This window comes from Bos taurus, chromosome 6 (assembly GCF_002263795.3).
Source record: "Bos taurus isolate L1 Dominette 01449 registration number 42190680 breed Hereford chromosome 6, ARS-UCD2.0, whole genome shotgun sequence".
In the NCBI taxonomy this organism is placed as follows: domain Eukaryota; kingdom Metazoa; phylum Chordata; class Mammalia; order Artiodactyla; family Bovidae; genus Bos; species Bos taurus.
The window spans coordinates 46002455-46253445 of NC_037333.1; the positions used below are offsets into that span (position 1 = coordinate 46002455).

The 250991-nt window shown below is 38.9% G+C and overlaps 1 protein-coding gene and 1 long non-coding RNA gene across 5 annotated transcripts; both read left to right on the forward strand.

Annotated features, from left to right (window-relative positions):
• Positions 1–20207: 20207 nt before the first annotated feature.
• Positions 20208–176463, forward strand: TBC1D19 (TBC1 domain family member 19). 4 transcript variants are annotated; one of them, NM_001076938.1, is made up of 21 exons: positions 20208–20369; positions 47886–47958; positions 48912–48957; positions 55687–55762; positions 73974–74048; positions 75101–75164; positions 76337–76383; positions 80238–80348; positions 88943–89015; positions 92703–92741; positions 94533–94645; positions 106436–106510; positions 109524–109586; positions 124488–124572; positions 128104–128148; positions 152275–152307; positions 154218–154327; positions 156401–156492; positions 163877–163992; positions 168944–169014; positions 170022–171164. In NM_001076938.1, exons 1-21 carry the CDS (start codon positions 20271–20273, stop codon positions 170094–170096), a joined length of 1581 nt encoding a protein of 526 aa, NP_001070406.1. In that variant the 5' UTR covers positions 20208–20270; the 3' UTR covers positions 170097–171164. The 4 variants fall into 4 exon arrangements, with proteins under 4 accessions (NP_001070406.1, XP_024849180.1, XP_015327052.1 ...); XM_024993412.2 differs by lacking the exons at positions 20208–20369; positions 47886–47958; positions 48912–48957 and adding exons at positions 61483–61547; positions 62515–62639 and having other exon boundaries at positions 55681–55762; positions 170022–176463; XM_015471566.3 differs by lacking the exons at positions 20208–20369; positions 47886–47958; positions 48912–48957 and adding an exon at positions 62515–62639 and having other exon boundaries at positions 55681–55762; positions 170022–176463.
• A 21442-nt stretch (positions 176464–197905) lies between these two features.
• On the forward strand, positions 197906–230603 carry LOC112447154 (uncharacterized). The gene is made up of 5 exons (XR_003035264.2): positions 197906–198095; positions 223432–223576; positions 223834–223892; positions 227199–227275; positions 230521–230603. It is a non-coding gene; the product is annotated as an uncharacterized lncRNA (long non-coding RNA).
• Positions 230604–250991: the final 20388 nt, after the last annotated feature.

Sequence of the window (250991 nt, forward strand, 5' to 3'; positions counted from 1 at the left end):
TATTCGGAGCAACAGTATGAAATAATTGTGGGAAACTCCTGATACCAGCTTCCAAAACTGAACCCTCTACACACAGCATAAATACATTTTCTTAAAAAATGACTTTTTTTTTTCCCTCAGCATTAAAAATCACCCTCACCAAGAAGGGACATATTTATTTGTTTCAAAAATATTTGCTAGGTAGAATTCTAGTGACATTTACTTGTCATCACAGAAAAGGTCAGTAGATTTCTAATATTTGTTTTTTTTTGTAAGAGAAAAATAAGTATTGTCTTTTAGTTTGATGAAGATTTTACCTTGAGATAACTGCTTTGTATGTGGGATACCAGGTTAGTCTACTGTCCTGCATCACAAACAACCACAGGACTGCAGTGGTCAAAGGCATAGGCGTTATCTCTTGCTCACAGGTCTGGGGAGACCCTGGTCCTGGTTGAGGATGGCTGAGCTTGGTTCTGAGCGGCTTCATGTGTCTCACTCCAGAACCCAGACTGAGAGGCAGCAGCAATTCAGAGCATATTCTTCATGGCTACGGAAGGGAGCAGGACTTGCATCTTAATCCTCTCCCTCTAACAATTTACTGGTTAAAAGGAGTCACACATTTAACCCAAAGTCAATAGTGAAAAGAGTCCTCTGTCCTCTAGGAGTCTATGTCAAGTCTGTTGTTTAGTTGCTAAGTCGTGTCTGACTCTTTTGCAACCCCATGGACTGTAGCCCGTCAGGCTCCTCTGTCCATTGGATTCTCCAGGCAAGAATACTGGAGTGGATTGTCATTTCCTTCTCCAGGGGATCTTCCCAGAGCCAGGGATCTAAACTGCATTGGCAGGCAGATTCTTTACCACTGAGCCACCAGGGAAGCCCTATGTCAAAACTACTGAAGTTTACATTTTCCAACAAGAGAATGAAGAACTGAGATCAGTCATTCAGTTCACCACAGGTTCCCAAGACTTTTGTGGTCACTTCTCATCTCTCTAAAACATATTATACAAAACGCCTCCATAGGCAGTGCTATCTTTGTAATCTTTACCTGGAATGTATTTATTCATTCCTATGCTTTGGCCTCATCAGTAGTTTGCACTACTAGTAGCTTTAAGCCCAGAGATAAATCCACGCACCTATGGACACCTTCTCTTTGACTAAGGAGGCAAGAATATACAATGGATTAAAGACAATCTCTTTAACAAGTGGTGCTGGGAAATCTGGTCAACCACTTGTAAAAGAATGAAACTAGAACACTTTTTAACACCATACACAAAAATAAACTCAAAATGGATTAAAGATCTAAACATAAGACCAGAAACTATAAAACTCCTAGAGGAGAACATAGGCAAAACACTCTCTGACACACATCACAGCAGGATCCTCTATGACCCATCTCCCAGAATATTGGAAATAAAAGCAAAAATAAACAAATGGGACCTAATTAAACTTAAAAGCTTCTGCACATCAAAGGAAACTATTAGCAAGGTGAAAAGGCAGCCTTCAGAATGGGAGAAAATAATAGCAAATGAAGCAACTGACAAACAACTAATCTCAAAAATATACAAGCAACTCCTACAGCTCAACTCCAGAAAAATAAACGACTCAATCAAAAAATGGGCCAAAGAATTAAATAGACATTTCTCCAAAGAAGAAATACAGATGCTAACAAACACATGAAAAGATGCTCAACATCACTCATTATCAGAGAAATGCAAATCAAAAGCACTATGAGGTACCATTTCATGCCAGTCAGAATGGCTGTGATCCAAAAGTCTATAAGCAATAAATGCTGGAGAGGGTGTGGAGAAAAGGGAACCCTCTTACACTGTTGGTGGGAACGCAAACTAGTACAGCCACTATGGAGAACAGTGTGGAGATTCCTTAAAAAACTGGAAATAGAACTGCCTTATGATCCAGCAATCCCACTGCTGGGCATACACACTGAGGAAACCAGAAGGGAAAGAGACACATGTACCCCAATGTTCATCGCAGCACTGTTTATAATAGCCAGGACATGGAAGCAACCTAGATGTCCATCAGCAGATGAATGGATAAGAAAACTATGGTACATACACACGATGGAGTATTACTCAGCCATTAAAAAGAATACATTTGAATCAGTTCTAATGAGGTGGATGAAACTGGAGCCTATTATACAGAGTGAAGTAAGCCAGAAAGAAAACAGCAGTACAGCATACTAATGCATATATATGGAATTTAGAAAGATGGTAACAATAACCCTGTGTACGAGACAACAAAAGAGACACTGATGTATAGAACAGTCTTATGGACTCTGTTGCAGAGGGAGAGGGTGGGAAGATTTGGGAGAAAGGCATTGAAACATGTATAATATCGTGTATGAAATGAGATGCCAGTCCAGGTTCGATGCACGATACTGGATGCTCGGAGCTAGTGCACTGGGACGACCCAGAGGGATGGTATGGGGAGGGAGGAGGGAGGAGGGTTCAGGATGGGGAACACATGTATACCTGTGGTGGATTCATTTTGATATTTGGCAAAACAACACAATTTGTAAAGTTTAAAACATAAAATAAAATTAAAAAACAACAACAACAACAAAAAACTTCTTTCTTGCCTTTTTAATGGAAAGAATTTCCAATTTTTCAAAACAGCTTTTTATTGAAGTGTAGATGATTTACAATGTTGTGTTAGTTTCAGCAAAGTGGTTTAGTTGTTGTTCAGTTGCTGAGTCATGTGTGACTCTTGGCAACCACGTGGACTTGTAGCATGCCAGCCTCCTCTGTCCTCCACTGTTTATTCAGTTAGTATAAGATATTGAATGTAATTCTCTGTACTAGACAGTAAGTCCTTGTTGGCCATCTATTTTATATATGGTAGTGTGTATTGTGAATTCCGAACTTCTATTTTATCCCTCCCTGAAGATATTTCCCATTGAACACACTGTTGGATTCTCTACTGAATGCCTTTCCGTAGAGGTTCTCTCTCCCACACACAACAGTAGTCAGTGTTTCGTCTGTTCCTTACCAAAGCAGAACCCCTAAAACTGTCAAGTGAAAGGCATGACTGTGTTTTCCTTTGACAGAGTGGAAAACCTTGCATACTGCTTAACTTGTACTAATACTAATTTATTCAATCTTGAGGTAGTTTCTTTGATACATCTTCTAACAATATTTTCTGAGAGATGAACGTGTATTGTTTGTGACTCTATTGTTTTCAACATATTATTTCAGCCATTTCACCACCATAGGAAGAACAAGTGATTCCATGTACGGTATATAGCTTGTTGGGTTTCAGTATAAAAGCACTTCATACAAACCTTCTAAATATTTATCATTCAATTTAACAAAATGTCATAAAGTAATAGATTGATATAACATGATTTTAACTATTGCTGAAAAGTAGTAAGGGTCTTTCATGTTTTGTCTGTTCGATTTTTTTAATGTGATTTGATGTACTATCAAAGGAGAATATCCACAATATCTGAAAATGATATGAAAACACTCCTCCCTTTTCCAGTTACATATCTCTGTGACACTGAATTTTTTTCATCAACCAAAAAAAAAAAAAATAGCACCACAAATTGAATACCATAGCAAATTGAAGAATCCAGCTGCTTTTATTGTCAGACATCAAAGAACTGTGCAGAAATCTAAAACAATGCCTCTTTTCTCACCAATTTTTGCTTCTGAAAATACATTTCTTTTAAATAAAAATATGTAGGTTAATATATAACGATTTGTTATTATTATCTTAAAAAGAATGAATAAGCAGTCTTTTTATTGTGGTGAAGTATGCATAACAAAATTTACCATCCTAGCCATTTTTAAATGTACAATTCACTGGTATTAATAAACATTCATATTTTTGTGAAATTATCACTACCACCAGTCTCCAGAACTCTTTCTGTCTTGCAAAGTGAAACTATATTCATTAATCAATAACTGCCTATCCCTCTCCCACCAGCCCCTGGTAACCACCATTCTACTGTGTCTTTATGATTTTGACTGCTCTAAAGTACCTCAAGAAGAAAAGCTATGAAAAACCTAGACAGCATATTAAGAAGCAGAGACATTACTTTGTCAACTAAGGTCCATCTAGTCAAAGCTATGGTTTTTCCAGTAGGCATGTATGGATGTGAGAGTTGGACTATAAAGAAAGCTGAACCCTGAAGAACTGATGCTTTTGAACTGTGGTGTTGGAGAAGACTCTTGAGAGTCCCTTGGACTGCAAGGAGATCAAACCAGTCAATCCTGAAGGAAGTCAGTCCTGAATATTCATTGGAACTGATGCTGAAACTCCAATACTTTGGCCACCTGATGTGAAGAACTAGCTCATTGGAAAAGCCCCTGATGCTGGGAAAGATTGAAGATTGGAGGAGAAAGGAACGATAGAGGATGAGATGGTTGGATGGCATCACCAACTCAATGGACATGAGTTTGAGCAAGCTCCGGGAGTTGGTGATGGACAGGGAAGCCTGGCGTGCTGCAGTCCAAGGGGTCGAAAGAGTTGGGCATGACTGAGCAACTGAACTGAACTGAAAGAACCTCATTTAAGTAGAGTCATACAGCATTTGCCTTTTTTTGGTGCCTAGCTTATTTAACATAGCATAATGTCTTTAAGTTTCGTCCATACAGTTGCATGGCTTCCCTGGTGTCTCAGTGGTAAAGAATCTGCCTGCCAAAGCAGGAGATGCAGGTTCCATCCCTGGGTTGAGAGGAGCCCCTGGAGAAGAAAATGGCAACCCACTCTGGTATACTTGCCTGGGAAATCCCATGGACAGAGGAATTTGGCAGGCTATAGTCTTGCTGTTGCTGCTGCTAAGTCACTTCAGTCGTGTCTGACTCTGTGCGACCCCATAGATGACAGCCCACCAGGCTCCCCCCTCCCTGGGATTCTCCAGGCAAGAACACTGGAGTGGGTTGCCATTTCCTTCTCCAATGCATGAAAGTGAAAAGTGAAAGTGAAGTCACTCAGTTGTGTCCATGGGGTCGCAAAGAGTCAGACATGACTTAGAGACTAAACAACAGCAACAACATATGGTCGCTGATGTCAGAAATCCCTTCCTTTTTAAGGCTGACTAAGATCCTATTGTATGTATATACCACATTTTGTTTATTATCTCATCTGTCAGTGGATGCTTGGCTTGCTTCCATTGGTTAGCTATTGTGATCAATTCTGCCGTGAACATGGATGTACAAATATCTCTTCAAGACCCTGCTTACAACCCAGAGGTAGAATTGCTGGATCATATAGTAGATCTCCTTCTTGAATCAGCATCTTCCAGCAATGAGAGATATTTCAAGTCTTTTTCAGGATTTAAAAGCTTCTTTTTCTTTCTTTTTCAAGATTATATTATTTTTGTGACCTAAGCAAAATAACCTGTACAGTACAATTTAGAAGTTTCTTGAATTTTTTGTCTTTGGCTACAATTTGTACCTTTAAAAATGGGCTGTGACTTTGCTGTTTATGATAGAATTTTGCCACAATCAGCTCTGACAAAGTCAAAAAAACCATTTAAAAATTAGTCATTTTTCCTTCCTGGGCTTAATAGACACCTATTTATGCAAAGAGAGAGAATGAATCTTTGTATTTTCAGAAAATAGGGACAATTATGAGACTGTCATAATGGCCCCATAGTGGCCCCAGACAGCACAGTGGCTAACAGAATTTTATGCCATTCAGGAAATAGGGAAGCAACATGAGCAAGGTAAAGAGCAAATTATGGATGAATTTCTTTCCCTAACAAAGTGTCTGAAGAATTAGACAAGGAACATTAAGCTCCATAAGAAGAATGAAGAATAATTTGACCGGTTGGCATAATAGACTCTGAAAATTATTGGGAAATGAGGAAGGTTTAACTTTGGCCCGTCCAGCATCCTCCTTTTATTAATGACCATATCTAATATTTTCCCAGCACTTTGCAATTTACATAGAGCTTTTCTTACTGGTGGCACCCTCCTCCTCATGTTTCCCCCTGGTCCCCCGGGTACTCTCCAGAGCTGAACTCAGAAATGCAATTGCTCAACTCATCTCCAGTAAGCAGCTTCAAATCCTTTATGAAACAAGAGAGGGTCATATTGAGAAAAAATTCATTCAAACAGAGGTAAAAATGACTAATAATGTTTAATATGTGACCTTTGCAGAAGCATTTGTATTTTAACCTGAAGATAAGGTCTTAAGTTAAACAGATAAATCTGTAATTCTATAGGTCAGGCAGCAAAGAGATTTTCTGGGGGAGGGAGGATTTAAAGTTTCCTTTTTAGTATATCTAAAATGAAACTATTTAGGAAGCCATTTTGCCCTCTGGCAAAGTATTTCTCTCTACAGGTCTGCAACACTGATGGTGTACATTTCATTTTGGCATCCAAAATACAGACTAAGAATTTTAGAGATTGTGAGGTCTTAGAGCTATTTTGAACAAGCCCCTTATTTTGTAGATAAGAAATTGAGAGCAAGGAAGTCCAAATCTGATTAGAGCCATAAGATCCAAATGCTTTAAAAATCAAGGAAGTTGCTAATGTAAAGACTAAATGTCAAATCGATCAATAAAATCTCTGGAAATGTATTGTCATTTAGACACATGCCAGGTGTTCTGTGTTTGGTTCTTGGTGGTGGTGGTAGTTCCATAACGCCAACTGAACTACCTCTAAGCAGTGGATATCCTGATTCTGGTTCTATCAATGTGTTATTACTTTCTGTCTCTAGAGTAATCATTATTACTTACATTGATCTTTTACTGTTCTCTATATACGTATAAAATTTAATATATAGAAGGATTCTAGAAAAGTCAATAGATTCTCTTTAATATTGAGTTTTTTTTTAATCACATTAACAAAGATGCCCCTCCTTAAACTACAGTGCTGTTTGAACTGCTGCACTCCTTGCTAGCTTTATGCCATCATTAGATTTGTGATGAAAGATCTTTAAAGATCATCTTATTTAGATATCATATGGCTAAACAGATGAGAAACTGAGACCCAAAGAGCCACACACCTAATTTATAAAAGAACCAGAACTGAGAGCCTGGATGCCCCATATCTGAGTCCTGGTCTCTGTCTACTGTACCACGTGACACCATTTTACAAGCCCAGAGGCATCTGGTGGCTCCAGAAAGACACTTATCCCATATTCTTCAAACCTAGAGACGGTACTGGCATGATTTCTTTGGAGTAGACCCAATTCTGGAAGAGGAGAGGAGACTAAGTTATTCTTTTCCCAGGCTTTATGAGCTGACTGGGAATGTTCTCAGATGATTTGTTCGTCTCTAAGAGTTTGATTTTTTCCCCTTCAGCTCCTTTTTATTTTGTTTGGCCTAACAAGGAAGAAAAGCACTTAACTGAGTGATTAAGCCAATAACATCTAAATTGGCTGTTTTATATTTTCCTCATTCCGTATTTCCATTTGTGTTTAAAATTCAGAAGCTCATCTTAAAGAACAAAGGTTACATTCAAGATTAATGTCAAAGAAGTCTTAACAAAATAGACTGAACTACCAAGATCCTGGTCCTTGGAGGAGCTGTTCTGTCTGAGAAAAGCCTGAGGTCTCGTGCTGGTTGTAGAAGTTTATAGATTTGCGGTGAAAATTGAGAACTTACCATTCAAAGATTTCCTTGGCTACACTGGATTATCTGGAGAAAAATTGGGAAAACAAACAAACAAAAAACCCCCAAAAGTCAGTTGCCTAGGTATTTTGGCTACATAATGACAAACATATATTAAATAGCTTTTCTTCAAGTTTTGCATATGACTGCCTGAACTTTTTATCATCCAGATTCACAGTCATGCACACTGTTGAATTCAAACCTGCATTACCATCAGGAAACAATTTGTTTCTACCTGGCATATAGTTGGAAATTCAAAGCACAGATTTTGGTGATTACTAGCTTAATGAATGAACATAGCTGAATATGAAACATCACAACTCATAGAATCAAAAATCACAGAAGAGAAAGGATTAAAGCAATCCAGCTGCAACTTATCATCAGAGCCAGCATATTGTTGGCATAACGAGATATATTTTAAACCAAACATAATCATTTGAAGTTTTGGTATAATGGCAGGGTCTCTGGAACGCTAAGCCCTGAGTTCTACTGATTACTAACAGGAAGGAACATCCACACATAACATGCAGGTCAAGGATTCACACTCATCTGTCTGAGAGTTCAGCCAAGAAATCCCTGGTGCCCAGAAAACAGGAGAGAAAAAAGCACACAAAAACAGTAAATTGTACTCCAGGAGGCAGGTCCGTTCTGACCCACTTCTATTCATCAGACGTCAGATGAATAGCTACCAAACTTCTAAGCCCTAGCATTTCAGCTTTGTGTCTTTTGTTTTTCCATTTGTTCATCTGAGCTTAATACCTTAAGCTTAATTAAGTTTGTGTTAATTATTTGGTTGATGAATATAATTTGATGTCAATGACTTAGTAACATGGGTCAGACGTTGAATGTCACTGCCTCAGAGATGCCTTCTGTGACCACCTAATATACATATCAGACACCTGTACCCATCACGAGGTTTCATTTTATTCAAAACAACCAGGTTTATCTAAAATTGTCTTTGAAAATTTTGGTTATGTGTTTACAGTCCATTTTCTCCAATGAAGAGGACTGTAAGATCAGGGTCCTGGATGGTCCAGGTCATTGCTGAGTATCTAGTATCTAGCACCAAACATGGTACATGAAAGACACCCAATAAATGCCTATTAAATAAATATCTTAAGCCTAGGGTGCATGGTCTTAATTAGACCTCTTTCCTTTGGAATGAAAACCAAGTTTCAAGATGCCATGTAAGGGGGAAAATCCTCTAAGACAAACTGAGAGATTGGAAAAAAGTTAGCAATACCTAGAAATAAGACTGAATAAAAGAAGCAGGGCCAGATTATTTGAAAAATTAATAAAATTCATTGATTATTAATTATTATTAAATGGTTAGGAAATAATTTATTTAAGTGATTTTATGGGTAAAAATGTAAAAGATAGTAAAAAGGTTAAAAACTAGAAGTTAGTTTGGCAAAAAAAAAAAAGATAAGATATTGGGCGGAAGGTTTGAACTGTAGGCTTGGCATGCTCCCTGCAGCGATCCTTGGGAATTTGAATCCTAAATGGACCAGAAGGAAAGAGGGTCTGGATCTTCCTGGCACCATCAGTAAGAGCCCAGACGTTGGAAGCAGCCTGGATTCAAATCCTGAAAAGTGTAGATAATTCTGAGGTGAGGCTTGAATGAAATAAACCTGTATAGGTCTTAGCACTATACCTGCTTCTTAGTGAATATTCAAAACTTCAGTTCTTATGGTTTCTTTTAAAGTCAGTAAATAGGGTGTGGTGAGCAGAGCTGCTGGACTTCCATGCCTGCATTGCATCAGCCACCAGGTTGCTCCTGAAGTCAAAGGAGTAGAGATTTGTCGAGAATATCAGCATCCTCTTCCAAGCGACATTTTGTACTATCCGTTTTCCTCACTATTGGGTACTTGAGTTTCCCAAGAACTTGATATCTGGGATGGAAAAGACAAATTCATAAAAAAGGTTCCACTTATTAAGCACTACACAGACACATGTAACTCATCCTGAAAGGCTCCCCTACATCCCTTGCTGTATTTTCTCCATTATCTCTCCCCTCTTCTGTTACAGCACTTAGCACCTGCAGCTGTGTTTATAATCTTTTCTCCTAGGGCAAATCCCTCCAGAACAGAAGTGTGTCCTACTCATTGTTATGGACTGAATTATGTCCCCCTGTCCCCAAATTCGCATTGAAGCCCTAATTCCCTGTGTGACATATTTGGAGATTGAACTTCAGATAGGTAGTTAAGGTTAAATGAGCTCATAAGAGTGAGGCCCTAATCCAATAGGACTGGTTTCCTTATAAGAAGAAAAGTCCCCAAGGGTGGACATGTACCCAGATGAAAGGCCATTTGAGGACACAGTGAGAAGCAGCTACATAGAGCCAAAGAGAGAGGTCTCAGGAGAAATCAAACCTGCCACCTTGATCTTCAACTTTCCACCCCCAGAACTGTGAGAAATAGGTTCCTGTTGCTTAAGCCATCCAGTCTGGCCTTTTATTATGGCAACCTTGGCTGACTAATCCCTCCATCTAGGATGGAAATTGTAGACTGGCATCAGCGTCCCTTCCAAGGTCCCTCCCATGTGTCTCCTGTGCCATAGAAGATGAGAACTCAATGTTGAATGTCTCTCTCAGTCTTGAATGTCAATGTTTCCTCAATTAGCTGCCCTTTATGGAGTATTCAGAAGGTGGAAGTGAGGCAGGGGCCATCCTTCAGCTGTTGTGAGTGTTGCTAGGACAAGCACAGTCATGAAGATGCTGAGTTGTTCTGCCACATTCTAGTATCCAGAACCTAGTTTTGAGAGCATTGGGAGACAGCTGTTGAGTGGTCGAGGTAGCCGTCTTGATGGCTAGACAGTGGCTAAGGCAATGTATCCTCAAACTCAGCAATTCCTGAAGGTGGTCTGATTCTCCCTCCCTGATTGTATCTGTGGGTCCCCTTGACGGTATTGTTCTTGAGAGTTGTTTCTGGAGTCCTGGTCTAGAACTTGCTCCTCAAGGCTTTCCTATTTCATAACTATTTTGCTGTCTGGATAAAATCTCTTTTTCCTTAAGAAAGCTAAGGCAGTTTCTGTTCTTTGAGACTGTATCCAGGCTGATGCATACTTCTCTGTATCTTTGACCTTGAACACAATACCTGGCACATGTGAAAGATGAACAAGTGTTATCTAAACCAATGTTTATTAACCTTTGACGTGTATCACTGTCACCTGGAAAGCTCAGAAAGAACATGAAGGCCCAGGCTTACTGAGGTAGAATAGGGACTTCAGCTTTGTATTTGTGTGAAGTTCCTTGGAGATTCTAATACTCACCAAAGTCTGAGAAGCTCTGGTTGAAACATTCTCTGTGGCCTCCCAGGGACCAGGGCATACTTCTAAGCATTTGATATTCAGTGACTCAAATTCTTAAAAAACTTGATGAAGTGGGAAGTAGTATTATCCCTATTTTACAGATGTGAAAACGGAGGCATATAGAGCCTTAGGAAAGTACCCAAAGTCACACAGCAAGTAAATATAAATCATAGTATCTAACCCCAAGAACCAAGGAGCATAGACCATGAGACCCAAGCTTATGACCACTATCTTCTTTTGCCCGGAAGATCTCTCTATGCAGAGTCTAAAGATAAATCTCATTTATATTTAAATCAGTTTCCTCCACGTAATTTTAAAAAAACTTAACAATGTCTCAGTCCCTCTGATCAGGTCCTTCAGTTGCTAAAGAAAAATACTGAGCTAACAAAAAATCTTTCCAATGAAACCACAGTCTCTTGGGTAAATATCAACAGGTTTGAAAGTCTAATAAAACCTATTTGAATCAAGGAATAGCTTGAAGGAATACTTGCTCTCAGATACAAAACTAATACTTTTCTGAATTTTATTATTATCTTTGAAGTGAAGAATAACAAAACTGACCCTTAGGTCCATCCATTAGAGAAAACATTTACACATTTTCAAGAAGAATAGATCAATAGAGTATTATTTAGCTGCAGGTCTCACACTCCATTTTCCTTACTAATCATGTTCCTTACATTCTCAAGATTGCATCTCTAAGATTTAATAAAATCATATTATTTTTCTAATGCCTAGAAATTAATAATGTAGAAAATGATTTTCATAGATGTTCAGAAGAACTTCTTGCAGAGATATGCAGAAGTGTACAATGAATAAAGGGAAATATTCTCCCCTCACATACTTCGTAACCTGTTTTGTCAATAGAAGTGCTCACGTTTAAATTTTATCATTATTAAAAGGGAGGACTTCTGAAAACTTCTGGAGTTTTCATTCCTACCACTAGATGGGCTTGTAAGACAAAAGTGGGACCTTAACATTTTTGAGGCAAAAATTACCCTCATTTTTCCCAGAGAGGAAATGTGAAGCTATGCGAGCTGGGTTTGTATCCCAGTTCTGTTGTTATGAACTTTACTGTGACTTTTGACAAGTAACCTAAGTTTCAAGTTTTAGTTTTTGTAAAACTTAGGGAAACGTTTCATGAGACTTTATGAGGTGTTTTAAGGGTTAAGTGAGATAATACTAGTGTTTGTCCATCCATGTTAAATTTCTGCAGCTATGAAGCAAAAGAAGGAAGGAAGGGCAAGAGAGAAGGAGGGAGGAAAGAAAAAGAACACGAAAGGATAATGGCACGACAAACTACACACACCAAAATAAAAACTCTGGCATCAAGGGAATGCAGAAGATAAATTGTCAGAAAACTTAGGTGTAAATTTGGAGCTCTGTCTCCATCTTCGTCTGTGACTTGAAGCAATTTTCTTAATTTTACTCTTGGAAAGAGCAAAATTTCACCCTTGAGGAAATGAAATGTTTGACTTCCCAAGTTTGTTTTAATTTGGACAATTCAGGCTGCAGAAATACAAAAAGTAATTCTTAAAATGTATTTAAAAATTTTCACCTTTACTCATATCCTGAGAACCTAAAATGCGCTTTTTAACCATCCGCATTTCCTGTCTTTATTTGTCCTGTCAAGTGAAGCAGTTCCAGCAGATGAGTCAGTTGATAAGGAAACATTTCTTGTTCTGGAATAATGTGTCAGTGATGCTGTTTTAAAGTGTTTCCAGTATGTTTTGACATTAAGTAACATCACACACAAATGTGCATGGGCTAACTTAAATACTTTCCCCTTAGGGACTCCAGTTTGATTTTGTACTTTCCTTTCTCTTAACAAAAGTGCTATATTACATACATTTTCATGTTTAGTTCCATGAATTAAATTTTGTTCTGTTTGGGGAATCTGTACAGACTCTCACACCTTACTTGGGACCCAATACAATGGACCACTGAACCCAGATGCCCTGTCCTGAAAGGACTGTGGCCCCAGATCAAGAGGTCAGTCCCCCAAAGTGGAATCCAACTCAGCAGGGACACACCAAGAACAGAAAAGGCATGAAGGTAAAAGCATGAACAGTAAAGCACCAAAGAGTCCCACAAAAGAGAAAATCAGAATGGAAATTCTATAGGGAGACTCATGAAGTTAGGGAGATAATGAGGGGTCAAAATAGAATGGGACTTGGTGGAGGCAAGTGTGTACAAAAAGTACTGTTAAAGACCTGTGCTAAGGACATGGACATGTCTTGTATTGGTTAATTTTATGTGTCACCCTGGCTAGACATGTTGTTCATTTCTTTGCAACATTAATCTAGAAGTTGCAGTGAATGTCTTTAGGTATGTTTAGCACCTACAGTCTCTTAACTTTAAGTAAAACAGGTTGCCCTTGATAATGTGGGTGGCCTCATTCAAAGAGTTGTTGACCTTAAGAGCAAAAACTGAGGTTTTCTGAAGAAGAAGGATTCTGCTTCAAGTCTATATCCTAGAAATTCTGCTTGTTTCCAGCCTGTTGCCCTATGGATTTTGGACTCAAGATCACAATCTCAACTCTTACCTGAATTTCCAGCCTGCTGACTTGCTCTACAGAATTCAGGCCTTCCAAGCCTCATAGTCAGGTGAGTCGATTTCTTAAAATCAATCTATCTATATCTATAACTGTATCCATGTATTTCTATCTCTATCTCTATTGCTTCTCTTCCTCCGGAGAATCCTGACTGATAAAATCCCTGTTGCCATTCTTCTGTAATGTGAGTATGTAAAGTTTGGAAGACTCTCCTGAGCTGGAAGATTGGGTTTAAAGCCGCAAAACCCCAGCAAAGCTCAAGGATATTTTGAGCTACTTGAGAACCATTCTTTTAGTGCAGTCTTTGTCTTTCCCCCTCTCCACCTGGAGAAAATTGGAAATGGTTATTGTTTTCTTTGACTTAAGAAGTGCCTGCTATTTTCCAGGTATCTTATTTGGTGTTGGTTATTTAGGTTGGGATCTCCTGAAAGCAGAGTCTGAAATAAGAATTTGAGTGTAAATAGTGTGTTGGGGTGACTCAAGCAAATACTGGTGGGAGAGTAGGGAAGTGAGACAGGGAGGGAAAATAAAGCAGGGTATGTAAATAAATAGGGTAGAGCTGCAGGCTAAGGTTCGATGCCACCGAGACGTCTGGGAAACTGTGTGCTCTAAGGGCATACAGCTGTGCACCAGGAAATGGGCTGAATACCAACAGTACAAATGGTGCATTAATTTTCTAGATGTTTCATTATTAAAATATGTTTTATATTAAAATAAACACAGGCATATTTTGGAATACCCACATAGTCTTTTAAATTTTTGAGGAAAAGCTTGGAAACGGAAAGATATTTTGAGGTATTTAAGAACCAGTCTTTTAGTGCAGTCTTTGTCTTTTTTTCCCTCTTTATCAAACCTGGTCATTCAATTTCCCATTTGAAAGCTTCTCCTTGCTGTTACAACCACTCTGTCCCAGGGCTCATGGCCTTGCTTCTTCCACTGCATAGAGCTTGTCACTGTGTTGTTGTTTAGTGTCTGAACAAAGACTCCTTGCAAACCCAGGGACTGTAGCCCACCAGGCCTTTTCTGTTCATGGGATTTCCCAGGCAAGAATACTGGAGTGAGTTGCTATTTCCTCCTCCAGGGAATCTTCCTGACCCAGAGATCGAACTCAAGTCTCCTGCATTGGCAGGTGAGTTCTGTATCGCTGAGCTACCAGGGAAGCCCCTGCATAGAATTTCTCTCTGGCTTAAGTCCTGGTAATAGACCTGTCAGCCACTTCCCTAGAACCTGCTCCTGTTAACCAGGGGGCCTGCTGGTTCTGCTCTAGAGGGCCATGCTCCGCCCTTCACTGGCTCTGCTCTCAGATGACCAGGTCTCTGACATATGGCGCTTGGTATTCTTTCTAGGTCTATAACTCGATCCTAATTCCCCATCTGCATCCATAGGGATAACTTGTATAGTCAGGCCCCATTGCAGTCTTTGACTTGATCTTAAGGACTTAATATTGTAGCTGTCTTTTTCATATATATATATATATATACACATATATGTATATATATATATACTAATGGTTGCCTTGTATGTGCCACTATGCCTTCAAGGAAACTGGAACAATGACAGCTGGCAAATGGTACGCTGGTCTCCCAGGAGGTAACAGAAAACAGGCCATGTAAGATGAAAAAGAACAATATAAAAGGAAATATCCTGGAATGGAAGTGTGTGTGTGTGTGTGTGTGTGTGCACGCGTGTGTGTGCATGTGCAGTTTGGAGGTGAGAAAGCAGAGTTGCAATCACAGACACAGGGAGAAAATGAGCCAGGTAGATCCTGCTCTACTCTGTTACCTGGAATGTGGTGGAAGTGCTGGAGGAACTATCAATAGGACATCCCTTGGCAGCAGTAAATCTCTTTCTCCCCAAGCAGCACAGATGGTGTTGAAAAATAGATTGTTTCTAATATTCAGTTCCGCTTGTACAACCAGAGAGAATAACCTAGAATTTCAATAGACTGGTTTTTAGATACAGAGAGCCCTTCATCAAAAGTCATTTATGCACAAGCCATTTTCTTCACATGTCACCGATTTTTGTCTTTTTTAGGAAAAAATAACAGTTGCAAATGTTTTGCTCTTGCCACATAATCATTTATTCATAGACTGTGTCAACCTTATTTGTGTTTAGCTTTTAAAATATCATATCATGATGCTGAGAAATTGCCACATCTAGAAGTATTATCATTTAGATTCTGGGTCTTAAACTGCACACAATCAACTCTTTGTGAATAGCAAGTGATCTGAATATTGCCGAACTCTAAGGATTTTCATTGATTTTTAGTCTGACTGGCCCAAATATCAATCAGAGAAGTTCATTTACAAGTGTTCATACCATAGCAAAATTTTATACTGAAGGCATTTTGGACAATATGGCAGCATCAGCAAGCAATTCTCCATCCTTCTCCCAGGTTTGAGAATAAAATACTAGATTATTTCTTGCTGGACTTTCATGTAGCATTCTTTCTGGGGCTTCTTAAAAAAATAGTCTTTCCTCAAAACAGAGACACACACAGTCATTGAGAACTCTTATTTTTCTCCCTCCCTGCAGTTGTAGGCAGCAGTAGGAGAACGTGTCACTTGTATCTACAGCAGCCGTCTTGAGACTGAAGCAATAAGCTAGGTGGTGAAAGCTGGCATGCTAAGATGGTGCAACAGAAAAGAAGAGGTCAGATTCTTGATGATGTTTTTTTTGAGGCACTGAACCAAAATTGGGATGCTCTTCCAAATTTGTTGCTAACAATAATTTAAACCACTGTTATTTGTTATTTGGATTTCTCTCCTGAGAGCTTTAGAATTTACAAGGAGTCAACACAGTTTCGAGATTGTTCGCAGAGCCAGTAGCCCAGTCTTCCCCATTCACACGCAGTCATCTGGAACCAGAGGAAGAAAAGATGGGGAGTGGAGACTAGCACAATCTGGTATTTACCCTGGACTCAGAAATGAGGTATAGCCACCTTGTAAAGAGAGGTGGCAAGAAGAATCAAAGAGGTTTTTTCATGGGGGCTTTGCTGAGCCTTGGGATTTAAATACTTCTGGTATTTTGCAGCTTTAGGAGCATTAAGAAGCAGCACCCCAGACAGTGGCTTGGGGGCTCTGGATATCACCAGAGCAGGCAGAGAAGATCATGAGGAGAAATTTTCTTATGCACACCTGTGTCATTTCCTAACAATTCTCAGGAGTAACAGGAAGAGACTTCTAAGAGGAGCCTGAGGGCTTGTGCTAGCACGTGGGGCTACCTACACAGTGACAGGTAGTCAATACCACTACGAGCTCATTTGTTCCCAAAGACAGTGAGATCTGTTGACATTCGTGATCCACATGACACACATAATAATTTATATTAAAGTAAATTCCTGACAACATACAATTCAAGCCATTCTGCAGACACGGTATGCTAAAAGCAGTGCTTGTGTGCCTAGCCGCTCAGTCACGTCTGCCTCTTTGCGGCCCCATGGACTGTAGCCCTCCAGCCTCCTCTGTCCATGGAATTCTCCAGGCAAGAATATTGGGGCAGGTTGACATTCCCTTCTCCAGGGGATCTTCCTGACCCAGGGATTAAACCCAGGTCTCCTGCATTGCAGGCAGATTCTTTACTGTCTGAGCTACCTGGGAAGCCCAGTGTCTCCTTCAAAAATAACAGCTGAAAATAATTTTCATTGCAAATTGTAGAGCTTATGCAAGCCATACTCATGTGAATAAAATAAGGACATGTTCTGGTATACCCTAAAGAGTGCCTTAATTTTGCGTTAGGCTGGCAGGGTGTTTTTGATGTGGTCCACATGCTTGCCTCTGTGAGGCCACTGGTCAGTGATTTTCAAATGCATCCCCTCACCCACAGTGAAATCGGACATGACATTGTATGTAAAACAGATCAGAGTAGAGCAGCTCTGAGGAAGTCAGTCATGACTGGGCACAGGGCCTTACACATGCTGGGCCAGAGTACCTCTGCTCTGAGTTTGAGGCAATTTTGAAGAGACTTCACCCTGCATCTGTTTTGCTGTTGTCTCTATGCAGTTTTAATTATTCAGATTATTTGGACCCCTTTGACTATTCATCTGTTAGTCTGGGTCACGGTTCACTCGAAAATGTCAGAAATAGTGTATTTTCCCAATCCTCGACCCTGTTAGGTAAAATAAGAATTTCCAAGGCAAAGTTCTCCCTTGAGGGACAGAGATAGGAAGCAGTACCTTCCGTTTCTTATGAGACAATTACTGTAAAGTAATAAAATTTCCAGATACACAGGTGAAAGGCCCCTGTCTACCATTTTAGTCCTTTGTGTACTGGGCTCACCATCCCTTTGGGACTGAGAATTCCTTGAGAGAAGGGACCATTGCTTACTCATATTTGTATTCCTTGCCATTCCTAGCACAGAGAGGTGTTCTGAAAAGTGTGGCTAAATTGAATTGAAAAAAGAACAGAGGGCACGCTAGGATTGAATTATATTCCAAACACATCTGCTTCTATGGATGTGAGAAACACTTTTTTAATGTTAAGATTAAATTTATTTTTGCTTGAGCATGCCATCAAAATAAAATTTGAACTTTTTAATTGCTGCTTTAAGACTGAAAATTATTTTCTCCTTAAAAGAAAAAAATTTAAAGCCCCTATGTGTGCAAAGAGTTGTGCTGGGTACTTTCATATGTCTTGCTTCATTTCTTCAGGTACTTTCTATTCCCTTGTCAATTGAACAGGGGACTGTTTTGTCAAATTATCAAATTTTAATATTTAATTTATTATTATTTGCTGATATTTTAATACTAGGTACACTATCCCCTCAGGTGGGTCTTTTATCCTCTTGTTACAGAAGAGAAAGTGAAAACTCTGATGATGGAGGACTTGAGCAGCTCCAAGGGAGCAGAGCAGGAGGGGAACCCAGACTTTTCTGACTCAAGGCACCGTGGTTTTTCTTCAGCTCCAGGTTTCATTTCTTTCCCTTCTATACTTTATGACCCTTCTTAACCTAAGCATCCCTATTTATTCAGTTATTAATCACGTCACCCTTTTCAATCTTAAAAACACTGTCTCCACATTTTTTTGTTGTTGTTCATAGTGACATTCATGCAGAGATTCTTGAATGGGTGGGATGTTGGGATAAACGGACTGTAGAGAGTTGAGGAGATGAACTCATATACAAGTGTGAGAAATTCTGAGTTGTGGGAGAATGTTTTGTAGAGAAGCTACATGTTTTGTAGAGTATGTAAATTGCCTTAAGCACCAGGTTTGATCCCTGGGTTGAGAAGATCCCCTGGAGGAGAGCATGGCAACCCACTCTATGATTCTTGATCGGAGAATCCCCATGGACAGAGAAGCCTGGCAGGTTACAGTCCACGGAGTCGCAAAGAATCAGACACGACTGAGCAACTAACACACTTTCCCCCTTGCCTGCCTCACTCCAAAGAAACAAACCTGACCAAAGGGGTTATTTGGGATCTGTATTTATCATCATAATATTCTGAAGGCCAGGGTACTGCCTATAGATGTCAGAAGTCTGGTCCCTTTGAATTTCTATTGTTTACCTGTTCTAGTCTTTTGCTATTTAGAATATAGGCCTTGGGCCACCAGGGTTACCATCTCTTGGAAACTTGCTAACAGTGAGATTAGCAGGTCCTACCACAGGCCTATTGAATCAGAAGATCTGTTATGCCTAAGCACATTAGAGTTCAACGTGCTAAGTTTAATGCGCCTAAGCACATTAGAGTTTAATGCAGTTATACTAGCGTAGTTTTTGCCAGCAATCTTGGTCTCTTTTCTTGGAATCCTACATTTTCTCTGCTTAAAATATATGCATGCACATATTTGAATTTAATTCTTGATTATTTTGGTGAGGTTATTCTAATACATGTATTATTCCATACACCTTTCAAAATTAGCTGCCTTTTGGAATGTCAATTAGATACTTCTAGTTCTCTTTAAAGTTTTTGCTGTGTTACATTAATGTCAAGAACCATGTTTCATTTACCTTTGTGCCTACACGATTTCCTGTATGGAAAAGCTCAGTAAGTTGAAAGCTGAATGAATTTTGAATTGAGTTTTGATTGAATGAGTGAGTGCATGGAAGAAGAGGAAATCTATTTAGATGGCACATTCCTTAAGACTCGGACAATGTCTTAGCTACCACTGAAATGCCAATGCTTCAGAGAAAATCTGTCAATAAAATGCTTATTATTGTAGCTGTTAGGTGAGAAGACATTGTATATTTATTCCTGGCATAAGACCCCAGAAGCAGAAAAGGAAATAAAGTGGAGCGCTAAGTACAGTGCTAGGCACCCTCACGATTGTTATCTCAGCTAATCATCACAGCATCTCGTCAGCTGGGTATTATTTTGCTGAGACTGAAACCGAGTTCTTAACTTTAAGCACCTCGCCCAAGTTCGCGCAGTTAGGGTCAGAGCCTTGTAAGTTTTGGAAGTCATTTGCCATTTCATTGTGTGCACTGCCCTGTTTTCTGTAGAGACTGGAAAGTGGAAAAGGAATGATCCTTCATAATAAAACACAAAAATACAAAACTTTCTGATTTCCCCTGATGCATCAGAGGCTCTGTAGATCTGGAGGAAAGAGACCCTATTCTTGCCTTTCCACCACAGACTAAGCGGGAACAATGGAATTGAAAAGCTACTCTCCCCTCCCCCAACTCCGAAGATCGTTTTCTGCCAGCGGAACGCAGGTGCTGGGCCTTCAGGCTTGAGGGGGGACCAGAGAGGAACGGACTCACGGCCTGGCAGTTGCCTAGTAACGCCCGCTGGAGGAGTCCCAGCGTAATAAGGTCCCCGAGAAGTGTCACTGGTCTAGAGTGGGACCCCGAACGTGGCCAGTGCTCTCCGCGCTAGCGGCCCCCGCTACTTGGCGGGGTAGGACAGGGGAAATGTTGCAGGAGGAGTCGGATCTGTCTCTCATTATTGCCCAGATAGTCCAAAAGCTCAAAGGCTCTAATTTGTACGCTCAGTTGGAACGGCAGGCCTGGGTAAGTGAGGATGTGGGAAGGGGTGGAGACCCGCGGGGCCGTGGCAATGCCCCGGCTCTTTCGGCCTCCGGCAGACCTAAGCCCGAGCCCGCCTCGGCCCTCTTCAGCTCCGCTCCTGGGCACGGAAAATCCTCCTAGCCCCTTGTAAGCTCCACTTGTTCAGTCTTGGGCGTCGGGTTTATTTTTAAAGTAGGGTGGGGCGCATCATGCCTTTCTTTTAGGCCAGAGAACCGCTGAGGCTATTCATTCATAATGTAGAGCTTTACAGAATCTAATTATTTAAGCTGCTGAAATCGTTGGAGGTAGGTTGAAGTATACCTTCCTTCGCTGTTTCCATCCTGCAGGTGTGTTTGCGCCCCCAGGTTCCTTTTGACTTTGGCTTCTATGACCTTGCTGTCCACCCTCCGTGCAATGATTCCCCCTCCAACGGCCCACCAGGCATTCATTATTTTCTAATGTGCTAGGTTCTTTGGATGCAGAGATTGATCAGGAGACCTTTGCCTTTTTTTGTGAATGTGACAAATGGAATCATACAGTATGAGAATTTTTGTGCTTGGTTTCTGTCATTTTGCATAATTTGAGATTCATTCATGTAATTGCTATTTCAGTAGTTATGTTTCTTTTTATTGTTGAGTAATATTTCATTGTTTGAATGTACTACGATTTGTTTATCCATTCCTTGGTTGCTGGGCACTTTCAGTTACAGAGTTATCGTTTGTTTCCATTTATAAACATTATGAATAAAACTGATACATGCTTTCTGGTATAGTTTTTTTTTTTCTTTAAAAATTTTCTTTTCTCTTGAATAAATACTCTGAAGTGGAATTGCTGAATTGTATGGTAAGTGTATGTCTATAAGAACCTACCAAACTTTTCCAAAGTGGCTGTATTATTTTGCATTTCCACAGCAATTATGAGGATTGCTCTGCGTCCTTGCTAGTGCTTGGTGTTAGTTTTTAATTAATTAATTTTTATTTGTAATTATACTCCTCTAAATCTTTTGCCTTTTAAAAAAATGGTGTTTGTTAAAATCTTTTGCCTTTAAAAAAATGGTGTTTGTTCTCATACTGGTGAATTGTATGGATTCTTTATGTATGACATAAGTCGCTTATCAGGCTTCCCTGGTGGCTTAGTGGTAAAGAATCTGCCTGCTAATGTAGGAGATGTGGGTTTGATTCCTGGAAGATCCCCTGGAGAAGGAAATACTTGCTCCAGTATTTTTGCCTGGGAAATCCAATGGACAGAGGAGCCTGGTGGTCTACAGTCCATGGGGTGGCAAAAGAGTTGGATACAACTTAGTGACTAAACAACATATGATTATTGTATACATTCTATTAAAAATTTCCCCAAGTATTTCATGTTTTTTGATACTATTAAAATGCTGATTTTTTTTTCTTATTTCAGTTTCCAATTATTTGTTCTTTTTTCATTTGTTCTTAGTATACAGAAATATAATTGATATTTGTATATTTACCATGTATCCTGGGGCTTTACTAAACTTATGTATTTGTTATAATACCTTTTTTTGTAGATGACTTAGGATTTTCCAAGTCAGGTGTTTGTGAATGAAGATATTTTACTTCTTCCTTTCCAATCAGTGTGCCTTTTAATTATTTTTCTTGCCTTGTTACACTGGCTAGTGATTCCATTGTGATGTTGTCTAGATGCTTTTTGTTAAGTTGAAGAAGCACTCTTCTATTCCTTGTTTTCTGAAAGTTTTATTACTAATTGATGTTAAGTTTTTTTCTCAGATTTCATAGTTTATAGTTGACTATTGTTGTGGACTCTTTATTTTAACAAATAAATAATGACATGTATCTAACATTGTACAGCATGGTTTTTGATATTGTAAAAATACTGTGCTTCTCTTGCTCATCCCTTCCTCCCCCTGAACCTCAGGCAGCCACTTATCTTTTTACTGTCTCCATAGTTTTGCTTGTTTCAGGATGTCATATATGTAGTTGAAGTCATACAATATGTAGCCTTTTCAGATTGGCTTCTTTCACTTAGTATATGTATTTAAGTTTCCACCATCTGTTTATAGCTTGATAGCTTATTTTTTTTTAGTGCTGAGTAATACTCCATTCCACTGTTTCCCCATCTATTTCCCATGAAGTGATGGGACCAGATGCCATGATCTTAGTTTTCTGAATGTTGAGCTTTAAGCCAACTTTTTGACTCTCCTCTTTCACTTTCATCAAGAGGCTTTTTAGTTCCTCTTCACTTTCTGCCATAAGGGTGGTGTCATCTGCATATCTGAGGTTTTGATATTTCTCTCGGCAATCTTGATTCCAGCTTCTGCTTCTTCCAGTCCAGCGTTTCTCATGATGTATTCTGCATATAAGTTAAATAAGCAGGCTGACTGCAGATGGTGATTGCAGCCATGAAATTAAAAGACACTTACTCCTTGGAAAGTTATGACCAACCTAGATAGCATATTGAAAAGCAGAGATATTACTTTGCCAACAAAGGTCTGTCTAGTCAAGGCTATGGTTTTTCCAGTGGTCATGTATGGATGTGAGAGTTGGACTGTGAAGAAAGCTGAGAGACGAAGAATTGATGCTTTTGAACTGTGGTGTTGGAGGAGACTCTTGAGAGTCCCTTGGACTGCAAGGAGATCCAACCAGTCCATTCTGAAGGAGATCAGCCCTGGGATTTCTTTGGAAGGAATGATGCTAAAGCTGAAACTCCAATACTTTGGCCACCTCATGCGAAGAGTTGACTCATTGGAAAAGACCCTGATGCTGGGAGGGACTGGGGGCAGGAGGAGAAGGGGACGACAGAGGATGAGATGGCTGGATGGCATCACCGACTCAATGGACATGAGTTTGAGTGAACTCCGGGAGTTGGTGATGGACAGGGAGGCCTGGCATGCTGCGATTCATGGGGTTGCAGAGTCGGACATGACTGAGCGACTGAACTGAACTGAACTGAATATTCCATTGCCTGGATGTACAACTGCTTGCCCATTTACTGAAAGATATCGGCTGCTTTCAACTTTTGGCAGTTATGAATAAAGCTGCTGCAAACATTCATGTGCAGGTTTTCGGGTGGAGACATTTCCAACTCATTTGGGTAAATACCAAGGATTGTAATTGCTGGATTATATGTAAGAATAGTTTATAAGGAACAGCCAACCTGTCATCCAATGCTTTGCTTTTTATTTTTATTTTTTAAATTAATTTTTAATTTTTATTGGAGTACAGTTGCTTTTTGACAGCGCTCCTTTCTCTTTTGCTTTTGGCAGCTGAAGTTTGTCTTGTGGCACATAACGGGTGAGAGATTCCTCCTTCTCCCTAGTGCTGACTTTCCTCTGCTTTGTACTGGTATAGGATTTGGGGCCTGCGAGAGTTTTCTTATGTTTCCATGAGGAAGGTAGTTTTTCGTCAATCATAATCCCCAGAGGCTTCCTCTGTGCCTAAGTGGTAAAGAACCTGCCTGCTGGTTCAGGAAATGTGGGTTTGATCCTTGGGTCAAGAAGATCCCCTGGAGGAGGGCATGGCAACCCACTCCAGTATTCTTGCTGGGTAAATCCCATGGACAGAGGAGCCTGGTGGGCTACAGTCCATGGGGTCACAAAGAGTCAGACATGACTGAGTACACTGGCATACACCCAGAACCTCTGCCTTTTCCAGAGGTTTAAGGCCTCTTCCTCAAATGAGAGGGGAGTTTGGGCAATGTGGCATGGTTGTATGCTGTTTTTGTAGTGGTGGCCTATCCTTTCTTGCACACCTGTGCCACAGAAAGGGACCTTTTGCAGTTCCCTGCTCTACCCTCAACCCTGATGGAGACCTTGGCAAAAGAGCATGCAAGTGTGAATTCCCCTGTGTTTTGAGCTCCCAGTGTTTCTAAACTGACATACTGCTGCTGCTAAGTCGCTTCAGTCATGTCCGACTCTGTGCAACCCCAGAGACGGCAGCCCACCAGGCTGCCCCATCCCTGAGATTCTCTAGGCAAGACTACTGGAGTGGGTTGCCATTTCCTTCTCCAATGCATGAAAGTGAAAGTGAAGTCGCTCAGTCGTGTCCGACTCTTAGCGACCCCATGGACTGCAGCCTACCAGGCTCCTCCGTCCATGGGATATTCCAGGCAAGAGTACTGGAGTAGGGTGCCATTGCCTTCTCTGAACTGACATACTAGCCCACATCTAATCTATAACAGTTAATTTTAGCTGCATTTTTCTTTCTTGATTGTACTGTAGCCTCCTTTTCCTCCTGTGCTTTGTCAAATATTAAATAGTTTGTAGTTCCATCTGTCTTTAAAGGGGCTTGTTACTGTTTGGAATTTAATTCACTTGATTGTCTTAAAACTTCATTTTTCTGTTGAGTTCAAAAGTTAAGATTTTGTAGATTATACCACTCTTTCTCATTGTTAGGGTGGGAGTAATATTTTCTTGTTCTGACTTTCCACATCCTATACATTAGCAGAAATCCAATAGTAAGTGTTGAAGGATTGAACCTATGTCAGTGAGAAAGGTTGGTCTGTAATTTTACTTTCTTGTAATGTCTTTGAAAAGTTTGTATCAAGGTTATGCTGGCCTGATAAAATGGTACAGAAGTGTTCACCTCCTTTTTTCTTTTCTATTTGATGCAAGAGTGTTACAAGACAGTGTTTGTTATTTCTTTATTAAATGTTTAGAAGAAGTCTCCTTTGAAGCCTGTGTCACTCAGATTTTCTTTTGAGAAGGTTTTTTTTTTTTTAATTACTAAAGCTTTATTTTTTAGGATGGTTTTAGGCTTGCAGAAAAATTGGGCAGAAATACAGAGTTCTCATACATCTCCTCTCCTTACACACGATTTCCCTATTAGCATCTTGCATTAGTGTGCTACATTTGTTACTATTGGTGAACCAGTTGATACTGATACATTACTGTTAAAGTCCACATTTTACATCATGGCTCACTCTTTGTATTGTATGGGTTTCAACAAATGTGTGATACCATGTATCTACTATTCCAGTATCTTACAGAATAACTTCAGTTCAGTTCATTCAGTTGCTCAGTCGTGTCCAGTTCTTTGCGACCCTATGGACCTCCCTGTCCATCACCAACTCCCAGAGTTTACTCAAACTCATGTCCATCGAGTCGGTGATGCCATCCAACCATCTCATCGTCTGTCATCCCCTTCTCCTCCTGCCTTCAATCTTTCCCAGCATTAGGGCCTTTTCAAATGAGTCAGTTCTTTGCATCAGGTGGTCAAAGTATTGGAGTTTCAGCTTCAGTATCAGTCCTTCCAATGAATATTCAGGACTGATTTCCTTTAGGTGGACTGGTTGGATCTCCTTGAAGTCCAAGGGATGCTCAAGAGTCTTCTCCAACACTATGGTTCAAAAGCATCAATTCTTCAGCACTCAGCTTTCTTTATAGTCCAACTCTCACATCCATACATGACTACTGGGGAAACCATAGCTTTGACTAGATAGACTTTTGTTGGCAAAGTAATGTCTCTGCTTTTTATTATGTCGTCTAGGTTGGTCACGCTTCACTGTCCTGAAAACCCTCTGTGCTCTGCCTATTCATTCCTCCCTCCTTTCAAGCCCCCAGCAACCACTTGGCCTTTACTGTCTCTAGTTTTGCCCTTAAGAATGTCTCACTGCTGTAATTATACAGTATGTAGCTGTTCAGATTAACTTCTTTTACTTGGCAATGTGCCTTATGTTACTGTATATCTTTTTGTGCCTTGACAGCTTTTTTTTTTCCTGAATAATATTATATTGTGAGGGTATATCAGTTCGTTTGTACATTCACTGTCTTTTGAAGGACATCTTGGTTGCTTTCAAGTTTGGCAGTTATGAATAAAACTGGTTATAAACATTCCTGGGTAGATTTTTGTGTTGACATAAGTTTTCAGCTAATTTGGCTAAATACCAAGAAGCATAATTTCTGGTTTGTAAGACTTTGGTGGAAACTGACAGCTTGTCTTCTGTTGTGGTTGTACCATTCTGCATTCCCACCAGCCTTGAATGACCGTTCCTGTTGCTCCATGTTCTTGCCAGAATTTGGTGTTACCAGTGGCTTAGATTTTAGCCGTTCTAATAGGTGTGTTGTGATATCTCACTGTTGTTTTAATTTACAGTTCCCTAGTGACATTTGGAGAAGGAAACGGCAACCCACTCCAGTGTTCTTGCCTGGAGAATCCCAGGGACGGGGGACCCTGGTGGGCTGCCGTCTATGGGATCGCACAGAGTTGGACACGACTGAAGTGACTTAGCAGCAGCAGTGACATATGATAAGGAATATCTTCTCATATGTTTATATGCTCTCTGTATGTTTTCTTTGGTGCGATGTCTGTTCAGGTCTTTTCCCGTTTTTATTTGGGTGTTCTTATTGTTGAGTTTTAAGAGTTTTAAGAGTATGTTTAGGGTACAAGCCCTTTATCAGATATGTGCTTTGCAAATATCTTCTCCCAATCTGTAGCCAGTCTTTTCATTCTCTTAGCAGTAACTTTCCAGAGAAATTTTTAATTTTAATGAAGTCCAGCTTACCAGTTTTTTTCGTTTATGGATCATGTTTTTGGTAGTATGTCTAAGAGTTAATCTCCAAAACCAGGGTCACTTAGATTTTCACCCATGTTATCTTTTAGAAGTCTTATAGTTCTGGGGTTTACATTTATGATCCATTAAAATATATATATTATACTCACACACACATATGTATATTTGGCATGCGGATGTCCAGTTGTCCTAGTACAGTTTGTTAAAAGGACTGTCTTTGCTCCATTGAATTGCTTTTGCTCTTTTGTCAAAGATAAATTGATTATAAATAATAAATGATGGAGAGGGTGTAGATAAAAGGGAACCCTCCTACACTGTTGGTGGGAATATAAATTGGTACAGCCACTGTAGAGAACAGTGTGGAGGTTCCTTAAAAAACTAAAAATAGAGTTACCATATGATCCAGCAATCCCACTCCTGGGCATATACCCAGAGAAAACCATAATTTGAAAAGATACATACATCCTAATATTCACTGCTGCACTGTTTACTATTTACAGTAGCAAGACATGGAAGCAACCTATATGTCCATTGACAGAGGGAATGGATAAAGAAGATGTGGTAGATGTATAGAAAGAAATATTACTCAGACATAAAAAAGAATGAAATGATACCATTTGCAGTAACATGGATGGACCTAGAGATCGTCATACTGAGTAAAGTAAGTCAGAGAAGGGCAAATGTCACATGATGTCACTTACCTGTGGAATCTAAAAAAAGTTATATACCAATCTATAGTATATACCAATCTGTATTATATTCTTTGCAGCCAAAGATGGAGTTTTGTGGTCAGCAAAAACAAGACCTGAAGCTGACTGTTTTGTCAGCTCAGTTCATGAACTCCTTATTGCAAAATTCAGACTTAAATTGAACAAAATAGGGAAAACCACTGGATCATTCAAATATAACCAAAATCAAATCCCTTATGATTGTACAGTAGAGGTGACAAATAGCATTAGATTTGGTATACAGAGTGCCTGAAGAACTGTGGACAGAGGTTCATAACATTGTATGAGACGCAGCGACCAAACATCCCCAAGAAAAAGAAATGCAAGAAGGCAAAGTGGTTGTCTGAGGAGGCCTTACAAATTGCTGAGAAAGAAAAGAAGTGAAAGGCAAAGGAGAAAAGGAAAAATGTACCCAACTGAATGCAGAGTTCCGGAGAATACCAAGGAGAGATAAGAAAGCCTTCTTAAGTGAACAATGCAAAGAAACAGAGGAAAACAATAGAATGGGAAAGACTAGAGATCTCTTCAAGAAAAGTGGAGATACCAAGGTAACATTTCATGCAAAGATGGGCTCGATAAAGGACAGAAATGGCAAGGATCTAACAGAAGCAGAAGATATTAAGAAAAGGTGGCAAGAATACACAGAAGAACTGTACAAACAAGATCTTAATGACCCAGATAACCACGATGATGTGATCACTCACCTAGAGCCAGACATCCTGCAGTGTGAAGTCAAGTGACCTTAGGAAGCATTACTGCAAAGTTAGTGGAGGTGATAGAATTCTAGTGGAGCTATTTAAAATCCTAAAAGATGATACTGTTAAGGTGCTGCACTCAATATGCCAACAAATTTGGGAAACTCAGCAGTGGCCACAGGACTGGAAAAGGTCAGTTTTCATTCCAATCCCAAAGAAAGGCAATAAAAAGAATGTTCATACTAGTCTACAGTTGCACTCATTTCACATGCTAGCAAAGTAAAACTCAAAATCCCTCAAGCTAGGCTTTAACAATATATGAACTGAGAACTTCCAGATGTGCGAGCTGGATTTAGAAAAGACAGAGGAACCAGAGATCAAATTGTCAACCTCCATTGGATGATAGTAAAAGCTATGGAATTTCAGACAAACAGCTGCTTCTGTTTCATTAACTACACTGAAGCCTTTGACTGTGTGGATCACAACAAACTGGAAAATTCTTCAAGAGATAAGAATACCAAACTACCTTATCTGGCTTCTGTGAAAGTGTATTCAGGTCAAGAAACAACAGTTAGAACCAGACATGGAACAACAGACTGGTTCCAAATTGGGAAAGGAGTTATGTCAAGGATGTATATTGCCACCCTGCTTATTTAGCTTATATGCAGAGTACATCATGTGAAATGCCAGGCTGGATGAATCACAAGATGGAATCAAGATTGCCAGGAGAAATAGCAACCTCAGATATACAGATGATACCACTTTAATGATATCATTCTAATGGTATCTTCACTTTCATTAGAAACATTAGAACATTTAAAAAACTAAGATTATGGTATCTGGTCCCATCACTTCATGGCAAATAGATGGAGAAAAAGTGGAAACAGTGACAGATTTTATTTCCTGGGCCCAAATCACTGCAGATGGTGACTGCAGCCATGACATTAAAAGATGCTTGTTCTTTGGAAGAAAAGCTATGACAAACCCTAGACATCACTGATATCACTTTGTTGACAATAGTCTGTATAGTCAAAGCTAGGGTTTTTCAGTAGTCATGTATGGATGTGAGAGTTGACCATAAAGAAGGCTGAGCGCTGAAGAATTGATGCTTTTGAACTGTGGTGTTGGAGAAGACTCTTGAGAGTCCCTTGGACTGCAGGGAGATCAAACCAGTCAATCCTTAAGATCAGTCCTGAATATTCATTGAAATGACCGCTGCTGAAGCTGAAGCACCAATACTTTAGCCACCTGATGCTAAGAACTGACTCATTGGAAAAGACCCTGATACTGGGAAAGATTGAGGGTATAACAAAGGATGAGATGGTTGAATGGCATCACTGACTCAATGGACATGAGTTTAAGCAAACTCTGGGAGATAGCGAAAGACAGGGAAACCTGGCATGCGGCAGTCCTTGGAGTTGCAAAGGAACTTAGCAACTGAACAATGAACAACAGCAACAACAGAAAAATGGTACAAATGAACTAATTTACAAAAGAGAGGTAGAGTTCTAGATGTAGAAAACAATTTTATGGTTACTGGGGCAAAAGGGGTAGGCAGGATAGGGATAAATAAGAGATTGGGATCAACGTATACACATATACGTAGAAACATATAAAATAGATAACTAATAAGGACCAACGGTATATAGCACAGGGATCTACTGTCTGTGTTTTTAACATTACCACATTTTCTTGATTTTGGTAGCTTGATAATAAGCTGAAGTTGTCAGTCCTGCAACTTTGTTATGTTTTAGTATTGGCAAGAGTTTAAAGAACGGACTCATTTTTAATAGATATAGGAGTATTCAGATTTTCTATTCCTTCTATTGTCAGTTTTGATAAGTTGTGTTTTTCAAAGAGTTCGTTTATTTAAATGTATGTGCCTGCGTGCTTAGTCACTCAGTGATGTCCGACTCTCTGTGACCCCATGGACTGCAGCCTGTCAGGCTCTTCTGTCCATGGGATCCTCCAGGCAAGAATACTGGAGTGGGTTGTCATGCTCTCCTGCAGGGGATCTTCCCAACCCAGGGATGGAACCCAGGTCTCCTGCATTGGGTGAAATCTCCACTGTCTGAGCCACCAGAGAAGCCCATTTAGTTGTATACCTGTGGCCGATTCTTCTTGATGTATGACAAAAACCATCACAATTTTGTAATTATTCTGCAGTTAAATAAATATTTTAAAAATAAATGATATAAATCATTGGTGTCTAGTTGTCTAAAACAAACTTTTATTTCTTTTTAATGTCTGAAAAATCTATCAGTTTCCTATAATGAAAATTTGTGTGCATATGTGTTTTTGAACAGTTTTGCTAGGTGTTTATTAATTTTACTAATCAAAGAACCAATTGTGGCTTTACTGTTTTTCTCTTAATTTTAGATCATATCTTTATTATTAATTTCTCCTACTTTCTATGAGATTGATTTGCTACCGTTTTATAGTTTCTTGAGATGGAAACTTAGAACATAAGTTTCAAGACATTTTTTCCTTTCTAAAATATCCATTTAAAACTATAACTTCCCCCTAAGCACTGCTTTAACTATATTCCAGCTTTAATGAGTCATATTTTTTTAATATTCTTTTGTATAAAACATTCTCTAATATTTTTTGTCACTTTAAAGATTTGATCCAAGGGTTATCATCAGGTATATTACCTAATTTCCAAGCTATTGAAATTTTCTTTTTTTTTGGATTTTTTAATTGGGATTTCCTTTTTTTTTTGGTATTCTTTGAAGTTTAGTTGATGTACAATATTTATATAAGTTATAGGTGTACAGTATTGTGATTCACAGTTTTTAAAGGCTGTACTTTCAGGTGGCTCAGTGATAAAGAATCCACCTGCCAGGCAGGAGACACAGGAGATGCAGGTTCCATCCCTGGGTCAAGAAAATCCCTTAAAGAAGGAAATGGCAACTCACTCCAGTACTCTTGCCTGAAAAATCCCGTGGACAGAGGAGCCTGGTGGGCTGCAGTCCATGGGGTCACAAAGAGTCAGACATGACCAAGGGACTGAGCACACATATTCTCCACTTATAGTTACTATGAAATGTTGGCTGTGTTCACTGTTTGTACAATATATCCTTATAGCTTTTAGTTACAAAGTAGCTTTTAATTACAAACTGTAGCTAGTTTGTATTGTCCCTCTCTTTTTCCTGTTCCCACTGGTAACTACTAGTTTGTTCTCTGTATCAGTAAGTCTGTTTCTTTTTTGTTTATTCACTAGTTTAAAATTTTTTTTTAGATTTCACATAGAAGTGATATCACATAGCATTTTGTCTTTCTCTGATTTATTTCACTGAGCGTAATGCATCCATGTTGCTGTAAATGGCAGTATTGATTCTTCCAAAACAAGAGCACGGTATATCTTTCTATTTGTGTCATCTTCAGTTTCTTTCATCAGTGTCTAACAGTTTTCTGGGTATAGGATTTTTGTTTTCTTAAGTGGGTTAATTCTGAGATATTTTCTTGGTTTTGATGAGATGGTAAATGGGATTGTTTCCTTAATTTCTTTATTGTTGATTATTAATGTATAGAAATGTAACATTTCTGTATATTAGCTTTGTATTCTTCAACTTTATTCTTGAAGAAGCTCTTCTATAATATTTTTCTGATGGCATCTTTAGCATTTTCTATGTATAATACCATGTCATTGTTATTGATTTCCAACTTAATATCAGTGTTGTCAGAGACCTCCTCTGACTGGTTAAATCTTTTGGACGTTGTTGAGGCTTGCTTTGCAGCCTCGCGTAGAGTCAGTTTTGCTTTGTATCCCATGGGCACTTGTAAAGAATGAAAGAATGTGTCCTGTCATTGTTGGGTCAGGTTATCTGTGTATATGTCACTGAAATCCAGGTGTCAATTATACTGTTCAGCTTTTCTATAATCTTACTGAATTTTTTTCTGATTGTTACCAGCTATTCAAAGAAATATGTTTAAATCTCCTATCATGACTGTATATTTATCTATTTCTTTTATTTCTCTCAATTTTTAAATTTTAAGGCTGTTTCATTGGTTGTACATAGATCTATATTGTGATAACTTCCTGATGGATTAATCCCTTAATCATTATGAAATGTCCTTTATTTCTAGTAAGGTTCTTGCCTTAAAGTCTGTTTTGTCTGATGTTAGTATAGCCACAGCAGCTTTTTTTGATTAGTGATTGCAAGGTATGACTTTTTTCATACTTTTATTTTCACCCTTTCTGTATCAAAATCATCAATATAGTTGTCTTTTAAATCCAGGCTGACAAATATTTTAATTTTATTAGTTAGTGTATTTACATTTAATGATTTTACTGATTTATTTGGTTTTATATTATTGGTCTTAATATTTGGGTTTTTAATTTTGCTTCATATTCTGTTTTCTCTCTTTTTTATATTCTCTTGGGTTATTAAATATCATTCAAATATTTTAATTGTTTTTTGTTTTTCTTCTCCATTAATGTGGTAGATACACAGTGTTTTACTGTTCTTTATATAGCTGCCTTAGAGGTTACAACATTTATTTTGATTAATTGTACTCTTGAATAAACTATTTTATTATTTTTTTACTATTTTCCTGTAATGTAATGCTAGAACTTAGAAACTTTAGTTATTACACCTCTTTCCTTTTGTGTTATTTTTGTTGTGCATTTTATTTTAAATTCCATAGGACATTGCTATCAGTGTTTTGTAACATAAGCATTTAGTCAATAGTTACTCATCTTCAGTTCAGTTCAGTTCAGTCGCTCAGTCATGTCCGACTCTTTGTGACCCCATGAGTCGCAGCACGCCAGGCCTCCCTGTCCATCACCAACTCCCGGAGTTCACCCAAACTCATGTCCATCGAGTTGGTGATGCCATCCAGTCATCTCATCCTCTGGCGTTCCTTTCTCCTCCTGCCCCCAATCCCTCCCAGCATCAGAGTCTTTTCCAATGAGTCAACTCTTCACATGAGGTGGCCAAAGTATTGGAGTTTCAGCTTTAGCATCATTCCTTCCCAAGAAATCCCAGGGCTGATCTCCTTCAGAATGGACTGGTTGGATCTCCTTGCAGTCCAAGGGACTCTCAAGAGTCTTCTCCATCACCACAGTTCAAAAGCATCAATTCTTCGGTGCTCAGCTTTCTTCACAGTCCAACTCTTACATCCATACTTGACCACTAGAAAAACCGTAGCCTTGACTAGACGAACCTTTGTTGGCAAAGTAATGTCTCTGCTTTTGAATATGCTATCTAGGTTGGTCATAACTTTCCTTCCAAGGAGTAAGCGTCTTTTAATTTCATGGCTGCAGTCACCATCTGCAGTGATTTTGGAGCCCCAGAAAATAAAGTCTGATACTGTTTCCACAGTTTCCCCATCTATTTCCCATGAAGTGATGGGACCAGATGCCATAATCTTCGTTTTCTGAATGTTGAGCTTTAAGCCAACTTTTTCACTCTCCTCTTTCACTTTCATCAAGAGGCTTTTTATTCCTCTTCACTTTCTGCCATAAGGGTGGTGTCATCTGCATATCTGAGGTTATTGATATTTCTCCCAGCAATCTTGATTCCAGCTTGTGCTTCTTCCAGCCTAACGTTTCTCATGATGTATTCTGCATATAAGTTAAATAAGCAGGGTGACAGTATACAGCCTTGACGTACTCCTTTTCCTATTTGGAACCAGTCTGTTGTTCCATGTCCAGTTCTAACTGTTGCCTCCTGACCTGCATATAGGTTTCTCAAGAGGCAGGTCAGGTGGTTTGGTATTCCCATCTCTTTCAGAATTTCCACAGTTTCTTGTGATCCACACAGTCAAGGGCTTTGGCATAGTCAATAAAGCAGAAATAGATGTTTTTCTGGAACTCTCTTGCTTTTTCCATGATCCAGCGGATGTTGGCAATTTGATCTCTGGTTCCTCTGCCTTTTCTAAAACCAGCTTGAACATCTGGGAGTTCATGGTTCACGTATTGCTGAAGCCTGGCTTGGAGAATTTTGAGCATTACTTTCCTAGCATATGAGATGAGTGCAATTGTGCGGTAGTTTGAGCATTCTTTGGCATTGCCTTTCTTTGGGATTGGAATGAAAACTGACCTTTTCCAGTCCTGTGTGGATCAGTTTTCCAGTCCTGTGGCCACTGCTGAGTTTTCCAAATTTGCGGGCATATTGAATGCAGCACTTTCACAGCCTCATCTTTCAGGATTTGAAATAGCTCAACTGGAATTCCATCAGTTGGTTACTCATCTTAACCAATTTTTATTCTTGTTTCTTATAATTCCCTTCTATATATCTTTATTTACCCTGGGATTATTTTTCTCCTATAAAACTCTTAGTATTTCTTTTAGTTCAGATTTTCTGGTGACAGTCTCCTCAGTTTTATTTGTTTGATGATGTCTTTAGTGAAAGTGAAAGTTTCTCGGTTGTGTCAGACTCTGCGACCCCGTGGACTGTAGCCTGCAAGGTTCCTTTGTCCATGGAATTATCCAGTGCAAGAATACTGGAGCAGGTAGCCTTTCCCTTCTCCAGGGCATCTTCCCAACCTAGGGGTTGAACCCAGGTCTCCCACATTGCAGGCAGAATCTTTACCATCTCCTTTCAATTCATGAATCCTGTTTTATGCTATTTTTATATCTCTTGGTAAATGTATCTAATGAATTCTTACTTATATTTAGTGTTATTTTTCAGTTCTAAATTTCCAAATGGTTCTCTTTTATTGATTCCAATTCTTAGGTAAAATTACCTGCTTTTCATCTACTTTGTCCAGTTCTTTCTCTTTAAAAAAAATATAATTGTTCTAAAGTCTTTGTCAGTTAACACCAATATCTGTATCACATGTAGATCTGTCTGTGGTGTTATTTTTCCTTATCTTTTGTTAATCTAATTTTGTCTGTTGGCATGCCTAATAATTTTTATTTTATGCCAGACATTGTGTCCAAAAAATTGTAATGCCTCCTGATGATATCTTCCCTTTTTTAAGGATTCACTCTCTCCTCTCCTGGGCTTCCCCAGTGGCACAGTGATAAAGAATCTGCCTGCCAATGCAGGAAACGCAAGAGACATGGGTTCAATACATGAGTCGGGAAGATCCTCTGAAGGAGGAAATGACAACCCACTCCAGTATTCTTGCCTGGGGAATCCCATGGTCAGAGGAACCTGGTAGGCTACAGTCCATGGGGTCCCAAAGAGTCAGATATGAATGGGGGACTGATCACCACAACGCTACCACCCCCTGGGCCGATACTCTTGTGACTGATTCCCTTTATCCAATTAGGGAGTGTGCTGGGTTGAGACTTGAGTTTTACTTTCAGGCTTAATTTTCTTTCCTCTGTTTCTTCCCTGGCTCTCACAAGTTTTCAGCTATGAATTTGATATATTCTAAGGGTGCTTTCCTCCTTGGGTCCCAGACTCTAACCTTTTTCTGGTCAGACTGCTAAAGAACTTTTTCACAAGTCTTGTGCTTAGGTTTGTAGCCTTCTACCCCACACAGTTTTAATATTCAAAAATTTCTTGAGAAAACTGGCCATGTGCTTAAGATCTCCCGAGTCTGTGCCAAAGCTATGCTTATTCCTCTGTCCTCCCTTGGCAGCCCTCCACCAGGGTTGGTACTGGGTTTGTCCCGATTGTCAGCCTTCAGTTCATGCTCAGAATAATGATCCAAGGGAAGATGTGGCTACAGCAGCCAGTATGTCTCTCAAGATTTTCCCCTTTCTGTTACTCTAGTTCTTGTTCTCTTAACAACCCTCTTCTGTCTATATATAGTTGGATTTCTGTTTGTTTGGCTCTTCTTTTTGTTGTATATAGGGATGCTGATCAGCCACCAGCTCCTCCATACAATTTGGAAATACAAGGCCAATTCTGTCAGGATTGAACAAGATAACATGCCTGGCACATAGTAAGTGCTCAGAAAGTAGAAGTCTGAATTAAAGTCCAAATGAAATACACTCCTTTGTTTAAAATCCCTCAGTGCTTCTCATTGCCCTTAGGAGAATGAACAAAGTCCTTGATTAGGCCCACACAGCTTGGTGGTACTCTTCTTCAGTCTCTCCTCTTCAGCCGTGACTGTCTAAGTTTTATAGAATTTCCATAACCTTCTAGTTTAGTTTATCTACTCCTTTCTTTTTGGGATCCATAGTACCTGGAACTTTATTTTTTGTAGTATTTAAGCATCATCCTTCCCCACTAAAGTCTGCTTCATAAAGACAGGGAAAGACTCTGTGTCTCTTGTTCTGCTGTCTTATATACCCAGCATAATGACTACTATGAGAAAGGTACTCAACATGTCTTTGTTAAATGAAACAAATCCCAGTTCTTCTTAGTGTCCATTCTGACAATATATATTGAGTACCTTCAGTTCAGTTCAGTCTCTCAGTCGTGTCTGACTCTATGCAACCCCATGAACCACAGTACGCCAGGCCTCCCTGTCCATTACCAACTCCCAGAATCCACCCAAACCCATGTCCATTGAGTCGGTGATGCCATGCAACCATCTCATCCTCTGTCTTCCCTTTCTCCTCCTGCCCTCAATCTTTCCCAGCATCAGGGTCTTTTCAAATGAGTCAGCTCTTCGCATCAGATGCCCGAAGTATTGGAGTCTCAGCTTCAACATCAGTCCTTCCAGTGAAAACCCAGGACTGATCTCCTTTAGGATGGACTGGTTGGATCTCCTTGCAGTCCAATGGACTCTCAAGAGTCTTCTCCAACACCACAGTTCAAAAGCATCAATTCTTCAGCGCTCAGCTTTCTTTATAATCCAACTCTCACATCCATACATGACCACTGGAAAAACCATTGCCTTGACTAGATGAACCTTTGTTGGCAAAGTAATGTCTCTGCTTTTTAATATGCTGTCTAGGTTGGTCATAACTTTCCTTCCAAGGAGTAAGCGTCTTTTAATTTCATGGCTGCAGTCACTATCTGCAGTGATTTTGGAGCCCAGAAAAATAAAGTCAGCCACTGTTTCCACTGTTTCCCCATCTATTTCCCATGAAGTGATGGGACCGTATGCCATGTTCTTAGTTTTCTGACTGTTGAGCTTTAAGCCAACTTTTTCACTCTCCTCTTTCACTTTCATCAAGAGGCTTTTTAGTTCTTCTTCACTTTCTGCCATAAGGGTGGTGTCATCTGCATATCTGAGTACCTACTATGTATCAAATACTTAGTGGTAAAAGATTATGAAAAGCATCCTTACTTAAGAAATTCAAAGTCTGCTGTGGCATTTTGCTTTTCTTTAAAAGTACTTTTTCTTTAAGTATTTCTTTTTATTGTAATTTGGGATCTAATAAGTTAATAGTTGTTTCTCAATTTTATAAAAAAGCCTGAAGCTTCAGAATATAAGCAGTAATGACAAAACTTTTTCCAAAGCTTTTTCTATTTCAGAATTGCAAATAAGAGGTTAATGATCTGTATAAATTATAACTTCATTTGGAGGTTACTGCCTTGAAGGAATATTTTTGTTCCTTTCTATTTTGAACTCCACATCTATTAATTCACTGTTATTATTTATTTTGATGATTGAACAAGTATCTATTGAGTATTTACTATGTGTAAGACACAGTTCAAGGCCCAGGGAATAAACCAATGAATAAGATAAAGTTTTGCTCTCATGGTGAGATGATAGTATTAGGTTGGTGCAAAAGTAATTGCTGTTTTGCATTGTTGAACTTTGCCATTTGATACTGGAATATGTTCTCAAGTAAATGTGGTTATGTTATACATCATTTGAATGTGCATTTCTCAATTTATGTTTTTTTGCTAATGTCTTATTACTTGCTGATTATATTTATTTTAAACTATAGAAATTATGTTAGACAAAAAGCAAATTTGAGCGATTTTTTTATTCCAGTTCAAAACGGGTCGTAAAGCAGCAGAGACAACTCACAACATCAACAATGCATTTGGCCCAGGAACTGCTAATTAATGTACAGTGATGGCTCAAGAAGTTTTGCAAAGCCTTGAAGATGAGGAATGTATTGGCCAGCCATCAGAATTTGTGTGTGTGTTAGTTGCTCAGTCATGTCCAACTCTGTGACCCCATGGACTGTAGCCCACTAGGCTCCTCTGTCCATGGGATTTTCCAGGCAAGAATAATGGAGTAGGTTGCCATTTCCTTCTTCGGGGATCTTCCTGATCCAGGGATCGTGCCCGGGTCTCCTGCATTACAGGCAGATTCTTTACTGTCTAAGCCACTGGGAAAGCCCACAAGTTGAGACTTGACCAATTGAGAGCAGTCGTTGAAGTCGATCCTCTTACAACTACATGAGAAGTTGCTTAAGAACTCAGCGTCGACCATTCTATGGTTGTTTGGCTTTTGAAACAAGTTGGAAAGGCAAAAAAGCTCAATAAGTGGAATAAGTGGGTGCCTCATGAGCTAACTGAAAAAAAATGTTGATTTGAAGTGTTGTCTTCTCTTATTCTATGCAACAACAAAGAACCATTTTTCTATCAGATTGTGACATGCCATAAAAAGTGGATTTTATACAACAGTTGGAGATGACCAGCTCAATGGTTGGACAGAGAAGAAGCTCCAAAGCACTTCCCAAAGCCAAACTTGCACCAAAAAATGATCATGGTCACTGTTTGGTGGTCTGCTGCCAATCTGATCCACTACACATTTCTGAATCCTGGTGAAACCATTACATCTTAGACGTATGCTCAGCAAATCAATGAGATGCATGGAAAACTGCATGTGTGCAACAGTTACTGGTTAACAGAAAGGGCCCAATTCTTCTCCATGACTATGCCTGACTGCATGTCACACAACCAACACTTCAGAAGTTGAACAAATTGGAGTATGAATTTATGCCTCATCTGCCATATTCACCTGACCTCTCACCAGTGGATTACCACTTCTTCAAGCATCTCGATGACTTTTTGTAGGGAAAATCCTTCCACAACCAGCAGGAGGCAGAAAATGCTTTCCAAAAGCTCACTGAATCCTGAAGCGCGGATTTTTTGGTCTACAGAAGTAAATTTATTTCTCATTGGCAAAAATGTGTTGATTGTAATCGTTCCTATTTTGATTAATAAAGATGTTTGAGCCTAGTTATAATGATTTCAAATTCATGGTCCAAAACTGCAATTACCCTTGTACCAACCTGCACATAAATACAGATCCACAATCCCTTATTCAGACCCTAGGGGCAGGTATGTTTTGGAATTAGCATTTTTCAAATTTTAGAAAGGTAATTCCTGCATATTCTGTATGTTATTTAAATCCTTACTATTTATCATTTTATTGCACCTTGTAATTACACATTAGTATTTATGCAGCAAAATGTATGAATTTTCAGTAGATTTTCCTACCAAATGAGTTTAAGTCAGGACAGATTTTGCCATCAATTCAGTTAAAAAAAAAACAGCTTTAATTTTCTAAGCTTTTTAGGTTGTAGGATTTCAAATAAAGGGTTATGTATCTATACATATAACATCAGGGAATTAATTGCCTTGAGGTAATAAAAAGTGGAGGAAGCAAAACTGATAAAGGAGTATAAGGAGATGGTTCGCAGGAAATTCAAAAACATGTATTTGCCTGATTCTTAAGATAAAATAGGAAATCTGTGATATTATAGATTCCTACTTTAAAAGAATATAATTATAGATCCTTTTAAAGTAATGTAATGTGGTCTTGGACTTGAAAATATATGTGATAACTTTGCCTTAGTTTATGTCCAATAGCTCGGATGTTTGCTAGAAATGTCAGCTAACTCTTAAAAGACAGCTTTACAATCAGCTTTGATAATGTATGGTTAAACAACTGGCTGTTTGTAACAGGCCTTTACAAATTTAGTCAAGAGGGCGTTTTCCTGCCACAACCATATTCTGCACTGCCTTCATTTTGTCTGTATTATATTTAGAAAGTGCTAAAGCAGTGTTGGCCCAACTTAATTAGAAAAATTAAAATCACACAGAGTATTTCAAAGCCAAATATAAATGATTTTTCAGATTTCCCCCTTGTCGTTAGTGCTTTTCTTGTAGTATTTTAATGTATCCTTTCGTATACTAAAGTTTACTTATTTAAAAATCTTGGTGTAATAACATGGAACTTTGTGTTTCTAGAAAAAGCATATGGTTTTTGATTTCTGTGTTTTCTTAAATTATGAAATCAACCTACATCTTAAAGTTGAATTTGCCCATTCATCCTCTAGATGGTAGAGTGATAGCCTGATTCCAAATTTGATGTCTCACACCAGGTCATCATTATTTTGTATCATGTGTTATTTGTGTTTAAAATGGATGTTGTATAAAACCTCAAATGCTATTTCCATTCCATTAAGTGCTTAATAAGTCTTGTTGCTCAGATTGTTATTATGAATAATAGAGTTGTAAGAGTTGTAAAGGAAGGAACCTGGAAGGAGATAGGCTTTGGAGAGAGAAGGAATAATATAACTGATAGGATGTTGTCATGAGACTAGAACCTCAGAGCATCATTTTTTGTTGTTGTTGTTGTTTTTAAAATTTGACCACACTGCATGGCATGTGGGATCTTAGTTCTCTGACCAAGGATCAAACTCACACCCCTGCATTGGAAGCACAGAGTCTTAACCACTGGACCACCAAGGAAGTCCCCTAGAACCCCAGAGCATCTTTTTTAAAAATTTTATTTAATTGGAGGATAATTGTTTTACAATGTTGTATTGGTTTTTGCCGCACATCAACATGAATCAGCCATAGGTATATGTATTCGCCTCTCTCTCGAACCTCCCTCACACCCCACCCCACTCCTCTAGATTGTCACAGAGTGTTGTGTTGAGCTCCCTGCATCACACAGCAAATTCCCACTGGCTAGCTGTTTTACATATGGTAACGTATATGTTTCTGTGCTACTCTTTTCTGTGGTGGTGATGGGCTCTTTAGAAAAACTAGATTAAGTCCAAAGCAATTATGTTAGTGATGAAAATGTTTGCATTTGATACGGGGAGGGGGTTATATATATATTATTTTTAAAATCATACTTCGGTCTTAGCTTTTTTTTTTTAACCTCACTAAATACATTTTGAGTTCTACAAGGGTAAGGGATGACTTTGTGATGGTTTTCCCTTTATACGGAGCAACTAGCATGTAGGAAGTGTTCAGTTAATTATTGAAGGAAGAATGCAAATGAATAGGTGTATATACTATATTGAAAGGAGACCCCTGGACTTGGAGAAGGCTTGGATGGCACTTAAAGTGGGGAAGATGGGAGTGAATTCCTGATGTGGGAATGGTGACAAGGCTAAGTAGCTTTTTGTTGTAGGGCGCTTCTAGAGAGATAAGATTTTATAAATTGGGATTGAAATGCCAGAATGAGTTTGTCTTTATTTCATAGGCAGTGAAAGGGTCGTTGAGGTATTTTGAGGGTGAAGACATTGAGATGGTTTTGGGGAACACTAGTCAGGCACTGGTGAGCAGGTTAGATAGAAATGGGGAGTGTTCTACTTTCATCCTGCACTTTATTCCTTCCTATATTCTCCTGGAGCATCCACCCTTCTGCAAACTGATAGTGCACCAGAACTTTTACATACCTCTGTTCAGTCCATCCACTCAGCCTATATGCCTTTTCTCCCCTTTTCTAGTTTCTAAAATTAGAATTAATTGTTCTGTGGATGATTCCTCTGTCGTAACATAGTGGAGTTAGCTTTTTTTTAAATTGGCCATCTTTTTATGTTTTTTGTTTTAATGCTTTTTTATTTGTAGCCATTCCCCCACCCCCATTTGTGTTTGTGTTATGTGTTTTTTGTTTTGTTTTTGGCTGCGCCACATAGCTTATGGGATATTAGTTCCCCAGCAAGGAACTGAACCCAGGCCACAACAGTGAAAGTGCCGAGTCCTAACCACTGGACCATCAGGGAATTCCGTACCCATGGGGTTTTGTAGGTGTAGGCCTAAGTAATCTTTAGTGCAATGTGTTCACTGAAAACACGTTTATGAAGTACTTCTATGTGATAAGCATTATGTTGGTTCAGAGATGAAAGACTTATGCTCTAGAAGCCTAGTGCAGTGGTTCTCAAAGTATAGTCTGTGGACCCCTGGTGGGTCCTAAGACCCCTTCAGGTCAAAACTATTTTGTATAATACAAAGGCCTTTAAAAAAAATATTAATTGTGCTGACATTTACACTGATGCTACAAAAGCAATGGCGATGAGTTTAAATCGGGGAACTAGTACCGAACTCTACTAGTAGTCACTGTGTTTTTCACCAACACACAGTTTTAAAACATAATCTAAGTGTTTAAGTGTTCTTGATCAACAGTAAACAAGTATGAATTTTATTACATCTCATTTCTTGAATACTAATTTTTAAATAATCTGTTTGCTGAAATGGAAATTATGAGTAAGACACTACTGCTGTGTATTGCAATAAGATGGTTATCTAGAGGAAGACCACTCCAGCGAATAACTAAATTACAAACTGGATTGCCTTTTTTTAAAAAATGAAACATCTTTACTTGTAAGCGTGAACTGTTGACAAACTGTTTTTCACACTTGAATATTTGGCAGATATTTTCTCTAAAATGAGCAAAGTGAGCCTATCACTTCAAGGAAAACTGTTATATATTGCCAATTATAAAATTCAGGCTTTAAATAAAAATTGGATTCTGGAAAACTTGTTTTCATCAGTGTGAATTTGATGGCTTCCTAATACTTAAATACTTTTCTGATGGTATTGATGGTGATATTAACAAATGTTACTTTTTGATATTGTTTAATGAAATATGTCCACCACATATTGTTAATATGTTTGAAATGATTGATATGTAATGTTACAAAATCATGTATAAGTAGAAGATTGATTCAAAGTGCAAGGCAGATCGATACATGTTTTTCCAATAAAGTGTGAAAGTATAAGTTCATGAAATTATAAGTTCATTCAAATTCCACATTTCAGCTAATCTTTAGGAAACTACTAGTTGTCAAATTTAGTATACTATCAAAGGAGAATATCCACAATATATGAAAAGGATATTAAAATATCATTTTCCAGTTGCCTGTGTGACACTGATTTTCGCATATGTTAGTCAGAACAACACATGCCACAGATGGAATATTACAGCGGGGTGAAGAGCCCAGTTGTCTTCTACTGTCCAAACATCAAAGATATTTGCATTTGCACTGTAAAACAGGGCCTCTTTTTCTCACTAATTTTTGTTTCTGAAAATGTAGTTCTTTTAAATAAAAATATCTTGGTTAATATATAATAGATTTATATTTATTACTTTAAAATGAATTGACAAATATTTTTATTATGATAAACATAAAATTTGCCATTTTAACCATTTTTAAGTGTACAGTTCAGTGACATTAAGTACATTCACATTTTTTGTGAATTCACATTCACATTTTGTGCAACCATTATCACCATCCATCTCCAGAACTTTTTCATCATCCCATACTGAAACTCAATACTCATTAAACACTAACTTCCCATTGCTCCTTCTTCACAGTCCCTGGCTATTAGCATTCTACTTTCTGTCTCTATGAATTTGACTATTCTAGTACCTCATATAAGTGGCGTCATACAGCATTTGTCTTTTTGTGACTGGCTTATTTTGCTTAGCATAATGTCCTCAAGGTTTGTCCATGTTGTAGATGTGCCAGAATTGTCTTCTTTTTTAAGGCTGAATAGTATTCCATTGTATGTACATACAACATTTTCTTTATCCATTCATTTATCTTTGACCCTTGGGTTGCATCCATATATTAACTATTATAAATAATGCTGCGATGAGCATGAGTGTACAAGTAGCTGTTAAAGTCCCTGTTTTCAGTTCTGTTGAGTATGTATGTAGAATTGGAATTGCTGGGCCATACAGAAATTCAATTTTTTATTTTTTGAGGAGTTAATTTCTAGTACTATAAATATCAGTAGATATAATCCACATTAACAGAAGTACTCTTGAGTCTTCAATGATTTTTAAGAATGAGGGTCCTGAGACTTAAAAGTTTGAGAATAAGTGGTGTAGTGGAATGAGTGAAATAGAGAGGTAAATTAGGAAGTTACTACAGTAGAAGACAAGTTGGACTAGACTTTGCTTAGAGAAAATGACCAGAGTGGTAAGGAGAATATGTCAAATGAAGAGAACTTGGAGAACCTGAAAATGTATGTGACCTTGAGAACTTTCTGGGAAGATACAATAGCTAACTTTGAGTATTTGAAGATCTCTCACAGAAAAGGGATTTGGCATATTTTCTGTGAACTTGGAGTAAGGTGGAGCAGAGGGGAAGAATGATAGTAGCAGATGTTAAGGGGAATCTATTTTAGTTCATAATAAGGATTTTCTAACAGAATAGTTCCAAGGTAGAATTGACTAAAGGTAGGGAAATAGCATAGAGTTTCAAACTGAGAGTTTCTAAGCTAAAAAGCTCCTTGGAGAGGAGAGGTGAATCCGCCATTAAATGGTTAGTTGGCCTAGAAGAACTCTATAATCCCTTCTGATGCTGAAGTTCCGTGATTCGGATTAACATGTTCCTCTGTCGTTTGTATGACCTGTAAGTTGACAGTTGGATTCAGGGGTTTTGATCAGACTCAGGTGCCATCTCAGTGACCACAGCTGTTGGCACTGGAGTCCTCTTTCATTGAGAAGCACATAATGGCTGGTTGTTTTTTTGCAAAGTTAATAGCTATTTCTCCTCAATGCCTAGAATTGATTAGGCGTTGCAAAATGATGGTATTCTAATTATATCATACCTGTTTTAGTTATTCTAGCTGGAATATTTTTATAAAGAGACATTTCTCCATATCTGTTATTTGGTTACCAAATGATATAGTTTCTGTAGGGCTTCCCTGGTGGCTCAGTGGTAAAGAATTCCTCTACCATGCAGGAGTCACGAGTTTGATCCCTGGGTGGGAAGATCCTCTGGAGAAGGAAATGGCAATCTACTCCAGTATTCTTGCCTGGGAAGTTCCATGGACAGAGGAGCCTGGCGGGCTACAGTTCATGGGGTCGCAAAAGAGTCGGATACAACTTAGTGACTAAACAATAGTTCCTGTAGGAAAGTCAGGCTAGATAGATGCCTTTTCATTTATTAATCAGTTTTCAAGGTAGTAAGTTGGTTCCTTGTCATCTTCAATTTTCATTACTCTATCAAGTTTTTCTTCTTAGAAAGGGAGAAGAGACTTGTCTGGTCAGCTTCAAGTATTCATAGGTGTGAGGCTGCTCCAGTGTCTTTAGACCTCGTCTGCTATCTTGGATTAGAGAACAACCCTCCCAGTGTCAGCTCCTGTTCTCAAATTAGCTCTTCATATGTTCCAGTGAATACTTGCTGGCAATTTTGGGGTCTTCCTCTTTTCGTATTCATCAACAGCCCCTCTGCTCTTTCCTTTTATAGTTGCTAACACCATACAAGTCTTGTGGTTGTTGGTTTGTCCCCAACTGCTTGTATTTTAGGTTTGTGGGGAATACCTTATTACCAAGTTTGGTTGTGAGTGTTTTCTGTTGGATTTTGGTTTTGTTGTCTAGTTGCTTGGTTTCACTGTGGAGATCGTGGAGATTAAAACAAAAAAGTCTCCCTACTACCAATGTCATCTTCCCAGAGAGATGTTAAAATCTTGGAAGAATTAGAGTAGAATTGAGAATAACTGAAATTTCTGACTTGGTGAATGATAATTTTCATGGATGAGTATTAAAAATAGGAGAGAAGGAGAAAGGTAGTGAATGGAATATAAGATCAGTTTTTGATTTCTTAATCAGAAATGTTTGTGAGATACTCTAAGAGAAATGCTTTCTTAAGACATAAAGTGAGTGAAAGTGAAAGTCGCTCAGTCATGTCCGACTCTTTGTGACCCCATACAGTCCATGGGATTCTCCAGGCCAGAATACTGGAGTGGGTAGCCTTTCCCTTCTCCAGGGGATCTTCCCAACCCAGGGATCGAACCCAGGTCTCCTGTATTGCAGGTGGATTCTTTACCAGTTGAGCCACAAGGGAAGCCCTTCTTAAGACATATGTCTCTAGAATTTGATAGAGAGAGCTAGGTGATGAAATATCAACACTTCTAAGGTAATTGAGGCCATTATAAGTTGGAGAAATTATTATTTTGGTAAAAATTACAGTGTGAAAAACCAGTAGAATAGAAAGCATTCAACTGAAGATGAAAGAGATACTAATAAGCATTTGTGAGTGGGTCAGATCAGATCAGATCAGATCAGTCGCTCAGTGGTGTCCAACTCTTTGCAACCCCATGAGTCGCAGCACGCCAGGCCTCCCTGTCTATCACCAACTCCCGGAGTTCACTCAGACTCACGTCCATCGAGTCAGTGATGCCATCCAGCCATCTCATCTTCTGTCATCCCCTTCTCCTCTTGCTCCCAATCCCTCCCAGCACCAGAGTCTTTTCCAATGAGTCAACTCTTCACATGAGGTGGCCAATGTACTGGAGTTTCAGCTTTAGCATCATTCCTTCCCAAGAAATCCCAGGGCTGATCTCCTTGAGAATGGACTGGTTGGATCTCCTTGCAGTCCAAGGGACTCTCAAGAGTCTTCTCCAACACCACAGTTCAAAAGCATCAATTCTTTGGTGCTCAGCCTTCTTCACAGTCCAACTCTCACATCCATACATGACCACAGGAAAAACCATAGCCTTGACTAGACGAACCTTTGTTGGCAAAGTAATGTCTCTGCTTTTGAATATGCTGTCTAGGTTGGTCATAACTTTCCTTCCAAGGAGTAAGCGTCTTTTAATTTCATGGCTGCAGTCACCATCTGTAGTGATTTTGGAGCGCAGAAAAATAAAGTCTGACACTGTTTCCACTGTTTCCCCATCTATTTCCCATGAAGTGGTGGGACCGGATGCCATGATCTTTGTTTTCTGAATGTTGACCTTTAAGCCAACTTTTTCACTCTCCACTTTCACCTTCATCAAGAGGCTCTTTAATTCTTCTTCACTTTCTGCCATAAGGGTGGTGTCATCTGCATATCTGAGGTTATTGATATATCTCCCGGCAATCTTGAGTGGGTAGTTTTATGTATTTTCCATAAATATGTACAACAAATGCAGGTTTACAGAGCAGCAATCCAAAGGGGATGACACTCTTCAAAGCTCCAGTTATATGGATGCATCAGGGTTTTTGGCTATTAGGTGCATGTAGATGCCATATATATTAAGTATAAAAAGAATGAATTTATAAAGTATTTTTCCTATTAGAAAAATAGATGTTAAATATTCATAAAAATGAAAGTCTTAGATGAAGATGTTAACTATTCATTAGCTACAGGTTTAATATTTTAAGTAGATTCTAGTGTCCTATCACAGATCTTCTGTTTTAAAAGTATATGAGTATTCTGTCTTACGAGCTGTTCCAGATGCTCAGGAGCTCTGATCTCAAAGGGGGTGTTTTAAATGGCAGTATGCATATATGGCTCCCCTGGTGGCTTAGATGGTAAGAATCTGTCTGCAATATGGGAGACTCAGGTTCGATCCCTGGTTTGGGAAGATCCCCTGGAGAAGGAAATAGCAACCTACTCCAGTATTCTTGCTTGGAGAATCCTATGGAGCCTGGTGAGCTACAGTCCATGGGGTCTCAAAGAGTTGGACACAACTGAGCAACTAACACACACACACACACACACACACACACACATTTGGACATTCCTTTTTAAACATCTCGTTAGCATTAAGTATCACACCAAATGACTACTTTTGACCTGTCTTTTTGTTTCTTCTTTCTAAAATCAGGCCAGTCTTCAGAGACCTGAGATTAAACTTGAATCACTAAAAGAAGATATTAAGGAATTCTTTAAAATATCAGGTTTGTAAGTTGCTTTTTATTTTTCTTTCTCTAATTCTTTAAAGCAAAATAAGGAAAGACTTTATTTTGAGGGGATATTGTATCTGCAGTCAGTTACTTTTTTAAAATTGTGGAAGAGTGGTAGGATAGGTTTTTATCTGCAGTGAATTAGAACTTTCAGACATTTCTGCAGAAATTCAGGAACACTGGTAATAACTGCTTTACATTGATCAGTTTTAAATAGTGTTTACCTTCCTGGTCAAAATACATCCTGAATGTATTAAAATCTCCTTGGTTAAATATCTTGTCTTTTACCTTTCATCTGTGACTTTTTTCTTTCTCTGCTTCTTTTCTCTCTTTTCTACACTTCAAAGAAAACAGAAGATCTCAGCTTTTAGAGCAAGCTGTTAAGCTTTTGCACTTGGGAACTGAGATATTAAGTGGTTTACTTACCCAAATAAGTTGATCAGAAGTAATAGTTAGTAGCCAAGTGAACTGATCTGACTGGTGGTGCCTCATAATAGTCTGCTTCTCTTGTTTAGGAATTTACTGACTAGGTGATTGTCATGAATTACTTGTGATCTTTGTCAAGCGCCTGGCTGTTTCTCGCCCTTCCGTTGGCATGTTCCTCATAGCACTGACAGTACAACTGCCAAAGATTTTGGCATTTGTTGAGTTCCTTAACAATGGAAGAAGGAAATATTCTTCTCATCTTAAGAAAATGACACCATAGTTTTACTTACAAAGTAATGAATCATGTTGACGACTTTGTATTCAGTGTTAGCCAAGGGAATATTGGTAAATATATAAGAAATAATTCTTTAGAATAACACTTTACATTAGCAATTGGCAGTTGATAAAGTTCTTTCACAGTAAATATGATGTTAAAGTTTTTGGGAAATAAATTTAATTTTAATGTATGTTTACTTAAAAAACTAATATGTTTATGTATGTTTTCCTTTTTTTTAAAACAGGTTGGGAGAAAAAACTTCAGAATGCTGTGTATAGTGAACTGAGTGTGTGAGTTTTTCCTCCCTATTTTGAGATACTCTTATTACATTTAGCTATATTTGCTTTGTAAGTAATGAATATAGTTTTACTATGTGTACTCATTGTTATTATTTCTTATTAGCATTTATATAGCATTTCAAGTGAGTTTCACTTACAATTTCAATTGTAGTCTTCCTGAGAATTAATACGTGGGGGTTTTTACCGACCAAATGTTTTATATTACCAATTCATTAATCCAGTGTAATTAGGGAATATGATATTTCTCAGAAGTTAGTATTCCAGATAATTTAAGCTTACCAGTGTTCTCTTTATTGTTGCCATATTGGACATTATCCTTTTTCTGTCTTTATATACTGACCATTTTAAACACAACTAACTCTTTTTTGAAATATTCATTATTAAGAATATTACTGCTTTTATTTATCTGAATTTGTTCTCCGAGTTTGCTGAAGTGTGTAGAACTATTTTTCATTACAAGACATATGGATCCCAAATGTTAACCTTTGTAGTTTACTTAATGTTCCATTATTCATCAATTATTTATTGCTAGCACTATAGTGGGCACTGGGGATATAGCATAGAACAGTGAACAGTTTCTGCCCTCATGAGGTTTATGATCTAACTGAGTTCTTAAGTCTTTTTTTCCCTGCTATCAGTGTATCTGTATCCGTAACCTCTCTAGTTTCTCACACTCCTGTTTCCAATTTGCTCCTTCTAATCTGCTGTTACTTGGAAAAGGAAATAACCTGGTTTACCAGAATTGTTTCTAAAACAAAGAGATGAATGCTTGTGGATTTGTGCTTAGACACACGTTTTTAAAATTAGTTATTTGCTTCTTTGCTTATTGCTATCTTTTGAGTTGGTTTTTGAGCTCTTAAACTCATAAATAAAGTGCCATCTATTAAGTAAAGCTGATTGTGATTATACCTTTGGTTCTAGTCACTAAAGGAAAAGGTATTTATCATGACAAGTAAGGTTTTAAAACTCCCCAAATGTAGTAGAGATACCATAAGTTGATTAAACTAATACGGACATGGTGATTTGCCTGTCTATTAAGCTTGTAACTTCAGTGTCTTTGTCTCTGATACTGGCAGAATAATAGCATCTGTTGTGTATAATTCCAGATATTAGATTCTCATCTCAGTAGATACTACTGATGATTGCTATTTTTGTGGCATAATGCATTCCTGAAAATTGTTCTGTGAGATAGAGTGCCTTTTTACTTGATGGCATGGACAATATTTCATTCATTGTAATATTCTTGATATCCTACATAATAGACATTAAATAAGTATTTTATAAATATTGAATAACTTGTTGGGATATTTGAAGAAGTTCAGTAAAACTGCCTGTTGCCTCACTTGGGTTCTGAACAAATAAAGAAAATAAAATATAAAGGCAAATGGGAAATCAAAACTATACTTTTACTTGTGATAAAGATTGGTAGGAGGACATAGCTTAGTGCAAGAGCAAAATAAACTCTTTAGCTGAACTCCAGACTCAGACTTAACCTTCTACTTAAATAACACTGTGAGCATATTCAGTTTATTCTTCCAAAATTTAAAAGTTGGAGAGGGCATTTATTCTCTTCTGGGGTATAGTGAGTAAAGCCCTGGAAAGAGGTCAAGTATGTTACAGGGAGGCAGTTCGTTTTATATGAAAGGGCACATCTGGAGTCGGGGAAGAAGTGTTTCCTCATGCAAATCAGAAAAGTAAGTGGACTTAGCGTATTCTGGTCCATTTTTCATTGGTAGAAACCATTACATGCATAGGTAAATAAAGCAAAACTAAGATAGAAATATCTATTAATATAAATGATTGGAACTGAAAAAAAAAAATGCACATACTCTCATTCCTAATAGAACTGTGGCCATGTGAACTGTATACATCATACCTGGAATTTGCTCATGTCATACTTATTTTAGTAATGATTCCAAAGATTTTAGTCAGATTTTTATTTAACAAGTATAGCAGAAAAATTTCTACAGTCTTTTATTACATGAAACATAACACTAGCCCAGGTTAGCTCTTTCCACTTCAAAATTGCATACCTTATCTATTATTGTGCTAAAAACTATTTAATATTATATCAGTGATAATTTACATTGATTGAATGTTTATGTCCAGCACTGTGGTAATAAGCACTTTATAGGCATTGTCTATATTAGGTAGTCTTTATAACACCCTACAAAGCAGATTTTATTATTCTAATTATTTTACAGAAGAGAAAACTAAGTCTAAGATCACTTAAGTAACTTGCTGAAAATCATGTAGCTAGTAAATGGCAGTGCTGGGATTTCACCTCTAGTGAAACATATTCTAAAGCCATACTTTTTACTACTTCTCACATATACTTGCATCTTGTTTTTTACCTAGATTAAAAATGTTCTAAAACAAGAATTATGTCTTACATTTCTTTGAGTATCTCCTATAGCATCAAATAAATGACATGGAGTCAGCAAGTAGTCATTGAGCCACCCCTAGGGCTAGCACACAATAAATATCTTTTTGAATTGAGAAAACTTAGTGAAACTATTAATCCTAAATATTTACTGTAAATATTTAAGAAAGTCTTTACTTTGAAAATGTACCCATTTCTTTGTCTCCTAGTCTTTATTGTATTTTATGTAGAGCAGTTTGGAGAAGGAAATGGCAACCCACTCTAGTATTCTTGCCTGGAGAATCTCATGGACCAGAGGACCCAGGGGGGCCTATAGTCCATGAGGTTGCAAAGAGTTCGACATGACTGAAGAGACTGAGCATGCATATAAAGAATTAGAAGATATATTATTTTCCTTATGGAATACAAATTAAAAGAATATATAAACCTTTTTAACCTTTCATATGCGTATATGTTATAAAAACAGATACCACAATTTGCTGTTATAGTATATATATGCAAGTGTCTACCATATTTTGGAGACATATAAATGTTTAATGATAGTGGGCCTCAAAACAGACAGATTTTTAGATTAATGAGTACCTTATACTAGATCACCAGACTAGGTCAGTCTTTTATAGACATGCACAGTGTTCTCTAAGAGAGTCCTCAGGTAGTAGACCTGGGCATCTCTAAAATCTCCTAATCATAGTTCTTCTTGCCCTCTTAGTCGTAAATGTTACACATAACAATTGTTATGTTCAGAGCTAGGTGCTGGCATAATGCACAAGTAAGTAGATAGTGTTTGCTTTTAATGGAGCTTACATCCCAGTGGGGCACAGAGACTTTACAGACGCAATTACAGTAGAATATAGTAAGTGCTGTAATAGGGTAAGTGCAAGCAGTACATAGGGCCGGTGCGTAACTCAGACTGGAGGTGTCATGATGACTTGTCACAGGAAATAATATTCAGACTGAGATCAGAAAGCAAAGCTACAGTTAGGGGAAGGAATAGAGAAGAAAAATGCTTTGGGCACAAGGGAACAACAGGTACAGATGTTTCACACATGCATATGTGTTTAGTTGTGTCCAACTCTTTTGTAAACCTGAGGACTGTAGCCTTCCAGGCCCCTCTGTCCTTGGGATTTCCCAGGTGAGAATATTGGAGCAGGTTGCCATTTCCTCCTCCAGGGGATCTTCCCAGCCCAGGGATTGAACCCAGATCTCTTGCATCTCCTGTACTGGCAGGTGGATTCTTTACACTGGCGCCACCTGGGAAGCCCACAGACATTTAGAGGTGGAAAAGAATGTTATATATTGGAAGAATAAAAATTGTATGGCTGGATGGTCGAGGGCAAAGGGCCATAGGAAAGAATGAAGCTGGATCTGTAGGCAGGCTTGTGCCTGTTACTCAAGGATTTGTAGACTAGATCCTAAAAGCATTTGGGTACCATTTTAGGATTTAGTAGTGATATGATCACATTTGGGTTTTAGTTATTTAGAAATGTGCATATGTGCATGCTCAGTTGTGTCTGACTCTTTGTGACCCCATGGACTGTAGCCTGCCTGGCTCCTCTATCCAAGGGATTCTCAAGGCAAGAATACTGGAGTACATTGCCATTTCCTTCTCCAGGAGATCTTCCTGACCCAGGGACTGAACCCACATCTCCTGCATTGTTGGCAGATTCTTTACCATCTGAGCCACCTGGGAAGCCCATTCAATAATGTACTCGGTATCTAGTATGTGCCAGGTCTTATGCTAGACACTGGAAATACAATCACTGGTGAATAAAGGACACACTACTCCTGACGAACAGCCAGGCAAATTGACAAATAGGTTGAAGATAGTGTAGATGCAGGGGAGACTGCTTATGAATATGTCAGATGAATGCAAGCAAATAATGTCATTGCCCAAATCAGTGTCAGTGAGGTAGTAAAAGATGGGTGGTATTTAGAGGGATTTGGAGAGACAGGAAGAGGGAGGAGTAAAGAGTGACATCCAGTTTCTGTATTGTTCCTATCTGCTGATCCTCATTTCTTTGTATTCAGTTCACTTCAGTTCAGTCGCTAAGTCGTGTCCGACTCTTTGCGACCCCATGAATCGCAGCACACCAGGCCTCCCTGTCCATCACCAACTCCCGGAGTTCACTCAGACTCACATTCATCGAGTCAGTGATGCCATCCAGCCATCTCATTCTCTGTTGTCCCTTTCTTCTCTTGCCCCCAATCCCTCCCAGCATCAGAGACTTTTCCAATGAGTCAACTCTTCACATGAGGTGGCCAAAGTACTGGAGTTTCAGCTTTAGCATCATTCCTTGCAAAGAAATCCCAGGGCTGATCTCCTTCAGAATGGACTGGTTGGATCTCCTTGCAGTCCAAGGGACTCTCAAGAGTCTTCTCCAACACCACAGTTCAAAAGCATCAATTCTTCGGTGCTCAGCTTTCTTCACGGTCCAACTCTCACATCCATACATGACCACAGGAAAAACCATAGCCTTGACTAGACGAACCTTTGTTGGCAAAGTAATGTCTCTGCTTTTGAATATGCTATCTAGGTTGGTCAAAACTTTCCTTCCAAGGAGTAAGCGTCTTTTAATTTCATGGCTGCAGTCACCATATGTAGTGATTTTGGAGCCCAGAAAAATAAAGTCTGAAATAACCCTTAAAGTAAGAAAGCGTTAGTCACTCAGTCGTGTCCGACCCTTTGTGACCCCATGGACTACAGCCTGCCAGGCTCCTCTGCCATGGAATTCTCTAGGCAAGAATACTGGGGTGTGTTGCCATGCCCTTCTCCAGGGGATCTTCCTGAACCAGGGTTTGTACCTGAGTCTCCTGCTTTGCAGGCAGGTTCTTTATCATCTGAGCCACCAGGATCTTTTCTAAATAACCTTTAAGATCATCAGTAAACGCTCTCAAGTTTCTAAATTTCCAAGTTTTATTAAATTTAGAAATAATTACTGTTAAATGGAAGGATTTTAGAATTACATTTCATTATAAAACATATGTATCTTTACAAGTAATATAGTGAGCAGTATAAAATATACAACTTGAAATACTCAGGTATCTAGAAATTACCAGTGGTTTTTGTTTTTTTTTTTGGTGAGTGTGGAAAGGTGATTTGTTTAGGTACATGGAATGCAGATTTTAGCAGAAAAAACAATTAGAAACAGTTAGTAAAACTGTCTAAAGTTCCCCTTTAGATATCCCTGTTTGGATGAGGAATTTCTTGAGAACTCAGTGCATGGTTCTTGATTGTTAGAATATGGTTGCTTTACATGGGTATAATTTCTATGACTAATTTTAATTAGAGGTATCAGTTGTGAAAGAGATTGAAACCTCTAAGGAAATGTTAATTGTTGTGTTTTCCTATTGGCTTCTCTATGATTTTATATCACTCTGTGCCTCAGTCATTACATTTCAGCCATCCCGGCTTTTTCTGATTTTTAAACATTCCACAGTTTCCCACCTCAGAGTTTTGTGCTTGCTATCCTTTTGCTTGGAATGTTGGTTGGCTCCTTTTCACTCATGTCTTGATTCAAACATTAGGTTTCCTAGACACCTTCCCTGCCCTTCCAAATCATTTAGACTTTATCCTGCTCTCATTTTCTCATGGCATTTACTACTCTTTTATGTTATTCTATTTGTTTTTTTTTTTTTAATGAATATTGACTGTCTTTCTTCACTAGAATATTAGGTACATGAGAATAGGAGACACTGTCTTAATCTCACCATATACCTAGAATGGCTCAAATATGTTGAATAAATGAATCTGTTTTCTTAATAAAAACAATATATTTTGAATATAAAATGTCATGTTACACAGAAAACAGAATTTGACATTAAATTTAAAAAATTTTATTAAGTCTGTGAATTAATATAGTATGTAATATATTGCATGCTAAAATATGGCTATTACAAAAGAGTATTTATACTATCACTTCAATTCTGTGGAAAAGGAAATTGGGAGAATTGAGAAAAGTTGATATTTTAGTAAGTTAATGGACTTGTTTAGATTTCAGATTTTAAAAATTTCTGTTATAATATTTATATACTAAAATTAACAGTTGTGAAAATTTCATATGAGCACTTACAGAGCTAAATAATTTAAAAGTTACCTCAATCTATGAATTCCACTTTAACTTTTAATGTCATTAAATTGCTAATTTAAAGTTACAATGCTAGCAGGATAAGAATTAAAGTTTTGTTAGGTTGTTGTACCTTGTATAAGTACATAGAACTGCTAGCAAATGTTCTGTTTCATATATCATGGACTATAGAGGTAAGTAATTTCTAACCAAACAAACTGATTAATTATCAAAAGTGGTATGTAATATTTAGCTCCCTCTTTCTGTCCTCAGGTTTCCTTTACCTAGTCATCCTGCTGCACCTCCTGAACATCTTAAAGAACCTTTGGTATACATGCGGAAAGCACAGGTTGGCTATTGTTCATTTTAATTTTATTATTCCATACCAAGTTATATAATGCAGAATGAAAGATCCTTATTAACATTAGGACTATATTTATTATATGAAAGACTGGATAAGGACTACTAAAGTGATGCAAATAGTATTTGTATGCTGTTTATATTCGGTAACCAAGGATTACTTACTTAATTTCTATAGTAATTCTGAAAATACTGAGTAGAAGGGAAAAAAATCATGTACCATACTGGCCTAAGATTTAAAATATGATAAAAGTTTTATGTACTGATTTGTTCCTCAAGTTCTGTGATATTAAAGGAAAGAATAGGGAATGAACTGACTCACTTGTCCCCTAAAATTTTGGCTTTTGACACCAGTGTTACTGATAGTGTATTTGAAATATATTTGTTTTCATACAGGTTGTCACATACTAGTTGTATTCAGTTGCAGAATCCAAATGACTCCTGTAATCTAAGATGAACTGACAAACAACGAAAAGTCACTTTAAAAGAATAAAATAAAACAATTTAAATAGAAAGACTATAAAAAGCTGTTAAAATAGAAACAATAAGCTGTCTAAATGTCCCTAATTCTTTAGCTGGCCTTTGCCTTTGCCCAGCCTGGTCTACCTGCCTGTGAGGTAGGACTGTTCATGAGCCTTCCTCTCAGTGCTGGGGACCCTCTAACTGCCACTCCTGAGGCTTTAATGGACATCATAAGCTGACCTTCTTTCTCCATCGTAGTCTCGGAAACTATTATTAAAAATTTGAAATACACCCTGGCGAACTCCCATGAACCCATCACCCAGCTTCAGCAATTACGCAGTGGTTCTGCTGCTCCTGAGAAGTGTTCTGCTGCTTTGAGTTACTATGTTTCATGTGCTGGATGTTAGGCAGATTTTTTAAAAAGCCCTTAAAATTGGAGGGTGAAAGGAAGCAATGTAAACAAAAAACATGGAGATATTTGAGGAAATATTAATGTGTAGTATATTTCTATCTCTGCTGCTGCTAAGTCACTTCAGGTGTGTCCGACTCTGTGCGACCCCATAGACGGCAGCCCACCAGGCTCCCCCGTCCCTGGGATTCTCCAGGCAAGAACGCTGGAGTGGGTTGCCATTTCCTTCTCCAATGCATGAGAGTGAAAAGTGAAAGTGAAGTTGCTCAGTTGTGTCCGACCCTCAGTGACCCCATGGACTGCAGCCTACCAGGCTCCTCCGCCCATGGGATTTTCCATGCAAGAGTATTGGAGTGGGGTGCCATTGCCTTCTCTGATATTTGTATCTCTATGTAGTATTAATACTTTAGGTCCAGCAATCAGATGGTATTTACTATCAGTGTGTCATAAAGCATAATATTGAAATGATGCGTGTATGAAAGAATTGTTTGGTCTTTTATTATAAAGGTCTGAACTCAAGAAAATAAAGCTAAATATCTAGTTCTAAGATTGTTTTTTTTGGCAAAATTGGAAAATTTTTGAACATTTTAGAGAAAGTATCAGTTTTAACGTGTAAAAAACAGAAGTTGGTTTCTTATTAAGACTGAAGAGGTGAATAATAGGTCTGTTCTTAAAGTCTACTGCTAGTTGCTGAGACTGTGTATGAATGGTAAGTATATGTATGGTAGTCTTCTCTCTTCTTTCTAGGCTTACCCACTAGATCAAGAGTTGGCATGCTACAGCCCATGGGCCAGATCTGCCCTGCTACCTGTTTTTGTATCGTGGGCAAGCTAGGATTTTTTTTTTTTTTTTTTACATTTTCAACTGGTTGAAAAATCAAAAGAATACTGTCTTGAGACCCATGAAAATTATAGGAATTAATCAAATATATTTATTAGAAAATAATCATGCTCCTTTATTTACATGTTGTTTATGGCTGCTTTGGAAGTGGTCAAACAAGAGATGGCAAGAGTGAATGTCGACATTCTAGGAATCAGCAAACTCAAATGGACTGGAATGGGTGAATTTAACTCAGATGACCATTATATCTACTACTGTGGGCAGGAATCCCTCAGAAGAAATGGAGTAGCCATCATGATCAACAAAAGAGTCCATAATGCAGTACTTGGATGCAATCTGAAAAATGACAAAATGATCTCTGTTCGTTTCCAAGGCAAACCATTCAATATCACAGTAATCCAAGTCTATGCCCCAACCAGTGACGCTGAAGTTGAACGGTTCTATGAAGACCTACAAGACCTTTTAGAACTAACACCCAAAAAAGATGTCCTTTTCATTATAGGGGACTGGAATGCAAAAATAGGAAGTCAAGAAACACCTGGAGTAACAGGCAAATTTGGCCTTGGAATACAGAATGAAGCAGGGCAAAGACTAATACAGTTTTGCCAAGAAAATGCACTGGTCATAGCAAACACCCTCTTCAACAACACAAGAGAAGACTCTACACATGGACATCACCAGATGGTCAACACCGAAATCAGATGGATTATGTTCTTTGCAGCCAAAGATGGAGAAGCTCTATACAGTCAACAAAACAAGACCAGGAGCTGACTGTGGCTCAGATCATGAACTCCTTATTGCCAAATTCAGACTTAAATTGAAGAAAGTAGGGAAAACCACTAGACCATTCAGGTATGACCTAAATCAAATCCCTTATGATTATACAGTGGAAGTGAGAAATAGATTTAAGGGACTAGATCTAATAGATAGAGTGCCTGATGAACTATGGACGGAGGTTCGTGACATTGTACAGGAGACAGGGATCAAGACCATCCCCATGGAAAAGAAATGCAAAAAAGCAAAATGGCTGTCTGGGGAGGCCTTTCAAATAGCTGTGAAAAGAAGAGAAGTGAAAAGCAAAGGAGAAAAGGAAAGATATAAGCATCTGAATGCAGAGTTCCAAAGAAGAGCAAGAAGAGATAAGGAAGCCTTCCTCAGTGATCAATGCAAAGAAACAGAGGAAAACAACAGAATGGGCAAGACTAGAGATCTCTTCAAGAAAATTAGAGATACCAAGGGAACATTTCATGCAAAGATGGGCTCGATAAAGGACAGAAATGATATGGACCTAACAGAAGCAGAAGATATTAAGAAGAGGTGGCAAGAATACACACAAAAGAACTGTACATAAAAGAGCTTCACGACCCAGATAATCACGATGGTGTGATCACTGACCTAGAGCCAGACATCCTGGAATGTGAAGTCAAGAGGGCCTTAGAAAGCATCACTATGAACAAAGCTAGTGGCGGTGATGGAATTCCAGTTGAGCTATTCCAAATCCTGAAAGATGATGCTGTGAAAGTGCTGCACTCAATATGCCAGCAAATTTGGAAAACTCAGCAGTGGCCACAGGACTGGAAAAGGTCTGTTTTCATTCCAATCCCAAAGAAAGGCAATGCCAAGGAATGCTCAAACTACTGCACAATTGCACTCATCTCACACGCTAGTAAAGTAATGCTCAAAATTCTCCAAGCCAGGCTTCAGCAATACGTGAACCGTGAACTTCGAGATGTTCAAGCTGGTTTTAGAAAAGGCAGAGGAACCAGAGATCAAATTGCCAAGATCCGCTGGATCGTGAAAAAAGCAAGAGAGTTCCAGAAAAACATCTACTTCTGCTTTATTGACTATGCCAAAGCCTTTGACTGTGTGGATCACAATAAACTGTGGAAAATTCTGAAAGAGATGGGAATACCAGACCACCTGACCTGCCTCTTGAGAAACCTGTATGCAGGTCAGGAAGCAACAGTTAGAACTGGATATGGAACAACAGACTGGTTCCACATAGGAAAAAGAGTTCGTCAAGGCTGTATATTGTCACCCTGCTTATTTAACTTATATGTTTACCATTAGTTTAGTCTAAACCCATTTATCTTTCAGTGGGTTCATTTTGTTGCATCTCAATCCTTTTATTATTAATTATCTGCTTTTGATGGTCAGTACCAAAATCAGATTGATTATATTCTTTGCAGCCCAAGATGGAGAAACTATGCAGTCAGCAAAAACAAGACTAGGAGCTGACTGTGGCTCACATCATGAACTCCTTATTGCTAAATTCAGACTTAAAATTGAACAAAGTAGGAAAAAACGCTAGACCACTCAGGTTTGACCGACATCAAATCGCTTTACAGGTATACAGTGGAAGTGACAAACAGAGTCAAGGGATTAGATCTGATAGACAGAGTGCCTGAAGATCTATGGACGGAGGTTCATTATACAGGAGGCGGTGATAAGACCATCCCCAAGAAAAAGAAATGCAAAAAGGCAAAATGGTTGTCTGAGGAGGCCTTACAAATAACTGAGAAAAGAGGAGAAGCTAAAGGCAAAGGAGAAAAGGAAAGATATACCCATTTGAATGCAGATTTCCAGGGAATAGCAAGGAGAGATAAGGAAGCCTTCCTCAGTGATCAATGCAAAGAAATAGAGGAAAATAATAGAATGGGAAAGACTAGAGATCTCTTCAAGAAAATTAGAGACCCCAAGGGAACATTTCATGCCAAGATTGGACAATAAAGGAGAGAAATGGTATGCGACTAACAGAAGCAGATGATATTAAGAAGAGGTGGCAAGAATACACAGAAGAACTGTACAAAAAAGATCTTCATGACCCAGATAACCACGATGGTGTGATCACTCACCTAGAGCCAGATGTCCTGCAATGTGATGTCAAGTGGGCCTTAGGAAGCATCACTACAAACAAAGCTAGTGGAGGTGATGGAATTCCAGTTGAGCTATTTCAAATCCTAAAAGATGATGCTGTGAAAGTGTTGCATTCAATATGCCAGCAAATTTGGAAAACTCAGCAACAGCCACAGGACTGGAAAATATGCCAGCAAATCTAGAAAACTCAGCAGTGGCCACAGGACTGGAAAAGGTCTGTTTTCATTCTAGTCCCAAAGAAGGGCAATGCCAAGGAATGCTCAAACTACCGCACAATTGTACTCATCTCACACACTAGCAAAGTAATGCTCAAAATTCTTCAAGCCAGGCTTCAACAGTACAGGAACCGTGAACTTCCAGATGTTCAAGCTGGATTTAGAAAAGGCAGAGGAACCAGAGATCAAATTGCCAACATCTGCTAGATCCTAGAAAAAGCAAGAGAGTTCCAGAAAAACATTTACTTTTGCTTTATTGACTATGCCAAAGCCTTGACTGTGTGGATCACAACAAACTGTGGAAAATTCTGAAAGAGATGGGAATACCAGACCCCTGACCTGCCTCTTGAGAAATCTGTATGCAGGTCAAGAAGCAACAGTTAGAACTTGGCATGGAACAACAGACTGGTTCCAAATTGGAAAGGAGTACATCAAGGCTGAATATTGTCACCCTGCTTCTTTAAACTTATATGCAGGATATATCATGTGAAATGCCAGGCTGGATGAAGCACAAGCCGGAATCAAGATTGCCAGATATGCAAATGACACCACCCTTATGGCAGAAGAGTGAAGGAGAACTAAAGAGCCTCTTGATGAAAGTGAAAGAGGAGAGTGAAAAAGTTGGCTTAAAACTCACCATTCAGAAAACATGGCATCTGGTCCCATCACTTCATGGTAAATAGAGGGAAACTGGGTATCAGATCCTTGGGAATTCTCCATAGTATCTTCTTGATTTTTCTATACGTCTAAAACTCTAGTAAAAAATCAAGTCTACTAAAAAAAAAAAGATAAACAGTGGAGACTTTATTTTTGGAAACAGACTTTATTTTGGGGGGGGCCTATGTTTTTGGGTTGCCATTTCTTTCTCTAGGATTTACCCTTATAATATTTCTCACTGCCTTCTAGGAAACCTTCAATGACTGCCAGTTGCCTAGTAAATGATGTTCCTACTCCAAAGCCCACCATGAAGGGTAATTACTTTCTGTCCCCAGCAGAGACGATTCCACTCCATCAGTCTCTGCTGTCTTATAACTGCCCTTTGTGCCCATCCAAGTGAAGCATTTTGCCTTTCCTATTGTGTCTTTAACACTTTTGGTTTTGCTGTCATGGAAAGCCCTCTGCTTGTTCTGTATTATGTAAATCCCATTTATTTTGTGTCAGCTTAGATGGCATCTCTTTGCTGAGGTTTTTATTACTCCTGTTGAAAGGATTTCTCCCTCTTTTGAACTCTGGTAGCACACTATCCCTGGAGGAGGGCATGACAACCCAGACTTTATGTAGCAGAAACTTAGTTTATAATGAATCAGTAAGAAAAGGCATTTCCCATCTTTTCTTACAGTATTTATTTAACAGATGTTTACTGAATGCCCGTGAGTAAAAGACACTCTGCTGTGTGCTGTGGAGATGCAGAAATAAATTAGATGGAGATTCTGCCTTCAGGAAACTACATGATTTGATCATTGAAATAAGACTTGGACACATGTATCTGTAACACAAGGTAGAAAGTGCTGCCTGCCAAAGGGAAGGTGGCCAGGAAATCTGGGCTGATAAGGGGAAGAGACTTCTTTTACTGCGTCAGCCTTTTCCCGAGTGTTTTATGCCGAATCCTCACCCTGAGAGATGCTCCACAAAAGGGGGTTCCAGGGACAAGTAAATTTGCAAATGGAAGCACACATTGCCTTCCTCTTATTGAATCACAATTTATTTTATTTTTTTTTAGTAGACTTGATTTTTTACAAGAGTTTTAGGTGTATAGAAAAATTGAGAAGATACTATGCAGAATTCCCAAGGATCTGATACCCAGTTTGCCTTATTAACTTCTTACATTACTATGTACATTCATTATACTTAGTGAACTGATATTAATACCATAGCTAAAGTTCTACTTTATTCAATAGATTCCCTTAGTTTTAACCTCATGTCCTTTTTCTGTTTTAGGAATCCATCCAGCACACCACATTGCATTTGGTTGCCATGTCTCCTTAGCCTCCTCTTGGCTATGACATTTTCTCAGACTTCCCTTGTTTTTGATGACCTTGACAGTTTTGAGAAGTACCCGTCAGGTATTTTGTAGAATATCCCTCTCTTGGAACTCATCAGATGTTTTTCTCATGATTAGACTGGGGTTGTGAGTTTTTTGTAGGAAGATCACAGACATAAAGTGCCATTTATATTGATTAAATTGTATCATCATTCATACTATCAACATGATATATCACTGTTGATGTTGACCTTTATTGCCTGATTGAGATACTAATTGTGAGGTTTTTTTCCACTGTAAAGTTACTGCCCCTCTCCCACCTTCAGTTCAGTTCAGTTCAGTCGCTCAGTCGTGTCCGACTCTTTGCGACCCCATGAATCGCAGCACGCCAGGCCTCCCTGTCCATCACCAACTCCCGGAGTTCACCCAGACTCACGTCCATCGAGTCAGTGATGCCATCCAGCCATCTCATCCTCTGTCGTCCCCTTCTCCTCCTGCCCCCAATCCCTCCCAGCATCAGAGTCTTTTCCAATGAGTCAACTGTTCGCTTGAGGTGGCCAAAGTACTGGAGTTTCAGCTTTAGCATCATTCCTTCCCAAGAAATCCCAGGGCTGATCTCCTTGAGAATGGACTGGTTGGATCTCCTTGCAGTCCAAGGGACTCTCAAGAGTCTTCTCCAACACCACAGTTCAAAAGCATCAATTCTTCGGCGCTCAGCCTTCTTCACAGTCCAACTCTCACATCCATACATGACCACAGGAAAAACCATAGCCTTGAGTAGACAGACCTTTGTTGGCAAAGTAATGTCTCTGCTTTTCAATACGCTATCTAGGTTGGTCATAACTTTCCTTCCAAGGAGTAAGTGTCTTTTAATTTCATGGCTGCAGTCACCATCTGCACTGATTTTGGAGCCCAAAAAAATAAAGTCTGACACTGTTTCCACTGTTTCCCCATCTATTTCCCATGAAGTGATGGGACCGGATGCCATGATCTTTGTTTTCTGAATGTTGATCTTTAAGCCAACTTTTTCACTCTCCACTTTCACTTTCATCAAGAGGCTTTTGAGTTCCTCTTCACTTTCTGCCATAAGGGTGGTGTCATCTGCATATCTGAGGTTATTGATATTTCTCCCAGCAATCTTGATTCCAGCTTGTGTTTCTTCCAGTCCAGCATTTCTCATGATGTACTCTGCATATAAGTTAAATAAGCAAGGTGACAATATACAGCCTTAACGTACTCCTTTTCCTATTTGGAACTAGTCTGTTGTTCCATGTCCAGTTCTAACTGTTGCTTCCTGACCTGCATACAGATTTCTCAAGAGGCAGGTCAGGTGGGCTGGTATTCCCATCTCTTGAAGAATTTTCCACAGTTTATTGTGATCCACACAGTCAAAGGCTTTGGCATAGTCAATAAAACAGAAGTAGATGTTTTTCTGGAACTCTCTTGCTTTTTCCATGATCCAGTGGATGTTGGCAATTTGATCTCTGGTTCCTCTGTCTTTTCTAAAACCAGCTTGAAGGAAGTCACAGTTCATACTTAAGGAAGAGAAATTATGTTCTACCTCCCTGAGCAGGGGAATATCTACAAAAAGTATTTAGAATTCTTCTGCATCGGAGAGTTGTCTTCTCTCCCCCATTTATTTACTTATTCAGTCATTTATTTGTATCAATATAGACTCATGAATATTTATTAGATACTTTGGTTTTTAATCTAATGCTCCTTAATTTTGCTTACAATTTCTTTTGGTGTGTTAATGGCTCAGAGAGGCTCTTCAGTAGAGAAACAGTTTAATTTTTATTTAACCTAGTGCTGTTCAGACGTATGTGACATATTTCCATGTAAAGTACTTTGGGAACTACTTTGCTACACCTTTCACAGAAAGCAGTATTTGAAGAAATTTATATGCAGTGTGATAAATCTAAATTCACAAGTTTACATGTGAAATAATAGTAGTAAGCACATAGAGCTCTAATTATGTGCCAGGTACCATTCAAGTATTCACTCATTTAATATTTATGTCGACTGTATGAGATGAGTTACATTTATGGTCTCAGAGAGTGCCAGCTTCACAAAACTACTAAGTGGAAGACTTGGAATTTGAACTTGGACAGCCACTCCAGAATTTGCACTACCTGATTCTTTTCAGCCTTTCTGTATCCAGTCCAGAAATGCTCAAACTCAGGATGAGCTGTGTGGTTGAATTTATCCTGTTTTCTGTCAATCCAGTAACCTTAGTAAAGTTGAGAATTTTGCTAGTTTCATATTACTTCAATTATCATCTCCTTCCTAACTGGTCCTTCTGCCTTCTGTATTGTCACTCCATTTCTTAAAACTTCCAAGACTTTTAGGATAGAGCTTCAGTTCCTTACTTTTGCTTAAAAATCTATACATTATCTTGCCCCATTTTACTGTTCAGGTCTCATCCCTTGCCTTCTCTTACTGTCCCTCCCCTTCCTGCCACTCCATTTCCACACACAGGTACCTTCTCTCTCTCTTCATCTCCTTGGTGTCCTCCAGCAGGAGAACCTGTGCTCATACCGTCACTCCTACCCCAGACTGCCTCCCCTCGAACCCCACGTGTTTCTGGCTAACTTCTACACATTTTTCAGGTATTGGGTTAGATGATGGTTTCTTTAGGAAGGCTTTCTGACCCCTCGCTCTCAGATACGCAGATACTTTTCCTGTATCTCCAGTCCTCCACACGAGAGGCACCCTGACCTTCCTATCACAATACTTGGGTTGTCTGTATGATCACTAGATTCTGTAGAGCAGAACCAGTGTCTCTCTTCCCGCATTGTATCTGCAACCTCTGGCATGGTGCCCGGCCCATGGTAGACACTCAATAGATTTTTTTTTTTTTAAATGATGAATGAATTACATAATGAAAAGTGGAAATGTTCCCTTTAGGAAAATATTTATACCCTTATTTTGAGTAACTTCACTTCTTGAGCCTTCTCTAAAGAAAAAAATCAGAGATAATAGTAAAAAATTTAAAGGCATCTAAAGAAAGCAATAGGGCCTGCTTAAATGTAACAGCGAATCTCCAAAAGACAGTTTTACACAGGCATCAAAAATGGCATTTTCAGAGAAGTATAATGAGGTGACAGAGAAGGCAATGGCACCCCACTCCAGTACTCTTGCCTGGAAAATCCCATGGACGGAGGAGCCTGGTAGGCTGCAGTCCCTGGGGTCGCTAAGAGTCGAACACGACTGAGTGACTTCACTTTCACTTTTCACTTTGATGCATTGGAGAAGGAAATGGCAACCCACTCCAGTGTTCTTGCCTGGAGAATCCCAGGGACGGGGGAGCCTGGTGGGCTGCCGTCTATGGGGTTGCACAGAGTCGGACACGACTGAAGTGACTTAGCAGTAGCAGCAGCATAATGAGGTGAAATTGCATATGATATAATCTCCATTCAAAAAAGCAAACTATAAAACAATATAATTCTACTTTAATTAAGTGTATATATATCCAAGTGCATATATACACACATATACATCTCAGTTGTACACATACATGCATAGAAAAAATGAAGAGAATAAAGTGGTAACACTGGTTATTTTTGACTGGTGGAAATTTATGAGTGCTTATTTATTATTTTATTCTTTATATATTATATGGTTTTTCATATTATCTTGAATAAATGTATATTCTTTATTATCATAGAATTACTAAAGCCTTTTTCCATTAGAAAGCTGGGTTATTATTATTTTGTTTTACTTTATTCATTTCAGTGTGAAGAAAGTAATTTAAACTTATGAAAAAATTTTATAATTTCATAAGTTTTGCATGCTGTGTATTTGTTACATTGTTTTTAATGACTTATTTATTTTCATTACTATGAAAAAGAAGCAAGATGATAATAATACCCATTTAAAGATTTCAGTAGAATTGCAATTCTTTTGAGAATCTTTTACCTCTCATGGCTTAGAAACTACCTTATTTATAAAATTCTTGAAATCCTTTGAGTTAATACCATAGTTTTCAATTATTAGGGAAACTGATTAGAAAGCAACAATAATTTCATTTAGAGAGGATATGGGTTTAAGTAAAAGGTAATGTCTTTCTATTTAAACATTTTAAATGTAAAAGACCATCCATTTTCCTTTTAAATAACATTTTAAAAAATCTTTATTTTGTAAGTCTTTGGGATAGAAACTTTTACTTTCTTCTTATTTTATATTGGCGCACTATCATTTTTCAATAACTTATTTGCTACTTCAACTTTTTATTGGGTGCTAGGTACACACTGAAATTTTTATTTAAATAATAGCATAGCATCAACTATGAATTTTTAGCATTTATCTTTGAGACGTAGGGCTTAGTTATTCATTTCCACAGGTAGAGAAAAATTATGTACCTATAGAACTGGAGCTGGAGCTAGAGTGGACCTTCACATTTATCCAGTCTAACCTCTGGAGCTCATCTCCTTTTGATGGAGAACTGGAAACAAGAAATTCACAATTTTAACCCATTTTGATTAAGTCTTTTAATTGTTGGAAAGTTTCGTTAAATGGTTATAAGCTCCTTATAACATTTACTCACTGGTCTGAGCTTTGTGCTTTGTAGATATAAAGCATTGAATACATGATAATCAGTGAGACAAAGAAATGAATAAATACCACTTAATCAAGATTAGAGTTCTTTAGGGAACCTAAAGGATGACCCCACTTAAAAACAGCCGCTTGCTTCATCTTGGATTTCCCCTCATTGTCAGGATATTCTGTTACTGTTTCTAATGTCTGTGGAAATGATTTTGTTGACTAAGACTTTTATGAAATGACTTCTGACCATCTGACTGAAGTTCTTGCAAAGAGTACCTTGGAAAATTCCTGACAACCTTTCATAGATATGGAACAGGGAATAGGGAAGACAAGGCCAACCACTGGGGTCACTCTTCTTTCATTATTTCAGGATGTGATGTGTTCTGTGGACAGCTAGAAGTTGTGATATACCTAGCTTCCTATTGCGTGCCTATTGTTTTACATTTTTATGGTTTTTTATGTATAGATTGGTATAGCCCTAATGAACTTTTTGCAACTATCCATATTATTTGTTTCTGTCTTATCCTTCTCACCCTCACTACAGGGATAGCTGTTTTATTCATCTTTTAATGGCATATGTTTAATAAGAGCCCAGTAAATATTTGTTGAATCAATATATTTTCCTTATTTGAAAACTCAGCTATTAACCTCATGTCCACCTGTTCTAGCCTTAAAATTTTGAATTTTCTGAGTTGAACATCCTTTTCCTCTTTCTCTCAGTTTTTCATCTTGTTCTTTCTTCTCTTCTGGATCATTTCCACGTTTTTGCTTTAGTTGTGGAACACAATAAAAAATGATGAATAAAGCTTTGTTCAGCATTGCTTTAGTTCTTAATATTCTTTTCCATTCTACTCTCAGGTGTTGTTTTAAAAAGTTTCCCATTTGTAAAAATGAGGGTAATGATACATTACTCACAGGATTAATAAAATAACATATGGTAAACACATGTAAGTCACTTAGCTCTATTTTTTTCATTCAGAATGCTTGCTTCTAATATCTAATTTCTTTTTTAAAAGATTTTATTGGAGTATAGTTGATTTACAATGTTGTGTTAGCTTCTGCTCTTCAGCAAGGTGAATGAGTTCTATACATATACATATATCCACTGTTTTTTAGATTTTTTTCCCATATAGAGAATTACAGAGTATCAAGAAGAGTTCCCTATGCCATACAGTAGGTCCTTATTAGTTTATTATTGTTGTTAATCACTAAGTCATGTCCGACTCTTTGCAACCACATGGACTGCAGCATGCCAGGCTTCCCTGCCCTTCACTGTCTCCTGGAGTTTGCCCCAATTCATGTCCATTGAGTCAGTGATGGTATCTAACCATCTCATCCTCTGCTGCCCGCTTCTCCTTTGCCTTGAATCTTTCCCAGCATCAGGGTCTTTTCCAATTATTTGGCTCTTTGGATCAGGTCTATTTTATATGTAGTAGTTTGTATATGTCTATCTCAATCTCCCAATTTATCCCTCCCCTCACTTATTCTCTGGTAACCATAAGTTTGTTTTCTCTAATTTCTTTTCTGTGAAATTTTTTTCTTAAGTAGTTTCTCTGTATATTACATCTAACATTAAATTTGGTAAGTTGAAATACTTGGTAAGTGGGATAGTTATTTAGGAGAACTGTGATTTATCACTTAAAATTTTACTTTGTCAAAACTCCTGAAGAGATGTTTTTGTCAGAGTGATTTTCTAAAGAATAAGTTAAATATGCTTCAGAATATCTTATTAACATATAATTATAGAAAGTATTCTATTTTAAATGGACTTTATGTCTGTGTTTTCAGTAGGTTTTATGCTGTATTAAAATTATGTATTGCAGTCTTACAAATATGTACGGTATATATTATGAGCCACACATTGATGTCTGTTGTAACTTTTATTTTTATATCTGAGAGTTATTTTCTTTTTATCAACTCAAGAGTCCTCTTATTAGTGGTTGAAAATGATAATTTTTGTAATCATAATTCAATAGCTAGAAATTTAGTTCTTTTATATAATAGGATACATAATAAAAAATCAGGGATTGGATTTTTAATCTTTATGCAAGTTTTATTTTTATAGTAATGACTGAATTAAAATTCAGTTCAGTTCAGTCACTCAATTATGTCCGACTCATTGTGACCCCATGGACTGCAGCACACCAGACTTCTCTGTCCATCACCAGCTCCCAGAGCCTACTCAAACTCATGTCCATCACGTCAGTGATGCCATTCGACCATCTCATCCTCTGTCATCCCCTTCTCCTCCCACCTTCAGTCTTTCCCAGCATGAGGATCTTTTCAAATGAGTCAGTTCTTCACATCAGGTGAAGTATTGGAGGTTCAGCTTCAGCATCAGTCCTTCCAATGAATATTCAGGACTGATCTCCTTTAGGATGGACTGGTTGGATCTCTTTGCAATCCAAGGAACTCTCAAGAGTTTTCCAACACCACAGTTCAAAAGCATCAGTTCTTCGGTGCTCACTTTCTTTATAGTCTAACTCTCATATCTGTACAGAACTACTGGGAAAACCATAGCCTTGACTAGATGGACCTCTGTTGGTAAAGTAATGTCTCTGCTTTTAAATATGCTGTCTAGGTTGGTCATAGGTTTTCTTCCAAGGAGCAAGTGTCTTTTAATTTCATGGCTGCAGTGATTTTGGAGCCCAAAACAATAAAGTCTGACACTGTTTCCTCATCTATTTGCCGTAAAGTGATGGGACCAGATGCCATGTTTTCTGAATGGTGAGTTTTAAGCCAACTTTTTCACTCTCCTCTTTCACTTTCATCAAGAGGCTCTTTAGTTCTCCTTTGCTTTCTGCCATAAGGGTGGTGTTGTCTGCATATCTGAAATTATTGATATTTCTCCCGGCGATCTTGATTCCAGCTTGTGCTTCATCCGGCCCAGCGTTTTACATGATGGACTCTGCATATACGTTTAAATAAGCGGGGTGACAATATACAGCCTTGATGTACTCCTTTCCCAATTTGGAACCAGTCTGTTTGTTCCATGTCTAGTTCTAACTGTTGCTTCTTGACCTGCATACAGGTTTCTCAAGAGGCAGTTCAGGTGGTCTGGTATTCCCATCTCTTTCAGAATTTTCCACAGTTGATTGTGATCCACACAGTCAAAGGCTTTGGCATAGTCAATAAAGCAAAAGTAAATGTTTTTCTGGAACTCTCTTGCTTTTTCTATGATCTAGCAGATGTTGGCAATTTGATCTCTTGTTCTACCTTTTCTAAATCCAGCTTGAACATCTGGAAGTTCATGGTTCCTGTACTGTTGAAGCCTGGCTTGAAGAATTTTGAGCATTACTTTGCTAGTGTGTGAGATGAGTACAATTGTGTGGTAGTTTGAGCATTCTTTGTCATTGCCCTTCTTTGGGACTGGAATGAAACGGACCTTTTCCAGTCCTGTGGCCACTGCTGAGTTTTCCAGATTTGCTGGCATATTGAGTGCAACACTTTTACAACACCATATTCTAGGATTTGAAATAGCTCAACTGGAATTCTATCACCTCCACTAGCTTTGTTTGTAGTGATGCTTCCTAAGGCCCACTTGACTTCACATCCCAGGATGTCTGGCTCTAGGTGAGTGATCACACCATTGTGGTTATCTGGGTCATGAAGATCTTTTTTGTCTATTCCTCTGTGTATTCTTGCCACCTCTTCTTAATATCTTCTGTTTCTGTTAGGTCCATACCATTTCTGTCCTTTATTGTGCTCATAATAGCATGAAATGTTCCCTTGGGGTCTCTAATTTTCTTGAAGAGATCTCTAGTTTTTCCCATTCTATTGTTTTCCTCTATTTCTTTGCATTGATCACTGAGGAAGGCTTCCTTATCTCTCCTTGCTATTCCCTGGAAATCTGCATTCAAATGGGTATATCTTTCCTTTTCTCCTTTGCCTTTAGCTTCTCTTCTTTTCTCAGCTATTTGTAAGGCCTCCTCAGACAACCATTTTGCCTTTTTGCGTTTCTTTTCTTGGGGATGGTCTTGATCACTGCCTCCTGTACAATGTCATGAACCTCCGTCCATAGTTCTTCAGGCACTCTATCGGATCTAATCCCTTTAATCTATTTGTCACCTCTACTGTATGATTGTAAGGGATTTGATTCAGGTCATACTTGAGTGGTCTAGTGGTTTTCCCTACTTTCTTCAATTTAAGTCTGAATTTGGCAATAAGGAGTTCATGATCTGAGCCACAGTCAGCTCCTGGTCTTGTTTTTGCTTACTGTATAGAGCTTCTCCATCTTTGGCTGCAAAGAACATAATCCATCTGATTTCGGTGTTGACCATCTGGTGATGTCCATGTGTAGAGTCTTCTCTTGTGTTGTTAAGGTTCTAATACTTGCTCCCCCAACCCCCACAATCTGGATTTGAGGGAGCAAGTGGCAGAAAGCTTATTAAAGGAAATTACTTTTAAGCCAAGATATGAAAGTTGAGTTAGATTTTTCCAGATAAATTTGGGATAAGAATGTTTAGGGTGGAAGTGGGTTGTATTATACTAACTAAAGTTTGGTCATGAATAATATACCCAAATATATTTGAAGTCCTGCATCTAAGAGAACTCTTTATAGGAAAAAGAAAAGAGAGAGAAAAAAATTGAAAACAAACTAGTAAACAGAATTAGTTTGGACTGTATTTTATGAAATTTATTGAGTATTCTTTTATTCTTGAAAACCTATTTCTATATATTTAGTAAACTAAGTCTTATGCATTTCACACAGCTTTGTATTTCTCTTATAGATGATTTTTTTCCTGTTCATTCATTACTTTGGCAGTTGTACCAAAATTTTTCTAAATACTTGCAGCATAACTAAGAGTAGAAATCTGTTCAATTATTGAAAACTTATTATGTGCTCGATAAAGTGTGATATGTGCTATGATAGGTGAAGGAAGAGATATTGTGAGAATCTGTAGGCAAAGGCACTAATATTATCTGAGTGGGGGCCAGGTAAGAGCAGGCTTAATAGAGGTGAAGACCTGAATGGTGAATATAATTTATTCAGATAACATAGGAATAAGTATGTTGGGATAAGAGTAGAGCATGGAGAGTTTATTCCAGATAGAGAGTAATATATCTAGATACGTATGTTAATGAAGAAACTCTGAATAATGATAGCTGTAGTAAAAACTATCAGTTATTGAATGATTATTATCATTGTGTCACTGTTCAAAGTACTTTACATCTTTAATTTTTATAGCAATCACGTAAAGGAGGTATTATTATTCTATTTAATATTATCTGATTTTAGCTGTCTTTTATAGATAATATAATATATAGTTATCTCCATTTCTCCTCATTTGGTCTAAATTTTGGAGCTTTGGTATTATTCTGTTTTTTGTGAGTCAGAAGTGGCCAGTGCTAAAAGACCAAAAAATTATGGTGTTTTAACTTGGCATTAAAGAGAATAATTTACTGAAGTATGATGTATACGGATGATCAATTTATGACTGACCATTAAAGTTAACTTATTATTTCAAGTTTATGAGAAATACCAGGGACAAAGAAGAATGTAATCGATATGGTGAGAAAACAGTGAGACCAATCTAGATTGTGACACATTCCAAAAGACATCTGCCTTGGACTGCTCAAAAAAGCCAGTATGAAAAAGAAAAGGAGAAAAGCACACTAGATTAAGCTATACAGAAAGAGACATAACAACCAAATGTAATGCATTAATTTTTAATGGATCCAGGATTTAAAAAGATATAAAGACATTTTGGGGGATAATTGGAAATTATTGAATATGGGCTAAGATGATATGAAATATTATTTTTAGTTTTCTCAGGTGTCATAGTGGTATTGTGGTTATGTAAGAGAAGGTTCTTATTCTTTTTTTTTGAAACCTGGACAGTCATTTTATTACATTACTTGATGCTATAAATTCCTTGCTATTTCATTATCCTACTTTATTTTTTTTAATTTAATTTTATTTAACTTTACAATATTGTATTGGTTTTGCCATATATCAAAATGAATCTGCCACAGGTATACATGTGTTCCCCATCCTGAACCCTCCTCCCTCCTCCCTCCCCATACCCTCACTCTGTGTCATCCCAGTGCACCAGCCCCAAGCATCCGGTATCATGCATGGACCCTGGACTGGCGACTCGTTTCATATATGATATTATACATATTTCAATGCCATTCTCCCAAATCATCCCACCCTCTCCCTCTCCCACAGAGTCCATAAGACTGTTCTATACATCAGTGTCTCTTTTGCTGTCTCGAATACAGGGTTATTGTTACCATCTTTCTAAATTCCATATATATGCGTTAGTATACTGTATTGGTGTTTTTCCTTCTGGCTTACTTCACTCTGTATAATAGGCTCCAGTTTCATCCACCTCATTAGAACTGATTCAAATGTATTCTTTTTAATAGCTGAGTAATACTCCATTGTGTATATGTACCACAGCTAGGTTCTTATTCTTAAAAAATTCATAGTGAAGTATTTAGGGTGAAAGATGTTTGGAAAATTACAATATAATAATTTCTATAAAATTTTATTTTACTAGGTCATTAATGGGAGTCTCAAGTATGAAAGATTTATAAAGTACTTAAATATAACTTACCTTTTTTTAAAAATCTGCTATTTCCACATCTGACTTGTTGATTTATTTTTTTAATCTATCTTCATTCCAATCCTCCACTAGAAAGTCAGTTCCATGAGGATGGAGACATTTTGTTATTCACAGCACTAAGGATAGTATCTGGCACATAGTAGGCAGTAATCAATATTTGTTGAGTAATCTAGTGAATAAGATAACCAATCTCAAGCAACTTCAGCATTTCTATATAACTCATAATGTCTTTAATTTTTTAAAAATCACTTTTGGCACTGTTAACCAAAAATAATAATAGACTGTTCCTTATGTTTCAGGGAAGTTGGGAAAAAAGAATTTTGAAGAGTTTAAATAGTATGTGCACTGAACTGAGTATTCCATTGGCACGAAAGGTACTTTTAACACTTAAGTATTTTACTGTGAATCATGCACTAGCAAGCATCATGAAATTATAACTGTTAGGCAGATTTATCTTTTTTTTTTGTTACTGGTATACAGCTTTTTGAAACCAAAGTCTATAAAAGGTAAATTATGTGGATGTATTTTATATAGTTTTCTATTGCATATGCTATAATGCTTTTTGTAAAAAAAAAAAAAAAAAAACCTGTATCAAGAATAAATATAGGCTGTACAGTACAGATTATTTGGAGATTTGTCTGTAAAGGTTATAAATGCACTTTAAAGATTTTAATTACCTTTAGTCTCCTTACCCGAATGATTTATCATCTCTCTAGAACTATTTAGATCTAATACTCAACATTTATCTGTAGTTCTGGGCTTTGATAGGGGAGAGATGAAAAGGAGAGAAAAGCCACGTGAGGAATGTTCTGGGTCTTTTATAGCTGTTCAAGAGTAGGAGTGAACAAGTTTCTCTTCACTTCATCCTCCCTACACCTATTTATTCCCTGCTGTTGGACAAGATATAGTGAATGTACATTGGATAATATCCAAGCACAAGTCACTGAAGGCACCAGAAGGATGGTGTAAAAGAGGATAAATTTATATGAAAAACTGTCTAAATATGTAGTATTGTGTAATATACTGTCTTTCATATAGGAAGATGATGCTACTGACTCACAGTCACACTCTCTTGGCCAGCCCCCTTGTGATGCATTTCTGAGATTGCTGGATGGGGTGAGAGATGTAGTATGTGGCTGAGGAGCAGTCTTTCTTTGTGAAATTTTACTGGCCAGCACATATCATTTGCCTTCTATTTTAGACTCATTAGTACCATATTCTAACCGAGCCATTAAGACTGCATACAATGTAATAGTTAAATAACATTAAATGTAATTCCCAGAAAAGCTAATCATATGTAATGAAATTATTTTTTCTTGTGTTATGGTAGCTTATATAAGCTTTTAGATAAGGTATTGATTCTTATTTTTCAGCTGCATTGCTTAACTTCACAAAACGAAACCAATTTTAAAATTACCTTTTTTAGAGGCCAGTTGGAGAACAGAAAGAACTTCTCAATAAATGGAATGAAATGGGAACCGATGAACCAGGTACATATGAAAAAAATATTTTCAAAATGTGGTAGTGGCAAAAAAAATTGTTCTTTTAATTGTGGATCCAAAATAACATTATTAACAAGTTCTTTTTGGAAAGATAGCAACTTCCCTTCTCACTGATTTATTATCATCTTTTTTTTTTTGCTTAAACTTCTACTTTGCAGTTTAAAAATTCCCAGCTTTAGTCACTGTGCTCCGTTATTTTGAGAATATTTAAATCAGTTATTTTTTTAATCAGCATTTGAAAACATTTTTATGAAAGGATAAATTAGAATCATTCAGTGGATTTCTTAGGCTCATAATTAAGATAAATCTCAAGCTTTAATTACATTGAGATGTTAAAATGTGTTACATTTTGAAAAGTTTTAAGACCTTTAAAATGTTTTAAAATGTTTTTAAGAATTTATTTTGGTTAATTTTAATGTTTAAAATTGAGTCTATCAATTTTAAAAAACATTTAATGAGTGATAAATATATGTATAAATTAATTATTGATATATGTAAAATAATTGTTTAGGTAGACATGTACATAATTCTTCACCACTCCTTCTTAAAAAATAGCTGGGGCCTGGGGAGGTTGCAAAAAATTTTGAGCCATCATAAAGGAAGCAGTGTGTTATAGAAATTCAGAAGGAAGAATAGTTCAATATAACCTGAGGCTTCCGCAGTGGTTCAGTGGTAAAGAGTTCTCCTGCAATGTAGGAGATGCAGGTTCGATCCCTGAGTGGGGAGTCGCATTTAAGCATGCATGCACAAAGGAAGCAGTGTATTATAGAAAGTTCAAAAGGGAGAGCAGTTCAGTACAACTACAGATTCACTGAGAATTTATTGTTTGTGTTCTAAGTACTTTGAGAATTCTCATGTAGAACTTTCATATGATATTGACATTGTTTTCCAATTCAATTACAAATGCTCCATTACAAATTTATGGAAGAGAGGACTCTTCAATTTCTTCTAGAATATGCTATCTAGACTATCAAGGGAAGGGACTTTCTGTTTTTGTTAGTACAGTGCTTAACACAGTGTATGACAAATAATTGATATTCTGCAAATGTTTGAATTAACCTAGCTGCATAACAATATGAAAGAACCGTTATAATTTATTATTATTAAGGATTTGTATATTGTAACCGAAATTCTACTTTAATCTGTCTTATTAATTCTAGATTTAAGCCTTTTCAGACCTGTTTATGCACCTAAGGATTTTCTTGAGGTAGGTTCTGTTGGTTAAATATATGTATATTAATGAGGTAAAAATGCAAAAGAAATGATGATATTAAAAAACATCTCCAGGCAGAAGAATCACCATATAAGAAGCCCCAGAGCCATGAAAGCAATGGAATAACCTTATCAGATTTGTGTTTGGAAATTGCTCTGGGAAAATACATGGTAGTGTGGAAAGATTAGAGGGAAGTAAATCAAGAAGATTTGATTAAAAATTAGCGACTATAAATCATGTAGCCTGCTGGCTAGCACAATAGGTGCTCAGTGAATCTTTTTCTTTTTTCTTTTTCTCCCTGTTGTAGCAGTTCAGACAAGGCATGATAAAGGTTTGAACTAAGAGAACAGCATTCAAAATGGAAAGACATCAACAGACTTGAATTTAACAAGATGAGAATTTAACAGATTTTTAAAAAGATTTGGGAATTTATTAGATCTAGGGAGTATGAGAAAAAGAAAAGATAAAGATGACCTTTAAGTGTCTAGGTTGGATAACTAGGCAGAGTTAACTTAAGATACAGAATACAGAAAGAGACACAGGTCCATTAGTGAAGATGATGCACTTAATTAAGTTTGAGAGGGTATTGACATTGAAGAGGAACTCTTTAGTAGGCAGTTAGAACTCACTCATTATTTTAATTCACTCATCTTTAATTCCATTTTTTTCTCTTGTACCTTATATGTAATCCACCAGGAAATCCTTTCAGCTTTACGTTTGAAGTATGTCCAGAATCCATTCACTTCTCATCACTGCCATTCCTAAGTTGCTGATCCAAGCTGCCATCTCTTGTCTGGACTATTTCAGAGGCCTCTTAATTGCTCTTACTGCTTCTACACTTCCCCACCTAGAATTTATTTTTAGCAGAGTTTCTAGAGGAAGCCTTGTAAATACTATTCTGAAGAAGCCACTCTTCTGGTATCCAGTGGCTTCTTATCTCATTCTACTTAAAACCCAAAGTCATGACAGTGGCCTAAAACACCCTATTTGATCTGATACCCATCACCTCTCTGAGTTCATCTCCCATTACTTTTCCTCCTGATTTTTCTACTCCAGCTGCTTTAGCTTGCTTACTTTCTCCTGGCTTTCTCCCATTTGAGGGTCTTTGCTCCTTGTTTTCTCTGCCTGCATTGCTTTTCCCCGAGATACTTGTGTGTCCATTCCCTCACATTCCCTTATGTCTTTGCTTAAATGTCATATTCTCAGCATAAACAATATGGTCAATAGTATTGTAATAACTTTGGAGAGATACAGACTTATTGTGGTGATAATTTTATAGTGTATGCAAATGTCAAATCACTTTTAGTACAGTCTGAAACTCACACAATATTGTATGTCAACTGTATTTCAGTTTAAAAAAGAACATTCATGGGAAAAATTTAAACATATACACACAAAAAAAAATGTTACCTTCTCACCAGATCCTTCCCTGGCTCACCTCTTGGAACTCCTTATAACCCTTTTCTGCTTTGTTTTTCTCCATAACCTTTAGCATCATATAACATACTGATTTTCTATTTTGCCTATTGCCGCCTTTATTCTGTAACATGGAAGCTTTGTTCCCCGCTGCAACAGTCACACAGAGCCAAATCAGATAACTGAGAAGACATACAAGATTTCAGCCACAAGGATACACCCACATAAAGCTTTCTTTCAGCAAGAGAAAGAAAGCACATGCAAATACAAAGAAATAGAAATTTCCAGTCCCAGCTCCTTTCTCAGTAACACAGGATGCACTTTGCAGCCCTTTCTCAGTTACACAGGATGCACTTTGCCTTTGGGTTATGAATCACCAAGGTACGTGCAAGATACAAGTTACAGCACAAGCTTTCTAATGAGTCTTTTATACCCTACTGGTAATTCAGGTACAAACTATCAATCTATACATTTTCAATAAACAGTAAATAAATTGATATGGAATGCCTCCAGGGGACATTAAGTAGCACATTATAAATGACTAGTTAGTGCATTTCATCCCATTTTGGCCAAGGGTCACTGCTAGATGTCCCTGAAGCTAAGATAGGAGCTACCACAAACCAGCTGCAAGTTGATCCTGTCCTAAACTACTCTCTCTCAAACAGGTGTAACAGTGCTTACCACATAGTTGCTCAGTAAATAAGTGTTGAGTGAATGAGTAAATGAATGATTTAATCTTTTGCATTTTTTTTTTTCTGAACCTGTTTTCTCAGATACAAGTTTGCCAGCATTGTTAGAAATCATTTCAAGCCTTTTAGAATTATAAACAGTCTCCTTTTAACTTAAAAGAGAAGTTACTTTGGTTTGAAACTGCCTTTATACTGCTAGTGTTATTTCTCTTAGATTATTAAAGGTTTCTCTCAAACTCATCCCTTTCCTAGCACTTAAATTTCATATAATTCTTATATAATTAACTTTATGTTTTCTTCTTAATAATCATAGCACTCTGTTTACTTAAGGACTATTGCTAAATTCTTTTATTAGTCATACTGAGATTCTTCTTTAGCTCAAGAAAAGTTTTCTATAATCACTTCCTTATCGTTTCTGCTTTTCTAATATTTTTTTCTTTTCTATTGCCCATGTATTCATAGTTTTTCTTTTCAATTCTATGTTTTTAAGTTTTCCATGCACTGTGATCCCTTATTTGCATAATTAGACTAAAATTGTATTGTGCTATATTAGTCTATATTTAACACTGTTGGTTCTTTGCTAAAACATTTTTTAAAAATAAATTCCTTTGATATTTTTAGCTTTGATTTAGTGTTTGAAATTTTAGGCAACTCTTTTGCACTTGTGATATATTTAATTTTGTCAGCCATTAGTTATCAGGTTATTAATGCCTACTTCAGATATGCTGGTGTTTCTGTCATTATAATCTTCACTGAATTCTTGGTTTCTTTCCCTTCAGAGTTGCAGTTTAAAAATATTTTTGGAAATTATTATTATTTTCTCCCTAAAATACATGTTGTTAGAAAAATAAGAAAACACATATAAGAAGAAAATTTTAAACAAAAATTACTTATAATATCATCATACAGCAATAAACACTACTGTAATTTTTAATTTAATAAACATTGTGTTATTTATTAATCGTGGCATATTAAACTATATTTTATATACATAAAACATAATTTATATAGGTAGTTTCCTCTACCGTAATGTTTAAGTAGTCTTAAACATCTTAAATGTCTAGTATTGAATGTCTTAAAATATTAAATGCATAATATTTTTCTGTTATAAACAACACTTCCTTTACCTTTTTTTTTGCACTATCTCTGCAAGCAGTTTTAATTATTTCCATAATCATATTCACAGGAGTGAGGTTCATAGATTAAAGGATACGCAAATATCCAAGATTTTTAATTTTGAAAAATATTTCTTGTTAGTTTGGCTTCTGAAAAAGTTTTTTTTTACCTTTGGATTTGATTTAGAAGCAATACCATATGATGTTATTCCACTGTCTTTCTAGAAACTTTTCAGCATCTATTTTTAAAAGTGTTAGAGTTGGTTCTGAAGTTTTTCCCTGGCAAATACTGAAATCAAGCAGTTTAAATTTTTCTGTCATTTTTCCTTGTAAAATATTATATTCAAACAATTTTAATTTTTTCGTAACATCAAAAAGTTTTTCTTTATAACTGAAATTTTAACTTTTTAGTATTTGATAGGTCATCTGTTGGAATATTAAATTGAAAACATGTTTATGGTATTTCAACATTTTAACTCAATTTTATAGTGTTCAGAATGTGATTAAAGTATAAGCATAACCCAAATAATTTTTAATTTTGTGATATACTAAGAATATCACTGCCAATTTTATAAGTGTGAATTTTGTATAAAGAAACTAACCAATTTTGTTGGATTTGTTTTTAAAGGTATTAATTAATCTTCGCAACCCAAATTATGAAAGTGGTGATTCTCTTAGTTTCAGGACTCATTTGGGTTTAATCCAAGTTCCTCTCAAAGTAAAAGACATCCCTGAATTGGTAAGTATAGGTAGTTCAAAATAAATTAATATATTTTAGAGGGTAACCATTGGAAAAATATTTTAGTTCAACATATATTTAAAGTAGTAGGACAATCTGCTCACTAAATAAATGAATAAAGTGAAAATTTTCTTTTTTATTGTAAATATGTTCTGTAGAGAGTGAGTTGCTTTGCTAGTAGGATTAAAGGTGAGTTTTCATTGACCTATAAATGCTTTTGCTTAATTCTTATTTTAATAAACAGCATAGACTCATAAGACCTCTTATTGGGATTTCAGTGCCTGATGTGTAGCTATAAAACTGATTGAAACAAATAGTGAATTTTATTTAAAAATTTTAAGGAATATACATTCATTTATTTCAACCAACCTTTCTTTAAGCTCCTAATATGGAAGACACTGAGGGAGATAAAAGAACATAAGATGAGTTAAAGACTATCTTTGCTCTGCAGATTGTCACATTTTGGTAAGGAAATTAGTTTTAAAATAGAATAATTGTAGTAAAGTGGAGAGATTTCCTTACAAAGAAGTTAAGAAATTACCACCAGTCTTTCTTTTGTTAATTACCCCAAAATAGTAAGGAGCGCAGAAATGTAAATATTGTCTTTGGTGAAACTAAGAAACAACTAAATTTTAAAGTATTAACATAGAGAACTGATGGGAGAATGAGGAATGACTCAGACGTGAAGAAGAAGATCAAGCCTTATTGCTTCTGAAAGGTGGGAGGTATGGATGAGAAGTGTGATGGTAATCAATTTATTACCTTTCAGCTCCAAATCTACCTTTTAAAAAAATTGAACTATGGTTGCTTTACAATATTGTATGTTTTAGGTGTACAGCAAAGTGATTTAGTTACATACACACAGATATACACACATACTGTTTTTCAGGTTCTTTTCCATTATAGGTTATTACAAGATATTGAATATAGTTCCCAGTACTATATAGTAAATCCTGTTATTTATCTATTTTATATATAGTAGTGCATATATGTTAATCTCATACTCCTAATTTATCCCTACCTCTCTCTTTCTCCCTTTTGTAACTGTAAGTTTGTTTTCCATGTCTGTGAGTCTATTTCTGTTTTGTAAGGAAGTTCATTTGTTTTATTTTTTGAGATTCTACATATAAGTGATATAGTATTTGTCTGACTTATTTCACTTAGTATGATAATCTCTAGATCCATCCATGTTGTTGTAAATGGCAATATTTTGTTCTTTTTCATGGCCAAGTAATATTCCTTTGTGCATCTATATACCACATCTTCTTTATACATTCATCTGTTGATGCACACTTAGGTTGCTTCCATGTCTTGGTTGTTATAAATTGTGCTGCTATGATTTGATTTAGAGTTTTTGTCTTTTCTTGATATATGCACAGGAGTGGGATTGCTAGATCATATCATGAGTCTATTTTTAGTTTTTTAAGGAACTTCCATACTGTTTTCCATAGTGGCTGCACCAAATTACATTCCTACCAACAGTGTAGCAGAGTTCCCTTTTCTCCACACCCTCTCCAGCATTTATTATTTATAGACTTTTTGATGATGACCATTCTGACCATTTGTGGTTTGCAAACCTACCTTTTTTTTTTTTAAATCCTGTTTTATTATACTGGAGCTGGACCTTGTAAACATTTCCTTTTTGCCAACTAGCTTGACATTAGGCTTTGTCAGTAGTGGATTCTGGAGAGACATTGCAAGACCATAGTAGGATAAAGGGACTTTCCATGTACAGAAGCCAGCAGATCAGCAAACAGAAGACCCAGTAGTATTCAACTTAGCAGCCCTTAGTCAACCAGCTCCAGCCTGTACTCACTGGCAAGATTGTTCTTCACCTCTGGTCTGCATGTTCCTGGGGTAGGCACACCCTCTCCTTAAAAGTCTGAATCTCAGTCTTGAGGACGCGGGGGACCTTTCCTGAGTTATTCCTCCCTTTGTTCACTCTCCTTCAGCCTAGAAGCCATAGTTGCTTTCTGCACTTGTTAATTCTGTTTTTCCCTGTTCACACTTCTGATATGGTTTCTATTTCTTGACTGGACTCTAACTGATACAAGAAACCAGATGATTTTCTCCCTGGAACTTTGCAAAGAATGAGGAATTGGAGATACCACATGTGATAGAAGGCATTGAGGAGACATAGAGATTGTATAAAAGGGTTTAGATCCCCAGGCTTGTCCCATCCTTCATTTTCTGGTGACTCCTCCTCCCCAACAGGAGACCAGAGGTATATATAATCATTGCAGAAAGGCCATGAACTCAGAGACCTCAAATGTAGAGCTGAATAGGAATGAAGCATTGTATTGAAAACAGAAGAATTAAGTGAAGGTTGACCAAAAGAAAGAAAGTGAAAGCTGGCTGTCTATAAATAAATTTTTCAGACTAAAGCCCATCATACTCTGCCCAGGCCTCACAGACAGAGATTCCAGTCAATTGTTCATTGCCTCAATCCGAAATATGACTGACCAGCCTAGGCTCTCCAGATATTTGAAATTTTACAATTTGAAAAGCACAGCTCAAAACTAAAACAGACCCTGCAGAGAAAAATAAGGAAGAAGAAATAGCCAATTTAGGAAATGAGTAATTATTATGACCACCAATATAGTTACTTCAGGTTTGAATTTACGTCTACACTTGCAGGATACAATAGGCCAAAACCTGGTATAAGGCTCAATTAGATTTGTAGAGAGATACAGAACAGAAAACATGGCATGTCAATATATCATGTAGATCTTCATTGGAAGTCCTTACAGCTACCAGCTGCTACTTCCTAGCCCCTACAAGGAATGCTTGCACATGGAAGTAACAAGGTTATGTAGGTACAGCATAGGAAAATCTCACACGCAATGGGAACTGTTTCTTGTAATGCACATGAGCACAGTTTCCAAGTCCTCTCAAGAGGCACACCAGGTAGCTAAGGCCTGTGTTTTCCAATAGGTTCTTTAGTCCACTTACAGTCCTTCATTTCAGATGAAATGTAACAGTCAAGTGTCATTTTTTTTTTTTCCAGTAAATTATATTGCTGGTTATGTAACTGGCTTTCCTCTCCACAATTTTTTTTTCATAATCCAGTACATTTTCAGGGCAACAGTGCTGAGAGAAGGTAAATACAAAGTAATCTTCACGTGGACAAAGAGGTTAACCTTTTGTTAACTGTATCTTCCCAATAGAAGACTTAAAGGAAACATTAATATTCTCAGAGAGAAGATATTACTCATGAAACAGGAACAGAATTTCATTAGAATAACAAAACAAGACATTAGAAAGTGAAAAAGAGCTTTTAGGAATCAAAAATATGATGTGCAAAAAAAATGGGTAGAGAGTTAGGGAAATAAAAAATATGGTGTACAAAAAAAATCAGTAGAAAGCCCAGGAAATCTCTATCAGAAGACAGTGTAAAAGCAAAAAGCCAATGAGATGAAAAATAAATGGGAAAAGATTTGTTTAATTAGATGGTCAGTCCAGATGGGCTGACACCTGGCCAGTAGGAGTTCCAGAAAGAGAATACAGAAGCCAAGGAGTTAAAAAAATTCAAGAACTGAAAGACAGGAATCTTCATTATGAAAAGACCTACCCAGTACCCAGTTCTATGAATGAAAGAAGACCCATAGCAAGGCACCTGAAAAGGAGAAGACTAAAAACTTTTTATGGAAGAACAGAGTATATATAATGTTTCAGGCATCAGAGTGGCATCTGACTTCTCAGCAGGAAGACTGGAAGCCAGAGGATTTTTAAGTAAAGCCTTTAAAAATCTAAATGAGTTCAAGCCTAGAATTCTGTATATAACCACCAGTCAATCAAATGTGAAGTTGAAGTATCTGTTTTCAGATGTACATGACCTAAAATATTCTAATTCATGGAGCTATTGGTAGAAATGCTCTAAAACAAGATCATAAACAAAAAGAGTGAAATAGAGGATCTAGGAAATGGGATTTCCAACCTAAGAGTAGAATAAGTTCCAGAATGCCAGTGAAGAGAATTTCCAGGCCTGTCTGTGCAACAGGACCAGAGCAGAGCAATCCATATTGGAGCAGGAGGTTGTAGGGTTCCATGATGAGAACTTGCAAGAAAAACCCCAAAAATATAGATGACCTGATGACGTGCTAACCACATGCAGAAGGGAGGAGGGAGAGGTAAGTAGAGAAAATGCATAAGTGAAAAAGTGGTTTAATTATGAACTGTATGGAAAAAAGTACAAGAAAGGAAACATTTATAACATACTACATTCCTCAGCAGTGAGTAATATTTAAATAATAATAACAACAAACTCTTAATATAGATGTAATGAAGCATTGATATATACATATATTGGAATGATAGAGGGAGGAAAAGAGAATGTACTGAGCTAAAAATCCACATTTATCACTAACAGATTTAATAGTTATTTGAAACTGCTAAATTTAGAATAGCAGAATGTACCTGTTACTTGAAATATGGATGTGTGTTTGTTTGCTTTTTGGCCATGCTGCATGGTTTATTGGGATCTTAGTTGCCCAGCCAGGGATTGAACCCAGGCCCTTGACAGTGAGAGGGTGGATTCCTAACCCTTGGACCACCAGAGGATTTCCAAAATATGGATATGAATACCAGGGAAAATGCTGAAAGTGGTTGTTCCTGCGTAGTGGAATAATTGTGATTGTGTGTATTTGTGTGTTGAAGAGGAGTGCATAAATAGGGAACTAATGTTTTGTTATGGTTGTTGTTAAGTCTTTTAGCTGATTTGACTTATGTTTAATGTATGTAAAGATAGCATAGCATGGTGGTTAGATAATTAGATTCTGAAGCCAACTAACCTGGTTTAACCTCTTGCTGTACCACTCACTGATTGTGTGACCTTGGGCAGGTTTTCTTAACCTTGAGCTTTAGTTTTCTTATTCAATATATGGATAATAGTATCTCATAAAAGTATTGATCAATATCTTAAGATATGTTATGGATTGACTTGTGGCCCCCCAAAAGTTATGTTGAATCCTGACCTCCAATACCTGTAAATGTGACCTCATTTAAAATAGGATCCTTGCAGGTGCAATGAAATTAAGATGATGTCTTACTGGAGTAGGGTGAGATCAAAATCCAATATGACTGGTGTCCTTAAAAGAAGAGGAGAAGAGAGACTCACAAGGAGAATGTAGTATGACAGAAAGAGATTGGAGTGTTGCATGTATAAGCCAGGGAACACCAGCAATTGTCAGCAACACCAGAAGCTAAGAGAAAGACATGGAACAGATTCTCTCCTGGACCCTTCAGGGAAAGCATGATCTTGTTAACATTTTGAACTAATAGCTTCCAGAACTGTGAGAAACTGGGAGTTTCTGTTGTTCAAAGTGAAAGTGAAGCTGCTCAGTCGTGTCCAACTCTTTGTGACCCCATGGACTGTAGCCTGCCAGGCTCCTCTGTCCATGGGATTTTCCAGGCAAGAATACTGGAATGGGTTGCCATTTCCTTTTCCAGGGGATCTACCTGACCCAGGAATCTAACCTGGGTCTCCTGCATTGCAGGCAGACGCTTACTGTCTGAGCCACCAGGGAAGCACCTTTCTGTTTTTTAAAGCTAGCCAAGGCAATGGCACCCCACTCCAGTACTCTTGCCTGGAAAATCCCATGGACGGAGGAGCCTGGTGGGCTGCAGTCCATGGGGTCGCGAAGAGTTGGACATGACTGAGCAACTTCACTTTCACTTTTCACTTTCATGCATTGGAGAAGGAAATGGCAACCCATTCCAGTGTTCTTGCCTGGAGGATCCCAGGGATGGGGGAGCCTGGTGGGCTACCGACTATGGGGTCGCACAGAGTCGCACACGACTGAAGCGACTTAGCAGCAGCAGGAGCAATTAGTGGTACTTTTAAAAATGGCAGCCTTAAGAAATTAATATATAAATATAAAGCATATAAGCGGTCCTTGAAACATAGTAAGCAGTAAATGTTAAGCATTAGTACTATAACTGTCATAAAAAAACTATTTTTAAGACATTATTTTAAAAGATGTTAGAAGTCCTCTTAGGAGAGGTTTATACAAAGTGATATGGCTGTATACAAGAGGAAGTGGCAGATTCTTATGAAGTGTAGAAGGTCTTCTCAGAGGTACTGACATTTGAAATAGTTTGAAGGCGTTTGCTAGGTAAAGAAGCAGGGAATGATGATTTATGAAGAGGTTTCAGTTCAGTTCATTCGCTCAGTCGTGTCTGACTCTTTGCAACGCCATGAATCGCAGCATGCCAGGCCTCCCTGTCCATCACCAACTCCCGGAGTTCACCCAGACTCACATCCACCGAGTCGGTGATGCCATCCAGCTATCTCATCCTCTGTCGTCCCCTTCTCCTCCTGCCCCCAATCCCTCCCAGCATCAGAGTCTTTTCCAATGAGTCAACTCTTCGCATGAGGTGGCCAAAGTACTGGAGTTTCAGCTTTAGCATCATTCCTTCCCAAGAAATCCCAGGGCTGATCTCCTTTAGAATGGACTAGTTGGATCTCCTTGCAGTCCAAGGGACTCTCAAGAGTCTTCTCCAACACCACAGTTCAAAAGCATCAATTCTTCGGTGCTCAGCTTTACATGTTGTAAGTGGGGCTAATTATGCCTTCTGTCTGTCTGAGGGGACCTGGAGCTGGTGTAGATAAATTCTTAGCTATTGGAGAATCAGAATCCTATGACTGATTTTCAAAAAACTGTGACCATACTTAATGTCTTCAGGCATTAAGGATAGTTGTCCCCATTTCCTGAATCATGTGGCTGGTGATAATGGTTCTACCTCCAGAGTGCAGGGTTTATCTGTAACCCTGGTCTGTCTGTGTGAGTACTGAACTTGGTGAGACTCAGTGAGTCTTATATGATCCTATAATAGATGGCCCTCAAATCTAGCTCACAGTGTTATGCAGACTCATGCATATTAAAAAGGATTTTTTTGAGGTATAGTTGATGTACAATATTACATAAGTTTCAGGTGTACAATGTATTGATTCACAGTTTTTAAAGGTGATATACTTCATTTATAGTTATAAAATATTGACTATATTCCCTGTGTTGTACAATATATTCTTGTAGCTTATTTACTTTATATGTAGTAGTTTATATCTCTTAATCCTGTACCTCTATTTTGCCAAAAGGGAATTTCTTGAAACCAAAATGTATTAACTCTAAAGAGAAGTTGCACACTAATTCCTGTTCAGTCAGGTACAGGCAGCAGGTTGGAACTAGAGCTCAGTAGAGTGGTTCACTATTTATTAACTCCCCTTTGTTACATGTCACTAAGCACTGTGCTAAGTACTGGAGGTGGAAATGTGTGTAAGAGATAGGACTGTCTTCCAAGAGCTTCAGGCTAGTGAGGAAATGGACAGTAAAAAGATAATTTCAATACGATGTAATTGTATGCTTTGATAGAGCTTGCAGAAAAGGTAATACATGTTCATAAAGAAGAAAATCTGAGATTAGGGCCCAGGGCTTCCCCGGTGGCTCAGACAGTAAAGAATCTGCCTGCAATGCAGGAGACCCAGGTTTAATCCCTGGGTCAGGAAGATCCCCTGGAGAAGGGAATGGTTACCCACTCCAGTATTCTTGCCTGGAGAATTCCATGGACAGAAGAGCCTGGCAGGCTATTGTCCATAGGGTCACAGAGTCAGACACGACTGAGTGACTAACACTTACACTACTGATATAGAATAAAAAATAGTCCAAAGCAGTAAATTTTTATCTCTTTAGTTATCAAAAATTGGTAACATAAGTTGCAGAGCTTTTTTAAGATATAGATAAAAATCAAGTTTTTAGTTAAAAGATTGAAATATAATGACACTTATTTAAAATCTATAAAAAAATAAAATATATGTTATGCTGAATAACTGTTTTATGAGGGACACAAATCACTAATTTAAATAATCATAGATAATTATGAAGGATTAAAACTAATTCCATTTTTAAAGAAGAAGGAAGTTTGGTTTTAGCAATTAGAATAATGACAAAAGACTGAGGCAAGTATTAATAGAAATATTTAATTACTTAGGGAATAAAAATAATGTGAATACTATGAGGTTCTTATGTATTTAAAAAAACAGACAAACAGGGTTACTTTCCTTAGGCATTAGTAGATAAGTAGAGGAAGTCTGGAGAATAAATCTAATTTATTCTTATTTTAGCAGAGCACTTGATAGTCTAATTTTACTTAAAAATTAATTTAAGTTGTTTTGGATATTTGCAGTGTTTATTTGATTAAGAGCTGAGTGAAATACAGTACCATACAAAGCACAGATACAGAATTATATTGGTAATTTTAGACAATGAATTTAGAAAATAAAATTTATAAGTTCTGCATGTGCTATTTGTATATGTATATTTAAGGAAAGATTTGAATGTTATTAGTTCTTTACTCAAAAGAATAATTAGTCTTTACTTTTACTGACTAGTTTGTTATCTGAAAAGGGAAAATTTTGGAGTAAAGCATTACTATTTAAAGGTTCAATAATATCGTTTTCTTTTTTAGATATTTGAATGAAGCAAAGATTTATTTTACATTGTGATTTTCATTTAAGTTGATGTCTAGGTGAAGATTATCTTTTAAATAACGTGTAGAAAAGTCTGAGATGTATGGTAATTCTGTGTGTTATTTTTCAGAAAGAATTCTTTGTAGAACTTGGCTTAACTACAGGACAGCTGGGTATAGATGACTCTACACAAGTGCCTCCTGGTTAGTGTTTCTCCCATATGGCATATAATAAATGAAAATGAGAGTTAGATAAAACAAGGTTTATCTTGTCATTTCCAAATTAATCTAGTAACTTTTTAATATCTGTCAACTAACATGCTTTTTGCCTCTCCTTGGTTACTATTAATTATTGTATAGAATCTTGTATATTTATTAGCCTTCAACTAGATATTGTCTTTTTATTTGAGGGTCTTTAAAACAATTTTGAAAACCCCTAGGACATACACAAGTCATTTTGTTGGTAACATTTTTCATTGGCAGCACTCATGGCTCCCTTTATTTGCCGTCACCATCTTTATTATTTTTCATATCACCGAGTTAAATGAACACTGACATTCTATCTTGTATAAACAAACATAGGTTTTAAACTTGGTGTGTTTTCATCTAGAACATTTCCCCAACATCTCTTTTCTTGTGCCTAAATGCCAATATTTTCATAAAAGACTGGATTAATATTTAATCATAATAAACAGGAAGTAAAAATGACTTAAAATGTGGAAGGTCTATATTGTTGTACTAATTATCATAGACAGGAGCCATGGGGCTGCTCTTGTCTTTTCCTCTGCCACTGGCTACTTGTGTGACTTGGAAAAGTCACTTTGTATTTTGGGACTTGTTTCTTCCACTGTAAGATAGGGAAGTTGGCCACTTATTATTGTTGCTAATAATAATAATAATAATAATAATAATAAACAGTTATTGAGCATATACTATGTGTTATATGTGTTTTATATATAAAACAACTCTAGATGTAGCTATGTTTTTTTATCATTTTAAAACCTTTTTTACTGTATAATGCATATAGGAAAGTACATGTGTCCTAAGAGAATGGCTCAATAAATTTTTATAATTGGACACTCTTATTAAATGACCACCCAGATCAATAAAATGAAGTCCTTTCCTACCCCCTTTCAATCTTGATCCCCTGTGTCAAAGATAACCACTGTTTTTACTATTCAAATCTCATCTCTTGCCTCCTCATTCTGTCCTTCCCCCTTCTGCCACCTCCATCCCCACTTCCACATACACACATGTTCTCTGTCTCTAATCATATTTGAAAAACTGCTGCAAATTTTTCAAGTGTCTAGATTGACGACTCTGCCTCCTCTAAATCTCCTACGTCATCATCATCATCACCATCCTTGTGTGTTTATAGGATTTCAGCATATCTTCAAGTTCCTTTTTGGTAAGGGTTTCTCTATGCTCTTCTGTGTGGCCCTCAACATTGTCATCAGTTAGTTATGTCAGAGAAATCTCCCCTACCAAACTTTCCTTGAAACATTCAAAGTATTCTTGATTTCCGCATCAATATTGGGGAAGTCCCCAAGTCACTGATTGCTTCATTCCAGAATGGCCTCCAGCATGCATCAGGCTTTAGGGCATCTACAGCCTCTGCAGTGGGCAAACTTGCATCTGCAGTTGTGAAGCTCTTTCATAAATTGCTACTGAGGCGGCTGCTGCTGCTGCTACTGCAGGCAGGGTTAGCATCAAGGGCAGCGGGGAACCTTTTTCAAGTGAGGTGGATGTAAGTCACCTGGATGGACTGCTGCAGCGGTTACAGAGAGTTAGGAAACAGGAGCAGCCTTGCACATTCTCGTTGGTGAAGCAGAGAGATTGGGGTTGACCAGGAGCATTCTCAGCTAAGAGGAGGACCTTGAAATGGCAGCCCCTTCTCTTCATCCCTTTACTATCAGGAATGAAGCACTGGTGGAACCTCTCCAAGAACAAAATGGCCTTCACCCAAACCTTCTCGTATTGCCAGAACATGGGCTGGCAATTTTTGTTTTTGTTCTTGTGGGCCTGGGGATTGCTTGCTCAGTAGATGAAGCCTGGCTTGATCACATGACCTGCTGCATTACCACACAGCACCAGAATAAGGTGATTTTTCCAGGTCGTGAACCCTGGGACTTGCTTTACATTCTTAGGGAAATAGGTGTTATTGGGCATCTCCTTCCAGACCATGCCCACTTCATTACAATTGAAGATCTGCTCTGGAAGATAGCCTATCTCTTCTGTAAGTTTTTTGAGCTCTTCTGGGAACGCTGAAGCTGTCTCTGCATTAGCCAATGCTGATTCTCCCATGATCTCTAAGTTCTTGTGGTTGCAGCACTTCACAAAGCTAGCCAGCCATCCCTTGTGAGCTTCAGACTCCATTCTCCTCAGCCCCTCATAGTGGTGCTCACAGAGGCTAAGTGCTTTTTCACACCTCATCTTGCTGTCAACAGGAATATGCTTCTGTGACATGTCCTCCAGCCACACACTTAATACCTTTGTAAGCATTTTACCATGAACCAGAGACCATTTTTGCAATTGTAGGGGCAGCACTAATACTTCAGCTTCTTTCTGCTTTATTTTGCAAATGCTTGGTTCATTTTTACTGACTTCATAGCTTTCCTTGGCAAGCAGCATGAATCCATGACATGGTGGGAGACTACAGCAGGGTATGCCAACGTCAGTTCATTCACATGAATTCAAGTTTTGCTTTTTAGAACTTAGCACACAGCAAATTCAAGATTTGTTTTTTGGAATTTTCTAGAATTTTTAAAAAATATTTCAGTCTGAGGTTGGTTGAATCCACAGATGTGGAACCTACAGATTTGGAGGGCTGACTGTATTACAGTAGTGCTGCTGTGAGTATTCTTGTGTAAGTCTCCTGGTACATATAGGCAGACGTTAGGATTCATAGTGAGAGTAATGCTGCTAACTGTTGTAGGGTGTGCATACATTCAGTGTTCGTAGGTGTCGCCAAATGGTTTTCCAAGGTGGTTGGACTGATTTACACTCCTACCACCTTTGTATGAGAAGCTTATTTGCTCCATTTCCTTTGCATTTAGCCATTGTGGTGGTTGTGTATTTCATAATGGTTTTAATTTCATTTCTCTGATAACTAACATGGTTGAGCATTTTCTCATACGTTTATCGGTCCTTTGGATTACCTCTTTTGTAAAGAACCTGTTCACATCTTCTGCATATTTGCATTGGATAGTTGTCTTTTTTAAGTTGACTTACTGGGAGTGCTTTCTGTGTTCTAAGTACAAGACCTTCGCTGGATAGATACATATTGCAAATATATTCTCCCACTCTGTGACTCACCTTTTCACTCTCAGTGATGTCTTTGATGAACAGAAGTTTCTTGGGTTGAATATGACCAAGTTTAGGAGTTTTGTTTTGTTTTTTTTTTTCTATTATGATTGGTACTTTAAAAGCAAAAATTTTTTTTCCCCATATAACCTTTTAAAATGGCATTTTTATAGTGGGATTACCCATATAGTATTAACGCTTTTATTAGGTATGGTTTCATGCTAGTTTAGAGTGGAAGTAGGGGTTTGCAAATGAAGCTGTCAATAAGTTTTGTTTTTAGGGGAAAAAAATTAAAGATGAATGGACAGAAACTTGTGTTATGAGAAGGTATTTTATACTATTTTAACAAAGGAAGTTAGTTTATCAATTTTTTTCTTCTGATTAAATATACTTAATTTTCTTTTAATTTCTATAAACTTCAAACAACTTAGAAAAAAGACTTTTCTACGTATATTCTTATAGTTTCCTGTAGAGCTATTCCAGCTTTGAAAATAATTAGAAGCATCAATACTAGAAAAATATACATAATATTATTCTAAATGTGGCTGATTATATTTGTGTCTAAAAATGTTATTTTATCATTTTTAGAGCTTTTTGAAAATGAGCATGTACGTATTGGGCAAAAAGGTAAGCTTTTTAAACATTTTAATTGGAAGATAATTGCTTTACAATGTGTTGGTTTCTGCTGTGAAATAACATGAATCAGCTATTTAGTATACATCTCCTCTTGAGAAAAAGATAAGCTTTTGATTAAACTTATTTTAACTTCTGAAAATGAGACAGTTTTAAGTAAATGTCTGCATCATATGCCCTCATCTGAAATTTAATCCCTGAAAAGCTAAAGACCTAAAAAGGAATCATAATTAACAATGTAGATAAAACAATAGGAATCTTTATAAAGAGGGGAAATGCATCACTTTGGCTTTATCAATAAACAACAGATAAAGAAGTACACAGATGATTCACTAAAAAACAAAAGATAAATGCAGCTACACATTTCTCAAGGGTATTAGCTTAATCCATTCAACAGTAGAATTTCATTTTAAAATCAGAGTCAGGTTCTCTCTTTGATATGCCCACACCCTTCTCATTAACGTTAATAGGAATATGCTCCTGCATCAGGAGAAAGTGATGACTGCCACGCTTCCTGGTGACTGTTCACAGTGGCAGGACTTAATAACTGAGCAGCTGTCAGCATTCTGGAGAATAAATTTTCCCCATCTTTTGAAGATTCTTTTCCTTGTTTATATAAATCCAGTTCAGTCTTTGAAATATGAAGTGCAGATAAGTCTTTGTGTCAGAATGAACCTTCTGATAGTTATATTATCATGGTCTAAACTCCTTAGTTCAATTTTCAGAATCTAGAGGACTGTATTTATATGATTTGATATTTTCATTAAATATAATTGCAAGTTAAAGGATATGTTTCATCTTTTTATTTCAAAGGGTCCCTTTGTTTCTTTTGGTCTTCTCATTTTCATTTAGTGTAAGGTTTTTTCCTTTTTCTTTTAAGAATATAAGAAAACAGTACTGTTAGACAAGTATTAGCAGATGTCTAGTGTTTCTTCTTTTGTTTTTACTTTTTTATATTTTGGTTTTATTTGTTTTGGAAGGGGACTTAATTTCTAGATTTAATAGTTAATATTTTCTTTAAAATAAAAATTAAAACAAAAAGATAATATATTAATTTTGAGAACTTGACCACTTCTGAATAATTTGGAGCCTTAAAATGTTATTGGATCCTTTGTGTTTTCAGTTCTTAAAAAATTCCTCTTTTCTGTTCATTGTCCTGGAGAAGGAAATGGCAACCCACTCTGGTACTCTTGCCTGGAAAATCCCATAGATGGAGAAGCCTGGTAGGCTACAGTCAATGGGGTTGCAAAGAGTCGGACATGACTGAGCATCTTCACTTCTTCACTTCTTCTGTTGATTTTGGCAGATAGTTAAAAGATCATCTAATAGAATGGATATCTACATTTGTAGAATTCTTAGTCGTAATACTTCAGATAGCATACTACTTCCAAATACCAGAACATTCATGACTTAGTAGAATATGCTTAAGAAATTTATGGTTTCTGTAGGTATGATTTGATGTGATCTTCAAATCCAAAATTTATTATATATATGCATCATTAGTGGCAGATCCATGAAACTATAGTTAAAGCACAGGAATTCAAGGTACTTACATTAAAAAAACTTTCAGATAAGGTAGGAGGTGGAGGAGCCTAAGGCTTAAAATATACAGGACTGTAAATAAGACCACATCAAAAATCAGAGAGTAAAAGAAGATTGCCAAGATATGTTTTAATTATGTAAGATACAAAGATGAAATGTTAGCTTCCTAAAAAAAATTGTAAAGATTTCAAATGTATTTCTTATATTACACATTTTCTAATGAGATTAATATACTTTTAACAGTTTTAACACAACAAGATAGTGCTGCTGCTCAACAGTATATCAGACAAGGAAGTCCCACAGCCCTGAGAGCTGAACTATGGGCTCTCATTTTGAATATCTCCAGTCACCCTGAGGTAAGAAAAAGAAGGATGAGCCAAATTTGATATTTATTCTTCAAAGACCCGTGTTTCAAAACAGAAATATGTTTTCTTAGTCTTATATGTATCCCCTTTTTAATTTTCAAATTCACTGTAGTTTAGAGTTCTAAGATAAGATTAATACATAATTTAATCACTATGTATTTAATATATATGTTTTTATTATTAATAATTAATTGGATAGTGTGAACCTATACCCAAACAATAAGTGTAGGGTTGGCCAGAAAGTTCATTAAGGTTTTTCTGTAAAGATCTTGTAGAAAAATCCAGTGAGCTTTTTGGCCAATTCCATACAATTGTAATAAGTGGAGTCTACCAGTGTAGGTCAGTGAGGATGTGTGGTGGAACTGGGGATTAGAACAGGGTGAAATAAAGACAGACTGCTCAGTGTATGTAAATGAGTACTTTGTCCCTACAGTTACTTTGAAAATATGCACCATTTTTATAGTTCTAAAAATTGACATTTTATGTGGGAATGTTATTTTTCTAAGTATAAGAACATTTTATTTTAGGAAATAAAATGAAAATGAAGAGAAATCACCAACAGACAGGTAATAGATTCAATAAAGAAAAAATATGTAACACATTCTTTTTGAAATATTTTAGAGAAATTTTTTTTTGCTTAAGCCCATTGATCTACAAATCATTGATTTAAATATTTTAATAAATAGCAAACTAATAGTTACAGCAAACTAATAGTTCACTAGACAGTGGTTAAAAACATGGGTTTTCTTTGAAATCATATGACCTAGTTTCAACTCCTAGCTCCCCCAACTTATTTGAAATAAGTTGCTGAGTGAGAAAAATTTCTTCAAGCCTCAAGTTACCTATGCTTAAATATGGGTAATAATTTTTATATCATAGAGTGGTTATGAGAATTAAATAAAATGTAAGTCTTTTATTAACCCAGTACCTGATGTAACAGGCCACCACTGATGGTAGCAGTAATAATTATATATTGCATATAACTGTAAATTAATCATAATTTATAATATGTAATAATTTAGGCACATATATTATAACTATACATATCTAATTATACACATATATTAAAATTACATATAAGTGATAATTATTAATAAATTAGTTATATGATATTACTCATGCATTAATCATAATTTATAATAATGCTGTTTTTAAGAAAATCAAGCACTAACATAAGTATTATAAAAGCTATACCTCTGGCCTTTGCAAATTATGTATGTATGCTTATGTGTGTGTATGTGCATGCATATATATGTGTTTTAAATCTCCCTCTGTAAACAGCACTATCAAAAATCACTTGCTTCCTTTTTGAAAGAATAAGCTTTGTGCTTTATTTTAGAGCAATTTTAAACCAAATGATACTGCTGATCTTTTGAGGTGACACTTTAAAAGTAACAGTTGACAAAACACTTTAGAGTGTACTTTGGGCCTTTTTTTAGTGCATCAGCTCTTGTAAAAGAGGTAGTAATTCTTGTTCTGATCTGACTGTATAGATCAGAGTTAGATCACCTACCAACTTCATCGACCAGCAGCTAAGTTAACAAGTCCTGTCTCTGCAGAGGAACTACTTCCATTTCAAAAATAGATTTAGAATTTTTCCAGAAATATCACTGTAGAATAAAAGTAGTAATCCAAAATAATGATTGTTATAATGTTCAACAGCTGTTTTTACACTTGCATTCTGGAGTTAATAATGATCTTGATTTTCTGTACTCAAAATGACAGATCTGTAAATAGAAATTCATATCAGAAAGGCAATCTTGATTTTATTGAATAAAACACTTTCTATACCTTACACTTTTATATTCACTGTAAAAGTGTGACCTGCACACACTATAGCAACTCCAAAATAATTGTTTAGGTGGTATATTAGAGGAGGGAGAATACTTCTTACAAAGAATTCTTTATCAGAATGTTTTGTTCAATTACTTTTCAGTCACTTAAAATAAGGTACACATGCAAATGTATCATAGTTAAGGAGATACATAAACAGAATATTTCAAATTTCACACCCATAAACCTGTTTTAAAAATCTTACCTTCTTAGAAAGACTTGGTATTTAATGCTTTGAGTTCCTAGCAGTTAGTTTATTTAATACTTTTATTAGAACATTATTTAACTTTGATTTTTTTTCTCTTTTTAAGAAAATATGTGATAAGCTTAAAAGCGTTGTCTTTATATATTTTCTATAGATTTCTGGATCAAATATCCATATTTAGCAAACATGCATATTTAAATTTTTGCTTAATTTCAGTTTGCTAATTAAAAGAAGATAGAAAATTTTCTTTTACTTTGCTCTAAGTTCTTACTTACTGATAAAATAGTCAAGATGAGTATTAACATTTAAGATTTCCTTTAGTGATTTCACAACAAGGTTCTCCACAGCCTGACCTAAAGATCTCCAGCAATGCCTGATCATCCTAGATCTTTCTGGTCACACTTACCTAGTCTTCCCACTGTCTGTTTCTGTCCTTCACTCTCCTCAACCGCTGCTTTTCACAATCTTAGTAAAAGATATTACTTTCTCTTAACCAGAGAAAACATAAGTCATCAGAAAGAACTTATCCAAATTCTTTCCATGAAACCTGTGAACTTTCTACTTTTATATCTAAATCATGTGAAAGAAAATTCTATGCTGAATGCTCCTACTTTCTTAATCCCATAATCATTCAATCTACCTTATTCTGGTATACGTTCTACCAAATAACGATAACTGTCCTAGCTAAAGATGTCAAGAACAGTGGACGCATTTTAGTCTTTGCATTTTACTGCATTTGATACTATTATCTACTCTGTCCTTGAAATATTCTTGGTCTTTAATTTAGTTCATCCTTTTTTTTAGTTATTTCCCTCTTTTTTTGTTTTTTTTTCAAGTCTGCATTTGGGTTCCCGTACAAACCTTAAGTGATTGTGTTTTTCAGAATTCAGTTTTGATCTTCTTTTCATTCTGCACATTTTCCTTAGACTGATTCACCAATCATTTCTTTCTGTAATGGCTCCAACTCTGTTTTCAATCAATCATTGTCTTAACTCTAAAACTTTTATTTCCAGTTTCCTACAGAACTCTTAACACATGCTCCAAAAGTATATCAGACTCATGATGTCTAAAAGAAAAGGCATAATCTTCACCTCAGTGCATTTATGGTCATCCAAGAAATGTTGAATTGTCTCTCTACCATGCTGTTCTCTCCCTGAAAAAAAAAAAGTTTCAGACTTTTCTCTTGTTGGATACTCTGTTCTTCTCTCATGTGCAGCTTATTCCATCACCTTTCCTGAGAAAGCTTCCTCACCTCTCCTCTACCATGCCTTCTCCCGACTCCATCTCTGCTCCTGTTAGATACTTCCTTCTTTTCCCTCCTGCCATAACCAGGGCAGGAGCAAGGACTCAAGTCAAAGAAACATATATCATACTTCTTACTTTATTTGTCTGCCTCCCTTTCTAGATTGGGGCTTCCTTGGTGGCTCAGATGATAAAGAATCTTCCTGCAGTGTGGGAGACCCAAGTTCAATCCTTCGGTCAGGAAGATCCCCTGGAGAAGGAAATGGCAACCCACTCCAGTATTTTTGCCTGTCAGACACGACCAAGCAACTAACAAGTTCACATTCTTTCTAGATTGAGTACCTGGGGACAGGAATTGTTTTCTTCTTCACCATCTTAATGTCAGTATCTTGTACAATACCTAAAAATGATAGGCTCATCTAAATGCTTACTGAACAATTAAGTATAAAATTTTAGGACTCTTTGTGAGTTCTTTGATTTTTTAAGTATATATTTTCTTCTTCTCTTTAGTTAAATGGATAGTCTAAGTCTGAATAAAAGACCAAATAGATACATATACTAAAATTATTGTCTGATGCTAAAAATTTGGGCTACTTTGCTTTTCAAAGATTGCTTTTATAATCATAATTTATTGCTCTTAAATGTCTATTTGCCAGAGCTTATACAAAGTACTCTTTAAATATTCTATTATTGGTGATTGTTTTATTTTATAAATTGTTTTCTTATAATGTCTTTGTCTGCTTTTAGGGTAATGGAATGAATTAAAAGGTATTCCCTCTGCTTCTGTCCTATGAAGGAGATTGTAGAAGACTGGCAGAATCTCTCCCTTAAATGTTTGGTAGAATTCACCAGTGAACCACTCTGGGCTTTGTACTGTCTATTTTGGAAGGTTATTAATTATTAAATGAGTTACTTTAACAAATCTAGGCCTATACACATTGTTTCTTCTTGTATGAATTTCAGCAAATTTTCAGCAAAATCTTATTCAAGTAATTGATCCATTTCATCTAGGTTATCAAATCTGTGGGCAGGGAAGTATTCCTAGTATTCCTCCATTATCCTTTTAATGTTCAAAGGATCTTTCACTTCTGATTTGGGTAATTTGTGTCCTTTCTCTTTTTTTCTTAATTAGCCTAGCTAGAGGCTCATCATTGTTTCTTGATCTTTTCAATGAACCAACTTTTGGTTCCAATGATATTTCTCTATTGATTCCTGTTTTCAATTTTATTTATTTATGCTCTATTCTTATCATTTCTCTTCCTCTGCTTACTTTCAGTTTAATTTGCTCTTCTTTTCCTAATTTCCTAAGGTAGAAACTTAGTTTGTTTATTTTAGGTCTTTCTTGTTTTCTAATATATGCCTGCATTTAATTCTATACATTCCATCTAAGCATTGCTTTTACTGCATTCCCCAAATTTTGATGTTACCTTTTCATTTAGTTCAAAATACTTTGAAATTTTTCTTGAAATTTCTTCTTTGACCCATGTTTGTGTTGTTTAATCTCCGTGTATTTGGATATTTTCCAGTTATCTTTCCGTTATTGGTTTCTAGTTTAACTCCACGGTGGGTCGGAGAGCAGACACTGTAGGATTTCTATTCTTTTAAATTTGTTAAAGCCATGTTTTATGACCCAGAATGTGGTCCGTCTTGGTGAATGTGCCATGTGAGCTTGAGAATCATATGTGTTTTGCTGCTGTTGGATGAGGTAGCGTATAGGTGTCCATCATATCCAGTTTATTGGTGGTGGTGTTGAGTTCAACTTGGACCTTACTGATTTTCTGCCTACTGAATCTATTTCTGATAGAGAAATGTTGAAGTTTTATTTCAATTGGAAATGCATGATTTATTTTATAAATGATGCTGATAACCATCCTTCTGAAAGAAAACAATCAGACCTTTGGCTTACAAAATATTAAAATAAATTCCAGGTAGGTTATAAACATGTAAATTTAAAATATCAATTTTAGAAAAAATTAGGAAAATATTTACATAAATATGTGGTATAGGAGAGCCTTGCCTAAGGCAAGCAAGAAAACCTAAATCCATAAAGAATTTTGAAAAATTTGTCAGTGTATACCATAAACAAAAACAAAACATATTAATATGAAGAAAAGGTATTTGTAACCCAAATGACAAATGTTAATCCTCAGTATAGATAAAGAATCTGACAGATTAATGAAATAAATGTAATCTAACAGAAAAATATGTAAACCATGGAAGTGAAAGTTCAAATGGCCAATAAGCATATGAAAGAAAGTCAACTTTATTAGTATTTGAGAAAGTCTAAGTTAATACAACAGTAAGATAACCACTATTTTTACCCATGGAAAAGTGAAAATGGTGAAAGTCGCTCAGGAAAGGCATATGTGCATGAGGATATTTATTGTAGTATTTGTAGCAACAAACAACTAGAAACAACCTGAGTAGCCATCTATAGGGGAATGGTTAAATAAATCATAATGTATCTGTAGTGCAGTTTTAAAAATATTAAGGTTTATGTGTTGATAGTTATTTAAAAGACAGAGAGAGATGACCGTGATACATCACTAGAAACTGAAAAATAAGTATAGTATGATTCCATTTTATGTTAACAAACAACAGCTAAAACCCTTAAGTATGATTATATATTTATATAAGCATGGAGAAAAGTATGGAAGGATATAAATTACAAATAATGTTATTAATACAAATATAAATAACATTAGTTTCTTCAGTGTGGTGGGAGGGAAGAAAAAAAGAGTATTTTCTTTATCCAGCTCTAGATTGTTTCACTTATTTTAATGGTCATATATCAGTTTGCAATTTTAAACTTTTTACTTTTAAAAAGCAACATAACTCTAAACAGCTTTTCTGCTACGTTCACTAGGAAACATTAAAGTATAATATTATGCCCTTTGCTAGCTGTCAGGATTGGTGTTTGAGTTGGGTGCTGTTCCTACCTTTAAAAGTGTTCTTTTATTCTAGCTAAAGAGGTAGATTTAATAAATATAATAGAAGGTAAATAAAATAGTAAAATAATTTTTCTTTAGGTAAGAAATCAAAACATCATGAATGAGAACAAAATAAAGCTTTTTAATTAAAATTAAAATTTTAATTAAAATGACTAAAAATAGCCAGCAAATTCCCAGATTATCTTTATGTGATGAGCATTTGACTCAAACTAGAGAACTGTGTATCAAGCATTTTTTAAAACAAAGAAATTTTCTGCTCTGATTGCTGTGGCCAAAACTTCCAAAACTATGTTGAATAGTAATGGTGAAAGTGGGCACCCTTGTCTTGTTCCTGACTTTAGAGGAACTGCTTTCAGTTTTTCACCATTGAGGATAATGTTTGCTGTGGGTTTGTCATATATAGCTTTTATTATGTTGAGGTATGTTCCTTCTATTCCTGCTTTCTGGAGAGTTCTTATCATAAATGGATGTTGAATTTTGTCAAAGGCTTTCTCTGCATCTATTGAGATAATCATATGGTTTTTATTTTTCAATTTGTTAATGTGGTGTATTACATTGATTGATTTGTGGATATTGAAGAATCCTTGCATCCCTGGGATAAAGCCCACTTGGTCATGGTGTATGATCTTTTTAATGTGTTGTTGGATTCTGATTGCTAGAATTTTGTTAAGGATTTTTGCATCTATGTTCATCAGTGATATTGGCCTGTAGTTTTCTTTTTTTGTGGGATCTTTGTCAGGTTTTGGTATTAGGGTGATGGTGGCCTCATAGAATGAGTTTGGAAGTTTACCTTCCTCTGCAATTTTCTGGAAGAGTTTGAGCAGGATAGGTGTTAGCTCTTCTCTAAATTTTTGGTAGAATTCAGCTGTGAAGCCATCTGGACCGGGGCTTTTGTTTGCTGGAAGATTTTTGATTACAGTTTCAATTTCCGTGCTTGTGATGGGTCTGTTAAGATTTTCTATTTCTTCCTGGTCCAGTTTTGGAAAGTTGTACTTTTCTAAGAATTTGTCCATTTCTTCCACGTTGTCCATTTTATTGGCATATAAATGTTGATAGTAGTCTCTTATGATCCTTTGTATTTCTGTGTTGTCTGTTGTGATCTCTCCATTTTCATTTCTAATTTTATTGATTTGATTTTTCTCCCTTTGTTTCTTGATGAGTCTGGCTAATGGTTTGTCAATTTTATTTATCCTTTCAAAGAACCAGCTTTTGGCTTTGTTGATTTTTGCTATGGTCTCTTTTGTTTCTTTTGCATTAATTTCTGCCCTAATTTTTAAGATTTCTTTCCTTCTACTAACCCTGGGGTTCTTCATTTCTTCCTTTTCTAGTTGCTTTAGGTGTAGGGTTAGGTTATTTATTTGACTTTTTTCTTGTTTCTTGAGGTATGCCTGTATTGCTATGAACTTTCCCCTTAGGACTGCTTTTAAAGTGTCCCACAGTTTTTGGGTTGTTGTGTTTTCATTTTCATTCGTTTCTATGCAAATTTTGATTTCTTTTTTGATTTCTTCTGGGATTTGTTGGTTATTCAGCAGCGTGTTGTTCAGCCTCCATATGTTGGAATTTTGGCCACAGCAATCAGAGCAGAAAAAGAAATAAAAGGAATCCAATAAAGGAATAAAATTGGAAAAGAAGAAGTAAAACTCTCACTGTTTGCAGATGACATGATCCTCTACATAGAAAACCCTAAAGACTCCACCAGAAAATTACTAGAACTAATCAATGATTATAGTAAAGTTGCAGGATATAAAATCAACACACAGAAATCCCTTGCATTCCTATACACTAATAATGAGAAAACTGAAAGAGAAATTAAGGAAACAATTCCATTCACCATTGCAACGAAAAGAATAAAATACTTAGGAATATATCTACCTAAAGAAACTAAAGACCTATATATAGAAAACTATAAAACACTGGTGAAAGAAATCAAAGAGGACACTAATAGATGGAGAAATATACCATGTTCATGGATTGGAAGAATCAATATAGCGAAAATGAGTATACTACCCAAAGCAATTTATAGATTCAATGTAATCCCTATCAAGCTACCAACGGTATTCTTCACAGAGCTAGAACAAATAATTTCACAATTTGTATGGAAATACAAAAAACCTCGAATAGCCAAAGCGATCTTGAGAAAGAAGAATGGAACTGGAGGAATCAACTTACCTGACTTCAGGCTCTATTACAAAGCCACAGTTATCAAGACAGTATGGTACTGGCACAAAGACAGAAATATTGATCAATGGAACAAAATAGAAAGCCCAGAGATAAATCCACGCACATATGGACACCTTCTCTTTGACAAAGGAGGCAAGAATGTACAATGGATTAAAGACAATCTCTTTAACAAGTGGTGCTGGGAAATCTGGTCAACCACTTGTAAAAGAATGAAACTAGAACACTTTCTAACAGCATACACAAAAATAAACTCAAAATGGATTAAAGATCTCAACGTAAGACCAGAAACTATAAAACTCCTAGAGGAGAACATAGGCAAAACACTCTCTGCCATACATCACAGCAGGATCCTCTATGACCCACCTCCCAGAATATTGGAAATAAAAGCAAAAATAAACAAATGGGACCTAATTAAATTTAAAAGCTTCTGCACAACAAAGGAAACTATTAGAAAGGTGAAAAGGCAGCCTTCAGAATGGGAGAAAATAATAGCAAATGAAGCAACTGACAAACAGCTAATCTCAAAAATATACAAGCAACTCCTACAGCTCAACTCCAGAAAAATAAATGACCCAATCAAAAAATGGGCCAAAGAACTAAATAGACATTTCTCCAAAGAAGACATACAGATGGCTAACAAACACATGAAAAGATGCTCAACATGACTCATTATCAGAGAAATGCAAATCAAAACCACTATGAGGTACCATTTCACACCAGTCAGAATGGCTGCCATCCATAAGTCTACAAGCAATAAATGCTGGAGAGGGTGTGGAGAAAAGGGAACTCTCTTACACTGTTGGTGGGAATGCAAACTAGTACAGCCACTATGGAGAACAATGTGGAGATTCCTTAAAAAACTGGAAATAGAACTGCCTTATGACCCATCAATCCCACTGCTGGGCATACACACTGAGGAAACCAGAAGGGAAAGAGACCCGTGTACCCCAATGTTCATCGCAGCACTGTTTATAATAGCCAGGACATGGAAGCAACCTAGATGCCCATCAGCAGATGAATGGATAAGAAAGCTGTGGTACATATACACAATGGAGTATTACTCAGCCATTAAAAAGAATACATTTGAATCAGTTCTAATGAGATGGATGAAACTGGAACCTATTATACAGAGTGAAGTAAGCCAGAAAGAAAAACACCAATATAGTATACTAACGCATATATATGGAATTTAGAAAGATGGTAACAATAACCCTGTGTACGAGACAGCAAAAGAGACACTGATGTATAGATCAGTCTTATGGACTCTGTGGGAGAGGGAGAGGGTGGGGAGATTTGGGAGAATGGCATTGAAACATGTATAATATGTATGAAACGAGTCGCCAGTCCAGGTTCGATGCACGATACTGGATGCTTGGGGCTGGTGCACTGGGATGACCCAGAGGGAGGGTATGGGGAGGGAGGAGGGAGGAGGGTTCAGGATGGGGAACACAGGTATACCTGTGGTGGATTCATTTCGATATTTGGCAAAACTAATACAATATTGTAAAGTTTAAAAATAAAATAAAATTAAAAAATAAATAAAACAAAGAAATTGTATTTCAGGAAACATAGGTTTGAATACCACCCTGCCATGGCTGCTGCATGCATCAGATATTCTTCTCTGTCCCAGGTGATCCTGTCCCCTAGCTCTTACTTGTTTGAGGGACTGTCTTCAGAAAGAATCACACAGTACCGAGGGAGCCAAGCAGTATTTGGATAGAGGTGGAAACCAGGGCTAGAGTCCCCAAGAGATGGATGGAGGGATTCGGAGAAACGCAGGGATCAGCTTGTAGTAGTCAGATGATATTTCCATCTCTCTTTAACACAGCTGCTACCCACTTAATCTTGACCTTTCTCAATCGTTATTATGAACACCTGACCAACTATTAGCCTGTCCCTTAACTGGATTACATCTTACCTCCTTCCTCCCACTTTCTGTTCTTCTGTCTTTTCTTCTTTTTCCTTACCCCTTTTCTCTCTTTCCTGTCCTTCCTCTCTTATTCTTATTTCTTATTCTTTATTAAATGGCTTCCCTTGTGGCTTAGCTGGTAAAGAACCTGCCTGCAATGCGGGAGACCTGGGTTCAATCCCTGGGTTGGGAAGATCCCCTGGAGAAGGTAAAGGCTACCCACTCCAGTATTCTGGCCTGGAGAGTTCCATGGACTGTATAGTCCATGGGGTCCCAAAGAGTCAGACACAACTGAGCAGCTTTCACTTTCACTTAACTTTCAGCCTAATCTTATCACTGTTTAGAGTTAATTTGATATTCTAATATTTTTTAACTGATTTTTTTTTTGCTAAAATTTTACTAATTTCTTTACAATTAAAAAAATTTTATTTTATATTGGAGTATTGTTGATTAACAATGTTGTGTTAGTTTCAGATATACAATAAAGTAATTCAGTTATGCATCATATACATGTATCTATTCTTTTTCAAATTCTTTTCCCACTTAGATTATTACAGAATATTGAGCAGAGTTCCTGGTGCTATAGCTGATTTTTATTTAATTTTTAAAAGCCTTGACTCAGATTTAAAGTGCACTACTGATTCTATTGACCAATGTCATTAAAAGTCCTGAACCCTTATCATTGTCCATTAGCCAGATGATATGAGAATGTTTGACATTATCTCTTAAAAACTTACATACTTTTCCAACCTATGTTTAAATCATGTACAAGTTAGCTATATAGCATTCTGTATAGTTACAACCATTTTATTTTGAACTAAAAATGAAAAATTAAAGACATTTTTTTCAAAAAAAAATCCTGATTTTTTTTTTTTTCATATGCTATGTGATAGCTTTTACTACCAGGGATGATTTAGTATGCTTAAATTTTTTTATTTTATAATAATTCAGATATTAGAAAGGCAGTATAGAGTAGTCACTCTGGGTTTTTATATAGGTTCTGGGGGTTTCCTGGAATCAAATCTTACTACCTTTGTGGCCTTGAACAGAAAGTTACTTCTTTCTCTGGGCCTCAGTTTCTCAAATGTAAATGGGAATAATAATCATTGAACAGGTTTATTTTGTTGATATGAGATTAAATAGAGTAACATGCATGTTGGGTAAAACAGTTCCTAATAACTAATAAATACTACATTTGCTATTAAAGTTAAATTACATTTAAATCAATGTAGCAAACATTGATTAAATACCTACCAGGTACCAGATTTTATCTTAAGGGATGGGATTAAGTCTGTTTATTGATCATCAGCTATTATCCAGGCCTAGAGACTCTAGTAATAAAATAAAGCCCTTATTCTCTTAGTGTATATAATACTATTAATGATCATTATTTATTAAAGTTTGAGGCTGAATTTATAAATGATTGACTTTTAATGTTTTTGTTTTTCTTTTAAATCTAGGATATTTTATATTATGAGCAGCTTAAGACAAATGTGATACAACATGACCTTTTGGTGGACAGTCTAATTTATAAAGTAAGTGAAGCTGTAAGTTTTTCCATTTCGTTACCATTAAGCAATTATCAAGAGTCTTCATGTAGGTACTGCACTATCTATGATACATATTAACCTTGAAAAATAATTTTAAGTGATCATTATACTTAGAATGATAAAGTTGACCTTCAAAATCTGAGGTTTCTATTCAGTGTTATCTTTCACTTTGCAACTGTCTTCACAATCCTTTCTTGACCCTCCCATATATTGATTAAGTGAATGATATTTCTTGTCCTTATAAATTACAATTTTCCACTCAAACTATACAGAAAATCTACTAAAAGAAAAAAAATCAGATTATGGATTTCTTCATCTTATTTATCTCACAATTCTTTAGGGCCTGCTTGTTTATTTTATTATATTGAAGTCACAGCTTATTTTTCATTTCTTTTGATTTCTAGACATAGAGTTAAACACATCTCAAGTTTTATTTCCAGGCATCTGTTATTGAGAGTTGAGATGTAGATGCTAAAAGCATGGTATAGGGTTTGACTGATTCCGGATTCATAATTGGGTTGTTTAAAAGACTTGGATTTTAGATTTAGAACTTGTAAGATAGAGGAGAAAGGGCATATTATTCCAGACCTCAGAAACAGGGGAAAGAAGACCCAAAGATTTGTCTGGGTAGAACATAACAGAAGTTAATAATAACAGTGACTGCTAGCGTTTAATGATTGCTTTCTGTGTGTCATACAATGCTCCAGACTCTTTACATAGATTAACTGATCCTGACAGTTACCCCAGGGGAGTATTTGGGCTATAAATGATAATTCTTTTTTTTTTTCCTAAAAAAAAAAAAAAGTTGCATTCTACAAGATCATGCATTAAAAATAATAGAGCTTATAGGAAAAATAGGGTTGGGGTAGCTTTTGCAACTTCATAGCCAAAGTGCTAACAGAAACAATCATTGGGAGATGAACTGGACAGCCCAAGCAGGCTGCTCCTGCAGGAATTATTAAAAATGTACAAAAATAACAAAGGGTAAGTGCTAAAATAATTCAGTTGCACAGAGCCACTGGGGCTGCTGTTCAGGAGGGCACAAGAGGCAGTACAGCAGTTAAGAGATATGCAAGGCTGGGGGTGTGCCTCTCTGGAGACAGGGACCCCATGCAATCATTCATTTTCCATTCTCTTGAAATTTCCATTCTCTTGGAAACAGGCAAAGGGCTCATGCCTGCAGAAGGCTTTGCCCTTTCCTGCTGAAGGATATAATTCTACTTCTGCTGTTCTGACTTCTCTTTTTAAAGGAAAATTGCATTGAACCAACACAATTCTCATGTTGTACTGACATCATTTCCTTACTCACCAGCCACATATTGATACATGTATTATAGCAAAGTAGGAAGTATTAATACTATTACTTTACTGTCTTACAGATGAGGGAACTAAGGTAAACAAAGAGTAAAGAAATCCATTTAAATTCATATATTAAGTAGTAAAGCCAAGATTTGAATCTAGGTAATCTGATTTCATAACCCGTACCTTTAACCACTATGCTCTACAGGGAGGAGGATGAGGGGAATTAAGAGGATGCGGTCTTTTGATGAAAAGTCTTGACTCTTTTGAAAAACTCTTGAAGTTTTTACATAGATTTGGATCACAGGTACTGCTATTGACTTTGAGGTCAAATGACTGTATGCAGGGGATCATTTTAGCAACAGCCTAAGAGATCTTTTGGGCTTTAAGACTTTAATCTCTCTGTTCAAATGAGAGAAGACTCACAAGAGAAGTTCAAAAAATCCAAGAGTGCTAGCACGAGAGTTCCCTTTGCTGCCAACATGAATTTCAGTTAGAATCAGTAAAGCAAATCTGTCATGAGAAAGAGGTAAACAGCTTGTGTCTGAACAGCTGAATGTAAGTTTTGGTAGAATCAGTCCTGACGGTCCACAGCATGAGTGTTTACTTATGTTAGTTAAACTCTGCTGATCGTACTGGAGCAACTCCAAATATTATTAAAGTCAGCCCTTAAGGGAATAAGCATTAAAAAAATAATCATTTGAAGTTTCATTACAACTCCCTTTGGCAAAGACTCATTTTTAATTTAATAGAAAATAGAATTATTTTAGCGGTTAAAGAAATGAAGGAAACAAGGCAATGCTTAAGCACAGAACATCATCAAACCCTCCCTAAGCTAAAATATCTAATGATTCTCTCTGGATTGTATTTTTTTCTCACAAACTTGTCTTGAATCCACACCATCTACAATTTTCTACTGCTTACTGTGATCTGACAGTTCATATCAGTGTTTCTCAACCTTTTCTTCATAAAAGAAAAAATTTTCTCTAAAATTTTGATTCCCCAGGAATGATGCCCCCTTAGAGGCAACATCATCCTGCTTGAGATCGCGTGATCTCTACTTATGCCCATGTTGTGACTTAGACTGACTCCTTTCTTTTCTCTTAATCTGTTTCTTTAAGTAATATTTCTTTGGGGCGTATAACCAGTATTTCTCATTCTCCAGTATTTCTACCATGTATGTTTTCTTGCTGGTGAGATTGAAGATAAACTTTGTCTCTTTTGCTAACAAGTGATGACTTGCAAATGAATAATTACAAAAACATCAAAGATTTTTGGTATTTTGATGGAATGGCATGAATGTGGGCCTGAACAGTGGAGGACCAGATTGAACAGTAATTTGAGGCCAGATTTTTACGGCTGCTTTTGGACGTTGTGATTGCAAATGCTTTTCTAATTTTAAGATACCTAAATATTAGATTCAAAGGAGATAAAATTGAAATAAATAATAAGAAATTACTCATGGAACCCAAATAAGTGTAAACAATTTGAAGTCAAGTAATGTGTCACAAATATCAGTCAAGTAACTTTATAAATTTATTTCTGATAAACCCAGTGATAAAATCTAATTGAGAAGTTTATAATCATATGTGAAATAATAAAATCATTTCAGTATTATTTCTGTATGTTATATTTATGTCTTAGTACTATAAACGTACTCATTTAAGTTCTTTTCAGTGCCTTCTACTTTTAATTATAGGATGTGAAATTGACAGCAAGCAATGATGATTATTATTTTGTATTTGAAGATTATTTATATCAGGTAAGTTGAAAAATTAAAATATATAATGTTCTTGTTTTAAATTCTCTAACTCAGGCTACTTTATTTTTTTTTTTTTTAACTTTACATAATTGTATTAGTTCCAAATTTGGGATCAGGTTAACTTTTGTTCTTAAAAGAGACTAGGTGGGAGGATAAGAACTTCATCTCTGTTCCACCCAGGAGAGGTGTGGATCAGATACATAAATTGAGTGTCTACTTCATATTTCAGCTGTCCCAAGATGTTTAGAGAAAGCATTTTTACATGATACTTTTCTGTTAAAGGTCTTGAGTAAATAATTAAGTGCTTTGAAATCAGCTTGAAGAGTTGTGATTACTCTTTGATCACATCATATGGTGATACTGTGGATGTTTGGGTTTACCTAGGTCTTTCTTATATCTGATAAAAGAGAAACAAAATAGAAACATCACAATTAGGAAATATGTGATTTATGTAGAATTGCTTAAATGATATTCTTTTTTTTAAAGATCATACACACATAGATAGATAAAAGATAGATAATATGCAATGGCACCCCACTCTAGTACTCTTGCCTGGAAAATCCCATGGATGGAGGAGCCTGGTAGGCTGCAGTCCATGAGGTCGCTAAGAGTCGGACACGACTGAGCGACTTCACTTTCACTTTTTACTTTCATGCATTGGAGAAGGAAATGGCAACCCACTCCAGTGTTATTGCCTAGAGAATCCCAGGGACAGAGGAGCCTGGTAGGAGGCTGTCTATGGGGTCGCACAGAGTCGGACACAACTGAAGCGACTTAGCAGCAGCAGCAGCAGCAGCAATATGTATCATGGAAAAAAAAAATCTAGATTCCACATGGCAGTTTCTGCTTGACTAAATGTAAATCAGTCCCAGATGTCGAATTAGCAGGTCTCTGATGGTAATAGTGGTTGTAGTTGTGTATCTGTTTAAGAAAAGAGTTAAATAAGAATCTCTCTAGAAGGTTTGCTGCTGCTGCTACTGCTAAGTCGCTTCAGTCATGTCTGACTCTGTGCGACCTAATCGTATATTCCAAGAACTAAAGTCCAAAAGATTTTATAAAATTTATTTATAAAATTAAAATTTGAGATAACCTTGGAAAGAATTTTAAGGGAATTTCCATGATTTCAAATATGCCATTAATTTTTAAAATTAAAAAAAAGTTAAGACTTAAAATCCCATTCTTTAACATATTGTTATTAATTAAAACAGTATAAAAACATTAAATTTATTTATTTATGTAGCAAATATGTAGCCTGATACCTATTTTTTGGTACTCAAATTTTGAATGTACAATAAAGTTAAAGCTTCATTTATATAGTAATTTTTGTTTCTAAACTGAAATACTGAGTAGAAATGATTGCTTTTGGTATTGTAGCATAAAGAGGTCCACAGAACCATCCCTATTAGAAAAATCAAAACCAGTGAAAATTATTTAAAAAGCAAAAAAAAACAAAAAAAAAAAAACAAACATTTAAAGTATCTGGAAACTGTCTTAAGATTAGATGTCAAGTCAGCAAATAAAAACATTTATTCAGGAGAAGTGATTAAGTCTCAAATCAGTCTGTAGCACTTGAGCCATGATGCACTCTCTCCTTCCTCATAGCCCCAGATCATCATGATGGAAGCTTCAATTCAACTGAGTGTGGCTAGGAAGATGGGGTTCCTTTTTCGAATAATTTCTAGTCAAAGACTGCAGTATCTCTATAGAAGGCTCTGTGCTGTGCTTAGTCACTCAGCCGTGTCTGATTCTCTGCAACCCCATGGACTATTCTGGCTTCTCTGTCCATAGGGATTCTCTAGGCAAGAATACTGGAGTGGGTTGCCATGCCCTCCTTCAGGGGAGCTTCCCAACCCAGAGATCGAAGCCAGGTCTGCTGCATTGCGGGTGGATTCTTTATCATCTGAGCCACCAGGGAAGCCCATAAAAGGTTCAGGAAACCGGTATTTCTCATTCTCCTCAGCTCTGTGTTGTAGATGCAAAATTTCAGAAGTCAGGGGCTTCCTGCCTCCACTCAGAGGGTAACCCTCTGTCAAGAGCAGGTTTGAGTAACCTCTATGACTTGTTTTCTGTAGTGGCTGTACCAACTTGCATTCCTACCAGCAGTACACTAGGGTTCATTTTTCTCTGTACCCTCACCAACACTTGTCTTTTTTTTTTTTTTTATGGTAGCCATTTTAACAGCTATGAGGTGATAACATTCTGGGTTTGATTTGCATTTCTGTGGTGATTAGTAATGTTGCATACCTTTTCATGTACCTGTTGGCCATTTGTATGTCTTGTTTGGAAAACTTCTGTTAATTTCCTTTGCCCACTTTTTAATTGGGTTGTTTGTTTTTTGCTATTGAATTGTAGAATTCTTAATAAATTTTGGATATTAGCCTCATATCAGACATAAAATTTGCAAATATTTTCTCCCTTCCTGTAGGTTGCCTTTTCATTCTGTTTTTAGTTTCTTTTGCTTTATAATGGTTTTTAGTTTGATATAGTTTCACTTATTTATTTTTGCTTTTTAGCTTGTGTTTTACTATCATAAAAGGAAATTACCATGAAGACCTAAGTCAAGGAGCTTTTTTTCTATGATTTCGTCTAGGAATTTAGGTCTTATGTTTAAAGTATTAAGTCCATTTCAAGTTCATTTTTGTGAGTGGTATAAGGTACAAGTCTAATTTCGTTCTTCTGCATGTGGTTATCCGGTTTTCCCAACCCTATTTATTGAAGATACTATCTTTTCTCCACTGAGTATTCTTGGCTCCTTGTTAAATATTAGTTAACTGTGTATGTGTGGTTTATTTCTGGGCTCTCAATTCTGTTCCATTGGTTCCTATGTCTACTTTTATGCCAGTGCTTTACTGCTTTGATCACTATAACTTTGTAGCATAGCTTGAAATCAGGAAGTATGATGCTTTGTTATTCTTTCTTGAGATTGCTTTGTCTACTCAGTTTCTTTTGTGGCTCTATACAAATTTTAGGATCGTTTTTCTATTTCTGTGAAAAATGCCCATTGCAATTTTAATAGGAATTGCATTGAATCTGTAGATGGCTTTGGGTAGTATGGCATTTTAACAGTGCAACTTCTTGTCAATGAACATAGGATACTGTTCCATTTGTGTCTTCTTCTGCTTCTTTCATCAAAGTCTTGTAGTTTTAAGTGTACAGATCTTTCACCTCCTTGGTTAAATTTCTTCGTATTTTATTGGTCTTTTTTATGTTATAGTGAATGAAATTATTTCTTTTTCAGCTTTTTTGTTCTTAGTGTATAGAAACACAACTGTTTTCTGTATATTGATTTTGTATCCTGCAGTTTTACTGAATTCATTGATTAATTCTAGCAGATTTTGGATGGAGCCTTTAGGATTTTCTATATATAAGATCATATCATCTGTAAGTAGAGATTATTTCTTTCTTTCCTACTTGAAAGTGAAAGTTGCTCAGTCATGTGCAACTCTTTGCAAGCCCATGCACTATACAGTCCTTGGAATTCTCCAGGCCAAAATACTGGAGTGGGTAGCTGTTCCCTTCTCCAGGGGATCTTCCCAACCCAGGTATTGAACCCAGGTCTCCACATTGCAAGCAGATTCTTTACCAACTGAGCCACCACGGATACCCATCCCTAACTGGCTGCCTTTTTTTTTCTTTTTCTTGCCTGACTGGTCAAAGTGGTCTTGTAAAAACACCAATCAGTTCATGTTACTTGTGAGATTAAATCCCAAACACGAAAATCCTTCACAAGGCCTGATGACCCAGGGTGTGCTGGTTCACATCTCTAGCCTCACGGTTCACCTCTGCACTAACACTGTGGCACTACGCATTCCAGCCACTCTGGTCTTTTACTCCTCATGTTCGTTATGCTTTTTTCTACCTCAGGGTCATCAGACCTGCAGTTCCTTTGATGTAAAAGACTGTTGTCCTCCCCTCTTCCTCTACTAAATTCCTATTTTTCCTTCAGCTTTCAACTAGAATATCACTTATTCACAAATACCTTTCCTGACCTACTGGGCTTCTCAGCAGGACATATACATAGGGTCATGGCCTTGTGTTCTGTGTGATTACACATTTATTGTCATTGTAGAGGGCTGTAGATTTTCTTTAGTTAAGAGTTTAGTTCTAGATGTGAAGGATCTTTTTATCAACTGACTTCTAAATGAAACAAATTAGTTAATGTTGCGCAATACTAAAAATATGAAACAAATGAAAATTTTTGACCCTCCCTCTGATAGCTATTTAGATCCTGAACATGAAACTATTATGACACTGAACATGAGTACATAAATTATAATATCAGCCAAAGGCCAATAATCATATAGTTTGTAGTGTGTTCACTCTTCTACTCCAGTGTGTGGGTAGAGCAAGTGGAAATGTCACAATTTCTGCCCCTTTGGTGGCTGGAGAGAAGAGGATTGTCAATTTAAATTCACAGCTACAAAGTCTTTTTGGTGGTGGTGAAAAGGACTTGCCAGACAAAAAACCTACCTCATTTGATGAACAGGGTCTATAAGGATAACATTTTAAATTAGAGTCGTTACAGTTTCTCCACATAGTGCCAGAATTACCCTTGAAGACATATTCATCTTTGTGTACCACATAAACTTGGGAAACTTATAAGTGACAGAGTCTGAAAAACGTAACTATTTATAAACAATGGATGCATTCTCTGAGAAAAAGCAGAATGGTCATCAGTAAGTATTTATTGACCCTTTTATATAATGATATCACCTTTGATGGGCTTACATTCTAGTTAAAGAGGCAAAAATGTTTTGAAATTGTTTTAAAGTATGTGTGTAAAGCATTAGGTATTAATCAATATCATAGATAGTGAGTACTATAGGAGTATACTTTAACCTTTATTTTCCATTTTTATCAATATTTTAGTCCAAATTATATTATTTTTAGATTTCCTATAGTATTTTCAGTCATAGATCTTATATGGCACCCCACTCCAGTACTCTTGCCTGGAAAATCCCATGGATGGCGGAGCCTGGTAGGCTGCAGTCCATGGGGTCGCTAAGAGTCGGACACGACTGAGTGACTTCACTTTCACTTTTCTCTTTCATGCATTGGAGAAGGAAATGGCAGCCCATTCCAGTGTTCTTGCCTAGAGAATCCCAGGGACGGGGAAGCCTGGTGGGCTTCTGTCTATGGGGTCGCACAGAGTCGGACATGACTGGAGCAACTTAGCAGCAGCAGCATCGATGTGGATCTTTGTCCTTACAACATAAATAAATGGATAATTGTAACACCTAAGTTCTGTCTTTGGGAATTTTGCAGAACAAAATTTTCCTCATATGGATAGTTACCAAGAAAATACTTTTCGTGATCATACTTGATCATAATTAATTTTATAATTAGTTTGACTTGTCATAGAGAAGTTCATTTTAAGTAATAAAAGTATATGTAATTTTTTGCATTGAAAACAATATTATCAGGAATTGAGTTGTGATTTTTTTCTGAAAAAAAATTTCTATCCCTATACATGTATGCACATGCCCTCAAGTGTGTGTATGTACGACATAAGAAAGAAGAAAGCCTTTTCTTATTGCTAATTATGGGCTTTCCTTTGGCAGAGCTGCCTAGCAACATAACTACTCAATGGGAAAATTGTTGATGTTAATGGAATGAACTTAATTTTCTAGCACGCTCTGTGTCATAACCCATGTATTGGATTTTGTGACTAGACTAAAAAATTTGACAGCATGTGGCATTGCTGTGTCCATATATAGATGAGAAAGTCTCCAGTAGTTCCTCCTGAAGGAAGATCTGGGCCTGTGTTACACGGATACACAGGTATTCTTCTGTCTTCTGAGTGACTCATGTTAGTTACCTGAATTTTTTTCAGCAACAACATTGAACATTATAGAAATAGCCTTTTGAGTAATAAGTCAATTTTTTAGTATTCCAAAGTTTAGCATTTATTTTGCATGAAATTCTTAAAAATACTTAGTTGTGCTGAAAATTTTAAATTATGTCAGAGTTTTAAAATATGTTCAAACAGAAGACAACCCTTTACTCCATGTAAGTAAATTGGGTCGTTTGACAATTTAGTTTCAGATTTGAGTACTTAGTGATATCATGACAACCTATAAAAGTTAACTTATTGTCCAAAGTATATAAAGTACTCATAGGGGAGAACTTTTAAATAGTAAAGAGAAGACATAGGAATTACTCTTTCTGTTTTCTGACAAATTCTTTATCATATGCTTGGCTTATCTAGCATATGCTTAGTAGAAATACTGACATATTAGAATATGCCATTTTGTTGTTGTTGCTGTTTAGTCGCTGTCATCTAACTCTTTTGCAACCCCATGGACTGTAGGCCACCAGGATCCTCTGTCTGTGGGATTTCCCAGGCAAGAATGCTGGAGTAGGTTGCCATCTCCTTCTCCAGGGGGTCTTCCTGATCCAAGAATAAAACCCGCATCTCCTGCATTGGCAGGTGGATTCTTTACCACTGAGCCACCAGGGAAGCTAGAATATGCCATAGTTACAAATATTTTAATGCCATTGAATGGAGTTTAAGAAAGGCCTAGGTGCAATCAGATACCCTTTATTCATTTATTCATGTCAAATTATTGAGTGTCTGTTCTGATACAGGCACTGCATAAGAAAATGTTTATTAAGCTCACATTTTAGTGAAAAATGAGGGAAAGGCAAATACACAGTTATAATTTGATAAATGTTCTGATAGAGGTTTATGCAATGTTCCATGCAAATACAATTAAAGGGGAAATAAATTCTGGGAGTAGTTCAGCTTAGTGGTGGCTTTAGAATAGAAATGTTATAAGAAATGTCTGGTTCTTTTTCCTTTATCTTAAAATTTTTTTAACTTTTTATAGAAGTGTGGTTGACATTTTATTATTAGATATACAACATAGTGACTTGACATTTATATACATTACAAATTGATCACCATAATAAGTCTAGTAACTGTCACTATACAAAGTTATTCCAGTTATTGTTGACTGTATTCCCTATGCTATACATTACATCCTCATGACTTATTTCTTTTATAACTGGAATCTTATTCCTCTTAATCCTCTTCACCTATTTTGTTCAGCCCCCCACCCCTCTCCCCTCTGGCTGTGTATCTATGAATCTATTGCTGTTTTGTTTGTCCATGTGTGGGTTTCTTTTTTTTTTTAAGATTCCACATTATAAATGAAATCATTTGGTATTTTTTTTCCTCTGAGGAAATGTCTGGTTCTTAAAAGACAAAGAATTAGGAGAATGGGAAAAGCAAAAATAAGCATGAGCCATATGCACATGGTGATTAATGAGGAGAGATTAGCTTCTCATGGTGGTGAACAGCTCTGGCAGTTCAGGCTAGCCTTAACGAGCACTTGAGGTAGAACGAGGCCTGTGTGAACAGAGAGAACAAATGTGAGACATGTCAATACCATGACTTATCATTATAATCACTTCATCTTGAATGCATGTTCAACTCCCTTGCCCTTCTCCTGCTTTCTAGTAGTAATTACCTGGCAAAACCTTAATCCTGGTTAAGTACAGCTATCCACCGATTCTGTGGCTACAGTGTGCGTTTGAAAGTGGCTGGAGAAAAACATGCAACCATGATAACTGCTTTTATTTAAATTCATGACCAAGAACCTCAAGAAAGTCCTTACTTTTCCTTGGCATTTCTACTTCATTTCCCTAATCCAATTTTCATCCATTCTCCTAGAAGACTTCTCATACCTCCCCTCTCTTCAAATCTCCACCTCTTCTGTCTCAGCTAATGACTCTGAATCCTGTTTCTGAAAAAAATAAAAGCTCTGAGAACAAGCCCCCCAAAGACACACACACACATACTCCCACCACCACCTGTACTCCTCATACCTGCATCTGCATCAATATACTCAGCTCCCTTTCTCTTATTATGGATAAATTATCCATGCTTTTATTTATAACAAAACCAATCTCTGCATTTGGACACTGAAACTCATTTCCCCTTGGTACTCAAAAGCAATGAAATTGTTAGTTTTTCCATCGTCAGTTTTCCTGTCTCTATTGGATCACTCCTCTCACTATACAAATGTGCTATTATTTCTCTCATCTAAAAAAAAAGCAAAATAAAGCAAAACAAAAATCTTCCCTGATTCTTCATCACATCCAGCTACTGCGCCATTCCCCTATTCCCTGAGTTGGTGAAAGTTCTTTTTTTAAAATCTGTAGATATTGTTTCTAAGTCTTATCCTCCTGTTCTCTCTTGAACCTTCCTGAATAAGTCTTTTTCTCTGCCAACCTATCCCACTAAACTTATTTCATGTTGCTGAATCCAGTGATCATTTCCCAGTTCTCACCTTACTTTATCTGTTTGGTCACTCAGTCACCCTCTCTTGAATTCTCTCTCTTCACTTGGCTTCTAGGATATCATGCTTTCAGGTTACTAGCTGGCACGCTCATTCACCTTTGCTGGTTTCTCTTTATTTTCCTGTCTTACCCTGGAGTACCCCAAGATAAGCCATTGAACCTCTTTTTTCCTCCTGTTCTTGCCATTGGTGATCTCATTTATTCTCATGATTTTAAATACCATCTGTACACTGACACCTCCCAAATTTATGTTTGTCTTGTCTTTTTGGTCTTTCTGGACCTCTCCCTTCAACTCCAGGCTTGTGTACCTAGTCCCAGGGAGCTGTTGTTCTACCCAAACTCTTATTATTACCGTAGACCCATTTCCTGACCACTTTTCAGTTCCTAATTAAAATACACATCAAACTTTTACTAATATATACATGTGAGCATGCATTATCCCTCTTGTCTGCATTATTTTCCTCTGTAGCATGTACCACCAAATAACATACAATATATTTTACTTTTTTCCCCTCTATCTCCCTTCACAAAAGCAGAAACACTGTAAGGACAGGGATTTGGGATATTTTTTCATCCATAGTTGTATTCTCAGTCTTTAGAACCATGCCTGCCACATAGTAGATGTTCAAGTAAATACTTGTAGGAGGGAAGGAAGTATGGGAGGGAGGGAGGGAGGGAGGGATGAAGAGAAGGGAAAGGAAAGAAGGAAGGGCAGGAGAGAGGAGAGAAGGAAGAAACTCTCAAAGGCAGAATAAGGAGGATTTTGGTGACTGGCTAACTGTGCAGGTTGACTGAGAAGGAAGAATCAAGAATGACTGAGTTTGCAGGCTTTGGATAGTTTAAAGTATTGGGTTTCCAAGATGGCACTAGTGGTAAAGAACTCTCCTGCCAATGCAGGAGACTCAAGAGATGTGGGTTTGATCCCTGGGTCAGGAAGATCCCCTGGAGGAGGGCATGGCAGTCCACTCTAGTATTCTTGCCTGGAGAATCCCATGGACAGAGGAGCCTGATGGGCTATGGTCCACAGGGTCGCAAAGAGCTGGACACAACTAAAGTGACTTAACATGCATGGAAGTTAAGATCAGAAACACAGGAAGAATGTATAAGGTTGGAAATCAAGGGGACAGGTCAGAGAAGGATTTTTAAAGTATATTTTTCTCTGTAAGAATGTGATGAGAGTCCTTAGCCAAGCATGAAACTAAACCAGAAGTCTTTGTTAATTTTTCTCCCAGTATTCTCTGATTGGAAGTGAAATTATCAGCGCTATCTTGATCATTTACTTAGAGAGTGCTTATTAGGTGCCAAGAACTGCTCTAGATGCTTTATGTACTTACAGTACAGTTCTTACAACAGGTAGCTTTATTTCTGTTTCATAGATGAAGAAGCAGAGGCTCAGAGCTCAAACTATACCTGATAGCTACCAGGACCCAGGCTAGGTCTGTTCCATTTCAAAGCTTTGTAAGCCTAATTGCTCTTTGGTTTATGAAAATTTAAATCAGGGCAGAGGGTTTAAAAAAATGATTCTTGAAATTTTATCATTTGAAAATTCTCCAGATTAGTTTGGATAGAAATACAAGACGCACCACAAATTTTAAAATTGTGCAATAATTGTAAGTTAAACTGATTTTTCCAACAGACATACATCATTTCTTATATGCTTTTTATTACATAAATAACTTACTTCTCAGAAACATTCATTATAAATATCTTTTCAAAAACTAAAGGAAGCTTTAGTCCATGTAAATCTTCTGCAGCTGTATGTAGAACTGTTAGGTGTAATTCTGCTATAAAACTGTAGTTCAGACTTACACATCCAGCTTATACTTACACTCCCAACTTTTCTAAATAAAGTAAATCATTACATATGTAATCTCATCCACATAAAGTTCAATTTTTACTTAATTTGGGAATAATCAAAGTTGAATTTTCTAGTTAATTTGATTAAAACTGTCATCTTCATACAGTCACAACATTTCTAGCAAATTTACAGTTGAACTGTAACTTCATTACAGATACAAAATTGGATCTCAGAAGTTAAAACAGCTCAGGTTAAGATAGGAGTTGGCAGCTCTCTGCTTGCATGCTGGGGTTGCGCGTCAGTACATACTGTGTAACATCCCATCTCTGGCTTATCATCAGAGTCACGCTACAGTCACTGATGTTCTCTCAAGAGCAGTTTCAGATATCTTGTCTTCTCTAAGGCAATAGGGATTTTAGGTGTATATATTTAAGCACAGAGCTTCTCCTAACATTACTATGTTCCCACCAGTTTCAAAGAGAAAGTTAATACAAATGTTTCTTTAGGAACTGTATTCCCTCTAGGCAATGATAGAAGGATATTTATAAGTATACTTTCTTTTGCATTATTTATTTTATTTGTACTTATTTATTTTATTTGTATTAGTTTATTAGTAGTTATTTATTGTTACATTAATTGTATAATTTTATTAGTTATATTAGTTGTATTAGCTGATTGGTGCTGCTATAGCAAATTAACATAAATTTAGTGGCTTAAAACAAAACAAATCTATTCTCCTACAGTTCTGTCTGAAGATTGGAAATTTTTTGAAATGGGCTTTAGTGGGCTAAAATCAAGGTGTTGTCAGGGCTGTCTGTGTTTCTTCCAGAGGCTCTGGAAAATAGTACCTTTCCTTGAATAAGAAAAATAAAGTTATAGATACCAGAAAGGATACAAAATTATTATCAAATATAGGAATTAACTGAAAACCATTAGAATTATAATTCAGTTAAATACCTGTTTACCAAATAAAATATTGAAATCATTTATTCTTTTAAATATGAGAAATAATCATTTGGCATATATAATGTAAAGTAAAGAGCCAGGCAACATAAGTCCTTCATACCTAAAGAGAGTCTGGGCCGCATGTCCCAGTGGCCACTGCAGACTGCCTCCGTCTTAGTCCCCATCATCGTCATAATCTGCAGGGCTTCCCTGCTTCTGCCCTTGCCTGCCCCCACCCCCACCCCACACCGCACCCACCACGCCCAGTTCTCTTCATAGTGACTAGAGGAATCCTTATAAAGTCAGTTAGATCATTTCACTATTCTGCTGAAAACTTTGCGGTGGAGCTGCACTTCACTCCCAATAAAAGCAGAGATCCTGACGATGCCTGGCATAATTTGGCCTCTTTTCCTCTCTCACATATCTCTTTCCACTCATCTGCTCCAGCCACACTTGGTTTTCTCCAGCACATCAGGAGCACTTCTGCCTTAGCACCGCTGCGATTATTGGCTTTTCTGCCTGGCATGTTCTTCCCCCTGATATCTAAATGTTAATGTCCTCAAGTTCTTTCAGGTCTTCCATCAGATGTTGTCTTCTCAATGAAGTTCACCCTGATTGTTCTCTTTAAAATGGCAGTTCTCCTTCCTTATCCCTCCTTTACTTTGTTCCTGTAGCACTCACCAACCAATCTGTTATATAATGTAATTATTTACAAGGTTTGCTATTTATCTCCCCCTGCCCCAATCAGGCTCCTTAAGGGAGGTTTTTTGTTTATCTGTCTGTTTCCTTTGTCATATCCCAAGCGCGAGAGCACAGAGGGGTGAAACTGATTAAGAGTTGTGGCAGGTTGAATAAGTATTGGTCAACCTTCAACCTGTAGGAGTCAGGTAGGAGTGACTAGAGAACTAGAGAGGCATCTTTCAAAAAGATAATGGCTGAGAATTTTCCAGAAATGAGCATAAACAAAAGTTCACAGTGAAGAAACATGGTGGTCTCAAGCCATAGAAATAAAAACAAACCCAAAATTAAATATACTCCCGGGGGAAAACTATAGAATATGGAATAAAATTTAAAGTAGTAGGAGTAGTAGTAATGACTATAGCTAACATTGTAATAATACTCACTATGTGTTAGGCACTGCTTTAAGCACTTTATGTGTATTAATTAAGTCCTACAGTAGACTTTGAAGTAGATATTAATATTGTATATGTATGACATAGAGGAAACTGAGACTCTAAGAAGTCCAGTAACTTGCCTGATATCACACATCTAGTAAGTGGTGGGGCTATATTTTGGACTCCAGCAATTTAGTTTCAAAATAAATTTCAGATGAGCTAATGATTTTATTACCAAATGATTTTATCAAATTGCTAAACAAAATTGCCTGATTTTGTCAGGAGGCACTAGATTATTACTGTTGGTTGTTGTTTGGTTAGTCACAAAGTCATGACCAGCTCTTTGTGACCCCATGGACTGTAACTCACCAGTCTCCTGTGTACATGGGATTTCCTGGGCAAGAATACTGGAATGAGTTGCCATTTCCTTCTCCAGGGAATCTTCCCAACCCAGGGATGAAACCCAAGTCTTCTGCACTGGCAGGCAGATTCTTTACCACTGAGCCACCTGGGATACTGTGGCAACATGTAAATCCAAAAATCTCAGCATCTTAAAACAACAGAGGTTTATTTCTTGCTCGTGGTCATATTAACCCCAGATAGGATGGGGACATAGTTCTGTCATCCTCACTCCAGCACCCAGGTTAATGGCATAACCACTGTCTGGGACACTGATGGTTTCTGTGCAGAGGGAAAGAGGGACCCTGCTTAACTACTCTGGTTCTTAGAGCTTCCATTTGGAAACTTTCAAATGACACATACCTAGTTCATTGAGTAAAGAGCAAATCTCATGGGCACACCTAACACCAAAGTGGACAAAAAATATAAGCTGACATATGTTCTCAAAGGGAAAGAACCAGAAATGTTTGATGATAAACACCATTTACTTCATAGTTTAAGGGAATATGTATAGTAGACTATTATAAATGAGGGAAGGGACTTTCCAAGCATGAAAGTATTGGTAGATTTGAGCATATAAAAATTAAAAATAACTGTGTCAAACATAATTAACAAATCATTGAGCAGAGCCATTTATAACATATAATTTGACCATAGGTTAGTGTCCTTAACATGTAAAAATTTAAACAAATCAGTAATTAAAAAAACATCAATTTTAAAATGGACTAAGATGATGAACTGGAAAATAATGAAAGAAATGCAAATGGAAAAGTGGTCAACCTCATTAGTAACTAAAGCACAGTGCCATTTTTTTTTTACCTATAAGATGATCATAAACCATTTTGATGAGAGTAAGAGAAAATGTGTACTATCTTATTGCTGTCCATGTTAAAAACAAAAGCAAAATCTTTCTGAAAGGCAGTTTTGCTATGTATGTGAAGAGTTTTAGATTTAAAATGCCCATCACTTTGACCAGACAGCTAGTCCAGTTTTAGAAATTTAAATAAAGGTGTACATAAATATTTAGCTATCAAGAAGTCCACTGCAGCATTATTTATAGCTGGGGAAAAGTGGAAATAATTAAATGTTCAACAATAAAAGGTTATATATTATTCATCTGCACAGTGGAATATTCTGCAATGTTAAAAATGTGGGTAGAAAATACTTATAATATTGAAATAGAGTATAGGATAGTGTGCATTATCCTATTTTGTTTGAAAATGTATGTGTGTATGTATAAGAACAATCTGAAAGGATATACATTAAAATATTAACATTGGTGGGATTGTAGGTGTTTTTTCTTTTCTTTGATTATTTGTATTTCTAACGTTCTGGTTTTTGTCACAAACATGTATTGCTCGTGTAGTCTTTTAAAATAAGAATAAATTAGTGGCAGTGGTCAGTGTGCGTCTTGCCTTTGGGCCTGACTGATGCCCAGTCTCCGTATCTGTCCTGTTTCTAAAGCTGGGCCCCTTCCTCGTGCCTTGAAACCACGGTTCCTCTCTCCATTTGCTCCTGCTGCTGGTCCAGCCCTACTTTGTGCCTGTGTTCTGTTAACTGGCTTTCTCTGCCTTTTCTGTTATTCCCAAATTCTTTTCTCAGTGATGTTTTTTGAATCCCACATCTTTCACTACCAGGACCCAGATTTCCTATCACTAATCCTCTTCCTGGGGATTGGTCCCCTGTGCCAAAATTCCAAGCTGAAATCAGCAGTTCAGATCCTCTTACTGGACATCTTTGATTTTGACTGTCTGTCCTGCCTTTTTCACCTCCAGGTAGAGTGGTCAGGACAGCCAGCTCCTAACGTGTGTTGGACCACCACTTGTTCTACTGCTGCTAATCTCTTCTGGATACTTTGAGTTGCCTTCCCCCCACCTCTGACATGCCCACTGCCAGCTGCCGCATCCCAGCAGTGAGCCTGGTCCCAGTTTCCTGCACTTTCCAAACTGCTGTGTGCCACTGTAGTTATCAAGGGTTCCCCCTCTACATTCTTTATCTTATTAAATTTCTCTCAGTTGGTTCTTTTTTCCAGATAGAAAATACACTAATCAACTGGGTGATACAGAATCAACTGGTAGGTAGCAGCTAGCATTTTCTCCAGTTGTTCAAGGTTTAGGTGACTTAACAGTGAGAAACCTTTGGGTGAACTTGGGCCGTCACACTTGGTTATCTTAACACTACCATAGGTGTACCAGTAGAGGGCACTCTTCCCATTGGCAGGTACTGTACTGAACTTGAGGAAGTCTATCTACCTTGGTACCTCATAAGCAGACATAGCAATGAATTACCTGTTATAAAACAGTGCTTAATTGTTTGTTTTTTCCCCAATGTTGTACCCAGGTGTTACTTTGTTTTTCCAGAGATACATCTGTATTGAGTCATTTTGCATACAACAGTGCTTCACCACCGAAATCATACATAAGAGGTAAACTTTTCTTAATTAAAGGAAATATTCTTTAGCACTTACATAATCATACCAAGACTGTTCATTTTATAACATATATTATATTTAAAAAAATTTTTATTGTAAATTATTTAAAAAGATGTCTTTTAAGTTATTATAACCATCCTTTTACTCCCAAGCAACTTATCACAAATCACAGGAAAGTGGATCTCCAAAACAGTGTTTAAAGTTACCTTCTTTATTTTTCCTGTTCGCGCTATCCTCTGTTGCAGCTTGTGTCATATATGTTGACTTTTATTCCCCCTTCTCACTATGACTTTATCATTTGAATTTGCTTTTTCTACTTTTTTTTTTGCCTTCGTTATTCCTTCTCTTAATGTTACACCACACTTGAAAGTTTGATATGATTTATATGCAATTAGCATTCTGATTTCTGGTTGGTGCTTTCTTATCTTTATCCCTAGCTGCCTACAAGATAATGCTATTTCAGTATGCTGCTGGCACCTGACGGCTGAGCCAATGGTCAGCTAAAAGACTTTCCCCTGATTTCTCATTTTTATTAAGTAGTGAACTCCCAGCACTGAAAGCTTGTGAACCTATTGTGTATGGTTTTCTGCTGTTCCCATAAAGAAGGAAGCTGTTTGCCTGTATCTCCTAAGTCCGACTGTCTGCCTGATTACCACAACCCCTGCCCTAAGACAGGCCCACATTCCCAGGGCTAGGATCAGGCTCCCCCCAAACTTGGGGGCTCTCTCAGATACATTGCTTCTACACTGAATTGATAGAAACAGTTGGTTTGCTTGTTTGTTTCTTTAACATCATCTGCTGAAAAACTGATTGTAGAACTTAATTATCTAATGGACTCACCTCTAAATTCAGCCAGGATTTTAAGGCCCTGTCTTAACCTACCTAACTTTGGCTCCCTGTTTATTCCACATTACCGCATATTCATTCTAAATCTCTATATATTCCCTACACAGAAGGATTCCTTTTCCTTCACCCCCAAAATCATAGGTTCTTGAAGAACTAGTCTATATCTCACAGTATCAGAAAAACTGAGATTATTTCCTTCTATGTAGGGAAAAACCCAGTTCTTTCCTACTGTATTTCCCAGTAGTGTGTTTACGACTCACACAAAACACTTCACTTCTGACGCTTTTGTTTACACGTATGTGGGAGTTTTGCCCCACAATAACAAGCAAGTCTTGGCACCACCTGGGTATCCTACGTTTTAACTCAATTCTAATCTTGTCTACCTAGAGATGGTGTCAGATCCCACAGGTTAGGGACTCAGTCCCACAGTACTGCCCCCCTACACACACACACACACACACACACACACACACACTGTTCAGACACCAGTCACAAGCATAGGTTGTCGCCTGTGCTTCTGACCAACTGGCTATAGGTTGGAGGTTCCAACAAACCCCTCTTTGGGTTTGATTAATTTTCTAGGGTGGCCCACAGAGCTCAGGGAAACATGTACTTGTATTTACCAGCTTGTTAAAGGATATGATAAAGAATACAGATGAACAACCAGATGAAGAGATACATAGAGCTAGCTCTGGGAGGGTCACGAGCACAGGAGTTTCTGTCCCTGTGGAATTGGGGTGTGTTATCGTCCCAGTGTTGACCTGTTTGCCCACCTGAAAGTTCTTCAAACCCCCTACTGTTGGGGTTTAAGTCTTCCTCACATATTTTGAAAGTCGCTTAGTCATGTCTGACTCTTTGCAACCTGATGGACTGTAGCCTGCCAGGCTCCTCTGTCCATGAAATTTTCCAGGCAAGAATACCAGAGTGGATATCCATTCCCTTCTTCAGGAGATCTTCCCAACCCAGGGATCAAACCCAGGTCTCCCACATTGCAGGTGGATTCTTTACTGTCTGAGCCACCAGGGAAGCCCACATAGGCATAATCGATTATTAAATACCATTTCCAGTCCTTCCAGAGTATGGGGGGTGAGGCTGAAAATTCCAAGCTTCTAATCATGGCTTGGTCTTTCTGGTGACAAGCCCCCATTCAGGAGCCCACTCAGGTCACCCGAATAGAACAAAAGATATTCTTAATGCTAGTTTCATTTAGGAATTGACAAGGGTTTCAGAAGCCTTGTATCAGGGACAGCATCAAAGACAAATACTAGCATAAGAGATGCTCCTAGTGCTCTTATCAAACTTAGGAAATATCAAGGATTTCAGGAGCTCCGTGCCAGCAACCAGGGGCAGAGACCAATTATACATTCTCTATTATCTCTTACTCACCAAGTCCACTAATCTCTCATCAAGTTCCCTCTCCTCTAAACCTCTAAAACACGTAAAGCCTGTGCCAGAAAATTCAGCAAACATATCTTAATGTTCCCTGTTGTAGTCTGGACTATAAGCCCTGTGGTTCAAGGTCCATATTTTACATCTGTTCTGTTTGCCTCTTGGCACCTAGCCCAGTATTGAGTACTCAGCAGGTATTCTCTATCATCCATCCCTCTGGATACCTGTCAACCTACCATCTATCTATCATTTCATTTTCTTCTTACTCACAAGATCAATCCTTGTTGTCTCCACTTTAACCTAAACTGCTCATCCAGTTCTCCATTTTTTTCTTTGCCACCATTCCCAACAAGAAATACAAAAATTGTTTTAATTAAAATCTTGCCTTAAAGTCAAATGCAAAAATGCATATGTCTTTTCAGTAGACTCAACAGTGTTAGAAAAACCGTCGAGATAAACATTACCTACTTTTTCACACTTCAGTGGAAAGTGGGAAAAACCTCAGACCTTTAAATGTTTTGAGGAGAAAATTTTTTAAACTCCTTTAAATATTTAGTTGTGGTAAATATACTTTAATTTTCTGAGACAATGTTGATATCAAATATTTATTCTGTGACTCAGACTAAAGAATCTGCCTGCAGTACAGGAGACCCAGATTTGATCCCTGGGTCGGGAAGATCCCCTAGAGAGGGGAATAGCAACCCACTCCAGTATTCTTGCCTAGAGAATACCATGGACAGAGGAACCTGGTGGGCTATGGTCCATAGAATCACAAAGAGTTGGATATGACTAAGCAACTTTCACACTTTAGGTCATATTAATTGTTTAAGGACTCAGAAAATATGACCACTGTCCAGTGATAGATATTTAATTTAAACTCTTCTCCCATTCCATAAAAATGATAAACTAATGAGGTATTACAAAGCTTAGACTTACTTTAATGACAAAAATAGAATTACTTATAATTAATACAACAGTTCTGTGCTTACAAATAGATGCTGCTCTTAAGTGCTTAAGGAGCTTGAAAACGTTTGTTTTTTAAATTATTTGCATCACTTGCCTTGTACTTAAATTTTCATTGTTAACCTTCATTGATGAAAAGATTTGCTGATACCAAAAGATTGGCTGGCATATTTTCAAATTAATTTCTTATGAAGTGAAAGGAGATTGTACTATAGTAGTTTTTAAAATTCCACTAATTATTAGTATATTCACAAAGTTAGTTAATTTTTAAAGTTTTTTCTATTTTATTTAACAATATTGGAACTCTGTGTGTTTTTTCTCTTACAGGAAAACTAGGACTAGAAGAATATGCTGTCTTTTATCCACCAAATGGTAAGAGTAATGTTATTGCTTCCTCTAGTGGGAAATAGGAAAATTACAACTTTTATAATAGGAATGTGACTTTATTATTCTCTATCTTTAAATGAACAATAATTTATCATCTAAAATAAACCTTCTGTAAAATAACTATTCTAATGAAGTTTTCCATATTTGTGGTAGGTCTGTGCTGAGCTGTGCATGGCCTTTCTGATTTCCCTTGAGACCAGTAATAGTATTTGTGAGCAAGCTAAGAAGACTCGGGTGTTAAGTGCAGGGCATGTAGCTTTGCTCTGAAGGACACTAACTCGTCTGTCCAGTACCTTCCCGTGGCTTTACTGGAGCAGTGCCCCAATGAGTGGATTGCCATGTATTGCACTTTGTTGTTCTCATGGTTTGACAAGTGTGGTGGTGGGGGTGGTGGTTTAGTCGCTAGGTCCTGTGTGACTCTTGAGACCCCATGGACTGTAGCCTGCCAGTCTCCTGTCTATGGGATTCTCCAGGTAAGAATACTGGAGTGGGTTGCCATTTCCTTCTCCAGAGGATCTTCTCTACCCAGGAATCAAACCCAGGTCTCCTGTATTGCAGGCAGATTCTTTATCGACTGAACTAGGAGGGAAGCCTCTTGACAAGTGTAGTATTTATGAAATAAAAAATATTTCAAGAAATGTAACTCCAAAAATTTGTATTTTGATTAAAGTGGTCAAATGTATAATGACTCCTTTTGAAATTCTTAGTTTTAAAGATATGCTCCTTGGAAAAGCACTGTATAGCAGTCCTTATTATGATAATATAAAGTGGCATCCTGAAGAAGTTATTTCACTCCAGCAGAGTTAAGACCGTGGCCTTTGTAATCCTGTAGACCTGGGTTCAGATCCCAGTTCTTGCAGCTCACCCTATGACCTTGGGTAAGTTATGCATTTCGCCAGACTTGATTCGTCATCTATAGCACATGGGTAACAGATTAAAGGAGATACACTGTATGAAACAGCACAGTTGGATGTGTAGTGAGTGCTCAGCAGATGCAACTTACACGCCGGGCTTAGCTTCCTTACTGACCAGCCCACATGAAGCTCACAGACAGCGCCGAGAAAGCACAGGCTGCCTCCTTGTGCCTCCCACTTCTGTCCCGGGCCCCCTCCTCTGCCCCTCCTTGAGCGCTGCAGTTCCAGCGGCCCACCCCGCCCGACTTCTGCTGCTCCTCTTGGTTTTCCCCGTGCAGCTCTTCTTTGCAAACATTTTCCTAGGACTTCTTATCTGCTCTCTTGCTTCTGTTTGTTAATTGCTCTTCTATCTGTTAATTCAGTTCTGACTTCTACATTATTTAACTCAAACTTAACATGTCTTAAGCTGAAGTAAATTAACTTTCATATTTATAAAAGAAAAAAAAAAGCAAAATTAAATTTAAAAAAACAGAACAATAACAATAAAAACCCAAATACTGAACTGTTTCTCTCTCACTTAAGTGTGCCTGCCAGTCATTCAAGGCCTAACATCTGGTAGTCATCATGATTCTTTTCAGTCTTGGATCCTCTTCCTCCAACAAATCATGAGGATATTCCAATTTTATCTTCAAAACCCATCTGGGACCCTCATGGCATCATCATAACTACTACCTTGCCCTCATTCAGCCTTTAGACACCAGTAGATACAGACTCAGAGAAGACAATGGCACCCCACTCCAGTACTCTTCCCTGGAAAATCCCATAGATGGAGGAGCCTGGTGGGCTACAGTCCATGGGGTCGCTAAGAGTTGGACACGGCTGAGCAACTTCACTTTCACTTTTCACTTTCATGCATTGGAGAAGTAAATGGCAACCCACTCCAGTGTTCTTGCCTTGAGAATCCCAGGGACGGGGGAGCCTGGTGGGCTGCTGTCTATGGGATCGCACAGAGTCGGACATGACTGAAGCGACTTAGCAGCAGCAGACGCAGAGTACATCGTGAGAAACGCTGGGCTAGAGGAAGCACAAGCTGGAATCAAGATTGCCAGGAGAAATATCAATAACCTCAGATATGCAGATGACACCACCCTTATGGCAGAAAGTGAAGAAGAACTAAAGAGCCTCTTGATGAAAGTAAAAGAGGAGAGTGAAAAAGTTGGCTTAAAGCTCAACATTCAGAAAACTAAAATCATGGCATCCGGTCCCATCACTTCATGGCAAATAGATGGGGAAACAGTGTCAGACTTCATTTTTTTGGGCTCCAAAATCACTGCAGATGGTGACTGCAGCCATGAAATTAAAAGACGCTTACTGCTTGGAGTAAGTAACTGACCAACCTCAGTTAAGTTCAGTTCAGTTCAGTTGCTCAGTCGTGTCCGACTCTTTGCCTAGACAGCATATTAAAAAGCAGAGACATTACTTTATCAACAAAGGTCTGTCTAGTCAAGGCTATGGTTTTTCCAGTGGTCATGTATGGATTTGAGAGTTGGACTACAAAGGAAAGCTGAGCGCCGAAGAATTGCTGCTTTTGAACTGTGGTGTTGAAGAAGGCTCTTTAGAGTCCCTTGGACTGCAAGGAGATCCAACCAGTCCATCCTAAAGGAGATCAGTCCTGGGTATTCATTGGAAGGACTGATGTTGAAGCTGAAACTCTAATCCTTTGGCCACCTGATGTGAAGAGCTGAGTCATTGGAAAAGACCCTGATGCTGGGAAAGATTGAGGGCAGGAGGAGAAGGGGATGACAGAGGATGAGATGGTTGGATGGCATCACCGACTCAATGGACATGGGTTTGGGTGGACTCCATGAATTGGTGATGGACAGGGAGGCCTAGTGTGCTGCGGTTCATGGGGTTGCAAAGAGTCAGACACGACTGAGTGACTGAACTGAACAGAACTGAGACACCTAACTGATTTCCCTTCCTCTAGGCTTTTCTAGCCTTGTTCTGTTTTTCACAGTGCTGTCTGAGTTGTATATCTAAAAGGAAAATCTGAAATTTGTCATTTTTCTCCCTAAAGTTTCTTAATGGCTCTGCATTTCTTTATAAGCAATACCCAAACCTCTCAGGAAGCATAAGAAGGTCCCTCTTGACTCTGGCCCCTATTCAGTCTAACTCCTAGCTTCATTTCTCACAATTTCCTATTTTACTTTTTTAAAAATCACAAAATATCAAATTAGTAACTCTTTGCACAAGCATACTCTCACAGAAGCAGTATGCTGCTTCCTGCCTCGTTACCTCGCCTGGTCCTGTGATTGCAATAGCCCACTCAGCCCTTCTTCACCTGGCTGCCCTCCAGGTTCAGCTCAGGCATGATCCTCTTCAGGAACCTTTCCCTGGATCCCCAGGTGAGGTTAAGGGCCATTCTTCTAGACTCTTATAGTACCCAATGTGAAAATCTTTGCTATCTCATATTATATTTTCTTGGCATTGATTGTATATGCTTTATCACCCCCTCTACATTGCAGGCCTTGTGAGGTTCAGGACTGTAGCATTCATTTTTGTTCCTCCAGGATCTCATTATAGTAGGACTTTCAGTTCAGTTCAGTCACTCAGTTGTGTCCGACTCTTTGCAACCCCATGAATTGCAGCACGCCAGGCCTCCCTGTCCATCACCAACTCCCGGAGTTCACTCAAACTCATGTCCACCAAGTTGGTGATGCCATCCAGCCATCTCATCCTCTGTCATTGCCTTCTCCTCCTGCCCCCAATCCCTCCCAGCAGCAGAGTCTTTTCCAATGAGTCAACTCTTCGCATGAAGTGGCCAAAGTACTGGAGTTTCAGCTTTAGCATCATTCCTTCCAAAGAAATCCCAGGGCTGATCTCCTTCAGAATGGACTGGTTGGATCTCCTTGCAGTCCAAGGGACTCTAAAGAGCCTTCTCCAACACCACAGTTCAAAAGCATCAATTCCTCAGCACTCAGCCTTCTTCACAGTCCAACTCTCACATCCATAATGACTACTGGAAAAACCATAGCCTTGACTAGACGGACCTTTGTTGGCAAAGTAATGTCTCTGCTTTTGAATATGCTATCTAGGTTGGTCATAACTTTCCTTCCAAAGAGTAAGCATCTTTTAATTTCATGGCTGCAATCACCATCTGCAGTGATTTTGCAGCCCAGAAAAATAAAGTCTGACACTGTTTCCACTGTTTCCCCATCTATTTGCCATGAAGTGATGGGACTTTAATGAGTATTTAAAAAGCCAATTTAGAGGCTTTTTACTTTTAACATGTATGTATAACCTTTGTTACATCTGTCTCCCCAGAAACTTAATTTTATAGTTATATAAGGATTGAGAAATAAAAAATAATTATCTCTGAAGGGCCAGATGAGATGTCCATGGAATCAAGTTCCTTTCCTCTATTCATAGAAGAGCTTTTCCAACTTAGTTTAGCATATATTAGCTTTTATTTGACACACATGCCTAACAAACTTGGTTTATGGGTTTTTGAAAAGGCAGAGGAACCAGAGATCAAATTGCCAACATCTGCTGGATCATGGAAAAAGCAAGAGAGTTCCAGAAAAACATCTATTTCTGCTTTATTGACTATGCCAAAGCCTTTGACTGTGTGGATGACAATAAACTGTGGAAAATTCTGAAAGAGATGGGAATACCAGACCACCTGACCTGCCTCTTGAGAAATCTGTATGCAAGTCAGGAAGCAACAGTTAGAACTGGACATGGAACAACAGACTGGTTCCAAATAGGAAAAGGAGTTCATCAAGGCTGTATATTGTCACCCTGCTTATTTAACTTCTATGCAGAGTACATCATGAGAAACGCTGGACTGGAAGAAACACAAGCTGGAATCAAGATTGCCAGAAAAAATATCAATAACCTCAAATATGCAGATGACACCACCCTTATGGCAGAAAGTGAAGAGGAACTCAAAAGCCTCTTGATGAAAGTGAAAGTGGAGAGTGAAAAAGTTGGCTTAAAGCTCAACATTCAGAAAACGAAGATCATGGCATCCAGTCCCATCACTTCATGGGAAATAGATGGGGAAACATTGGAAACAGTGGCTGGCTTTATTTTTTGGGCTCCCAAATCACTGGAGATGGTGACTGCAGCCATGAAATTAAAAGACGCTTACTCCTTGGAAGGAAAGTTATGACCAACCTAGATAGCATATTCAAAAGCAGAGACATTACTTTGCCAACAAAGGTCTGTCTAGTCAAGGCTATGGTTTTTCCTGTGGTCATGTATGGATGTGAGAGTTGGACTGTGAAGAAGGCTGAGAACCAAAGAATTGATGCTTCTGAACTGTGGTGTTGGAGAAGACTCTTGAGAGTCCCTTACTGCAAGGAGATCCAACCAGTCCATTCTGAAGGAGATCAGCCCTGGGATTTCTTTGCAAGGAATGATGCTAAAGCTGAAACTCCAGTACTTTGGCCACCTCATGGGAAGAGTTGACTCATTGGAAAAGACTCTGATGCTGGGAAGGATTGGGGGCAGGAAGAGAAGGGGACAACAGAGGATGAGATGGCTGGATATCATCACTGACTCGATGGACATGAGTCTGAGTGAACTCCGGGAGTTGGTGATGGACAGGGAGGCCTGGCGTGCTGCAATTCATGGGGTCACAAAGAGTCGGGCACGACTGAGCGACTGAACTGAACTGAACTGAACTCACTCCAGTGTTCTTGCCTGGAGATTCCCAGGGACAGGGAAGCCTGGTGGGCTGCTGTCTGGTGGGTCGCAAAGAGTCGGACACGACTGAAGCGACTTGGCAGCAGCAGCAGCATACCCCTGTAAAAAAAAAGAATGAAAAGAAGCTGATATAGATTGGAGAATGACTAACAACAGTAGAAGTGAAAATCAGAGACCTCGCAAAGGAAAATAGAAAAGCTATAAAACAGCATATAAAAGCACACCTGCAAATCAGTCTGGGACCATTTTATGTAAAAGCCAATAGCCCTCTTCCTTTTAAAAAAGTATCATTAGGTTGTAACACATATATTAATTTGAGACTTTTATAATGAGCTTAAGGCACCAAGAAAAAAATATTGTTATAGCAACAATAGTAATAGTAGTCATCAGTATCAGCTAACATTTTCCATGCAGAACTATGTAGTAGGGAGTGCACTACATACATTATATGTTTTAATTCATTTAATCCGTACAAGAACCTTCTCAGCCAACTTACTACTAGTATTATCCCTACTTACAGATAGAGGAGCTGAGGCACAGTGTTAACTTGCCCAGTGGCAAAGCCCGGCTTTGAATACAAGCTGTTTGACTTCAGAAGCAATATTCTTTTTTTTTTTTTTTTCTAATTTTATTTTATTTTTAAACTTTACATAATTGTATTAGTTTTGCCAAATATCAAAATGAATCCGCCACAGGTATACACGTGTTCCTCATCCCGAACCCTCCTCCCTCCTCCCTCCCCATACCTTCCCTCTGGGCCGTCCCAGTGCACCAGCCCCAAGCATCCAGCATCGTGCATCGAACCTGGACTGGCAACTCGTTTCCTACATGATATTTTACATGTTTCAATGCCACTCTCCCAAATCTTCCCACCCTCTCCCTCTCCCACAGAGTCCATAAGCAATATTCTTTTTTTTAATTTTATTTATTTATTTTTGGCTGTGCTGGGTCTTCATGGCTGTGTGGGCTTTTTTTTTCTAGTTGCTGCAAGTGGGGGCTACTCTCAAGTTGCAGGGTGTAGGCTTCTCATTGCAGTGGCTTCTCTTGTTGCAGAGCACAGACTCTAGGTGCTTCAGCAGTTAGAGCACTTGGGCTCAGTAACTGGCGCACGGGCTTAGTTGCTCTGCAGCATGTGGGATCTTCCCAGCCCAGGGACTGAACCCTGTTCTCCTGCATTGGCAGGCAGATTCTTTTCCACTGAGCCACCAGGGAAGTGCCAGAAGCAATATTCTTAATCACCATGTCCCACTACCTCAGAAAAACATTACTGAATTCATTGATTATCTTTTAGAAAATTAAGGAGTTTATATATTGAAAAGGTGTGTGTATTAGTCACTCAGTTGTGTCCTACTCTTTGCGACCCCAAGGACTGTCTGTAGCCAGTCAGGCTCCTCTGTCCATGGAATTCTCTAGGCAAGAATACTGAAGTGGATTGCCATTCCCTTCTCCAGAGGATCTTTGAGACCCAGAGATCAAACCCAGGACTCTGCATGTAGGCAGATTCTTTACCTTCACCATCTGAGCCACCAGGGAAGCCCCATTGAAAAGGTTGTTGTTGTTCAGTCTCTCAGTCGTGTCTGAGTCTTTGCGACCCCATGGCCTGCAGCACACCAGGCTTCCCTGTCCTTCACCATCCCCCAGAGCTTGCTCAAACTTATGCCCATTGAGTCAGTGATGCCATCTGACCATCTCATCCTCTGTCATCCCCATCTCCTCCTGCCTTCAATCTTTCCCAGGATCAGGTTCTTTCCCAGCGTCAGGGTCAGCATCAGGGATTGAACCTGCTCTCCTGCATTGCAGGCCGACTCTTTTACCGTCTGAGCCACCAGGGAACTGAGATTGAAAAGGTAAGTGTATGTAATAGGTCCTAGAAACAGTCTCATCCAGGAAAAAAAATAGCTTAATGCTTAATGAAGTAAACCCACAGCTGTTGATAAACTTAATACTTAAGGATCACTTCTTTTCTCAGGTTGTTTTAGAACCTTACCAGAATCAGAGAGGACTCTTCTCTGAGGATTGAGTCTGAAATTTCAGATAAAAAGAGACAGGGAGCAGTCAGTCTCTGTGCGTTTACTCTTAAGGCAATACTAAGCAACATTTTTATATTACCTGCCCTATTTTCAACCTCTGCCAAAGACAGGATTACTTTGAACTCTCAAGGATACCTCTGCCACCACCACCATCAAAAGTGGCCTGGCCTTCATGGTCACAGGGCCTCACCCAGAGAGCTTTGCCTGCAGCTCACAGACACACCCTCCATCCCTGACCTGGCAGGTGCTTAAAAGGGGGCAGAGGTTTGCTCACTTGCTTCCCCTCCTGTGGTCTCCTTTCCTAGGATGGAAATAAATAACAGGCCCCTGTGGCACTGGACATTACAGTGGAAAGACTTTCTCTAGTAGGTTCATTAGACCACCAGTGAGCAAAAATTTCTGAGCTGGAGGAGACTCATCATGGGAAATTTTTAAGCTTTTCTTGTTTTTATTTTTATTTCAACATGTGTAACTTGTCCCTATTCATTTAATGAATACTTATTTGGCCCTGTTCTGGCTCCCTCTCCTAGGTGGGTGAACCACAGTAAAGGGCAAAGATAAAGTACCTGCTGCCAAGGACCTTGACGTTGGGAGGGAGACATCCTATAAACATCCTATAAACAAGTACACAAGTGTTGCTGCTGCTGCTGTGTGGTCGCTCAGTTGTGTCCGACTCTTTGTGACCCCATGGACTGCAGCACGCCAGGCATCCCTGTCCTTCACCATCTCTCAGAGCTTGCTCAAACTCATGTCCATTGAATTGGTGATGCCATCCAACCATCTTGTCCTTTGTCATCTCCTTCTCCTCCTGTCTTCTATCTTTTCCAGTGAGTCAGCTCTTTGCATCAGGTGGACAAAGTATTGGAGCTTCAGCTTTAGTATCAGTCCCTCCAAAGAATACTCAGGGTTGATTTCCTTTAGGATTAACTGGTTTGGTCTTTTTGCTGTCCAAGGGACTCTCAAGAGTCTTCTCCAACACCACAGTTCAAAAGCATCAATTCTTCAGTGTTCAGCCTTCTTTTTATGGTCCAACTCTCACATCCATACATCACTATTGGAAAAACCATAGCCTTGACTAGATGGACCTTTGTTGGCAAAGTAATGTCTCTGCTTTTTAATACGCTGTCTAGGTTGGTCATAGCTTTTCTTCCAAGGAGTAAGTGTTTTTTAATTTCATGGCTACAGTCACCATCTGCAGTGATTTTGGGGCCTAAGAAAATAAAGTCTGTCACTGTTTCCACTGTTACCCCATCTATTTGCCATGAAGTGAGGGACCAGATGCCGTGATCTTAGTTTTTTGAATGTTGAGTTTAAAGCCAGGTTTTTCACTCTCCTCTTTAACCTTCATCAAGAGGCTCTTTAGTTCCTCTTCACCTTCTGCCATAAGGGAACAAGTAGCTAACGTAAATAACTGAAAATAATTTCAGAGAGTGATGACGTGAACAATTAAAGGGAACAGAAATTGATAGGAGGTAGGGAGGTGGGGAGGGCACAGCTGTTATAGAGAAGGGCGTCAGGAGAAATGCCTCTAGGGAGGTAGAATGTGAACAGAGCCCAGAATATGCAGAGGAGCCACGCAAAGAAGGAGAGCACACCCCATGGGGAACGCACAGCATTTTTAAAGGCCTGAGAGGAGCATACTCGATGATCTAAAGAATAATAGATGGTCACTGTGACTGATGACAGTGAGCAAAACAGAAGTTGGCACAAGATGAGGCAGGAGAGGTAAACGGGCCAGGGGCCAGGGGCCAGGTCAGATAGGGAGACAGTCACTCTAAAGTTTTATCTAGTAAGTCCAATGTCTGGGCTTCCTTAGGGGCAGTTTCTATTAATTTATTGTTTTCCTGTGAATGGATTATATTTCCTTATTTATTTGCATGCATAATAATTTTTTTGTTGTTGGTAACCGGATATCTTGACTATTCAGTTCAGTTCAGTCAGTCATGCCCGACTCTTTGCGACCCCATGAATCGCAGCACGCCAGGCCTCCCTGTCCCCCACCAACTCCCAGAGTTCACTCAGACTCACGTCCATCGAGTCAGTGATGCCATCCAGCCATCTCATCCTCTGTCGTCCCCTTCTCCTCCCACCCCCAATCCCTCCCAGCATCAGAGTCTTTTCCAATGAGTCAACTCTTCCCATGAGGTGGCCAAAGTACTGGAGTTTCAGCTTTAGCATCATTCCTTGCAAAGAAATCCCAGGGCTGATCTCCTTCAGAATGGACTGGTTGGATCTCCTTGCAGTCCAAGGGACTCTCAATGTGCTAACTCTGAAAATCAGATTTTCTCCCTTCCCAGAACTTGCTGCTGTTGTGGGCTGTTGTTGTTTATGCCTTTTCTGAACTGCTTTTGTAAAGGTTATCTTTTTTTGTATTGAGTGCCCTGTGAAGTCTCTGTTCTGTTAGCTTAGTGACCAGTTAGAAATTTGACAGAGATTTCCTTCTCAAACCAAAAAAAAATTTCCCAGTCTTTGCTGATTAAACCATGGAGAGAGTCTGCCAAGGCTTAGGCCATTTACAGCTCTTCCTTAGCTTTCACTTCCTGCTTGCATAGAGCCCAGAAGTCAGGCAGAAACAAAAATTCAGAGCCTTCTCAGGAAAGATTCTTGGAAGAAATAACAAAAATATATCAGTTTAAATCTTGTCAGGTTGATAAATAACAATATACTTTGTTATCTAAATTAAAAACATCTTAATCTAATTTCATGTGTAACTTTGGACATTATCTGAAAAACTGATTGTTTAAAATATGATTTCTAGAGGTATATTTAAATATGATTATGCTGTGATGTTTGGGGAACTTTTAACTACCAAAATAAAGTAACAAAATCATATTCTGAAATTCCAATTCAGAAAGATAGCAGAAATAGTAGAAAACGATTTGAGCACTGTCTAGTGCTTACACTTACTGACCTGTAGGCTACATGTGGGATGAGAATAAACAAAGGAAATGATTATTTCAGCAAATGAATTAAATAAGCTGTACTGAGTAATCCCAAGTGAAAGAGAGTAAAAATTTGCTTTCAACTGAAGTGGTGTTAAAGTGAATCGGATGTTAGTATTATGGTACAACTATAAATGCTAAATATTAATAGAGACAATGAGAAAATTAAGGGAAAATACTTAGTAAGTGCAAAGCATGTTAATAATTTGGGGTATTTTCTGAGTCATATTTACTATTTATATCTCATCCAGTTTAAGATTTATTTTTGTTGATGATGTTTACCACTCTGGGCTATGTCAAAGGCCCATTGAATCATTACTTTATAAAGTTATTTCTTTTTTTTTTTCCCCACAGGAGAATTCTATCAAACCTTTTTTTTCTTTTTTTTTTTTAATTTTATTTTTAAACTTTACAAATTGTATTAGTTTTGCCAATTCTGTTGAATGGAGTAGGCAGTTAATAATTTAGGCTTTCTTCAGTTAGATAAAGGTAGGCTGCTGCTGCTGCTAAGTCGCTTCAGTCGTGTCCGACTCTGTGCGACCCCATAGACGGCAGCCCACCAGGCTCCCCCGTCCCTGGGATTCTCCAGGCAAGAACACTGGAGTGGGTTGCCATTTCCTTCTCCAGTGCGTGAAAGTGAAAAGTGAAAGTGAAGTCGCTCAGTTATGTCTGACTCTTAGCGACCCCATGGACTGCAGCCTACCAGGCTCCTCCGTCCATGGGATTTTCCAGGCAAGAGTACTGGAGTGGGGTGCCATTGCCTTCTCCAAAGGTAGGCTAGGATCTTAAAATAACCATTCATAGCAGACTCGCAGAACTCTGAGGCCAGATTAGAGATGGTGTCCCAAGCATCCCGATGCCCGTTTGAAGTACACTCTTGGATGAAGGCCAGGTGGATGAAACTTGACCGTTGAAACACTGAAGTCGTGAGAGGCAAAGGAAAGGATTTTGAAAAACTGGCCAAGAACATGACAGGCTTTGAGATCAAAGAAATGTTTTAGGTGGTATGTGCCCTAGAGTGTTAATGAATTCATTGCTTCTTAGGCCTCCTACTTTTGTGTGTCAGAATCTGACTTTATCCTTTGTCAACAGAGCAGTCTATGTACACTTTTCTGGAATCTTAAGCCCAGGTTAATCTTGATTAAGCAGAAGTGAACCTCTATTTAATACTGATGAAAGAAAGATTTTCTTAGGTTTAAGCTGATGCGCAAGTGTGGTACTCTCCCTTTATAGTACAAAATATACTATAATTAGTGAGCACTGGCTGTGTACTATATACTATACTGTGATGCGCTTTGAATACATTAACTCACTGGTGCTTTAGTACTATACAGCCCAGTGAAGGTAGTATTATTTAACCTCACTTCTAAAAATGAAAATAGAGACTCAGAGTGTTAGTAACTTTCCTGGAGATACACAAGACCCAAATTCATGTCTGTATGACTTTGTGGGCCATTTGTAATTTCAACATGGAGTTATTGAGAGCCTCTTATAATTATATATTAATTGCTTATTCATAAATGAATCTGAGGTTGTTATTATTTCTCCCGGCAATCTTGATTCCAGCTTGTGTTTCTTCTAGTCCAGCGTTTCTCATGATGTACTCTGCATATAAGTTAAATAAACAGGGTGACAATATACAGCCTTGACGAACTCCTTTTCCTATTTGGAACCAGTCTGTTGTTCTATGTCCAGTTCTAACTGTTGCTTCCTGACCTGCATACAGATTTCTCAAGAGGCAGATCAGATGGTCTGGTATTCCCATCTCTTTCAGAATTTTCCACAGTTTATTGTCATCCACACAGTCAAAGGCTTTGGCATAGTCAATAAAGCAGAAATAGATGTTTTTCTGGAACTCTATTGCTTTTTCCATGATCCAGCAGATGTTGGCAATTTGATCTCTGGTTCCTCTGCCTTTTTTAAAACCAGCTTGAACATCAGGAAGTTCACGGTTCACATATTGCTGAAGCCTGGCTTGGAGAATTTTGAGTATTACTTTACAGCATGTGAGATGAGTGCAATGGTGCAGTAGTTTGAGCATTCTTTGTATTGCCTTTCTTTGGGATTGGAATGAAAACTGACCTTTTCCAGTCCTGTGGCCACTGCTGAGTTTTCCAAATTTGCTGGCATATTGAGTGCAGCACTTTCACAGCATCATCTTTCAGGATTTGGAATAGCTCAACTGGAATTCCATCACCTCCATTAGCTTTGTTTGTAGTGATGCTTTCTAAGGCCCACTTGACTTCACATGCCAGGATGTCTGGCTCTAGGTCAGTGATCACACCGTGGTGATTATCTGGGTCGTAAAGCTCTTTTTTGTACAGTTCTTCTGTGTATTCTTGCCATCTCTTCTTAATATCTTCTGCTTCTGTTAGGTCCATACCATTTCTGTCCTTTATCGAGCCCATCTTTGCATGAAATGTTCCTTTGGTATCTCTGATTTTCTTGAAGAGATCCCTAGTCTTTCCCATTCTGTTGTTTTCCTCTATTTCTTTTCATTGATCGCTGAAGAAGGCTTTCTTATCTCTTCTTGCTATTCTTTGGAACTCTGCATTCAGATGTTTGTATCTTTCCTTTTCTCCTTTGCTTTTCACTTCTCTTCTTTTCACAGCTATTTGTAAGGCCTCCCCAGACAGCCATTTTGCTTTTTTGCATTTCTTTTCCATGGGGATGGTCTTGATCCCTGTCTCCTGTACAATGTCACGAACCACATTCCATAGCTCATCAGGCACTCTATCTATCAGATCTAGGCCCTTAAATCTATTTCTCACTTCCACTGTATAATCACAAGGGATTTGATTTAGGTCATACCTGAATGGTCTAGTGGTTTTCCCTACTTTCTTCAATTTAAGTCTGAATTTGGCAATAAGGAGTTCATGGTCTGAACCACAGTCAGCTCCTGGTCTTGTTTTTGCTGACTGTATGGAGCTTCTCCATCTTTGGCTGCAAAGAATATAATCAATCTGATTTCGGTGTTGACCATCTGGTGATGTCCATGTCCCTTATGGCAGAAAGTGAAGAGGAACTAAAAAGCCTCTTGATGAAAGTGAAAGTGGAGAGTGAAAAAGTTGGCTTAAAGCTCAACATTCAGAAAACGAAGATCATGGCATCTGGTCCCATCACTTCATGGGAAATAGATGGGGAAACAGTGGAAACAGTGGCTGACTTTATTTTTCTGGGCTCCAAAATCACTACAGATGGTGACTGCAGCCATGAAATTAAAAGACGCTTACTCCTTGGAAGGAAAGTTATGACCAACCTAGATAGCATATTCAAAAGCAGAGACATTACTTTGCCAACAAGGGTTCGTCTAGTCAAGGCTATGGTTTTTCCTGTGGTCATGTATGGATGTGAGAGTTGGACTGTGAAGAAAGCTGAGAGACGAAGAATTGATGCTTTTGAACTGTGGTGTTGGAGGAGACTCTTGAGAGTCCCTTGGACTGCAAGGAGATCCAACCAGTCCATTCTGAAGGAGATCAGCCCTGGGATTTCTTTGGAAGGAATGATGCTAAAGCTGAAACTCCAGTACTTTGGCTACCTCATGCGAAGAGTTGACTCAGTGGAAAAGACTCTGATGCTGGGAGGGATTGGGGGCAAGAGGAGAAGGGGACGACAGAAGATGAGATGGCTGGATGGCATCACTGACTCGATGGACATGAGTCTCAGTGAACTCCGGGAGTTGGTGATGGACAGGGAGGCCTGGCATGCTACGATTCATGGGGTCGCAAAGAGTCGGACACAACTGAGGGACTGATCTGATCTGATAAATGAATCTTATACGTTAATATCATATATAAGCTATATCATATATAATATATCATATGATATAATTTAATATATGTATATGATATATATTTATATGTACACATGTATGATATGTATATATGTATACATATGTATTCATATGTATGTGATATATATTTAATATCATATATAATATATATATCTTATATCATATATAAGTATATGATTATAATTGCTTAAATTCCCATCATTAACAGCATATATTGAGCATCTCACTTGTAGAACACTGTATGCTGGATGCTGAAGATAATACTGAGTATGAATTGTGGCCCTTGCCTCAAATATCTTATAACCTAGCTGTTTATACACCAACTATAGATTTCAGAACTTGGGGGAAATGTGGTAAAAGTGTGATTAATCATGAGTCATCTTAAACAGCATTCCTTTTTGCTGTTTGGCAGTTGACTAATTTATTCACTCTATGCTTCATAATGAAAAGTGCTCTGTCTTGATTAAGGTGTTCCTACACTTAGGACATCTGTAATTATTATCTGTAGCAGACAAAGATAATGATAGTAACATCTTCATTGTTTTCTACCTTAATTTGCCTGCTCAAATGTTTCTGCAGTACTGAACAAAGAAAGTAAAAAGTGTTTTTTAATGAGAATATAGGGGTTTTGTATAATAGCACCTGGCTTTGATATTTAGTTTTTGTTTTTATTTTTTTATATTTATTTTAATTGGAGGCTAATTACTTTACAATATTGTGGTGGTTTTTGCCATACATTGACATGAATCAGCCATGGGTATACATGTGGTCCCCATCCTTAGCCCCCCTCCCACCTCCCTCCCTATCCAATCCCTCTGGGTTATCCCAGTGCACCAACCTGGTGCTCCCCACCAGTGAGCACCTGTCTCATGCATCGAACCTGGACTGGCGATCTGTTTCACATATGATAATATACCTGTTTCAATGCTATTCTCTCAAATCATCCCACCCTTGTCTTCTCCCACAGAGTCCAAAAGACTGTTCTATACATCTGTGTCTCTTTTGCTGTCTTGCATACAGGGTTATCGTTACCATCTTTCTAAATTCCACATATATGCTATAATATACTGTATGATATTTAGTTTTTAGAAGGATATAATACATATTTCTATTTCTGTAAGGTATCAAGATATGGCTCTATTGATGAACTTATTTTTCTTGCTTAGTTTTTCTTTCACATGTTAACATGATTAGACGCAGATGAACTTTTAAAATTATTTCCGTGTACCCCAATGTTCATCGCAGCACTGTTTATAATAGCCAGGACATGGAAGCAACCTAGATGCCCATCAGCAGATGAATGGATAAGAAAGCTGTGGTACATATACACAATGGAGTATTACTCAGCCATTAAAAAGAATACATTTGAATCAGTTCTAATGAGATGGATGAAACTGGAACCTATTATACAGAGTGAAGTAAGCCAGAAAGAAAAACACTAATACAGTATACTAACGCATATATATGGAATTTAGAAAGATGGTAACAATAACCCTGTGTACGAGACAGCAAAAGAGACACTGATGTATAGATCAGTCTTATGGACTCTGTGGGAGAGGGAGAGGGTGGGGAGATTTGGGAGAATGGCATTGAAACATGTATAATATGTATGAAACGAGTCGCCAGTCCAGGTTCGATGCACAATACTGGATGCTTGGGGCTGGTGCACTGGGATGACCCAGAGGGATGGTATGGAGAGGGAGGAGGGAGGAGGGTTCAGGATGGGGAACACAGGTATACCTGTGGCGGATTCATTTCGATATTTGGCAAAACTAATACAATATTGTAAAGTTTAAAAAAATCTAAAAAAAAAAGAAAAGAAAATGGGAATTGCAGAGCTGAGACTGATACCAAATGCTTGGAAATCACCCTCATAATTATATTTAGAGACAATAAAAGTAGTGTGTCAATATGAAAAAAAAAAAAGAAAAGAAAAGAAAACAAAGCTGTATTTAGGCAAGATAGAAAAAGATGGGTATTCACAAGAGAAAAAAGAGACTTAACCAAAGATATAAACAGAGGGAGAGATTAAAGAAGAAAACTCATCTTTGGGCCCTCCTCAGTGTTCCCATGGATGGAGGAGCCTGGTAGGCTGCAGTCCATGGGATCGCTAAGAGTTGGACACGACTGAGCAACTTCACGTTCACTTTTCACTTTCATGAATTGGAGAAGTAAATGGCAACCCACTCCAGTGTTCTTGCCTGGAGAATCCCAGGGACGGGGGAGCCTGGTGGGCTGCGGTCTATGGGGTCGCACAGAGTCGGACACGACTGAAGAGACTTAGCAGCAGCAGCAGCAGCAAGTGTTCCCTTGAACTAAAGCTGGTGGCTATAGTGTCATTAAGAATATTGACCTTCAGCGTGTATCTAATCTGGTTTTCAATTTTTTGTTTTTAGAAAGCAAAAGACTAGTAGTAGTAATAGTAGTAGTGTTACTTGCTTAGTTGTGTCCGACTCTTTTCGACCCCACAGATTATAGCCCACCAGTCTCCTCTGTCCGTGGGATTCTCCAGGCAGGAATACTGGAATGGATTGCCATTCCCTTCTCCAGAGGATCTTCCTGACCCAGGGATTGAATCTGGGTCTTCTGTATTGCAGGCAGATTTTTTTACCATCTGAGCTATAGGGAAGTCCTTAAAAGACCTTTAAGTTGGTAAAGAATGTTACCATTCTCATAATACAATCCTCATATATTCAGTTTTCCTTAGATCTCACAAATTTTTCTATATTTGCCCTAGACATAATTGTTAATTCTAGAGTTTGATGATATTTTGGAGACCGTCTTAGTCCCTTTTTTTGTTGTTCAGTCACTAAGTCTGGTTTGACTCTTTGTGACTCTGTGGACTGCAGCACAGCAGGCTTCCCTGTCCTTCTACTATCTCCCAAAACTTGCTCAAACTCATGTCCATGGAGTTGGTGATGCCATCCAACCATCTCATCTTCTGTCGTCCCTTCTCCTCCTGCCCTCAGTCTTTCCCAGCATCAGGGTCTTTTCCAATGAGGTGGCTCTTTGCATCAGGTGGCCTAAGTATTGGAGCTTCAGCTTCAGCATCAGTCCTTTCAATGACATCAGGCCTTCCAATTAGTCCCTTTTAATGACAACCAATTAGTGAAGCTCATGAGATTTGATGACTTTCCTAAAGTTATCCAGCTAGTTTGATAAGCCCACAATAAAATCCTCACCTCCCAACTAGAGACCAATAAATTTCCTGCCCCTTCTCTATTCATCATTTACTTATTCATCTACCCTTCACTCATTCAGCAAGAGAGAAGGAAAAGGCAACCCACTCCAGTATTCTTGCCTGGAGAATCCCATGCACAGAGGAGCCTGGTGGGCTGCTGTCCATGGGGTTGCATAGTCAGACACGACTGAAGCAACTTAGCATGCAGGCATGCATTGGAGAAGGAAATGGCAGCCCACTCCAGTGTTCTTGCCTGGAGAATCCCACGGACAGAGGAGCCTGGTGGGCTGCCATCTATGGGGTCGCACAGAGTCGGACACGACTGAGTGACTTAGCAGCAACAGCAACATTCAGCAAAAGTATATTCATTATTAACCATGTTTGTGGCACCATAAAATGCATAAAAGGTGAATAAAACATATTTACTGCCCTCTGCAACAATCTATTAACAGTTAATTATAATACAAAATACAGTGAAATTATAGTGATGGAAATATGAACAAAGTGCCATAAGAATTTTTGCAGAAGAATCAGCATTTAATTAGGATTAAGAGATTGTGGTATGTTTTTCTGAGATTATACTTATCCTTAGCAAGGTTTTGATAGACATTAAAGCAATTCATTGTACAGAATTACAAAGTTCAAAGCTATCAAAGTATGAAAATGCATGATGTGTTCTGATGATGAGTAATCTAGCATGGCTGTACCACAGCACGTACAGAATCAAGATGACAAAGGAGAGGCAGATATATCTCAGATTGCCATCATGAATGGTTAAGACCAGATCAAAGTTTTTGAATTTCACTCTGTAGACACTTAGCCTATATTATAAAGCTAGAATGTGAATTCCATAAATAGAAAAAATGTTATATTCAATTTAATTTCTCCAGAGGCTACAGAGTAGGTTTTTAAACATTGGTTAATTGGGTAAGTAGAAACTCAGCAAATAGTTGGTGTGTGGATGAATGGTCAGGGGAAAATCCTCGATGGATATAGAGGTCTTTTTCATGGTCTCATCAACATTTTAGAAGATAACCTGAACCATTACAATAGTTCGTTGGAAGGCAGAGAGTTTTGGGGAAGGGTTACCACTTTGGAGGCTCTTACAGACTATAGGTAAGAGTTCATCAGAGCCTGAACTCAGTCCTGGCAGTCGGAAGGAAGTGAACAGTTGAAAAACGGTAGAGGTAGATTCTCTAGGACTTCATATATTCATTCCACAAACACTGAATGAATACCTTTTATATTTTGGGCATTAAGCTTGCCTCTGGGGATAGAGATAAATAAGGAATAGTTTTTGTACTCAAGTGATTTATTACATTGGAAGAGAAAAACAGAAGTAATTATAATATAGTATAAGAGAACAAAAACATCATTCGTTAAGTTCTGACTTTGCATCAAGTGTTGTGCTAGGCATGTAACATACATCCTCTTATTTAATCTTTACAGCTTCACTGGTATTGTCCTCATTTTGCAGATAAAGGAAAGTCTGTTCCTAACTTGGAGGGTTCAGGCCATGTGTACAATTGAAAAGTGAAAGTGAAAGTCACTCAGTTGTGTCTGACTCTGCGACCCATGGGCTGTACAGTCCATGGAGTTCTGCAGGCAAGAATAGTGGAATGGGTAGCCTTTCCCTTCTCCAGGGGATCTTCCCAACCCAGGGATGGAACCCAGGTCTCCTGCATTGCAGGCAGATTCTTTACCAGCTGAGCCACAGGGAAGCCCAAGAATACTGGAGTGGGTAGCCTATCCCTTCTCCAGCAGATCTTCCCAACCCAAGAACTGAACCAGGGTCTCCTGCATTGCAGGTGGATTCTTTACCAACTGAGCTAACAGGGAAGCCCAGTACAATTGGAAGCCAACCTACTCTAAGTCTATATAAGTCAAGCTAATAAACTGCTAAGTAAATTCTACTTGGTTTTCTTGTCTTGAAAAATATACCTTTATAACAATTTGGGAGGCGAGTTTCAAATTCAGAATGCTTAAGACTCCTCAGAAGTTCCTAACTTGTGGTATCTCTCACCCACTTCTTACCATGGCTCTACCCCGTACCTGGACAGACAGGTCCAAGCTCTGTTCACATACTCCACAAATGACCACCTCTCCATCCTGAGGACAGCATCCATTGGAAGAGTGGCTCCACTGAAGAGGCTGTGCAGACCCTGGACTCTGGCTAAGGGCCTTTGGGTTAGGGATATCAGTCTTGGAGTTGTGGTCCTAAAGGAGGGACATGGATTCTGGGTGAGGGGTATAGTCAGAGAAGGGCTATAACAGGCCTCTTATTCCCAAGTCCCCCTGCCTTGGTCTAAGAACAGTACTGGATAAGGAAAAAGGAGAAATAAGCAACCTAAGTATACACAGGTAGGAAGTGAAGCCAGAATTGTGCAGGGTTATCTAGGCGCACAGAGGAGAAGGGGCACCTCAATCAGTCAGGGAAATCAGCTGACACAAGAGTTCTGACTAATGAGTGATAGGGGATGGAAAGTAGGAGTCTGTCAGGGGGATCTTTCTAGAAGGAGTATTGTTTAAAATCTCTAAGGTGTTGGGCTGGGACGTGGCTGCAAGTGTAGAGGAGTATTTACAGCCCTTTTCCTAAGGTCCAGAAGCTGAAAGGGTGGTAGTCAGTTTGGCAGGATTAGAATTGTGCTCGTAGGGAAGAAAAATGAAGCTATGTTAGACAGTGGCCGAATCCTGAAGAGTTAAGCCTTCTTTATCGTAAAGGGACAAGAAAGGAACACAGTCACATTTAGGTATAAGGGCTGAGGGAGGACTAGAAAGCAAAGCTTTCTTCCTTAAAGCCTAGGGAGACAAGGAGTTGTTTACAGAACTAGACAGGCCAGAAGGAGGCGCAGGAAACTGGGCTTTTACTGTTGAATTATGGGTTAATAAGGAGAATGCTAGTGGAAGGAAAGAGAAAACAAGTATGAGAGAGTCTTAAAGTAGCCATATTTAAGAAGTGCGTAGAAGGGAGAGCTAGCCCAAAAGACAACAAAACAAAACCAAAAACTGAGCAGCAGAAGCTTCTGAGACAAGGAGCCTGATCTGCACGGGGTCTGGTGGGCTCAATCTAGAGAAGGGACTTTGAATTGCTGCGGGGCAGGACACACAAACAGAGGAGACGTTAGCAATCAGGAGTTGGGGTGAGAAGAGTGGAAACCAGATTATAAGGAATTGGGGATACATAATGAGGAAGTGAAGTTAATTCAGATCATGTTTTTAGAATTAAGCTTGACTTCAAGAGGAGAGAGATTAAACATTTGTTTGACAGGAATGTAAGGTCCAGGAAAAAAATGGACAAGTCCTCTTTCTCCTCCTCTTGTTATTAGTGAAGGTATTTATAATGTCTTTGGCTGAAAGGTTGCAGTGAAAATAGAGACTGGAGAGAGGAGTACTTCCATAAGACCTAGCCGCCCCTTTCCTCTGCTCTCCCACTAGTAGGAGTGAGAGCCGATGCCACCACTCTCTGCCTTTGGGCCGTCCATCTCAGGAAACATCCCGGTTCATGGCAGTTACCACGTGAAGCCCAGGGCCTCCAGGTCACCCCTTCCCAGGTGACTCTCACCTCCAGAGCTTCAGTACCTCTCAAGACCGCCTCCCGCCCCCGGCCTTGTCTTCTCCACCCCCTGCCCTTGCCTCCATTATTCCTCTTCACGGCTTTGTCACTGTCTGACATACGTGCTCTTATTTCATCATGACTTCCCTGTCCTTGATAAAAAGTAAGCCCCAGATCTCAGAGCAGTGTCAGGCACATAGTAGAAACTCAGTACGTGTTTATTAAATGATGAACATAAAAGAGGGGGGAGGAAAATCGGTGGGACAGGATTCCAAAGCAGAGGTTGGCAAACTTTTCCTGTAAAAGGCCAATTAGTAAATATTTAAAATTTTGTTGGCCACAAACAGTCTCTACTTCTTAATACTCTTTATTGTTTTCTAAAATAATCTTTCAAAAATGTAAAATCCATTCTTAGCCCAGAGACCACACATAGACAAGCCACAGATCTGACCTTAACTTCTGTGAGAAAAAGTGAAGGAAACAGGATTAAGAACAAAGGTGAAGATGGTAGCTCTGAAAAAGGGAAAGGAGATGTCTCCCTCTAAAGACCTCCCTAAAGGGAAATGAGAAAAAAGATGAAAGGTGTGCAAAACCTTTGAAGTAAAGAACAGACAAGCAAGATAATTTATTTCAGTGGCATCAGTCTCAGCGTGGGGGGGAATGAATTCTGCAGTTGGGTGTGAAGCGCTTGAAGAGTAGGACAGTTCTGAGAGAACAGGGAAGCTAATTACATCGAGATCAATAAGGAAAATGATAAACATGGTGGGATTCAGACAGAGTTGAACAACATGAATCTGTGTTGTGTTCTGGAAGACAAGGGGAAAATGGGAAAAGGTAGATCCTGATAATTATATCTTATGAAGTTTGAGTGATGCTGCACAAAATTTTAAAGGTGGTTGGCCTGGCATACTAGTTCAGAATAATATTTTGTCTTCCTCATACTCTCTTTTGATAAAATTACTTCTAGAATCATCATAGAAATATGAGTTAATTTGTGAATAATAATATCAATAATTGCCTTTATTTATGAATGGCTAATCTATAGTTGTATATGCACATGTAGTCAATCGCTTCAGTCATGTCCAACACTTTGCGACCCCATGGACTGTAGCCCACCAGGCTCCTCTGTCCATGGGAATTCTCCAGACAAAAATACTGGAGTGGGTTGCCATGCGCTTCGCCAGGGGATCTTTCCGACCTGGGAATCGAAACCTCATCTCCTGTATCTCCTGCATTGCAGGTGGATTCTTTACCCACTGAGCCACCTGGGCAGCCCAAACTGTAGTCATTATCTCTCATTTAGTCATTTATATAGTTCTAGTATTATCTCTGATATACAAGATGAGGAAATGGAGAATTAGGGGAGTTAAGAAACAAGGCACGCAATGTTCTTAAATGACAGAGCTATATAAACCCAACCAAGTCTGTCTTGACACCTGGTCTGTGCCCTTAGTGCACCTCAGTAGGGTGTTGATCAATGGATTACTGTCAGTGTGGAAGGAGGTCTCTAGTGACAAGTCCTGTCCTCTATCTCGTTCAGCATTTGTTGATGCTCTAGATTAGGACATAGATAGTGCATTTATCAAACTCTCCAGCAATGCACACCCAGGAAGAAGAGGGAATACATTAGATAACAGGACGAGGATCTGGGATTGTCTCAAACTGGAATGGTTCACCAAAGAGGAAATGTAATAGATATAAGAATATAGCCCTTTACTTAGGTCAGAAACAACTGCACAAGTATGCTCTGCTTTAGCTCTAGGCTGTGTAGGGAAGAAAAATGCTTGAAGGCTTCCGTCACATCACTTTGACTGTGGTGAACTATAATTTGTCCAGAGGAGAATAGAATAGAGAAACTATTCAGGACCACTTCACCTGGCGAACTGTTAAAGGAACTCATTAAGTTTCAGAACAACAACGAGAAAACACACACACACACACACACACAGAAAACCCAGCTTGGTGGTGATGCTGTTGGGAGTGGGGGAAAGACCAGTCCGTGTCCTCCAATGTTTCTGAAAGTTTCCATAGAAGATAAGTTAGGCTAATTCTGACCTTTGTGGTCAGAACTAGGAGTAGTAAGTGGGGATTACTAGGAGCCAGAGTTTGACTCTGTATGAGAAATAACTCCCCCTAAATTAAACCTGTTCAAAATTTTAACTGGTTTCAATGGGAATTAATGTGTCCCCTATTGCTGAATGTGTTTTAGACTGAGACTGAACAATCATTTGTTAGGACTTACTCTAGATGACCTCTAAAGTCTCTGCCGACACCATGGTTTTGCCTCTGAAAATGTCAGATGAATAAAGCATTCCTGTACTATTTTTCAAAATTTTAAACTCATTTTTCTTCTGTGTTTGCAGCCTGATCTAGTACTGTGTTAGAGATATGGTGTATATATTACAGAACTTCTGTTTTGAACTTAAGCTGTCCAAGTTCTAATTTTTCACTTAGAATGTGACAAGATGTTTAGCACACCAAGTCAGGCTTCAAGTATTTCTTTTAAATGGATGTGTTCTTTTGTATAATTCTTGCCAAAGATTACACTGAATTTATACCATATTCCTACCAATGTTTTTTCCAAATCACATCCTATGATGTAACTTTTGTTAAGTTTAAAGGGAATATATCTATACAAGAGGCACCTTGAAATGCTCACTTATCTTTTAACAAATTTAATATATAGGTTGAAGTTGTTTTAAGAAGGACTTAATCTATTGACTTTCTGAGACCATTAGTTCTTAAACTTGGTTCTGTGATCTGCCTTGTTCTGTTTTTGTAACACATATATTCATAGTCTTAATTTTCAGCTTTATCAGTAGAAAGTTAACCGGATATGTATTGAAAACCTCTTGATTGCTTCTCTAAAGCTATTAAAAAGCACATCATTTCGTTGGTTACCATCACTAAGTCTTTCTGACATTCATGAACAAAGTTGAAGCAAAAATAGCAAAGCTCTCTATTTTTGGTTTTAATCCCCTAAAGTTTACCTAAAAAATAATTCAGTGGGTATACTAATAGAAATGAAATACTTTTTTTTTTTTTTAGGCGTAATCCCTTTTCATGGATTTTCAATGTATGGTAAGTTAGGCTTTAAAATACTCACTGTTTTATTACACTTTAGAAAATTTAAACATGAACCTCACACTTTATATTGCATCACCCACACATTCAACAATGTTACTGTGAACTGTTAAACACTGGGTTTGGTATTTGTTTATATGTCCAAGTAAAATTTTGCTGAGATGATGATTGCTTGTGAAGTTAAACATACCATGAAAATGGTTCTGTGGTTTACCATATTCTAATTCACTAGAAATTAGAAATACACACTGATATTTAGTTTTAATAGCTGTAGAAATTCCTAAACTAATTCCCGTAAGTCTTTTTGAAAAATACTAGATCAGAAAACATGCAAAGGGAAGGACAACACCGAGTGAGCTCCTGATTTCTTCAGACTGGCTGGTGTGCGGAGCAGCAGTCACACTGAAGTGTGCGGGCGTCCTGAAGCACACGTGACACACACGTGTGCAGGTCTGAGTGCCCCAGCACCTTTCTGCCTCACAGGTCTTTGAATGAGGAATGCAGGAAGCGTCACAAAGATAAGCAAGAAGGAGAATGCTCTATCCCTTAATGCCATTTAATTTTTCATTTATCTGTTTTACATATGAACTTGTTGAAGATTCTTGTCCCAACTATTCCTCCTCCCCAACCTTTAGACTAAACAGAAATATAAAGTTTACCTTTGTAAAAAGAATCAGCAGTAAATTAACACTTTTCTTTGTAAAAAAAAAAAAAAAAAAACAAATCCTCGGGTGTTCAGCATCATACCATCATGGTGAATGACATAATATAAAAGTTTTAAAACCAGCATACAACGAAGAGGATTCAGAGTGTCTGGGAATTTTGCACTATGCTTCGCTTGGCTTTATTCTCTTGAGCCATCAAAATTTCATAACATAATACATGTTGTTATAGTGACGTTCCAGCATATTTCTCTTTTATAAATATGTGAGGAATTTAAAATAGAAAACGTAGCAAGGTTAAGAATATAAATTTTTACCTTTAATAATAAAATGTAAGCCCTTTAATCCTTTTATTTTAATAATCCAACTGCAAGCATTTTTCAAGTAAATAGTTTTTAAAAGGTGTACTTGAGCAATTTAGAGAACAGTTAATGATGTCAGGAAGTTGAAATTTTCTAACAGTTCTCAGAGTACAAAATACATCATTGGCTCCTGCCTGTTCACAGATGAAAGAATCATATTGTCAGGTTGGCATCTGATTTTAAAATCTGACTTTCTGACATTCACCTGTGGGCTATCTGGTTGAGCTGACCCACCTGTGCTTAATTGCCACAAACAGTGCAAAAGATAATTTAATTCAAATTAATTAGAGATTGTTATCACACACACAAAAAATTCATTAGAGAAATAAATTCTTAGAATTGTTTTACTTAAAGCCTATGAAAACTATCTAGAAACATATTGGGATATGCCAATGTTGACCAATAGCCTGTTAATCAGAATTTTAATTTTCAAATTACATCAGTTCTAAAAGCTAGCCATAAATCATCTTATATTTTACTCACCTGATGTCAAAAATTAAAAATTTTGAAAGATCCTTTGTGGGACAAAGTAAAAATGAATTGCCTGGATGTCACTTTGTTATTATTTCAATTTAAAAAGAGAGAGATTTTATGTAATTTTAAAAAGTTACTTTGAATTTTTAATACCCTTATATGGTTCCATTGTGTTATTCTACTGTTGGGATTATAAAACATTTTATAATTTACTCCCATTAAAAAAATTTTTTAATGACAGTTTTTACATGTGCATATATTCCCTTTCCAACATGAAAAAAGAATATATATGATTTTAAACTTGAATGAATATTATTACTATAAAATATTTATCCTTTGTGTTTGTGAACTTACTTTTCAATTATAGTAGTTCTGCAATGTTATCAATCAATTTTTCTTGTTCTTTCAGTTGCACCACTTTGTTTTCTATACCATGAACCTTCCAAACTGTATCAGATATTCCGTGAGATGTATGTGCGTTTTTTCTTCAGGCTTCATTCCATCTCTTCTCATCCTTCTGTAAGTTCATAAAAAATTGGATCAAACCAGACTCTGATTTGTACTTTTTTACCTTAAGAAAAACAAATTGTCAAGCATCGCTTTCCTATGGAAAAAATGAAAGAATAAATTGATACTTAAATAGTTTTAGTAATAATGACAAGAAAAAGTCCTTTATCACTTGCATTTAAATTATCTTTTATATGTTGAAAGAATAAGCATAGCAATGTCTGTATTGTTTTCTTTGACAAAGATGGCTACGTTTTTGAACATTGGTTTCCTCATCTCTGAAATGAGGTTAATGCTGAGTTTCTGTGGTGCTGTAAAGAAGAGTATGAAGCACTTGGGTAGTACTTGGCTCGTGGCAGGTGTTCAGTAAATAGGTGGCTGTTGTTTTTATTGTCATTATGATCATCATCATCATCTTTGTTAATGAAAATTAAACATTTATTTGTCCCTTATTTTTCAATATCATGTTTGACTAATTATCCTTTATCAAACTAGATATTTTCTTTGTGTTTATTCAATAGATGGCTCCTTGGCCTTAACAAGAAATTCAAGGAGAAGCATATTGGGAGTTGAATATTCGTATCTGTTTTATTTTGGCCCATCCTTTATCGTATCTTCCCCCCCCACTCCTACCCCCCTTAACCTGAGTAAAAACAAGTATTTATTTCAGTTATACTTTTTCTGTTTTGGGGCCTGCTTTGGTCTGCTTGTCAGTAACTTGATTGACACTCCCAAAGAAACATTAAAATTGGAATGTGTCAGGGCTACCAAGTTTCCTGAAAGAGAAGATTGTCACACTGCTACTCAACTAAATAGCAGTTCATCATACTTCCTCCCCATTTTAATCCTGTGTATTCCTAGTCCACCTTCCTCTGTCTCTAGTGTTGCTCTCAAACATTGCTGATGACAGCTGGCAAGTAACGGAAATCCAGGATGTCACAGATGAGCAAATGAAGTGCTACCAAATTATCATGGGTCTCTTCTCTCTGAGATAACGATTTAGTGTCTATATTGCAATAATGTTTAATCTAGGATAACCAAAAATATATTAATAATTCTCTTTTCTAATCAGTCATACTTAGCATCAGATTTCTTACTCTCATGTTTTATTTTCACACTTTAGACTTAAAAAAAAAATTTTTTTTTTAATTTTTAAAACTCTGGCTATTCCTTCTGTGCCTCCATGCTGACCCTAAACTGTCCTCTTCCAGCTGACTGATTGGGACAGCCCTGCCTCTGCCCTTTCTTTATTCAGTGAAATAAAGACTTACAGGCAGTCATCTCCTTTTCTGGCTTGCAGCCAGACTGAACTGTTTAGAACCACGACAGCCTTACTTCTTTAGAAACTCAAAAAGAGGATTAGAACTTTCTTACAAAGAACAACCCTGAGGAATGCTAAACTGCAAGAAAGACTTTATTCAGAGTTGTCAAGTAATTAATGCACTTGAAAACCCATCTGCTTTGTACTCTACAATGCCCTTTTAAAAAAAGTAGATTTCAGTTTTTTAAAAACCATCCTTATACTCAGTAATCAAACATTCTTGTTTGATGACTTCCTGACAGAAATTTCAAGCAGTCAATCTTTCCCTGGGGATAGTTTTCGATGAAAGAATAAAAAAAGCAGGAAATATTTTCCCTGGTGGGTGAGGCAGCTGAAAGAAAGGAGCGTATGGAGGAAGAAAGTACGGGTGTGGCTACAGCACTAGAGAAATACCTGGAAATTGGACTGCATCCAGAAAAAACTAATTTTGCTGAGCCTAAGTGATAATGTATGACTTACAGAGTAGCAGGCTTTCTAGAAAATGCTGTTTTTCTTGAATTCTGAACATTACTATATGCCAGCTTATGCAGGGAGCCTCATTGTTAAAAAGTAGGCTCCTTGGCATATTTATAAGAGTGAATATCCATAAAGAGGGATAAACTTATTTTTAATGTTTTAGAGCTCATTGGTGCATTTCCTGTCTTTGGCTCTTAAACAATACTGATACTGATCATCTTTTTCTCATTTCTGTTTGAGTAATTTGATGGCAGAGTTCATTTTTAAATACTAAGCTATGCATTTCTCTTGTGACTTATTGTATCCAGGGTATTGTGTCACTCTGTCTGCTGTTTGAAACTCTTCTGCAAACTTATCTCCCCCAACTCTTTTATCATCTGCGAGAAATTGGGGCTCAACCGTGAGTATTTTTCTCTCCTAATTGAAGAATAGATTGATATCAGAAGGCTCTTTTTAATCATCAAAGATGCAGTGATTTTTTTAAGAGAAATTAACATTTTCCCCAATAAAACATAATTGCTGCTGCTGCTAAGTCGCTTCAGTCATGTCCGACTCTGTGCGACCCCATGGACTGCAGCCTACCAGGCTCCTCTGTCCATGGGATTTTCTAGGCAAGAGTACTGGAGTGGGTTGCCATTGCCTTCTCCGAGAAAGAGGTGCAGAGTAGTTGGTTTAACACAATGAGGTGCTGGCAAACTTTTAGAATCTAATACATAGGGTAAAGGAGTGACCTAATGATATGCAAGTTAAAAAGTTCAGTCTTAAAGTCTGAGAAATTGACAGAAGCAGCCTGTATGTGCAGGCCTTTCTGTCCCTGGGATTCTCCAGGCAAGAATACTGGAGTGGGTTGCCATTTCCTTCTCCAAAACAATAATTATCAAGTAGTAAATTATAACTCAGCATTGTGCCAAAAATTCTTGGAAGACTTACCAAAATCCTGATAAATTCTTATTTGCTTGGATTTTTGTGCTTGGTACAAGAATCACCAGACAACTAATTCCAGTTCATAGTGAAAGATGGTGACCAAACTGAGGTAAAAATCTGTGGAAACAAATACTACCTGAGAAATATGATGATACTAAAATTGTCAATTTAGGCCAGATTTATCAGAAGACAACTTTGAAAGCCAGATCAGTTAAAGTTTGCCATCTTTCACTAAGTGAAAACTAAATCAGTTATCTACTAATGGTTGTACACTGTGATTTTTCCTTGCAAAAGCTTGAATTTTTGTTTATTTATCTCAGTATGAGTTATCAGTAAATATCCCGGTACGAGTTACCAGTGAATAGGTCGGGTACCTGTGGACCTCATTATTATTGGTTCTCTTTTCTCTTTTTCAATTAACAATGTCCATGGCAACAGAAATTTCCAAATGATTTACCAGTGTTTTGTTATTGTCTTCCTCTTTGTGTACCTCATATCATTTATTGATAATACCTGACAATCTTTCTTTTATAGCCAATAAAAAATAGAATTCTGTTAATAATTATTATTATAAAACAAAATTGTGGCAGAAATATATTACACATGTATTTTTTTCTTGTGGTAAACTGACTTCATTTTTTATTATTGTGAAATGAATATTTGTATATATCTATGCTTTTCTGTAGACATTTAGTTAATTGTTATAACTAAAATCCTGATATTTTCCTAGTCTATTCATATACTTTAATCATTAAAAGGAACAAATTTATTTCAATAAACTATGGTAAACATCAAAATTCTAATGAAAGGAAAGTGTAAAAATTCAGTTGTCAGGCTAGAAATCAATTATTAAAAGACTTTCATGAATTAAAAAAAAAAAAAAAAGACTTTCATGAATTAAAACTAATGCTATTGGAAAGTTTTAATTAGAATTTAATTTTTTTTACTAGATATAGGACGTTTCAGGATATCTCCTTCTACTTGAGTACTTTGTGCATTTTATCTAAGTTATATGTATGGACATAAACTATTCATAATATTCCATAATTATTCTTAATTAGCCTTTTACTATCTTTAAAATCAGAGTGCCACTGCCTGTCTCATTCCTGAGATTGATGTTTGTATCTTGTGTTTCTTGATTATTCTGGTCAGAGGCTTATTTATTTTATTCTTTGAGAAAATCAGTTTTGGTTTCATTGATTTTCTGTTTTTCTATTTTCAGTTTCATTGATCTATCCTCTTTAATTTGTTTTTTCCTTCTGGGTGCTTGTTTTTGCTTTGTTTTGCTCATCTTTCTGCTTGCTTAAGGTGAAATTTAGAGAATTGATTTCAGATATTTCTTTCCTAACATAAGCAATAGTAATGTTATAAATTTCCCTCAAAGCCCTGCTTTACCTCCACTCAACAAATTTTGACATTTTATGTTTCTACTTTCATTCAATCAAAATGTTTCTTAATTTCTCTTGTGACTTCCTGTTTGACCATAGTTTATATAAAAGTACATTGTTTAATTTCCAAATATTTGAAAAAAATGTGATATCTTTCTGTTATTGATTTCTATGTTAATTCTATTACAATTAGACAATGTGCTTCTTAAGATTTTAGTTCTTTTAAATGTTGTAGTTTGTTTTATGACCCAGAATATGAGCTACCTTGATGAATCTTTCATGTATACTTGAAAAGAATTCATTTCCCACTAGCATTGAGCAGAATGTCTATGTGTTAATAAAGTCAAGTTTTTTTTATAATGTTCAAGACGTCTCACTGTTAATTTTCTGTCTACTATTTCTATTGATTATTGAGAAAGAAGTGTTAGAGTCTCCAATTATAACTGGGAATTTGTCTTTTTGTTTCTACGTTGCTATATATATATTTATTTCATGTATTTGACACTGTTTTTAGGAGAATTGATCTGTTTATCATTATGTAATGTCTTTTCCTAGTAATAAATCTATGTCTGATACAGCCATTCCAGCTTTCTTTTTATTAAAATTCATATAGTGTATTCTTTTCTGTCCTTCTACTTTTAGTGTATTGATTATCTTTATTGTATTATCTTTAGTGTACTGATGTCTTTACTTCTTGGGCTTCCCTTGTGGCTCACCTGGTAAAGAATCTGCCTGCAATGTGGGAGACCTGGGTTTGATGTCTGATTTGGGAAGATCCCCTGGAGAAGGGAAAGGCTACCCACTCCAGTACTATGGCCTGGAGAATTCCATGGACTACAGTCCATGGGGTAGCAAAGAGTTGGACACAACTGAACTATGTCTGATATAGCCATTCCAGCTTTCTTTTTATTAGAATTTGTATCGTGTATTCTTTTCTGTCCTACTTTTAGTATATTGATTATCAGTGTCTCTACTTTTCAGGTGGCTTTCTTATCAAAAGTATATTCAGGTCTTTCATTGTGGCAGTTTATCTTTAATTGGTGTGTTTATTCCATTTATATTTAATGTAATTGATATTGGGATAAAATAATAACAGTTGATACCATTTACTATTTTGATAGACTTTTTTGTTTGTTCCATGTGCTCTTTATTCTTTTTTTTCCTCTTTTCCTGCCTACTTTTGAATATTTTTTATTCCATTTTTATCTCCAGTATTGAGTTATTATTTATACCTTTTAAAAAATATTTGTTGATAATGTCTGTCTTAGTTCAGTCTGGTACAACGTATTACTATAAACTGTATGGCTTGTAAACAACAGAAATTTATTTCTCACACTTCTGGAGACTGGACGTGTAAGATCAAGTTGATAGTATGGTCGAGTTCTAGAGAGGACCTTCTTATAGGTTGCAGACTGCTGACTTCTCATTGTATCCTCATGTGATGGAGAGCAAAGAGGGAAAACAAGCTGTCACATGACTTTATGAAATCACTAATCCCAATCATGAGAACCCACTTCGTCTTCAGTTCAGTTCAGTTCAGTTGCTCAGTCGTGTCCAACTCTGCAACCCCATGAATCACAGCACGCCAGGCCTCCCTGTCCATCACCAACTCCTGGAGTTCACCCAAACTCATGTCCATAGAGTCAGTGATGCCATCCAGCCATCTCATCCTCAGTTGTCCCCTTCTCCTCCTGCCCCCAATCCCTCCCAACATCAGAGTCTTTTCCAGTGAGTCAACTCTTCACATGAGGTGGCCAAAGTATTGGAGTTTCAGCTTCAGCATCATTCCTTCCAATGAACACCCAGGACTGATCTCCTTTAGGATGGACTGGCTGGATCTCCTTGCAGTCCAAGGGACTCTCAAGAGTCTTCCCCAACACCACAGTTTAAAAGCATCAATTCTTCGTCTCTCAGCTTTCTTCACAGTCCAACCCTCACATCCATACATGACTACTGGAAAAACCATAGCCTAGACTAGACGGACCTTTGCTGGCAAAGTAGTGTCTCTGCTTTTGAATATGCTATCTAGGTTGGTCTAACTTTCCTTCCAAGGAGTGTCTTTTAATTTCATGGCTGCAATCACCATCTGCAGTGATTTTGGAGCCCCCAAAAATAAAGTCAGTCACTGTTTCCACCGTTTCCCCATCTATTTGCCATGAAGTGATGGGACCAGATGCCATGATCTTCGTTTTCTGAATGTTGAGCTTTAAGCCAACTTTTTCACTCTCCTCTTTCACTTTCGTCAAGAAGTTGTTTAGTTCCTCTTCACTTTCTGCCATCTAATCCTAATTAGCTTCCAAGGGCCACATCTCTTTGCTAATACTATCACATTGCAGGTAGTTTCAGTGAATTTGAGGTAGGGGTGGGGACACAAGCATTCAGGCTATGACAGTGCCTTGGGCTTCCGTGATGGCTCAGCAGGTAAAGAATTCGCCTGCAGTGCAGGAGACATGGGTTTGACCCCTGGGTCAGGAATATCCCCTGGAGAAGGAAATGGCAACACACTCCAGTATTCTTGCCTGGGAAATCCAATAGCATTATCACTAAAAAAATGTACATGCCTTAATTAAAAAATACTTTATGCAGGATTTACAATATACATCTTTAATCTATCACATTCTATTTTCAAATAAACTCCAGGCCTGGAGGGCTTCACAGACAAATTCAACCAAACATTTCAGGGAGAAATAATACCAGTTATTTTTTTTCTCTGACTGCTATCAAGGTCTTTGTCTTTGTTTCTCAACAGTTTATGATATATCTGGACATGGATTTCTTGGGTTTATCCTGTTCAGGGTTTGTTGAACATCTTGAATTTGAGGGTTATTTCTTTTGTCAAATTTAGGAAGTTTTCAACCATTATTTCTTTTTTTAGGTTTCATCTTTTTTTCCCCCAAACTTTAAACTTTTTATTTCGTATTAGGGTATATCCAGTTAACAATGTTGTGCTAGTTTCCGGTGAACAGTGAAGGGACTCAGCCATACATATACATGTGTCCATTCTCCCTCAACCATTATTTCTTCAGTTTTTTTTTCCTGTACCACTCACATTCATCTTTTCTTCTGGAACACAAATATTAAAACTTTTGGTCTTATCCCACAGGTTTCTAAAGCTCTTTTCATTTTATTTTCAATTTTTTAAATTCTGTAGTTCAGATTGGACACTTCCTATTGACTTATACTTAAATTCACTGGCTCTCTCATTGTTTATTTCCATTTTGCTGTTGGATTCATCCAGTGAGGGTTGCTTTGTTGTTGTTATCGTTTTTGTATTTTTTAGTTCTCAAATTTCTATTTGGTTTTAACAAAACTCAGAATTGTACATTAATAAAAGCAAATTCCACTGTATATAAATTCTGCATCAATAAGCTTTATTTCTAAGAAACTGATTCTGTGCTAGATACACTAGCACATATATCTAGTGGGAGCGGGGAGGCGTGGTATGTGGTACTGTTGGTCTAATAAGACACTATGAGAGATCCATAAAATGAAACTAGTTGAAGTTAATAATTTAGACTTAAAAGTGAAATTGTTTTGTTTGGGGCACGCTGCATGCCTGTGGGATCTTAGTTCTCAGACCAGGGATGGAACCTAGGTCCCCTTTAGTGGAAGCATGGAGTCCTACTGGCATGCCAGGGAATTAGTGAACTTTTAAAATTTAAAACATTCACTGGCCAAAAGTTTTTTTGGCATCTATAAACTAATATTCTAAAACCAACCAAGAAACTTGACTTATAATACTACTGCCTACATGTGCTTTGTTATATTAGAGCAATAGTTATATAATATTGAGGAATTTCTGAAACTTGGGGGTCCTTTTTCAATCTTAGGAAAATTAATATGACATCAACAAAGGCAATCTCTGGATCCCAGTTTCTCTTTTAAGAAAAAGTACTGGTATTTATATAATATTATGACAGTTTTAACAAAGAATTTGGCTAAAACCTCTCAGGGGCAGTCAACTGGTATTTAATTGCTAATAGATAGTAGAGAAATGTGAGAGAGTATTTTATCTCTTCAGGCACCAAAGCTGGGTTTGTTTCCTGATCCTAGAGATAAAATATTATTGTAACATAACCTTGTTATGAAACAGTAGGATCTCATACTTCTTAGGATTTTGGGTTTTTTTTTTTTTTCACAAAATAGAATTTAATTGAATTTTCTTGCTGATCTTTCAGAGTTCTGATGACCTCCTTTTTAAAACTAAAGGGTTGAAATCAGAAATCTATTTCTAAGTTCCCTTATAGCTTTTCTATTTTATTTTTATTTTGCTAAGTTGCTTCAGTCATGTCTGACTCTTTGCAACCCCATGGACTGTAGCCTACCAGGCTTCTCTGTCCATGGGATTCTCCAGGCAAGAATACTGCAGTGGGTTGCCATTTCCTTCTCCAGGGGATCTTCCCAACCCAGGGATCAAACCCATATCTCTTATGTCTCCTGCATTGGCAAGTGGGTTCTTTACCACTAGCACCTGGGAAACCCCTTATAGCTTTAAAACTATTTTTCCTTGTCTTTTTTGTATCCTTAGTAGCCATTTGAGTGAAATCTAGGAATATAATTTATTGAATTGGAAAAATATGCAGCTATAAGTATTTATTTAAGTGTCTTGAATAAAAATTCAAATAATCTTGGCTTGCCTGGAACTGTTGAAACTATAAGATCACCTCATTGATAGCTAATTAGTACATACCCTGAAAAACAAAATGTAGAAGTGAGTTTTCTAAAGAATGAACTACAACATAAAGTAGGGCTCTGAAATATAATTCTTTCTCTTAATACTTTTGAGACCACTAATTTGGGAACTCAGGGTTTCTCAGCTGAATTTTTACAGCTGTATTTAATAGAGTACTTGAGTTTTTTGAAATTTATTTTATTGAAGTATAGTTAATTTACAATGTTGTGGTAATTTCTACTGTATGGCAAAGTGATTGAGTTATACATATATATATTCTTTTTCATATTCTCTCCCATTATGGTCTATCACAGGATATTGAATACAGTTCCCTTTGCTATACAGCAAGACCTCGTTGTTTATGCATTCAGTGTATAACAGTTTGCATCTGCTAATCCTGAGCTCCAATCCATCCTTCTCCTGTTGGCCTTGGCAACCACAAGCCTATTCTCTGTATCTATGAGACTGTTTCTTTTTCGTATATAAGTTCATTTAAGATTCACATTTTAGATTCCACATATAAGTGATATCATATGGTATTTGTCTTTCTCTTTCTGACTTAATTCACTTAGTATAGTAATCTCTAATAATGTTGCTGCAAATGCCATTGTTTTATTTCTTTTTTAAGGCTGAGTAGTATTCCATTGTACATGTGTAGAGTACTTGAGTTTTAAATGACTGTGATTTTTAAAACCCACAAAGGAGTTACTGTCATTGTAACTCGCTGAGATCTTCTGATAATTGCTTTCTGATGAGAAAAAATACCACTGGTAAAATATCTTGTTTTTCTTTGTTTATAGACTTCGCATATCATTTAAATGGATGGTTCGAGCTTTCTCTGGATACTTAGCTACAGATCAACTCTTGCTTTTGTGGGACAGAATCCTAGGATACAACTCTCTGGAAATTCTTGCTGGTAAGAGTAAGTGCTTGTTTATAAAACACATGCTGTTTCTATAGTAAAGCCTTTCTTTTCTTTCTAACATTTACCATCTGTAATTGGAATTGGAATCTACAGTTGTCTGTCATTTCTAATTCATGAACATTTAGTCGATTTATCTGCCTTAGAAGACAAGGACTGATGTTCTGCAGTCTAAATACGCCTGAGGAACTGCCCATCACCAGCCTATTCCTAGTCTTTCTTCATTGCTTCCAGGAATGTCAGTTTCCCCTCACCTGTTTCTAGTCCAGCCAGGGCATTTGTTCAGCCTCAGCACCTATGAGGTTTATGCAGTGGAGTGTAGGTCTACTTCCGTTCTTCTCCTGACTCCTCTGATTATCTTGTAGTTCTGTTCTGTGCCCCTTCTCAGCTACTGCCTAAAAGCCAAACCAAGACTGAGCCTCCCTGCATAGTTGAAATCTCTGTCTGTGAGTCATACATAAAGGTTCCCCCTTTTACTTATTCTCTTAAGTCAAAAAAAATTAAACATTTTTTCAGAAAGTCACAAACTCATCTCCATTTAATAATTAAGCAGTTCTTACAACAGATATACACAGAGGGCAACTGTATGATAACACAGCACAGATTTCTTACATTATTTTGCTTCTCTACATGTAAAATAGATTCAGTTGTTTCTATCACCAGGATTATCAGGGAATTCAAATAAATTTTGCAGAGTTTTCACATGGGTGGAGAGCTGAAAAGTTGCCAGAGTGCTGGTTCCAGCCTTCTCCAGTTGTGTGATACTGAGCAAATTATTTAAGCTGTGAGAGCCTTTATTTCTTTACCCAGTGACAGCATTGTAAAGTCACCTCTCTGGCCATTTGGAAATAATGCTTAATTGAAGACCCTTTTCCTGGAAAAGATTCTCTAGGTACCATATTAACATATTTTTGAGTGTTGAGAGGTCTAGAGTAATTAGGTGGTATTTTTTAAAGGAAAGTTAAATAATAAAGTGCCATGAAGATAACTGTTGCCCCTGGTGTAATTAGAGTTATCATTTACTAAAGTTTTTAATAACTCCCAGTATCCTTCCATCTCAATTGTTTTTAAAGCCAATACAAATATGAGTTAGGAAAAAAAAAGGTCTGTCATCACCTTTTTGGCTGAATGGCTGTGATACATACCATCTAGAGATGGAAGGAATCCTAGAGACCATCAAGTATGCTGCTGCTGCTGCTAAGTCGCTTCAGTCATGTCCGACTCTGTGCAACCCCATAGACAGCAGCCCACCAGGCTCCCCTGTCCCTGGGATTCTCCAGGCAAGAACACTGGAGTGGGTTGCCATTTCCTTCTCCAATGCATGAAAGTGAAAAGTGAAAGTGAAGTCGATCAGTCGTGTCCGACTCTTAGCGACCCCACGGACTGCAGCCTACCAGGCTTCTCCATCCATGGGATTTTCCAGGCAAGAGTACTGGAGTGGGGTACCATTGCCTTCTCCGGACCATCAAGTATAGCTTCTGGCAGGTAATACTTATCCTGTGTTTGAACATTCAGTGTTGGGTAATCCCTGTCTTACTAAGTGGCCTATTTCACTTCTGGATAATATAACTTGTTAAAAGGTACTACTGTTGCATCGGGATCATCATCATGTTTTTTCTATTCCCACCCCCTTCTTTCCCCAAAGTCTTCTATTTTCCAGGCTAAGTAGTCTTGTTTTTTGCTAACATTTCTTGGGTGACAGGATTTTAAGATTTTCCACCAAGTAATTCTTCTGGGTGTTCATAAATTTTGAAGAGCATTGTATTAACATGTAACTTTTTGTATCATTTCAAAAAGATATTAGAGCATGTTAAAGAAATGGACTAAGTATTACAAAGTACTTTCTAATAATTAGGACCTTCTAAAAGTAGAATGGACTTTTTAACTGTCATCTGAAGGGTTACAAGATTTTCTATCATGAAAGAAATGTTAAACTATAAGACCTCAAAGCTATAAGACCTTAAATTCTTCCAATTTAAATTCTCCCTTTCTGTGACTTATCATGCCCTCAGCAAACTGAAGTAAAAGAGAAATGAATGTTGAGTGCTGCATTTGCTCTAAGCCAGGTACTCTGCTGCATGCTTAATACATTAATAAGTTACTGATACATAGGTAGAATGACAGTCCACACTGTTGAATCCATTCGCTTTCTCAGAGTGTCTTTTAAAAAACCAACAGGGAAGAATTGTAGAACATCTAGAAATGAAATTAGACTGATGGGAGTTCCTTCCTTGGAATTCAAATAAAGAGACATAAGGCAAATAATTGCATGTAGATGCTGGGAAAATTCCATGGACAGTGGAGCCTGGTGGGCTGCACTCCATGGGGTTGCAAAGAGTCAGACATGACTGAGCATGCATGCACACATGTATATAAGTTAGTTTTGATCATTTTATACATTTTTTTCATCTGAGTATATTAGAAAAGAATATTTTGGGACCAACTTTTTTGCTCAAGTGAGTTTATATAATCTTTATAAATATTTTAGTAAATATTACTGGTTTAATCTGTGAACTTATTCGGGCCTTTTGAAGAACAGTTTAAAGCATGGGTATTTTAATGTTCATGATAGAGTTGCTTAAAATTCATGCGAACAATTTAAAAGACCAAAAGTAAGTATTTGAGTTTCTATATTTCATATAAAGCATGAATTCAGTTGAAAATATCCCAAAGTATAGAGCTTTTCTCCTTGGCAAATAAGCCTGCTCTTTGGAAGGGCTGGGCAAACCAAACATGAAGTAGACAGAAAGGAACTTCTGTGATGTGACACCAAGATAAATAAAGGTTATGAGCACATAAGCATTTTGGATGCTGAAGCTAATTAGTAACTACTCTTTTATTCTCCCTCTTATCTACCTTTGGAAAAACTATTTCCCAGCATGTGAAACTCTTTCCTGCTACAGCAAAAAATTTGACCATCCTGTCAAGCTTTCACCAACTCTATTAAATTACACACAAAAAAGGAAATAGTGACCACATCCCTTAGCATATAAAATGTCTCCATTGTCAAATATGTTTCTGGATATTAGAGAACTATAAAGAAGTTGCTTGTCCACAGAAATGGTTTTCTTGGATATTCTTATAAAAATGGAAGCTCAAGGACTTTAAAGTACTTAAATTTTCACCATTCGCAATTAAAGGGTAAATTCTTTGTTCCAGATCTCTTATATCTGTCTTTATATATTAAATAATTCCAGCTGACTTGATTTTTTAAATAAATTTATTCACTTTACCACAACCGTCTTTTTTCCTCCAGAATTTTCCTAACTAGTTCTAATGCTTTTTTGACAAGCTTTCCAAAATCTATTGTCCCCTCAAAAATTACCTGTGCTTCCCAGTCACTCTGCCTCTACCTGGGGAAATTAAGAAACCTGGATCCTGACATCTACTCCCGAGGAACAGCCACCTACCACCATGTACTCCCCAGGAACAGCCATCTAGCCACCTAGCCACCTGATCCTCCAGAGCATGGATCACCATGCACCATCCTCAGTCCATCTCTGGCAAACCATTATTTTTTAAAATTGAAGTATTGTTGATTTACAGTGTTGTGTTAATTTCTACTGTACAATGAAGTGACATGGATATATACATGGATATACATTCTTTTTTATTCTCTTCTCCATTATGGTTTATCCCAAGGGAAAACCATTGTGAGGGTCACAGGAGAAGACAGTTAGGAAAGCACACCAAATTCCATGTCAGGGGTGAGTCATTATTGCTTACCTTCAGTCTCAGAAATTTCATCACACAGTGGTTAAACGCTTGGGCTCTGGGGCCAGAGTTGAGTTTTCTCTCTATTATTTTCTACCTGTATGATTCTGAATATGTCATCCAAACTCACAGTGCCTCAGTTTCTACATTAGTAAAATGGGGCTAACAATAGTAACAAACACAGGGTTGATACGAGAATTAACTGTTCTTATGATTATTATTTCCATACTAGAAATGTATTTTTAACAATTATTTGCATTGTCTATGCAATATACTTAGGAACCAGTCTTCCACATAATTTTAAAGATTCCTTACCATTCATTTCCTAAACTTCAAGGACTTGTTCGGTAGAGAATGCACTACCACTATGGTGATGGAAAAAATAGGAGAAGTGATGTGACCTCTGGGCAGTACCGTTTCCTTATCAGAGTTGCCAGAAGCTCTTACATGAGTCCTTCCATTGTTCATGATGACTCATTCCCTTTCATAAGGTTTTATGGTAGATTATATAATAAGACATAATGCATATCAGCATTACTGTCTTTTCATATGCATATGACTAATGGGAACAAAAATCTAGATGTTTTCTACTCCGTATATATTATTGACCTTCAAGATAGTCTATAATGGTTTGGTTTATTTCTTTTTTTCAAAGTTTCAACTTATCTTTTCCTATAACCAACATTAATGTAAATGTCAGGATCAATCCCCACACCCCACCCAACAGACATACCCAGTTATGACACTCTAGGAAAGTCAATAAAGTTAACATTTTTAAGGAAAGACATACTTGTTGCTGCATTTTTTATATAGATACTGCCTTGATACGTATGAAATATTATCTGATACATTTAAAAATTCAGTCTTCTAACTTTTCAGAAGCCTTTCCATTGCATCAATAAGAAACACCTGCATCAAAATAAATCTTCATAAGGCAGCCATTATATCTACCATTTAAAAACTGTTATAATTGAAGCTGTAGGTATGAAAGAAACAATTTATAAAACAGCTTTTTAAAAACCACTAAAATTTTCATTTTTTCCAAAGAAAATGAAATGCCCTCAGATACTGATCTCCAGAGAAGAAAATTTCCATTCCTCACCAGACCTTAACTGAATGCAGTTGTGTTAAGCACTAGGTCTGAGTTCTCACTGTGGGTTTTGGGTATACCAGTAGATTTGTCAGGCTGATGAGTAGGCCAGCAGTTAAAATAGTGTTCATTCTTTTCCAGTCCTGGCAGCTGCTGTGTTTGCTTTCCGAGCAGTGAACCTGATGGAGGTGACATCACTGGCTGCAGCTGAAGTAAGGATAAGTTTCGCTGAGATGGGATGGAAATAGTTTCTGAGAGATTGCCAGGCTTGGGTACTTCAGTCTCCAATGCATAGGACACACATTACTCAGAGCCTAATTTTTTATCTTGAGTAATGCCTATAAGTTTTAAGCTAAGTAATATTAAATATTCAGAATTCCTTAATTACTTGAAAACAGTGTTCTTGTGAAGGGGTCATAAACAAGGTTATTATGAGAAACCATTATTATTTTTATGGGAAACAAGATACCTAGTAATTTTGATAGAAACTATTGAGGCTTGTGTTGCATTTTCTTATAATTGTTCACATCCATGTGTTATGTTCATAGAGCAAAGACACACTAGTTGAAAGAATTAAAGAGCATACATTTGGTTGATACAGTAAAGATACATGGGTTTTGGTTATTTTTAGCAGTGAGTTAATTATTAAAGCTGGTTTCTTTTCAATAGTATAACTTTTATCTGAAACATGGTTCAATTAAGTAGTGACTTACAATATTACTCTATTTGTTATCTCTCATAGAAATGCAATTTTATCCTTAAAATAGCTGCCTACATTCTTTGTTTAAAGGGAAGAGGATGTTTATGCATCTTGCAACTGAATAAACATTAATTCCTTCTTAAAATGATTTCCTAAAGTCAGTTACTCCTTACACTAGTATAACAAGACTAGGATTCATAATGTATGTTTATTTATAGAAGCAAGTTGAAATGTCAGACCTCTTATAAACTCATGCTACCTTGTATATTTGAAGAAGGCTCAAGGCTAAAGTCCAGGTTATTTTCTACTGAACGTTTGAGCATTTTGCACACGTTCTAACATTAAGATGTTCAGAAAAGAGAAGGAAGGTTGTAGCTTCAGATTTGGGACCAATCTGAAACACTTAGAGTGTGTTGATGTCAGAAGTGCATTGTAATGGTTTTTCTGTGTTTGTTTTAGAGGCTTCACTTTGCTGATCAGAATGCCGATACTAATCATTCCTTTCGTTTTTTGTTTCAGGCAGTTCTTGCTGACCTTTCTACTTTAAAAGTTATGCCTCTTCTTCAGATTTTTCTGTTTGCTACTGTCACCTGATCTGCAAGGTCACTGACAATACATCTAGTTTTTCCTTAGGAAGTAATCATGAACTATGCAAACTCTGCATAAAACCAAAATTAAACTTTGCATAAAGCCAATAAAGATCATGTTCCCTTCTCAGTTAAACCTAAGTAGTTTTTCACTTTTTGAAACAATAAGTCTGCACACCATGTATTGCACTGCATGCTGTTGATTTTCAAGAGAGAAGCAATAGACATAACTTCTGCTAAATCAAGCCTACTGTATAGATAATCCTGACTTGTAAAAGGCATGTAACTATATATGCAATAAGAACTAAAGATATTGTAATAAACTTGAATAGGTAATGTAGCCTCTGGGATAATTCTCTTATGTCAGTTTGTAAATTTATCTCTAGATAATGAGTCATTTTGTCTTATAAATTGCTCTTCACTCAGAGCAGGGGTGGGGTAAGATGTGAGAAGACTTGACAAAGATAATGCTTTTTAGTAGGAATGAAAATGTACTTTGGTGTTTTTAACAACTTGTCTCTCATCAGAGATCTTCTAGATCTCTCTCCGTTTTATTTCTCCCTTAAAGGTCTCTCCTGGAGAAGGTCAGATACAACTGTTTGCACCTGACAGTGTTTTAGTCATCACTTTCTGAAAAAAAGAAAATGATGGAATGATCCCTTCAAGTTTCTCAGCTTTCCATCTCTTGGTTAGAAGACTTGACACTGTTGAGGTGTGTTGCCAAATTCTCTTACTTCGGAAGTATCCAAAGGGGACACCCAAGAACTCAACGAAGGGAATGAAAAATGAAAACCATGTGCGCTTTGGCTGAAGCTTGGTTTAACAAGATTTACTTCTAGTGCAGAGCAGCTTAGAGAGACCAGAAGTAGAGACTGAAGACATTGTGTACGGCATCAATCTTAATTTTGGTCCTATTATAAGTGGAGGGTCTTATTTTATATTACTTCTTAAAAACCTAGCATTTCTGTAATATGGAATGATAGATTGTGGGGGGAAGAAGTCCAAAAATCAATGTCTTTCAATTTTATACTCAAATTCAAAATTCTAATCATTTCAATAAAATTCTGAATCAATATATTGATAGTCTTACTAAATGCCTAGTATTGTATAAAGTTTTATCAAAATCTATTTCCCAAGTCTTTCATTTAGAGAGTATTTTTTAGGAATGTATGAGGTTCAGCACACCACCACAAGTGTGGTGGAATTTTATATAACTACTAGTTATTAATTTGAAATTCCATATAATGCTTTTATTCATCAGGTACTTGTTGACCTTGAGGACTAAATAACGACTAGAAAAAGCAAATAACCATTTATTCAGTAATTGATCCTTAATAAGCTCCACACTTTTGGAGAAGTCAATGGCACCCCACTCCAGTACTCTTGCCTGGAAAATCCCATGGACAGAGAAGCCTGGTAGGCTGCAGTCCATGGGGTCGCTGAGGGTCAGACCCGACTGAGCGACCTCACTTACACTTTTCACTTTCATGCATTGGAGAAGGAAATGGCAACCCACTCCAGTGTTCTTGCCTGGAGAATCCCAGGGATGGGGGAGCCTGGTAGGCTGCCGTCTATGGGGTCGCACAGAGTTGGACATGACTGAAGCGACTTAGCAGCAGCAGCAGCAAGCTCCACTTTATTGCCTTTGAAGGCATACAGTTATGATCATATGCTTTGCCATTCTGTGTACACAGATGCACTTTCATCACAAGGACAAGCACACACCTGTGACTGTTAGGAAGAGAGTTGTGAATGATTAAGGTCAAATGTGTACAGATACACCTACCTTTGGTTTGTTTCTTTAGGAGAATATTCATAAACTGTTTTAAACATAGCAATGTAGTAATCTAGTAGGAGAAACATTCAACTGGAGAGTTCTTGTCCTAGCTTTAAATCCCTAGATAATTTAATCTCTTATATCTGTAATTTGGCTGTGGGAAATGGGAGACAGGACAGGCAACCGGAAGTTCTATATTTGCTCTGTTTGCTGACAGGGTTGAGTAAAACCAAATGAGAAAATATATTTGAAAGTTATTTTTTATTATTATTATAATACTACAAAGCACCAGACAAATATAAGAGGTTGTCAATAATTGATTTTACATATGACATTTTAAGGTCAAGTTGTAGAAAATAATATGTGAAGAGTGCCCAACTTCATTAGCATTTGTGTGACTTCATTTGATAGTTTGAGACCTCATATCTATTAAAAAAAATTTTTTAATGAACCATGGCATAGCAGATCCTTTCATTTAGAAGGGTGGCTCTAGCCAGTAGTTCTAAATCTGAATCCAAAAGCCAAACCTGATAGGCTGCCACACATACCCTCTCAGCCATGTGCTGCTCCTGGCTGCTTGTTAAAATACTGCATGGAAGACAGGTTGCCTTGCCCACTGCATCTCTCATTGCACTGCTCTTGCTACATCTCCTTGCCTCCTCCCTCCAGAATTCTCCCAGGCCATCTCCTACCAACCTCTGACACTGCCTCACATAGGCTCTTGCGGGTGATCACAAGGATCTGAGTGACCAGTGATAATTACATTGTTATTTAACCTGTGGCATTCTCACTTGGGGTGAAATAGCCTAATAGATTATATTTGGCTCTTCTTGATTTCAATTCGCCCGTTAATGTAGTATGTGTGACCTTATATTATGGAAGAGTTTATTGAATAACCTTTTTGATCAGAATGTTTTGGTAATACAACTTTCTGGCTAATTGAAATTTCCAGAGTGTCTTAATTGCATAGTACCCCCTTACATTTAGCACATCCTCTCTCTACCTATTTCACAGAGAAAATAGAGAACACTAAGCTTGAACTCCCTCAGCCTTCCACTTCACAACTTAGCTTTATTCCCCTATACTTATCTCCTTCTTCCTAGTCTCAGGAAGTATCTAATCTGTTCCTACAATTCTCTAAATACAGGTTCGATTGTGTCACTTACATGCTTAAAAATTAAACAAGACCCTATTGCCTAAAGGATAAAGTTCAGGCTCTGTAGCAGGGTGGGGAGAATTCGCCACAGCTTGATCTTTCCATTCCTGTGTTCTCACGCTGATCCGTTATCCTGTGCTTCATCCTCGCCAGATTACATGCTGCTCCTCAACCAGCTATGGCCATGTAATTTATCTTTGGCAGTGGACCTCCATTTTTCAAGGCCCCACTAAAAAAACTCTGCTCTATTGTGAAGATACCCTTGAGCCTATAAACTGGAATTAATTACATCCTTCTCTTTGTTCTCGTAAAACTTCTCATTTAGTAATACAGTGTTTTAGAGTAGTGATAGTTTTTTGCATATATGTTGTTTCCCATCATTTTATTATGAAGTCAGTTTTCATTGACTAGTCCTAGGAATGGACGATGAAAGAAGAAATCTGACCATGTGTTTGTACCCCCTGCCTTGTTCTAAAAATTGTTGGAATCTGGTAGTTCCTCCTCAGGACATATAGTCTCCCTTCTTCTACAAAGACTCTAATTTTTATCTAGCGATCTACCTATTCCTCCATGCACTTCAGATGTGGCTGACTCCCGCTTCCAGGGCCTCTGGGTCCTGGCCAAACCATCATTACGTATCATCCCTCTGGCTACAGGGATCTAGTGCAGAGGCTAAGGTTGTGCAAAATTAGTGAAACTTGATTATGAGGCTTTGGTTTAGTCTTTCAGGGAAACTGGGTATGAATAAAAGACGATATAAGATCTGGAGCTGCTGTGGCCTAAGAATGCAGAGTGAGAAGCTGCTCTGTTGACCTTGTTAATTCCCAGGTCACACTCCACCAGTCCACCCCTGGACTGTTTTGTTACATGAGCCAAAAGATTATCTTTGCCACAAAAAGGATCCTAACTGATGGTGTAGTTATTTTGCCTTTTAGGAGATCCTCTACAACATGAGTATCACTATTTGGTACAGGACTCCTACCTGCATGCTGGTTAAACTAGAGGAATCTTTTAGAACTTTTTTTCAGTCAAGACACTCCATGACCTTACAAGGATGAATTCTGTGTTCCAGACCTACTAAGCTACCTGCAGTTCCTTGAACACACGCGATGTCTCTCTCACCTCTGGATCTTTGCCCACTCAGCACTCTTTGCTTGGAATGCCTTCTTGTCTCTACCTAATTCTTACTTGTACCTCAAAACCCAACTCAGGTTTTGCATCATCAGAGAAGACTGCTTCTCTTATGAATTCTCCTCATATCTTAATTATGCATAAGCAATATACTAATCATATGTTAGCTTGTCTTTCTTTTCCACTAGACTCATTCTGTTTCCTTAAGGGGTTTCTTTTTCAGCTTTATATGTCTAGAACCTGGCCTAGTGCTTGCCCATAGTGGGCTTTAGTAAATGCTTATTGAATGAACAAATGAAATCATCTAACCTAATTCACTCATTTTACTGATGAGGAAAATTGCTCAGTTCAGAGTAATAACTTGCTTGTTCCAGTGTCACTCAGCTATTTTACCTCCTAAGTTGATTTGTGGAATTGCCTGTGGAAATCCAAAAAGGAATATTTTGAGAGAAAAAAATGTAAACGCTTGGGCTCACTCAAGTTTTTTCATTTAAATCAACTTTATTAAGATATAATTTTGTACAATAAAATGTATGCATTTTAATTACACAATTCTGTAAAATTTGACAAATGTGTATACTCAAATCACCACCACTGCAGTCAAGTTACAGAACATTTCACCACCTGGAACAATTCTCTTTATGTTCCTTCCCATTCGATCTTCCATATGCACATTCACTGCAAACAACCATTGATCTGCTCTGTTCCTAAATGTTAGGATGGGCTTTTCTAAGTTTCATGTAAATGGAATCATGCATATGTACTCTTTTGTGTCTGACAGCTTTTGCTTAACATGATTTTCTGAGATTCATCCATGTTATTTGATTAGTTTTCCATTCCTTCTTATGACTTGATAGGATTTCATACAATTTGTTTACCCATCATGGTTAGTGATATCCATGTTGTTCTCATGTTTTGGTGTATTATGGATACAGCTTCTAAAAACATTTGTGTGCAAGCCTTTACATGGAATATCTTCATTTCTTTTGGGTAAATATCTGGCAGTAGAATTGCTGAGTCATAAGTAAGCATAAGTTGAACTTTGTAAGAAACCTCCAAATTTTTCCTGACGTGGTTCTACCATTTTACATTCCTGATGGTGTCTAAGAGCTATGATCATGTTAGTCATTCTAATAGGTGGCTTTAATTTGTATTTCTCTAGTTACTTAGGATGTTGAGCACCTTTTTACGCTCATGTGCCATTTTTAATACTTTTTCGCAGTGTGTCTAAATCTTTGCCAGTTTTTAATCAGTTACCTGAACTTGTAAGAATTGTTTATTCTGTTTATACTTCTGTTATGTAAAATTTTCTCTCGACTGTGGCTTGTCTTTTTATTTTAACCATCTTTTAAACAGCAAGTTTTAATTTTGTTGAATCAGTTTATCCATTTTTTTATGGTTCATATTTTTTGTCTCCCATCTACAAAATCTTTGTATAACTCAAGGTCACAAAATTTTTTTTCCTGTACTTGTTTCTAGAAACTTTATAGTTTTAGCTCTTACATTTAGGCCTTTGATTCTTTTTTTTTTAATTAACTTTCCTGTATGGTACAAATTAAACATTGAGGGTCACATTTTGGATACGGATACACAATTTTTTCCAGCACCATTTGCTAAAGAAACTATCCCTTTACATCCATACCTCTGTATAAAATCAATTGACTGTATTATCTATGGGCTTATTTCTGTACTCTCTACTCTGTCCCATGGATTTATGTCTATACTTACTCCAACACCACACTGTCTTGATTTGTAGCTTTAGAGTAAATCTTGAAATCAAGTAGTATAAGTTCTCTAATTTTGCTCACCTATGTCAAAACTATTTTGGCTATTTTAAGTTATTTGGATTTCTAAATAACTCTTGGAATCAGCTTTTCCATTTGTATCCAAAAAAGGCTGCTGGCATTTTTTTTTTTAATATTGAGATAGCATTAAATCTATAGATAGGTTTGGGGACAGTTGATATCTTAATAATATTGAGTCTACCAATCCATGAACGTGGACTGTATCTTCATTTTCTTTAGGTCTTGTTTATTTTCACTCAGTATTTTGTAGTTCTCCAGGTAGAGTTCTTACACATATTTTGTTAAAATTATTTTACTTTTTTATGCTGTTGTAAATGATATTTTTAATTTCAATTTCCAATGGTTTGTTAATATATAGAAATACAATTGCTTTTTAAATATTGACCTTGTATCCTGAGATCTTGCTAAACTTACCACTTCCAGTACCTCTTTTTGTAGCTGCCCTAGGCTTTTCTACATATAAAATGTCATCTATAAATAAAGATGCTTTTACATTTTTTTCAAATCTATGTTTTTATTTATTTTTCTTCCTTTGTTCACTGACTAGAACCTGCAATAGAACACCGAAGTGCTGCAGCTCATCTAATTTAAATTAAATATACTTCTTTCTTAAATAAATGCAACAAATATTTTCAGTATATGTCAATTTACTAGTTTGAGCAATTTAGGGATAAAATAATGGAAAGGAATGAAATAGGTTCAGAATGAGGTGGGAAGACATACAAAGTCAAGATAATTTTGCTCAAAATTTTATGTTGCTGATGATCCAAATGGCTTCTTCAAATTATTAAGCAATTGGCCCCAGGTATTAATGTCTTTGTTATGTTAATTAGGTAATTATTTCACGTTACTTCAACTATTCTTTATCCCTAAAACTTTTTTCTTAGATATATGATATGCATATATTTATTCAATAAGAATTAAATGCTTACTCCGAACATGAGACTATTCTGAGTGCTCAATGTTTGTATGTATTTGTATGTTTGCTTTTTCAGTAATAAATGTGGTAAGAGACTGCTTCTTATGGAATTAGAATACTAACACCTCTTTTTTGAAGTAATGGTGCTATCCCTCCTATGAAGAATAATGGTCCTGCAAAGATTTTCATGTGGCAGTCCTTGAATCCTGTGAATCTGCTACCTTACATGACAAAAGGCACTTGACTTGTGTGAGTAACTTAAGGAATTTGAGATGAGCTGTTATCCTGGATTATCTGGTGAACTCAGTGTAATAAGGGTCCTTATAAGAGAAAGAGGAAGGCAGGCAAGAGTCTCAGAGTCAGAGAAGGATTTGAAGATGCTTTGCTCTTGGTTTTGAGAATGGAGGAAGGGGCCATGAGTCAAGGAATGCAAGTGGTCTCTAGTAGCTGCATAAGGCAAGGAAATCGATTCACCCCTAGAGCCTCTAGAAAGAACTCAGACCTGTTGACACCTTGATTTTAGGACTTCTGACTCTCAGAACAGTAATCAATTTGTGTTATTTTAAGCTTCTAAGTGTGTGGTAATTTATTACAGAACAACAGAACCTAGTCCACCTCCTCTCAGATGAATTGGAGTTATCATATTGACTGTTACCTACGACAATAAGTCCACAATTGCTTGAATTCTCTTACCTATAAGATCTATGATTCTACCTGTCCATTTCCTCTCGTGATTTTTATAATATTCAAATAAGATAAAATTTGTAAAGTATTTTGAAGACTACCTTCTACCACTCTGGTGCTGACAGGGAAAAGACTCCCCAAAGTTGGACTTTTATAAGGCAAGTGTAATAGAGGTTTCAAGGGATGTGCATTGCCAAATCCTAACGTACGTTTCCCTGTAGAGGGAGTTCACTGGTGTAACACCCCTCACTCCCTCTTCCCGTGGAGAGGAGTGAATTGTATTATTGATGATGTTGGGAATCAATGAGTGGCCATGTAAATAAAGCCAACCCCTTTCTCTCACCTTTCTTTGGGGAGCCAGCAGCCCAGAGCAAACATATGTTCTTTACTGTTCCTCTGTGCCCTAACGTTAGAAAGTCTGGATCCAGTGGTATGGGAGGAAGTGGAGTAGGTAAGGGGAGTAGCTGCAGTTGTTCAGTTCATCGCTGGGCAGACAGGTCCAAGACACAGTTTTGAAAAACCTATTCTTGTGGCAAAACTAAGTCACGTTCCCCAGGATTAACTTTATCATTAAGAAAGATGATGCATCATCTTCATCTGCTTGTATTGCCTAGATTTTATCTAACTACTCAGAACTCAGGCAGGAAGAAGGGTGCTGCTTACTGAACCTCCAGACTTCATTCAATAGGGCAAAGAAGTCAAGGTTTGCAAGGCAGAAACTATAACAATGAGTCATGGAATATAAACTAGGAAAGGAGTGAGAGGTTAGGAGGGGTTGACAGTAAGTATGGATAAAGAGAGGTGAATGGACTGAAAGTAACAACAAAAAGTAAAAGCACTTTGAAGAAAGGGTACTTCAGCAAGTAGCTTGGAAGGGTAATCTTTGTGGCCAAATGAGATATTTACATCTGAAATTTTGGAGATTGTGCCAATTTAATTGATATCAAAACCTAAGGTATGGTAGATATCTGAGGTGGAGTAAAAGAACACATCATTGAATATATTGGAAGTAAAGAAACCAGGCGGAGAAGGCAATGGCACCCCACTCCAGTACTTTTGCCTGGAAAATCCCATGGATGGAGAAGCCTGGTGGGCTGCAGTCCATGGGATTGCTAGAGTTGGACACGACTGAGCGACTTCACTTTCATGCATTGGAGAAGGAAATGGCAACCCACTCCAGTGTTCTTGCCTGGAGAATCCCAAGGACAGGGGAGCCTGGTAGGCTGCTGTCTATGGGGTCGCACAGAGTCGGACACGACTGAAGCGACTTAGCAGCAGCAGCAGCAGCAGCAAGAAACCAGGAGTCTATGATACTGGATGGATCAATCAGCCTGCATGTTGAAATTGACAAATATGACATGGGTAGAGATAAAAAGAAAACTAAACTGCAAGTTCATTTTACTGAGAATGAGGAAGAAAGACCTAGGGGCTACTAATTAGTGACTCAACCATGGAGGAAGAAGAGTAGCGTGAGCCTCAGAGGAGCAGAAGGGGGTTGCAAGAAGGAAGGGGGGTTGCAAGAAGGAAGGGGGAGTAAAACTCAACTAGCTTTGAGGAGTAAGGCTGGTGCGGAAGTACTTTGGGTCTGAGAGAAAAGAAATAATCCATTTGAGAGGGCAGCATAGAACCCATGTCTCCAGGAAACAGCCTGCTTTTTGTTAGGTGAATACATTCTTCAGAGAGGAGGTTAAAAATTACAAGAGCTCCTTGATTTCACAGGGCATTGGGAATTTTAGAGACAGAAGAGGGAGAGGAGTGAAGGATAGGTGGGAATTAGGTCAGAATAAGGAAAGACAGTTTAGGTGAGTACGTGATGATGGGGAAGCTTCCTATTCTGATGGAGAGTAGAACAAACGGAATCTTCTCAGTGGTAATGCTCTGTACCAGACTGTTTTCTGTGGTGGGGTGGCTGCTTCCTCAGGCAGCCTGAGGTTGGTATGGTCTAATTATAGGCAGCTGCTTCTTCAGACAGCAATGCTTGTGGCTGTCTCCGTATTAGCACTGCTCTGCTTTGGTGATGGAGCTATCTTTTCCCCCATCCAGAGAGTTTGGTTCTCTTCTCCCTCTGTGGGCTTTTGTCTGTTCATGTTTCAACTTATTCATGGCTTGGGAAGAGATTGTTTTAATTACTCAGACAAAAGGATCCTTTTGTTATAAATGGAATCAAGCATAAGAAAAATGACATTAGAAGGAAACCTGGATCTACGCAAAGTAATGGAGAGCACTAGAAATAATAATTATTTCAGTTCAGTTCAGTTCAGTTGCTCAGTCGTGTCTGACTCTTTGCGACCCCATGAATCGCAGCACGCCAGGCCTCCCTGTCCATCACCAACTCCTGGAGTTCACCCAGACTCACGTCCATCGAGTCAGTGATGCCATCCAGCCATCTCATCCTCTGTCGTCCCCTTCTCCTCCTGCCCCCAATCCCTCTCAGCATCAGAGTCTTTTCCAATGAGTCAACTCTTCGCATGAGGTGGCCAAAGTACTGGAGTTTCAGCTTTAGCATCATTCATTCCAAAGAAATCCCAGGGCTGATCTCCTTCAGAATGGACTGGTTGGATCTCCTTGCAGTCCAAGGGACTCTCAAGAGTCTTCTCCAACACCACAGTTCAAAAGCATCAATTCTTCGGTGCTCAGCCTTCTTCACAGTCCAACTCTCACATCCATACATGACCACAGGAAAAACCATAGCCTCGACTAGATGGACCTTTGTTGGCAGAGTAATGTCTCTGCTTTTCAATATGCTATCTGGGTTGGTCATAACTTTTCTCCCAAGGAGCAAGTGTCTTTTAATTTCATGGCTAGTAATTATTTAGGTTAATATAAAACTTTTTCTTTTATCTGTTTTTTAAAATCATATCAAGCAAGAATAATAAGAAATTACAAGGTTAGATAGAAGTAAAATATATGACAATAGCACAACATCAGGTAGGGTAGAAATGTGGTGAACATACAGTTTAAGGTTCTCCATGTGAGTGGTATGAGTATCACTGGAGGGGATACTATGATAAATTAAAGAGGTATACAATAAATCCTAAAGCAACCACTAAAATAAATCACCAAGTTATAATTAATAAGCCAAAGGATATAAAGTGTAATCATAAAAATATGCAGTTCAAAAGAAGCCAGAAAAAGGAGTAGAAAAGATACAAAACACAGAGGGAGAAAATAGCAAAATATTCAGCCAAATCGATAATCACATTAAAATGTAAGATTTAAATGTCAACAATTCAGGGACTTCTCTGGTGGTCCAGTGGCTGAGACTCTGTGCCCCCAACGCACGGGGGCCTGGGTTCAATCCCTGGTGAGGTCCTAGATCCCACATGCCGCAACTAAGACTCAGCACAGCCAAGAAAAGGCTGCAGTGGCAAATGTAAATATTTCAACCGAAAGGCAGAGATTGTCAGGTTAGATTTTTTAAAAAGACAAAACATTTTTAATAAGACAATTGTTTTATTTATTAATAAAAATGAAGACCTTTCAATTAACTGACATTATTTTGAAGGCATATTTGCAAAAAAAGAATATTAGTATAATGATAAAAGGTGCATTCATCAAGAAGATACAACAGTCCTGAACATATATACACAAAACAGTTTCTACAAATAGGAAGCAAAACTGACAGAAGGGCAAGGAAACAGACAAGTTTAAAATCACAGAGATTTTAGCACTCCTCTGTCAATTATTTACAGAAAAATAGGCAAACAAATCAGGATGTAGGTGTTGCTTGTTTTGTGTTCATCTGAAGTTCGTGCTATATTCTTTCAACACCTAATTTCAAAAAAAGCTTTTAATTCCAAGAAAATTTTCTTGAAATACAGTGTTTAGTATTTGTTCTGTTTTCTTATTTTGGTTTTCTTCTACAGGAAACCCTGGAGAAGTAGGTCACCTGGTATCTTTACGTAGTTCTACCAGACAGGCCATCTTATCTCCACTTTTCAGTTAACGAAACTGATAATCAGAAAGGTTTTGCAATTTCGTCAAGTTTCCACAGCTTGTAGAAAGAGAACTAGACCTCTGGCCTGCTCAGCGTTCAATCCTGAGCTCTTTCTTTTACACTACCCTGCTGCTTGGGTCCAGATGTTACACAATTGGTCTTTCTCTCTGTTTGTGTCACTGACTTTCTCTCCCATGGTCACGCTCATGTGTCTCAAAACCTTCCTTCTCAAAGTGAGGTCCTTGGACCAGCAGCCTTGGCATCACCTGGAAACTCATTAGAACGGCAGAATCTCCCTTGCTTTAGGACTACTGGATGAGAATCTGAATTTTTACAAGATGCCCTGGTGGTTCCCGAGCCATTAAAATTTGAGAAACACTGCTCTAGGAAAAAAATCAGAGGGCACTTTATTCAGTGGTTCTCAAATTTTACTGCATGTTAGAATCATCTTAGGTATGTCCAGTCACTCAGTCATGTCCGACTCTTTTGCGACCCCATGGACTGCAATCCATCAGGATCCTCTGTCCATGGGATTTTCCAAGCTAGAACACTGGAGCGATTTGCCATTTCCTACTCCGGGGGAATCTTCCCAACCCAGGGAATCGAACATGTGTCTCCTGCCTCTCCTGCATTGGTGGGTGGATTCTTTACCACTTGAGCCACCTGGGAAGCCTCCTTGTACACATTTAAAAATCCCGATAACCAGGCCACAATCCTAACAAGTCAGAATCTCCTGGAATAGAGCCCACACATCAGTATATATTATTTTAAAACTCCCCCAGAGTAAAGCCAAGTTTAGAAACCAGTGCTTATGGCAGAGCTTTTTAGCCCTTAATGCTCCTAGGAGTCACCTGGAAGCATCTTAAACAACCGATGCTGATTCAGAGGATCTGGGGTGGGGGGTTCTGAGATTCTGTATTTCTAATAAGTTCCCAAATGACAAGTGCTACTGGTCCGAGGAGTTCCTAGAGCAAAATGAAACTACCTGGGGTTTCTTTCAATAATACCAATAAATGCAAATAGCACAGAATCAAGGCAAGCTTATCTAAGGCACCCCCTTGGCCTGCTGATCACTGAGTGAGATAAAACAAGGAACTCTGGGAGAAGGGGAGTGGGGTGCCGCAGGCTCTCCTGTGGTCTTCCAATTTGCTTCACACCTGGTGCTGAGCTGGGCAGGGCCACTGTACCTAGCCAGGCTGAGTGGGCTAGCCAGCATCGGGCTGTGGCACTTGGGCTTCAGGGCAGAGTTCTTGCAAACACACTCTTCTTTCTGGTCGCCCATGCCTTCATGGGCTGTCTGCCTTGTCTTCCCCTGCCTATGCTTTCCTTTTACCCTAGGCGCCTCTGTGTAGGCTTACCACAGCCCCTGAGGCGTTGCTCTCCCTGCTGTGTGTTTACTCAGGCCTTAGACCAATTCAAAGCTGCAAAAGCTCAGGCCGCAACACCAAGGAACTCCAGCCAGAACCAGGGCCACAGGGACGGGTCCCTGAGAACTCAGCATGACGGAACTTGACTGCGGTTCATCCTAGCTCCATGCACGGCAGGCAAGATTTGGTCTGATGACTGTAGTTGGCAGGACTTAACATGCACCGCGTTTTCTCCAGCTTATAATTTACATATTTTTCTCCTTGGCAAGATCCAAGCACTGTCATCAGCAGGTTGGAAGGGACTAGCTGAGGGTGAGGCGGGCCTGTGTTGGGTTCAGCTGTGGCCCAGTTTTGACTCAAATCCCCTGGCCTCCAGCAGTCAGGGCTGGGATGGCTGTGAGTAAGGGCTTCCCTCTGGACAAGCTGCAGCTGAGGAAGGCCCTGACAACCTTAACTGGCCCTGTTTCTAAGATGACAGGATGCTTACTGCAAATTCCAGTGGCCCTCAAATTAACCTATACATAGAGCAAACTAGTTCATGTTTCTCCGGGGTTGACAGGAAGAACCGTGGGAAGGGAAGGGGGATACTGAGACCTCAGGATGTCTAGGGCCAAGGCAGGCAAGCAGGCAATTCTTTCTAACTGGGATTATCCCGGGGTTTTTATTTGGGGCTTGTTCACTGACATTTTTTCTAAGCCCTACTTACAAGGCACTTTACCACGTTCCATGTAAAACTCGTGGTCAGAACACAACCTGTTTACCCTCTGCAGCACCGTTTACCCCCACCCCCAGATTCTTGAGACTCTCTTTAATTTCCTGCCAGTTTCTAAGAGTTGAAAGAAAACCACTCTGGGACCTAAAAGAGTTAATGTAGCTCAAAGGAGGAGCAGGTTTCTCCTCTCTGCTGACAGCATAATTAATCTTTATTGTTCCCTGAAGGATAGCCAATGGCCTGCTTCATTCCCCAGAGGAGGGGGTTCAGCAGCCTCCCCTAGGCTCTTGCCCCAGCTACTAAGTGGCCAGATACCCACCTCATATCCTGCGGGTTGGACCCAGCCTCTCAGAAGGGCCTCTGGTCTCCACAACTTCTTGTCATTTCCCCAAGCCTAACAATACCACCTCAGGGGCACTGTTGAAATATAGGTCATTGGAGGGTGGAAACAAAAGAAATTTCCTGGCTGGTAGGTGAGTAATTGGCTTAGTGAAACCTCACCTGAGGGGTAGCTAATTAACCAACAGAGAATAGAGGAGGAAGCTGTAAGTCCTTATCATGGAGAAACAGTCCAGTGCGTGAAGACTGGCCTCTATGGGACTGGAAGTTTCAGCCTGGCCACTGGGACCCTCTGACAGCCCTAGTGAGTGAAAGTAACTCAGTCGTGTCCCACTCTTTGCAACTCCATGGTCTATACAGTCCATGGAATTCTCCAGGCCAGAATCCTGGAATGGGTAGCCTTTCCCTTCTCCAGAGGATCTTCCCAACCCAAGGATTGAACCCAGGTCTCCCGCATTGCAGGTGGATTCTTTCCCAGATGAGCCGCAAGGGAAGCCCTAAGTAGCCAATAAGTTATTGGATCTCCTTAAGGGCTCTAAGACCCAGGCCTTGAACCCTCTTCATTGGAAAGTCCCAGAATTAAGGTTCTACTTGCGCTTCCTGGCTCTCAGTGTGGTCACTAAGGAGGAATTTGTGAGAAATGTGCATTCCCAGGCACTGTCCCAGACCCGCTGAGTTGGAATCGCTGGCGGTGGCATCCAGTAATCCCTGATTTAACAAGGTGACTCCGGTGCAGCCTCAGGTTTGAAGACCACTGCTCATCATTAGTTCAGCCCCTTGAAAGCAGGCTGCTTTGGGACCATCCAAGGGTAAGGGACTTGGGTCAAGTTGTCAAGGTCTGAGGGCTTCCCTGGTGGCTCAGAGGTTAAAGCGTCTGCCTCTAATGTGGGAGACCCGAGTTCGATCCCTGGGTTGGAAAGATCCCCTGGAGAAGGAAATGGTAACTCACTCCAGTCAAGGTCTGAATATGAGCTCTGCCACTTCCTAGTCATGTGACCTTGCAAATGGGTCTCTTGGCTCTTAAGATGGAGGAAAAAACACCTCTTCCATAAGAAATCATGAGCATACAGCAGTTTCTCTTTCCCACTCCTATATGTCTGATAGGAAATTTACAGAACAAGACCTACTACTGTCCTTAGAGTAAAAGTCTGTAAGATAGTACAGGGTACTAATGTGAAGTGAGTGAAGTCGCTCAGTCGTGTCCGACTCTTTGCGACCCCGTGGACTGTAGCCCATCAGGCTCCTCTGTCCATGGGATTCTCCAGGCAAGAATACTTGATACTAATACAGGGTATTAATAATACTGTTTAATTAACATTTTTAATGGTTCTAGGTTTAAAAGTTCAGTTCAGCCTTTGAATCCTGAGGAAAGGCTTTTTTTTTTTTTTGAGAAATAAATTTCCTCATGCTGACTTTCATGAAAATAGTTTCAAAGCTTAGATTAAAATTTTCCTAAAAAGTGAAATTTAATTTTATGCAATGACGCTTCATTTTTTTTTTTTTTTTTTTCTTCTTCATTTTAAGAGAGAGAAGGCCAGATCATGTGAAGCTTGATTTGGGCTTTTTGTATATGTAATTCAGGATCAGGCAAAGTTAATTTGTGCATTTGATTTGAGCATTTTTCTTTTCTCCTACTTAAGGCACCGTGCTTTTGACTCTTCATTGCATGCCACATTATTTTTTTACTTACATATCTTTATAGCAAGAATTTTAGAAGATACAGACAAAGAGAAAGAAAATCACCCATATCCTATTGCTTAGAGATCACCACTTAATCACTGTTAAGGTTTCAGTATATTTCTCCAAGGTTTGGGTTTCTGCTTTCAAGTGTAATTATTAAGAAGTGCACATATAGAAAAACTTTTTCATAGGATCATACTGTATTGTGATTACCCTACAGGGAAGAGGGACTCCTGCCTCTCAAAATTTGCTTCAGCGTCAAAGCTGATGATGCCACAAATACACCGGAAGGATATGAAAAGGTTTATTACTCACATATGAGGTTTTCTGGGGAATGCAAGGCAGGCTTCCAATAAGGTCGAAAAATGGCTCGAAAGAGCCAGGAAATGAGACTGGCTTGGGGGCTTTTTGTATGGTTGGAAGGTGGCGCTGGGTGAGGGTTCCTGCACAGAGACTGGGGCCTCGCATGGTTTGAACTTCCCTCTGGTGCCAAAGGAGGTTGCACCTGGGCTGGATTACTCCATTTGCTCAGCCTGGGGCCAATCAGGAAAAGATGAGAGGGACTTGCAGGTTGGCATCAGATAAACCTCAAAACTGGAGTTAGACTCCATCACTTGCACAGTTTTGTATCTCTGTCTTAAATTCAGCATTGTGTGTTATACAGTTAACGGAGACAAAAAGCTTTACTGTCAAATTCCTCTTGACACTGGTATCTTGTGGCAATGCCAGTTTTCCATGTAACTGATAGTTTATTTATCCATATTCCAGAAGGATCTGTAGGTTAAAAAACATTGACTTTTTTCTTATAAAACAAATTTTTTAAAATCATGGAACATATACACACTACTATATATAAAATAGATGAACAACAAGAACCTACTTATTGTACAGCACAGGGAAGAACTATACTCAATATTTTGTAATAACTTATATGGGTTAAGAATCTGAAGAAGAATATACATATACGTAAAACTGAATCGCTGTGCTGTACAGCTGAAACTAACACAACTATACTTCAATGAAAATTAATTAAAAATAAAAAATAAAATGCAAATGGAACAACAAAAAAATCAGTAAGGAATAAAGCATAGCATGTATCCTGAAAACAAGACATTAATAAGTTTTCCTTGAAAATGAATACAGCTTGCTCAGGGAAGAGAATACAAATAGTTTTCTTGCTTGTGAGCATATTTGCATTTTTGTGATCACATATTGAATGTGTGAGTCACATATCTAATCTGCTTTTAAATATTGGGCCTAAAGGCCATAGGTACTTATAATCCTACAGGTGGAGGCCGCACCTTGTGACAACAAAAGACAGCTCAAGTCAGCTTCAAACAGGAATCAAAACTAACCGCAGGGCTATTTTTTCCATCTGTAATAAAGAATGTTCCAGCATCTTTAATGACCGAAGATAATCCTCTGTCGTCATCTTGTGCATCTAGGTTATAAAAATATATACACTGCTTTGAAGAAAGGTTCTGGTCCACTGGTGTTAAGTGAAGGTCAGATTGTGGAAAACTGGCATTGTTACAACAAGAAATGAAGCCTGCTTATGTTCCCCTTGGTATTTTTGAATAAAGAATCTCAGTACGTAAGCCCCAACTTGAAGATTTAATTAAGGACATGAGGAGTGATGGATTCTAGATGCTGATCAGGGAAGATGACTTGCCATGCACTAGAGAAACACCTTCCATTGAAATCTGTGAGGGAAAAAATCTTGGTTTCAGATTGACGGTCTACTGAAAAACATTTTGAACAGACCAGGAAGAGCAGAACAAATTGGAATATCTTATTCCAAGATTTAAAAAAACACTTTTTAAAAAGGAAACTATATGGTGGAAACATCAGCCAATCCTATTTTTCCCCCTTTAATGCGAAAGAAATTGTCAGCCCGAGAAATAAAGTGGGTATGCTTTCTGAACTAAAGTGTAAAGACTGGCAATACAATGTCAAAACAATAGCTCAATGAGGGAGATAAAAGATAGCAGAATGGAGGCAGGGTGAATCAGTTGGGTTAGTTTAGAGAGATGGATGTTCCTCATACTTTCCCTAAGAGGGATGGTTCACCAGCAGTGGCAGAAATGTTCCCGGAGCATGCCTTCTGGTGGTTGGCATCTCCAGGAAGCTCCCCCCCAAGATTCCATGCAATCGTCAATAATTCCAATAATGCACACACAGCAGTTAACACAATGTCTGCTACACAGTTTGCAGTGAACGATGTTAATATCACCGTGAAGGTGATGATGACAGTGTGATGAGGACATGGTGACATTCACAGTCTAGGGGAGGGAGCATTCTAGTAAACAGGCGGCCATGATATAATGCAATGAGATAACGCATGAAGGGTGATCAGGACCGAAGAGAGAAGTCCACCAAGACTGGGGGCAGGGCTGCAGGTGGGAACCGCACCGTTCAGCCAACACACAGCTGTGCGATGTGGATGTGCATGAGTGGCTGTCATGGGTGTCCATCTGTCTGTGTAAACAGGAACAGAGTTGGGTTTAGACAACTGCTGCTTTATTCGTTTCCTCTTCCTTGTGCTACATAAGGCCAGGATCTCCAGGAGCTTTAAAAAATGCCACTTTAGGATGCTATTCAAGAGTAGTTTGGATGTGTATTCCAGTCAGTAGAGCTTTCATTGTTATATAAAGGGGCACGCAGGATGGAAAGAAAAAGAATTATCGTTGCTTAGGAAACAGAGCACTCTTTCCTGTGATTACAGTCTCAAGACTAAAGTTCCATGCTCACTGTGGGATTTTTGTGACAGCAGGGTATACCTATCAAAAGATTTTTGAAAGAATATAAAACTAGGGTTCTTTGAGTTTCAGGAGACTCTTGCTCTGGACTCTTCTCTGTTGACCTTTCTTGAATGGCCTTCCCTGGCCCTGGTCACTTGAAGACTTGGCCTCCTGGCTCCTGATCATCTGGAAACATGGCTTTTATCGTCACAGCCTGCTCATGAAAGGGCAGGGTAAATATTCAATCATCATCTAGTTGTTAGTAAGTATTCAAAATGCCCAAAGTGCTGTGGTAGTCTTTATGAAGGACACCTGAGCCCTATCCTTCGTGATTCCAATGCGGTGAGAAAGGTAATGTCTACACTAGGAAAGAATAGGTATCATGCTGAGCTGTTGTAGTGGGGTAGGGTGCAGTTACTGAGTGTCACAGGAACTGGAGGTGGCAGAGAACTGCCTTACTTCACATAGGTGTTCAGGGGAAGGAATAGAAGGATGGTAGATGGCCAGCTGAATGGGTGGACGGGAGGGTGGACGGGCGGGCAGAGAGATGGGTGCCTGCCTACAGGCATGGGTATCACAGCATAACAGTGGCTTTAAAGCCAACTGGGCCAGAGTGGCTGGTCTGTCATTTACTGGTGACATGACCTTAGGAGATTTAATTAACTGCTTCAAATTATTTCACCTATAAAATAAGATGATAATCCTATCTTGCAAGATTGTTGAGAGAATCAAGTGTGATAAGGTTTGTAAAGCAGCTTGTATATGGTAGTCACTCAATAGTGAGCTTCCCAGATGGTGCTAGTGGTAAAAAAAAACCCACCTGCCAATGCAGGTTAGATGTAACGGATGCAGGTTCGAACCCTGAGTTTGGAAGATGCCCTGGAGGAGGGTGTGGCAACCCACTCCAGTATTCTTGCCTGGAGAATCCCATGGACAGAGGAGCCTGGCAGGCTGCAGTCCATAGGGTCTCACAGAGTCAGACACGACTAAAGCGACTTAGCACAATAAAGAGTGACATTTGTATTCATAATGATCTAGATATGTTTCCAGGTGGACAAGGAATAAAGGCAGGCCTGGAGAAAGGATGGGATTGAGATGGACTGACAGGAGGAAAATGACCCTCTGACAGAAGAACCGCATGATGAGAACGTGTACCTCGGAAAGCTGGAGCATGTTCAGCGTCACTAAAGGAAGCAAGCTAGAGCCATAGTTTCCTGAGATAGCAAAGGTGCTCTGAGGCCCAAGCTCAGAGGATTTACCATGCTAAGGAGTTCCGGCTTCTCCCTGGAGGTTGGCAGGGAATACCGGATATTCAGAGGAAGCAGAAAGGCTCTCTCTGGGCCCCCTTTCTTCCTCAGCCCGACCTTGACAACATCCGGACTGCCTTTGAACTTGGAGGCTCTCATTTTTTACAGTATTTATAGTTCCCCTTACTTTTTACCAGTAGCCCCTGGACTTCCTGTGCCCAGCACAGCTGCAGGTCTGTGGCAGCCGGCCTCTCCATCTCCAGGGGAGCAGCTGACAGGCTGCTTACCACACAAACCCTCCCCTGACAGTGAAGAAGCAAATGATTTTTAAAGATTAGCTGCCACAAAGAGAAACAAGGTCCTTTACACCTCCTTTGTCAAATAAATGCACCCTGTGAATCAGAAGAGCTCCTGCGGTGACTCACTCTTAGACAAGTCTGCCAGCAGATCTGTGGGCCTGCTGCCAGGCAACCAGAGGCCTGGGCTTGTGGGGAGGGGCTGCGCTGGACAGGGTCACGCAGACCTCCTGGGGGCCAACCCCAGAGCCTGGAAGGTACCAGGGAGGTTCCCTTCCATAGGAGGTGCCAGAGTCAAGGGAGAGCAGTCCTACACTGCTTTCAGCAAGCTACAAAGTGCCCAGAGTCAGCCGATCTTAACGAGCGGTTCAGGGACACCCTTCAGGAAGTCTGTCAGCTCCTGCAGAGTTAGATGACTATGTGCATTTTGTGGGGAGGGGACCCCTAGTTTTAGCTAGATATTTTTGGTTCTAAGTCCCCCCTGGAAGTCTTGATCACATCTCAACTCCTCACTTTGCCTAGAGAGCATGAATGAGTGACTTCCTAAAGTTATTCCACCAGTGGGCAGCAGAAAAAAAGGGTGGAAGCGAGGTCTCCAGGGCCCTTTCTCCAGGGCCTCCCTGGCCCCATGAGAGAGCCAAAAATAAGATGACAGCCTGTGATGTTCTGCACAGGGCCCCCTGGATGGAAACTATGCATATCAAGAAGGACTACTTTGTAAGTCTTAATGGGACTGTAAATGTGGCCTCTCCTTCCGGCGAACCCCTCTCCCCACAGACCACCCACCTGTCAGGCTGGCTTCTTATTATGAGGACAGCTCTTGGTGACAAGCATTTGTGACGGGAGGGTTGCTGAGGCTGGCTCCCTGACTATGAAGCACCTGGCAGGGAGGGGAGGGGAGGTGGGGTGGGGATGGGATCCTTGCTGGGTTTCTGGCACTCTTGACTGTACACTCAGAGAAAACAGCAGATTGAGAGTAAGCAGAAACATGGGAGCACTCTGGGGATCTAGGAGTCATTGTTGCTTTTTTTTTTTTTCATTTATGTGGATAGCTGGTTGTCACTCTGCCCTAACCTCCATGGAGCATCGTCATAGCTGTAGTGATAAAGAGCATATACTCTGGGGACTGACAGCTGGGCTTTGAATCCTGGCTCCATCACTATTTACTGATATAATCTTGGGAAATGTTTTAACCTTCTAAGACTGTGGTCTTCTCCTATGTAAAACAACACACTCATGCCCGCCTTTGGCAAAGATCAGTGCCCGCTGTTCACACACAGCCAGACTGTTGTTCCCAGCCCAGTCTCCCTCCTGGCAGGCCTGCTGTGGGACTGAACTCTTCGGTGAATGGATTGTAAGGGGAGTGATGTGCTCTGATTCCAGGCCTGGGCCAGGGAAAATTCCTGGGTGATACTCCACATTCTCTCTTATCCCATCCACTAGCTAAAAGTACCTAAGAGGAAGGAGCCTGGGCACCTGAGTCACTGAGTAGAGGCTGCCTGCCAAACACCTGCATGAACTATTACTTGTGTGAAAAACAAACTTTTGCTGTGTTAAGAAGCTGAGAATTTAGAGTGGGTTTCTACAGCAGTTAGCCTACCTCGTAAGGTGGTTGTAATAAATGAAGTAACATATGCAGAGCTCAAAACAGTGCCTGGAATATATATAAATAAGCTACATACATGATTGCTATTATCATGATAGGTGGATGAATGGATGGATGGATGGATGGATAATTAGAGATTGAGAGTGAGGGAGAGAGCCAGAGAATTATATCTAAGGGTGGCAAAGAGTCTTTCCCCAGAGTCTTCCCCCAGTTTTGCTGAGCTATAACTGACACACAGCACTGTATAAATTTAAGGTGTACAGCATAATGATTTGCCTGACATATATTGTGAAATGATCTCCACAATAAGTTTAGTTAACATCCATCATCTCATAGTGATATAAAAAAAGAAACAGAAAAACTTTTTTGCTTTTGAGGAGAATTCCTGGGGTCTACTTTTTAAATAGTTTTTAAATATCCCACATATCAGTGATAAATATAGTCATCATCAGTTCAGTTCAGTTCAGTCACTCAGTCGTGTCCGACTCTTGCTATCCCATGGACTGTAGCACACCAGCCTCCCTGTCCATCGCCAACTCCTGCAGTTTACTCAAACTCCTGTCCGTTGAGTCAGTGATGCCATACAACCATCTCATCCTCTGTTGTTCCCTTCTCCTCCTGCCTTCAATCTTTCCCAGCATCAGGGTCTTTTCCAATGAGTCAATTCTTCGCATCAGGTGGCCAAAGTATTGGAGTTTCAGCTTCAGCAGCAGTCCTTCCAGTGAATATTCAGGACTGATTTCCTTGAGGATGGACTGGTTGGATTTCCTAGCAGTCCAAGGGACTCTCAAGAGTCTTCTCCAACATCACAGTTCAAAAGTATCAATTCTTTGGCACTCAGCTTTTTTTATAGTCCAACTCTCACATCCATACATGACTACTGGAAAAACCATAGCTTTGACTAGACGGACCTTTGTTGGTAATATCTCTGCTTTTTAATATGCTGTCCAGGTGGGTCATAACTTTCCTTCTAAGGAGCAAGCATCTTTTAATTTCATGGCTGCAGTCACCATCTGCAGTGATTTTGGAGCCCCCCAAAATAAAGTCTCTCACTGTTTCCACTGTTTCCCCATCTATTTACCATGAAATGATGGGACTAGATGCCATGATCTTAGTTTTCTGAATGTTGAGTTTTTAACCAACGTTTTCACTCTCCTCTTTCAGTTTCATCAAAAGACTTTAATTCTTCTTCACTTTCTGCCATAAGGGTGGTGTCATCTGCATATCTGAGGTTATTGATATTTCTCCTGACAATCTTGATTCCAGCTTGTGCTTCATCCAGGCCGGCATTTCACATGATATACTCTTCAGATAAGTTAAATAAGCAGGATGACAATACAAAGCCTTGATGTACTCCTTTCCTGATTTGGAACCAGTCTGTTGTTCCATGTCCAGTTCTACCTGTTGCTGCTTGACCTGCATATAGATTTCTCAAGAGGCAGGTCAGGTGGTCTGGTATTCCCATCTCTTTAAGAATTTTCCACAGTTTGTTGTGATCCACACAGTCAAAGGCTTTGGCATAGTCAATAAAGCAAAAGTAGATGTTTTTCTGGAACTCTCTTGCTTTTTCAATGATCCAATGGATGTTGATAATTTGATCTCTGGTTCCCCTGCCTTTCTAAATCCAGCCTGAACATCTGTAAATTCACGGTTTACATACTGTTGAAGCCTGGCTTGGAGAATTTTGAGCATTACTTTGCTAATGTGTGAGATGAGTGCAATTATGTGGCAGTTTGAGCATTCTTTGGCATTGCCTTTCTTTGGGATTGGAATGACAACTTACCTTTTCCAGTCCTGTGGCCACTGCTGAGTTTTCCAAATTTGCTGGTATATTGAGTGCAGCACTTTCACAGCATCATCTTTCAGGATTTGGAATAGCTCAACTGGAATTCCATCACCTCTACTAGCTTTGTTCGTAGTGATGCTTCCTAAGGCCCACTTGACTTCACATTCCAGGATGTCTGGCTCTAGGTGAGTGATCACACCATTGTGGTTATCTGGGTTGTGAAGATCTTTTTTGTACAATTCTTCTGTGTATTCTTGCCACCTTTTCTTAATATCATCTGCTTCTGTTAGGTCCATACCATTTCTGTCCTTTATTGTGCTCATAATAGCATGAAATGTTCCCTTGGTATCTCTAATTTTCTTGGAGAGATCTCTAGTCTTTCCCATTCTGTTGTTTTCCTCTATTTCTTTGCATTGATTGATGAGGAAGCCTTTCTTATCTCTCCTTGCTATTCTCTGGAACTTTGCATTCAAATGGATATATCTGTCCTTTTCTCCTTTGCTTTTCACTTCTCTTCTTTTCTCAGCTATTTGAAAGGCCTCCTCAGACAACCATTTTGCCTTTTTGCATTTCTTTTTCTTGGGGATGATCTTGGTCACTGCCTCCTGTACAATGTCAAGAACCTCTGCCATAGTTCAGGCACTCTGTCTATCTTGAATCTATTTGTCACTTCCACTGTATAATCGTAAGGGCTTTGATTTAGGTCATACCTGAGTGGTCTAGTGGTTTTCCCTACTTTCTTCAATTTAAGTCTGAATTTAGCAATAAGGAGTTCATGGTCTGGGCCACAGTCAGCTCCAGTCTTGTTTTTGCTTACTGTATAGATCTTCTCCATCTTGGCTGTGAAGAATATAATCAATCTGATTTCGGTATTGAACATGATAGTCATCATGTTGAGCATTATATCCCTGGAACTTATTTATTTTATAACTGGAAGCTTGTACCTGCTGACTATGTGTGCATGCTAAGTTGCTTCAGTCATGTCTGACTCCTTGTGATCCTATGGCCCGTGGCCCGCCAGGCCCCTCTGTCCATGGGAGTCTCCAGGCAAGAATACTGGAGTGGGTTGCCATTTCTTTCTCCAAGGGATTTTCTTGATCCAGGGAATTAACTCGCATCTTTCATGTCTCCTGCATTGGCAGGCAGGTTCTTTATCACTAGTGCCGCCAATTCCTCTTCCCCCTCCTCACCCTCTGCTAACCACAAATCTGATTCTTTTTCTATAAGTTTGGTTGGGGGTTTTTTGGTCTTTTTTTTTTTTTTGGTAGATGCAATATATGAGATCACACAGTATTTGTCTTTCTCTATTTGCCTTATTTCATTTAGGCCAGAATCTTATTCTTCATATTATTGCCAAGATAATGTTAAAAATATATTTTTACTATACAGCTGTAGAGTTTGCATTTGGGGGCAAAAGACGGCATTGTAGAAAAATACAGTGAGACATTTATTAGTACATTCATATGTTTCTTGAAGAAATACAAAAGACTACTGCTTTTCTCAAAGAGATATAGTATGGATGAGACAATTAGGTTTTTTTTCAACCAAATATGGTATTTATGAAAAAATAATTTTACTTTTCCACTCAATTATTAAAATCATTTGCTTATTGAAATAAGAAGGAAGGAACATCATAACTGAGCATACCTCAGAAATAGCTCCCTTTCCAAATGTTGGTATTTGCCTTGCAGTGCTGTCTTTCTGCCCCAGTCACAAAGGCTTAAACCCTAAAATCATCATTAGTTCTTGATTATAAAAATGACATTCTTCTGGCCAACCTGCCCCCAGTTTCCTCCCTACGCCACCCTGCCCACCCTCACATCCATCCATCACACTTTCCCTGAGACTATGCCCAATGCTCATCTGTCACTTCTCTCTCCTGCTCTAACCCTATATGGCTCCTGCCTCCTATAGAGAATCTCAAATTGTTCTAAAGAAGAGCCAGATAGCCATAGTGGTAGAAGAGAAGAAACTCTGTCACCCATTCTTCAGTCACTGGGTCAATTCATTTTAATAACACTTTTAAGTACCTCCTATCAACCAGGGGATACAACAGTAGGGGGAAAAAAGGCAAAAAAAAAAAAAAAAAAAACAAAAACCCTCTGCCCTGAGGGAGCTTACATTGGAGTGCAGGAGGATAGAGGATAAATGAATAAAATAAATCATGGTACATTACATGGTGACGAGCAGAAGGAAAAAAGTTAGAGATGAATAATAGTAGGTACAAGGTATAGATGTAGCAGGCTGCTATTTTAAATAAGGTGATCAGGGAAGGACTCTCTGAAAAGTGATGTTTAAGCCAAGATCTGAGAAGATGAAGGAGCAGGGTATTAGTGAGCTGAAGAAGAGCATTCCAAAAGGAAGAAATTTGAGCATAGAGCAGGCCTGGCTTGTTTGAAGAGCAACAAGGAATCCCTCAGGACTGGCATGGAATGAGTGAGGAGAAAGAAGACGGTAGCTCAAGTGAAGATATGAAACCCATCAGATGAAGTTTGGCTTTTCCCCTGAGTGAACTGGAAAGCCATTGGAGGGTTCCAAACAGAGCAATAAATCACATGGTCTGACTTACACAGTGAAATGATAGCTCTGGTTGCTAGGTGAAAAATAGCCTAAACTGAGCAAAGGCAGAAACCGGGAGATCAGTAAGAAGCCTAAGGGAGCATGAGCAAGAGACGATGGATCAATGCAGCTTAGACCAGGGTGGCACCAGTGGAAATTCTGGGTGTAGTCTGAACATAGAGGTGAGACAATTCTCTGATTGATTGGATGTGGTGTGTAAAAGAGGAATCAATCCATTGTTTGAAGTCTAAAAATGTCAAAGATAGAGTTGTCATTTAATGAGATGGGAGAAGAACAGGTTTATTGTGGGAAGATTAGGAATTTCCTTTCTGGGTGCATTAAATATGAGATGTATATTAGATGCAAGTAGAGATGTTAAGTAAGCACTTGGAATTCAGGGAAAAAGTCCAAGCTGAAGACTGCAATTTGGACATGAAGATTGTCCAAAGCATGTAGATGGTGTGTAAAGCCGTTGTTCTTGTTGCTTAGTTTCTAAGTTGTGTCCAACTCTTCTACAGCCCCATGGACTGTAGCCCACCAGGTTCCTCTGTCCATGGGATTTTCCAGGCAAGACTATGGGAATAGATTGCCATTTCCTTCTCCAGGGGATCTTCTGAACCCAGGGATCAAACTCATGTCACCTGTATTGCAGAAGGATTCTTTGCCATCTGAGCTACCAGGGAGGCCCATTTAAAGCTATAAGACTGACTAAGATCACCACACCAAAGCTTGCGAATATAGCAGGCATCAAAGGACTGAGATCTGGAATGCTCTACCCCTTGCCCCCTGACGCTTCCATGCAAAGTGATCTGGGAAATGAAAAGAACCAGCAAAGGAGATGGCAAAGGAATGTGGGGTCCTGATAACCAACTGTAGACAGTGCTTCCAGGAGGAGAGGCAGGTAAACTATATTCACCTCTGCAGTGGTCATGGGAGCTGAGGGCAGATAATTGACTGCTGGATTTTAGCAACACAGAAGCTGCTAAGCAAGATGAAGTGGGAGCAAATCACTGGTGAGGTGGTTTCAAGAGAGACTAGGATTAGGAGAAGGAGAGACAATGAATTTAGACACAGCATTTTGAATGAGTTTGGCTATTAAGGAAGTCAATTAAAGAGGAGTGTATGGGATCAAGAGAGGGCTTTCCTGAACATGGGAGAAATTGCATCCTAATTGTATGACACCAGCAAATTGGGAGTACATTGGCTGAAGCAGCCTGCCATAAGCATTAAACTTCTTTGAAGTCTTAAAGATTCACATCAACTTTACCTTTTATTCTGAAGAATATGTTTTAATTTACAACAGATTACCCTCTCAAAATCTTTGAGTAAAATTGAACGTCCAAAAAAAAAAAAAAAAAAATCTGTATCTGTCCTTTTGCCCTGCAAGTACTCAAGTACTCAAAAGATATACAAACTCCATTATGATAAGCTGAATTCAGACCAAAGTCTGGCTGTTTAGCCTGGCTTTCCAGGCCCTCTATCCCCGCTGAGCACAGCTCCTTTCCTGGCCTCCCTCACTCTCCATACCAACACACACTTTCCAGGCAAATGGGTCCATTAAGGAGGTAGTTCTGTGACCCAAAAAAGTAAGCCATTCTGCCTTTCTCCTGAGTGAAAACATTTAAACTAGCCAGCTTTTAAATAAAAGCGTTTATTTTCTGTTACCCTTAAAAAGTACCAGCATTTAACAGACAACCAGAAGACTTGGAGAACCAAAACAATGTAGAAGTTGCACATTGAGGAGGCCTAGGGAGTGAGCCAAGAAAGAGGGAGGCAGGAAGAGTGAGGGATGTAACCCAGAAAGCCAAGAGTATATGGGATATCTCTGCCAGTGGCAACTTGACCCCTTTCTACCAAGAGAAAAGCAGTGATGACACAAACTGTGTCTATCAGGAGTCCTGTGTGGTGTGTGTCAGAAGTCCAATTCAGACTCACTAGACAAAAGTGTAAATTTACTCGCTTATTGTAACTAGAATGTTACAGCTAGAATGTTACAACTAGAATGAATCAGCTCAGACATGACATGTGTCATTAAGAATCCGTTGCTTTTGTCTCTGTGTTCCTCTGTGTTGACTTCATTCTCAGGCTCTTTCTAGCCGCAACAAAGACAGTCACCAGCAGCTCCAGACTCTCTTGCTTCATAGCACCTGAAATCTCAGAAAGACAGGCTCTCTCTTTCCCAAGAATACTAGCAAGCCCTGGGAAGATATTTAATTGGCTCATCTTGTGTCCTGTGCATCTTCCTGGACCAATCACATGATCGGGTAGGTACAGAGCTCTGATTAGCTTAGATCTGAGTGATGTGCTTCCATCCTTGCGCTTGGCAGTGAGATCTCATTGCCTAAGGATAAAGGAAATGTTGTCCTCAAAAGAAAATTGATGGTCTGTTGCCAAAAAGAACAAGGATGGATATTATAGGAGCAAAAATAAATATTGACATCCATTCTACACTACTAATTTCAATTTATTTTTGAAGGGAAAATTCCTAATTTAGTCAGGTATTGTTGCTTAGCTCTTCACATTTTCCAAACTACTTTGTTAATGCTTTGGAGCTTAAAATTAATTTTTTTAATAAGAAAATAAGCCAACTGAACTAAGAAGATGAAATTAATGAGACAAAATCTAGTATTATAGAAAAAAAATCAGCCAAAATAATGAAAGGATAAATAAATCCCAAATTGAATTACTTTCAAAGACTAATAATCAGACTTTATGAGCTTTATTAAGGATGAAAAAGAGAAAAAGTATATTTGAAAATAGAAAGGATATATACAGAATATGTATGAAGAGATTAAAAGTCATAAAATGGAGGTACAATAAAAAATATGAAAGAAATATATGATTTTTTAAGCAAAATAAAAAATATAAAATTAATTATAAAATAAATAGAAAAATCAAATGTTAATTACCATGTGAAAGTGAAAGTGAAGTCGCTCAGTCGTGTCCGACTCTTTGCAACCCCATGGACTGTAGTCTACCAGGCTCCTCTGTCCATGGAATTTTCCAGGCAAGAGTACTGGAGTGGGGTGCCATTTCCTTCTCCAGGGGATCTTCCTGACCCAGGGATCGAACCTGGGTCTGTCGCTTTGCAGGTGATGCTTTATCATCTGAGCCACCCACCAGGGAGGAGATAGAAAAGGTGATTTTAAAACCACCATTGAAATAGAGATTAACATCAGATGGCATCACAATTAAATTTAAACTTTAAAAATTTTTATTTTTGATTGGAGGATAATTTGATTGGAGGATAATACAGTATTATATTGGTTTCTGCCATACATCAACATGAATTAGCTATTGGTATTTATGTGTCACCTCCCTCCCATCTCCCATTTCATTCCACCCATCTAGGTTGACAAAGAGCCGGGTTTGAGCTCCCTGAGTCATAAACAAACTCCCACTGGCTATCTATTTTACATGTTGTAATGTACTTGCTTCCATGCTACTCTCTCAATTTGTTCCACCCCCCGCCCCTTTCCCCACTTTGTCCCCAAGTCTGTTTTCTGTGTCTACACCTCCATTGCTGCCCTGCAAAGAGGTTCCTCAGTACCATCTTTCTAGAGTCTATATATATGTGATAATACATATTTGTTTTTCTCTTTTGACTTACTTCACTCTGTATAATAGGCTCTAGGTTCATCCACTCATTAGAACTGACTCAGATGGATAATTAAATGTTACTTAAATAGTTCTAAGTCATAGAAAAAGGTAAAAAGTTCTCTAGTTTAGTATTACAAGATAAAATTAATCAATTAAACTTAAATGCAAAACTTGAAAATGAATCAGTCAATATAATCCAGCAGGGAATCAGAAGAATAACAGCCTCATGACTTGAGGTTTTATTCCAATAATTCAAGGCTAGTTTAGTATCAGAAAATCTGTCAATATAATTCATTACTGCTACTGCTAAGTCACTTCAGTCGTGTCCGACTCTGTGCGATCCCATAGATGGCAGCCCACCAGGCTCCCCCGTCCCTGGGATTCTCCAGGCAAGAACATTGGAGTGGGTTGCCATTTCCTTCTCCAATGCAGGAAAGTGAAAAGTGAAAAGTGAAAGTGAAGTCGCTCAGTCATGTCCGACTCTTAGCGACCCCATGAACCACAGCCTACCAGGCTCCTCCGTCCATGGGATTTTCCAGGCAAGAGTACCGGAGTGGGGTGCCATTGCCTATATTTTTCCAATTATCTATTAAGACTTAACAAATAACCTCAAAACCTGTGGCTTAAATAAATAACAATGTAGTGTTGCTTGTGATTCTGTAGTTTGGGCTCAGAGGGGTGGTTCTGTTTCCCATGGAGCTGTTGAGGCCCTCATGTGATTTTCCTTGGGAGTTAAGCTGGGCCTGGAGCGTGGACACTCACATCACGCAGTAGTTTAGTCTCAGCTTTATTATAGCATAGTGCCTGGCTTCTACGGGGGAGTTCTCAAGAGGACCAATTCCACCGTGCAAGTGCTTATCAAGCTCTAATTGCAGCATGCTTGCTAATGTCCAATTGGCTATAGTCACATCCAGAACTACACAGGGGTGGGAATATTGGGAAGGGTATTCTTTGGGGTTACCAATGCAACAGGCTATCACAATATTAAAACAGAAAAATCATAGGACCCTACCAAGAGTGCCAAAGCACATTTGATAAAATTTAGCAGCCATTTTAAAAAAAAGCTAGGTAAAAGAAATATGGAAATCAAGAGCAACTATTTATATTGAATCATGTGAAATAACTAATTTTTAACTCTTTTAGACCTATAAAACAAAAACTGTGAGTCAACCTAATATTAACCTAAATGTGAAGTGCTGAAACTATTTCCATTAAAACTAGAAACCTGACGTAAAGAACAGACTTTTGGACTCAGTGGGAGAAGGCAAGGGTGGGGTGATTTGAGAGAATAGCATTGAAACATGTATATTACCATTTGTAAAATAGATGACCAGTGCAAGTTCGACGCATGCAACAGGCACCCAAAGCCAGTGCTCTGGGACAACCTGGAGGGAAGGGGTGAGGAAGGAGGCGGGAGGGGGGTTCAGCATCGGGGGGGGACACGTGTATACCTAAGGCAAATTCACGTTGATGTATGGCAAAATCATCACAATATTGTAAAGTAATTATCCTCCAATTAAAATAAATTAATTAAGAAAAAAGAAAACTAGGAATTTGGAAGTAAAACCATCGTCATTATTATTTAACAGTGTCGTGGGGTTCTAACAAGTGCATTGAGACAAGAATATGAAATAACTGATGTAAATGTTGAAAGAGTCTAAATGATCTCTGGTGATGATATGGTTATATATCTAGAAGACCCAAGATAATCTTATAAAATATTACAGGAATTAATAAAAGAACAAATGTATTCTCTCTTCAAGCAATAAACACTTGAAAAGCAAAATGGGGAAAAGTGTTTCATTCACAATAAAGTCAAAACTTTTCTAGAAATAAATCTGATAAGAAGACACAACCATAAATCAAAATATCTAAGCCAAAATCTTAAAAAGTAGAAAAATATTTCATAGTCTTGGCTGAGAAGACAACATAATTTAGAAATCCAGTCTCCCAAAATTAAGATATAAATCTAATGTGATTACAATTGAAATGCCAGCAGTGTTGGGAAGATGAGAATTGGCTAAAATTATCTTAAAATTTGTACAGAAAGATAAGTGCCTTAGAACAGCTAAGAGAAAATTTTGAATAGGCAAAATTTTAAATTAAAATTAAGGGGAAAATAATACAGTGAAAAATTTTTTCCCATCCTTGTCCCATACCTGCCCAGGTCCACCTCACCCCCCATCATATCCTTCCAGAATTTCTTTGTATATGTATAGCGAAAGTCTCTCAATCGTGTCCGACTCCTTGTGACCCCATGGACTATACAATCCATAGAATTCTCCAGGCCAGAATACTGCAGTGGGTAGCTAGTCCCTTCTCCATGTTGTATATGTATAAGCAGAAGCAAATACAGAATCTTGTTTTTTTTCCACATTTTTTATATAAAGGGTTGCATATTATTCATTCTGAATCATGTTTTTTTGTTTACTAAGACTCCAAGGTATTTGTAGTATAAAATGAGCCTTTCTGTTCTTTACTATATGAGCTTCCCAGGTGGTTCAGTAGTATAGAATCTGCCTGCCAATGCAGGAGACTCAGGTTTGATCCCTGGGTCAGGAAGATCTCCTGGAGCAGGAAATGATAACCCACTCCAGTGTACTTGCCGGGAAAACCTCATGGACAGAAGAGCCGTGCAGGCTACAGTCCATGGGGTTGCAAAGAGTCAAACACAACTAAGCATGCATGCACATTCTTTACTATATAGCTGCTTCATGTTCTACTGTATGAATATACCATAATTATTTAACTATTCCTCAATGGCATCCCACTCCAGTACTCTTGCCTGAAAATCTCATGGGTGGAGGAGCCTGGTAGGCTGCAGTGCATGGGGTCGCTGATGGTCGGACACGACTAAGCGACTTCACTTTCACTTTTCACTTTCATGCATTGGAGAAGGAAATGGCAACCCACTCCAGTGTTCTTGCCTGGAGAATCCCAGGGACAGGGGAGCCTGGTGGGCTGCCGTCTATGGGGTCGCACAGAGTCGGACATGACTGAAGTGACTTAGCAGCAGCAGTAGCAGCTACTATTAAAAGTTGAGGTTGTAAAACAGTGTTGCAAAGTGTGTCTGTGTGTGTGTATATGCACACCTTTTCCCCTTAAAGAAAATGTATCTGTAGAATAACTTCCCAAAGGTACAACTGCTGGGAATATGCATTTGACATATTGCCAAGTTTCCTTACAAAGGGGTTATGCTCTTAACCAGAAATGAGTAAGAATATGTTTGCCCATAGCATCACCAGCACAGAGGGTCAGCAAGCTTTTGAATTATTGCCAACTTAAGAGGTAGAAAACAGTATCTTGGCACAGTATGTATTTTTTTTCTTATTGAGTAAGATGTGAGAGTTTGACTGTGAAGAAAGCTGAGCGCCGAAGAATTGGTGCTTTTGAACTGCGGTGTTGGAGAAGACTCTTGAGAGTCCCTTGGACTGCAAGGAGATCCAACCAGTCCATGCTAAAGGAGATCAGCCCTGGGATTTCTTTGGAAGGGATGATGCTAAAGCTGAAACTCCAATATTTGGCCACCTCATGCAAAGAGTTGACTCGTTGGAAAAGACTCTGATGTTGGGAGGGATTGGGGGCAGGAGGAAGAGGGGACGACAGAGGATGAGATGGCTGGATGGCATCATCGACTCGATGGACATGAGTTTGAGTGAACTCTGGGAGTTGGTGATGGACAAGGAGGCCTGGCGTGCTGCAGTTCATGGGGTCGCAAAGAGTCGGACACGACTGAGTGGCTGAACTGAACTGAACTGAGCATCTTTTAAAAGACAGTTGTGTTTTCTTTTCAAAACTCTTCATATCCTTTGCTCATATTTCTACTGGCTTGAAGGATAGACAAATGAATCAATGGAATAACACAGGGTCCTGAATGGATTTAACCATATATTTACAATTTCAGGTAAGACAAAAGTGAGATTTCACAAATCAAAAAGGCAAATTTATAAACACAAAAAGCAGACCTGTGGTTGCCTAGGCTGGAGGGTAAACAGGCATAGAAAACATGTTGAGGTGATGGAAATATTATAAAACTAGATTGTGGTGATTGTTGCCAAACACTATAAACACACTAAATATACTAAAAGTGACTTAATGATGGGTGAATTTTATGGTGTGTAAATTATACCTCAAAAAGCTGTTTTTAAAAGTGATTTTTCAATCCAGTAGGGAAAGATTAGGTATTAAATAAGGATGCTAAAACAACTGACTCTCCAGCCAGAAGAAAATAAAAATGAACCCTTCTTTTACCCATATGCAAAAATAAATTATGGGTGGATTAAAGACCTAAAGGTAAAAAATAAAATATGATAAATAATACTAGACCATCACAAGTAAAATCTAGGGTGGGTGAAGGATTTTTAGTCAAGACTGGAAACACAGAAGCCTTAAAGGACTTATACATATATTAGATAAAATGAAAATGAGAAACATTTGGAAAAGACACCATGAACTAAGTCAACAGATAAACACTAAATTGGGGAGCAGGGGAGGGCTGGCAACCCAGAGATTTGAGGGTAAATGGTATAATATACAAAGAACTCATACAAAACAAATAAATAAAGCAGGGATGAACACCACAACAGAAAATTAAGCCGAGGATATGAATAGGAAATTCACAAAAAAGCAATTTCAGGTGGCCAAACAAATATGTGAAAAGAGGCTCAAACTCGCATGCAAGCAAAGAGAACACAAAGATCTCTTTGTGAATCAAATCACAAAGAGACATCAATTTACACGGGTCAGGTGGAAAAATTAGAGACCAACAATCCATATTGCTAAAGGGGCTGTGGAGCCTTTTGTACATTTCTGGTTGGAAATATGTATTAATGTTGTTTTTTTAGAAAACATTATGACAACATCTGTTAATGATTAAAAATACATACATCTTTGACTCAGAAATCCTACTCCCAGAAATCTGTCTCTTAGGAATGAAAGCTTTGAAACCTAAGGATGTATTTACACAAAAGTGGACTGCATTGTAAACACTGGTAAAAAAATAAACCAAAAACTGGAAACAAAGTGAATATCATCCACATGGGAATAGTTGAATAAATTATAGTTCTGTCACTCCATAAAGTTGTATATGGCCATTAAAAATAATAAATTGAAGATAAAGCAGGTGAATTAAAAGAGATCCCATTAGGTTTTGAAGATTTTTTTTAAAGGTAAGATACAGAAAAATATAAAAATAATAAGACAATGGTAAACAAACGTGCCCCTGGGTTAGTGTACATGGATACAATAGTGAAAGGATAATATCTCAGTCAGCTAGGGCTGCTATAACAAAATGCCGTAGATTGGGTGGCTTAATCATCAGACACTGACTTCTCACAGTCCTAAAGGCTGAAGTCCAAGAGCAAGGGATCAAGAGATTCGGTTCCTGGTAAGTACCCTTATTTAGCCCTAATTACCTCCCAAAGACTCCACCTCCTAATGCCATCACACTCAAAGTTGGGACTTCAATACATGAATTGGAAGGACACATCCCCATGGAAAAGAAATGCAAAAAAGCAAAATGGCTGTCTGGGGAGGCCTTACAAATAGCTGTGAAAAGAAGAGAAACAAAAAGCAAAGGAGAAAAGGAAAGATATAAGCATCTGAATGCAGAGTTCCAAAGAATAGCAAGAAGAGATAAGAAAGCCTTCCTCAGCAATCAATGCAAAGAAATAGAGGAAAACAACAGAATGGGAAAGACTAGAGATCTCTTCAAGAAAATTAAAGATGCCAAGGGAATATTTCATGCAAAGATGGGCTCGATAAAGGTCAGAAATGGTATGGACCTAAAAAGGAGCAGAAGATACTAAGAAGAGGTGGCAAGAATACACAGAAGAACTGTACAAAAAAGATCTTCACGACCTGGATAATCACGATGGTATGATCACTCACCTAGAGCCAGACATCCTGGAATGTGAAGTCAAGTGGGCCTTAGAAAGCATCACTATGAACAAAGCTAGTGGAGGTGATGGAATTCCAGTTGAGCTCTTTCAAATCCTGAAAGATGATGCTGTGAAAGTGCTGCACTCAATATGCCAGCAAATTTGGAAAACTCAGCAGTGGCCACAGGACTGGAAAAAAGTCAGTTTTCATTCCAATCCCAAAGAAAGGCAATGCCAAAGAATGCTCAGGCTACCACACAATTGCACTCGTCTCACATGCTAGTAAAGTAATGCTCAAAATTCTCCAAGCCAGGCTTCAGCAATACGTGAACCGTGAACTTCCTGATATTCAGGCTGGTTTTAGAAAAGGCAGAGGAACCAAAGATCAAATTGCCAACATCCGCTGGATCATTGAAAAAGCAAGAGAGTTCCAGAAAAACATCTATTTCTGCTTTATTGACTATGCCAAAACCTTTGACTGTGTGGCTCACAATAAACTGTGGAAAATTCTTCAAGAGATGGGAATACCAGGCCACCTGACCTGCCTCTTGAGAAACCTATATGCAGGTCAGGAAGCAACAGTTAGAACTGGACATGGAACAACAGACTGGTTCCAAATAGGAAAAGGAGTACGTCAAGGCTGTATATTGTCACCCTGCTTATTTAACTTATATGCAGAATACTTCATGAGAAACACTGGGCTGGAGGAAGCACAAGCTGGAATCAAGATTGCTGGGAGAAATATCAATAACCTCAGATATGCAGATGACACCACCCTTATGGAAGAAAGTGAAGAGGAACTAAAAAGCCTCTTGATGAGAGTGAAAGAGGAGAGTGAAAAAGTTGGCTTAAAGCTCAACATTCAGAAAACAGAGATCATGGCATCTGGTCCCATCACTTCATGGGAAGTAGATGGGGAAACAGTGGAAACAGTGTCAGACTTTATTTTTTTGGGCTCCCAAATCACTGCAGATGGTGACTGCAGCCATGAAATTAAAAGACGCTTACTCCTTGGAAGGAAAGTTATGACCAACCTAGATAGCATATTGAAGGTCCATCTAGTCAAGGCTATGGGTTTTCCTTGGTCATGTATGGATGAGAGAGTTGGACTGTGAAGAAAGCTGAGCGCTGAAGAATTGATGCTTTTGAACTGTGGTGTTGAAGAAGACTCTTGAGAGTCCCTTGGACTGCAAGGAGATCCAACCAGTCCATCCTAAAGGAGATCAGCCCTGGGTGTTCTTTGGAAGGGATGATGCTAAAGCTGAAACTCCAGTACTTTGGCCACCTCATGCGAAGAGTTGACTCATTGGAAAAGACTCTGATGCTGGGAGGGATTGGGGGCAGGAGGAAAAGGGGACGACGGAGGATGAGATGGCTGGATGGTATCACCGACTCGATGGACGTGAGTTTGAGTGAACTCTGGGAGTTGGTGATGGACAGGGAGGCCTGGCATGCTGCGATTCATGGGGTCTCAGAGTCTGACACAACTGAGCGACTGCACTAACAGACAGTAAATAACAAGTATGTCCTAAGTTGTCTATACAGGTTGCCTAGGGTACCAAAGATGCATTGGGGATGCTACAGTACAACTAAAAAGGAGAAGGGTGGATAAAGAAGAAAATAAACACAGGAATTATCTGTTAAAATAAAGAGTTATCTTGTTCCAGCAGATTTCAGTGCACCTGACCAACAGCTGTGGCATAGAAGGTTTCTCCCTGTTTTCAATGTGGAGAAATGCAGGCTCAGAGAGAATTATTTCCTGAGCCAGGGCCCCACAGCAAGGCAAATACTGAACCATAAATACCACCCAAGGCTCCCGACTTTCCCATGACTTGAATCGGAACCATTCCCAGATAAATATAACCAAGTCATTAGCATGAAATCGATGAATATAAACATATAAATGACAAAGGCTTGGCTTTACAGCCTGGGAGTTTGGATCTGGCCCCATGACTTAAGAGAGTTATCCAGTGTCCCTTGGCAGGGATGGAAGTGAAGGTGGCTGCCTGTCTGAATTTCCGAAAGAAACAGAACAAATGCGATTGTGGCTGGAGAGCCATGTGAATCAGCCCCACAGTCCCACTCCCAGTTGTCTCCGGCCCATTTGTGGCAAACCGTGCATTTGGAGGGATTAACAGGGAGTGGGAGTGGGTGAACAGATGCAACAGATTAGAGAGGAAATCTGTTCCTGGGTGGCTCTTGGCAAACAGGGGTTTCTGGCAGAACAGAGAAGAGAAGATGGCTGGGGAAAGGAGATGGAAATGTCTCTCTCATTTTTGATTTTGCAAGGCCTTCTGAACAATAGTTTCTCTGCCTGCATGCCCTCAGTAAAATGCAACTACATTATAAATAAAGGGTGGGGGGAGTTAAGTTAGGAAATGTGAAATTTTCTGGAATTCAATGGATTCTAATGAATTCAGATGGAATTCAATAGGCAGGCTCAATTTCTCTTTCAGTGGCCTTGTCTGGGAGGACCCACAGATCTAACTTGGGATGGGGGGCACGGGAAGCAAGTAGCTAGCTGCATTTTTCTGCATTATTTAAAAGTTAATAACTGTTAATCTCTGATAGCAGATCATGGGTTTTTACCCTGGCATTTGAAAGTCTGCATGTGACCTGACTGCTCCCCAGCCTTTCTCTTGGGGGAGCTGGTAGACCTCAGCTAAAGTAGAGCATCATGAAAGAGCAGGAAAGCCACCTCCCAACCTTGGTCCACTAAGAGGGGTGCTGGCTCTAATCACCATGACGACCAGGCACAACGGAGACCGGCGTGGCCTGAGCAGCTGTAGCAGAGGTCAGCTCAGGTTTGGGGGCCGCTCTCCCCTTCCTTGAGCTCAGCCATCCGCTTCACTAGTGCTCACGCTGTGTGCGATAAACGGAGCTCTTAAATAAACGGGAAGCAGTAGACACAGTCCAGAGGGCAAGATTTATTTTTATTTAGAAAGGTTGAAGAGGAAAAATTTAAACCTGATTTAAATATTTACTCAGAGAGGAGATCTGTCGACAGTTGAAGCATTCTAACATAGACTCAAGACAAGAGGCCGAAGACTGCTTTTCTGCAGTCAACCACAGGCCACAGAGAAATCCCACTGGTAGAAAGAAAGAGGGCGTGAAGATTCAGGAGATTAAAGAAATCAAGGTACAGTCAGAGGTCATGTGGCCCAGCTCCGCAGCCCACAGATGCTTCACTGGACTTGCCATGAGACTCTGGGAGAATTACCGAGGAGCTCGTAACCCTGCTGTTTGCACCTGTTACAACTGGAGAGGAAAGTACCTATCTCATAGAACTCCTGTGAGATGAAAAGAAAACAGGAATGCAAAGTGCTGGTTGAGAGGAAGAGCTTAATAAAAGTAAGCTATTATTACTTCACTCTACACGAGGCGTAGGAAACTACAGGTTCCTGGCCCCCCTTATATGAAGATTCGGTTTGACGGAGAAAAGGCCTGGGGATCTGTATTTTGAATATGCTCTATAGGTAACCAGGTTTGGAGCCCAGGGTCTCATGACCTCACACAGAAGTGGCCCCAGGCCTTCAGTGGATGCCAGCAGGATTCTCAACCCAGGGGTCCTCATTTCAATTCAGCTTTCACTCACACATACTCATTGTTAACTATGGGCTTCCCTGGTGGCTCAGGGGTAATGAATCTGCCTGCCAAAGCAAGGAGACGCAGGAGACTCCAGTTTGAGTTGGTCAAGACTGAGTACACACACATTGGTAACTCTAGTCATCCCTACATATAACCTATTTATTTTATAGCTAGACTTTCATTCCTTTTGACCACTTTCACTCATTTCCTCCACTTTCCCGTCTCCCATTGCTGGTGACCATCAACCTGTTTTCTGTATTTATTTATTTTTATTAATGTATAGTCGATTTACAATATTGTGTTAGTTTCAGGTGTGCAGTAAAGTGATTCAATTATACATATATAGGTATATATCTATATTCTTTTAAAATTTCATTTCTATTGTAATTTATTACAAGATATTGAATATAGTTCCCTGTGCTTTATATAATAGATAAATCCTTGTTTATCTATTTTATATATAGTAGTGAACATCTGTTAGTGAAGTGAAATTTGCTCAGTCATGTCTGACTGTGACCCCATGGACTGTATAGTCCGTGGAATTCTCCAGGCCAGAATACAGGAGTGGGTAGCCTTTCCCTTCTCCAAGGGATCATTTCAACCCAAGGATCAAACCAGGTCTCCCACATTGCAGGTGGATTCTTTACCAGCTGAGCCACAGGGGAAGTCCATCTAGTCAAAGCTATGGTTTTTGTGATAGTCATGTATGGATGTGAGGGTTGGACTATAAAGAAAGCTGAGTGCCAAAGAATTGATGCTTTTGAATTGTGGTGTTGGAGAAGACTCTTGAGAGTCCCTTGGACCACAAGGAGATCCAACCAGTCCATTCTAAAGGAGACCAGCCCTGGGATTTCTTTGGAAGGACTGATGCTGAAGCTGAAGCTCTTATACTTTGGCCACCTGATGCGAAGAAATGACTCATTGGAAAACACCCTGATGCTGGGAAAGATTGAAGGCAGGAGGAGAAGGGGATAACAGAGGATGAGATAGTTGGATGGCATCACCGACTCAATGGACATGAGTCTGAGCAAGCTCCAGGAGTTCGTGATGGACAGAGAAGTCTAGCGTGCTGCAGTCCACGGGGTTGCAAAGAGTCAGACATGACTGAGTGACTGAACTGAACTGAATGTTAATCTCATACTCCCTATTGATCCCTCTCCCCACTTGCCCTTTGGTAACCATAAGTTTATTTTCTATGTGAGTTTGTTTCTGTCTTGTAAGTAAGTTCATGTGTACTATTTTTTAGATTCCACATATAAGTGAGATCATATGATATTTGTCTTTCTCTGACTCATTTCACTTAGCACAATGCTCTTAAGTTCCATTCATGTTGTCACAAATGACAGGATTCCCTTCTTTTTTATGGCTCAATAATATTGAGCACACACACAATACTATATACATGTATAATATATTTTATATAAATAAATAGTATAATGTTTTATAGAAGTAAGCGATTACATATCTTACATTTTCCTTATTCACTCCTCAGTGGAAACTGTTTATTGTTTGAAATAGTGCCAGGCACTTAGTAACTGCTCAATAAATGTAAGATGTGAGCTTATATTTGCCTCACTGAATTACAATAATTTATTTATGTGCCAACTTCTTCTGCAGACTATAAGATTATGAGGAGGTCTTACTCATCTTAATATTCGGGCCAACTGACAGAGTGTCTGGCATAAAGACATCTCTATTGGGTTGAATAATATACCCCAAAATTCATGTTCATGCAGAACCTCAGAAAGTGACCTTATTTGGAAACAGTCTTTGCAGATGCAACCAGGTGAGATCATACTGGATTAGGGCGGGCCCTAAAGCCAATGACTGGTGTCCTCCTAAGAGGCCATATGAAGATGCATATAGGCACTGACCCAGAGGGAGAAAGCCGGACTGATGCAACTTGAAGCCAAGGAACACCAGAGATTGCTGGCAAATGTCAGAACTAGGACAAGGCATGGAAGGATTATTCCTGCTGGATTTCAGACTTCTATCTTCTAAAATTGTGAGAGTAATTTCTGTTGCTTTAAGCCACCCAAAATTGTACTTTGTTATGTCAGCGACTTCACTTTCACTTTTCACTTTCCTGCAGTGGAGAAGGAAGTGGCAACCCACTCCAGTGTTCTTGCCTGGAGAATCCCAGAGATGGGGGAGCCTGGAGGGCTGCCGTCTAAGCGGTCACACAGAGTCAGACACGACTGAGGCGACTTAGCAGCAAGCATGGCAGTCCCAGGAAATGATTACGACTGCTGGTAACTGCTGACAGAGAGGGAGAGAATAATTCAAAGACACACTGTTCAGATTCCCCTGGTACACTGATTCCCAAGAGAAGGCAAAAGCTACTCTTTTCCTTTTCCCTGTAACATTACCAGGAAGCTCTGCAGGGTGTTGGCAGTCCTTTTGGGATATAGAGCTGGGGACCCAGGGTCCTTCCCACTTTCGACTTGGAGTGGGGAGACCAGTAACTGCCCTGCTTCAGTCAAGGGTAGCCCAGCATAAACTGAGCCACCACCTGCCATCAAGACAATGGCCCCTGTCCAAGGCGGGAGAAAGGTCTTCCACAACAAAAGTGGTTAAAGCCCATCCATTGGTTCAGTGACATCGATTGAGTACCCCTGAGTGCCAGGTACTGAGCCTGACTCTGGGATCCCATAAATACTGTTCTGCTCTCTCCTGGGAAACCTCTCACTTCCTCTCTTGAATCTTGGCTATTTATATAAACTGAGCTGCCTCATTTTCCCAAGGGGGTCATTTGGCAAAGATAAAAATGGCTCGGCAAAAACCACAGACCAAAATACGTTTCTGATGAGAACCGCCCACCCCTCAATGTGTGATTTGCAGGGTAAGTCCATTTCTTCTCCTATCCATGGTGGGACATGATCAGTTCACAAAGGACACAAGAGCACACAGCCCAGTGGGTTTTTCCTCTCTCTGGATCATAGATTCTTGGCCTTTTAAGGTCAACTCCTACATTCTCTAAGCCAGGTCACAGGGTGAGACATGGTTATAGACTATATCAGGTTGATAGAACAATGGAGATTAATAAAAAATAATAACAGTTAATCATACCCAGGCACCATGCACTCTATTTAACTGTTATTACACCCCATAGGGGTAAGGACTATTATGAACCCTGCTTTGGGGATGGAAAAACTGGAGCACGGAGATGTTGAAAATCTTATCCAAAGTTACACAGTAAATAAAGGACAAGTGACAAGCTAGAGTGTGATGATGGTGGTCTGGCCCCAGAGCCACTGCTGATAGCAGAACTGAAGGACACATCTTTGGAAGAAGCATATCATGCTATCATTGGGGACCCAAAAATGATTCCTCAGAGGCCTTACCTTGTTTGCTGTTTCTAAAAATAGCTTGTATCAACTTTCTCAGCGATAATCCACTAGAAACCTATATTGAAGCATAAAAGAATATCAAATTTGGAGTCAGTGAGACATAGATTTCATTCCTGGCTCTGCCCTCACTAGATATGGAGCCTTGAGCAGGTTACTTAGTCTCTCTGGGCCCTAGTTTCTCCACCTGTAAAGTGATGGCATTTACAAGTTGCCTGGCACCTGGTAGGCACTCAGCTTATAGTTCCGTCAGCTCACTCTGCCTAAGTAGATTTTACATGAAATTCCACAGTTTAGGAGACATGATATACACACTGTCTTAATCCATTTTGGCCTCTATAACAGAATTCCACAAACTAGGTGGCTTAATAATAGCAGAAATTTGTACAGTTCTGGAGACTGGGAAATTCATGATCAAGGTGCTGGCAGGTTGGATGTCTGGCATGAGCCTGCTTCCTGGTATATTTTCACAGAACAGAAGGGAGAACTCCAGTCTCTTCAGACACTTATAACGGCACTAATCCCATCCCTGAGGGCTTGTGCTTATGACCTAATCACCTCCCAGAAGCCCCACCTCCTCATACCATCTCCTTAGGGGTTAAAATTTCAACACATGAATTTGGGGGCGTGTGCAAAAGTCCCATCCATAAAACTACCTTAGCTCACATCTAATCTGAGATTATTATTAAACTGATCATTGCTGCTGTTGTTTAGTCACTCAGTCATGTTTGACTCTTTTGGACTGTATGGACTAAAGCCTGCCAGGCTTCTCTGTCCATGGGATTTCCCAGCAAGAATACTGGAGTAGGTTCCATTTCCTCCTCCAGGGGAGCTTCCAGACCCAGGGATCAAACCCGAGTCTCCGTGTCTCCTGCATTGCAGGCAGATTCTTTATAGCTGAGCCACCAGGGAAGTCCATTAAACTGATATTGGAAGCTAAAAGTGACCTCCAGGAACCAAGGATCAGGAAGTTTGGTTACTGACTCTAAACACCAACTAAACAATTATAAAAGTGTTTGGTAAACACTCTGAATGTAGTCATTGCTGAGCACCAATAACCTTACTTTCTGGGAAGACATAGTGTACTGGAGTGAACCCTACTGAAGCAGAATAGATCTAGGCTCTTGGCTCAGTAGGGAATGGGTATTGATATCTGCTCTGCCCAGCTGGCCCAGTTATTTTGAGACAAAGAAGTCTGAGTTCAACATAAAGTACAGCGGCTGTAAGGAGCTCACAAGTATAAGGCATTGTTGGATAAAGCTGTGTCGTGAAATGATGAGGTTTCCAGCAGCATAGACATCAATCTGAACAGTGAAAGTTACGGACTACATCCTAATGGGAGACAGGTGTTCTGGACATCCTGTGTTTGTCTCACCCTCCCTGTTCCCTCCCTGCTCTGTGCCCCGGGGACCCTTCCTTTGGGACCCACCAGGTTGCTGGGGCTTCCTGGCTCTCTGGCTGGTGGACTGGGCAAGTGAAGGGACGAGGGAGCTCCTGCCTTCAGCTCCCAGTCTAACACCAGCTGTCCCTTGGTGGGGTTGCAGCTTTCTAGGTAAGACCACACTGACCTCAGACACCCACTTTCCCTGGGCTCCAGCTCTCCCTTCTTCTCTCCAAAGAATGCTCTAGGGTTAAGGACTTTTAAGTGAGTAGGGAGGTGAGCCAGGAAAGGGAGGGCAGCAATGCAGGGAGCACTGATGAGCTACTGGGTTCAGACCTTTGAAAACAGTGTCCATGAGCCTCAGAGTTGTCCCACGGAATGGTGAGTAGGCTGGGGTCCCGCTTTGGGTACGCGAGGGCTCACTGGCTGCCCAGGGACACCAGCCTGACCGGCCCACACCTCTGCCCGATCATTCCTTCATCCATTTCTCTGCATTTTACCCCTTGGGTGCACTTTCTCTTCCCTGCCTGACTACTAAACTCGCCTTGTTTCTCCAGATCATTCTATCTTAATAACCAGAGGGCTCATATCCTCGCTCCCCCACGCAGCCCTCCATCACTAAAGTTCCAACAGCAGCAGCTTTGTGAGCTCGCTGCTCTGCCTGCCAGCTTCTCAGGCTGCAGGCTCTGCTGTGACTCCCACTCACTGGGAGCCACAGTGTCGGGAATCAAAGCCCCTGGGAGCTGCTCTCCAGCAATGACAGAGGACAGTCCCCTGACGTCCTCACCCCTGGAGTGGAATAACTCTGGAGCACGTTTTTCAGCTGTCCAGGGGTCTGAGCTGAAGTGCTCAGGGCAGTAACTGCTGGTTGGTGCTCCCTGTGTTGGCCGCCATCCCTCTCCCTGCCCACTTTGCCCACCCCCTAACAGTCCCTCTTGGGATCATCTCCCAGTGAACCTGCTGGCCCTTGAACCCTTGTCTCAGAATCTGCTTCTGTGAGGACTCAACCTAGGACCCCAAGTAATCGGATCCTGACCCCAGCATCATTGTGTGGGTGATGGCTCTATGGACTGAACTGTCTAAATTCCATAGCAAGATGGATAAGGTCCTCCAAGATCTTATCAAGATCTTGTCCAGCTTCACCTTTCCCCAATCCTTTCCCCACTACACCCTTCCGCCTGACTCCCACATACCAGCTATGCTCAATTATGTGTGGTTCTTGGAAAATATTCCAATCCTCAACCCTTTGGCCCTGTGCCATGCTAGTCTCTCTGCCAGGAACACCCATTCCCACCATTCATTAGTCTCCCTCTCACTAGGCTGAGTGAGAGGTTGCAGGCTTCCCTGACCACCTCCCACAAGCTGGGTGACCTGTCCCTCTTCTGTGCTCCTGGATCACTCTATCATCATATTGTCTGTCTTCTCCCACTAGACTGTAATTTCTGGCATGCAGGAACTCATCTTATGTATCTTCAAATCCCAAAGTCGAGCACCATACATAGACAGAATAGGTTTTGAAAAATGCTTGATGAATTAATACGGAAAAAAGTATTAAATGAACAAAGTTTTTAATTTTGGCAAGGGAATAAGACAAATCCTCTAATACAAGGTATGATATGATGAGATCATGAGGAAAATCTAAACCACTTTGTGGGCAGCCAGAAGGGACAGGGGAGCCTGATGGGCTGCCGTCTATGGGGTCGCACAGAGTCGGACATGACTGAAGTGACTTAGCAGCAGCAGCAGCAGCAGCAGCGTAGAGACAAGGCAGTGATGACTTTCTTGTAAAAGAGTTGAACTTTGGTTTTGAAAGTCATCAAGGATGGTGATAAACAGGCAGTGGAACTGGAGATGATGAGGAGAAGGTCGAGGAGTCATTCCAGAGGGAGCCCTGAGCACGAATGGCCTGAGATCCCAGGCCAGCACTCAGGAGAGCTTTTGTGGGGGCAGTGAGGAAGGTGCAGATGGGGGTGCTTCCTCTGACCATGTAGACACTGTCTCCAAACGTGTGACTTTACTTATTGTTTCATATACTGACCCTCCCTGGGCTCTGCCATCTTTCCTTCCTTCCTCAGCTTCCTCTGTTAGTGGGTGAGGTTTCCTGTTAGTCGTTCTGAGAATTGTGGTTTTCATAGCTTCGGAGACCAGGAATGCCTGCCAGCAAAATCACCACTGAAGATCCCCAAGAATTCCAAGATACGATTCCTCGCTCTGCTAACCCGGAGGCTCTAGGGAGCACCAGCCTTGCAGGGGGTTAAGCTGCTCTCCTCACGGTGGGGGTCCCTCCTTGACAGAGAATTCAAGGCCACTAAGGAAGAGCCCTGTGCCCTCCACTTTTTGCCCAAAGCCAAACTGTAAAGACCAGGATGCTTGCTATTTAAAGGAATCCTGCTATGAATCATTTCCAGGACAGACTCTTGTAAAGTGAATTGCCATTCTTTTCTATTTTTTGATTAATAATTTGAAAACCTATATAAGGTAAATTTCCATTTTTCTAGAATCCACACAATATATATGTATATATGTGCGTGTATGTATATAAAACTATGCAGTAAAAGAAAGACTACAAAAAAAAATCAACATTCATAATAATGACAATAAAATACTACAACTCCTAGGATGACTTCTGAAAATTTAACTTGTTCAGTTGCTCAGTCATGTCCAACTCTTTTGCAACCCCATGGACTGTAGACCCCCAGGCTCCTCTATCCATGGGATTTCCCAGGCAAGAGTACTGGAATGGGTTGCTATTTCCACCTCCAGGGGACCTTCCCAACTCAGGGATCGAACCCACATTTTCTGCATTGGCAGTAGATTCTTTACTACTGAGTCACCAGGAAAAATTTAACTACTAGTTAATAATTTCTTATGGACAGTTCAAAAAAACCATTTGGTAGCAAAACTTGACTTGAACTAATGATAAATTATTTATATTTATTTGTCTCACTTAGAGTAAATATTCATGCCTTTTGCTGCAGACATATGAATGTATTTTGTTATAGGGTGCTGCCCTCAACCCTGCTGGGGGCATTATATAACATGTAGTTCCTGAGAGTTCATACTCTCAATTCCAGAATGCATCGGGCCCACAGGGTTTCAAATAAGGGGTTACGATCCTGAACCCATATAAATTGTATTCATGTTTATTTTAGTGTTAGACATTTAATTCCACTCTGTGAAGTGGAAATAATGGCATTCCCTTCAAATTCCTGCCACTTTCCTGTCCCCTGCTGGACCCATACTTCCCCACCCTGCTCTTTGTCATAGGTGTCCAGCCAGGCAAACAGCCTCATTTCTGATGGCCTCTGGATGGCCAGTGTCAGGGGCTGGCTGGAGAACCAAAGGAAAAGGAGGTTGGAGTATCTTCTCCCCACTTCCTCCCACTTCAGTGTCGATCACAGGCACCACCTACCTGCCTCCCCAAGTCAGCTCCTGCAGGTTGGCCCAATTCACAGTCACAACTCCAGCCACTAAAATCCCCCCCTTGCTCCTTCCTTCAGCTCTTAGAGATAGTATTTGCTCCCTACTCTTGCAGAAGGTGAATGCACCCACCTCCGTGTTTGTTCTCTGACCCTGCCCACATCTCATAAGCAGCCTGTTTATTAGAGTCTCTCCATTTGAACCATCTGGAGTGAACGCTGTTTCTTGCTGTACCCCAACCAATATACTGACAAATCAGAGAGTCCCTGCAATGCCCTGTAAAATACACTGATCTGGGATCAAGAGGCTCAAGTTTCAGGACTGACTGACTTTGGGCAAGTCACTTCACTTTTCTGCTCCTTCGTTTTCCTATCTTCAAAGGGGCTGATAATGCTTATTTAAGAGCGTTCCTTGGTCCTAAGACAGATCAGTGTATGTAAGTGTTCAGGAAACTCCACAGAAATGCTAAGAATTCAAGAATGCTTAGGAAACTAGAATATGCAGTTATTCCAAATAGCCTAATCTCTCAGATCTTCTGGATAAGAATGTCTGCTTTGTGTCAGTTCAGACCGCTACAATAAAAACAGCATGGGTGGCTTAAGCAGCAAACATCTTGGGATGTCCAAGATCAAGTCTCTGGAAGATTTAGCGTCTAGTGAGGGGACACTTCCTGGTTTGCAGATAGTCATTTACTCCTTATATCCTCAGCTGATGGAGAGAGAGGTCTCATATCTTCTCTTCTTTTCATAAAGGCATTAATCCACCATCGGAGCCCCACCCTCATGATCTCACCTAACTCTAAGTAACTTCCAAGGCCCTACCACCTACTACCTACTATCTCACTAGGGTTAGGGTTTCAACCTATGAATTTGGGGGAGTGGAACACAGACATTAAGTTCATGACACTTTGTTAAAGCAAAATCTACCTGTGCCCTGTGCTGAGACTGAGGTGACCAGAAAAAGGAAAGTTCCCAGCCTGCCCTTGCTCTTCCCACTTGTGCACCTTCTTCGCTGCCTAAACTTAATTTTTATCATCCAGCTTCAGTGAGTGTCTCAGGCAGAAGCTTCTGTGCTTTGGCCTTACAAGGATAAATCTATTTTTTCTTGTCCATCTTTTGCTGTTTTGTAATTATTTGGGTTTCATTTTTATGATCTTCAATATTTTGTCCTGTTTGATGGACTTCTCTATCTGTTTTAAAGTCACATGTGTCCCCTAGAGTATAAAGTAATAATAATCTTTAGTAAGAACTCTGTTGGGCTCCCCTGGTGGTCCAGGAGTTAAGAATCTGCCTTGTAATGCAGGGACATGGGTTCAGTCCCTGTTCAGGAAAGATCCCACATGCCACCGGGCAACTAAACCTGTACGCCATGAGCACTAAGATCGCACCCTAGAGCCCGTGCTCTGCAACAAGAGAAGCCCGCTGCAATGAGCCCAGGCACCACACCCAGAGCATAGCCCCCAATCTCTGCAACTGGAGAAAGCACACACAACAAGGAAAGCCCAGTGCAGTCATAAATAAATAAATATTTTTTTAAAAAGAACTCTATCACTCACTGAAATTCTCTTTACCGCCTTAATCCAAAACTATTTCAGACAAGAATCTCTTGTGGATTTTTTTTTTTTTTATCAGTAAGAAATTGTGCTTTGGCTTTAGAAAAATCTAGATCAATTTTTTTGTGTGTGGCCAAAATTCATCAGAAAGATTTTACTCTGTACTTCAGTCATATAGGCTCGGCCTAAAAATCTGCTCTTTTCCTGGAGTTGGTCATTCCAGCACTACATGGGTGTTCCCCATAAAAGGGAACAATCAACAAGATTAAGTTACTTTGAGTTCTTAATTGGTTTGCCAGAACTTCCTCTTCCTATCACAAAACATAGCCTGAGCAGCACATTCAGTTTTGCCTAATTCTGCCTGGAACTTTAGTGAACAGGATACATTCTGGAAATAAAAGTGACTTCACATATAGATGACCAGTTGATACTTTTAACCTCCCAATAACCCTTATTATTATATGGGGCTTCACTCATAGCTCAGTTGGTAAAGAATCTGCCTGCCATGCAGGAGACCCTGGTTTGATTCCTGGTTTGGAAAGGTCTGCTGGAGAAGGAATAGGCTACCCACTCCAGTATTCTTGGGCTTCCCTTGTGGCTCAGCTGGTCAAGAGTCTGCCGCAATGTGGGAGATCTGGATTCGATCCCTGGGTTGGAAAATCCCCTGGAGAAGGGAAAGGCAACCCACTCCTGTATTCTGGCCTGGAGAATTCCATGGACAAAGGAACCAGGCAGGCTACATACAGTCCATGGGGTCACAAAGAATCGGACATGCCTGAGTCACTTTCACAACCCTTATTATTTATCTTTACCAAATCTAGTGTCAAAACGGCTTTGAGGGTTGTTCAAATTCTTTTGATCCCTGAGTTTCCTTTTACCAAATTTACTAGAAATAAAAAGGACATTCTTACAGGACTTGGAAACACTTTGATATGCAGACATTTTGATCATGCTAATTATAATTATATTTAATTTCTGTGATTTAGTAAACTTTTCCTTCTTGATAATTTATAGTTATATACCAAAAACAAACAAACAAACAAAAGACCAGAATTAATCTCTTTTTTGGTAAGACATTGCCTGACACCTCTGTAGTGTATGTGGTAAAAAGTCCTACACATGCCTGGGTTCCAGGGCAGGAATGCATGTACCTTCACCTCCTAGACTTGCTATACCCGTCAAGGGCCACAGAATGAATGAATATTGCCTATTGTAAGTTAAACAGAAGTCCAATTCAGCAGAGCTGTCCCCATAAGCCCTTTTATCATGGATTAGCAGATTTTTTTTTATCAGGGCCAGGTAGTGAATATGTTAGGTTTTGAGGGCCATGTGGTCTCCACTGCATCTTCTCAATTCTGCCATTATAGTGTTAAAGTAGTCAGAAGTGTTAGGCAAGTAAATGGGCATAGCTGTGTTTCAATAAAACTTTATTTACAAAAGTAGGTGTTGGGCTAGATTTGACCTGGGATCTTTTAGCTTGCCGTCCCTTGCTTTATTTCTGAGCAATTGCTATGTTGTGCTGTAATTATCTGAAACGTGTCTGTCTCCTCCATAAACCTATATACTTCTAATGCAGATTCTCCCCTGTTAAACATTTTCAAAAATAAAGTCCAATCTTTGGGCAACCCTTCATTAAAAAAATTGATTCAGGCGAGTCATCAGTGGATACTAAAACAAGTGGGAGAGTTTAATGAGAAACAAGATATTTACATAGTCTCTAAATATCTCCCCACAACATACTTATTAATTACAAAGGGGAAAATAGTTATTTTACCAAGGAGAAATCTGACAAAAACCTCCTCAATCAAGTGATCAAAGTTAAAATACCTGGTCATGGGGTAAATCAACAGCATATGTCTCACTTCTGTATGATTCCTTCCAAAAAGAAATAATCTGAGTCCAGTTGTGTGAAAACATCAAAGAAACCCATACGGAGGGGCGTTCTGCATAATACTTGGACTGTATCCTTCTAAATAGCATTGCTTCAGGAGACACATAATTTTTCGAGGCAGAAGCCTGGAGTGTGGTGTGTCTCCCTTTGCTTGGCAAAGCAATAAAGCTATCTGTTACTGCTTCACCACTCCTCACCCCCACCCCCTGCCAAAATATCGGTGCCATGAATGACAAAGACTGAGGAATTGGTTCAGACTAAAGAAGAGAAAAGAAACACGACCAGTGAAGGTGACATATAATCCAGGGTTTTCTTTTTATTAAGAAATAAAATCCTTAAAAAATCCCTCTTATTGGGAAGACTGACAAAATCTGAAAATCTTCTGCAGATTGAATAATATTTTGCATCAAAGTTGATTTCCAGATTTTGATAATTGTACAGTGGTTATGTTCTTGATTTTAGTAAATACACACTTAAGTATTTACAAGTAAAAGGGCATCACAGCTGCAACAAGGACGATCAGTCGTCTCAGTTTGCCTGGGACTGAAGGAGCGCCCAGATATAAGGCTTTTTCTAAAAATTAATTTTATTTATTTTTGGCTATGCTGGGTCTTCTGGAGAAGGAAATGGCAACCCACTCCAGTGTTCTTGCCTGGAGAATCCCAGGGACGGGGGAGCCTGGTGGGCTGCCATCTATGGGGTCACACAGAGTCGGACACGACTGAAGTGACTTAGCAGCAGCAGCAGCATGCTGGGTCTTCATTGCTTCGTGGGCTTTTCTCTAGCGAGCAGGGCATACTCTCTAGTTGTGGTGCCCAGGTTTCTCATTGCAGTGACTCCTCTTGTTGCAGAACACAGGCTCTAGGGCGTGCGGGCTTCAGTAGTTGTGGAGTGTGGGCTCAGTAGCTGCAGTTCCCTGGCTCTAGAACGCAGGCTTAACAGCTCTGTCACATGGGTTTAGTTGCTCTGAGGCATGTGGGATCTTTCCAGACCAGGAATTGAACCCATGTCTCCTGCACTGGGAGGCGAATTCTTTACTACTGAGCCACCAGGGAAGCCCCTCTCCCTACCCAGATATAGGATTTTTGATACTAAAATCCATAAAGGCCCAGTCAGACTGGGAGGGTTTGGTCACCCCAGTTGCAGTGAACTCTCGAAACGATTCAGAACAAAAATGTGTATGTGTGTGTGTCTGGGCGTGTCTATGTGTGTGTCTGTGTGTGTGTACATACATAAATAAATGTGGTAAATGTTAACATTTGGGGGATGTGAGTGAAGAACCTTTGTACTATTCTTGCCACTTCTGTATGTCTAAAATTATAACAAAATTAAAAAGTTGAAAGAAAATAAACAGTGTGTGTTGCTCAGTTGTGTCCAACTCTATGTGACCTCATAGACTGTAGCCTGCCAGGCTCGTCTGTCCATGGAATTTTCCAGGCAAGAATATTGGAGTGGGTTGCCATTCCCTTCTCCAGAGGATTTTCCTGACCCAGGGATCGAACCTCGGTCTCCCATATGGCAGGCACAATTTGAAGAAATGTCCTCCTAGATAGATAGATTCAAATGTGTTTTTGGTGTCGTAGTAATAAATAAGTCAGACAGGACTGAGCACTCATGCAGAAAATACAGTGGCCCAATGTAGGAGCCATGGTGAATAGCAGCCACCTTGACTTCAGGGGAGGGGAAGCCCTGCAGCACCCTCGCCGACACACCAGAAGCCTGTCTTAGGTGCCATGCTTTTAGATGCAAGTTAGAGCTGAGTTGGAAGATAACTGAAAGTCATAGTTCCCTCCGACTTTTCTTCAGGTACACTCTCTCAGTCCTCGGAACAACCTCAGGAGTGACTGTCAGAAACCTTTCTACAAATGAAAGGAAAATATCATGAAAGAGTTAAATAATTAATGGAACACAAGCTACAAAAAGGAATGAAAACCAGATATAAAAGCAGAAGACAACAGAAATGCCTAATAGCAGGCTGGACGGGGTTAGGGTGGGGGTGGGCAGTTAAACACCGTACCGAGTCAGTCCCTACAGGGGAAGAGAAAGTGGTGTTTAGTGTTATTGAGTTAAGTTAGTCGAGTTACATTCAGTTTGTGTTATGTGAATCCCTTTGTGCATGCAGGTATATGTTTAATCTGAATGTGTATGTATCTGTGTGTGTTCAGTTCAGTCCAGTAACTCAGTCATGTTCGACTTTTTGCGACCCCATAGACTGCAGTGTGTTAGGCTTTCCTGTCCATCACCAACTCCCGGAGGTTGCTAAAACTCATGTCCATCAAGTCAGTGATGCCATCCAACCATCTCACCCTCTGTCATCCCCTTCTTCTGTCTTCCATCTTTCCCAGCATCAGGGTCTTTTCTAATGAGTCAGTTCTTCGCATCAGGTGGCCAAACTATTGGAACTTCAGCTTCAGCACCAGTTATTCCTATGAACATTCAGGACTGATTTCTTTTAGGATGGACTGGTTTGATCTCCTTGCAGTCCAAGGGACTCTCAAGAGTATTGTCCAACACCACAGTTTAAAAGCATCAATTCTTCAGCACTCAGCTTTATTTATAGTCCAACTCTCACATCCATACATGACTACTGTGTGTATAAAGCTATATATTAATGCCTATACACACATTTTGTGCTAATAGAAATGACAAAAGACTTCTCAAACTTTAGCGTTCATAAGAATCACCTGGTGAACTTGATATTAGTAAAATGTGTATTAATATCACTCTCTGCTCCTGGTAGCCCAGGAGGGGACCCATGAAATCTGCATTTCCAACAAGCACCTAGAATCTGAAAAGCTGTCAAACTATTTCTAATATTTTCACCTGGAGAGTAGGCATTTTTACTTTTTACTTAAAAATTTGTATTGTGTAAATATTTTTTAAACAAGCATATATCACTTTTATACTTTTAAAATCTATTTCTCACCCTGCCTGGACCCCAGTCCTCTGACCACACCCCACAACCACTTGACAGCTACTGAACTCAAGACCAGCTCATTACTGGCAGTGGAGACTCAGATCCCGGGGGAACCAGAGTGCTGTGAGACTATCCTGTAAAAGTGAATCTTTCCAGATACCAGGCTTAAGGTAAGCCCAGGGGCTAATGTACATTTAGAAAACACATCTGAACTTCTGGAAGCCACAGCTGTGGCATCTCCAAAGAAATGGATGCCAGGGAGGCCAGTGCACAACAAAAGCAGGTTGTGACCTCCAGGGCAGCTGCTGGAAGCAAGGACAAGAGAAATCCCCAGCGACTAACTGTTCCTAGAAAAAAGAATAACTGGACTTTTTTATTTAGTGTTTGCAACTTGCTCTAAACTTGGGCATCTGTTTCCTCTCCCAAGGTGGCGGCCCACGGACGTTCTAGGAACCAGAGATGGCACCTGAAGATCGAGATGGCTGGGTCAGTATCTCTGCCATTGGGAGTGCTTGGAAGGGGTGCTGGAGCTTTTGGGTCACCCATTCCTGCTCTGATTTGCTTCCTGAACAGAGTGGGGAATGATGGAGAGAGGAGGGAACCACATACACAGAGAAGGAAAGACATAAAGTCTAAATGGACCCAGCATCTTATCATTTCTCATCATTTCCATCACACACACATGGATGCAGCTGCCCATGTATCTCATCTAAATGACTGTGATGGCCATATATTTGGCAGTAGCAACATCAATACCCATGATTGCCCTGCTTCTGCTCTTGTAACTTTCAGTCTGTTCTCAACACTGCAGCTGTGGTCATCTTGTTAATACTATATACATCAGATCATGCCACACTGTTACCTCCAGTGGCTTCCCATCTCACTCAGAGTAAAGTTGAAACTCCTTACAATGGCTCATGAGACCCTTCCCAGTCTGGTACTCAGATGCCTCTCTAAACTAACCAAATACTAGTCCCCACCTTGATTACTTCTCTGTAACTCTGCTGACCTCCTGCTCTTCCTCAAGCTACCCAAACATTTCATGCCTCTGGACATCTGAGCTTGCCGTTCCCTCAGCCCAGAATGCTTTTCCTAGGCTGACATATCTGCCTGACTTTCTTCCTCTTAAAACTCAGCTCTTTGCTCAAATAACGCTTTTTAGTGAAGCCTTCTCTTGCCACTATGTCTGTCTAGAACTGCAACCTTCAGCACACTTCCTTTGCTTGACTTTTCTTCTTAGAACTTACAACCACCTAACATAGTGCCATTATACATTTAACTTATTTGGTGATAATCTTTGACCCCGTTGGACTGAAAGCTCCATCAGTAAATGGATTTATTTGTTTTCAAGGCTGTATTCTGAGTGCCCAGAACATCTCCTGGAATACAGTAGACACATAAGTGTCTGTTGACTGATTGCTAAATGGACAAGAATCACTCCACTCAGGTTTCTGCATGTCCTGGCCCTCGTGTTGAATTTGATGTAGGAATGTATTGGTCCCGATGTGGTGCATGGAATAGAGGACCTTTGGACTTAAGCATGCATGTGACTAAATACTCAGAAGCTTCAGACTGTTGGAAAGGTCTTCAAGTCCTAGCTACCCTTTCTCTTAAAGATCCCACATCTTAGAAAATTCTTACATCTTAGAAAATCTATTCAAATACCTACCTTCCACATTAAACATAATTTTGGGTTAAATTTTTTAAAAAGAACTATTATAATTTTGCTTCTGAAATCATTTGGCAGAGAGTGACACTGTTAATTTACAATTGGCTCTGACTTTCAGCAGTTACACACTTAGGAATTCTTTGGAAGTGAAGTCAAATCTAACCTTCAAATGGTCTCCAAATGTCATGAAATTTTCCTGAATAATCAATTCAACAGTTAATGAGATGGGGATAATGCTATGCTTTGTGGGTGTTTATGTAAGCCTTGGATTCAGGTTTTATAATATGAGAACAGATAATCATTTTCACTGGGGACTCAGTCAGGTTTACATGCTCCTGGAATCTCATTGCACCCAGGTCTTGGACCTAGAAAATCCAACAGATAAAATAGTCATGGAGAAAATTGAAGTGTCGCTTTATTGCTTTATTGTGAGTCCTTGGCTGGTGGGAGACGTTCTGTGAGCATGGTGAAGAGCCAGTGGCCGTGGCTGGGCTCGTTGTGGTTGGGCTAGGAGTCTTCCTCCAAGACTGCTGTTATGCACAAGCTGGGCACCCATTCTTGATGTGTGGCAGACCTCTGGTGGCCAGGCAGACCACTTCCCTCCTGACCCTTGTCTCCATCATCTCCTGGGCTCTGGCAAAGGAAAATACTTTCACTTACATTTTATGACACTTCTGCAGAATTCTGTTGACTCATGTGAAACAAGATGGGGGATTTTTCTGCAGCAGTTGCCACCTGGGGCAACAGATCTGTTAGTCAGATCATCTGCCAAGCCGGGCTGTTGTCTGTGCAGGGCATTTTTAATCATGTAACTTTCAAAACTGTCCCTCATCTGCAATGACATTAGTCTGGGTGAATTTTTTGCCCAGTGTTAAGCTGTCAGTGGTTGAGGTTTTCCTGTTGCCTTCTCTGGCAGAAGCACATTTATTTTTCACAGAAGAGCCTGACTGAAATGATCCGTGCAAACTTCCTTCTGGAGCTGAAAAGAAAACATCTTATTCCTAGCCTGTGCCATCCACTGAAAACCTTCTCAAACCCCAAACTAGTGACTGTCCTAGGGGACAGATGTCATCTAAAGTAAGCGTGGACCATTTTGTTTGTTTTTCTTGCTAACGCTGCATGACTTTAAACTTACTCCATAAATAAAAGAGACAGGAACACAATAGTCTTTATACTTCCTACTTTCCTCCCAAAATGCTGACATTTCAAAACCCCATGTTGTTGTTCAGTTGCTCAGTCTTGTCCGACTCTTTGTGACCCCATGGACTGCAGCATGCCAGGCTTCCCTGTCCTTCACTGTCACCTGAAGTTTGCTCACATTCATGTCCATCGAGTCTGTTCAGTTCAGTTCAGTCGCTCAGTCATGTCCAACTCTTTGCAACCCCATGGACTGCAGCATGCCAGGCCTCCCTGTCCATCACCAACTCCCGGAGTTTACTCAACTCATGTCCATTCAGTCGGTGATGCCATCCAACCATCTCATCTTCTCTCGTCCCCTTCTCCTCCTGCCTTCAATCTTTCCCAGCATCAGGGTCTTTTCCAATGAGTCAGTTCTTTGCATAGGTGGCCAAAGTATTGGAGTTTCAGCTTCAGCATCAGTCCTTCCAATGAATATTCAAGACTGATTTCCTTTAGGATGGACTGGTTGGATCTCCTTGCAGTCCAAGGGACTCTAAAGAGTCTCCTCCAATACCACAGTTCAAAAGCATCAATTCTTCTGTGCTCAGCTTTCTTTATAGTCCAACTCTCACATCCATACACGACTACTGGAAAAACCATAGCTTTGACTAGTCAGACCTTTGTAGGCAAAGTAATATCTCTGCTTTTTAATGTGCTGTCTAGTTTGGTCATAACTTTTCTTCCAAGGAGCAAGCATCTTTTAATTTCATGGCTGCAGTCACCATCTGCAGTGATTTTGGAACCTCCCAAAATAAAGCCTGCCAAAGTTTCCACTGTTTCCCCATCTATTTGCCATGAAGTAATGGGACCAGATGCCATGATCTTAGTTTTGCTCAGAGGACCATTGAGCCTGTGATACTATCTAAACATCTCATCCTCCCATATGTTTCCCTAAACAAAGCTTCATGAAAATATGTATTAAAAAGTAATACAATGTTTTTTAGGTTATTACAACCCAAGAGGAGAGAGGCTGACTGCCTGTGGCTGTGGAAGGTAGTTTACCTCTCTTGGTAAACAGCAGGTATGTCTAAAAGGTTTAAAATGGAGATATGGTTGAAGACTTGAGATCCATGTATGCTTTTTCATTTAGACATGTAGGTAAGCAATATTCTGCAACAAAGTTGCAAGCAAGATACAGTTTTTTCAATTTATTTTTTAAATTGGAGTAAAGGTCCGTCTAGTCAAGGCTATGGTTTTTCCAGTGGTCATGCATGGATGTGAGAGTTGGACTGTGAAGAAAGCTGAGAGCCAAAGAATTGATGCTTTTGAACTGTGGTGTTGGAGAAGGCTCTTGAGAGTCCCTGGGACTGCAAGGAGATCCAACCAGTCCATTCTGAAGGAGATCAGCCCTGGGATTTCTTTGGAAGGAATGATGCTAAAGCTGAAACTCCAGTACTTTGGCCACCTCATGTGAAGAGTTGACTCATTGGAAAAGACTCTGATGTTGGGAGGGATTGGGGGCAGGAGGAGAAGGGGATGACAGAGGATAAGATGGCTGGATGGCATCACTGACTCGATGGACGTGAGTCTGAGTGAACTCCGGGAGTTGGTGATGGACAGGGAGGCCTGGCGTGCTGCGATTCATGGGGTCGCAAAGAGTCGGACATGACTGAGTGACTGAACTGAACTGACTGATAGTTGCTTTGGGGCTTCCCTGGTGGCTCAGACAGTAAATCCACTTGCAATGAGGGTGACATTGGTTTGATCCCTGAGTTGGGAAGATCCCCTGGATAAGGGAACAGCTACTCACCCAGTATTCTGGCCTGGAGAATTCCAGCAGTCCATGGGATCACAAAGAGTTGAACACAACTGAGCGACTTTCACACATGTGCACACATAGTTGCTTCACTATGTTATGTTAGTTTCTGCTGCACAACAACATGAATCAGCTATACATATACACGTATCCCCTCTCTCTTGAGTCTTCCTCCCACCCCTCCATAGCACACCTCCATCCCACATCACAGAGCACCAGGCTGAGCTCCCTATGATATACAGCCCTTCCCACCAGCTAGCTACTTTACACATGGTAGTGTATATATGTATATGTCAATCTTCTCTCTCAATTCCTCCCACTCTCTCTTTCCCCTTGTATCCACAAGTCTGGTCTCTATGTCTTCGTCTCTATTCCTGCCCTGCAAATAGACTCATCAGTACTATTTTTCTAGCTTCCATATATATGTGTTAAAATATGATAGATACAGTTAACAAATATTTCCTATTCAGAAACACTCTCTAGAAAACTAGATAGTGTTTAAACACATCAGACTCCTAAAGAATTTTTGTGGACATTTGCTACTCACCCCTCCAGCATGGAGTCTTCCTTTCTCCATGTTGATATTCTTTGTGGATACACATATTCCACCTTCACTGGTGGTCTAGTTGGGATTGACCCCAGCCCTGGCTCCAGGAATGAACTATAATTGGCTGAAACCAATCAATGTATCCTATTCCTCAAGCCATATGGGTTGATCAGGGATGAGTTCATGATTCAATTTAGGTCAATGATTCATGGCGATAAACACTGATATTAAGAAAAGAGAAAGAGTTCAAAAAAGCAGCCTAACTTTATACCTCAAGGAACTATAAAAAATGAGAACAAACTAAGTCCAAGTTAGTAGAAAAAAAGACAATAGGAAATATTAGTGAACATAAGAGCTGTTTTTTTGAAAAGGTAAATAAAATAGACAAAACTTTAACTGGAGTTACCCAGAAGAAAAGAGGGAGGGCTCAATAAGCAAAATTAGAAGTGAAAGAGGAGACATTAAGAGTAATACCACAGAAATGCAAAGGATTATAAGAGATCACTGGGAATAATCACACGTCAACAAACTGGACAACTGAGAAGAAATGAATAAATTCCTAAAAGCACGCGTGCGTGCATGCTTAGTCACTTAGTCGTGTCCAGCTCTTTGCTACCCCACGGACTATAGCCTGCAAGGCTCATCTGTCTATGAGATTATTCAGGCAAAAATACTAGAGTGGGTTGCCATTTCCTACTCCAGGAAGATCCAGGAGATCTTCTGGACCCAGGGATCAAACTCACGTCTCTTGCATCTCCTGCATTGGCAGGAAAATTCTTTACCACTGAGCCACTTGGGAAGCCCTATACAACCTACCGAAGCTGAATCCTGAGTAAAGAGAATATCTGAACAGATTGATTACTAGTAAAGAGTTTGAATCAATAGTCAAAAAACCTCCAACAAGAAAAGTCCAGGAGCAGATGGCTTCGTCACTGAATTCTACCAAATATTTAAAGAATTAATACTAATCCTTCTCAGACTCCTCCCATATGGGCCAGGGAGACAGATGACAATCACAGGACTTATGTAGAATGTTAAAAGAGTTTCTCTGTCCCGGGATCACACCTGGTGTGGTGTGAGGATGAGAAACTTCAGTCCTGGGGAGAGAGCCCAGAGCTGCAGGCGGCTTTGGTGTGGAATCTGGAGCTGAAACTGTCAGCACTGGAGAGACTGAAAGAGCCAGATCCTTGGGTGGCTTAGCCTCAGTGAAACCAGCCCTACCTCGGGATTTTTCAGTTGTGTAAAACAATAAGCCACATCTAATTGAAATCTCTGTCACTTGCAACCACAAGAAATCTAAATGGTTCAAGGCTGCTAAAGCTACTCCTAGCCATGCCCAGCCAGCCTCTGAAGAAACTGCAATTTTGTGGTGACTGTGTCTTTGTTTCTTTGCATTTGCGACTTTTACCTCACCAACATACTCCACTCCTCTTTTTTCACATGGAACCCCATTGTTTCTTGTTTCCCAAACTCTCACTCCAGCCATCCTAGCTAACCCCACATCCTGGCTCCAGTAGAGAACCTGTGACCCAGGCATAAAATGGCATTCCAGCTCACAGGGCTATTTGATAGGGTCACAGATGGGTGCGCTATTCCCGGATGGCCAATGAAAATAAGATCCAGGAGTTTCAGGTCTTATTAAAAAGGCAATTGTTGGGTATGCCGAGGGAGGAGGGGACATGTGTGCCACTACATGGAGAGAATATTCCCGAAAATGAAGCAATAGAAAGGAAAGAAGAACAAGATACAAAGAGATGGTAAGAGAAGGACCAAGTCCTAACATTCATTGTCTGAGGCCTGGTCCAACCATGCCTGAGGCATGTTCAGCAAGAACTTCTTTTTTGTTAACAACAGTTTGATCTGGGTTTTCTGTCACTCAAATTTAGAATATTGATTATATAGACCTGATTTTTTTTCACACTAAAATATTTTTATTTATTATAATATTCTTCTTTTCCCCTAGTACAAAAGTAATACATGATTAACGCAGAAAATCTGGAAAAGAAAAGAAGCAGCAAAGAAAATAAAGCACTTTTCATACTACAACTCTGTAATGTCTGCTAACCTCTTCATATATGCTCTGAGTCTTTTTCATATGCATATTTATGGAATTCTACAATATAATTTCCAAATTATGCAGGTGCACTATAATTTCTTTAATTCTTCCTTTTTAACAACTGAAGTAATTTTCTTTCTTCTTTTCCTTCTTTCTCTTTCTTTTTCCTGTTATTTACTATTTACTAACATAAACATCTATGTTGGTAAATCTTTGCACACATCCATTTCCTTAGAAAAAATTCCACTGCCATATGCATAATAAATTTCTCATGAGGTTGCTCCCAAGTTTTTATTATATATAATGCTTAAATAGACACATTTGTACAGAATTAACTCCTAGAAGTGGAATTACCGGGTAGAGGGCATGCTTGGTGAAGGTCTTGATCAAATCGCCCTGCGGAAGGTTACTTAACCCTGTTCCTCTGCGGCTCCTCCCCATGATTGCACACACTGCATGTTACTATTACCTCATTACTATCAAGATGAACGTATTCTTCATAGTTGGCTGGCTATTTGCATTGATATTTCCTTAACTTTTTATTTTCTATTGGAGTATAGTTGATTAACAATGTTGTGTTAGTTTCAGGTAAATAGCAAAGTGATTCAGTTAGTTAAACATACACATGTATCTTGTTTTTCAAATTCTTTTTCCCATTTAGATTGTTACATGATATTGAGCAGGGTTCCCTGTGCTGTACAGTAGGTCCTTGTTGGTAACCCATTTTAAATAGAGCAGTGTGTACATGTCAATCCGCAACTCCCTAAGTATCCCTCCCAACCCCCTCTTTACTCTTCCCCCTTGGCAGCAATTAATTCATTCTCTAAGTCTGTGAGTCTGTTTCTGTTTTGTAAATAAGTCCATGTATTGATTTTTCTTGACGTGCCTCTTTGAAACACAAAATTTGGAATTCCTTTACTTTTTTTTTCAAGAGGAACTGGATAGATAAGGGAATACCTCATTATTCAGTTATTTTAGGTATTTTTCTAGAGGTGAAAACAAAACAAAAAACCCTCCAGGCTCTAATGGATGCATTTTGGTTGGAAATACCCATTGCCCACGGCTTCAATTTTTTTCTGACAATTTTCTGCATTACTGACCTGCCGTGAGTTAAGTACAATGACTTGAGAAGCACTATTGTCTAGGCACACTACTTGCGTAAAAGGAATTTGGAGCCAGACTTTCTGGATTCAAATCCCAGCCCTATGACAGCAGTTGTGTGACATTGGAAACATTGTTCCCAATCTCTGTGCCTCATTTTCCATATCTTAAGAATGATAGTACCTACTTCTTAGGATTATTATATCATTAAGGGAAAGTGAGTAAAGTACTTGTAACAAAACCTCCTGATACAAGCCCTCAATAAGTATTAACCATTAGTACTGAAATATAATTATAGCTAAACTATATTGAATGTTTACTGTGATACAAAAGAAAAACCATCCAACTTTATCTTCATCAACTTTCTGAATCAATTTCTTTTGTTATATTCATTTTATAAATGAACTAAGGTGCAGAGGGGTTAACTAACTTAGCCAAAATCTCCTTATTAACGTGTGGAACTGGGACTAAAATTCATCTACATTACCTCTGGGAGAATATAGAGGACAGGTGGTTCACATTTAAATTTTTTTTTTTAATTTGAAAAGCAGTACTTTTAAATTACATAGAAGTGTAATTTAATTTCCACTTGCAGGTAAAACTTCACATTCTGTCTTCCTATCACTTAAACCTAGCATTAGAGCATTTTTACCCAGCAACCTAATACATATTTAATGATGCCAAGTATCACAAAAGGCAGGAAAATTTTAAACTGTTTAAAGCTAATATATATATAATATATAGCTATATATATAAAGCTGTAATACATATATATACATATATACATATATACATGTACTATATAATATCGGAGAAGGCAATGGCACCCCACTCCAGTACTCTTGCGTGGAGAATCCCATGGATGGAGGAGCCTGGTGGGCTGCAGTCCGTGGGGTCGCTGGGAGTCGGACACGACTGAGTGACTTCACTTTCATTTTTCACTTTCATGCATTGGAGAAGGAAATGGCAATCCACTCCATGTTCTTGCCTGGAGAATCCCAGGGACGGGGGAGCCTGGTGGGCTGCCGTCTATGGGGTCGCACAGAGTCGGACACGACTGAAGTGACTTAGCAGCAGCAATATATAATATATATCACTCACTTAGAGCCAGACATCCTGGAATGTGAAGTCAAGTGGGCCTTAGAAAGCATCACTATGAACAAAGCTGGTGGAGGTGATGGAATTCCGGTTGAGCTGTTTCAAATACTGAAATATGATGCTGTGAAAGTGCTGCACTCAATATGCTAGCAAATTTGGAAAACTCAGCAGTGGCCACAGGACTGGAAAAGGTCAGTTTTCATACCCAATCCCAAAGAAAGTCAATGCCAAAGAGTGCTCAAACTACCCCACAACTGCACTCATCTCACATGCTAGGAAAGTAATGCTCAAAATTCTCCAAGCCAGGCTTCAGCAATATGTGAACCGTGAACTTCCTGATGTTCAAGCTGGTTTTAGAAAAGGCAGAGGAATCAGAGATCAAAATTGCAAACATCCGCTGGGTCATCAAAAAAGCAAGAGAGTTCCAGAAAAACATCTATTTCTGCTTTATTGACTATGTCAAAGGCTTTGACTGTGTGGATCACAATAAACTGTGGAAAATTCTGAAAGAGATGGGAATACCAGACCACCTGACCTGCCTCTTGAGAAATCTGTATGCAGGTCAGGAAGCAACAGTTAGAACTGGACATGGAACAACAGGCTGGTTCCAAATAGGAAACGGAGTACATCAAGGCTGTATATTGTCACCCTGCTTATTTAACTTATATGCAGAGTACATCATGAGAAACGCTGGACTGGAAGAAGCACAAGCTGGAATCAAGATTGCTGGGAGAAATATCAATAACCTCAGATATGCAGATGACACCACCCTTATGGCAGAAAGTGAAAAGGAACTAAAAAGCCTCTGATGAAAGTGAAAGAGGAGAGTGAAGAGGTTGGCCTAAAGCTCAACATTCTGAAAACTAAGATCATGGCAACTGGTCCCATCACTTCATGGGAAATAGATGGGGAAACAGTGGAAACAGTGTCAGACTTTATTTTTTTGGGCTCCCAAATCACTGCAGATGGTGACTGCAGCCATGAAATTAAAAGACGCTTACTCCTTGGAAGGAAAGTTATGATCAACCTAGATAGCATATTGAAAAGCAGAGACATTACTTTACAACAAAGGTCCGTCTAGTCAAGGCTATGGTTTTTCCAGTGGTCATGTATAGATGTGAGAGTTGGACTGTGAAAAATGCTGAGCACCGAAGAAATGATGCTTTTGAACTGTGGTGCTGGAGAAGACTCTTAGTTCTTTGCACTGCAAGGAGATCCAACCAGTCCATCCTAAAGGAGATCAGTCCTGGGTGTTCATTGGAAGGACTGATGCTGAGGCTTAAACTCCAATACTTTGGCCACTTCATGCGAAGAGTTGACTCATTGGAAAAGACCCTGATCCTGGGAGGGATTGGGGGCAGGAGGAGAAGGGGACGCCAGAGGATGAGATAGCTGGATGGCATCACCGACTCGATGCACAGGAGTTTGGGTGAACTCCGAGAGTTGGTGACGGACAGGGAGGCCTGGCATGCTGTGATTCATGGGGTCGCAAAGAGTCGGACACGACTGAGCGACTGAACTGAACTGAAATGAATATATATATATATATATATATATATACCATTTGGTTATAGTGAACATTTTGTAGAGAAAAATATAAGAATGGAAAACACTATTAACGATGTTTTACATTCTTTCTAATTTCTTAAAAAAATTTAAACTTTTAAATATTGGAGTATAATTGCTTTACAACGTTGTGCGAGTTTCTGCTGTACAACAAATGGAATCAACTATATGTATACACATATCCCCTCCCCATTGATCCTGCCTCCCACGCCCCCATCCAGCCCTTCTAGATCATCACAGAGCACAAAGCTGAGCTCCCTGTGCCTTATAGCAGATTCCCACTAGCGGTCTATTTTACACATGGTAGTGTATATATGTCAATACTTCTTTCTCAGTTTGTCCCGCCTTCCTCTCCCCTCCTTCCATGTTTTAAATTCTTAACAGACTTCTTGTGGCTTTTCAATATACGTTTGGGAATCATTGTTGTAATTGACGTCTGTGTGCATTTTGTCAGATTGGGTTCGGCTAGATATTCAAGTCCTCTAACCACAAAGTCCAGGAAAGCTTGGCCTTATGACATTTCAGTTTATAACCGTGTTTGGCAAAACTAATACAATTATGTAAAGTTTAAAAATAAAATAAAATTAAAAAAAAAAAAAAGAAAAGACAGCACTGCTTTTACTTAATAAAGATTAGTGCTCCAATGTTGGGTAGATGTTTATTTTGGTTCAGGGTATGATTGATGACGTAGATTGAGAGGAGAGAGCAGAGTAGTTGAGAGTGAAGTGTTATTAGCAATAAAAGATAAGCTCTTCCAGAGAAATAATAATAGTTTTGAAATAGGAATGAACCTCCCAGTCAGTTCAACCCCCTACTGAGAGGTGGGGTCAGGCAAGCCTCTCTCCTAAACTGATTACATAATATTTTTTCCCCCTTAGGAAGTTTCACAACCTCTTTTACAAACTGTTAATGTGCTTATTCAGTCGTATCATGGGGAAAGGTAACTAATTTTTAACTTTAACCAGGATGGCTTGACCTTTCCATGATCACTCTGGTGAACCAATGGGGCTTACTGTTCCATAACCTTTCTTTTACTCCTCATCACAAATTCCATCATAATACATGATAAATACAAAAATTGAACACAGTTTATTTTCCATTTTACTTGATTAAAATACTCAGCTTTAAATGTATTACTATTTAAATGATCTCTCATCTTATTCACTAATCCCATCATCTGCATCAAAAACATTAGGCTGGCACCCAACTATCCAGCCCTAAATCCCCAGGAAGGGGCCACTTCACTGGGCTTTGAGATGGACAGAGGCCATCTAACAAATCCACATCTGAAGATTTGTAAAACAAAGAACTTTGCACCAGCTCCTCCAAGAACTAGTATGGCAGAAGCTTTGATTACTGTGAGTTTAAAGGGTAAGATGGAAACTCCCCAACACCGGTAAGTCCAATGCCTCAGCTCTGACTCATTTGTGTGTGGTCCCAGGAGAGATATCAAGTCCCTGAGCCTCGGTTTCCTCCTCTCTAAAATGAGCTCAGCAAAGGATCCATGGGCTATATGTGTAAACACAAAGGATACCTATTATTTTATTACTTCTGTGGGAGACATAATGTTCATCACCTGGGGAAATAAACTTCGGCCTCCAAGACTGTAGCTTCAACTGCCTTAAATGGAAAGAAACTGACCTGTGAACCCTAGCTCCGTTGAAAGTAGACTCTTTCTGGTAGATTTTTATTTTGTTTTGTTTTTTCAGAAATTCACAGTGGGATTAGAGACAAAAAGAAAGTACTGAAACATCTTTGCCTGTTTCATACAATCTTGGAGTTGTTGCTTTTATACTCAAAGATGATTTAATAGGAACCACTTTGTCATTCCAAATTATCTCTAGATTAGCCTTTGCTTGGATGATAAAATACTAGATGAAATGACATTTTTAAAACTTCTATTGTAAAGCATTGCTTCCCAAATTCATGCATGCCCAAGTACAATACACTGTGCTAAAGTAGTTAAGAGTCTGAGCTCTGGAGTCCTACCACCTTCAAATTCTGCTTTTGCCGCTTATTAGCTGTGTGACAAGTTACTAAAGCTCTCTGTGCTTCAATTTCCTTGTTGTTAAATATGAATAATAAAAGTATGTACCTCATAGGATGGGATTCCCTTGTAGCTCAACTGGCAAAGAATCCACCTGCAATGCGGGATACCTGGGTTCCATCCATGGGTTGGGAAGATCCCCTGGAGAAGGAAAAGGTTACCTACTCCAGTATTCTGGTCTAGAGAATTCCATAGACTGTATAGGCCATGGGGACACAAAGAGTCAGATACAACTGAGCGACTGTCAGAGGATTGTAGAGAGAGTTTGCTAAATTAACAAATGTAAAATACTTAGAATATTGTAAGTGCTGTATTTAGTGTTAGCCCTTAGAACAGTGTTTGGCAATTAGCAGGCACTGAGTAAATGTTAGCTTTTATATTACTGTTTTAAATGATAGAGACTGTGATGCAGGAGAGTGGGAAGAGCTCAGGAAGGGAGATTAGAACAAATCCATTTAGTTAATACACTTTAGTCATTGTATCTACAATGTTTATCAAACTAATTACCTTTCTTGAGAGCAACGTTCGCCTGGGCATCCAGAGATGCCCAGAATTCAAGATTGGAAGCAAACATGAAGCTCTAATAACAGGTAATTAGAAGGAGCTCACTTGAAAAAAAAAATGTTTGCTTTTAATGGAGCTTTAAATGAGCTCATGGGAAGTTTATTATAAAATGCTTGCCTGCACCAAATGCCTTAATGGGAAAAACCTTACTGTGATTCAGTTGTTTAAATAATACACAGGCCATGTTCTTTCTGAGAGACTTTGTTCCCACTATGGGAGTCAAAGATTTCTTTGACTGTCCCAAGGTATTCCAAAACAATTACAAAATCACATTTCAGAGCTATAATAGGAGGGAATTTAAAAACCATCTCCTCCTAAGCTCTCTTTTTATAGCTGAAGAAACAAATCCAACAGGGTTAAAGGATTTGCCTGAGGCAACTCAGCAACCTCCAACCTCGGAGCTAAAGTCAACCCCCACTTTCTTTAATTCTTAGTTCAGGAGAGAGGGGGAGAGGAAGGAAAGAGGGAGTGGTAGAGGGGAAAGGATGCTGCAACTTGCAGATGGGGAGCACTCCAAGTTCTTCCCTTTCACACAGAAAAAAAGGATAAACTGATCACATACCTGTAGAAACAATTATGGTTTACCAGAAAACGTGTTGAGGCTAAGGAATGATCAAGAAGCATTCAAGGAGCAAGTGTATTGGCTGCAGGTATGTTTCTTGTTTGTTGATTTTTTTCTTCATTGGGACTAAAACCTGAGCATTTTGAGATGCCTGTGGACTAACAGCATAGCTAGCTACCCAGTTGGTGAGGTTTCACTCTCCCGGAATTACTCTAGCGAACAATGTAACCAACCTGACACAGTATAATAGGCCTCTATGGGTGGCTATAGCTGCTGCTGCTGCTGCTGCTGCTGCTGCTGCGTCACTTCAGTCGTGTCCGACTCTGTGCGACCCCAGAGACGGCAGCCAACCAGGTTCCTTCTGCACCCCTACCACACTCATAAAACCCTACAGGAACCATCTGGGACCTGGACTCAGGAAATAGGGACTCAAAGATGCGGGTCGTTCCATCTCAAGGAAGTTACGGCTTCCCAACCTCAGGTGTCCACCATCCACAAAAGAGATTTCTGTAAGAAGTAGACCCTATCATAAGAGCACTCGATTTCACATATTCAATGGGGAAGATCACATAACTAGTTACTCAACTTTACAGGTACTTGCAAATCACCTGCTCTGTTCCCTCTGTGAATAAACAAAGCCTATATGCAAATGGTGAACACCCCGTGTTTGACCTGGACTCCTGAGCAGTGTGGGTCTCACGCCAGTGGAGACTTCACTGGAGGGTTTCCATCTCCCATCTTTAACTTGTTGGATTATCATCCAGTTATTCTGATTTCTTTAAGTGTATGTGACATCCTACCTCTGCTTAGATGTTTCTGCCAACCTGACTTCCCTGGTATGCTAATGGGTAGACAAAACTGAAAGAGATAAGAGAGAGATAGGTCTTTGCAGTTAAGCATGGGGCCCATGTACAACTCTCAGAACTGTGCAGTGTTTGCATATTTCTGGGATGTTTTCACCTCTGACTTCTGCAGTTGCCTTCTGTTACTGGGGATTCCCTAACCACCAAACTGCAGCTTCTGCAATTTAGGGGCTCACAAAGGTTTTTGTTTGTACCTCAGATCACATAGTACAAGCATTCAGATTCTAGTATCTGCAGCTTAAAAACACTTTAAGGTTTTAGATTTATAAAACAAAATGACTGCCTATGAGGTGTGATTTTCCATTAATGTTGGGACTGCCCAAGAGCCTCCACATACTCCTCCTCAAACTGGCTTATGCCTGGAGTTCTGCCTGTCAAGACTCATTGATCAGTAAAGGAATAATTTACCTGGACTGTACAGGTAGACTTCAGACCTCTGTACGTTCTTGAGGTTAAACACAGAGTCCGTATGCATTTGCCCATTTTTAGCCCTGAAGAGAGGCACTTTAGGTCTTTGCTGGTTCCCAAAAGTATCAGTAACCCCCCAAAAGTTTAAGAATGATTGCTTTTTCTGGTAAGATGTTTTAAGTTATTTACTATTGAATGTTCTGGAAAACACATAAATGAAAAGACAATCATAAATTTTTTATGTCATAAAGAGGGCCAACTGGAAACTTTGCCTAAGATATTTTCTAGAAAAACAAACAATGATTTTATTAGCTTTGCTCTCATTCTTTATTCAAAACAAAATATCTGCATTCTTGGGAGAGTTGATCACAACACAGATGTGACCTTTTCATTCTTCACTTCGAAAGTAAGGCCTGAGTATAGGACTAAGGAGGATTCTGAACCTGACTCTGGAAAATGTTATTTCTAAGAACAGAGGTGGTCAAATTTCTGTAAAGAGTCAGTAGTAAATTCTTTTTTGGGGGCCTTGTGGTCTCTGCTGCTTTGTGCTACTCAATTGTGCTGCTTTGTGGAAAGCAGCCATAGACAACATGTGAACAAATGGAAGTGGTGATGTTTCAATAAAATTTTACTTACAAAAACAAGTGGTGGGCCAGATCTGGCCCATAGCAGCAGTTTGCTGATCCCTATCTTAAAGGTTTAAAGATGCGATTGAATAAAAATGATAAGACTCACGTATTTGCCGGGTTTATGATATATACCAATATCAAGCTCTTTTGCAAAAAATGAAATGTCTGATTATATTATTATATTGATTGTTGCATTGGAATGAAAGTAATTTCACAAGTTATTCTGCAAGTCAGGCAAGCCACGCATTACATTAAACATCAGACAATTAAAATCCATCACTCCACATGCCACCATCAACAAAACAAAAAGACAACCTACTGAGTAGGGGGAAATATTTGCAAATGATATGATCAATAAGGGGTTAATATCCAAAATATATAAACAACTCACGCATGCGTACATGCTAAGTCACTTCAGTTGTGTCTGACTCTTTGCGACCCTGTGGACTGTAGCCCACCAAGCTCCTAAGTCCATGGGATTTCCCAAGCATGAATACTGGAGTGGGTTGCCATTTCCTTATCCAGGGGATCTTTCTGACCCAGGGATCAAACTAGCATCTCTTGCATCTCCTGCACTGGCTTTACCACTAGCCCACATGGGAAGTCCAGGCACATGAAAAGATGCTCAACATCATTAACTATCAGAGACATGCATATCAAAACCACAATGAGATATCACCTCATGCCTCATGACATGCCTCATGGCTGTCATCAAAAAGAGCTCAGATAACAAATGTTGATGAGGATGTGCAGAAAAGGGAACCCTCATTCACTGTTTGTGTGGGAATGTAAATTGGTGCAACCTCTGTGCAAAACAGTATGGAAGTTCTTCAAAAAACTAAAAGGAGCTATAAGAGATAAATGGATAAAGAAGATATACATATATACACACACAATCAGAAAAAAGAATGAAATTTTGCCATTTGCAACAATGCAGAAGGACCTGGAAATTATTTTGCTAAGTGAAAGAAGTCATACATGTTGGTGTACATGATATCACTTATGTATAGAATCTAAAACACAAAACGAATGAATATAACAGAATAGAAATGGACTTCCAAATATAGAAAACAAACTACTGGTTACCGGGGAGGAGTGGGAAGAGGGGAGGAACAAGATAGCGGTAGGGGATTAAAAGGTACAAATTACTGTGCATAAAATAAAGAAGCTACAAGGATATATTATATGGCTCAGGGAATATAGCTAATATTTTATTAAAACTTTAAATAAAGTAGAATCTATAAAAATATTGAACCATCACATTGGACACCTGAAACCAATATAACATGGTACATCAATTACACTTCAATTAAAAAATAAGATAAATAAAAGACAAAGCTTAAAAAGACCAAAAGATTTAGACATGCCTGATTTTTCCAGGGCATAAGACGAAAATAAAACTGGATTCTTTAAACCATGATTTGTCTCCATGCACCTCAAGGAAATTGTATTTTTGGCAAATGATGACAGTAAAATAACCCTTTTACCCTCAGACCTCACTCCAGGTGGGAAATCCCTCCCTGATCCTCCACAGGTAGACTTTTGTTTTTTCTAGAAACCTGATATCCTTTAGAATCACAGGCTTTTGGCATCACAAACGCAAGCAGGCAGCGCCTGCCAGGCTTCAGGCTGCTGCTTGTCCAACAGGGGAGAAAAGAAATCCTTGTGATGCTCCCAAAGTCTGCAGTTTCTTTCTTTTCTAAAGCAAGATGACAGAAACCCTGGACCTCTTTTTACTTTCTGCGTTCGAAATAATGAGTCATTTTATCTTCCTGTTTAATATTTAGTTTTGCATGCTGTCTGGTTAGAACATTTCATATCTGCACAGTATCAGATTGTGAGGTTTGAACAAATGCGCTAAGAGGTTAAGGGAAAGGGCCAGAATGGGCACCAAATGAATCAGAGACAAGTCAATCCAAAGACCATCACAGAGCTCAAGAAAACTGAAATCACTCTCTGGAAAACAGACTCCCTCAGAGCGAGTGAGTGCTAACTGACCTACAGGAAAAACAGCCCAAATGTATGTAAGCTCTGCCCACTGTCTGCAGGAGCAAACAGCAGTTGCAAACACACAAAGAGACAAACAAGGGATGATTTTACAGTGCTGTGCTGTGCTTAGTCTCTTGGCCATGTCAGACTCTTTTCGACCCCATGGACTGTAGCCTGACAGGCTCCTCTGTCCATGGGAAGTCTCTAGGCCAGAATACTGGAGTGAGTTGCCATTCCCTTCTCCAGGGACCTTCTCAACCCAGGGACTGAACCCAGGTCTCCCGTGTTACAGGTGGATTCTTTACTGTTTGAGCCACCAGGGAAGCCCGATGTTTACAATACATTGCCCAATAACAGATTTAAACTGAAATGAGTAGCCAGATTTCACACATGCCAAAGTAGGAGGGGGTACAAGAGAGAAATTAGGGGTGCAATTCAGGTGCAAGAGTCAGTAGGAAGGAAAGATTTTTTTAAGTTAAGCTTATTAAAGCATAATTTACAAGCAGTTAAATCACCCTCTTGAGAGTACAATTCTTTGAGTTTTGACAAACGCATACAATCAGGAAACAGGATTTCCATCACCATAAAATATTCTCTTGTGCCCTTCATAGTCAACCCCTCTGGGGAGTCCCAGCCCCTCCCAAACACTGACTTGATTTGTGTCCCTACATATATATGGGGTCTCTGTTTTTGCCTTTTCCAGAATATCAGATAAATGGAAACATCCAGTGGGTAGCAGAAAAAGTGAGATTTTAATCTCAAGCAAAGAGGAGTGTTTTAGAGATCAAATGTCTATAAAGCATCTTAAGACAGACAGGGCAGTTGGTAAAGGTGGCCTGTGCCATAAAATCTGCTATGGATAACGGAACTTCTGCAGGCATGTTATTTCCACACAAACTTCCTAAAATGAATACCACCATAATGGTTTCCCATTGTCTTTTAAGATAAAATCCAGATTCTAGAATGTAGCTTACCAGGCCTTCCTCGAGAATGACATTTGTTGCCTCCTCCAGCCCTGTCTTTCCCCATTCTCCTCTTTCCCATTCTCCACTCTGCCCACACACTGGTTCTTTCGCTCACAGTCCACTCTCTCTCATCTCTGGACCTTTGTACGTGAGTTTCTTTCTATCAAGTGCCTTTTCCCCTGACCCCTATCTCTTTGGCTTCAGACTTTGGCTTCCTCTAGAAGGACTTCCTGACCCTCCCAGTTTGCTTTAAACCCCATTCTTGTGTGGGCTCCCACACTTGGACTTTCCCTATCTTAGTGCTCATCAAGCTACACTGTATGATAGTGAAAGTGAAAGTCGCTCAGTCGAGCCCGACTCTTTGCGACCCCATGGACTGTACAGTCCATGAAATTCTCTAGGCCAGAATACTGGACTAGGTAGCCTTTCCCTTCTCCAGGGGATCTTCCCGACCCAGGAATCAAACTGGGGTTTCCTGCATTGCATGCGGATTCTTTGCCAACTGAGTTATCAGGAAAGCCCACATTGATAAGTGCATATTTAATGGTGTGTCTCCCCAGTGAGACGTTACATTCCATGGAGCTTCAGGGGAAACGAAGTGCAGGCTGTCCTACTCATAGCTGTATCTTCAGCACCTAGCATGGTGCCTGGTACAAAGTGGTTTCTCAATAGACATACTTTAAATTGAGTCAAAGAGACAAATACAATGTAGACAAGATTCAGAAGAGGGAGTGTTTCTTTCAGCTAGGGATGGTGAAGGGGCAGGGAGGTAGGAATTAAGAACTCCTTTGGGAAATGCATGGAGTTTGCACAGGGCTCTTGTCAAGTTATTGCCTGTGGTCTCACAGCCCCATTCTGCTCTGGAGAGGTAAGTTTGAGTGCCTGAAAATTATATTTCCTAGACTCTCTTGTGAGCAGGGCCCAGAAGGGAACCAAAGACAGGAGAGAGAGGAGTCCTGCTGTAGATCTGAGAGTGAGGTGGTTGCTGGGGTCACTGCAGGGATGGGGGTCCAGACCGTGGCAGCCCAGAAGAAGGCAGCGTCATTTCAGCAGTTCCAGACTGGTCCAGGCAGCACCCCTTTGGCAAACCCGGAACTGACAAGCAGCACAGGAGCAGGTGTGGACTGAGGGGTTTAGACCAAGGGTGCCTAGTTGTGGCTTCTCTTCCATTCCTTCAGTTTCTCCCGCCTCACCTTTTGCTCTTCCACCACTTTCAGCACTTTTGCCACCAATTCCCTGTATTAAAATTCCTTGTGTTTGAAATACCTAGAGTAGTTTCCATTCTCCTTCCTGGATCCAGACCAATATTGTCGAAAAATCAGAATAAAGGTGAAGACAGAAAGGTAATCTGTTGGGAGAGATTTGCATGAGCAAAAGTCCAGAGTTGAAAGAGTTTGGAGGAACTTTTGGAGAACACAAAATAGTCCAGTTTGGCTGAGGTATAGCTCAGCTGGTAAAGAATCCACCTGTAATGCAGGAGACACCAGTTTGATTCCTGGGTTGGGAAGATCCGCTAGAGAAGGGATAGGCTACCCACTCCAGTATTTTGGGGCTTCCCTGGTGGCTCAGCCGGTAAAGAATCTGCCTGCAATGCGGGAGACCTGGGTTCGATCCCTGGGTTGGGAAGATCCCCTAGAGAAGGGAACAGCTCCCCACTCCAGTATTCTGGCCTAAAGAATTCCATGGACTGTACAGTCCATAGAGTCACAAAGAGTCAGACATGACTGAGCGACTCTCACTTCTTTTGGCTGAGGTATAGTGATTAAATGGGAGAATGGCAAGGAGAAAAGCCACAGAGGCATACAAAGTCTGTGGTGTGGAAGAACTCAGATAGTGGTAGAAACGTCTGCACTGGGTTTGGTGAACAAGGAGATTCACTGAGGCTTTGAGTCAAGTGCTCTGATTGGAGATGGGCATAAGACAACTGTTCTGCTTAGTGGTGGGTGGGATGAGTTGGAAAGAAGGGAAAGATGCAAAAACTGGCATCCTCTAAATACTATTAGTATTAGTATTATTAAATAGTATTTAGAGGCTGAGAGGCTTTGTTGGATGAGGTGAACAAGAGAGGAAAAACCAAATGGCACCACAATTTCCCCCTATTTAATTAAGAGAAAAGTAGAGGTATTAGGTGAGTCAAGAAGACAGAATTAAAGTGACTGGGAAGCTGCGGAAGGCAGAAAATGACAAGTGGCATCTGTAAAGCAGTTTGAGTTTTCACCTGTGATCGCATTTGGTTTCACTTCCAGTTTCCTTGCTTTTCCATTATACTGCTTGTTGATCTTAGTGTACATCTCGACAAAGAGGTTGGGTTTACATAACATGACTCGATAGTCATTTGCACAGAAGAGAGAATCAAAAACCTAATGCTGGATGAGATCACTAAAGATGAGAGTGGAGAAGCCAGCCCCACAAGGATGCCTGTGGGCAGGTGGGTAGGAGAATGAAGTGCTGGATGTGAGAGAAGCGAGGTAGAGAAGTAGTTAGCATGTAGGTGGCAGGAGGACCAAGGCAGTTCTGTGCCACGCAAGTTAAGAAAGAAGACGGCTTGATGAAAAATGGAACTTGCCAAGACTGTCACCTCCTGCAAAGTGTTCAAAAGTATAAAGGTTGAAGAAAAATCCTTGGGATTTGCACATATCAGTTTGAGTCATGTAGCAGGGACAGAATCTAGGTTTCTAATGGCTGTGTGTGTGCTAAGTCGATTTAGTCACGTCCCACTCTCTGCAACCCATGGACTGTAGCCCACCAGCTTCTCTGTCCGTGGGATTCTCCAGGCAAGAGTACTGGAGTGGGTTGCCATGCCCTGCTCCAGCGGATCTTCCCAACCCAGGGATCAAAACCGCATCTCCTGCGATTCCTGCATTTCAGGTGGATTCTTTTTCACTGAGCCACTGGGAAAGCCCATTTCTAATGGTGAGAGTGGTTGAATAATGAGGAAGTAAGACAGTAAGAATGTGTATTTACCATCCTCCTGACCCCTTCTGCATCCATTTTCTCTGTCTACCACAAAACCAGTCTCTCTCACACCTCAGCCCCTTGCCCACAACTCCCCACACCACCTTCATCCAAGTCTAGGATGGGTCCACTGTAGGAATTATGCATACAAAGCCAGCTCGCTGACTTTCAACTTTGAACTTCATGTAGATAGTACCAGCTTATTGTGGAGGCCAAAGCTATTTATTGGGCTTCCCTCATAGCCCAGTTGGTAAAGAATCTGCATTCAATGCAGGAGACTCAGGTCGGAAAGATCCCCTGGAGAAGGAAATGGCAACCAACTCCAGTATCCTTGTCTGGAGAATCCCATGGATAGAGGAGCCTAGCAGGCTCCATGGGGTCGGAAGAGTCAGACACAACTTAGCGACTAAATCACCACCACCAAAGCTATTTATTAGCATCAAAGAATGGTGCTCAAAGCTGAAGATTAATGACCCTTAAAATTATGCTTAGGGGTTTTTCCTAGAGATAACTAATAGTTTATCAAACAAAGGCTCGTTGCCTTCTACAACTTCATTAAAAACAAACAGAAGAATTATGCAGCTCTCCCCTCCCCTCCTTTGTTTTTTGAATTAAGTGTAGCTTGTCTCATATACTTGACATCCACTTAAAGTCACAAAAATCTCATCAATACACACTTTTAAGTGCTGAAAGCTGCCTGTGTACAAGACCCAGCTGAACTCTGAAGAATACACTCTAAATACTTGGTGAGAGGAGGCCACAGAGGGAGTGAGCAGGCTTCCTGTATTTTGAGACTAGCGGAAGCCAAGGTTAAAATCTGATTACTTTGCAAGGATTCCAAAACTTGACGTAAATCACTTCGTACAAGTCCATTAACAAATCAGAGCATCTCCAGTAACACTGAGCCAGAGGTATTCAACTCTCATGATTCTAGTTAAGTTCCGCTTTGGGGGTAAAGTATACTTGCCCAAGTTAGACCTTTCATAAAATGTAGAACCCACTAAATACAAACCTAACTAGTTCATGGTAAAATATCAGCCTGTAAGACTCATTCTGTATAGAAAAACAAGCCTGCAAAATATCCCAACAATGGTGCAGTAGGTGGAAACAGATGTCATCATTTATTTTAAGATTAGTTTATTCAACAATTGAAAGGGAGAATGTTGCTTATTCTACATAACAGCTTAAGATTTGAGTAGTTTACTTGTTTTTTAAATTTCTAATACAGGACTATCAAATAGTTTTCTAGATTTTTTAAAACAGTGCCTAAATGTTAGACTCTGTGTTGTCCTGCCATATTAAAAAGAAAATCAGGTTTTTCCATACAATACTATGTTGCCATAGGATAAAATATTTTAAAGTAACTTAAAAAAAAAAAAAAAACAACCTCTGCCTTCCTCTCGAATGGCCTAACTTTATTTTTTCTAACTGCCAATATGAAGCAATAAATTGGTATCTTTGAGGATGACATTTTAACATTGAGCAGTGAAATCTCAGTTAATTTCCACTTATGGTCTTGAAGTGATTTTTTTCCCCCCAAGTGTAAAATTTCAAACAGAGATCTTGCTTCATGTCATGTTGCTTTCCTTCTTTATTTAGATATAGAGAGTGTGTGGGAAGGAGGAGGAGGGAGGGATACAGAGAGCTGGGTGGGTTCAAACTACTTTTCTATCACCCTCCTTTATGACAAAAAAAAAAAAGTGCTTGAAAAATGAGTCCTTAGCCTTGCTGACTCAACTTCATCACCTCCCATTCACTTCACAACCCACTGCCATCTGGCTCCCATCCCGTGGCCCCATTCAGACTGCTCTGATGCAGATGTCACTAGCGGCTTCCTACTTGCCGAATCCAGTGACCCATTTTTAGGCCCCCTCCTACCTGACCTTTCTGCACATTGGACAGGCTGTGGGAGCCGAGGTTCTGATCTCAGCGCCCACGGTGATTGGTCGGGAGAAGGGGTCCTGGCAAGGCTGCACAGGTTAGAGCCCAGTGAGTCGCCGGAGGGTGGTTCAGCTCATCGTTGATTGATTTTGGCTATGGTGGAGTGTAATCACGGTGTTGTTAAAGCTCTACATTTGTTAAAGAAAAACTTGTTTGTTATGAATGCTTCCCATTTCTAAATATTGGCTCAAAATTTTAAAATGAGTGTGGGACAAGCAACCATATCAGTAGACCTCCCGGGAGAAGCCTCCGCGGAGACGGTCCTCTGCTGCTCCTGGCATCTGCGCTTGCCTCTCTCTCCTTGTTTATCTCTTCCTTGTTCCCGCTTTCGTTTCTGTGTCTGATTTTCATCTACTCTCTCATGTCAGGGCTCCCCAGTCTTCCTTCTTGGCTCTCTTCTATTTTCTCATCCTCTTGGGTGATACCACAGGCCTAGGGCTGGCTCTACAGGTTTGTAATTATTAATAGTAAAGTTCAAAGAGTTCCCCACTTGGGGTTTCATACTACTCTGAGAATCTTATGCCGTTTTTGAATTTGGGTTTGGGAGTGAATCTGATGGGACAACGGGAGCTTGTGCTGAAGGCTTGGCATCTCAGTTTAGGTGCCTTCTCTCCTCCTCTGCCTCCCTAGGAAGGGTTCCTCGCTCCCGGCTCCCTACCCCTGAACCCTGGGTCCTGCCTGCTCTCCTCTTCCTCCACTTTTCCCCAAACTGCTACTGCCTTCCGCCCTGGCAGGGATCTGAGCACAGGTGTAAGAGGGTTGGGGTCACAACCAGTGGCATCTCGGAGGTACAGCCTGGCTGGTGTCTCTGCCCACCTCAGGTTGACAACCCTGCAGCTCCTTCAGTGGATAATTGGCCAGAGCCAACCTCTGGCCATCCGTAATTCAAATACCCAGCATATCCTGACACAAAGGCCGTGGTACCCTGGGGGTTGTCTCTTTGCCGTGGCTTGGTCTGTGGAAATGGGAGATGCCTGACTTGATTTCCCAGCTCCCTATTGAGGTATGGCCTTTAAGCAGGGGGATGGGAGGGTCCACTGGTGGAAGGGGGAATATGGTAGCCATGACGCAGAACTTTCCAGTACCAAGGCGGAATCCCTAGGACCTTTGAGGCACTGAACTTACCCTTCAAGTACCTCCAGATTCTTAGGGCCCACACTGTGCTGGGGGAACCTTCTCTTCTTAACTTTCCTGAATCTGGCTAGTATTTATTTTTTTCTGAGCAGCTTGAGGCACCCTCCAGGGTCCAGCCAGAAATATAAATTGCATAATTTCAGTGATTCCATGTAAGCTAAACATTCTGATATCTACATTTAGAACTGGTGTTGCACAATATAAAGATGAATGGTAAAATTCATGCCAATGATTTAAAATTTTTATTTATTTAGAAGAACATTAAATAGCAAATAAAAACCACCATGACATGCTAAGAAACTGGAAAAAAGAAAATGCTTTGTGTTTTCAGTTCAGTTCAGTTCAGTTCAGTTGATCAGTTGCGTCCGACTCTTTGCGACCACATGAATAGCAGCACACCAGGCCTCTCTGTCCATCACCAACTCCCGGAGTTCACTCAAACTCATGTCCATAGAGTCGGTGATGCCATCCAGACATCTCATCCTCTGTCATCCCCTTTTCCTCCTGCCCCAAATCCCTCCCAGCATCAGAGTCTTTTCCAATGAGTCAACTCTTCGCCTGAGGTGGCCAAAGTACTGGAGTTTCAGCTTTAGCATCATTCTTTCCAAAGAACACCCAGGACTGATCTCCTTTAGAACAGACTGGTTGGATCTCCTTGCAGTCCAAGGGACTCTCAAGAGTCTAAGTACAAGTTTATTTAATACCTTTAATGGCACCCTTTCCCTGCTTTGTGAACAAGGAGGCCCACGTTTTCATTTTCACCAGGCCCCACAAATCGTAAATCTGGTCCTGTCCAGGCCTTCATTTGCTGATGGCTCCCACCCTGTGTCTTCAGCCTGGGCATCCCTCCTCCTCTCAGACCCACATTTCTGAGGGCACAGTTGGTCACTGCACCTGGAGGGTTTGCGGGCAACTCAAATTCAACATATTCTCATCTGATCTCACTCCCTTAAACTGCTTCTCCCCTTACATTTCCTTTTTCTGTTAATGAAATATCATCCACTCATTCTCTTATAACAGAGGAGGTAATAAAATTTTTTTGAGGTATTTATTTATTTCGGCTGGGCTGGGTCTTCATTTCTATGGGCACGGACTCTAGTTGTGGCGAGCAGGGTCTACTCTTTGCTGGGGTGTGCAGGCTTCCCATTCTGGTGGCTTCTCTTGTAGCGGAGCATAGGGTCTAGGCAAAAGGGCTTGGTAGGTGTGATGCATGGGCTTAGTTGCTCTGCAGCATGTGGAATCTTCCCAGACCAGGGAATGGCAGGTGGATTCTTATCCACTGCACCACCAAGGAAGCCCTAAAATTGTTAAATGAATGAATAAAATCTTAGAAGCATTTTCAATTCTCTCATTTCTCTCAGTTTCCAATATCCCATTGGTCATCAAGTTCTATCAGTTCAACCAAACATTCCATTCCCTCTCATGTCTCTGTGCCTACATATGGTACATGCTGCCCACAATATCTGTTTAATTCTGGTTCAAAATCCAGATCATATATCACCTTCTCCAAGAAGCCTTTTCATAACCATCCAGGAAGAATCAGTCATTCCTTTTTCTGTAATCCTATAGCTTGCTTTTACTTTTATTATGCTGTATTATGATTATTTGTGCATATATGTGTGTCTCCCTTACTGGAGTGGGAGCAAGCCAAAGACAGAATATATTTATTTACCCCTAAATTCCCAAGTGGTGCTAGTGATAAAGAATCTACCTGCCAATGTAGGAGATGCAAGAGACTTAGGTTCTATCCCTGGGTTGGGAAGATAACCTGGAGTAGAAAATGGCGACTGACTCCAGTATTCTTGCCTGCAAAATTCCATGGACAAAGGAGCCTGGTGGGCTATAGTCCATGGGATCAGAAAGAGTTGGACACAACTGAGCACACACATATACACACACACACACACATACTTTTTATATCTGGCATAGTATATTGGACACTCTCAGTAAATTATTAGATGGTGCAGCAAAAATATGACAGAATTTATGGGTGCCAGAAAAAGCAGAATATTATACAGAATAAAGCTATTCTCTAGGAATACCTGGGCCTCGGTACAGAAGATGGAGGCAGACCCCATATCTGCATAGCTAAAGGTTCATTCCAATCACAGACTTGTCATGAAGAAGAAAAAGCAAAAAAGCAGGAAAAAAATTTGTTACTTGCAAAAGCATTTAGTTCAGTTCAGTTCAGTCCAGTCACTCAGTCGTGTCCGACTCTTTGTGACCCCATGGACAGCAGCATGCCAAGCTTCCCTGGCCATCACTGACTCCCTGAGCTTGCTCAGACTCATGTTGGTCAAATTGGTAATGCCATCCAATCATCTCATCCTCTGTCGCCACCCTTCTCCTGCCTTTAATCTTTCCCAGCATCAGTCTTTTCTAGTGAGTCAGTTCTTCGCATTAGGTGGCCAAAGTATTGGAGTTTCAGCTTCAGCATTAGTCCTTCCAATGGATATTCAGGACTGATTTCCTTTAAGATTGACTGATTTGACCTCCTTGCAGTTCAAGGGACTCTCAAGAGTCTTCTCCAACACCACAGTTCAAAAGCATCAATTA

What these genes read in the sequence shown, in the direction of transcription:
- TBC1D19 (NM_001076938.1), top strand. Translation starts at nt 20,271, where the DNA reads ATGTTGCAGGAGGAGTCGGATCTGTCTCTCATTATTGCCCAGATAGTC. An exon ending in GGAATTCTTTAAAATATCAG is followed by an intron (nt 47,959 to 48,911) that starts GTTTGTAAGTTG and finishes TTTTTAAAACAG; the next exon opens with GTTGGGAGAAAAAACTTCAG. An exon ending in CCATCTCTTCTCATCCTTCT is followed by an intron (nt 154,328 to 156,400) that starts GTAAGTTCATAA and finishes TATTGTATCCAG; the next exon opens with GGTATTGTGTCACTCTGTCT.